This window comes from Scardinius erythrophthalmus (assembly GCF_964197995.2).
Source record: "Scardinius erythrophthalmus genome assembly, chromosome: 3".
Classification (NCBI taxonomy): Eukaryota; Metazoa; Chordata; class Actinopteri; order Cypriniformes; family Leuciscidae; genus Scardinius; species Scardinius erythrophthalmus.
In genome coordinates, this window is record NC_138223.1 from 25,550,304 (window position 1) to 25,764,756 (window position 214,453).

The 214,453-nt window shown below is 37.4% G+C and overlaps 8 protein-coding genes across 13 annotated transcripts; 4 read left to right on the forward strand and 4 right to left on the reverse strand.

Annotated features, from left to right (window-relative positions):
- Positions 1–1,687: 1,687 nt before the first annotated feature.
- Positions 1,688–90,871, reverse strand: rims1b (regulating synaptic membrane exocytosis 1b; the record flags this gene model as incomplete). 3 transcript variants are annotated; one of them, XM_081361720.1, is made up of 32 exons in its annotated part: positions 1,688–1,906; positions 2,146–2,285; positions 2,504–2,605; positions 3,291–3,397; positions 3,949–4,099; positions 6,458–6,675; positions 10,990–11,150; positions 11,315–11,430; positions 22,403–22,441; positions 22,704–22,810; positions 23,925–24,038; positions 24,251–24,316; positions 27,766–27,855; positions 28,193–28,312; positions 30,475–30,537; positions 31,012–31,125; positions 31,731–31,881; positions 33,919–33,975; positions 38,618–38,771; positions 39,072–39,243; positions 40,009–40,139; positions 40,285–40,403; positions 40,936–40,991; positions 41,439–41,562; positions 41,777–41,876; positions 43,386–43,496; positions 43,681–43,721; positions 49,407–50,281; positions 56,524–56,792; positions 73,128–73,148; positions 76,391–76,604; positions 90,705–90,871. In XM_081361720.1, 32 exons carry the CDS (start codon positions 90,869–90,871, stop codon positions 1,688–1,690), a joined length of 4,689 nt encoding a protein of 1,562 aa, XP_081217846.1. The 3 variants fall into 3 exon arrangements, with proteins under 3 accessions (XP_081217846.1, XP_081217847.1, XP_081217848.1); XM_081361721.1 differs by lacking the exons at positions 28,193–28,312; positions 73,128–73,148 and adding an exon at positions 41,268–41,324 and having other exon boundaries at positions 11,315–11,460; positions 31,731–31,884; positions 40,945–40,991; XM_081361722.1 differs by lacking the exons at positions 22,403–22,441; positions 23,925–24,038; positions 24,251–24,316; positions 28,193–28,312 and having other exon boundaries at positions 31,731–31,884; positions 40,945–40,991.
- A 3,547-nt stretch (positions 90,872–94,418) lies between these two features.
- On the reverse strand, positions 94,419–103,978 carry cenpk (centromere protein K). Its single transcript, XM_081361389.1, has 10 exons — positions 103,844–103,978; positions 103,434–103,568; positions 103,073–103,117; positions 101,537–101,600; positions 101,329–101,375; positions 101,139–101,221; positions 96,702–96,797; positions 96,255–96,390; positions 96,107–96,160; positions 94,419–95,232 (listed from the first exon to the last, which is right to left on the reverse strand). The coding sequence occupies exons 1-10, from the start codon at positions 103,844–103,846 to the stop codon at positions 95,077–95,079; spliced, it is 819 nt and encodes a 272-aa protein (XP_081217515.1). The 5' UTR covers positions 103,847–103,978; the 3' UTR covers positions 94,419–95,076.
- Positions 103,979–108,106: 4,128 nt separating this feature from the next.
- lbx1b (ladybird homeobox 1b) lies at positions 108,107–109,429 on the reverse strand (the record flags this gene model as incomplete). Its single annotated transcript, XM_081360443.1, has 2 exons — positions 108,107–108,582; positions 109,117–109,429. The coding sequence occupies 2 exons, from the start codon at positions 109,427–109,429 to the stop codon at positions 108,107–108,109; spliced, it is 789 nt and encodes a 262-aa protein (XP_081216569.1).
- A 21,615-nt stretch (positions 109,430–131,044) lies between these two features.
- Positions 131,045–143,742, forward strand: slc2a15b (solute carrier family 2 member 15b). The gene is made up of 12 exons (XM_081362558.1): positions 131,045–131,288; positions 134,119–134,217; positions 134,984–135,144; positions 135,250–135,374; positions 136,096–136,241; positions 136,438–136,570; positions 139,509–139,696; positions 139,797–139,907; positions 140,109–140,210; positions 141,241–141,316; positions 141,756–141,883; positions 142,051–143,742. The coding sequence occupies exons 1-12, from the start codon at positions 131,244–131,246 to the stop codon at positions 142,294–142,296; spliced, it is 1,560 nt and encodes a 519-aa protein (XP_081218684.1). The 5' UTR covers positions 131,045–131,243; the 3' UTR covers positions 142,297–143,742.
- Positions 143,743–164,163: 20,421 nt separating this feature from the next.
- On the forward strand, positions 164,164–170,057 carry fgf8b (fibroblast growth factor 8b). 2 transcript variants are annotated; one of them, XM_081361107.1, is made up of 5 exons: positions 164,164–164,709; positions 164,813–164,849; positions 166,185–166,371; positions 167,404–167,510; positions 167,992–170,057. In XM_081361107.1, exons 1-5 carry the CDS (start codon positions 164,678–164,680, stop codon positions 168,265–168,267), a joined length of 639 nt encoding a protein of 212 aa, XP_081217233.1. In that variant the 5' UTR covers positions 164,164–164,677; the 3' UTR covers positions 168,268–170,057. The 2 variants fall into 2 exon arrangements, with proteins under 2 accessions (XP_081217233.1, XP_081217232.1); XM_081361106.1 differs by having other exon boundaries at positions 164,164–164,849.
- Positions 170,058–175,597: 5,540 nt separating this feature from the next.
- On the reverse strand, positions 175,598–179,127 carry dpcd (deleted in primary ciliary dyskinesia homolog (mouse)). Its single transcript, XM_081361678.1, has 6 exons — positions 178,718–179,127; positions 178,382–178,462; positions 178,168–178,283; positions 177,927–178,060; positions 176,408–176,510; positions 175,598–176,069 (listed from the first exon to the last, which is right to left on the reverse strand). Exons 1-6 carry the CDS (start codon positions 178,779–178,781, stop codon positions 175,965–175,967), a joined length of 603 nt encoding a protein of 200 aa, XP_081217804.1. The 5' UTR covers positions 178,782–179,127; the 3' UTR covers positions 175,598–175,964.
- On the forward strand, positions 179,013–185,553 carry poll (polymerase (DNA directed), lambda). Its single transcript, XM_081361677.1, has 9 exons — positions 179,013–179,075; positions 179,320–179,453; positions 180,356–180,653; positions 180,825–180,951; positions 181,045–181,365; positions 181,721–181,894; positions 183,426–183,554; positions 184,667–184,835; positions 184,921–185,553. The coding sequence occupies exons 2-9, from the start codon at positions 179,345–179,347 to the stop codon at positions 185,280–185,282; spliced, it is 1,689 nt and encodes a 562-aa protein (XP_081217803.1). The 5' UTR covers positions 179,013–179,075; positions 179,320–179,344; the 3' UTR covers positions 185,283–185,553.
- A 6,677-nt stretch (positions 185,554–192,230) lies between these two features.
- On the forward strand, positions 192,231–211,211 carry wbp1lb (WW domain binding protein 1-like b). Of its 3 annotated transcripts, XM_081361690.1 has the most exons (5): positions 192,231–192,518; positions 201,604–201,666; positions 202,796–202,898; positions 203,433–203,594; positions 208,567–211,211. In XM_081361690.1, exons 1-5 carry the CDS (start codon positions 192,459–192,461, stop codon positions 209,256–209,258), a joined length of 1,080 nt encoding a protein of 359 aa, XP_081217816.1. In that variant the 5' UTR covers positions 192,231–192,458; the 3' UTR covers positions 209,259–211,211. The 3 variants fall into 3 exon arrangements, with proteins under 3 accessions (XP_081217816.1, XP_081217817.1, XP_081217818.1); XM_081361691.1 differs by lacking the exon at positions 201,604–201,666 and having other exon boundaries at positions 208,567–211,205; XM_081361692.1 differs by lacking the exon at positions 201,604–201,666 and having other exon boundaries at positions 192,242–192,518; positions 202,799–202,898; positions 208,567–211,205.
- The last annotated feature ends 3,242 nt before the right edge of the window (positions 211,212–214,453 follow it).

A 214,453-nucleotide genomic window follows, 5' to 3' on the forward strand; every position in this document is an offset into this window, starting at 1 on the left:
ATATAAAAGACTAAAATAAATAATTAAAAACTTGAAAAAAAGAAAAGTTGCAACATTCAGCACCGAATGGAGGACATGGACTATTTTTTTTTAGCTGATCTGAAAAGTCTGAGTGAAAGCAAATGGCTTCTTTTTCTTGGTTTATCTCTTATATTCAAGTACAAGCAAACTGTACAGTACATGCAACATACAAGCTGGCCTACAGTATGTTGAACTAACACATATCTATTTCTGTTACTTTTTAACATTTGTGTAGTCTGTTTTACAAAAATGTGCATGCAGCTGGGAACTGATCCGAGTCATGCTGCTCCACTGCACTGGAGGGAGGGGCCAGTGGCCTGATAGATGATTGGTGTTTATGCTTGTGATGGCAAAATCTGATTGGTCACTTCAACATTTACAGAGACCCACAAGAGGAATAAGCATTTTTTCTCAATCATTTGAAAAAATCAAGCTTTTGTGCTTGCATTATTCATTTAAAATAAATACATATGTGCGAGGGCTTGTTGAAGAGTCAATCGTGTGACCACAGGGTGGTATAAGTTAAAAGTGGCTTTTGCTAAACCATATATATTAAAAAGGACAATGTACATTTACGCAATCACTTACCATCAAACAAATTTAAAAAGTTAGTTTAGTGTCCAAAAAAACTCTATGTATCAAGATTTACTCAACAGATGAAAACATAATTATATAGATTTCTTTTACCAAAGACCCTAAATTAGAAAACTTACATGTACATAAATATGTTTACCTTGGTACATAGTGTTTTTTCATTAACTAAATGTATACTTTTTAATAGCATTTAATGATAAGTGTAAATACCTACAAATCTGATTGAATTCACTGAATAAGATGATGTATGCAATGCACTGTAGGATAATGCAATCGTTTCAGTTAACAGTAAATAAAAATGTATACTGTGCAAAGAAATGTGTATTTTTCCAGATACGTTGTCTTCAATCTCTTTTTTAACATTTCATGTCATTTTCACAGCACATTGGACAACACAAACCAATTGATTTTCATAAAATGTGCCAGAGATGTTAAAAATAAATAAATAAATAAAACTAAACAAATATAAAATAACTTCTAGAAGAGAGTGGCCTCTGCTAGCTGTCACAAGCATTGAAAACAGAGGAACTTTTTGGAGGATATGAACCATGGCTTTGGGTCCTCCAGGTTTAGGCACCAAGAAAGGCCCTGCCCTTCCAGACAACCTCCCCAGGGGACGCCCTACGTCTTTCCAGTGGCTGACCTTTGACTTTCAGTACAAACAGGGTTTAGACAGGGCCTCGGCTGAGGCCCCACAATCCCTTGGTCAGAGGTCACCTTTGTTTTTGGGCTGATACATTCTGATGCTCTGTTAAAAACTAGCTAACGTACATTTCTTTAATGAAGACTTGACAGAATATCACCCTGCTTTCTATGTCACCCTAAAGCGGTGCTTCCCACGTGCTAGTGTGCTAGACAGCACTAAGTCTCACGCAACAAACAGTGAGAGAAACAAACGAATTCGGCAGAACACGTGCTACCCACAAAGAGGAAAACATAAAAACAAAGTCACAGGAGTGATTGTCAGATTTGAACAAAGCTTTGTGTCATTTCATCGCATTTTCTGCCTGGCTCTTATTGTTGTCTCGTTGTCTCTCAGCTTGTATTGACTGTGCTTTATATTGTTAGTCCACTACGATCGAACTCCCGGAGGTGCCGGTGAATTGTCCAGGGATGTCTGAGAAGCACGTCGAGTTATAGAGGCAAGAGTTGGGTCGACAAGGGAAGAAGGCGGGAAAAGTTTGTACCAGCCAATGACATTGCTGGAGAGGTCCAGCTCCTCTAGTAGGATTTGTGCAACTCCCATGAAGGATTTGTGGTCCATTCGCCCATAATCTCCCCAGACAATTACCTAATAGGATGAAATCAACAGTTTGTTTATTGATTCATCAGTGGATGGAACTCTCAGGTCACATAATCAAAGTTAATAATATCTAATCTCAACAATGTGATCTATTTAAACTAGACGATTGTCTTTTTCATGCAGCCCTTGTGGGCTTCAATGACATTTTCTCACAGAAGTTTTGTTCAACTGCCTCATCAAGTGGATAGAATCTGCAAAAATAAACTAGACGTAGAAAAAAGACTCACTTGTAACACTTTACCCTGCGGACTTTCTTCAAACTGCAGTGCTTGCTGGTACAGCGGGTCGAGTGTCTTGCGTGCAATTTTTGTCTTCTTCTTAGCTACGTATGCCCCATTGTGTAGAAGATAGACTTTGACATATGGAGCTATGATCGAACAGAATGGATCAAATTAGGGAGGTATCAACACAATGTATACTACTGACATTACTGAACATATCAAGTATGACTAGCTCTGGCAAATTTGCCAGTTTTCTGTATCACCTAGAACTGCTTGATGAGTTATGTGGCTGAGTAATATGATACTGTACATATGGAGTTAGAATCACAAGCTGTGAGTTCAGAGTACATCAGAAAGGACTCACCAGGGAGTGATTTGGATCCTGGTTTTTGGATGAGACCTCGTGCTCTTATCACCTCCACCTCCAGCTGGCCTTTCTTATTCACCATGCCAATCTGAATGTCACCTGGACATCACCGAATATGCAAAGAAAACCAAGTAAAATTGGCCATTTTATTTAAACGGTACATTTTCTTAATGGATTTATTCAAATGGTTCATGCAAAAACATTATTTGACATTATTTCCCAAGGCAGTTACCTTTTGTATTTTGAACTGAAGTCAGTAAATTAGGACTGTAAATGTAATGTACTGTTTTTAGTACAAATATAGAAAAAACTATACAACTAGAATACAACATAACTGTTTTTAGCTTGACGCAAGTCTTGAAAAGAGACGCGAAAAACAGTGTGACACGATGCAGTGGTAAATGATGTCCATATGACAGATTTTATAGACTGACGATTAAAAAATAGCATAGACGGATCACTGAAATGCATCCAATGTGATAGTCTCTAAGACTATCTTATAAAGGACTTGATTGCTAAATGAATTGCTATGAACTGTAGGCCAGCTTATTAAATTATTAAATTATATGTAATTTACAGTATTGTCTGCTTCGATAACATAATGGCTTAAAATTATATTGGTTCTTCGCAAATTTTTATATACAGTGTGCAGTTACTTGTGTAGTTAATCAAATTAATCACAATCAGTTGCATAAAACTGAATAGAAAATGGTAAACAATTGACAGCAAATGGGATAAGGATAGGATGCTACAAGGGAGAAAGTCACAAAGAAGAAAATCTTACCAATTGCTGGTGTGGCTAGGGTTTGTCGACCAACTAGTTGAGCAGGGCCCAGTCCATCCAGGAAGTCACTGAACTGAGTCTCGACTCGAACTGCTGGAAAAATTTGACTGACAAAGACAAACATTGTAATGAAAAAAGGTGTTGCAGGTGTTGTTCTTACTGACTTATAGAAATGATCAATGTATCCAAAGTATGTGGATTTGTATTCAGTTCCCACAGACCGAAAGTCTTTTTGAAGCATGTTTACAGTACATGTTTATCCATAATGGCAATGCCTGACTGACTGTTGTTTGGATAAAAGGACCAGCACTTAATGAGGCTGCTATTTCTAGAAAATAATAATCCCGGTATAAGATGGGACATTTCAGAAAGGAAAAAAATATGGAAAATGTAAAATTATTTTGGATCATTGTAAATACAGGAACAGGAAATTGCTCCAACTGACCCCTGCTTTGGGACAGACATGTACATACAAGAACTGGCAATTGGTATGAAAAGATAACAAGACCAAATTTTTCCATGTTGTTCTAGAGAACGCGTAACAGATGTTTGGAGAAGTGCGTGACCAATGCAGTGCCAATCTTGTTCTCATGGGTGGAAGTGCTGCATTTAAAAAATTACAAAATATAATCTAATAAAGCACGAGAAGGAAACTTACCTGCCGTCTGAGTTGTAGCTGTTCATGCTTCCGTTGTTGGATTCTCGGCTGGGTTGACGACTCATATTCCTCTGCAATTCCACAGCCATTCCCGTCTCCTGACTGCGCTGGATTGTCCCTTGACTGCCCTTCGACTTCTTATTGGACGCCTCTGAAGATGGACAGATTCCACAAACAATAAAGAAATGTACTTTTAAGACTTTTAAGAGAAGTTTGTATCACTCATTTGGAGAAAAAAGAAAAAAAATCTGTATCCAACATGATTGTCTGTGATAAATTTTTAAAGAGTTCAATGAGATCAATGTCCTTTCTAAACAATTCCGGTCAAGCTGCACACTATCTTTTTAACATGCTACATCCTTTTGGATGTTTGAACCAGACGGCGAAATAATTTGACAGTGCTTGTAGCTCCCACTGGGATGAGAGCTAACCGTACTGCGTTAACCACCCCTTTATCTGTCTTAAAACAGATGGGGGGGGGGTGAAGCATGTCTCCTCCTGAGTCACTTTTGTCTTACATAAAACAGAGAGAATAAAATGTAGATCCCCCGCAGGTCTTACGACGACTCTAATGTGCTTTCAAGACTTTTTCAAAAGAAACAGGCTCTGTGGCAGTGGCATGAGTCGCCTGATGGAAAGTCTTATTATACCAAACAATGCAGTCAGTCCTGACATCTGAAAGTACTAAAATGGCCACAGGTGCCCCTTTTGAAAAGATGCTATTCAGGTTTGATAAGGACAAACAAACCATAGCTAAAGCATACATTTGAACTCGTAGCAGGATACTGATCAAAGGGTGAAACAGGAGAAGTAGGCTTAATGTTTATGACACTACGTTTTGTGTGTCCTCTTGTTTTGTCTAGTGAAAGCACTTTAACAACTTCTTAGGACAAACACATGCTATTTTTTTTTTTTGTCAGGTAACCTAAAAAAACATCTAAACAAACTTTTTTAATTGAAGTACATTTTGGGGTCTTTTAGATTTTCTAAGTCACTTATGTTTACCAAGGCTGTTTATTTGAACAAAATACAGCCATTTTATGAAATATTATTACAATTTAAAGTAGATCTGTTTTCTAATTTTATATCCTGTGATGGCAAAGCTGAAGTTTTAGCAGCCATTACTCCTTCAGCCTTCAGTGTCACATGATCCTTCAGAAATCATTCTAATATGTGACCCTGGACCACAAAACCAGTCTTAAGGCCCGTTCACACCAAGGACGATAACTATAAAGATAACGATAAAGATATAATTCAAAAAATCGTTCTCCATATTAAAGAATAACAGAGTTCACACCACAACTATAACGATAAAGATATGAGGAATGATATCGTTGGGATCACTTTCAGAACGATTTTTTTCCAACTGTCGAACGATAAAACACTGACAGCCAATCAGAATCCATTCTAATTTAAAGGTCTCGCGCATTTAAAATGGATCTGGATCATCCGGGCGCGCGCGTGCTTAGAATAAAAAGACCGTTATCGGTCGCTGGTGTGGACACATATATAGTTATCTTTATCGTTATCTTTATAGTTATCGTGCTTGGTGTGAACTGCCTTTATGTGTAATTTTTTTTAAAATTGAGATTTATACATCATCTGAAAGCTGAATACATAATCTTTCCATTGATGTATGGTTTGTTAGGATAGGACAATATTTGGCCGAGATACAACTATTGAAAATCTGGAATCTGAGGGTACAGAAAAATCGAAACATTGAGAAAATCGCCTTTTAAGTTGTGCTATTGGCGATAGTGCTGAATCCATTCACAAAAATAAATGTTTTATATATTTAAGGTGGGAAATTTACAAAATATCTTCATGGGTCATGATCTTTACTTAATATCCTAATGATTTTTGGCATAAAAGAAAAATCTATAATTTTGACCCATACAATGTTTTGTTGGCTATTGCCACAAATATACCCGTGCGACTTAAGACCGGTTTTGTGATCCAGAGTCACATTTGCAGACTTGGTGCTCAAGTAACATTTCTTATTATTATGGGGTTTTTATACAACAGTTGTGCTACTTTAAATTTGTGTGGAAACCATGATACATTTTTTTCTGGATTCTTTGATAAATAAAAAAGTGTGAACTATTGAAATGGAAATATTTGCATCATTGTAAATGTCTTAACTGTCACTTTTAATAAATGTAAAACCTGATAAAAACCTGATTTCAACAAGTAAAACATGTTCCTGGATCAATATCTTTGTTGATCCTGGAACAACATTCCAATCAACCAATCAGATTTGAGAAACAAGTTTACAGTTTATCTTAAGTTTAGGCTTACAACCAGGGTCAGGAGCTTCTACATAAGTGTTATTCACCAATCATTTCCCTCTGATTTTAGGGATAACTTATGGATAGGGTTAGTTTCAGGGGTAGGGATATGGTTAGGATTCAATTTTCAGACAGGAATGTTGTTCCAGGATCAACAAAATATGTTGACACAGGAACGAGTCTGACTCAGCAAAATCAGGACGTGCGCAAAAGACACTGACCCGTTTGACTGATCTGTGAGGTGCTTCGGCTGCGACGGTTTCCCACAATAGCCACGAATCGAGCATTGAGGCTGGAGCGACGCTTTTTAGCTCCGGTCCCGACTGTTCCCAGAGCAGTGTCAGACTGGCTGCCGTCTGTTCGCTCTGATGTATTAATGTCACCGCTAACACTTGTGCTCTTTAGCATATTCCGACCAGATGAGGCTCTGACTTGATGACTGTAAGCAAGAGAAAGAAAGAGTAAAAGAGAGATGAATAGTTCATAGACAACTCAGTTGATAAATAAAGGTAAGAGAGAGACACTAACTGTTGAAAACCATATTCAAGATCTTAATGCTTTATTATTTTCCAAGATGTATGTACACTGCTAAAACAGCTTTCAAACCACATCACTGATTCTAATCCAAGCACAAAATAATAGCTGGTTTTGTCCAATCAAATTATTTTGCACAAGCCAGTATGGAAGTGAGAATGTTCGAAATCTGTTTTTGGACAATATCATCTGCTTCTCTACATGAAATTGGACTGAATCACGAAAAATTAGTCAAAACTAGTCAACACTAGTTATGACATCACTTGACAAGCACAGTTTTAGAGTTTGAGCGAGACAGATAAAAAAAGAATCAACTTTTTTAAAATAGCTAATAGCCTTTCGTTGATGTCATGAATCGTGATTTACTATTTTGTTGCAGGTGGAATAGTGTAAGTACCGAAAGTAAAAATCTCATTCATTTTCTGCATAGGAAAACTGATTTTAAATGGTAATTTCTAAACATTTAAAAGACAGACTAACTGCGAGCTATGAGGTTGTTAATCAATGATATATGCTTTTGTTGAAGCCATCAGCCTTCATTATTTAAAATTTTCAACATATTTTTACACAATCAAGTTCAGCAGGGTAATTCCTGGTGAAAAACTACACAACCCATAATTCTGCAGAAATCTCCACCAATCAGAGAATCAAATTGCTCTCACGAAGCACTCTTAAACTACTTAAATATTTGTCTGCATAATATGCATATTTTGCAATTAAACCTAATTGTTTCTAAACATATAATATAATCAAACATCTTTAAAATGAATATTTTTATATAATTTTTATCTGATTATGCCATTTGCAGTGCTTCATGGGATTGTAGTACACAGTCTCGCACCTTTGTCTTTTTGTCTGATTTTCAAAAAAAATTTGTTTCAAATCAAAGATTATAAACAAAAGATTATTGATATACCTTGTACATGGTTGGTTTGGTTCATGATTATATATCTCTTAAACTTCACAAGCATTAAGTAAACTTTTTTTTTTTTTAATCCCTACGGGAAAAATACTGGGGTATTCTTCTGGAAAGCATTTGATTGGACAAAAATGTAATCAATATCAGTATTCTGATTTGTTTTCCTTGGAAAGTTTAAAAGTTAAGACCTACTTAAAGTGAATTGTGTTTAGAAGTACACAAAGTGACTAAAAGCCACAAAAGTGTTTTGATTCATGAAATCCTCAAAACTTGATTTGCATCTGATTGAATAGAACTGTGTTCATTAAAAAGCAACATCTTCGGATCAGTAGTTCAAACTGTCTGTATTATGACACAGCAGCACACTTTGACAGTGCAGCCATGTCCTCTGCTGCCCCCTGGGGGTTCGGAGGAGATGCCGTGTGTCGGCACCCTCTGACGGTGTCAAGGTACTGCAGGACTGTCCAGCTGCACTCTCCACATCATGTTCACACCCTAATCCACTGTCTGTAGGATGTAGGGTGGGGATAGGAAGTAAGGAGGTAGGTCTCTCTTCCACAGGCTGGAGGGCAGTGCCAGTGACAGAGGGGTAAGCAGACAGGGTTCTGGGTTTAGGAGGATCCAGTGCTGGCTCAGTATTCAAGCATGGGAGATATGAGGTGAGGCATGCAAAGAGGGATCTAATACACACAATACACAGGACACACATAGACACACAGAGTGGCATGTGAATGAAGCAAAACATACAAATGATACAAATGAAATCAAACACAGCATGCACAATTAACCTTGTCTCAAACTATATGTAGTGTACAGGATCATTTTAAGACAGCAGAAAAGAATATTCCAATAAAATATGAATAGTTGGTAAAGGTTAAGGTATTAAGGTATGCTTGACGCATAACATGCACATTTTAAATTCATATGGATGTACAAGGGATAGTAAATATTTTAGAAATAAAACTGGTCAACATTTACTTTTTCGCTATTTTTAACCCCTTTTTTGTCTTCACTGACTCATTCTAACGGCTGTGACAAATGAACTTATACAAATATTGATCATAGTCAACTTATTAATAAAAGTTGCATGCATTATAATTATAAAGAATTAGCTTAAAAATAAAATTCACAAACATTCAATGACATCGCACACGTCAATGCCATCTAAAAATATTTCATGTTAACTATGTTTGTTTGAACTAAGCAGACTTCACCCAGTGACACCTAGTGTGTGGCTTCAAACTGATAAAAAAATAAAATAAAAAAAATGATGAAGATATATAACTGGTTAGTGAAGCCCCAAATGTGTTAGGAAAGAGACAAGAATAGACAGAAAAGATAGAAAATTAATTTAAGGCTTTTAATGATATATGTACAAGCTCTGTTTGAGGAGAAGGAATGTTTGTATCCTCTTTTCATTTTTTTCATTGTCATTGCCTCCTTTCTATGTAAATTAGTCTTATTATAGAAAAAAGTACATGTTTTTAACGTTGCAATATTACCACGTATGGTATGCAGGGGGTACTGTAAATGGAATTTTTTGTACATTTTCTACTGATCATAGCAGCAGTGATTCATCAATTGAGGATCGAAAGCTTGTGAAGAACTCTATAACTGGGCATATGTCCAGATGTGTGGTGTAGTCGAGCATGCTTTTTGCATTTTAAAGAGCCGAATAGGGTGTCTGGATCACTGGGGTCATTAAGTCGTTAAGACAGATTGCAATATAGTCTGCCAACCCTGAGGAAGATTATATATACATTTTCAGGGTGCTGTTACTCGATTTGCATAGTTTGCATAGCAAATAAGACGATAAAACAATGCAGAATGTGCATACAAATAAAAAGCACTATCAGCAGAAATAAGATAAGATTGCTCAATTCTAGATGTTGTTTTTGTTGTTGTTTCTGGTATTAGCTAATGATAAAGTTTTATCCGGTGGTGGTTGAGGTGAAGACACGGGCAGGGGGAGCTGGTCCATGTTACCTCAGATCTCCAGCCACCGTATGACGTCTGCGTTTAAGCTCCTCAGAGAAACGTCTCTTTCCCAAACTCCTCCTGTTGTCTGTTCCATTCACCCCCCATGAAATCCTTCTCTCCTTCTTCTCTTCTCCTTTACAACTCTCCAACGACTTTGACCTTTGACCCCCAAAGCAATATGCATGCATGCAATAGGGCACAAGCCGTAATAGAAAGAAAGGTAAATCATGCAGAAAATAAAAATGTTTCAAAAGTAACAAGCCATGCATAAGACAGACAGCTAAAAGCATGCAAATGTCAAACACGACTAATAACAAAAATGAAATATCTCTACCTGAGGACACATTTTTTATGACCTGAATTGAATAATTACTGCTAGTATAGAATAATTTAGCAATTTTACTAGTGAAAAATATTATGATTTGTAGGAGAGGGAATAAATAAGCATTGCAAGTGAACAACAATATAATTTAATGTGACAGAACAGAATATGATTTTTCAGAGTATGGAAAAATAGCAGAGAGCTAAAGAAAGAGAGAGTAAAAAGTTGAAAAACTATTTTGTAGCTATTAAAATATATATATATATATATGTATATATATATATATATATATATATTTTGTACTATTTTTCCAAACACCCCACCCATTGGTGTGGAGGGTACAAAATCAACTTATGCTCCAACTTCCAATGAAGAGTTAATCAAGAAAACGTACTGGCTACTTTTTTTTAAAGGTCATAACTATATTTATGCATTTTTATATATCTATATTTTCATTGGAGTAGGTACAATTTTTGTAATGTTTTTGAAAGAAGCCTCTTATGCTCACTAAGGCTATATTTATTTTATTTACATTTAAAATAGCTGTTTTGCTGATTAATATTTTTTTGTGGAAAGATCAAATGAACAGCATTGTAAAAAGTATTTACTGTCAATTTTGATCAATTTAATGAATTCTTACTTTATAAAAAATATTAATTCCTTTAAAAAATTTTTTACACCAAACTTCCAAATACTTTTATATATATAATCTGATAAATATTGTGTTTTGCTGCAAAAGCATTTTAGGCATGCTATACACTTCTAGTCATTAAAAGACTACTTTTTGAGGGTTTATATGTCTGATTGTGTAGCTTGTGTTGCTTATATCAATGACGGTCACACTATTATTCTTACACTTTGACTTAAACCATGTACAATGTTGCATTTTCTAATAATAACTGCAAATCAACTCCAACATTAGCCATTATTATGCAGTACTTTCCAAGTGTTAAATGTGGACCCTGTGTGTTTGTTTCTGTGCATGTTTATAGGCTAACCTTATTCTCCCATGCGGCCTCTCAGACTGAATGGACATGTAGCTGGTGGCGCTCAGCCGTGAGGCACTGCTGGCATGGGAGATGGCTGAAGCATCGCTCATGTCGCTGTCCGATGACCTCGCAGACATGTTGTCACAACTCCTCCTCTGGTCTTTATACATCTAAACCATGGAAAACAACTAATATTTAGAACCATTTTTAAAAACAATAAAACTTACAAAAAGGAATGTGGGCGAAGAATTAAATTTTGTGAAGAATTATTTAATCATCAACCAGCACTGCCAGACAAATGAGTTGGAGACCTAAAAGCCAGTTTAAGACTCACATCTCTCCTGTTCTTGAGCTCTGCCTCTGGGTCGTGACCAAAGCTTGTAGAAGAGCCCGGCCGATAGGAGGGAACTCTCATCTGCAACTGACGAGCCCGCTCCTCCACTGCTAGAGCTACAATGAGAGAGTAAAGGGGACAGTAAACTGAATTTTTGAGGAAATTATACTTTTGATGGAAATGCACATTAAATCTTCCCTGTTTGAAAAGACAGCTTAAGGCAAGACACTACAGTCAAAACCATTGTTTTTTCATACTTTTTGAGATTTTGGGATATTTTGCTTGCATAACATGTCTTTTTCTTCTAGTGGAAAGAAAACATCCAAAACACTGAAATTGTTTATTTTATTACACTTTATCTATTTGCTATTTATCTTTAAAGGCTTTTTTCTCAAAATGAGTATTTTATCGCACAGTGAACCAGAAATGTTTACTACAGTAGCACTTACATGCAAAAAAAAAAAATGTTTCAGTTTTATTCTTATCTATATACTGAAGGTTCCCTTTCGAAGTGGAACTAAAATCTGCGTCATGGAGTTGATGTTATTGGGACACTCCAAATGAGCTGGTGTCTGAAGCATGTATGTTACCCACCAAACTTGATTGGCTACCACTGTGATGTCACAGGCATGTCGGCAGGCTATATGCGGGCACCTAGTCATCAGCTTCTTTGTCTTTAGGAAGCCATATGTTTGTCTGTGCATGTAAAGATTCTCTGTGTGTTTGCGGTTGGGAGAAAAAAAAATGTCTAGAGCATTTAGGAGATGTGTCACAAAGATGTTTAACACTAACACACTATTCTCACGATCTGTGTGTTATATGTCCTGAAATGGAGCATGCTCAGTCAGCCCTCAAGGGGGCTGGTTGTACTCATTGTGTTCACTTCACAATGAGAAAGTTCCACTCCAACATGGCTCTTTTCAAGTTTTGCTCCCCGTGGATTGGGTCCAACCACTGCCGAAAAAAACATAGCGACTTTGATCGTGGGGGTCACAGGTTGAGCCAGCTGAGTAGCTTGAGACAGGTCTATCCCTTTATCAAACATCATTCACTACCTCTCCAGCTCTCAGGCCAGATCCGAAAGCCCGCTTTGCGGCTTCTTCGGACCTAGCAGAGAGCATGTTGTTGACATGAGAAACTGTTGAGATGGACATGCTGAGTGACTCTTTCTTCTCCCTCACCCCCACATATGAGGATCTGGTCAACGTAATGACCCGCACCACAGCCAAATTAAAGCTAGATTGGTCAGTGGAGGGGGGAGGAATCTGCACCAGGTAGACTGGATGAGCGATTTCTCGCAGGTCATAACAAGCGCAACTGTGAGCCTTCTCTTCCTCCCCAATTTCTATAATGAGGTGGTGAGATTGTGGAACAAACCATTCTCGGCCTGTGTTCACGCCCCTCTTGCAAACAGATACGCTAATATGAAGGGGCTTGCTGAATATGGTTATACGAGGATGCAACGGGTTGAAAATTCGCTTGTGAGCTATCTTGTCCCCGGTGCAGCGTATCCAGACCCGATATCAAGGCTTATGTGGTGGTGGGCCAGGATTGTGGAGCTTTGTACACCATGTCGGTTCTGCAAGCTTACCAAGCTGACCTACTCAAGGATCTCAACCTGGGTGAGGGAGTATCTCAGAACGCATATGCACCACATCCCCAGCCACAGTCGAGGTTCTACATCCCCCTCTTCTGACCCTGTTGCTGACCCTAGCTGGAGACAAGGTCAGGGGGAGAGTGTCACTGGGTGCTCGAGGAGGCAACCTCACAAGAAGCGAAAGGAGGATCTAAAGTAAGTCATCTCAGCCAAAAGTGCAAAGAAAGATGATCCCTTGGTGTCCTCTTTTGGCTTTTCAGTGGTAGGTCCTCATGTGACATATATCAAACAGGATTCCTGGAGAAGTAGAAGCGTAAGCTTTCACCAGCAGTGAGCTAGGAGATAGAGGAATAATATATGTCATAACTGTTCACTTCTTGGATGACATTTAGATAATTGCAGTAGCATTGGCTCAGGTATCATCCTTCCCTGAGCCTGGGAAGCGCAGTTGCCTTTATATGAAATAAGTGGCTGCACATTTGCTCCACTTTTTAGTCAATTGTCTTTGGTTTACAGCGATAAATATTGTGCTTCCCTTGTAATCACATTCTTTAGCAGAGTTGGCGTGTTCACATTTGTGATCCACTTAAAGGGCTTCAAACAGATAGGGTAGCAAGTTTTTCACTGTTAGCACCCTGCCCCTTTGTCTGTCTTGACCTTGAACACAATGGGTATTGCTGCTCAGTATGTCTCCTTAGCAGTAAAGCTAGACTGTTGTAGGGGAGGTATATACTGTAGGATTGTTATAATCACTCCCTTATTTGTCTCTCAATTGGCTTGCACTGTGGAGATGATATGAACATGCTTCCCCTGTGTATTGGGTGTTGCAGGTGTAGAGTTTGGGCTCTAATGCTGTCGTGTCCCACTCTTCTACCTGCTGCCCACCCTAGTGCAGGATGGGCGATGCTGTAGTGAAGTTAATGCACACCTCCACTTTTTCATCTGTTGCCTGTTCCAATACTAGGAGTATGGTGTCGATATTGATGTGCCTCCCTGGTGCCACATAAAAAGAGGACTTAGATAAAGAGATTGGGCATTTCACGCTACCGTGTCCTACTCTGTCATCTGGTACCCTCCAGTGAACTGGATATAGAGGCAGTTTCAGTATCCTTCATATTTCATATGGACAGAAAAAGGAAAGATGGGCAATTCCGCTGCTTGCGTTCCACGCCTTTATCTGTCTGTTATTCCTGGTGCCAGGAGTTTAGAGGTATTAGCAATATGCTCCTATAACAGTTGGGCTGTAATAAAAATGGATGATGGACAATACCGCAAATTGTGTCCCACATTCTCATTGATCATTCATCTGCCTCTGGTACCAGGACTGCAGATGTGTTAGCTATGTGCTCCATCTGTGATCACATGTCAAATATGCTAGACATGACAGGTAGAGTGGGCAATACCGCAGAGCGTCCCACTTCCTCCTCTGTCGCCTTCTATGGCATGGGGCTTGGATAAGTATCCAATTTGCTTCTCGTTAAATCACATTCATATTGCATTTTAGCACTTCCCTTCTAGTTGGAGGCTGCATCAGTCAGTTTCCTTACATGAATAGGCAGTACAGCAAGGAGAATAAGCTTTCAGATTTTGCGTCTCACTCCTTAATTTGTCGCCCCTCCAGTCTAACCTGGAGATGATAGTGTGGACATAGTAGGGGCTATGATAACACACTTCCAAATGGTTCCTGAGGAGTATCAGGACAGAGCATCGGTCATATGTTTACTATTCTCTAGGAGACCTGTTAATCAGCTAGAGGTTCCCCTCTGTAAACAACTCTGATATGTCAACAAAATGAAGCAAGAACTTCAGAGCCAGGGGTATAGACCATTAAGGCTCAGGTGTGTCTGGAGTCCTGGCTGAGAGTGGTGCAGGGAGATTGGGCAGAGCTGGCAAGGAAGGGAAAAGGGCAAGGCCACCTGCGCAGGCAGACGGGGAAAATGGGTAGTTCAGGAGAACCGGGAGTCGAAGCAGCCAACAGGGAGCCAGGAGGACCCTGACAAGACTGACAGGGAGAACGGGCTGCTCAGGGACAGCCTCAGTGGCCATGACAGGGAGCTCAAGGACCACCGGACTTGGGACCACCAGGGTTGGGTCCTCCAGGACCACCAGATATGGGACCTGCAGGACCACCGGAGTTGGGTCTTCCAGGACAACTGAAGTCGGGTCCTCCAGGACAACTGGATTAGAGACCATTAGTCTGGGGTCCTCCAGGACCACCGGACTTGGTTGGGACTACCAGAGTCAGGTCCCCCAGGATCACTGGGCTTGGGGAGCAACAGGAGCACTCCTTCTCCTGAGCTTGCGAGGACAAGGAGACATAGACGGCCGCCCGCAGAGAAGCTGCAAAGCACTCTGCATCCTCATGGAGTGATGCAGTGGTCTCGGGTGCCTCTGGGGAAGCTGCAGTGTCTGCAGCAGTCTCTAGGATGAGCTGCTGCGTCTATGGCCGCCTCTGGAGGAGCTGCAGTGTGGCTAGAGGTGGACTTGTTTCTCCTCCTCCTTGGAGGTGAGAAGTGGAGATTTTACTGTCTGAAGGAGGAAGGGTATGCACCATATTATAGGGCACCTCTTGCTACAGTGCTAGTTTCCTCCCACTGCAGGTGAGAAACTCCACAAAACCCTCAAAAGACAGATGCTCCATGCCTAATAACCTCCAAATTTTAATGGGCTCATCAAGGGCATAGTTAAATAAGTCCTTGAGAGCCGCCTCATTGTAACCCAGCCTGAACTGAACCACACTCCTGAACTCCAGAGTGAATTCCCTCAGACCAGTCCCTCGTTGATGGAGGGAACTCAATGCTGTGACCTTGAGCATGCATAGGGAGAGGGGCTACAGGCAGTGGAGGCTGGTAGATAGAGCAACCCATTTTTCCGCAGAGTCCTCATGTTGGGCAGATCGCTCTATTACAGATTGGGGTGAAGGGATTAGGGCAGGACTCAAGAATGCAGAGATGGGCTTTTATTAAATCAAAAAAAACAAAATAAAACAAAACAAACAAAAACTACCCCATGGGAGAAAACATGACCGGCTGAACAAGGCAAGATAAGGCAGGGTGGGACAGGACAAGGCAGGAAACAACAGGAAGCCAGTAAGCATGGCCCACATTAGACAATGATCTACCACAGGACTGCAAACACGAGGAGAATGAATAGGGAAAGCAAACAAATCAGGTAACGAGGGAGGACAGGTGGTGCAAATGAACAAATATCCAGATAACAAGAAGGACGGGGTTTGAAAATAGACAGCAGAGCACATGGCGCATAGAAACAAACCTGACCAGCCATGTGCTCACACCAAACAAGTTAAACAACAAGAACACATGGCCAGTGAACACAATCACAAGTCATGTGCTCAAACAAAACATGACAAGAACATGCAACCATGCGGGGTTGGAGAACATGCAGGGTTTGAAAATAGACAGCAGAGCACATGGCACATCGAAACAAAAATGACCAGCCATGTGCTCACACCAAACAAGTTAAACAACAAGAGCACATGGCCAGTGAACACAATCACAAGCCATGTGCTCAAACAAAACATGACAAGAACATGCAGCCAATGAGAGCTCTCACTGACTGTGTGTCCACACAAAACATGACAACATGAAAGCATGTTAAATACACAAATACACAAATACATTAAATACACAAGCCGCGTGCTACACAGCACAAGACAAAACATGACAACATGAAAGCACATTGCCAATATAAACTAGGGATGGGCAAGAATACTTGAGTGCTCGTATGTGACAGCGACGATCAGTCATGACAACGCAGCATTTGAAGCGGTTCCTGAGGCCTGATTTGTTCCAGACCAGTGAAATAAAGTTAAACTGGATTTGAAAGCATGCACTGCGGTGATGCCTGGAATCACTTTGATCATGTAATGCAGTTAACTGCAAGAAGTGCAGCGCCAATCTACTATGTAGCCTACATAACATTATAATGAGAACACCTTTTTAACTGCTAATTTCTTCACTGACCAAACAACAACCATCAGCAGTCAGTTCTCAGCTCTACACACACAGGAACTCAGACCAACCCATTCCACAGCCAGAAAACTTATCTCATCCTTCTCTGCACTCACTGAGACAGAAGTATCTAAACTTCTCCACTCCAGTCATCCTACCACCTGCCCTCCAGATACAATCCCCTCACACCTTTTATTCGCCATCTCTCCTACATTTTTACCAGTACTCATACACATTGGCCGCACTGCCATTTTCCCTACCGCATTCAAGCAGGCTCGGGTATCCCATTGCTTTAAAAACCCACATTAAATACATCACTTGTAGATAGTTACAGACCTGTCTCTCTTCTACCATTCAAAGCAAAAACACTTGAATGAGTTGTTTTCAACCAGGTATCATCTTTCCTCTCACAGAATAAACAGCTGGACATTAACCAATCTGGATTCACCATCACAGAGGCACATAATCACTCTCCAGAACATTTTCGTTCACTGTTCCTTGCTGGTGATCTCCCCGCCTTCATCCAGAATGCAGATTCCCTGACAACATTCAAAAGACAGCTGAAACTCAACTCTTCCGTGAGCACTTAACCTCATCATATATTATTATTATTATTATTATTTTCAAAATTCCTTTAATCCCTCCCTATTCTAGCTTACTCAAAGCAATGTCTGAAATTTTGTGCACTTTTTGTGTTTATTTGCCTCTTCACAATGAATTGCTTGCTGGTGTATTCCTCATTTGTAAGTCGCTTTGGATAAAAGCGTCTGCAAAATCAATAAATGTAAATGTAAATTCTCTGTGCTTTAGTTTTTCAGCGTGCTGTTAAAGGAAGACTGTGTCCACAACAAGAATTACACATCAGACTAATACGGTCAAGTTCATGTGCGTATTCAAGTCCTTTTGTGCAGATGTACAGTAAGTTGTAAAATTACTTTTATGTTCTCTATATATGAATAATATCAAATATAAGATGTGTTTGGTTGAGTTTAATAACCAGCTAGCAAAATGCTGCAGTTTACCGACTGTTCATTCACTTCTCAGTTTCAGCTCAAATGCAATGTCCGACATTATTGACTAGTATTGGGTTATTTGAAACGTTCATATTCCTTTTAGATGGGCTATTCTTTTTTCAAAATCATTGATGATGATAATAATGCAGCAGTTTTATTTTGTTCTCATTTTTTTACAGTAAAACTGTTTTAGCCTATTTAAAATTGTTTCTCGTTATGACTTCGAAAACGCGCAGTGATGACTGTAATCATTTTCTTTCATGAAAAATAAAATGAAGTGCAAGATGTGCAGCGCCAATATACATGCCATATATAGCATTATAATGAGAACAGGATTGTAATAGAATGTTGTAAATTCTCTGTGCTTTAGTTGCCCGTGTATCAGCATGCTGTTAAGGGAAGAGCGCATCCAGAGTTTCCCTTTCAAACCATAGACTGTAAAAAACTAGCACGCTTATGGAAGTAAAATAATGTCAAATGTTTTTGAAATAAAAAGCCTGTTGAATTGCACTACTTGAAAAAAAAATAGGCATTGCATTAACAATGCTTGCATTTTAATGCATTGTATTTTTAGGGCTTGCATTTTTATGGGCTGAAATTCAACATGGTTGTATATTTAAGCTGTGAATATTTCAATTAAAAACATTTCAAACTCATTTTCATTATTAAAAATTCAATAATCCATATTCACCTTTCATATTTCACTTCCAAAATATTCAAACTGTTTAAAAATACAACCTATAATATTCAACAGGCAATTTTCGGTCCATTTTATTTCGCTTTGAAAATTCGCTTCCACAAATTCAGTGGTTCAAATTCGACAGTAAATTCAACATTGACGTCCAGGAACTGCAGGAAAAGCAATAGATTGCCGAGCATACTCTCCATCTGCTGTTAGTCGACCTCACCAGCAGGAGGTGCAAAAGCGCGTGTTGTTGACGAAGACCAGCAACAGTTAGAGCAAGCCATTCATTCATAAAATGAAAATGATTATGTGTCAGTATATATGCAGAAAAGATGATAAAGACACAAAAGCTGTGTTTATGTTTCATTCAATAACTTCATTGTTACTTTCCCTGTGTAGCCTACATGTCATCAGCTTTCTCTACCATGAACAGGATTATTTATCGGTTTCCCTCAATACCTCATACTCAAGGATTCCCCTTCTGTCGGGACAAAACGCAGTTTTGGACTAATACAGTGATATAAAAGACCAAACTCGCACCTTATTGGGGATGTAGGCTGTATAGGCTAGATGGACTAAGAATATGAACTATATATATATATATATAGGCCTATATATATATATATAGTATACTATGCCTACGTGTATTAGCTTAAACTGGGAAGAGTCATAGCACTTGCATATTGTTGTCCTCCTATTGTTAGTTTAACTGTAAATCGCTTTGGATAAAAGCGTCTGCTAAATAAATGACTAAATGTAGCCTAATAAATGTAAAATTGGCTTGACATTGGACATTCGCACATTTAGGGACCGTCTCAAAAGTTGCATAAAACATTGGCATACACATTTCTAACTTCAATAGCAAACTTTAATTTATTTGAATAAATATCAAAAATCCAAAGGGTGCGCATTATGCCTGACACTACATGAACACTTTACAGTTGGTTTTATGACTGTAAGTCGTTCTATTCAAATGCTATTGAAGTTAGAAACGTGTATACCAAAGTCATATACACTTTAGAGACGGTCCCTAAATGTGCGAATGTCCAACGTCAAACCATCTTTATGCCAGTCTATCACTGGGAAACGTTTAGCATTAAACTTTGTGTGTTATTCTGAGTCAATCTGCTTGCCTGCGAGTTTGGTCTTTTACATCACTGTAGTCCATTAAGCCACGTTAAGCGTTCTATATGTCCAGCTGGGGAATCCTGAAGTATTGAGGGAACCCCTAATAGCCTGCATGCAGCACATCGCCACAATATAAAGTTAAGGCAACTAAACAACCAAGAGAAATATGTCAACCTCAAAAATGTAACATTGGATCTGTATATCCGCATCGGGGAATAACATTATAATCTCGTTCACGGTAGAGAAAGATTGTAGGCTACACAGGAAAAGTAACCATGAAGACACTGAATTTAACATAAAACCGCCGTCATAATAATCACAAATACACTTGCATTGCTGTTAAATGAGTTTTATGAATGAATGGCTTGCTCTAACTGTTGCTGGTCTTCGTCAACAACACGAGCTTTTGCACCATCTGCTGGTGAGGTTGACTAACAGCAGATGGAGAGTATCTCGGTAATCTATTGCTTTTCCCTGAGTTCCGTTGAATTTACTGTCGAATTTGAACCACTGAATTTGTGGAAGCGAATTTGCAAAGCGAAATAAAACGGACCGAAAATTGCCTGTTGAATATTATAGATTGTATTTTTTAAACAGTTTGAATATTTTGGAAGTGAAATATGAAAGGTGAATATGGATTATTGAATTTTTAATAATGGAAATGTGTTTGAAATGTTTTTAATTGAAATATTCACAGCTTAAATATACAACCATGTTGAATTTCAGCCCATAAAAATGCAAGCCCTAAAAATACAATGCATTAAAATGCAAGCATGGTTAATGCAATGCCTATTTTTTTTTCAAGTAGTGCAATTCAACAAGCTTTTTATTTCAAAAACATTTGACATTATTTTACTTCCATACACGCTCAAGTTCACATGCACATTTGTGCCCTTATGTGCAGATGCAAGTTGTAATGTTATGTTTATGTTATGTATCTAGGATATCTGATTATTAAAGGAGAACTCCGGTCAATTTTAACATTGAGCTCATTTTATTGTACATTTGGAGTGCTGTCAATACAGAGAACAACGACAAAAATCGGTGTTGCCTACACCGAGTTATTCTATTTTTAAAATTGGCACCCTGTTGACTTCAATGGGGCAAGTACTAAACCTGCTTTTAGCCTCTTAACATCCTTGATGTGTCATTACAAGTGCACAGAAAATGTGAGTGATTCCTTCTGAGTGAACACGAGTGGATCTGACTGCAGTAGATGTGAAAGATATGTATAAAAATGATGTTATTTAAGCCAGCGCAAATACCTGTTTACATCCTGTTTTTCGGTTGAAGTCCAAAGTAATCGATTGCCGAGTTCACGCGCGTGATCATAGGTAACTAAACCTATGCGCGTGAACTCGGCAATTGACTACTTTGGACTTCAACCGAAAAACAGGATGTAAACAGGTATTTGCGCTGGCTTAAATAACATCATTTTTATACATATCTTTCACATCTACTGCAGTCAGATCCACTCGTGTTCACTCAGAAGGAATCACTCACATTAGCTGTGCACTTGTAATGACACATCAAGGATGTTAAGAGGCTAAAAGCAGGTTTAGTACTTGCCCTATTGAAGTCAACAGGGTGCAAATTTTAAAAATAGAATAACTCGGTGTAGGCAACACCGATTTTTGTCGTTGTTCTCTGTATTGACAGCACTCCAAATGTACAAAAAAAATGAGCTCAATGTTAAAATTGACCGGAGTTCTCCTTTAATCTCATAGGATTTGTCATAGGACGGGCTTCAGTCTACTGAAGATCATTTACTTCAGCCTTACCTCAAGCCTCTATTCCTTTTAGATGTTTCTTTTTCGATAATCATAATCTAGCAGTGTTATTTTTTTCTAGTCATGTTTTCATAGAAATGTTTTCATGTCATATATTTATTTGTCAACATAAATTTTCGTAATAGTCTTAAAATATTTTCATTTTCATGACGGACATGCCCCGCCCCCCGGGTATTTTGAGACCTGTCAATGATCGAAATGAGAAATTGACAAAAATGCCCATCCCTAATATAAACATGAACCACATGCTACACAGAACACAATAACACTTGCAGACAGAAGAGACTATGGCCCGAGCGAACTTGAAACCGCAATCTAACACGAGACCAGAGCTCACAAGAATGAGTGAATGTTCATCCCGTGTGCTCACGACAGAAGACAAACACATGGAACATGAATGCCAGAACCCTGACACAGAACCGAAACCAAACAAGACTAAAGTGCTGGGATCCGAACAACACACTCCACACACAAAACAACTCATATGGACAGGAGAGCGAAAACAATGACGAGACAGTAGTAGTGTCCAACAAGAATAAACCGTAGTGACAACCCTGACAGATATCTATTAGTTATTTTTATGTCACTCTATTCACCTGGTGGTGTCTTGCCTTGAAGTGGTTTTGGAATAGTGGTTTCTAACTGGTACAAGCAGGTCATAAGATAGTTTGAAGCTAGTAAATCATCTTGACCAAGAACAAACCAGCTAAAGATGGTCAGTCTGTTTTTGGAACAAAGTGGCTGGTTGACCAGCAAATAACCTACTCAGATGAGCTACGATGTTCCAAATATAGTGGGGTTTGAACAAGGAATATACAGCGGAGTAAAAACTAATATTGTTCAGTTCTTCTAGACAAGCAAGTGATCAATTTTAGGGTAAAATGCAGAGAATGGAATGAGATACCTGAGTTAGGTTTCTCCTCAGGTTTACTGTTGACATGTTCTTCATGAAGATGGGGTTGAAGGCATGAGAAATGGCATGAGAAGAGACAGAAATGAGTAAGGTAGAAAGATCAACATGCGTGATCTTGTGGAGCTCATGAAAAAGGCTACGGACAGAGGAGTCATGAAATTATCTGGCATTTATAAAGGCACTGGGACAGATTCATGGGTTCGGGCTGTGATTTTGAATGGTAATAGCATTTCAGATTACTGCTGTCTGATTTTGTGAGTATTTAGAGGGAGAGAGAGAGTGAATTGTTTACCTTGCTCTATACTGCTGCTCTTTGCAGGGAGTTGTGGCAGTTGTCTGCCTCTGCGCCCTAATGACGTGGTCCCTGCTGGGGAATAATGTCCACCTCGTGGAAGTTCTCTGGAAAGAGAGATTTTTTATCAAAAATACAGGAGAAAAAAACATTTTATTATGTGATTTAAAGGTGATATTTCATTGTAATACACCATGTGGTTACGGAGAATCAAGAAAACATTTGAAGGAGAAATTATTCATTTTATTGTTAAAGGTGCACTTATAACTGTGTCCACTTTTTGTGTCAAAATGTTTTGCTTTAAAGGCTGGAATACACTACAAAACTTTTTTAAATCTGAACAGGTTAAAACAAATCATCATTATATACTTTGTCGACTTTGAAAATGGTTTCAGTGAAAAAAATCGGCATCATACACTATGACTGAAGATTACACACTACCAGACTTTCAAATCATTCCAAACTCACACAGAAACATGTGCCTCATTGCTAAGAAGTCAGATGATAACAATATGTGTTCTAAAATCATCTTAAAATATCAAACATGTTTCATAACTAGATGGAATCAGGGTCTGAAGTAAAAGAAAATAATCTGTGCGTATCATACAGAGCTCTGACTGCCCAATATCTGCAGACTGGTTATGACTTTCAGCAACTACTGTAGCATCAACTCTGTATTCCTACAGAGCCAATAAAATGGACATTGTGATGGAAAAAAATATGAGATGGGATAAAAAAATATATTTTGCATTTGCAAAGTTTCATGTTCCTTTAGGGGCTCTGTATATTCCAGCCTTAACTTAAAATAATGTTCACTGGCATGAGATAAAGACTCATGCAAAAGCAGTTTTATTAAAAGAGTGGGATTGTGGTCGTCATGCTAAAAGTACGTGACCACATTATCTCCATAACCCCTCCCATTATTAGACACTTTTATTGTGTGTGACAAATACATCTGTGAATAGGGTATTTATTCATTGACTGACTGTTTTTGCTGGTAGGTGTTCAAATCAAGTTCAAGTACACTGTTGTACCGGCCAACAAATCAAAATAACAAATAATCACCTAGTGCAACTTTGAGATTTAATGTTATCAGTTAATTAAAATGTATGGCGATAACATTTTTAAGAAACAGATTTTGTATTATTAAGACATCACAATAACCAACAGTGCACAAACTAAAGCAGATAAATCAGGTTCTGAGGGGCTCCCAGCATGCACCTGTCAGCTCTCGGAGAGTTAGGGCAGGAACCCCCTAAGCTGGCCTGGCCAAAGGGCATGAGGGGAGGCTCTCTCCTCCTCCTGCTGCCCCTCAGGATAGAGGTGGGCTGGAGTCTAAACACAGCCACCACAAAGGAGGTCAAGGGCAAAAAAAATAAATACAAAAATAATTTAATGACATAATCAGACATGCAAAAAAATAAATAAACTAAAAGGGTAAACCAACTACAAAAAAAGGTAAAAATAGTGAAAAAGCTGAAATAGATTCACACACACAAAAAGATAAGTGATAAAGATATGTTCAGAGGTTTATTATGAGATCTTACCTGTCACCATCAATGGTTTTCTTGTTAGCTATCTGAGAGCTTGGTCTATCCAAATTGCCAGAATGCCTTTGAGATGGAAAATGACTGATCCATAAAACAAACAGAGTGGAAAAAACAAAAACAAAAGGAGGAATGTAATAGCTAAATGGAAAGGTATCATGGAGTTCGAGGCCAGGATGATGGATCTCTGATTTAACCAAAACTGTTAAAGGCTGAGATTGCAGAACAGACTCCTCAAGAACACTACCGTTTAAAAGTTTGGTGTCAGTAAGATTTTTAAATCGTTAGTCTGTTATCCTCACCAAATTGGATTTATTTAAGTAAAAAAGTAATATTGTATTACAATTTAAAGTAACTTCAATTTAATATATTTAAAATGTGATGGTAAAGCTGTGATTGTTAAGGTGAATTTTCAGCAACCATTACTCCAGTCTTCAATGTCACATAATATAATCCTTCAGAAATCATTCTTAAATGCTGATTTGGTGCTCAACAAAAATTACTCATATTATTTTTATTATTATTATGTATCAATGTAAAAGCCTTCATTGTCACTTTAGATAGTGACAATGAACTAGAATAACTAGCTCCACTAAAACACTGCTAGATCTGATATTCATTAATAAGTCAGATCGTATCAATAAAACATATAATTTAATAACCGGTTTATCGGACCATAATCTAACATTGGTTTCTAGGAAACTCTCCAAGACCCGTTATAGAAATCAAAATAGAGAAAAGACCTATATATCTCTTATTCCTAAGCGTGACATGGAGCTCCTGGATACTGAAATAAAAACTACTGTCCAAAATAATTTAGTTTGTGGCCAAGACTGTGAGCTGGCCTGTAGCACTCTTAAAAATACAATTACTCAAATTCTCTCTAAATACACAAAAAGGCAGCCGCGAAAATTTAAAAGTAAAAAAACCTTACCATGGCTAAGTGAGAGGTTATGGCTTTTAATGAAAGATAGAGATGCTGCCCTAAAAAAGTATCTCAAGTCAAGGTTGGGGACTGACCAGTTGATTTTCAAAAGCCTGAGAAATAAAGTGACAGGACAGCTCAGAAGAGCTAAAGCAGATTTTTTCTTAGAAATAATTAAACAGGCTAAAGGGAATAGTAAAATGATATGGAAGTGTATTGACAATTTATCTGGGAAAGAGCGGACTAAAAATGGACCTATCGAACTTAACATAAACATTGACAACAATGAAACACGCGCATCAGGAACGCAAGCCACTGCAAAGGACAGCTTAATGGTTGCCAACATGTTTAATGACTACTTCATCACTTCAATTCTGGAACTTTGTAAACCCTCAGAGCTGCTTTTAACACCATCTGAAGCCTTTGTTGGGGCCACGGCTGCTGGTCCCACAGGAGGACTACAACCCACTCTGATGGAAGTACTGAATTTTGAATGTGTAAATGAAGGCAAGGTCAACAAAGTTATTACATCACTCTCTAACTCGAGAGCAAAGGACTCATGGGGTCTTGATTCGCTGTTACTAAAAAAACATAAAGAGGACTTTGCAGAACCAATTGCGCACATAATTAACCAATCGTTTAGTGAGTGTCTATTCCCTACGTCCTGTAAGACTGCAATTGTTACGCCCATTTTTAAATCAGGAAATAGAAAGGACATTAAGAATTATAGACCCATTAGTATATTGCCTGCAGTTTCTAAAGTTATTGAAAAAATTGTCGCCGAACAGCTGATTGAGCACCTCGATAATGGAAATATGTTACATCCTATGCAATTTGGCTTTCGATCTAAACACTCCACCGACACAGCTTGTTGTTATTTCCTCGAGGTGATCAAATCCAGTCTGGACAAGGGAGGGGTGGTTGGGGCCGTTTTTCTGGATCTACGTAAGGCATTCGACACCGTTAACCACTCAGTGCTGCTGACAAAACTGTGGAATTTCAATCTCGCTGCAAATACTATTAGTTGGCTTCAATCATACCTAGCAGACCGTTACCAGTGCGTAAGAATAAATGATAAAACTTCACCGTTCAGATCCTGTACTACAGGGGTACCCCAGGGGTCTATTCTGGGGCCATTGCTCTTCAGTTTGTACATCAATGACCTACCTTCCATCTGTGATGACGTGGAGGTCTTGATGTACGCCGATGACACGGTTTTATATACTCACGGTTCTAATGTCAATTCTGTCGCTGCTAAACTATCTGTGGCAATGAACAAAGCAACAGAGTGGATGAACAAGTCTTGCCTTACACTGAATACAGAGAAAACGGTCACAATGTATTTTTCAAACAAAAGAATTCAAAGTGCCATTCCAAATATCTATGTGGATAGTTACATGATCAAAAATGTGGAAGAAGTTAAATATCTTGGTGTGATTTTGGATCCTGTACTAAATTTTAAAAATCATGTTAAAAGGGTATGTCATATTTTGAAATATAACATCGCTAATTTCCAGCACATCAGAAGCTCTTTATCATTGGAAGCAGCAAAATCGTATTTCCAGGCCATGATTATATCGCATATATTGTACTGTATGTCATCGTGGTCTCAAGCCAAACAAACTGTTTTAAACCCTCTTAGATCATTATATAATCAGGCCTTGAAAATCCTCGATAAAAAGCCTCGGCGGTACCACCACTGCAATATACTTGAAAAGTACAGTATTCTAAGTTTTGACAATCTGATTAGGTATTCTGATATCCGTTTGGTTCATAAAATTCTTAATGATGCTGCCCCACCCCCTTTAAAAACGTATGTACAGCTACGCTCTGAATTAACAAACAGAGCGTTGAGGTCTGTATCTAGGGGTGATTGCAATGTACCTAAAAGAAAGTCTGCCTTCTCTCAATCAGCATTTTCCTATAAAGCCATCAAAGAATGGAATGGGATTCCAGACAATCTAAAGAACATTGCAGATTTTTACAGTTTCTCACGGACAGTCAAAGACTGGCTTTTAGACCACCAGTCCTGTTCACACTAAAAGTACCAGACGGGTATCTGGCCATCAGATGATACCCTCGTGGGTACCATTTGATGGCTTTTACACTGTATTGTGTTTTGTGTGTTATAAAAAATAAAAAATGTTGCATTTTATATATGTAGCACCTTATAGCATTGCAACTAGCTAATTTTTGCACACAAATTGGTAATTTGCTTTTTATATTTGTATATTGTACTTTCTCTGTAAACTGTTTTTTATATTGTATTAACTGTCTTAACTTTAACTGTATAACTTTGTTATGTAATTTTAACTGTGTAGGACTACAGATGGAAATTAGCATAGTGCTAAATCTGGTGCAGCCATCTCTTTAATGTAACTGCACATTGTCCTGATATAAATAAACTAAACTAAACTAAACTAGATGTTCTTGCTGAATAAAAGTATTAGTAAACAATGATAATAATAATAAAATCTTACTGACCCCAAGCTTTTAAAACGTTACACAGACACTATGTCCTGGCACAGTTTGGTTGTGGAGTAAGAATAGTATACTCGTAGGTACTGGATTCCCCTTTGTTTTCACATACCTTTCTCTTTCAGGTGAGTGGAAGTTTGACTCTGGCCTTAAACAAGTCGTGCTGGCACTTCTTACTCTGTCTAATGAAGGCTGAAGATCACTGCAAAGAAAAGAAAAGAAAGAAAGAAAGAAAGAAAGAAAGAAAGAAAGAAAGAAAGAAAGAAAGAAAGAAAGAAAGAAAGAAAGAAAGAAAGAAAGAAAGAAAGAAAGAAAGAAAGAAAGAAAGAAAGAAAGAATAATTAGTATCATACAGAAAAGCCATATGACTAATATTACTATTATAATAGTTGCTTGTTGCCATTATTTCTCAGGCATAAATACTGAAATATTTTCCAGTACCACACACACATTTTTAATTTCTCATTACTACTCCTCACTACCTATTGATTGTACAGTTATCTTGTTTGGATTTAGTCAGCTGACCACTAATCCCTTACCCAGAGCTGACCTCATCTGTGAACCTGAGAACACGCTGTGGAATGGCACTAAGAGGGATAACTCCATTCCTCTCTGTTCGCCGCGGCGGTTTGTTCTTTAAGCATGCAGGGAGGGTAGAGCTTAGCATGGGAAGAAATAAAGAGATAAACAAAAGCATGCATAACAGCCCCAAAAAGAAAGTAAAAAAATCTACGAAACTGACGTAAAAGAAGAGAGGGGCTTGGTGGCTTTTTGTATGCGAACATCACAAGAAGGGAAATTACTGATGCTCTTAGTTTAATATACACTATATGGACAGAAGTATTGGAACACACCTCTTAATTATCAGACCCAGTGCCACAAGTGTATAAAATCAAGCACCTATGTAGTCAACATTTACAAACATTTGTGGGAAAAAATGGTCGTTCTGAAGAGCTTAAGCATTGTTCACCTGTGATAGGATGCCATGTTTGCAGTCAGTTTGTGAAATTTCATCTCTGCTAGATATTTCACAGTCAACTGAAAGTAGTAGGCTATAATTCGAAAGTGGAAGCTATAGGAACTGCAGCCACGAAGTGGAAAACCGAGTAAAGTCACAGAGCGGTGTCACCGAGTGCTGAGCCGCAAGGTGTGTAAAAGTCGCCAACGCTGATTCCATAGCCGAAGTGTTCCAAACTTCCACTGGCATTAATATCAGCACAAAAAAATTGTGTGGCAGGAGCTTTGTGGAATTGGTTTCCATGGCCGAGCAGCAACATGCAAGCCTCACATCACGAAGTACAATGCCAAGCATTGGATGGAGTGGTGCAGGAGTATGCTACGTGCCTGACTGCCAACTGTTAAATGTAGTGGAGGAGGGATACTGGTACAGGGCTGTTTTTCAGGGGTTGGCCCCTTACTTCTAGTGAAGGGAAATCTTAATTTTTCAGCATAATAAGACATTTTGGACAATGGCATGTTTCCAACTTTGTGGGAACAGTTTGAGGAAAGCCCTTTTCTATTCCAGCATGAATGTGCCCTAGTGCACAATGCAAGGTCCGTGGTTGGATGAGTTTGTTGAGGAAGAACTTGATTGGCCCACACAGAGCCTTGACCTCAATCCCATCAAAGACCTTTGGGATGAACTGGAATGGATATTGCGAGCTCAGTATTCTTGTCCAACACCTGACCTCACAAATGCTCTACTGGATGAATGGGTAAAAATTCCCACAAGAACACTCCAAAATCTTGTGGAATGCCTTCCCAGAAGACTTGAAGCTGTCACAGCTCTATTTAGAAAGTGATGTCATTACAGCCCCTGTTTGTGTAATGGTCAGGTGTCCCAATACTTTTGTCCATATAGTGTATGACCTATCGGTGTGATGGGGTTGTCAACTTCAGTGTACAATGTTATATTTATATTTGGGTCATCATGATATGAAAATATTGTAATTTGTGAAATATTGTGATTCTTTGTCTTTAGTCAATTTAAAATTGTGATTTATTGCGTCTTCTGCTCACTTGATTCTCAATAATCTTCACTGGTCTTTGGACTTTACCTATAAATATGTAGATAACTCATTCTGATTTTGAATTCAGGTTGAAAAGTAATAACTTAGTATGCTTTTGCAAACCAAAAGATTGCTCTGATGGTAGTTAATCTGCTTTTTCCCCTTAAAATCTTTCAACAAAGACAATTAATAATATACATCCAGTTACTTTGAAAGGAAAACATTGTTAACTACAGAGGTGAAAGGTTGTATGAGACACCCTTGAAAGTACAGCACAATGAAAGGGATGAAGAACAATGTATGTAATGACTAAAACAGCACACAAATCACACTAAGCAGAGGTACATTTCGCATTATCACAAGGGTCTGGAAAGCTTCAATAACAGAATTGGAATATGCTCAAGCACAACATTGATACTCGGTTAGTTTCAACCAGCTTACCTGTAAATATCTTTATGTATACCATTCACTAACAATGGCATCTTTGGGGGAAGTGTGTTACAGTGCCTAGCTAATTTCCTAATTTAATTAGCACAAACAAGCAGGCATCAAAAAGAGCAACAAAAAAAAAAAAAAAAAATTATTACTCAAGCAAACACACAAAAATGTTTAAATTGTTTTAACATGGCAGGCATAGAAAACACAATTCTTAAAAGGAAAAGGAACTCAAAGATTCTTGAATTAGGTATTGCAGTAAATCCTCATTTGGTTGATTATATGTCTTTGTCAAATGATTTGTATGCTCTAAAATTGTCAAGACATAAAATACAGGTAACTCAGAGTGGCAGCTTAGTACAGCTCTGGATTTTTACCTGTTTGTATGCAGGCACTCAGCACTCCCACCTCGGATTGATCTGTGCACCTCCAGGACCTCGCTGAGGTTGCCATGGTGATGATGAAACATTGAAAATTTGACAACCAAACATAAAAGAAAAGTAAGAGGATGGTGAGGAAAAAAGAAAAGAAAAAAAAGAAAATGTGTAGAAAATAATAGACATGTATTTAGCAATATTTGTACTATTATTAATGGGAATGAACTAAAAACTATGGCTGTTAGTCATTTTAGTAGTATTAGTATTTAGTAAAGTAACAGCATAAAACATTTTGTTGACAATATGAAAATCAAGTCAAACTCGGTTTCTAAAACATCAAATATTCTTGATGCTACTTATCATTAATAGTAAAAAGATCCATATGTGAATACAATTATGCAGTTCAATATAGCTAAAGCATTCAAATAATAAAACTGCACAAATCAATGTAGAGAGCTGAGTTACAATGTTTTCCACAAACACGCACACACATTTTTATATATGCATTTGCAGCATTAAGCACTAAAATAGCGATACCTGTCCTCTGAATATTCATAGTCCGAATCTCCGGAGCGATGTTCCTGGTGGGAGTCATGGTAACGAGAGGGAGAGCAGGAATGATGATGGTTTTTGTGGATCTCATCCAGACTCCTGATGAGAGGATGAAGGGTGATGAGTCGTACACCACATAAATCATCCTCTAGAGGGCAAGACACTGCACAGCTATATCACCTCCAGCATAATATTCTTAAAATATAACATTTAAGAAAGCAAGTATGAGCAGTGCATGGATCTGTGTCTATATAAAAACACTGAATACTGTAAAAATGTTTTCATTACTACAACATTTGTTTCCAAGCATTTTATTTAACATAATTATTTCATTCTAAAATATAATAACTGATAAATAATACAGGTATGCTTTACAGTGATAACAGGAAAATAATGATGCAAACGGAATTCAACTCTGCTGTAAAGCAGCTCTAAAAAGATAATAGTAAACAGTCATTATTCAGTTGAAATCAGTTCAGTATGGTTTCATTTCGGTTCAGTAACTGTGTAAAGTACATCAATTATGAAATGAGTTGAATTCAGCAGCTCTGATGTCATCATCCAGCTAAGTTGAGTTCTCATCCAATAGTTTATGTGCACTCAAATCAGTAATATTGCTGAATATTAAGTGACCCCAGTTAGTGGTCAGTCAGGTTGAATTTGTTGAACATGCAAATATGTGATATCCAATTGATGTGGCTCACCTCTGCATAGGGACATGTGCAGGTCGTGACCGGGCTCTACATTGGTCTTCTCGGTGCGGGGATACTGACCGCGAGCGATGCTGTATGGCCGCCTGCCTCTCAGGTACGGTCAGTGTGCTTGACCTCTCTCTGTCTCTGGAGTTCCTCTCTGCTGCTTTAATACATATACATTTTGTGTCACGAACTTGTTCCAGTTAAAACAATGCACCTTTTTGGAGGGACATCAGAGAGTGACAATAACACACCCACATTCACATTTCTAAAACTACTACAACAATTCATGCCAAAGGATTGTGCTGAGGTACCAGCACAACTGCTACTGCTCTACACATGCTAGAAAGAAAACAAGCACAAAAAAGGCACTATATGATTGTATTTTTTACAAATGTTTATCTGATTGTGTCACCTTAAATGTGTTTATTTTCAATCAGTTGGTTTCATGTATTACATCAATGTTATCCAAGCCAGAGTTAACTATACGTGGTGCATGAGTTTTGTGAGTTTAAAAAATGTGTCGTGATGGTAAAAATATGATATGGGAGGAAAAAAATCATTTAAATGCTTCTCATTCCCTCACAAAACTTTTGCGTTCTCACAAATATCTTTACCATCACCATGTCTCTTTAGTGGCTCCATAAACATTTTCCTCTCTCTTTGTTTTTTTGTATTTCTTGACATAGCAGTTAAAAACCAGCAAAAAAAAAAATGATTAGAGATGCATTAAGGCTTGGTGCCCAACGGTACTCAAGTCAAGTAAATAACACAGTTTCAATGTTATAAATTAATTTCCCAGAATGCAACTGTAAACAACTAAAGATAATGCTACAGTACAACTGATGAAGGATTTGCTGGTTAAAAACGCAGAGATTAGAGCTTTAATTAGGCTAACCCAATCCATCAAATCATGATGTGAAACAAAGCATTAACGAGACGTAAAAAGCGTATATATCATTTCTGTATAATTTCCACTGAAACATACAGATTCCATTACTTAAGTTCACTTATGAAAACATCTGTGAAGTGAATGCATTTGAGCACAATTTAACAGAGAACTGGAGAAGCAGATTGAGTTGTTGTCAGGAATTGATGCTCTTTGTAAGAGAAATCTGACTTTACATTTCTAACTTGCAGTTACATTAAAATGTAGATTTGGGAAGGAAATGAATCTTCTCGCAATCAAAGTTGAAAGAAAATTAGAATAAAGCTAAATTAAGCATTGAGCGCTAGAATTCATGACTCATGCTTCTGATAAACTTTGATTGCTCATCAAAGCACTAACACTAAACAAGTTTTTTTCAATTAATAAACAGAATATAAATGGAAAGCACTCAAATATCTGCACTGTAGACATAAACATGTAAATAAACATTGCACTAAATATTACTGCATAGATAATTAACATAAATGTCAAAAAAGTCTCATTATCAACTCCTCAATATTGAAACTGACTATTAAGTTATACTGGTGCAACTCTATGGCATAAAACATTATACAGTGTTTACTGCAGGTCTGACAACTTGCAGTACTCATGTTAAAAATATGCATGGAACATAGTATAAAACATAAAATTTAAAATATCAGCCACAGCATATTCTTCTTTTAAGCTCTAAATTCTAAAGCAAGCTTTTCTACAGGCATGCAACAGAGATAACATCCATTGTCATAAGACCCATATTAATCCTGTTACATGCTGTAATACAATCTTATAATTACTTTTACCCTTTTGCAATTCCAGCTTACAACAAAATTAAACAGGTCTTATGAAGGTAATAAAAGTGTGTTTTTATAGAGAGTGATTGACATACAGAGTCATTCCTCCACAGTGTCCATGCACAATTAATGTGAGGTACTTCTGTGGTTCAAATTAACACTACAGTTCAGCCCAGCATAGGAGGAGAGAGACCGTATTCTGTACTTCAAAAACTAACACAACCTTCTCTTATAATCCATTATTCTATTCTAAAACAAACTTTTTCATCTTATGCTTTCATCTGTGCCAATTAAGAATCATATTCATTTGTATATCAACTAATGGGCTTCTATGCAAATAAAAGGCTTGGAGGAAAATTAAAAACAGCTGTATTTTCTACAGTACACCTCTGCAGTAATAATACGTGACATTAGCTTTCTCTCTCACCCTGTGTTGGGTTTCTACTCTCCGAACAGAGTAAGCATTGCCCCCACCCACCTGAGGACACTACTGTTATACCATCATCATAATCTGTTTCAATGATGCGATGAGATCCTGAGACACACACACACACACACACACACACACATACACAGCATACAATTCAACTGCTGAACATAAAAACAACATGTATTATAATTGCATTATATCCTTCCTTCAAAGCTATTTTACCTTATTTTCCTTTATAGTGTAAAACAATAGATTTAAAGGTTTTTTGTATTTTTGTAAAAATTTAGCCGTTTTAAAGTGCCCCTATTATGCTATTTTAAAAGTTACTAATTTTGTTTTGAATGTCTCCTACAATAGTTTTTCATGACTCCAAGGTCAAAAAACACAAATTTTCTCATAATATACATATCAGAATCATTTATTTTCTCACAGTATCTGAAACGCTTTGAGGATTTAGTCTCTCTAAACCCCTCCTTACTGAGAGCCTACTCAGCTCTGATTGGTCCAATGGCTCAGTCTGTTGTGATTGGTCCTATGCTTACAGTGTGTCAAAACTTCCATTACCATATCTGAATATCAGCTCTGAAGTCTTCCTTAGCTCTTGTATACACAGTATTACAGTACGATTATGTCGGTTTTACTGTATCAATTTGAGCAAAGTGGATTTGCTTTAACAGCACAGAAAACAGCAAATTCTCGATATGTCGACAACACGAACGAAACTCTTCCAGACCTCAGCTACAACTACAGTGTTAGAGGGTGGGCATTTTTCGCAGGCAGCCAATGATGACCATAGGCTGGCATTATGCAAACTTGTTACAAACCTATGTAAGTACGTGCAGGAATTAAGACTAGACTTACTTACCACTTGTTACAGGCAGTTCAGAATCGATTTTGTGAAAAAATAGGCATAAATCTAGCTTACACATTTACCAAAATTATTATACGCCTGTTATTATACAATGTCACTTCTCTGTCATTCACGGCCCTGACGAGAACGTCAGTCTCCGCGGCTGTGAACCACTCCTGGCGTGCGCCTGGCAAATCCGCCGTTATAATAGCAATCCACCATGGAACAAGCGCACCTGCTCTTAAAGGGAATGTGAGATGATGCTCTGATTGGTTTATTTCACATTACGCCCAAACCACACCTATGAATAATGAAGCTACTTCAGACCAACCCATTTTAGATTTGTGTCGGGCGCAAGAGTCATTTATCCCGCCGGTATAATAGCAACAGCGCCCAAGACCCGCCCACAAAGTTACTTGCGTTTTGCGCTTGATACTTGCTTTTCAGATAGTTAAAATAGGGCCCAATATCTTATAAAGCATAATTCGGTCACTCTAATAACTTTCAGAAATTGAAGTAATGGATTTTGATGCAGCTTTTCTCTGGTCTGGTCTGGTCTGTTTTTTTTTGCTTTATAAATGGCTTTGTACTGTAGCTCAGTCCCAATTACCCTCTTCTCAGCATGCACTGGTGTATGAATAATTAATATGCTTGCATTTTTTGAGCATTTGCTTGATTTATTTATACTGTAGTTGTTGGTGATTTCAGGATGCTTCTGTTCATGTACTGATGATCAGTTAGCTGCAGTGTTAATCTATTCAACAACACTGCTTATGGAAATGTTCATTAACAAAGTGTTTTTTTGATTATGAGTTATGACTACAAAGCCAAGGCGTAAAATATGCATAACGATGATAATGTTTTTTTTTAAGATAAACTTTAACCAAAAATATGAAGTAAACAAATAGCACAGCAAGATACAAACAATGCACATATTTTTTAGATAAAGAAAAATCAAAAAAAAAAAAAAATGATTGTTTCAAATAATCAAATTATGCTGAGTACTGTCCTGCTTGAGCTGCATGAGCTGAACAATGAACACCAGTAAACTGAAGTGCTTAATTAACTCACCCAAATGCTTTTTCTGTAACAATGCAATAAAACCCATCTACAAAATGTAAAATGAATAACTGAAGAATTCACATTCACAAGTTATGTTTCTTTTTTTGAATGTTGATAAGTGCTTAAAGCAATATATAAAATGAATGAAAATTTGGTTTAATTTTGATTAACGTCAACAAAATAATTTGTGTCACTTAAAATTAGTAAAAACGAATTTGATATGACAAAATATTCACTAAATTTAAAGGCTTTTTTTTCCACCAAAAAAAAAAAAAAAGTTAAAAATAGACTATTTCATGAGTGCTTTGTCTCATCAGTGTTTATGAGATGAGCATTCATGTGATGTTGTTAATAGTTTAGGAAAACAAGCACTTTGTTCTCCATGATGTACATTTCTCATAGAAAACATCAAATGAAGCACACAATATTGACCATTTTAAAACCATGTAAATAAAGATTTACTTTTTTTTTGTTTCTTAGAAAATCTAAAACGGGGGTTACGTATGCAACCCGGTTCCCTGTGAAGGGAACGAGACGCTGTGTCATGGCGTTGACGCTATGTACAGCAGATTGAGGAAGCTGTTCTGCTGAACCACCCGTCTACTTGTCCACCTCCAAGCCCTCAGAGTCAGATGCAGAATACTATAAAATAACAATTTATGCCTCAATCTGTGATAAGAAGCCATGTCACTTCGCAGAAGACAGTTATTTCAATCACTCGTCGCTATAACATGATTTTGGAATAAAATATGTTATTATTCTCAAACATTGTATTTTGACGCTGTACTAAGCTAAAAACGATTAGCATTCTCTTAATGAAATCACATAACATGGTTTAAAAATGTTTTAAGTAAATCTCAGAATTTTATCATTGATTGAATTAATTCTGACGATATGACAACAAGCTGCCAGATGTTTTCTTTCAAATGAGTCTGCAATGTTTGAAGTCCAAGGGCTTCAAGAACTATGTATTTTAATTTGGGTACGCCATTTTTGGGATTTGGGTTCCAAATGGGGACGCAAGTTAACAGGTTAACAGTTGTGTTGTTAAAACTTATTTATAATACTGTTGAACTGGACAGTATTTTCTCTCTCCTGGTTATGCAATAGAAAGCAAAACACAAAATTTGACTGACAAGATTTTTTTTTTTTTTTTCAAGGTCTCTATACATATCTCGATATACCATTACTGTGGATTCTTTTGGCCAAAAAGAATATCGTGACAGCCCTAGTAAATCAGAAAAATCTGATATTGTGACAGCCCTTGTACACACGAGAACTGACCTAGCGTGCTCCTCACCCATACAGAAAATGCATGTCATGTGAGTCGTCCGCTGTAAAAAAGCAAGTGCACTGCATCACACATATCCTGTAGTTCAGTTCTGACATTGTTTTCTAACTCCTGTCTAAAGACTTTAAATACACACACACAATACAAGAACAGACACACGCTCAACAAACATGCGGCTTCTGAGTACAAATAAGATGACCATGCGAATTTTTGGCATCTGCTTCAGACACCGGCTCACGCAGGAGCATTCCCATAGCGTCAACGCCATGACGCAGCATCAGAGTTCAACTTCGAAAGGGAACATACTTTATCTAGACATGTAATCAAGTCTTCTAGACCAAAATTGTAAGACATTGTTTGGTCAGTAAATATATTTTTGGTGCTTATATAAAATTTAGTGCTGGGTAACGATTAATCGCGATTAATCGCATCCAAAATAAAAGTTTGTGTTTCCATAATATATGTGTGTGTGCTGTGAATAATTATTTTGTCTATATAAATACACATACATGCATGTATATATTTAAGAAAAATGTGTTATTTATTTATACAATTTTTATATTTATACTGTAAATAATATAAATTATGGTAATACAGGTTATATACAGTATATACATGCAAATATTTCTTAAATACATACATGCATATGTATGTATTTATATATACAAAATAATTATACACATCACACATACATATAGGGGTGTCACTTTTGTGAAAAAATCCTGTTCGATTTTTGAGACATAAGTGTTCGTTGAATCGACTGTAAAATCGATTTTCCATGTCTAAAGACGTTTCCATTTTAAACGCCAAATATAGACAAATCCACAAACAACTAACAAGCATTAGGACGAACGTAAAGAGGGTGCTTGAGACGCGCACAAGTCAGCAATATTCCTGATGATTTATTGGCGTGAAGTTTCGTGCACAATGACAAACAGGAGTGCAACATTCTCAAAAACAATAAGCAGAGTGGACTGCCATAACATCAATGAAAAACATTACTGCAGAAATGTCAAACAAATTTCGCCTACGTAGGCGATTGTAGACCGTAGCCCGTATCTGTATCTGTATGCATGAGACTGTCTGAATACCGGCAGAATTCACATTTTTGTAGTAAATAGAAACATTATGCAGAAGTATAATTTGCTGTTATGTGTGTTTGTCAGAGCCTGCATTTGCTGTGTGAGGCGCGTTCACTGCTAGCGTATTGTGACGAGCTGGACGCGCTCCGAGAAAAGACGATTCGTTAAAATCGACGTTAACCGTTAAAATCGATTCCCTATTTTCGGTTTCGAAACTTGTGTTGATTGGTCCGATCGATTGTGCAATCGATTTTCGAATGTAAAGTGACAGCCCTACACACATATATTGTATATATATATATATATATATATATATATATATATATATATATATATATATATATATATATCACATATATTAAATAATCGCGATTAATCGTTGCCCAGCATATGCAAATTATGTAAATAAATTAGAAATAAGTGACACACATCACTAGCACACATACACTAGCTGATACTTACTTTGCAGTTTTTTACTAGGACTATCTCCATGAACATGTCTGCGGGGGAGGCAGGGGGATGGCTGAGGCAATGGTAGGGATGAAACATCATGGGATTGCAATTTGTACCAGTGTGGCTGGTCATCCAATAGAGCTGTTTCTAGCTCAATCAGAATCTGGGCAAAGAGAAAGACAGAAAGAGGAATTTGAACCATGTTAGAATTACTATTTGGAGGCCAAAAGAACCTGAAGGGTCCTGTGGAGTCAAAGGAATTGAACACATTACTTCACAAATGCACTTTTCGTTGAATTCACTTCTGAAATGAATCCATACAAATATATTATGTGTTGTTCCGAACCTAGATATAGATAAATTAGATATCTTACTCTCAAGACAAAATAATTGAAGCACACACACACACACACACACACACACACACACACACACACACACACACACACACACACACACACACCTCTCCCATAAATTCACTCTCTTCTTCCTGGACTCTGGGCTGGTCCCAAACAGTGATCTCCAACATGCGCTCTCTGAAGTCTCTGCGGTGGATGTGAGAATACAGGAACGTCTGGTTCCATTTTGGCTCTGCACTCTTCTTCACCGTTTTCGTCCTTCTCTTGCTCTTGTCACTAGAGGAATGTAGTGTGTTTAAAAGAGTGTGTACACTGCAAAACTTTGCAAATTTCTCCCAAAAATCAGCACAGAAAAAGCAGATTCCATTTCCACCTGCTTATTATTCAATCTTTTAACATGGAATGAATTTCATAAACTCAGCATTACCCAAAATGAAAAATGCAAGTGAGGTCTTACAGTACACAGCTAGTGCATTGATAAATATATCATGAAAGAAAGAAAAGAAAATACAAAACCATTCCAAATAGTTAAAACATTTAAAATAATAAAATATTTCTGAGACCCCCTATCTACAATACCGTTCAAAATTTACGGTTGGTAAGATTTCTTTGGTGGTTTTGAAATAAGTCTATTATGCTCATAAAGACCTTTATCTTTGATAAAATCTTTACTTGATCAAAAATAGAGTGAACTGTAATGTGAAATGTAATTAGAATTTAAAATAATGCATATTTTCCTGTGATTCAGCAAAGTAGAAATTTCAGCAGCCATTGCTCCAGAAATCATTGTAATATGCTGACTTGGTACTTAAGAATCATTTCTAATGATCACCATTGAAAATAGATGTGCTGCTTTATATTTTTGTGGATTATTTGATGAATAGAACAGCACTTACAGTATTTTAAATATTTTTTTTGTAAAAATGTAAAGCGTTCTTGCTGAATAAAAGTATACAAAGAAACAAACAAATGGTACTGACCTGAAAAAAACAACAACCTTGAAACAACTCTTTGATTTTTAATATATTTGACATTTTTTACCTTCTATCAGGAAGAAAATACATTTTGACGTAGGGATTTCTGGGACGTCCGTCAGGTCGAGGGGGCAGTTCTCGTGCTTGTAGGACATTCACAATAAGCTGATGGCCCACTTTATCATACCATAATTTCACCTTGGTAAAAAGAATGTTCACAAAATGTTGGCTATACATTATTTAAATATAAGCTAGCAGATAAAATGTCATCACCAAACTACCTTCCTTTTCAGTTGAGAAAACAGGGCTAAATATTTTCTCTGCAAAGTGGTTTTACACTTACCGACAGCTGGCCTGGCAGTACCAGAGGGAGGTCTCTCAACATCCCGGGACTAGTCGGTGACATTACAGAGATGGATGGACGGTCCATCTTTTGTGATTCATCTATAGAACTTGAACCAGCTGTAAGTTTAAATAGCTGACATGTTAAATGTGCAGCTGTAAAGATGTATTGCACGCTTATTGAAGAAACGTCTTAATAACAAGAACAACATTAGAAAAGTGATAACTCATGCAAATATGTACATTTTCGTATCATTTACACACCCTAATGGAGTTCATTTTGATAGATTTCTTAGTCGTAGTTTTTGTCATGTCATTCAAATTCATCTCTTACTAAAATTTCATTCTATAAAAATAACATTTTAGTTTACAGAAGTGTTAAATTAAATAAAATATCCCAATAAAATGATAGATTATTGATTTAAACATGAATGAACGTAATTGTAAATTCTGAAATAATAACATAACAAGGAGTACACTAATTGAATGAAAATACTGTAAATTCTTTACGCTTTATTATTCATTGTTAATATATTAACAAATATTTTTTTAATGTGATGACACATTTTTGGAAAAAATTGTTAATGACTACTGGAAAAAAAGACGTGTTTCAAATGGCACAACTGTGAGTAAATGATGACAGAATTTTCACAAAACCTACTTGATTCTAGAGGAGGATGTGATGTCCCTGGAAGTCTCGGTGTATCTCTGTAGGAAAATTGAAACACAGGAAAAAAAAAATGTCAGATGACAGATCATTAGCTTCTCTCTCTGTCAGTTTTTCTACACACATAAACATTGACTTGACTGCATTTCCCCTTTTGAGACATCATGGAAACACTGTCCAGTCACAGGAAAGAATAGGGAACCAAAGGACCGCTGATGCAATGACTGAACAGTTTTAACTATGAGAGGAGGGTCTGGAGCATGTAGGGTGACAATGGGGACACTGGGAGGAAGAACACTCTCAGATACTTTACTTACTGATATGCTCTATAGACCTTTTTCAAGAAGTTTTTGGACAGAATACGTTGAATACATCTTTAACATGCGACAGGAAGAAAAATCATTGGAGTCACTCATATATCCAGAGTTTTGTTTTCTTTTATATCATTTCCAAACCATGTTTGATTTTTTGTGCTTTGTTTAGCTTACCCAATTGGTCTGGACACAACTATTTCCACTTGAGGTGCTGACTGGGACTCTAGAATAATATTGTACACTTCCTTTTTAGTTGCTCCAGGCAAAGCCTTCCCATTCCACTGCAACACCTCATCGCCTGAAATCAAAAAAAGAAACTATTTAGCACTTGGCGGTGTTCTGCATAGACAGACTGACTGAATAATGAGCTGTGAAAAATGTAGACATGCAACCAAAAATAGCAACAGAGATCTAGCAAAAGACATTAATAAAGCTATGGTCGAAATAATATTTTAAAATACTGCGATTTTCTTACAGAGTTAGCCAAATTTAAATAATCATAATCATAATACCTGCTCGTAAATGGCCTACAATGTCAGCCAAACTTCCTTTCTTTACTTTGGTGATAAAGGCCCCCAGTCTCCCTGACTCCGTCATTTTCCCACCAACCACCTGGACAAGACAGATGACAGAGTCAACCATGTTTACTCACAATCTGCAAAAACAACCTAACTACTGTTCTTAAGCTTCTTTACATATTTCTTTTGTAAGGTATGGCACTAGCCACACTAAGGTTATAGGTTTGACTCCTAGAGAACACACAAACTGATAAACTGCTTTACTTGAATACACTGTAATGGCTGTTTCACATTGGAAGCACAAGCTGGGCGGAAGAAGTGCAGAAGCTGTGCATATACAGAGTGGAAGCATTATGCTTTCACACTGCAGTTTAACCGCGGCTTGTGTACTGCAATACAGACAAGTATCGTCCATTCTGTCACCTTTTTCATGTGCAGCACACTGTTCTGTGATCTGACAGTGTTTCCCTGCCACACATACATGCATATGGCATGCTGTATATACTGTACATAGTTTATATGATAAAAGTAATCTTAAAGTTAAGATATACCTCTAGTTTTATTTATTTAAACAGGCTTTTGAAATTTGGACAATGTGTTTTGTGTTTTTTTTTTTCACAGTGCTGAAAGCCTGTGAAACACGGAACACTTAATTTATGATTTTATGGTGAAATTTGAAGCAGTGTAAATGCGCTAATCTGTTAATATGGTGCCTGATTTTTTTTTTTACATTTTGTAAATGTTGGAGAATCTTTGATATGTCTGGAGAAAATCTGATTAAAAAAACTTGGGAATAAAAAAATTGTGCTGCTTACGCTCTGCTTACGCGCTCAGTGTGAAACAGGTTTCGCTTTGGATAAAATGTCTGCCAAATGCATTAATAGGAAGTATGAAAAAACAAAAGAAAAAAGATTTCAGAGGTATGTAAGTAAACGTAAAATAAGGAGTATAAAGACTGTTTAGTACCTTGAAAACACCAGAACAAGAACAGTAAAAAACCATACTTATGAATAAGATTGTACAGATTAAATAATGCAAATGTTTAAATTGTTTCCATGTTCTATATATTCCATATAATCTCCATGTATATTTTAAGACCACTATAAATTATTAAAATAAAGAAATCTTTCAAACCCTGAGTTTGACTACTTAAAAACCACAGATCGTTTTAAAAAAAAAGTGCAAATGGAGGAAAAGCTTGAAGGTCTTAATGGAAAGATTTGGGAAAGTGTTGTGGAAGTAAAAAATGCTGGGATCCTGTAGGGTTCTGATTTGAATGCAACATACATAAATAAATATGTAGGTATGTATGTAAAAATGAGCAAAGCTGAAAATTATAAAATGATGGTTTAAAATTCAAAAGAACATCATATTGTAACCACATCAACAATAGAACTAAAATCTAAAATCCTTTCATTTATTTCGTTATCATTATTCCTGTATTATTCATCATAATCTGTCACATCCGGCGCCAATTTCTTTCACCAGCAAAATTTCAATGAGCAACGGTAAAAGTGACCACACCTTTAGTGTAGCACAACCTTTCAAGTGCAATACAGAGACAATGTTATTAGCTGGTGTAAACTGCCATTGACAAGCTCACCTTCAGACCCAGTAGGGAACCGGCTTCTCGTGGCATGGTGGAGCGCTTACTTAGAGTGATACGGCCAATCAAATGATCTCCCTCTTTGGATGGCTGCCAGCTCACTGGATGCTGTGAGAAACAGAACAATGCTTTTTCAGTCCCATTAATGCTAAAAAATACATGTCCTGACACACATTTCAGAGAGTTCAGCTACAGAAACACTCTGTAATCAAACAACTTATGTGTCTGCTATTACGCCCATTGCCACTGATACATGTTTGCAATATGATTCAAATCTAACTGAAATACTTACATGCCACACAGTGGGATCCAGAGGATGACAGTCCCCGTCACCTGCAAAATATAAATTGACATTATAATTATGGTTGGGAATCGAATTACGATTCCAATTCCGCAATCGAATACTTAAGGTCAGGAATCGGATACTTGTTATACAATTCAAATTTCGATTCCTCTTATCGATTCTTTTGTGTGCATTTTAATATGACTTTGAACCATTCAAGCCCTAGTCCCGCACGTTGTTTTCTGTGCTGCACACACATCCAAAGCGCGATCACAAAAAAAGTGAATGTGTAAGAACATTTTTAAACCATAGACTCACGCGCTGTTTTCTGTGCTGTGCACACATCCAAATCGACGTGAGCACAGAAAGCTGCCTCTCATACTGAATAGTGCGCACGATACTGAACTGAGTTCTCTTCCGCATGTTTGAACGGACAAATACACACAAAAATATGTCAAAATATCCTCGTAAACACAGTCGGTTATGTCTCGAATGAACGTAACAGTTGACAAAGAAAACCCATGTGTAACAGTATATTAGATCCGTGCAGCAAGTGACAGCAGCCTAATATTCCTGATGCCGCACCACTTGCTATAATAACGTTAATCAAACAACAAAAGAATGCTAAATAACTTTTGTAACTATATTTGTAATGTATATTTTATTCATAAAGTGCAGTGTTATTTTACATTTGATTACAGTTTCCTGACAGGATGACTTTCGCGGGAAATTACATACATGTGTCATATTTGCGTACATACATCATAATTACGTACATGTTTCGTCATAATCATAAATAGGGAAGTGTTGCTCGGGCTACTTTGACGCATGTATGGTGTGGGAGTGGCATAGGTTAGTTGTCACAACGAGCGATAAAGGTTGACATCGAACACGCTAAATCTCGAACCACCGGGGAATAACCCGTTTACACAAACGGCAAATTGAGGAGAGTCTGCTGGCAAAAAGAGAACATGACAGAGCTTGCAATAAAAGGAGAATCAACATTGGCTTGCTTTCTGGGGATGGCTAGAACTGAGGTATTTGAAATGTTGTAAAAAGCGATGCAGAGATGGCGTTTTTATTACTCAACAGGTGACTATGTTTTTTATTGAACAGATAAATTGCCATATGTAGCTCTCAAAGAGAGTTCACTGTAAAGTATTATCTATTGCGAAGGGCCATTTCATTATGGTTGTTGTAATGCTGTGCTGGAATTTATTTTCAAGGAAGTATCGTGTCTATTAATTGGTAAAGCTACAGTAATGTCTTTAGCAATTCAGCTTGAGATCCTTTCCATCTAAACTGGCTATATCTCTTAAGCCTAGGAGTGAATGTTTTCTGAGCAGTAGGATAATCTCTGTCTCTTTTTTTAGTTAGAAAAAGAACCATATTTATCCGCATAGTCACACAGAGCCGAAGCACAACCAAAACAATGTTCTTCAGCAAAATGCATGCAGTTTTGTTGTATAACCTCTAGAGGACCAAAAGCAACATAGTGTACCTTTAGCGTTAACGTTAACCCTGCTTTGTGAGAAATGATCCTCCTAAATTCTGAGATATACGTGTCTTTGCAAGTTCAAAGGTTCAGATCCAGATAAGTTTGATCCTGACTCCTTCTTCAGGCCACAAACAAAGAAAATAATACACAGCAATACTAAGACTGTGAAATTAAATTTGGAGCAAATTTATGTGTGTATTCTAAAAGTCAATGTAAAAAGGAGTATTTTATTAATCTCACACTGCCTGTCAATCATTTTTGCTGATGTCAAATTGAATAAATGCCTTTACAGCGTTAAGAAAAATGAACTGTGTTCAACAATTAAATGCATGCGTAATTTTGACAGCCCTAATCAATACATGTTGTGGTTTAAAAAGGCTCAGCATTTGACATTTACCATTCAGGAATAGGGAATTCTCCCACTTTAGAAACAGTATTTAATGATAGTCTCATAAAGATTAGCTAGATTTACACTAATGCTATAAATTAATAGAGTTCATTTAACTTAGGGGCGGCATATAACAGAGTATGTCTGCCTTCAGCAACAAAGGTGAGGGATGTTTAAAGTGCCAAACCCCAAACAAGATAATATACAGCCTAGTATAAAATTTTACAGTTTCATTTGATCATCTTGATTGCATTCCTAAAACTGTCGTACAACTTTAATGTATAGTACTATGCAGCACCCAAGAACACCCTCTGCACATACTGAATGAAACATGAGCTATTCCCTTGGCAATCTCTGACATTACAAGCTACCATCCAGTATTTGCTTGTCCTAGTTATCAGGAATGAAGTCACATTAGCTCTGCATCTGCCATTACAAACTTATTGCCAAAGAAAATATATATTCATATTGCCCTACAAAGGCATTATAACTCATATTGGGTTTCTGTCCTGTGTTCTCAGCTATGCTATCTAGTGTTGGCATAGTTACTGTATTTGCCTTTTTAGGACAGCATAGGAGGAGGTGACAGGAGGCGATAAAGAGAAGATGGGAAGATGGGATTGGGAAATGACCCATTGTCCGATTCATGTTGGAGCATGTTTGACATTATGTCTGCACATGGTAGCTTTAGAGTGGTTTTCAACTTCAACTTAAAATAAACTCTCTTAAAACATATAATAATTTCCACCACAATATAATTTCTATTAAATCTCAAATTATGTACTGTGATTAATAGGATTTGGCAAAGCAAATGACAGTGGATCCTGAATAAAATGGCAATCTCATTTGTATTGCTAAGGCATATTTCACAGCTAGCTTTTTTTGTATCATAAATGCAATCGAATCATATGTTCACCTTTTTTTTGTACAAAACTGTAATTTGACAAAATTACAGCTTGATTAATCACAAACAAAGAATTCCGGGGACTTTCAAAACCATGCACCCTTGCAGCTGAGAAAAATGGGAAGAACCTAATCATACACGCACTCAAAAGCTGGAATGGGTTACCCAAGGATGAATATGAAAAAGTCCCCAAATGGAACATGCTGCATCCCAGGACTGACGCAGGCCAGTCAGTCACTCAGTGCTTTTATGTGAGAGAGCTGCTGACCTAATTCCCAAATCTGGTTCCCTTAAAATTTCCCAAATAAACAAATGCAGCTTCACTGCATGAATCAGCAGGGTTTTTTTTTTTTTTTTCACAGACCTAAAGCTCAGGACTGGTCATTATGGGTACACGTCATGGTTCAACAGCTACAATGACGTATGTAAAATTATGCTATATATGGCCTTTATGTGAAAATGTATGCAAAAGTAAGATATAAACTTATAAACCATTACAGATGACAGAGGTAAAAATTAAAATAAAAAGCAAAATAAAAAACAATTGTACACAAATTTGCTACCACAATATATAGATATTGGACCATTCTGAGCTGACTGAAACTGACTGAAGCTGTGCACACGCTCTCATACACTCACATGCAATTCACAGTAGATGGAAAACAAAACAGAGATGTTTAACTGGATGTTAATTAGTGGCATTCATTCAAGTTTCAAGTTCAAATTCAAATTCAAATTCAAGTTTGCACTTTTATGATTACATCCATAAAGTGTGGGTAGCAGTTTTACTATTAAATCGTTCCTAATTGGCATTTTTGTGCATTTTGATGCAGAAATATTGAATTGATTATTGTATGTGAGTGAGCTGAATAAAGAGCATAGTTACACTGTATGAGATTTTAAAAATGTTTTTGAAAGAAATCTCTTTTGCTTAACCAAGGTTAAATTTATTTTATGAAAACAGTAAAAACAGTAATATTGTAAAATAGTATTACAGGTTAAAATCATTGTTTTCTATTTTAATGCTTTCAAGATTTCAGTGTCACATGATCATTTTACTATGCATTCTAATATTTCCTATTATTATCAATGTTGAAATCAATTATGCTGATTATTATTTGTGAAAACTGTGATACAGTTTTTCAAGATTAGCTGAAAAGAAAGTTAAAAATAACAGCATTTATTTAAAAAAGAAATATTTTGGAACATTAATAATGCCTTTACTGTCACTTTTAATCAATTGAATGCAGGGCCGGCGCTCCGCACACGCACATCACGCACTGCGCGTAGGGCACCAAGTGATTGGGGGGGCACCAAAAAATCTGGATCGTGAAAAATCATCACAATAGGGTACTAGTATAAATAACAAATAAAATATGTCTAAAGCATGTTAATATTGGGTTTAAGTGGTCGTTCAATGAGGCCTATTATATGTTGATCCGACGAAAACTATGTGTGTATTTAAGTGGTCCAGTGGTAGAATTTTTGCCAAGCGTGTCAGAGGTTCTGAGTTCTAATCCGCACTCTTATAGTTTTTTTTTTTTTTCTCATCAAAACCGATTATGTTTTTTAGTGGTTGTATATCAGGCAGGGACACTTTTTGTGCTTTTTGTTTTCTAATTGTACCGGAGCGAATAGAGAGTCTCTCCACAACGGATTGAAACGCGCGTCTGAGTGAAGGCTGTGCGCGAGCCAGAAACAAACATAGTATCCGCGCCACTGATCGCTCGGCAACGAGCACTTTGATCAGTTGATTTAAAAAAACAACACATTTCAGCGCTAAATCCACTCTTATTTAAAAAACGAATTAAATGAATGCTCTGCTGGTTAACTGGAGATGTTTTGTTTGTATTGGTACATTCGTGCCGCGAGATGTTTCAAAAGTGGTGGGGACATGTCCTACCCGCAAATTACGCCTATGCGTCCAGGGGCGTCGCTATAGTAGTGCAAAAGATCCGGGGCTTTAGCCCTGCATGGCTTATATATATATATTTTTTTTTAAACTTTGAAACTGCAATTAGAAAAAAAAAAAAAAAAAAACACAATCTCAGTGTTTGTATATTTTCATATTCACAGAGTTGTCAAATTATGTACAGAATTATTATATTGTGCCTGACCTTTGCACTTTTAACTTTCTGTGTTTACATTGTTCAGTTCCAAATCTGTGTTTTTAGTAATTGTGGTGGTATTTGGTATTTATAATTTTAACCTTTATATTATTTATTTCTTTTCATGTTTGGTGCCATTGTTAATGTAAAATTATTTATTTGCAGCAGTTATTTTGGAAGTAAAGAGAACCTAACTAAGAAATTCTGAATGGTTGTTATTCCCTTGGTGGGTGGTGGGTGGTGGGTGGGGGGTGGGGGGGGGGGGCACCACCAAGCATTTGTGCTTAGGGCACCCAAATGGCTAGCGCCGGCCCTGATTGAATGCATTCTTGGCAAATAAAAGTATTAATTTCTTTCCAATCAAAACAATAGAGCAATAGTGTGTACTCTATACTACTAAACCGACTACTAAAAGAAGGGAGACATTCACCAATATTGAATTAGTCCTCCTAACTGCTGCATTTTCTTTTTTGACAATATTACATGACAAAAAAAAGCAACATTCATCATGGTGTTTCATAGCCATAACCAGATTTAATTTTAGTTTAGAGAACCTGCTAGTTTAATAACCTCATAAAATAGTGCCAGTGCTATGCAATAAAGACGCACACGCACACACACAAATAAACAAACAATGAGTCTGTTTACTGCTGCCATGATCACTAAAAATATACAGAATTCAAATAAATATTTCAAATACATTTTAATTTATCACCATATTTACCATTGTATTAGAGTATGTAATGAGACAGATTTTGTAGTGTAATACTTTTTAGTGAATTTGAGGCTACAGTTTGACAATAATTTTAGCAACATATACAAATGTCATGCACCTACCTATTTCACTAACACTTTCGATCTCCACATCCTCACAGCTGGTGTATTCAGGAGTGGAGCCACCCTCTTCTTCAGAGCTACTGATGGACATCTGCCTTTTGTTGAGGCCTCGTTTGGGTCTATAGGCTCGTGGTGGAGGTGGCCGTAACGTCTCCGATTGGTCCGAGCTAAGAGAAGAATCTTTACGCATGATTTCTGCAGCCTTTTCTCGCTTAGCCCTGTGCAGAAAAGCTGCGGACCCAGGTTCCAGATGCCCCTTTGGGCCCCAGTCCTTTCCGTCCCTGAGGTCTGGGGGCCCTGGAGGGCCCATGTGAGGGCTACCGTGGCCCTGTTTAGCGACGGATCCTTGTACCCCAACTCCACCCCCCACGGTCCTGTCCATAGAATAAGCTCGATGGTTCTCTAAAAGGGTCTTGCGGTCGTCGTTGTTAGCTACTCGTTGCCTGCTAATTCTATTTCCAGCAGCCTCAACCCCATCTTGGATCAATCCCACTTCGTTGATGGCTAGGTCGCTGTGATGACGCTCCTGACGCATTTTGGACACTTTGGCATGCATACGCATTTCCTGTTCCTCCTTTTGCGGTTTAACAGGGTAGCGGGCTAGGTTTGGGTCACTGCGGTAACGGGTCTGGTACTCTTCTTCTCGTCTTTGTCGCTCTCGCTCTTCCTCCTCTTGCCTCCTTCGCCGCTCAGGATGGGTGGGATCGTCCTCTGGGTATTCCTGTGAGTGAACTTTCTCCAATCGTCTGCACTCTCGCTTCTCACCTGGAGCTCGATCTTCAGAGGCCTGCGATGACAACCTGGCTGGTCCACGTCTTCTCTCTCCACGTCCAATCACCTTTCCATTCTGCTCGTGTAGGGACACGGGTCTCTTCCTATTGTTGATTGGACAGAAGTAGGTAAAACTTTGAGATATAGTATTTGGAATTTCCAAGTACCAAAGCCAATTTGCATTTACAACTGCTACAATAGTAGTTATTTGAATAATACATAGCTCAACACCTGTTGACCCCTGTGTCTCAAAATTTGGGAATTCAAATGCAAAAAGGATTTAGCTGAATATGCATCTGATAGGAAGACAGGAAACATACGTCATTTTTTTAAAAAGAGATTATAAGGCAGGAGCTGCAGTCCACATAGTGCCAGCTGAAAAAAGGTCAGAATGAACAGATTTTGTTGAAATGTCCAGCTTAAAATAGAATAAATTGTATGTTGACAGTAAGGATATGTGACACCACATATTTTGTTAATTCAGTTCTGGGAATTGGGAACCCAATGGCCAGTGGACTAATCTGTCTTAAAGAAGCCTGTACAACTAGGATTGTTTCACATAACCCTGAAATACTTAGAATTTGAAATGTCATCTTAAAAACAGTAATTGTAAAAGTAATCCATATAAGTGCTTTGCATTCTATCGCACACAATCTCTTTAAATTATTAACTTTTTTATTATGAATTATGGTAAACTGAAGCTCAAATGGTCTTGCTTGATTGAGAATAATAGGTGCTAACACCAATAAGGTTTGTTCTTATGTGCCAAGTGAGAACAACTGAGCTTTTGTTTACCACATCTGATGTGCTCTATGTGTGTTGGTCAATGTTTAAATGTGAGTAAAAGCCTTGTTATTAAAAGTAAAAGTAATTTTTTAAATTTCATAAAAGTTGTAATTGCTACCTAACACATTTGTTGTGTTAGTTTGACTGACTTCTAACTAGTCTGTGTTTAAGTTAACTAACAAAATAGCATGTACTATATTATAGCTGTATATTACTGTGGCAAGGGGGGCGTGGTTCAGCGAAGTCTGTAGCGGGAGACAGAGAAAGGAGACAAGCGGTGTCAAAGTAAGTAGGTCAAGTGCAAATGACGAACACCTGTGTCTTGTTGCAGTAATTGGCATGGAGAGACCGGATATAAGCCGCTCTGGAAAGAGAACGGGAGAGAGAGAAGGGTTGATGACTCGTGCGAGATCGCTGGGGAATTATTGAAAAGAGAGACAGAGCCTGTTTTATGAACTACTGTCTGTGCTATAGCAAGTCTATGGTGAATGCGCTGTGGGCGCGCCTTGTGTTTGTTGTTATTTTGAAGTTGTCTGAATAAAAACGTCCCAGTCACGCCGACCCTGTCTTCTTCCTTCCAGCCTTGAACCTCATCACACTGCCGAAACCCAGGAAGGAAGAAGAACGCCGCCACCATCATACAGTCTCCGCCAGGATCGCCATTTGCGGACGTCATCCAATCACTCGCGAGTCTGCATCAGGAACACCTTCAAGCCATGCTGGGCATGAGGGACAACCAGGAGTGTCGGTTCCAAGCCCTCGTCCAAGCCCAGCAGGAAGACCGCAAGCTGTTCCGGAGCTTTCTGGAGCCACGCAAACTCCATCTGCCTCAGCCCCGCCCACTCACGTGCCTCTAAATAAAATTGGACCACAGAATGATCCAGAGGCTTTCGTGGATTTATTCGAGAGGTTCGCTGAGGCCTGTGGGTGGGCACCCGCGGACTGGCCAGTGCGGCTCATACCTCTGCTCTCCAGAGAGACGCAGGTGGCCGCACAACAACTGCCAGTCCAGAACCTCCTGGTCTACGAAGACCTGAAACGCACCATCCTGCAAAGGGCCTTCGTGATGGCGCAACATCCCGGACGCTTCGCAGGCTGGCCCCGATCAAGCTGGCCTGTACCAGATACCTGTGAGTATTAAGGGGGGTATGTATCAGGCTTTGGTGGTTCAGGGTGTAATCAAACCTCCATTCATCAAAGCCTGATTCAACCAGAGGCATTGGATAAGAGCTGCATGGTTAAAGTATGGTGCGTGCACAGGGAAGTGGTGAACTACCCCTTAATGTTGGTGGTTATTCAATTTTGGGGTCAGAAGTATAATATAGAGGTTGCGGTTAGCCCGCACCTCCGTCATCCGCTAATTTTAGGAACAAATTGGCCAGATTTTAGTGTATTATTGGGATATTTATGTGAGGATGCCTCTTGGAAGAAGGGGGAGCGGGGAAGGGGGGCGGTCACTCAGCTCGGAGAAGCTGAGCCGGGACCAATGGAAGATGAGCCAGGAGAACGGAGTGCTCTTGAAAGGAGAATGATTTCCCCTGGAACAGTCCCAGGACGAAACGCTCAAAAATGCCTTTGAACAGGTCCATACTATCGACGGGCAGCCTCTCCAACCAGATCGACCACTCTCATATCCTTATCAGTGATTCGCGGGTCAATGTATAAACAAACCACACCCGACCGACGTTTTCAACTAACCCGCCCGCAACTCGGACCGCAAAAAAAGAAAAAGAAAACATTGTACCCGACCCGCTTCCTGACCCGCATTTTTTAAAAGTAGTAAATGCTCATCGTAGCGTCTTAATATAATTTAATATATTCTAATTTTGTCAAGAATTATAAAAAATCATAATTCAATTATCAAAAAGCATAATCATAAAGCTCACAATTTGTACTAAAATAGTCTAAATGTTTAGTTTTAAAAACAATTTTAAAAAGCTGGCTATGTCTATTTTGATGTTTCTGCGCAAGTTCAGCAGACAGTGAGGTTCGGGTTTGTTCCGATCAGAGCTCGTGAGCGGAGAGCGCATCTCTGAATATTCCGCTCTGCTCGCTCATTCCATAGGTTCGCTCGCCCAACGCAGAATGGCCTGCTGGTTCGAAAATATGTGGAATAAGGGCTGCCTCCGACTAATTTTTTTTTTCTAGTCGACTAGTAGTTGTTCATTTAAGCCATTCGTGGACAAATCGCCCCTTTATATTAATTTAATTACTTAAATAGGCTATAGCCTACAGGATAATAAGTGTTATGACCGCACGCATAAAGCTTGCCACAAGCTCGCCTTATTACATTGTCTGCTATATATTTGCTTCTTATTTATTAAATACGGGCAATTGATTGATAAAACATTGATCAAAATTAAGATACAATTTATACAAAATCAAAACTTAATGAAGTCGTCAAAATCATGTTTTACCAAAAACAGCACCGTTGCTAGGAGGGCGCTAGCGCCTCTGCCTTTCAGCACCTCTGCCTCGCGAGTGGATGATAGCCCTGAAGACGCCTAGCAATGATATACCTTTAGTGGTAGTATACCTTTAGTTAAGTTATACCTTAAGAGTCTTCGTAGCGCGCTAAGAGACAATGTTATCGGAAAATGCAGCCCAGGTATGATGCGTATGATGCGTAATGGAGATTCCAAAGCGCTCTTCTTTGGTCCATGGAGAGCGATCGCGGATTTACTTTTAACAATGCAACAAAATATTTAAAGAGCATCAAGCTATTAAAATCTATATTATGTATGCGCACAGATCATATAACAGTTGGCTATATTTGTCAATATTTTTTTTATTAGGTTAAGCAGTGCTTGGATAAGGTTTTTTTTTATTTATTTTTTCACACACAATTGGTCTGGCCCATCCAAAACTGGAATCCTGGCGCCGTGCCTGGTTGGTCGTGCCAGTTTTGTGGTTATCAAATGTGTAAATAGCATCGCAAGAAGTACACATGACAAAGCCAGCACTTTGGTCATCATCTTTCATCATTTTCGGCAAATGTCTCCCACACTTTGCTCTTTCTATTTGTGTATTTGTGGAGCTTCCACTCTCCAGTCTTCACCTTTTCTCTTGCCGCCTCCATCTCTACCTGCAGACTGAGCTTGTGCGTCATCTTCGCGCCAGTTATTCAGCCAATAAAGTGTAGGCCTATGTATTTCATAGAAAATTGTGTCTAGTACTATATAAATGACAAAGGTTTAATTGGCATCTTTATTTCAAATGACCCGACCGACCGCGACCCAAATATCATTAAAAATATTTTTGGATGACTCGTAACCGTGGGTAACCGCGGGTGACCGCAGGCACCCGCTCATTTTGGATCAACCTGCGCATCACTGATCCTTATTTTGCTATTGTAAAAGAGAAGTTGTATCGAGTGATCCAAGGCACTCAGACAAAACAAGATACAGCTCAATTGTTGATACCAAAAAGCCGTAGGTAAATGCTTTTCAGGTGGCTCATTGTAATCTGATGGCTGGGCATTTGGGACAATCAGCAACACTTAATCGTCTAATGACCCGATTTTTCTGGCCGGGCATTCACGAGAACGTGCAAGGTGGAGCGCATCTTGTCGGGAATGTCAGTTGGTGAATCCACCAGCCAATCCAAAAGCACCATTGTGCCCACTTCCTCTCATGCAGGTCCCCTTCGAACGAATTGGCATGGACCTCATCGGGCCATTAGAACGATCTGCACGGGGGCATTGCTTTGCATTAGTTCTGGTGGATTATGCAACGCGATACCTAGAGGCAGTGCCACTATGCAATATTTCCGCAAAAAACGTAGCGGGCGTGCTGTTTCAATTTAATCTCCCGGGTGGGAATCCCGAAAGAGATTCTCACCGATCAAGGCACAGCGTTTATGTCACGGACAATTCACAAACTTTACCAATTATCAGGCATTAAATCTATTCACACCAGCGTTTATCACCCACAAACAGACAGTCTGGTGGAAAGATTTAATCGCACGTTAAAAACCATGATTCTGAAGTTCGTTCAGGAAGGCGCCAAAAATTGGGATAAGTGGCTAGAAACCCTCTTGTTCGCTGTGCGTGAGGTCCCCCAAGCCTCCACAGGGTTTTCCCCTTTCGAGCTTCTCTATGGGCGTCAACCCCGCGGGGTGTTAGATGTCCTTAGAGAGACTTGGGAGAAGGAACCTTCCAACAGTAAGAACAAAATTCAATATACAGCACCTGAGAACAAAACTCCACACTTTGGGGTGCCTCTCTGTAGAGAATTTGTTACAGGTTCAGGACAAACAAAGCTGGCTATACAACAGGGGAACTTGACTATGTGAATTTGCACCGGGAGATAAAGTGCTTGTATTGCTCCCAACTTCTAGTTCTAAATTACTTGTGAAGTGGCAAGGACCCTTTGAGATCACACGGTGAATCGGGGATCTCAATTATGAGGTAATACACTGATGTGACCAATTTACAAGCAGAATTTGCCAATGTGTTCTCATCCCTGCCTGGTCGAACGGACCTTAACCAGCACCACATTGGTAGCGGGAGAGAGAGAAAAGAGACGAGCAAGTAAGTAAGTAAGTAAGTGGGTCAAGTGCACATGACGAACACCTGTGTCTTGTTGTAGTAATTGGCATGGAGAGACCGGATATAAGCCGCTCTGGAAAGAGAACGGGAGAGAGAAAAGGACTGAGGACTCGTGCGAGATCGCTGGGGAAAGAGTATTCTGAAGAGAAATATTGGAAAGAGAGACAGAGCCTGTTTTATGAACTGTGCTATAGCAAGTCTCTGGTGAATGCGCTGTGGGCACGCCTTTTGTTTGTTGTTATTTTGAAGTTATCTGAATAAAAATGTACGGGTCCCAGTCATGCCGACCCTGTCTTCTTCCTTCCAACCTTGAACCTCATCACAATTACTTTGATACACTTTGATAACACCATACTTCCTAAAATGTAACACTGAAACAAGCATTTTCTGTAAAACTGCTTTGAAACTATACTTATTGTGTAAACTAAACTTTAATTGAATTGAACACTATTGTAAAGTGTTTCCAAATCTGCAGTGCTCATACAATAGCACAGGGGTGTCCAAACCTGAGGAGGGCCAACATTCTGCAGAGTTTAGGTCCAAATTGCCCCAACACACTTGCCTGGAAGTTTCTAGTCAGTCTGAAGAGCTTGAATAGCTGGTCCAGGTGTGTTTACCTAAAGTTGGAGCTAAAACTCTGCAGGACAGTGGCCCTCCAGGAGTATGTTTGGACACCCCTGCAATAGCACAAGATGCTCAAAATACGGATCAAGGTGTGACGCAATAGTCAAAAGATTTGTATGGTTGTAGCGATGGTAATTCTTACTGTGGTTTTAACATGCAGCAATACTAAATAAAGATAAATAATAAAAAAAATCTAGTTGATCTTTCCCAATAGGCAACAAATCAACCTCTGTGACCTATGCCTAGTTGACACAATACCCAACAGCATATTTCTCATTGTCTGTTGTCAGTTGCACTACTGCACTGCATACTTCATTTTGATCAGTAGAGCCACTATGATATATATATATCTTAGGACTGGCATGTGTGTAAACATTTTTGGCCTACTTGTCTCGTGGTGGTTCACTGCGGGAGCGTGAGGTGGGCATCGTATCTGCTCCCTTGGTGGGGTCACCGAGACCAGCGTTGGGTGGTAGAGTGTTGTTAGTGCCCGGAGCCTGGGATCTGAAACGCAATCTCCTGTCCTTCTCCAACTCGGGGCCACTGAGGGGAGCACCCACACTAAGAGGCCTAGCCCCAGGCCCTGATGAAAACCATTCTCCTGATTTAGTTAGAATTTCCTGCTGTTTCCTGCACAGGTTACATACCCACATGACCTGCATAGACAAATAGAAGTGTTATTAAGGGAGGCAGCGATTGATGATCATTGTAAATTATCAAGATGTACAGTACAGCTAATACTTGAATTAAATTATGTTATTCTTTTATAGTTTTTAAAGACATTTAAAACAAACAAATTTAAAACAAAGAGACATATATATATATATATATATATATATATATATATATATAAAACCACATAATATACTTACATACGGTACATACACACATTCACACTTTAAAACACATCAAACACTGGACTTTCATTATATATTTAGCCAGCACAAATTCAATCTAGCAATTTCAAGGAAGGAATAGGAACTGACAATGTTGAGCAGGAGTAAACATGAGCTGCGATATTATTCAAGCGATTTAAGTCAACCAAACTAAACAATCAAACTCTATCAGATATAAAAACACTTATTTTAAATTTCATCTACTACTTTACACAGTTTCCTACATTTGCTGTACTGCGCTAATTGGTAGCTATATTTTGAAAAGTGATTCAAAGAATTTAGATCTAGTAGGGCTGCCCTCTAATAGTCCGCCAAATGTTAGTCAATGAAAAGAGGCTTAGTTGACCAAATTTTAGTTAGACGGTTAATAACAGAAAAGAAAAAAAACTCCACAGGAAGTGTCAAAGTCCGTGATGTACAGATTGTAACACGACTGGTCCATGTGGTAATTACAGTATGTCGGGCAGGAAATCGAAACATTCATCTATCACTCATTTACCTAACTATGGCTTATCATTTGAAACATGTAGGGAGTAGCCTAACATTTGCCACTACATAGCCGCTTGCTCTAATGTTAGCCTAGATAAATGTGCGCTGTCATTTTGCGAATATGTTCATGTGGACAGCGAAAATAACTTATATTTTTAATATTTTTTTATATTCTCATATCCTTTTTGTCCATCCATTGAAAGTCCGCACAATCAAAATTCCATGCATTAAAAAGTATTGTTCAACAAATTTACATAGCTCATCAAATATGGTGAACATGAAAGATCAACCATTCTGGCTTAACACACGAGAACAAAGCTCATTGGTTCTTGTGGACGTTCCAACATGTTTGCATCATTTGTTCTTTCGCATAAAACAAGCAAGTTTGACCTTTACCAAATTTCATGCTCTATATATGTTTGTTTATCAATGTTTATATTATATTATATTATATTATATTATATTATATTATATTATATATTCTATTCTATTCTATTCTATTCTATTATATTAATTGTGTCTATTCAGAAGACTTGGATTAAACCGCTCGATTCATATTTTGATTATAAATAGTCTTTATGAAATATTTGAAGCATCAAATGTTGTGTTAGCTTTCAATGAAGGTACAGAAATCAGGTTTCATTAAAAAAATATCTTGAGGTAATATAAAAAGGTTGGTCCAAGGTGGCTGATTGATTAGCTTACACCTGATGTTGATTTCTTTTATTATATTGGTCTATTTAAGCTCTGTTTTGTTCAGTTCTTTTGTGTTGACAGTGTTGACAGCTGTACTTAAATTCAGCTTTTTTATTTTTGCCTCCTGCTGCAACTTAACATGATAGAAGTACAGACCTCTAATGGATTTAGCGGCAGTCAGAATCCTCCTTCTCTTGCATGGGAACCAGTCTCTGGAGGCACACATGCGTTCTTGGACTTAAAATATATGGTCCATTGCAACGATGCCGGCCTGCATGTGTTTTTCTGGGCAGGTTTGAATAAGAAGACCAGGACATGCCTGCCCAGAGACAAGCCTCCAGAGAGCTTTATGGATTACATGGAATGGTTCATTCTCCCCAACGGTTCACCATTTACAATCTACGAGAGCAAGGAGGAAATCAGCACGCCATCCCCAGCCACCAGCCCAGCCCTGGATTGTCCCAGCGTGTGTCCAGGTGTGTGAGCCGGCTACATCGCTCATGCCCATGAATATACTGGTGGAGTTTGAAGGATGTCATGGAGCCCCAATCCCTCATCCATGGCTGGAGAATTACTGATTGATTTTGAAAGTGAGTGCATCTTGCCCCTTGCTGTTCCCTGCATCGAGCCTGTCACTGCTAACAGCATCAATTTTCCTGAGTTTGTGTTCCTGCCCAGCCCCCCTATCCCACCTCTTCCGGTTTTCCCGGTTCCATGTCTGCCTCTTCCACATCGGCCAAGAAGGCCAGTCCTGAATGTTTGTGTCCTCCTCTCTAGCCAGTCTGTTCACCCTCGCCTGTATTGTCCAGTCCTCCAGCCCTACCTGCACTATCTTTCCTCTACCCTTCAGCTCCCTTTCTGGTAATCATTGGGTCACCTTGGTCAGAGTATTTGCCAGCTCAGCCCATGTTGATTGACCCAGTAGCTCCACCTAGGACCTCAGTGCCCGCCACTCCTCCTATTTGACTCCACCATGGCTCCTCCCTCCCTCGTCTCCACCTGGGTCCGTCCTCCTCTTGGCTTCACCTTGGTCAGCCGTTGCACTGCCTGCACCACAGACTTCCGGTCCTTTACCTTTGGCTCGTCTCTCCAACCCATGGCTCTGTCGGGCGTTGCCATCCCTCTGGCTCTGCCTTGGTCACACTGACTTCGCCTCAGTCCTCCAACACCCCGACTCCACCTCGGACACGTCATCGCACCAGCTATGCCTTGCCCTTCAGGACCAGCATCGTTGCTCGGTCCCTGGAGTCCTGTGGCTCCACCTGGGTTTCCACCTGACAGCTGCATCTCGGTCAGTTGTCTCCCTGGGTCCAGCAGACATGCCTTCCCCATGGCTCCTTTCTCCCTTGTCTCCGCAGTGCGTCAAGTCCCTTCTGCTCGGGGTTCCAACCTGGCTGCTCCCGCCTTCTCCGCCCTGGCCCTGCCTGTCCTGGTTGCCTACCCTTCACTCACCACCAGAACCTCCTCCCACCCTCCAGTCTTTTTATGTTTATGTTTTAAGGTGCGTAGACATGGCTTTTCTTTTTTTTCTTCTTTTTTTGTGTGTGTGTGTGTAGATTTTTGTATTGCAAATGCAAAAGTTAATATATCATCAGCCTCATATTTGTTATCTGCTTCCTATTCTCTTTCCTTTTCCACAGTGAAGCCCCTTATTATTGAGCCCTGTAATAGTTCATTCATGAGATGGATGGCTGAGGCTGCCTAAAATAACTCAGCCGACACCATATTTCTTCACTTCCTCTACCCATATTTCTCCCACCCTCTCTCTTACACTCACTCTTGCTTTTTTTTTTTTTTGCCAGCCAGCTATACAGGTCTGATCTGACATGATTAGCAGGAATGCTAAATCAAATGAACAGCTCTTGCATTGACAACAAGTTAATGGCTTTAAAAACACAGAGGTCCAATCTATTGATCTAACATTATGCTCTTAAAGCACCCTCAGAATTGCAGTAAATCAAAGCCTATTGCAGTACATGACAGCTGCTGTGGCTCCTCCAAAAAACATTTGGATGAGAAGAACCACCTTTATTTTTTTACCGATCTCAGTGATTCTACAAGCTTCAGAAGGAAGCCAGAGGTCTGTAAAATACAAAACTGTGTAAATCACATGGACACCCTGCAATTGACACTGCATATTTTATCAATTGGTTAAATGGCGTGAGAACGGAAAAGCAGATATCACCCAAATAGCCTGTAATGTTGTAGTCATCTTTAGCGCTCGATGATCGCAAACTGGTTATGAAAGCAAGAGCTTATATGATGCACAAAAACAGGATGTTTCGCAACAGACACAAATGCTTAATTTAAGCAATAACAATCAGTTTTATGATGTTAAGACAGAGGATTTATATTGCATAAAAGTTTGAATGAGAATAGTTTGACTTTTAACTATTCTATGCTACAAACACCTGTACTCACATGTCAGCATCCTCCTTGATAATAGATCCCCTCTCACAGGGTCAACCTTCAACTCCATGAAAATCCAATACAAATTCTTTGAAGAATCGCCAGTACAAGATACCTTGCCGACAAATGCGTTGCATCTCGGTGTTGACCCGATCTTAAAGAGGAGAAAGGCTGTTCTAGGACAGGATGGATATGAGGGAGAGTGAGAGAGAGGGGAAGAGAGAGCATCATGGCCTGATTGGATCCAGTTGGCACGACTCCAGCATAATCTGAGGTAAATCAGATGTGCAGAGGCCCACAGCTGTCAGCCAGCCAGAGAAACACTCTCGGGAAGGATTAGCAATCCCTGCTAATCCCACCACGCTATTGCTAGCCCTTCACCATTATTCAATCCATTGATGAGACAATGCTGCTGCGCTCTTCCCCTCAATGCCATGGGGAAACTACCATTGATCAACATTTATCTTGAAAAGAGGGACCACAGATCTCTATTAAAAAATACCACGTGCTCTTACTGCTAAACAGAAAGTAATTCACTCTTATTGGTGAGAACTGGTGGCAGATCATGATCAGATGAGTTTGTTTAGGAACAGAAAAAATCAACACCAAATGTTAATGTGCTTCATATAAGACTAGATGTGTAGATGGCTGGATTACTCATCACTAGTTTTGTGCAGTCGAGGATGGGTAAAATAATCCAAGGCTTTAATCCTTGAATTAGATCGAATTCATGCTACACGCACAATGGAGGATTCACTTTCTCTCCATTTATTTTTTATTTTTTTTCTCCAAAGGCCAGTTCACAACAATATCCAGGGCAAGCTTCTCATCTTGCGAAGGCTTGATTCAAGAGCCCCTCTCTCATCTAGAGAACTGAGGAGAATGTAGGCCACTAAGGCCTGACCATTGTTATGAGAGAGAGAGAGAGAGAGAGAGAGAGAGAGATTAAATCAGAGAGAGGTCAAGAACAGTGGTTTTACTGTATTCCTGAATAGCATGAATAGGATTTTCTTGTGCAGGGGGATCACTAGAAACTAAGTATCAGAAGACCTAATAAAAAATCAGACAGCAAACAAGCACAATTGAATTTAACTGCAGACCTGAGGTCAGCACATACTGTATGGAAAGAGAGAGAGAGGGATGAGAGAGAGCATTTTGTGTGTGTACATTTATATGGGTGTAAATGAACTCTCTACTGTTCTCTAAGAGAAAGTGTGCCAGCCACCCCCTGCTTTGGTGAATACTGTTCTCCATGGTAACCAAATCAGTGAGAGGAGACTTACACAATGTCCTCTACAATTTAACTCTCCAGTATAGAGAATCATGAATATCACAATTATTTGCACTTTTAATTTCACTATTTCACTACTTTGAATTTAATTTTCTAAAGACTAATCTCATGCAACTAGTTACTTAAAAACATGAGAATGTTAATTAAGATATTTTAATAGTGTTTCATATTTAAACTTCAGTAAAAAAAATTTATTTAGTGCCTTCTATTTTAAAGGTTGTCTAAGCGATGTCAGGCCAAAAAATTTTTTGTCACATACAGCAAACATCTCCTCACTATCCGCTAGCTGCCTGTCCCCTGAACACACTGTAAAAAAACGCGGTCTCTGTAGACACCACAGGCTCCACAAACGGCAACAAAAACAAACTGTGCTCACCCGCACCCCGAAACATAACAAACAGAGCTCCAGCCAATAACCGACAAGAAGTGTTGAAGGGTGGGGTTTGCGCGTTTGCGGGGTTAGTGCGCGTGCACATGAGGTGGGTGTGTGGAGGAGAGAGATGAAGAGGGAAGTTTGAATTATGGCCGACACACGACCAAATAGACGACGTTCCGATGAACAGAACAACTTGCAAGAGGGACAAGGCTAAGGAACGCGCGAAGTCCCGAATTTACATTGGAAAAACCTTTGAAATGTGGCGAGACCTCCGCCGGCAGAAGGGATTAGCTAGCAGCTACTATCCGACATTCAGTTGCTCTGTTTTTGCAGAACAGGTAAATCCACTTTTCTTTCTAAACTGACGTTCATGTTCGCCAAACCAACACAAGGATGTAATTAGCTAGATTTATGCAGTCAGCGTTAACTTTGGTGAATACAACATGTATGTTTCTAGCAGCGATCAATCTCTATTGTAAATGATCAAGCAAATTCACAGTAGGGCGACAATTTGTGTAAGTTAAGGGTTGTTTTCACCCACGGTTTGTCGTGAATTTGAATGTTCATTTCTGCAACATGGCATCATGACTTTGCGTAAACATACACGCCACTTTCAAGTCAAAAGTGGCGTGTTATTTATACGCATTTTGAGCTATCCGCGTGTATGTTTACGCCGAAACGAACCGTCATCTTCCGCGTGTATGTCTACGCCAATAAACAAAATCTAATCATTATCATTTCTTAAAACTACGTAGGCTACAATTATAAAGAAAAACAACTGACAGACAAGTATAATCACAATAATTTATTTAATGAGAAAATGTCAAAATCGGTACCAAAAGTTGTTCACGTGACGATGTGTCGCAGTCCTCTCTGGCAGTGGTTTTGTATATGAGGTAACAAAGCAGAATTTAAGTTATTAATTCAAATCCATGAAAATGTTAATCCGTCTTCGGTTCGGTTCGGTTCGCTGCTCTGAGGGCTGCGCGGCTGCGGCAGTGCGCGCTTCATTTCATTTCAAATGTGCATGACGCAATCTGTGACGAAGCAGGCGAGGCGAGAGCCAATGAGCGTTTGATATTACTGCCCTAACCATAGTAACCTGTCATAACACTTCTTGAGGGCGCAATTTTTGAATTTGAATTCATAACAAGCGCGGGGTTTGACGTAACGGTCAAGATGACGATTACTGGATAAAAGGGCTGAGTTTGGATCTTTTTCTTGCAAATAATGGATTCTGAAGGTTTGGATTACATCAAGCTAATAAAATTGGTGTATTTTGTGAATCGATGTTGTGTTGTAAGGTTATATTAAATTATTGTGATTATACTCGTCTGTCTGTTGTTTTTCTTTATAATTGTTGCCTAGTTAGTTTTTAAAAATGGTTATGGTTAGGTTTAGGGGTAGGATTCGTGGCTCAAACTATGTTTTAATGCCATATTGTTCATAAAAATGCCATTTTCCTACATACCTGTCCATTACGTTTTATCATTTTAATATTGTCCATAAAATGGGTATGTTTAGGTGTGGGAGTACAGTTAAGGGATCTTACATTTATAATCTATACATGCTATTAACCCCAGTGACGGGTAGGTTTAGGGACGGAGTTGGGGTAGGTCATATTTATACAGTAATGTAACGTTAAGTCAACGGCGTTGATAAACACGCTAAAAAGCGATTATGCGTGTTGATAGCACGCCAAAAATGGAAATCGAATTGGCGTGTCATACATACGCCATTTCATGAGATCAGTCTGATTTATAGGCTATTGACAACTTTGACTAAATTGGTTTACAACGCCGCCGTTGTTTATGCTCACTGGGAAACGCGAAGCTAAACGTTATCTTGCTATCATTGCGTCCTTGTATGGGAGCTATTTATAACCTCAGGTGGCAAAACGATTTTAAGATAATTTTTCTCTTTTTCTGCATTCTGTTCTGCAATATATAAAAGCATTTATCTAACTTGGCGACATTACACATTGAATGAAGTATCAGTAAAACTTAACTTTGTAGTGACTATTTTGACTTTCCTTTATGCCGGAAGGGAGGGGAGGAGGGAGGAGACGGGATGAGGAGGAGGGAGGGTCTAGCCAGCCTCCGTTTTGTTTGACAATAATTCGAATGTCAACAAGAAGAAACGTCTCCCGGGATCGCTTAGACAACCTTTAACTTCCTTTAAACCTCTGTGTGACTAATTATAAAATCACAGAAAAATAAATGACTTTATATTCAAAATTATTTGTAATAAGCCTAAAACCATTTTCCAAAATTACATTTTTACATATTACCCTTGACCCTTTTTTAGGGTGCCATCATTTATAACTGACTTTGTCCTATTAGGGTAAATTATTTTTAAATTGTCTGAAACTTCACACACATTCAAATACATTTTCACTATCTGAAAAGTAGTAAAAAAAAGTGTTTCAAAAAAACATTAAAAAGCTTTATTAACATTCCATTTAATATTTTGCTACTATATTTCATTTGTAACTCGTATGTAAAAATGTCAAAAACTTGACACAAATTCAGATTCATCTTCGCTGCCTGGAAAGTATAGTGAAACATGTCTTTAAGTGTTAAAAAAACAACAGTTTTTTTCTCTTGGAATTCCAAATCAATGGTTGTAGCACTAGTGAAAATCAAGACTCTTCTTCTTCTATGTAGCCCACACGGTTTAGCTATCATCTTTTGAGCATTAATAGGTAGTGGCATATTTCCTGACCTCTGATCACATCTTCCAAACTGGCATAGGATAATGTACTGTACCAAAATGCCTGACTTTCACAACAATATATAACTTATATTCTTTATCTCTGCCATCACCCTCACTGCTTCTATCCTCCTTGATCTTCAACTTTTTTGTTTCTAACTATGACCTTATTTTCTGATGCACTGCCGTCACCATCATAAGTACTTTCTGGAAAAGGAACAGCTTTTCCTCTCTGTCTTCTATAAACTTACCAACATCAACCTAAAACACAAGCAAAAAGGCTATTATACTGACTGCCAGTACTAAGCAATAATGCTAACTGCACAGAAAATATGTATCCCCTAAAACTTTGGTTTTAAAAATGTAGGTATATTAGATATTTTAGAAAATTGTAATTTATGCATTTCCTAGTCGAAAATGGACTCACAATGGAGCCTTGACAGCATGTGACCTTGTTCCTTGTTGTATTCCTTAGGCTTGAACATAGATTGTTATTTCATTGGCTGAAGGGGATGTCATATGATATACTAAAATGACATTTTTGGGGGGTTGAATATATTATTGATTATTGTATTTTAAATGAAGATTTCTCTGCGATATTTATACATGACGATATAGCATAGAGAGTTAAGTTTGATTCATTTCTGTAAATTAGTTCTCTGTGAATAATTTCAAATGGTTTGTGTCATAAATGAAATGGGGGAAAAACAATTCTTAGTTTGGATTTTTTTACACAAAGATCTTCACTGAAGTTTTTGCATTTTTTATCTATTTAAAGTATTAGTAAAATTATGTGAAAAGAAAAGTTAAGATTTAAAAATTTCTGTAAATCAGCTCAAACTGTTTGTCAGTAAATTTTAAACTCGATTCAATGACTCATTTGCATTATAACTCAAAAACATTAAATGAAGTACGTATGTGGCATTTTTTTATAGTCTATATTTATCGATAAATGATCAAAAGACTAGCAACTATCAAGGTACATTTTAATCTATCACTCAGCCCTAAAAAAGTGAATATAGTGATATGACTAGCTTTAAAGGACAAAAACAGTAACATGATCCTGAAGATAAATGAATGCAGGTGGGACTGAGAGGAAAAAGACAGTCTATTGCATCTGCAGTGTTTGGAGAAAAGGGCTGGGGCTCAACTGTGCTAGTTCAGAAGAAATGGGTTATGAAAAATAACTGCCTTCCTCTCAAAAACTGACAGATCTGCTGACGCAGTGTCCATTGCACACCTCAAAGAGAAAACTTGCCCATACATCACAAATACACACAGCTAGGATCCAGCGAAGCACTCAGGGGACTTTTAATATTAAAGAATACATACACCTGTGTCAGGCTGCCTATATATCAGTATAGTTTAAAGGGGTCATATCATGAAAAACCAAATTGTTCCCTGATCTTTTGAAAAATACATATTTCCCAATACAAATGCCCCATTCTGTTCCAGAAGAAATACTATCCATGCAATTATAGCTGCCACACATCAATCCAGACACATCATACAGACTCCTAAAGGACTTTCATATTTGCTTGGCCAGCTCAACCACTGGCAGACCAAAGGAGGACTGAAAGGAGGAATAGCATGTACATACATCAGCATTTGAGCACTCTGTGTAAACAGAACAGGGATAAATAGATTCCCTATAGCCAGCTGCTGGTCAGAAGGGATTGTTACACTGGTAAGTAAAACTCATTCCTTTTCCAAACAACATGGCTAATGGCTAAGCTAAGCAGTTTTCACACTAAAAGGCTGCTAGGAAGAGATTGCTTCTTTATCTTGTTAAAGCCACAAGCATGTTGCTCTTTTCAAAACATTTCCGCTGCTGAGCAATTATGACATACTGTATGTACAGGTAAGGGCTTGATGGCTAAACCCCAAAGTATACTAATATAAGTAGTAAAAAATTTGTTTTTAATATAAAGATTGGTAACACTTTATAATAAGTATGCAGTAATAAAGTACTTACAAATCATTATATATAATATAGTTACTATAGTTAATTCATAGTTAATATATTGTAGTCTATACATTGTTATTTATTATATATGCGTTGTATATATTTATAGGCTACATACCAAATAGTGAGTTCCCTTTCATGGAAACTCGCACTGCGTCGATAATGACACTTAACAACACTTAACACTCTTAGCATAGAATGACACGACGTGTACAGCAAAACGATGCGTACACGTTTTTGCGTACAGCAAAAAAAAAGACATGCGCTTTTGTGTGTCTGTATCCCGCCGCCAATTACACTTCGGGACACATTAGCAGTGTTCGCGTCCGCACACCGAAAGTAGTTTTCGATTATTCCCTGCCGGTCCTTAGCTTCAGGGTGTCGAGAACGAAACCGAAGGAGCCTCCCCTCCAGGGAGCCCTCAGGAATTAATGTCTGTATACCGCCGCCAAGTGCGCTCGGGACACATCAGTTTCCAGCGAACGCATGCTGCAGTGTCCGCCCCAAAGTCCCCAAAGGTAGCGCTCACGTCCGCACAATCATTTAAAAATATTTCCTGCCGGTCGTCTGCTTCAGGGTATCGATAACAGCGCTCGAAAAACAGATCAGATCTTTTAGATCTAAAAAATGCATATTTCCACGTATCCATCCTTTCATCTCACAGGAAGTTCCTGAGGTTCGCTTTCGGGGGCGAAACGTTCGAATATCAGGTTCTTCCTTTCGGCCTAGCACTCTCCCATCACACCTTTACCAAGTGCATGGATGCAGCCCTGGCCCTGCTGAGGCTCCAGGCCATCCATGTACTAAACTATATCAACAACTGGCTTATTTTGGCTCAGTCTCGAGAACTGGCAGTTTGGCATCGAGATGTTGTCCTTGGCCACATTCAGAGCTTGGGGAAGAGACTCAACACGAAGAAGAGAGTGTTGACACCAGCCCAGCAAACTATGTTCCTGGGGGTGGTGTGGGACTCGACTACGATGCGGGCATGAATGTCTCCTGCACGTATCGAATCCATCCTGGCCATGGTGACCAGGATAAAGCACCATCACTGTAAAACAGTTTCAGAGACTGTTAGGGCTCATGGCAGCTGTGTCCAACATGATACCTGCTGCACACGAGGGCTCTAGTGGTGGTTGAAAACCAAGGGGTTTTCCCCGAGGGGGAACACATTCTGCATGATAAGGGTTACGTGCAGATGCCTTCGTTCCCTATCAGTGTGGAAGAAACCTTGGTTCCTGTCCCAAGGCCCAGTGCTGGGAGCGCCATGTCACAAGAAAACCGTTTTGACAGACACACCCTCACCCCACTCTCACTGGCTGGGGCGTGGTCATGGACGGCCGCTTTGCGAGAGGTCTGTGGCAGGACCATCATTCTTCTTGGCACATAAATTACCTAGAAATGTTTGCGGTCTTCCGGGCTCTGAGGAGCTTCCTCCCAGATCTCAAAGGTCACCACGCTCTTGTGAGAACAGACAATACGTCGGTGGTGTCCTATTGGTGTCCTGTTGCGCTCTTTATCCAAACTGGCGCATCAGATCCTCCTGTGAATCGGGGGGCGATGTGGTGAAGTTAATATGCAAGAGGTTCGGCCCAGCGGAAGTGGATCTGTTCACATCTCGAGAGACGACACACTGTCCACTGTGGTTTTCTCTCACACATCCAGCTCCACTGGGGTTGGATGCCATGGTGCAGATGGCCTGTATGCATTTCCCCCGACTGCTCTGCTCCCGGGAGTTTTGGAGAGAGTCAGTCGCAACTGGGTCAGTCTACTCCTGGTAGCCCCGTTGTGGCAGGCCTGAGTATGGTTTTCAGACATAATATCACTCCTGGCGGGCCCCCCATGGTAGATTGGCGGAAGGCTCAATATTCCACCCTCGGCCAGAGCTGTGGAAATCGTGGGTCTGGTCCCTGAGGGGGCCCAGTACCTAGAAGCCGGTCTGTCAGCAGGAGTGGTCGATACTATAATCAGCTCCAGAGCTCCGTCCACCAGACAGTTGTACGGCCTAAAGTGGAATGTTTTCTCCACTTGGTGTAGAGAGCGTGGCGTGGACCCAGTTAACTTCCCAGTGGCTTCAGTGCTGGTGTTCCTCCAGGATCGCTTCTCTGCTGCTCTTACCTTGTCAACACTTAAGGTGTATGTGGCTGCCATTGCGGCTTTCCACACTCCACTAAGTGATGCGCCTTTGGGAAGACATCAACTGGTCAACAATTCCTTCGAAGTGGATGGAGGATGAGGCCTGCGACTCGAACCAGAGTCCCCACATGGGATCTGGCAGTGGTTCTCAAAGGGATTGTTGAGGCCCCCTTCGAACCTCTGGAGTCGGCTGCGGCCAAGAACCTGTCACTTAAGGTGGCCTTTCTCCATGGTGTCCTCTAGAGCCCTCCTTTCAGGGGCAACTATACATGAGGTATGTGATGTGGTTGGCTGGGCCACTCCGCACACATTCTTAAGATTCTGGACCTTCTGTAGTCTGGACCTTCCTTCTATGCTGGGCACACGAGAGCTCTCGTCCTAAGTTGTGCCTGAGACAGCTTTACGCTAGGACAGGCAGGCTTTGTTGTGGCATAGTGGGCATTTCGTTCCCCATAGTGCCGTTATCGACGCAGTGCAATTTCCCTCGAAACGGAACGTCTCGAGTTATGACTGTTACCATTGTTCCCTGAGAAGGGAATGAGATACTACGTCCCTTTGCCATGCCTCCTCCTGCCTGGGAGCGACTTGCTTCATCGCGAAGCTAACACTGCTGTGTGCCAGAGTCCCTTTGTAGCTTCCGTGTATGCCGTCACACGTTTACGTCATCACGCAACGCCAATAGGTTTGGTTTAGTTTAATTCATACTTCAGACATGTTACACTAAGTGGCATTCCCCATAGTGTCGTTATCGACGCAGTGTCTCGTTCCCTTCTCAGGGAACAAGGGTTACAGTTGTAACCCGAGACATTTTCATTCATTGTCACTGTAATTAACACAATTATTATTGCTTAATTAGCTCCTAGTAAAACTATGTGGTGGTTTAACTTAAAAAGTAAGTGCCAGATCGTTATCATATGTTTACCCGCTGTATGTTCCCTCTTGTGTGTTTTCCTGCATTTTGTCAAGTCAAGTCTTGCTGTCAATCTTTCTACTTTTCTTTTAAGGAACACTTAATACTAATGCAATTACTGTCTAATAAAGGTTAGCACTGAATTAATGACATTTTCCAATTTTTCTTGACCTTATCTAAAGTGAGAACTATATGCACATCTAATCTTCTTTATTACCAGGATATAAAATCAGCCTCTTACTTCTTCCCACCAACAGTAGGTGCATTGACGCCATGTTGTAATTACCGTAACGATTCAGAACTGTAAAAAGGTGTCATGTTCTTGTAGATCTTACAGTTACAATGTGTAAATTCGTAATTTCATGAGAGTACCGCGAGAGCGATTGAAATTACGACATGGTGTGAACACAGCAAGATCTTCAGCATGCAGTGTTGGCTCTTCCGTTCAAATGCACTGTGAGTTATGATTAAAGTTATTGGTAAGAAATAAGAATTATTTTATTTATAATTGTTATGCTTAAATGAAAATATTCTGAGAGTGAGACTTGATAACCACAGGCTACTCACTCCCACTGTATAAAAAATGCCTAAACACAGGTTAAAAACTATACGCATGTCATAACAAAAATGAATTATATATTCCTCTACCCATCTAATAAATCTAATGCAATATAATATATTCAATATAAATATTCCACATTTCTGCCCAAACCATTGTAAATTACTACATTATAATAATAGTAAATAATAGTGTCCGGGACCGGGAGTAAACGCAACTCCGTGCTGGGCCGTGCTGAAACAACTAGTGAAACAACTGAAAACAGAGCTATTTGTTGTTACTGTACTGACTGAGAAACCGCTTCAGATGATTCAGTGACAGAGCGGACCGAACGAATCCGAATAGTTTCAGACCATTATGCAAGGACGCTTAGAAAGAATCGAACCAAAATAATGATTAATTCACAAATGATTGGTATCGCTGGTTTGGTCGACAGAAATACGGGGACACACATAATAACTGCTGAAATATTCACACGTAAAACGCATATCAAACTAAATTAACCGCACCGCCAGAAAAAGAGGAGGAGGAGGGAGGTTGGTGCTGTTGGGCCAGATGGAGATGATTGGCCGGCCGGATTTGTACCGCGGGCCACCAGTTGAATAGCCCTGCAGTAGGGGCTCTCCCCTTCCGAATCCCAGTATGATCCCTCATGTTTCTTAACATGGGGGCTCTTCTATTCAGATTGCAGCGTTAGGAGGGAATGGGAATGCCATGCAAGTTATTTTATGGTTTCCTTTCCCGTCATCTGTGGGGGCCACACACGTCTTGATTTTGCAGAGTTAGATGCGCGGGGGCCAACTTTCAGGGTATTCAGGCCTGGTCTTCCTGGGTTAGAAGCTCCTGCCCCTTCTGCGACATTGGTGACGGTGAGTATCACGTTTTATAATTTCTAGGCTCCATGTTGTGGATTCAGTGGCGGGAAACTCTCCAACCTCAGTGACAAACCTCCAGTCCAAATACAGCTCCAGTAGGAGCACGATACTGCCACCGCAGTGCCCCGCTTAACTCGATACTGCCGCTGCAGTGTCCCACCATAACTCCAGCAGGAGCTGCGCTAACATTCCTTCCTATTTAACTTTCTTTCCCAGTTTTAGGTGGGCCTTCTGGACCATTGAGCCTAATTACTCGTGCCAATTTCACTTAAATAGCTATAAGCATTTTGATTAGGTAAATACTGCTTGTTGTCCAAATTATACTTTGCAATTTTGGGGGGCAAATCGGAGCTTAAGTAGAAAATACTCCCAGGCCCCTTCAAAGCGGACAGCAAGCCAAAACTGTTTACCATGTACGCTCAGATTATATGGGCACACAAACTCGTGAAATGCACATTTGAGCAACTCAAACTCAGTGCATAAGCAGTGAAGAGTTTGCGTTGAGCAACATTTACTGTGAACAGAACTTCTCTTAGACACTGAAAACACCGGATCATGAGCTTCTCATGTGAAAATGAACACAGTGCCACACTTCACGCTGAAACATGTAGCATACTGTATGTTTGTTCAATTAAATCACAGTCTTTGTGATTTGATTATGCGATTTAAGTTTTAATTCGAATAATTGTTCAGCCCTAACTTCTGGAGAGAAGTAGCACAGACACTGAACAAAGATAAAACTTTCAAATGTGTCAGCCGCCTGGGATCAGGCACGATGTCAAATGAAGAATACTTTCAAAGGCTACACGTTGGGCAGTAAGCACACGCTAAATGTATGTGAAAAAACAAGGTATGCTTTGAGATAAGCGTCAACGCTGTTGGAGACATCCACAGTATACAGCTTAAAGTTGAGCTCTTTAACAACATGATTAATTAGAACTAAGTACATGATGTTCAGTATTATATGCTAAAAAAACAAAAACAAGAAAGGAAGGATATTTTTATTTCAGCAGCATAAATTCAACACCAATACTAGTCATTCACAAAGTTACGACAGGCACAAACACAGTGATAAACAAAGACACCTGACAGACAACACATTACACACATAATAGCACAAAAACACACAAGTCACAAGTGCCCACTGGAGTGCAGGGTAAGTATTTCTCTCTGAGTGCTTTCATAAATACTAACAAAGTGAGTTGCGAATGTGACATTACCATATCAGCCGTGGTAAAACCCTGAATTTTGACCTTGAACTTTCACCCCGTGGCATGCCTATTGCAGTCCCAGGGCACAAGCAGGTGCAGTGAACATGCACAGATAAGCATTCTCTCATCACTGGTAGCACTTTAAGTGAAAGGGAGTCCATTCCATGTTTGGAATCATGTCTCTACTGAGAATCATGTACAGCACAGCTTACAGTACGTAGTGTTTAAGTTAAACCCATTTGACTAAAGAGCAACCAGTTGTGAGACATCAATATTCCGACCAATCCAAATACCCTATTCCCCTAACCCCCTTGCTGTGGCAACTACTTCGGCATCCCTGGCAGTAGCAACAAGGAAGGAAGGGGGATGGGGTTCAGCCAACACATGCTAGTATCCTATTAGCTGGCTCTCATGAGGAAATAATTGGTGGCCCATGCAGAATCTACAATACTCAGAATGTCTTACCCTGTCTTTCCCTATGAGACACTTTGCATGAACAGAAGACAAATAATGGGCGCAACATTAGTCAAATTTTGTTTGTGCTCAATATAGCAGAAAAAGAATCAACAGAATTTTTTTGCAACATAAATCAACAACAGAGGTTCAATAAGGTGACAATGCCAGTAAAATTCAATGCTCTTTTTTGCAACTAAAAACTACGAATTATCGTGCAATTTACAGTGAAATACAGTTAAAAGACATTCCCAGATGTACATTCATGACATATGATTACATTTATTTAAATAGGTTTGTTTATTTAGGTTTCTTAGGTTGTTTCCTAATGTGTTACCTTTTCAGTAATTTAGTTAATGTTTATTGCATTATTTGAGTGTTATTTGAGTTACCCTGATGGTCTTTTGTCTCTGTGAGTATGACCCTGTGAACCATCTATATATGAGTATTGGCCAAGTTTTATGGACATGCCACTTACAATGATTTATCGTGGCTTACTATTATGCCACCTGAATTATTATGGTGCTTATCAGTAAGTTAAAAGTAGATTTTGGTAGTTCAAGTGGTTATATTTACATTATATAAATAAATGAAATATATGCTTATAAGTTGAGCACATAAATGCCATAGCATAACACCTGAAGCATTGTCACAGTATCTCTTATAGTGAATTTCTGGCAACCACAGCTGTCTTTTTTTACCGTAAATTTAATGGGAGTTTTTTGTATGAACTCACTTTTTTACTGAAGGTTTTGCATGTGGGAAAAGATTCAAACCACACACTCACACATACATACATACACAACTACTTATATTAGCAACAGAAATGGCATTAGTCCATTCAGTCCAGTGATTGTGCACATTCAGACATAGCACTTCCTTCAAATCACATTAGTAGAGCACACAACAAAAAGAAAAGAAAAACTCTAACCACTTTGTCCTCCTTGAGTCATGCAGTCCAGGAAGCAGAGAGTGAAAGACAAGCAAACAGAGGTAGAAGGGGGTTGGAGGTGGAAGAAAAAGTGTGAAATTAAAATTGAAAATAAATGGTGAGAAATGGAAAGAGAGAGTGTGTGAAAAAGAAATGGAGAGAGGGAAGGAAGAGTGGGTGGAGGGGAAAGGAGGTGGGAAAGTGTTAGTGAAGCAACCCAGTTTTCTCTTGTGCGTCAAAATAGTCATTGAGAGTGTCAAGGGCATTCAAAAATGTTTTAATGCTTGTAATAGTAATGCATGTAACACTGACATATTGAACTGTAACACACTGCCATTGACATATTGACATACTGAACTTGAAATGTTATCTGTGTGATCAGATGTGTTTTTCTATACATAACGGCAGACATGTCCAACAATGGTCATGTATGGCTCTATGCTAAAGATGAAATGTGAGAACAGAACACTGACACCACTAGACATGTTTTCCACTCATACTAAAATGAGAATGTCACAAAACACAGATGAGGGGTCCAAGCAACCTCACAGGATGCTTGTCCAATGTCCATAACTGTGAGGCCTCACTGAATCTGTGTCTGTGCATCATTTTTTTTTACACAAATTGTGTTTGATTTGGGAGGTCTGCAGCAAATCCTTTGGATGATTGAGGTTACATGATTTTGTACATGTAATGCCCCCAACAGGGAAACACAAGAACAGCATGTGAAGGGTGTGCTCCATTGCAGTCCTGGCCTTTCAAAGGTATTGATTGATCATGGGTGCTGGCTGGGTGAATTTGAAACAAACTGATCTTTACTGTTAGAATTATCAGAAGGAATAAAATAATTTTCAGAAGAGGATATGACTGATTAACATAAAAGTGGGTCTGACTGAGTGATCAAGACCCAGAAACCCTTTACTGGATAAATAAACACGCTTAAAAACACTATCATACACCTGCGCATACACTACTTTTTTTTCACCACTCTGTTTTTTACACACACTATTCTTGCTGCGATAGTCAGTGTAGTCAGTGTTAGTGGTGTACACGGTGTTCAGTCACACACCGATTACACTTGCCCACAGCGGCACTGCCCACCTTTGTCATTTAGATTTTTTATAGTAATAAAAATAATTCAGTTCAGTTAGAGAACAGACACTACAATTAAAAACTGAACGCGTCAATTCAGCGTGAGCCAAACAAGAGTCGCAGCACAGATCAGCAGCACGCGTCAGATTTATTTTATCACGTGACGAGTGTTAGGCCAGCTGACTAACAAGACGATGGCGGAAGATTTGGTTTCAAAGCGAAACGTAAAAGCGTCTATTTGGCAATATTTTCTCATTGTACAGTTTTGTTGTTGTTTTTCATTAAAAAGAATAATGAACCGACCATTCAAGCAATTGCCACCACCGAATTGCCGATAATTCGCTGAAAGGCATTCATAAGCGATTTAAAAGCGAGGTGGAAAAGAGAGGAAAACTCCAATGTCTTGTAATTGATGATAGAATGTTCATTTTTGGACAAACTAACACTACAATTTATTGCTAGACAATGATCTAAATCTAAACATCCAATTTCAGCTTAAAATTGCCAATACTGGCCAGTTATTAAAATGGCGGTGGCAGTATACTGTGCATCACTAATATAAACAGCATTATAAGGTTGAGCTGCTTTAAAATACTTTGTCATATTATCAGTATCCACAGAACACTGCTTTCAGAGTCCCACTGTTACGATTCCTTATTGAAAACTTTGGGTAGGGACAGTAGGGGACCTCACCCAGCTGGGCAGGACGGAACTAAGGCAGATTGTTCCTCAGCATGCCCAGTGAGATGAGTCCAATCTCAGGTAAGTCACTCTAGAGGAGGGATGGTGTCTTTAGAGACAGCAGGCAAGGATGAGCTCTTAAAATAGACCCTCGCATGTTGTGCTGCTGGAAACGGTCCCACCTTACCCTGCTGGTGCTTAGCAAAGTCAATGAAGATTTCACTCAAAGAACGGAGTCTTTATAAAGCTCAGAGGAGCTGTGGGTGGTTTGGATTTCGCAGTTTAAATCTATAGACTTGATTGGATAGGAGAAACTGAGATTAACTGTTTGTATTCTGAATTTGGATTTGCCAATCCCTCTAAGTTCTATGATTTATACAGATTCAGTAAATTCCTCAGAAGGGAATCAACCAAACAACTGATATGTAGTTACAAACAGTAAAAGACTAAAGCAAGCATTATAAAACAAATTAAATATTCAAATGGTAAATGATGAGTCAATGGAAGTGACTCCACAGTGAGAAAGACAACATGGAGGATGAGGAAAAACAAGCAATGAAAGGGTCCTTACATTATTCGAACGCAACGACACTCTTCCCCCGCAGCGGGCGCAGAACTTGGTCTGGCAGTAGGAACACAGATGCCCACAGCCATCTGCAAACTTGGTTTTACGACAGATGCCACAGGTAGGTGCATCATCTTTATGGACAGCCTGCTGTCGTTTCGTTTCTGCTCCAATCTTCTTCACCTGCTCCTTATAACTCTCAAACTGCTGGTGCAGTGTCCTGACAGACAGAAAATACGATGGGGAGAAAGAGAGAGAGGGAAAAGAGGAGTGTTTGTTAGTTTCAATGTATTGTTAAAAAAACAACCAGCATTGCTATTTGTTAACTACAAATAAAACTAATGAAATGTAAATATATATATATATATATATATATATATATATATATATATATATATATATATATATATATATATATATATATATATTGTTAATTTAATATTATATGAAAAACTTAAGCCAAAATTAGAAATGTTGCCTTGGCAGCTAAGTGAAATAAATAAGTTTAAGATGAGGCACTAAAATTATTAAAAGTAAATAAAAAATAAATTAAAGCTATAGACAAAAAAAGGCAAATGCAGAAAATTACTAAAACTTCAAATCAAAATGAAACTGAAAATATAAAAATCTATTGCACAATATGAATAAATGGTATATACATATTCGGGCTGGGAGAAAAAATCGATTCACCTAGCTATCGCGATTTATTTTTATTTTGTTTTATTTTTCGAATCGATATTAATTCAAATTCAATTGCTTTATTTTTTTCCTTGCTTGTAGATGAGGTTGACAGAAGTTAGCCACTTTCGTTCCAACAGAGGATGAAATGTGTCGTTATCAAGTGACGTAATATCCCAAGTGGACGCGTGGAAGAGACGTAAGACTGAAAGCACTGAAAAGCCCTCGCGCTACTCATTTGCTGAGAGAGAGATAAGACAATAGAGCTCCATGATTCATCTTTAAAAGACTGTGATCTCGATTCAAACAACCACGCGATCTTTCAATTCGCCTAAACTTTGACAAAATCATATCACATAACATTCAAAGCTGTGTTGGCGCTGCCGCTGACCCGGAGAGAGTTGTCATGAAACAGCTTCACAAGCAATACTTGGATAAAAGTTTAAAGTTCAAATATGAACACTGATGTCTACGATAGATTTCACTTTTCCCGATGGTCTAGTGTTAAAAAAACTGCAATATATTGCAATATTGAATCGCAATACTTGTAGAATCGCAATATCGTATCGGCACCCAAGTATCGTGATAGTATCAAATCAAAAGGTGTATTGTCCCAGCCCTAATAAATATAGCCTACTACAATAGAACCTCAGCCAACCCCCAATATAAAACATCAAGTAACATTTAATGTGGCATTTACTGAATATCAGATCATTTGTTTGTCTTACAGTTAGAAATGTCATGAAGATTTAAAATACACATTTTAAACTATATATCTTCTTCTTAGACCCCTAGCAGTACCTTCAAGTACTTCCAGGGATCCATGGACACACGTTTTGCAAGAAATATTCCAAAAACCCAACAGGTAAACATAGCTGTACTGTAGTATTGCAGATTACAAAAATTGCAGACACCTAAACAACTAAAAGTGTTATTTTCCAGATGAAAATTAACACATTGAAAAGACATCTTGGCGACATACATGAGCTATCTGGGTGATGGACAGTATTTAGCACATGTACAACATCATATTATATCCGAAATGTGTCATAGTATCAGTCTGTAAAACCAGAATTACAATCTGAATTGTAACCTAACTCCAATTTGTTTGTATTCTCCCTTCACTGGAATGAAATTAAACTGTTAATGAATTGCCAATGAGGCGCTGCTGTCTGCTTAAAAAAGATGGGGCTTCATTCCAGAAACATTTCTCAAAGGAACAGCACATTAGCATAACAGTTCTCTTATAGCAAGTGGTTAGCAGATCTAATGACCACGGTAAAGACATTAAGCTATTTGAAATGATTCCCCTGAAAAAAGACACAGCTCATTGTAAATTGTGAATTCATTGCATGCATTTTTTCTGTAAAAGTTGCCTCCAACACTATAGGCTGACAGGTAACCGAAAAGTTCATCTTCACCTTCTAACCAAGAGCTCACTGTTTCGTTCAACAACGTTTGTCATTTGAAAATGTGCATAGGCTTACACTGCAGTAAAAAATATTCTTCAAGAAATAAAAAACGCAAAAGCAAGTGCAAAGCATCACCTCTGTTTGTGGCGAACAGCCATGATCCGCAATTTCTTCTCAAAATCCCAAACCTGCACAAAATAGCGACTCCAGAGTCCCCTGAAACTCACTAACAAATGCACACTTCCCACAACTTCTGATCTCCATGGATGAAAATGCTAGCATTCTCTCTTGCTTGCCCACATTTGCAGCTTCCCTTCTAGAATCAGACAGCAGACTGCAGTCCCAGGTATCTGGATGGAGGTTGTGACTTTGGGGAGTCTTGGCTTGTGATGCTATATTACGCAGTCAGGATGAAACCGTTACGTGGGAAGTCGAAGGCGTGGCGACAAGGATGAATCATTGGCAGGAGAATCAAAGAAAAGAAAAGTGACCTCTTTAAGGTTATGTGTGGATATGCTTAAGGAGATTTATGGACATTTCAAGTGCATTATATACACATATTGAATTACGTTGGCGAACAAATCTTCTAAATAAGATGACAAGACAAGCATGAAAAATGTGTATGGTTTTCCAGAAGAATGACTAGCCTAGTAGTCAGTGCTCTCAACTGGGAACAACTGTCATGGTATAGCAAGGGACCAGGTCTCCAGGGATCATGGGAACACAAATAAACCAGCTCTACAACTTTCAAAAACCGTTATTATTTACTCGCCGTGATACGTCGTTTCAAACCTGTGTGACTTCCTTCAGTAGAATAGGCCTATAAGGTGAAATGTTGAAGAATATGCTGGCCAATCATTTCCATAAAATAAAAGTCAATGAGGACTGAATCTGTCATATCCTTTTTGTTTGCACTGCCTTGGTTTATGCTTATTCAAATAAATAAATCAAAACATTTCATAACAATTTTCTTTGACTGTGATACAGTTACAAAATGATAGAATACCAATCATGAGAATCACCACTGAGACAAATTTGAATGACAAACAACTTAAGGATGCTTTTAAAGATGCTTAAGGTAATGTGTGTGTATGTGTCAAATTTGTGTTGAAAGTGTGGGGTGAAAGTTAAAGATTGCTTTGTGTGAGAAACATTGATTATTTTCCCCTCTTGTGATTTGCTAATCACTGAAAGTAGATAATCGAGACAGTGAGTTGAAATCGAGAACTAGATCCGTTCATAAAGAATCATTAAAACCGGTTTTGTGAACTGGATCCATCAACCCACTGAAAAGATCTGACTCGGAATACTGATTCGTTCACAAATCAGACGTTGACACTTCTCTCAGAGTTAGGATGGAAATCAAAAGTTTGGTGAGTAAATAATGATAATACAATTTTTTTAGATTAACTACTCTACTACTACTTTAATCCTGAAATCTCTTCTAGTTGAGCAGTTTTGTTTAACATGATCTCACACTGGACAAGAAACTCAACTGTAACCATTAGAAAGCGTAATAGAAATGTACAATTACATTTTCAGGTTTAAATTACATCCTGAATTGTTCTGTGTTTCTGTGATGTGCCACAAGGTTTCTGATACTGAAGCTAAATCTAGATCCACTGATTCAATCACTAATATACAGTACTTGGCTGGTCATTGGACCACAGTAGGAAAAACATCAATACATTTTTGTTGGAACAGACTGAGGTTAGCTCTGAGGGTTGAACTTTGGTCTTTCTACACCTTCCCAAAAGGCAAAACAAGTCCTAAAATAGTTGCTTGAACTCCATGCCTCTGATTCACTGTAACTTTGTAAACTTGTAACTTAACTGTGCTAAATCCTAGGAGAATACCATAAAAGGAGATGTTTTAGAGACTCAAAAAGACTATATATATATATATATATAAAGATATCAGGAAACCTGAGCTTTCCTTCTACTAGTCAGAAAATTCCCTGTGGGACTGGATAACACGGGATGACCTCATTCTGGCAAGAAAGTAAGAGACAACATAATGACACCCCAAATTCCTGTTCAGAATTCACAGAAATGCAAATGTCCCAACCTGATCAGATTTAACGATTTCATCAGAAAATATTAACAATTATAAAACATTTAGTTCTGATCCTCAAATTTGATTGGCTGAGCAGCATTACAAGAGTGCTAGAATACAGTCCAGCAACAGAACTGAGACTTTCATTGTTTGTATCATTCCACTTCAGACTGTGTGCATGTGCACACGTGCTCTAGTACGTAAGAACAAGCTTATGATTTAATCTGGAAATAAAGCAAAATAACTGAGAAAAATGAGAATTAGTCCTCAGATGCCATGTCCGTAATTTATAGCAAAAAATTGATCATTAATTTGATAAATCTCAAACAGATTCATTAAAAGAAGTTATTACTCCACCATGTGCGTGACATCATTAACCGATGTGGTTGAGCGACAAATTTGCGACAGTGCGGTTTCGGGAAACAGTCGTGACTAGCTAGTTGATTTCTTCAACAATGCATCGTATATGGTAGTTAAGCAGCGAGTTACATCGTTGTATGATTAACTCACCCCTCTGCATTAATGGTGGGGATTTATCACTGATACTTTTTGCAGGTTATATTGCTACACCACTCTTTATGAGTGAGTAATTGAATCATTAACTCCACAGACTCATTCAGGAACAAAACAAATGACTGTCTTTAAGAGTGAGTCAATGAATCATTCACTGAAACACATCATTCAAAAACACTGACTGAATTAACACAGAAGCATACTACTCTTACTGTTTCTGTAAAAAGAAAAAAAAAGTAAGTAAGAGTAGTATGTTCTTCTGAATTCGGCCACATATTCTTTCAAGAACAAAACAAGTGGCTCTCTGAGATGCTCGCTAAATCATTCACCAAAATGACATCAAAAACACAGATTCATTCAGGAATGCAAATAATGTGTTAAGTCTCAGATGCACAATGGATTGACTTTGGTTTGGAACCAGTTTTGCTGGAGGACCAAAAACTGACGCACTAATTATTGTGTCTAAAATATAACTTACGCAGTATTAAAACCATTATCAAACTACCTAGTGTGAAAATGATCACTTGTGTGTGTGATATTGTTGGCTGAGGAAATTGTATAAGTCTGAATAAGGAAAATCCCCTCTAGCATCTGTATACTGCGTACAGCTCCTCATTGCTCTAGTTTTCAAGACCCATGCATAGCCTTAAAATGCCCCTCAGACATCAGAATTTCTCTCTCTCTTTTTCTCAGACATGGCCTGCTAGTAATTATCACCCGTCGATTACATCAGAAGGGTAGGTGTGAGCAAGACAGCAATGAAGGATGGACAGTTGGATGAATAGATAGGGAGAGGGAGAGAGAGAGAGAGAGAGAGAGAGAGAAGAAGGACAGGGTGGAAAAGGGAGGAGAGCAGAAAAAAAGGACTATTTTCCATCTCGCTGGCTGATTCCCGGCTGCCGCCTCGCCTGGATGTCTCTTTTTTTTCCCTCTATTTTTCACAAATTAATTGAAAGTGTCCAGTTGCATCAGCACTCAGAGCCCACATACACACAGAAAAATAGGCACACAAACATGACTCAACCCCAAGAGGACTTCCCACCCATTTACGCTTTCAGTGAGTTTACAGATGGAAAATACAATTTGTAGAGTGATCAGTAGTTACACCAAACTAAAAAAAGAATGTTTCTTCCAATATAGCCTGGTTAAAATTACGCACTGCAGACTTGCACTTTACATGTTGTGAAATTCACTATAACTGTGTATAAATATCAGAGAAGTTCATTCATAAAAGTAAAATCTATATTTTCACCCACCATTATACATCCATTTGAAACTAGATACAGAGGAGCGGAAAGAAAGACAAGTATCGATCATTCAATCAGCTCATAAGTTAACATCTATTCTTATCCATGAAAAGAGAGGAAGCAATAGAAAAAAAAGTAGTTATAATGAAGGAGAAGCTGAAGTTGCCATGGCCAATGGTTATAGAAAACAATGTTGTGTAAAGAATCCAATAGTCATTAATCTAAAATAAAAAGTAGGCCTATACATTCACAGAAACTGGCTCAAGTAAAAGACAAAGTAGCTCATGAGAAAAAAAGTAACTGATATTAAATCAGCTACCAAAGTATCAAAAGTAAAATAAATGTTATATATAATCGCACACTATAACCGATTGAGGATATGTAAGAACTGACTCCCACAACTTGTAGTCAGAAGTTTACATAAACCTTGCAGAATCTACAGTTAATAAGTTAATTATTATTAAATGGAGAAAATAACAGTTCACTCAGTTTAATAGTTTACATACGCTTCATTGATTCTTAACATTGTTTCATCATATGGATGATCCATGACTTTTTTTATGTTGTTCTTGTTTGTCTCGAGCAGTTAAACTGCCCACTGTTCTGTTCTTTAGCTCCTACTGAGGGGCTGATGGGAGACAACGATGACTGGATTGCAAGAATGGCTGAGGACTGGAGAGGACACTGAAGAGAAACACAGGGACTGACAGAACACATTAAATCCATTGTAACAGTTTGGAGAGGAGGTGGGAGAGGGAGGCTGGGAGGGGCCAACGGGTCTGATGAAGGCGATTCGGATTCAGGCAGAATCAAAGGAGGTAGGGAATCCTGTTCTCCAAACACAAAACAAACGGAGATGACTTGTGACAATAAGTCTATTAGTTGAGCTGGAAAGAGACTGACAGATCTGAGTAACCCCTCTCACTGTTTTGATGGTGCCTGGGGTGCTCAATGTTTACACTTTTGGTGGAGATAAACACATAAATTGCATACTAATAATAGTTGTCAATGAACAATAAACAGGGTTAAATGAATGTATTTTAAAGGGGTCATATAATGCCATTTTTGTTCAAGCTAATATGATTCTTTAGGGTCTAAATTAAAAGTTTGTAATATACTTTAATTAAAAATTCTCATTAGTATTGTAAGAAAACACTCATTTTACCTGGTCAAAAACAGCTCTGTTTTCAGCACACCGTTTAAGTGCATGTGTCTTTAAATGATAATGAGCTTTGCTCACCCCGCCCCTCTTTTCTGTGCGTACACCGTTTGTAACACAATAACACAATAACCATAACGCATTGTTCATTATAAACGTGGGATTATGAATTATATTGAGAACGTCGTACATAGAAAACATGCCGTAATGTACCCTGAGTGTAAACAGCCGCATTCATCGTGAAGCGTGCAGCAAACGATTTGCAAAGATTAATATAAATATTAATATAAAGGTTAATAAAACGTTACACTCACTTCAGTTCTTCTGGAGGTGCAGCAGTAACACGAATAGTTGGTACCGATCCTTTTTTCAGGAGCAGCTTCTTAACAGCTTTATAACGTTACTGACCCTCGTTTGTAAAGCAGTCTGGTGTGTGAAATGATTCGCACAAACATGAAAGCATTGACGTTGATCGTGGGGAATATTCCCTTCGAAAACAAACTCAGCCACTGCGTCTTCAGCGGTTTGGATTTAGGAACATCAAAATGACTGCTGTGTTCATTATTGCACCCAAGAACAGAACCCCACAATCGCTTAGAAGAAGCCATTCTGCTCATAGACAGTGCTCCAGCGTATCAACAATGACCGCGCCGGTCCGCGCAGACTATGATTGACAGCTCGCTCACGAGCGGGGGCGGGACTGTGTTGAAACGCTGCTGTCAATCAACAATCGTGGGAGGGGCGCCGATTTTGTGACGTCACAAAATCGAACGGCTTGATTTGAGATGGGGGAACACATATAAGAAGATTTAAAAAAAAAAAACTGGATGGATTTTTATCATTTTATGATAGTTGTGTACAGGCACTGCCAACACACATTTCAGTACAATCAACTTGTAAAAGTGCATGTACCATTATATGACCCCTTTAACATAAAAATTCACCTTTAAGTACAGTAACAAAATTTGTACTTTGCACAGCTGATGAAAAATTGCTCCCACTTTTTTCTCTTGCTCATTTACTCCCATGATCTGGCACTTTATCAAAAACACATCTGTTCTATTAATCATATGGCAAACAGCATAAACTATATGCTATAATTTTCAAACTCTTATATTATAGTATTATTATAAAGTTATTCTATATTATTAAGTATTACATGTGGGTGCAAGTTCCAGAAAAATATAATGCCTGTATAGTAAACAACTTGGAAAATGGCAAATATAAATAAAATATAAATTTGATACAAAATAGGAAAATCCATTAACAACTGTCTCAGTTGGCAGCAATTCATGATGATTTACATTTATTCATTTAGCAGACGCTTTTATCCAAAGACGCTTTTTTTTTCATGATAAAAGTCAACTATATCCAGTCGTCTCAAATGAGAAATAATTATATTGCATGTATGATTCCTTTAAGAAAGGCCTGGAATTAATATAACGGCAGCATCTTTTATCTTGTTTGTTGATTGTGTTTGTTGCTGTTGGAAAGTTTTATGTATTTATAGACTGCTAAAAGTGCCTTTAGTGCCTTTTGTAATGGACTCTATGCCTACTCTCGTATTCTGTCTCACTCACTCTCTACCTTTATTTTTCGATATTCACTGACAAGACTTCCGGTTTCCTTCTCTGATATTTTTTTCTAAGTAGAGTGGTTTTAAAACTATTCTTCAAATATACTGTATGTGTAGGTATAGCCATGTATATATAGGCCTATATATGCAGCACCTTCACTGATGCACTGATGTGATGCCATTTGTGATTGTATTGGTGAGCATTACTGTGGTAAACTGGGGATTTCTCTGACTGGTCAGACACACACATACACACACACACAATTCCCGGGCAACCCATGGAGAACGCTTGTTCATTAAACTTTCATGTTGTTGAGTGCTAAAAAAGCAACTTTTCTCTCCCTTTTTCCTCAGACACTTTTACTCCTTTTACATCATGTAAGAGAATGCCCTGTTTTTATAGGCATATTCCCAGAACTTCATGATAGCTATTACAAGACACCTTCAAGACCGTGAACTACAGCCGATAACAGTACTGAATCATGATCAATCATCCACTAACTAGGCGTCTCAAAGGAGGGTCAAATGACCTTAACACTTATGTGCAAACATGAAATGGCTACTAACCGGTTGTTGCAATTATTAACCAGTCAATTCAGTGCTTAATCAGAGCAGTTTTAGTGTTAAAAAAGAGCAGATGAACCTCTTCACATCTCAAAGCAAACAGACTTATAACGCTATAAGCCGACTCTTGCTCTCACACAATTACATGTAAGTGAGAATTCATGAGGGAAGGTAAAAAATAAACAGGTTAAAAATAGACCGCGAACATCTAGAGAAGCCCATGACAAGCTACATTTTTAAATATTTCAGCAATGACTTCCAAGTGTGAGCTATTTTCAGCTTCAATTCATAATTTAATGCCTACGTTTTTCCTCCCAGAAACCATGAAACCTTCCTTATATGCTAAGAAAAAAAGAAAGGAACAAGAAAAGATGATCCAACCAACTGATCTTTTCAACAAACTGATTTCAGTAAGACACATTATCTTTTTATAAGGAATTTTCTTCAGCAACAAAGCTACTGTTTTGAGATTGCAGTTTGGCAAGAGGCTGTCCTCAACAACTGAACCTGTTTCATAAGTCTAGAAGGAAAAATGGCTGCCACTCTTTCACTAGTAGTCACATTGGAAAAGAAACAACGAGGGCTACAGGACATTTTTATAAAATGATGCGAATTAAACATCCTCTTACCTTCTACTGTTTATGTGGGATCTAATAAATTAATTATTGTCTTGAAATATGCAGGTTTTGTATCCTCAGACAGGCATGCTGCCTTTCCAAAGGCCCAGCTAACAAAAAACTGAATAAGAAAGTTTTGCTAGCATTCCCAATTAGTTATGAAAAAACTATTTTTGAATGTTTTCCTAATGTTTAAAACATCCAGTTTGGATGTTAATGCGGATGTTAAGGGAACATTCCATTTTGCAAACATTATGGGAATTATACTTTTGCATGTTCTAAACATTCTGAAACAAGTAGCAACATTTAAATAATGTTAGAAAAATGTCAAGCTAAAACATTCAGGAAGAAAACAAGTAATAAAAACTCAGTGAGTGTTTTAGCGCAATTTTCTGACGTCATGGGATCACAACACTAAGAGATAGTAAATCTTTTCCTGGATTTTTTTTGTGCGTTTCCGAGATTAGACCTTCCTTAACATAATACCGAAAACCCGAAGTCTCTAGGTGGTCTGGTTGAGGAGTAGATAGAAGTGCAAGATTGGTGCGCACAGACAGAACAGAAATCATGAGTTAACAATCGCAATTTTGTCCGGTGGAAAATTGCGCTAAAAATGTATACATGATGTATAAATAAAGTTTTTGTGCTATCATTTGTGCATACATTAAAGATCAGATAATTTTGAACAAACATTTATTAATGTTACTAGAAGAACCTCACCAGAACGTTAAGAAAAGTTCTGAGAACATCAGAAACAAGTGATGCAAACGACAAATTTAAGAAAAAAGTTTTTATGCTCGCTTGAGGTGGTTTTTGACTTGTGCGAAAAAGAGTTAATGTGAATAATGGAAGATGGAAACACATTTGTTGAATAAATTCTGACGTAGCGAACATTAATGTGACTAATCGTCTGTTTCCGCTGATGGTGTTTTATTTACTGTTGGTTACCAATACCACCATCATACACTCGAACAACTTGATGGAAACACACCTAAATCACATTTTTTGTTTTGCTTTTTTTTTTTTTTGCTTTTGCAAACTTTGAAAAGATTTGTCTCACGTTTGGAAGGAAACCCAGCTATAGTAGTTCACCACTGAAAGCCAGTTTGTTCCTAGCCTTTGAATAAACCTAAACCCTTTTTTTCTGTACAAAGAAACAGTCAAACACTTGTACAAAGTACACAACTCCATTACTTGAGTGAAAGTATAGATACTACTGGTAAAATATTATACCTTTACAAGTGCAAGTTTTAAAAACAGATTTTTACAATCTTACTGTAAAAGTACAGGAGTACTTGCTTTTATAAGTACTTAAGTATCAAAAGTAAGTTTCGTTTTTTACATCAACACATTTCATAATTGTTGCACTGTTGTGCCATCAAGGTGGCTTAAGCCAGTCAGTGATGCTCCATCCGAAATGCTAGCATATGATTACCTTAAACTCAAGTAATTGTACTTCGTTACTGTCCACCTCTGCACTAGTGTTCATTTTCAATGGAAACTGCAGTGAATTGTATTTCTAGGTAAAAGTGACATGACATTTGTAGAATATTATATATCCTATATTTGTGATCCTGGATCACAAAACCAGTCACAAGTCGAACAGGTGTATTTGTGGCAAAAGCCAACAATACATTGTATGGTTCAAAATGATCAATTTTATTATTTTATGCCAAAAATAATTAGGCTATTAAGTAAAGATCATGTTCCATGAAGATATTTAGTATATTTCCTACTGTAAATATATAAAACATTTATTTTTGTGAGTGAATGCAGCACAATCGTGAACATAAATGGACAACTTTAAAGGCAATTTTCTCAATGTTTAGATTTTTTTGCACCCTCAGATTCCACATTTTCAAATATCGGTAGTTGTATCTCGGCAAAATATTGACAATTGTCTATTGCCATATACTTTCAGATGATGTATAAATCTCAATTTCAGAAAATTGACCCATGTGACTGGTTTTGTGGTCCAGGGTAACATATATAACAACTGGTGACATTCAAGTTTTTTTGTGCTTGAAACTTGTGATTAAGCTTTTGTTTTTTTTATCTTAACTTTGCATGATTACACAAATGTGATGTGAGCACATTAGCATCTGTGTGTGATCGTGTATGTGACGGCACATATGCAGTGACCTGACCAGGTGTTGCATTCACACACACTTCTCAATGATTAGCTCTGACCTGTTCTCAAGGCTGCCTCAAACCGTATGAACAGCTTGATTACAGGGTTTTATCTGTCCCAGCTGGCCTGATCTCAGCTAAAACTGGGATAAAACACAGTTACCCATCAAAAAATATACCAATATAATATCTCAGACAAGCATTTCATCAAATAGGCCTACTGCTACTGACTACTGCAACAAACATAAGCCAAAACACTGATACTAACTTTCATCTAGCACATACAAGTCAACCTAACCAATTTAATAAAAGGAAAATAACACAAAGACTACAGAACGGTCCCTTATTTGCTACCACAGCCACATTTCTCTAAATATCAATGGGCACAATGTTTAAGTGGTAAGAATTAAGCCTAATTGAGAAAATACGTGTGCTCTGTGTCATCTATAAGCGATGCTGTCTGAAATCGCCTACTGTCTGTGTAGGAACTATATTTGAAAAATGTTAAAAAGTTCATCTGCCATGTTGGCTTTGTCATGTGACCTGTCAGTTGTGTCCCTTTACTGGCATTTGCCACTTCTCTCCCATGGCATCATGGTAAAGTGTCAATCGAATGCACACTCCAGTAGCCTATCTCAGCAGTTATAGGCCATCCAGGTACTTTTTGCCAAATGTTTTTCGAATATGTATTCGGACATGTACTCTTTTGGCATCATGCTTTTTGCATACTATATACAGTAGGCATATTCTAATGCAGAGTGAATTCTATGCATACTGACTTATCACCTATATGAACAGACTATTTGTTTATATTTGTCCTTAATATTTAGGCCTAAGACAGGGACATTGTTTCATAACACACCTTAGTGTACATACTTTCCATTTAGCTTTCTTCTATTTATATTTAATACATTTTTTAATCTGACTATAGTAAGTTGTTGATGGAAAAATACTTAAAAGTGTATGGAAAACCATTTTCAAAAAGCACACATGATTCATTAAGCATGTAAGATTAAGATTATGGTAAATCTGTAGGCCTCTCCATATTTTCTACATCTGTCTGCTTTTACTACACTGTGCACCTTACAGAGAGTGACATACAGTCTGGACAAACACGAGGTCATTGTTGTGCAGTAGTAAACATATAATGAGACAAACGGTGATTTTGAATATGCTTCTCTTCTCAGCACATTCACTTCACAGGCACAGAAACACCACAACTGCCTCACATTTCCAGATGTGGCTGGAGAGTCGTGATGTAGTGGCGCCTATGACTCAATCATCGCATGGTCAAAGCTATAGATTACCATTTCCGTTGCAGATTAGTCGTCATAGGAAAAATTACATAACCTCGCCTCAATTTTCTATCACGTCATTTCCGTCTGAAGAGTAACTGTAAGGGAATACGCGAAACGCAACTCAGTCAGTCAGAGCCATAACTAACGCTCTACGTAGCTTCTTCTCCAAATCATTCAAGCCGAGGAGAGGGAGATGATAGTCACATGAGAAGAAATTGTATTTTAGATCTCGAAACACACGATAGTCGCTACAGTCGCCACTTCCATTAATCTATATCTTAAAAATGTAGCCTACATTTATAGTTTGTAGTCAAGTCGTCCTCACATGCATCAACTGAGCCAGGCGAAATAATCGCGAGCCAATCACGAACCACACCCCGGTTGTAAAGCTGCGAAAGGCTGTGTTTCTAGTCCAGATAGTGGATATCTTTGAATATATTGTCAATAGACACAAAACAGACGTTTTGGCATCCTGTCGTTTAACGTGTTTCACATTAGACGTGCTTTCTTTCTTCACAGACCAGCGCGCAAGCCTCATTCAGTAGCCTTTCTCCAAGATAACATTCGCTGTGTGTTATAGCCTACCATATAAAATAGTGTTTGGGCGAGCGCTTGAGGGTGAAGAGCACCTTGTGTTGCCCCCGGAGGTGCATCGGGTGGAGTGGGGTGGCTCGCAGTTGCGAAGTATGATTCATCCTCGCTCTCTGTCACGCCCCATCTCTCCGACTGCTCTCCATGGTGCACCTGTAACTCGCCTGACCTCAAATCTAGCTAATTTCTACTCACACACTACAACGACTGTTAAAACCAATCTATCCCAAGTTCATCTGTTGCATTGACTCCCTCTTTCTATATACAGAGGCCATTGCAACCAGACGCTTTTATCCAGGATACTTAGACCTAACGCGTTCTTAAGCTGCGAAATCACTCCATACGATTTTAGGGAATCACAATCACACGTTTACGGGTGTGACGGGTAGTGAAAGGTCACGAATCTAAGCTTCAAATGAACACCGAAAGTGTCAAAAACGTCTGTGGATGGACACACAAAGGAAATCGTCCAGCACTTACTTTAGCATGGCTTGTTCCTTCTCCTCTTCTTCCCTTTGCCGAACCATCACTGCCATGATGACTTCCCTTTCCTCCTCCGTGAGGTGACTCAAGTCCGGCATATCAGGCATGGGAGCCGGCACGGTGGGTGGGCGAGGGCCGCTTTGGGGCCCTACCGAGGCGGACATCTTTTGCCCTGCTCCCAGGCGTAGGCTATCAATTGGCAGTATCCCGAGCGCTGGAGCCACACCTCACGACATGGTCCGCGGATAGAGCAGCGTTCTTTGAGAACAGTGCAAATCTTGCATGGTTTCAGGCACCCACAACTGTGCTTTTGTTTCTCTTCGTGTTTTTTTTTTTTAACCCACCCCTCCTCTTTTCTCGCTACCCCCACCCCCGCCTCTCCCCTCCACCTCCAGTTACGGGAAGCCCATCATCTCTACGCCCGGAGACGACGCAAACAGAGGGACTCCGGCATTAGCTAGCAGATCTGTGATTTCCCCCTTCACTGAACCGGGGGCTCGGTATTGGGCGATGGCAAAGGCGGAGTCCGTCTCTCGCCCACTGATCTCTCTCTCTCTCTCTTTCCCGTCGCTCTCAGAGAGAAGAGTCAATGGAAATGCAGATCCGCGGCCGCGTATATAGCACTATCTTCAATGCTTACTCGTTTGTGAAATTGGCAAAAAAGCATTTGTATGAAAGTTACATTCCCGTTTCTTTTTTCATATCGGTGTGTCGTGTTTTTGCTCGACCACGCACCTTCACAAGTAGGCTACGTTCGCATCTCTGTATTTTTAGGAGTAGCCTATCTGGCAGTAGTACGGTAATAGGTGCACACTCTCGCCAGGCTATTTTTAGAATCGCTCCCGCGGACCACTTAAATACAATCAATTCGACAGTTTTGTCTGACTGAGGGATGTCTGAAATGAAATTATTCGCAAAAGTATAATGTGCACATAACTCAAATCACATGGGCTATATGGCCTGTATAGCAGTAAAAAAATGATTTGTAATGCATGGCAGAGATGAAACCAAAGCAAGTAAACAATCCACTGAGAAAAATACAACAATCATTAAATTTACACGATTAATTAATTCGACGAATGTTGATGATTACATGTAGCCTAAGTGCAACAGGCTAGTATTTCTTTTTCAGAACCACGGACAGCGACACGATGCAACTTGTTCCGCTATGAATTCAGTCCACAAAGTTATAATAGCACATTTCTCCAGACTTGAAAAGTTTATTTTGTGCGTGTATGTGTGTACACAAAACACTTTAAGCTACTTTAGTGCATTTCTGCGAATGTTTGTATCTCGCTGATTTCTTGTCCCATGTGGTGGAATATGGCCCTTTTCATGATTTCCAATAATGTTGTGCTATAACAAGTAAATTAGCAAATATTTCCATTTATTTCTCTTAATAAAATATTAGATGATGCCTCAATATATTGTACGTTCTAGTCTCATTTCCAAATTGCAGCTTTGACATGAATGCACACTGTTCTTAAGGTGGCCGTCTTCCATCATTTTCCTCTAGTAACCTTAGAAATATATAAAGTCAGTTCATAGTCTCCAAAAGACTGCCCAAGCTGTGGAATGTTCTTCACATGCACTCAGATTTAAAAACAGCAAGTCAATGTCTTTGACATCATTGATATCACATGCCATGGCATTGACTTTCACATGATGCATCCACATGTGGTAACTGAACATGATGCAGCAATTTGAAGAATTGAGATTAGAAGCTCCCAGGCCTGGTTTCACAGCGGGGTTTAGATTAAGCCAGGATTAGGCCTTGGTTCAATTAGGACATTTACATAGCTTTTATAAACATGCCTTAGAAAAAAAAAAAAAAAAAAAAACTTTATGGTGTGCATCTGGAGACAAAACAATGCACTGACATATTTTAAGATATGCCAGTGCAAGTTGCTTTAAGTTAAAACAGCTCAGTAACACTTTATAATAACTTTCATTAACAAATCATTAACAAACGTTACATAATGCTTAACAGATCATTAGTTAATATATATTCACATTCACAGATAGAAATATGAGATAATGTGTTTGTTAATGTTAAAGCTACTAATAAACGTATTAAATGTTACATAATGATTAGCAGATCATTATTTAATGAAATGCTTACACTTCAGCAATCTGACTTTGAAACTATTCATTATTTGCAAATGTCTTTAAATCATTTAGTACATGCATAATGGCAATAATTGTAATTTGGGAGCAAAACAAGTTTGTATTGCCTCAACACTTATATTAAACAGGATATTGAATCAAACATCAACAGGAGAAAACACTTTTTTTTTAAGAAAAAACTTGCAATATAAACAGTTTGAACTGTTCCTGTGTGTTCCCTTATAGTAATCAATTTGAACCCTGTACACTGTTGACCCCTTAACCAACCCTTAAACCTACACATACCACCAAACATGTCTCTATCCTTACCCGTATCACACCTCAATAGCAGCAAGAGTGTTTTTGAATAACTAACAATTATTATTAATTATTATTATTTTGATGCAAGTACATAAAGACCCCTAATATAAAGGCCAGTCATATATTGGTTAATTTTCTGTTGAACATCTGAATCACTCACAACCAAACAACTTTTTTGCTATTGTGCAAAGTGCATTAGGTAATAAATTAAAGTGAAGCTTAATGACATTTGCATATTTTCAAGTAGTGCTTGATCACATAACTGAAAGTTTTATTTTTATAATTTGTAAGCATTTTATTTTACATTAATCTGTTCATTATGTAATGTTTAATAAGGTCATTAGTAAACATTAACAAGCACATTATCTCATATTTCTAGCTATGTGAATATATATTAATTCATGATTTATGTCAAGTTTGCTAATGAATTATTATTGAATAAAAAGTGTGACCAGTTTGGGAAAGACAGTCGTGTTGTGTTTCCATTTTGTCTGATTGTAGTGTTAACTTGCAGAAACTGTAAAGCGATGAACGTCGGGTGCCAGCCAGTCTCGAGAACGGTCTCGCGCATGCTCAAAAGAATTATCGTGATTGTAAGTGGCTTGTTTATCAATCGGGAGTCAGATAAGTGGTCTGACCAAATAAGCTTAGGCTATATGCACACTTTTGTTAAGTTTAGTACTCAGGTAGGCTAAATATTCACACTATCCCACACATTTGAGCTATATTAAAGCAATGCGAATTCGTTTAAACCAACAAGTAGGCTAGGAAGGACAATATGAAGCTCGTTCAATTTTTATTCACAAGGTGTCGCGCGCATTGTATACTGACCAATGTAATGATGTATCCGAATAGCAAAATTGACAGATTGTATAAATGCGACATTTATATACGCTTAAGTGTACTTCTGAACGACTACTGGTTCAACGTACCTTACCTGTAGTCTTTTCAACAGGTAAAGGGCAACAGACCGACAGTGGAAAAAGTAGCGCCCTTGCGCCCTCTGTTGAAAGGAAGCGGCATTACACAGGAAAATGCCCTGGGGCTAGTTGTCACAAAGCTATTTTTGGCTCCATTTAATCTAAGTGTAAACTATATTTTTGATTGTTCATTTTAAGTTTACAAAACCAGCAGCTGTGCCAGCTGTTACCAGGACATTATTGTAAAAATACAACAACAATGTCATATATATATAGCATATATGTCATATAACAGCCTGAATTATTAAAATCTGTATAATACTTTAAAATGTACTGATATTAACACAGACAGTGTAAGCTAAGACCAAACAATGACTTCAAATACAGCCTCTCCAGAAACGGTGGTCAATATATTAACAGATATAGAGAACAGTATTACCCACAAAGACAACAGCATGGGTAACACACACAACAGTGAAATAAGACAATAAACATCAACTAAACACTGCACTATTAACAAATTGAGAACTTTTAAAACAAAATAGGAACTTATTCATTTTAATATTACACATTTAATAATACATGATGATATAATGACATTTGCTGAAACCTTTTTGTTGGAAGGGGTGTATTTTTGAAAGCCAATTTCTGATTTCACACAATTCCACAATTTTCACACAATCCCCCCCTCTCACACAATGTTTTTTGTTAACAAACCATGAACGTTTCCCAAAAAAGGGAATGTTTAGGGTGGTTTTAATTAAGAATTCATTTTTGACAGTTTGACAAATGTATGTATATACAAAGTAAAATAAAACACCAACACAACTATAGAAGAGAAACATGTATTCTAAGTGTTGGACTTGACATGTACTTTCAAAACAAATCAATTGCAATGTGATACCATAATGGAAAATATTTAGCTGATTTCATTTTAAGTAAAAATAGACATTTACAGTTAACTACAGACATACAAAAAAAATCTAATTTTTAAATTAGTTTCAGTTTAGAGAACTTAAGATTTAAAAAAACATTTCCAGGCGGATTTTATTGCAATCTTCTGGATGTCGTATTGCAATACCATTGCGAAGAAGCATCTCTGTGTACGGGGGCCAGAAAGTGTCATCAGTAGTCACATACGGGTCATGTGGAGTTTCTAATGTTTTATTGGTCAATCTCTGTAATAAATAAATGTGTATGATTAAATGTGATTAAAAGAGGGTTAGTAAATCAAAGGTACAGTAAGCAATTTCAGAGAAACACTGTTGAAAGTGGATCAGACCGAGCAGCACAACAAACGTGTAGCCAATCAGAAGTAGGAAGAGAGAGAGGGAGTGAGCAATAGGGAGATTTGAAGAAATACTGTTGAAAAAGAGATAGCTGAGAGACTCCAAAGAGAACAGGTCAGAGGAGTATCACTGGGAAAAGAAGGGTTATGATCAGGCAAGAGCTTTAGGACCCGCGTTAATATTAGAAAAGCTTTCCAGCACTGGAGAGACGCAAGCGGGAAGCCCTGAAAATGGACGCAGAGGTTGCTGTTTCTGCTCCATATGCGAGTAACATTGGTTTTGCTATGTTTCATAGAACCAAGATATGTTGTTGTAATGTTAGCTATAGTAAAGTTTTTTCATATTTTGTCTGGAGCTGCTATGAAGCTGGCAACTAACAACCAACTCCTACTTGTACACTGGTGTGCTGTATGTTCATTTTTTGTTCTTCCTTGTATTTCGTTTGTCATCTTCGCTTTATTTTTCATGAAGCATCATTTTACTTCACTTCAGGAATGATAAAGAGACATCCACTCTTGCATGGCGTGCTTGTGCATTTTGGGGGCGGAGCAATGAAGGGAGGGGTGTGCTTGTTTGGGTTGATTTCAAATATCAACAGTGTTTCTCAGAAATCACTTACTGTACCTTTAAACATGCTGTGTCAAGAAACAAGTTCATTTCCATTCTATTAAATCAATAACACATTCTATTCTTAACAGATTACAAACATAATGTGAAGATATAAAAAGAAATATGTTTTATTGTGATGGGTATCCGAACATACCTCGATAATCTCACTCAGTGAAATCAGGTTAATCTCTGCATCATATGCAGCAGCCTGAAAAATCCAAATCCAATATTTATATGCAACAGCCAAAAAATACAAATCCAATATTCTCTGATCTGATTGAGAGTGTAAAGATACCACCTACTCTTTTTTTCTTTGTGCCGTTTCCTAGGGGATCAGGAAGTGGGAAGTGCTCAGCTAACATGTCGCTCAGCATTTCCATCAGACTGCTATGATAGTCCTTTAGATTGTTAATTTTTCTCTTCATATCCTGCAAAATACTGCAAAAAAAAAAAAAATGTGGAAAAAATAGGATTGGATTATTAATGTAAAACACATTATCATTATTGTAAAAACACAGAGTGTGTGTGGATATGTAATCTTCTATAAACAAGTACTATTAGTTCTAACATGCATTGTAACCAAATGAATGAACATGGCTAAAAAGAATTACCCTTTTGTTTTTACAGATAAAATAAAAACTCAAAGGTTTGGAATGGCATGAGGGTGAGAATAATTTTCCTTCTTGGGTAAATATCCCTTTAAGCAGATGTCATAATGTGATTTTTAATCCCAGCATTATACTAAGAACCTGTGCTCTGATTTCTCATTTTCATGTCGTAATCTGGTGATTTTCTCAGACACCGCATTCAATGCTTCTTTCTTCTCAGCTTGCCATGTCTGCTCCCTGAAAAACATTTTTAATCAGAGTTTATACATGTTGTTTATATTCATGAATGTATTTTTCAGTCATATTTAAGTTAATTTAAGCATAGCAATCATGAACAAAGTTATTACTGTTAACTAAACTAAAACATTTATATATATATATTAGTTGGTACTAAAATGACTAAAACTCCCGAAGTCAAAGGGTTTTTTGAATGGGATTTTGGTTTAATGGCTGAAATAAGGTCTGAGGTGAACAAGCTCAAGACACTTTCACTTTTATTCTGACATAAAACGCATCAGTATTACTCCAAAACGTGATTTTTTTGCTAACAAGTGGCTAAATTGGACCACAGAGGCTGTTGGGGAGATTAAACATCTTGCCGAACAGGTAAGTTACAGCCTCGCTATGCTTATAATTGTGCTCTTATAAACTATTCTAACTCAAATGTTCTGGGAAAATGTTTTTAGATAAAAACCGAAAGAGTTGTCAGAAGCTTAGTGGTGGTGACGTTGAAGTCTTGGGACCGTGGTGTAGTTCGTTTATAGCCTACCTTTAGCTTTTTACATCTGGCAACTGCATTTAGGCTTCAAAATTCATAAAAGGTGTGTTCATCTGTGAAGATTATCTTGATGGACAAAACATGCAAGTATCATAAACCTTTGTTGATCACAAAACTTGTTTCTTTTGCGATAATCCAAAAGCCTGTGTAAAAATCCTATTTGGTTTTTGTCGAGGGAACCAGTTTGATGCTAACTGCTGGTTGGCCGACGAAGTGACGTCATACCACACTATTGAATCTGTGCATACGCTTTTAAAGTGAAAGCAGCCTGATATAGGCCTACCTGCTGCTGCTGCCTGCCATGTTACTCAAAGAACAAGAGAAAAAGAGAAACTTTTGTAACTTTAATTGTAGCATTAATCTGGATTTCATTTTTATGAAGACTATCCAATGTTAATCTACATAGATTCTGTAGTATCTCTCACCTGAAAACTGGCATTAGACCCACCTGAAAAACTTGACCATGTTTGTTTCATTAGTCTCTTTATTCTATTGTATTTATTTGTGCTGTCATTTGCAATTTTATTTGTTCATATTTTATTTCCGACTGTTTACTTGTCTTTTGTAAATTTAGTTTGACGATTCAAATAAAGCCTCCCCATTCTGTATGTAACCTATTGCAACACAATTATCAAACAATTATCAGATAATAAATCATCTATACAGCAGTATTCCCCATGGTATCGAAAATCGATATTGTTCAAGGTATCGTATCGAAGTTAGAAATTTCAGTATCTTGACAACACTACACTGCAGCATCATCTTTTCTCACAGTGCCTGAAACGTCTCTCTAAACCCCTCCTTTCCGAGAGCCTCCTCTGCTCTGATTGATCAGATGGCCCAGTCTGTCGGTCTACCACTTGTCAGAAACTAAACAGTCTATTACCATATCTGAATTTCAGCTCCGAAACCTTCCTCAGTACAGAAATCAAAACTGTTTTAAAAACTTTTGATCTGACTCAGCATGTACATGGACCCACACACAATCGTGGACACACTCTAGATTTACTTATCAGTAAGGGTCTAAACATTTCATTAATTGTTATTAAGGATGTAGCACTGTCTGATCATTTCTGTATTTTCTTTGATATATTGATCTCTCCTGCCACTGAAGCTAGATCTGTGTCTGTCAAGAAGAGATGCTTAAATGAGAACACTAGTGTACTATTTATGAAGGCTATATCCTTAACACCAAGCATATCTGCAGACTCTGTTGATTTTCTCCTTGATTCTTTTAACTCAAAAGTTAAAGGTATAATTGATGATATTGCTCCTGTGAAAGTCAGGAAGAAGAGTGGCAGACAAAAAGCACCTTGGAGAAACTCAACAACAGTGCAAAATATGAAAAGACAATGCAGAAAAGCAGAGCGCATGTGGCGGAAGACAAAACTTGTGGTCCATTATAACATCTACAAAGACAGCCTTCATGCTTTCAATATGGAACTAGGCAAAGCTAGACAGACTTTCTTCTCAAATATTATAAACAGCAATTTAAACAACACACACACTCTTTTTGCAACTGTAGAGAGACTGACAAACCCCCCAAGCCAGATTCCCAGTGAAATGCTCTCAGAGAACAAGTGCAGTGAGTTTGCTTCTTTCTTCTCTGAGAAAATCAATAATATCAGAAAGGTGATCAGCACATCCTTGAGTTGCTCTGGGGTCAGTCAGATCAGACCACCTGAGAAAGTAGTTACTATGTCTGATTTCAAAGAAATTGATGGCAAAATTTTGGAAGAAACTGTACAGCACCTTAAAACATCAACATGCGCTCTTGACACACTTCCCACATCATTTTTCAAAAGTGTCTTAAACAGTTTAGAAGCAGATCTCCTAGAAGTGGTAAATGTCTCACTTCGCTCTGGGAGTTTTCCAAACTCCCTGAAAACTGCAGTTGTCAAGCCCCTCCTGAAAAAGAACAATCTGGATAAGACTATATTAAGCAACTATAGGCCGATCTCAAATCTTCCTTTCATAGGCAAGATCATTGAAAAAGTTGTCTTCAATCAGCTGAACAAATTCTTGAGCTTGAATGGATCCTTTGACAATTTTCAATCTGGTTTCCGACCGCACCACAGCACAGAGACAGCGCTCATAAAGATAATAAACGATATTCGCTTAAATACTGATTCAGGCAAATTATCAGTGCTGGTACTACTCGACCTCAGTGCTGCATTTGACACTGTCGATCATAACATACTTCTTGACAGGCTGGAAAACTGGGTCGGGCTTTCTGGGATAGTCCTAAAATGGTTCAGGTCATACTTAGATGGGAGAGGTTATTATGTGAGTATAGGAGATCATAAGTCTTAGTGGACATCCATGACATGCGGAGTCCCTCAAGGCTCAATTCTTGCACCACTCTTGTTCAACCTGTATATGCTCCCAATGAGCCAAATAATGAGAAAGAACCAAATCTCTTACCACAGCTATGCAGACGACACACAGCTCTACTTAGCCCTATCGCCTAACGATTACAGCCCCATTGACTCCCTGTGCCAATGCATTGATGAAGTCAACAGTTGGATGTGTCAAAACTTTCTTCAGTTAAACAAAGACAAAACTTAAGTCATTGCGTTCGGAAACAAAGATGAAGTTCTCAAGGTGAATGCATACCTTCACTCTAGGGGTCAAACAACTAAACATCAAGTCAGGAATCTTGGTGTGACTCTAGAGTCAGACCTTAGTTTCAGTAGTCATGTCAAAGCAATAACTAAATCAGCATACTATCATCTGAAAAATATTGCAAGAATTAGATGCTTTGTTTCCAGACAAGACTTAGAGAAACTTGTTCATGCTTTCATCACCAGCAGGGTGGATTATTGTAATGGACAACTCACTGGCCTTCCCAAAAAGACCATAAGACAGTTGCAGCTCATACAGAACGCTGCCGCCAGGATTCTTAGCAGAACCAGAAAATATGAACATATCACACCAGTCCTCAGGTCTTTACACTGGCTCCCAGTTAGATTTAGGATTGATTTTAAAGTATTATTACTGGTATATAAATCATTCAATGGCCTAGGACCTCAATACATTGCAGATATGCTCACTGAATATAAACCCAACAGATTACTCAGATCATTAGGGTCATATCAGCTAGAAATACCAAGGGTTCACTCTAAGCGTGGCCAGTCCGCTTTTAGCTACTATGCCAGCCGCAGCTGGAACCAGCTTCCAGAGGAGATCAGACGTGCTCTTACTGTAGTCACATTCAAATCCAGACTCAAAACACTTCTGTTTAACTATGCATTTACTGAATGAGCACTGTGCCAATGTTCGTCCGACTGTTTGTACTGTGTTTTATTTTATTTTTCTAAACTGTTTTAATTATTCTTATTTCTTTTATTATTTTAATTTCTTCTATGTAAAGCACTTTGAATTGCCATTGTGTATGAAATGTGCTATATAAATAAACTTGCCTTGCCATGTATACACAGTGATACGAACAGTAATGATGGCATTGATTTAACCAATTGATTTGTATCAATTCGAGCCCGAGTCCTCATCCTTTGGAAGAGCATGCAAAGTGGATTGGCTTTCGCAGCACAGAAAACAGCATCTTCTCATCATGTCGACACAAACCAAACTCTTCCAGGCCTCAGCTACAACTACAGTGTTTAAGGGCGGATCAAAGTAGACATTCACAGGCAGCCAAAGAAGACCACAGGCTGGCATTTGTGAATGAAAAAAGACTGGAATTACTGACTACTCGTTTTTCAGAAACAGGCATGCAACACTGCATGAACGGTAACAATAAAAAGCATAATTGGGGCTCTTTAACAAAAACTGTGTCGCACCTTTTCAAAATCTTTTTCTGGGCATCCAACTTTGCTTCTGAGTATGACAGGACCATTTTAAGTTGACTGTTGAGTCTTTGCAACTGTGAGGAGAAATAGTGTAAAAAGAAAGTTGTAACTGCATTTATATTTTAGTACGCTCTCTATTTGGTACGCCTATTAAGTGTTATTAAAGTAATAAGTTACGTACCTCTTCTTTTCCAACATCTACTAAGACTTCAGGATTTGTTGTCAGCACTAGAAAATAATAATAATAATAATAATAATAATAATAATAATAAATGTCTTCACATAAACTGTGCAATTAAAAGTGTGGTTACCAGAGTTTTGAATATTGCATTTATTAGCCATTTTATATCATTTTGAAACCGTACATAAAACAATAGGTAACAGCTTACATTTTGGTTCCATTTCCTGCCACTGCTCAAGCTCAGATGTGACTGCAATCAGGCGATTCACTGCCTGCCCACAAATAAATAAATAAATAATAATTAATAAACCATATTTTGGCAATCACAACCAAAAATCACATCTTAAAATCTTAGATGTTTACTAAGATCCTTCTATTATCTACTGAATCCCACAATAATATTTAAAATATCAGTAAGCTTAATAAAAATCATCATTTATTGGGTACTTTCAATTGGGAGGTGGCTGTCCTTTGTTGTTTTAAAAAATATATATTTTTTCTTCAACAAAAAAAAGTTTAAAAAGTATTTACTTTTAATTTTCTTTGTAAATCATGAAACTTGATGTAAAAAATGTTTCCCGCAAATTCATGTCATTACCGAAACAGTGTATGTTTTAGCCCATTGTCTGAGACTGATTTAAACCACACTCCTACATTTTTGATCAGGAATTCCTGTCCCCCTCTCTTATAGCCTCTCTTTCATAGTAGATAGGTCCCATAATTTAGAGTTAATGTGTTATGTTTGTACAACTGAACTGTTCAGAACTGTGCAAGTTAACCATGTGCTGATTGGCATCTTTGATCTAGCCCCACAAGTATCTAAAATTGGCACTACTGAAGCAATCACGACCGAAACGTCATCATTGTTTTGGTAGTGACAAAAGGGAACACATTATCCTTTATTTGGGGGAAATAAACCAAATTTTTGTAGTTATGCAAATCATAGTACAGTCATCATAGTATAGTCATAGTATTTTAGTATGTTTTAGTAGTGTTTAAGTATGAGAGTTAAAATTCTGTAATGTGAGTTGGTCGCTAGCAAAACATTAGTCCCTACCGAAAATGTGCCGTCACGACCGAAACATGAGATGTTTTGACAAAAATAAAGTATATGAATTATCAACTAAGATGATATTATAGTGTTTGGTTCAATGTATATCCAAACTAATGTATGTAGCCTATAGGCCTATCATATATGTTCAATGTACAATGTAATGTATATCCAAATATTAACTTTGAAATCAGTATGATAAACTTTACGCCTTTTACAATAGAAAGATTGGATTAAAAATTTGTATTACAACAAATCTCATGAAATACACTTGAAATATTGTTAAAATTGTAATTGTTATTGATTTACCTGTTAAAACTTTTTAATAAAATAGCAAAAAAATATATTTACAAGGTAGATGTAAACAAAATCTTAATAGGTCGATATAAGCCTTATTAAATTATTTATTATTTTGTTTCGGTAGTTTCAAATTTGGGGAGAGAAAAAATATTCCAAAACTTTCTGAAAATAAAATATGAGAACTAACTGCACAATTACTAGAAATCTGTGCCTTGGATATTATACAATTTGCTGTATGCAACAACTCGTGTGGGGAAAGACACATTTTTTGCAAGACGTTTTAAACTCTGACTTTGAACCAATTCTGTAGAATGGCCTATATACTGAAAAGTAACATTTATATGCACACAACTGATTTCTAAAATAAAAAGCACAAAAAGGAGAAAGACAAACCTCATCATCAGCCTCTGTGTCAGCCAAAATGATCTCATTTTGAAGCTGAAAGATATAACGTTAAGTGCTTGTGTTAACTAGACAGTTGCATTTCTGCAGCAGCGGTCTACATAAATCACAAAAGGCTAAATAAAAGGGTGCAAAAAATATGACAAACATGTAACTTGTTTTGTCTAACTACATTCAATGATACAAAAATGTACACCACCCAGGTCTGTGCGCCTTATGATCATAGGCTGTACAAAAAATCCTGTGATTCATAGAGTTGTAAGTTATATTTTTTAAAACAAAGAATTGGTATACTTCACCTTAACTGACCACCGATCTGAAAACAATCCCATAGCGAATGAACTTTAGTTACCTTCTGTAGCAGTCCAAACTGCTCCTCACACTCCTCTAACAACACTGCTTTAGCTGCCTTACATCCTGCGTCGTCTGAGGACGGAGAGGACTGGCTGTCCTGCTCCATTTCTGTTTGCTTCGGTGGTGCTGGGCTCTACAGATGTGTGAGAAAAGGCAAACAAGCAAGAAGCACCAAACATAAGGGCAGAAAAGAGAAACGCAGATCATCATACGCAAAACTCCAGCCAGATAAAGTACATTCAAAAATGTGTATAAATTAATCCAAAAGGTGACCGTTAGCCGTGCAGCTAATGTTAACGATTTCAAATAACTGGACGCGAAACAGTTCTGTAAAGTGAAAAGGCTTTCGTTTATTTTGTGGCGATATCATGTGGTAAATCCAAATTGAGCAGTCATGCTGGTACTCACCATATATCGTTTAAGCGAATGCTACACCCAAGTGACAGTGTGGCTCTAAACAAAACAAAAAAACCCTAAACAAAAATACCGCCAGGCAGCAACAACGTCATGACGTAACGCTGGCGTCACACGCTGTGGACGTTCAAGGATTTTGCTACTGCGCTGCTTATACTGAAAATGTTGTATATTTCATTAATACATAGGTTTAAGCACACCCATTTGTCTGTGTATTGCATAGACCTTAAAGGAATATTTGCTATGAATGTAAAAAGTGGACTTATACGAGAAGTGTGAGTCATAACGAAATAAATATTATAAATAAATATAGCTATATAGGCTACTTTTTAAAAGAAACGACTCAAAATTCCTTTTACACATAAAAAACTTCCAGATTTGAGGTAAATGCGCTAACAAGATCTTAACATATCCAGTTGTAACTGCAAAAAATCAAGCAGGCACACAAGACTGCAATACCATAGTGCTCTCCACAAGAGGGCAGCGGAATAACAGAACTTGAGAGCGAGAAATAGTGAAACTGGCCGATACGCTCTGCATTGTATTGGCGAAGGAAAATAGATGAGCCATTCCACCGAATGGGTAAGATGTCTGTCCCCAGGACATTGCATGTATAAATATGCATGAAAATAATTATATCTAAAATACATTTTTTATTATCTAGAAAAGTTCCTGAACATTAATTTTACTGCACATTTTAAATATATGATTTAAAACATTAATACAACTACTGAGAATACTATAAAAATAGAATTTTGTTACATGTCCCCTCTATCTAAACCTAAACTTTATCATGAATCATTAAAATAGTGCATAAATCGTATTTATTTTATTTATTTTATTTTTTGCATTGTTCTGTGACTCAACAAATTTTCTTTCATAAGAAATCCATATGTTATATATAAAATACACATTTTTGTCGGGTCCCCGGGCATTCACTCAGTCCTGTTACCCTTACAAATTGCCCCGTCTAAAAAACTTGGAACAAGCCACAAGACATTTTCATCTGGAAGTTGCATCATCTGGATCTTGAGAAAACCAAAGTCCTCTCATTTTAATTTCTGTATATTTGATGAAATTCTAACTATGGCTGAGAAGGTCAGTCTCAACATACTGTCCTCTTACCTACATTTATTTCTTCAGATGACAAATGGGTGTGAAAAATATATATTAACTCTTAAGTCACTAGAATTTGCTCGGTGTCCTCATTAGCGTGTATGCTATGTGGCCATATGTTGTGTATTTGATAACTTTTTGCTTAAAAACTCAATCCTGTTTCAGTCCTGTTACTCATATGGAAAATAAGGAGTGAACTAGAGTAACAGGGGTGAGTAGAGTCCTCTGTTTTGTTGATTTAATAGTGTGAATTAGTTTCTATAATAATTTTCACCTGATTTATTAGTTTTACAGTTACAATTAAAGTGTAGCCATTAGTTTTACAATGTGAATACCATACTTCCAGGGAGCCAGTCCACCACGAAGTGACTTTTTTGTCTTTGTCTTTCTTATATTTCGTAGAAGATGGAGAGAACCCATGATGCCAGAAACACCCGACCATGGCATTCTACAAGGGAAGGTGCGAGACACACCCGAAACTCTCTCTTTTCCCCCTTTTTGTCTTGGCTTCCCTCTTTCTCTCTTCCTCTCTCTTCTCTTCTCTCTCCTTCTTTCTCTTTCCACCTCCTTCGCTGTGAAGTTCTTCACAGTAAATCCCTTCAACTCAGAAATGTCATTCACACACTGTCATCTCTCTCTCTCTCTCTCTCTCTCTCTCTCTCTCTCTCTCTCTCTCTCTCTCTCTCTCTCTCTCTCTCTCTCTCTCTCTCTCTCTCTCTCTCTCTCTCTCTCATACACACACTCATTCCACCCAGTGTTCATTCCTGTTACTAAATGTTTTTTTTTCTTCTAAAAAAATAAAGTAAAAAAAATGGCTTGGTGTTTTTTATTAAAATACACCTTGCTTCAATATATATATATATATATATATATATATAGTGATTTTTTTGTCACAAATATCAATTATTTTAACATAATTTATAACCAACAATTTATTTAAAAGGGGAAAACAAAGTAGGCTAATTCTTAAAATTATATTAAATTAACTTAAAAGTTTTAAAATCTTCCCGGTCTACTGACATTTGTTAAGACATCTGCATGATAACTTTCGTTAACTCTACATTAAATAAATCCACTTATCCAGCTATTACTCCTGGACAGCAATACCATATACAGATACCGCAAAACCGAAGATATTCTAAAGATGACAGGTCAAATTGTGACCATTTATATAGGCTATGCACAATAACAGCTGCATTCTCTTGGCCTTACTCTTAATCTTCCTCTTTACAAAACAAGGTAAAGAGGTAAACGTTTATTAGAGTTACTGTTCAAAGCCATCGTTGGCCTGCTGCTGTTCCTTTCATGACACTGACAGCAAACTCAAGTGTCTTGTTTTTAAAGCTCGCGTGCACGCTCTTTAGCACGGTATATCCAGATTTATTTATTTTTTTTCGTTATTAATCTCCTCAGAGTCAAATAGGCTCAAGGTAAGGAGGCAAGAGAATTAAGCTCTATAAACAAAAGACCCCTTTTAGCAAAGCTGTCATGAGGGCCTTGGTTTGAACGCTTAACGAGTCCCTTCCTTAACATGAAAAACTCCAACAAAATGAGGACGTATTCTTTAACCAAAAAGTCCCCCCACACAAGTCTAACAAATCATTTGAAATCCCCAAAAGGGGGACGAAAGTCAGTGCCTCACAAAAAAAGAGAGAGAGTTTCATTGTAATTCATTGACTTGTTCAAAACGCCAAGCTAAAAAGGCGAGAAGAAAAGAGCGGACATTCATGGGTACAGATGCTTTCTCGAGGAGAGACTCCAATGCATGGCCTTTGTTCGCGCTGCGTTAAACAGTTTAAAAGAGGGGTTAACGCAATCCATCAAATTGTCTGAAATTGTGTGAAAATTTCAGAAACCATATGGCCTCCAAACGTTCGCGTCTTTTTTATGTGGCTGGACACACTTGTTTCAGTATGGTGAGCCGCAGGAGTCCAGCCATGCGCCATTGTCGCTTGTCACATCAGGGTGGATGGCTCATTTGTCCTCAGCTTTCATGCTTTACGCTGGAAATTACAGCTTCACCCGTGAACAAAAAGGATTATATAGCCCTGGAGAAACTGGACCAAAACTTGGTGTTTTTGTGTCTTTCTTCTCCTTTTTTTTTTCTCCCCAGCGCCCCAGATTTGTGTTTCTCACATAAATTTCGCTCAGAATGGAAAAACACACGTTGTTGGGTCAAAAGCCAAGTCACGCTATTGGAGAGTGAAAGAGAGAGAGAGGAGCGAGCCAAAGGCTCTCTGTTTCTTCTGCAGAGAGCAAAAACAATAGCGTTAAAGGGCCAAGAATGTTTTTCTTCCTTTTTTTTTCTCGAGGAACGAAATCAAGGCAGTTAGCACTTTAAAAAAAAAAAAAGTATGAAGCTCTTGGTCGTCGTGCACAATACCTTTTCTGTCAATAAATGTTTAAGATCTAAAAATATTTCACTGTTGTTGTTTTTTTTTTTTAAGAAATTCACAGCATCGAAATATAATTGAGGTAAACTGGCCTACTGCAGTATAAAGCTATAAAATTCAGACTTTTATTTCTGTAGGCTACCGCTATCAAGAATCACTTAATATACATTAACAATTAGCCTAATGCAAAGGAATATATATATATATAGGACTATATATATTCTTATCTTATTTTATATTTATATATCGATAAGTGTTTTGTAAGAATATGACGATTGTTATTGATTTACAGACTCGGCAACAACATGATCATTATGAAAGGTATAAATAAATGTTTTTATTTTCGAACTCAATACATTAAACGACACATTGGTGTAATGCCTTAATTTTGAAAGGCACTATATAATATTGCAGGTAAACTGTACAAAACTTTACAAAAAGCAGTCACTGTCGATTGTGTACAAATGAAGAATATGCAATAAATACACTTGTAAAAATAGTTTTCTCATTAGGAAGTTGTATTGCTCTGTTTGTTGCCCTGATTTATGAAATATTCTCTTATTACACTCATTAAAGCCATTTTATTATATTATACAGCTGCTAGCTCAAACACTATATTGAACAAATACATAGTCTGGCTATAAATAAAAGTTTCAGAAAACACTACAATCATTTATGTTCATGCATGTTCACGCACTGTAACAACTTAAAATATGAGTCTTTAAAGAGTTTAACATCGTGGTTAACATCAGACATCAACGTCTATTTCCACATCTTCGTCCTCGGAGTAGTCTTGACTTGTGTGGTCCGAGAGAGACGACATGGGGGACAGATACAATTTGTGCGCACTCTTGTAGTCCTGACCTAGCCGTGGCGAGCACTCGGGCCCCGTGGCTCCAGCTGCACACCTCTCCAGATCCGCCAATTTAGCGAGTTTATCCAGAGGGACTACAACACCCGTGGATCTGACCGACTCCACGTCCGCTTTCATCTCCTCCAGGTCTCGCTTTAATTTTGCCCTTCGGTTCTGGAACCAGGTTATGACCTGCGCATTTGTCAGCCCCAGCTGATGGGCAATTTGGTCTCTGTCTGCAGGGGACAAGTATTTCTGACGGAGAAACCTTTTCTCTAGTTCATATAACTGGTGGTTGGTGAAGGCCGTCCTAGATTTTCGGCGCTTTTTAGGACTGTCCCTTTGACCAAACACAGTCAACCCATCCCTTCCTGTCGAAGAGAAAATAAAATAAAAATTGATGTAACACTGACAGATTTTAAGTTACATTAATAATAGTTATTGCTAATAAATAATTGCTATGTAGGGCTATGTACTTTTGATAAGATTTTTAACTATCCTTATATACCCATTAATATTGATAAGTTGATATGACAACAGATTCAATATTAATTTAAACACGAATCAATGAACATATTAACATATAGACTATTAATCAAAATAACTTTTTTGACTAGTGGTTTTCCATGCCACTTTACTGTAAAAAAAAAAAAAGTTGCTGCCTTAAATGTTTAAGTACAATCAACTTGGATGTTTAAGTCGTTTCAACTTAAATTTCATTAAACTGACTTTTAAAAAAATAGTTGAATCTTGTACAACTTGTAAAAAAAAAAAAGTTGAAAATTGCTTATTTTGATGAGTTAAAGCAATTGCTATTTTTACTATTTGTACATTCATTTTGAATTATTATTATTATTAATTTATTTTACAATCTAAAACTTAAATGACACTCTGTCTTTCCTTACCTTCCGCTGCATGGAGCACGCCTAATTCGAGACCTTTGAACGTCTTGCTCGCCAGCTCCTGCAGAGCACACAGAGGCGATGTTTGACTGATGAGAGTCTGCCTCGATATAGTGATGCTCTGCCGGGCTCTCTCTGTTGCTGGAAGCCGGTGAATCCTGTGAGGTCGTTTGACAGTAGGTTTGCTGAGGATGTCTGCGATGCTGAAGGGCGTTAAGGGCTTGTTGGAACTCGCAGGTGGTGGAAGTTGGTCCAGGGGGTTCATCCCACGCCTCTCCATAGCCTCACACATTTTGACAACTTTGGTGGTCGTCATCCAAGCCTTTGCCAATCAGCTTTGGTTACAAAACTTGTGTTTAAGAGAAGTGGTATCAAAATATATATATTTTTTGCGATAGTAAACTATAACTTTACGTCCAGTTTTCCAATAATCTTGAAGCACGAAATACTGCCCAGCTACAATGGTAACGTCCAACGAGTTAGTCTCTCACCAAGCATCACCACCCAACAGCAAGTAGCAGTGAGATCTTGTGCTTTGACAGGTCTGCAGTTCTGTTAAGAGTTCTGGAGACTGAGGAGACTTGTGATCACTTAATTAACTATGACGGAAAGGCGGAGTCGTGTAAAGCGATGAAGGTTTGTGTTTGGTGGCTGTTGTTTGCCTTCTACGTAAGAAACAGTCCTAAACGACGACTGATCAATCTTACAGTTGTTTTAGCCATTCTAATTCCTACCGAAGCTCTTTAAAAGTGAACAACTGGTGAGATATTAAAAAGCCTTTGCGCCAATTATTTAAATCAATAATCAATAAACGTGTGCAATATTTTATTATTGAGAAATATATATAGCCTGCATTGTTTACGAAGCAGTCTGGTATTAAATCAAATATAGCCTATTTATAACACATAGGTCTTCGTGTTATTGTTTTCATACGATAAGGAGGGAAATTATTTTGTGCATTTTGAGTCTTTTAGACATGCTAATTTTTTTTTTTTTAAGTCGACATTTTTAAGTGAGCCATGCATTTTCGGAAGTTCATATGCGATCGCTGCTTACACAACATGATGTTTTAGTATTCATTAATTATTAGATAATTACATAAAGCATATTGGCGTTTGAAATGTGAAATTTTATTTGTTATCCGTTTAATATCGGAACTCATGCCTTTGTCCTGAGTTCTAATTGCCATATTTATTATGCTATAAAAATTATTAAATCTTTTTTCCCGATTCGTTAAATCTTAACCAAAGTGGGTTTTTTTCTTCTTCTCGTTATTATGTAAAATTATAAAGCGCATGGAAAAGCTGCCAGGTCTGAAAGTTCTGAAATAAGGTCGAAACTTTTACCAAGATCATGCCAAGCATGCCACCTTGTAAAAAAATAGCTTAAGTTCCTAAATTCCCCAAATAAATACGTTCCCCAAAGTAATTTATGAATTCAAACAAATAATAGGTAGGCTAAGTTAATTAAAAAATAAGGTCCCACTTTATATTAAGTGGTGTTAAGTACTATGTACTTACATCAATAAATAAGTACAATGTACTTATTGTGTTCATGCTGTATTGTAAAACACTTTTGCTGCTATTGATACGGGTAAAGTTAGGGACAGGTGTGGTGGATTGGGTATTTTTAAGCTGTAAGGGAAGGGTTAACTGTAATTACAAATGTAATTACATAAATTAATTACAGCTGTAATTAAATGCAGGCAATTTTAAAATGTAAGTACAATGTAAAAACATATAGTTACACAATAAGTACATTGTATCAAATTATTAATTTAAATGTAGTACTTAAAGCCACTTAATATATAAAGTGGGACCAAAAATAATTATAAAATAATAACGTTTAAGAAATATTGATTCTCAGAGATTAATATAAGTGCATGGTCCAAGATATATAGATGCAACCTAACAGAAAAAGATTAGTCTGGTTTGCTCCTGTAATTGCCCATATGAAACTTTGAATGTGAATGACTGGTGCAAATTGCCATTGGATGAAGGAAAAGGGAAAATTAGGACAAAGGATGGACTTATTTAGCTGATTAACTTTATATATTAAGCTTTTTATTTCAATGTGGAACTATTGTGGGGTCTTGTGAAATTGGTTAAAAACATGCAGACCAAGAAAACGGAAAACTCACAGTTCTTTAATATTGAGGACAAAAAGAGCACAAACTTTAACGTTGACAACAGACATGACTGTTTAATTTGAGAGAGAGAATATGTCACCCAGTGAATTCTATCGTTTATTCTTTTTTCTTCAAACAACACACACAGCATACACACTCTATTCTTGCAGATTCTGCAGGAAACATGAATTAGCCCAGTCAATGCAGTCTGACTGTTGAGTTAATGGCAGTCTTGACCTCTGGCTGCCTTCTTTATTTAGTGTTTTTCTTTATTAACTGGGGCTTCAAAGTATATAACTCTATCAGAGTAAATTGTTTTTTAGTGACATCTGAAATGAGAAAAAAATATTGTTAAAAGAATCTACTATTAAGCCAATTATAATGCCAGCCAGCCCATAATGGGCAGCCATAAACATAACGAAATAACTGGTGTTTACCAAGATTATTCAGATTAAAGAAAACATTTCTGGATTAAGCCTAGCACTCATTAGAAGAGAAACAAGAATAAAAAGGAAGAGCTTTTTCCCCCCCAGAAATTCTTAATCTAAAACACATGATGTTAAATTAACATTTACTAGAGCAGTTACCCCAAATATCTCACATTGTCTCACAATGACAATCAGTAACTGTCAAAGTCTGATACAGGCTTTATGTTAAAATTTGGTTGAAATGTATTATAGCCTATTATAGTTTAAAGATTAATCAATCAAAAAAGAATTAAAATCATGTGATCTCCACACATTGTATACTGTATATTCAAAGGGAAATTATAGACAGCCTGGGTGGGGAATGAACATTGTGATTATGGAAGATCATCTGCCTAAAGTAAATCAGCTGCTGAGTCCTTCAGAGAGAGTGATGTCAGCTCAACTAAAGATTATTTATAAATCATAAAACAGCTGATCTGATGAGCTACATGAGGCAAATATGGAGGCAAAAAAAAAGAAAACGAAGAGGCAATGAATAGATGAATAAATAAAAGTGTCAATGATATAAAAACCTATTGAAATGCCATGTTTAAAATGACTTTGATTCAAAAACAGTTGTGCAATCTCCTGCCGTGTGAATGTGAGAGTGTGTTTGAGTTGGAAGTGGAAGGTGAACGGTATCCAATATCTAAGAGAAACATGAGCTTGTGGTAATCCACCAAATCCCACCTCTTAAAACAGACCACCTTCAATGATTATTAAGTTACGCATGATCAAACGTTTATTTCTGTGTAATACAAGCGTTTCATCTCACATCGGAACATTCCCTGATGGGAACAGCCTTGTCTCGATGGAGCCGTCGCCATGCGGATTGGTTACACATTTTTAATATATGAAAAGTGAACATCTGACTTCCTAAGAAAGATAGCTCATCAATAGCTAACTAATGCAATAGCTTAAAAAATAAATAACACACACTTTTTTTCAATGTTTATCTTTACAAAGGAAGAATCTGAATTAGATTGCTTAAGAATGCCTTTATGTTTCTGTTAGGTTCACCTTCTATTTTGAATAGCTTGCAAAAGTGTCACACAAGTTTCCAAAAAAACGAACAATTTAATGTTATTTTTTATGTATATTATAATTTGAGCAAACAAACCTTTAACAGTTATTCGTCTATTAGTCTAATAAATGCCAGCATTTCATACATTTTCATGTGAATCTTAAGTGATTTAATCTTCCAGTTATGTAAACAGCTGCAAAGTGTGTAATTTGCCTTCAGTTCAGAGTATCAAAATGTTGGAATAGTCACAAAGAAACAAAGTTCCCTATAAAAATGAATGGGAATCTTTATCACTGGTTACATTCAAAATAATCAGGAAAGCACTGAACTTATTAATGTAGATGGGTTATTCCAAAATGCCATAGACTCAACACTTTCCTCAAAACACTCTGCAGAAAAGTTTTCCTGATTTAGGAATTCACTGTGTGAAATTTTCAGTTTTGTTCAAGGGGATCAAATCAATTCATTATTGAACAAATGAAAGGGTAAAGGATGATAAAGGATTTAGGGTAAAGAGCCCCCATTCTACAAGCAAAAGCCCTACAATGGCATCACCCTGTTGGTTGAAAGATGCATGCTGTAACAAATCGCTTTCCATTAGCGAGGAAGAAGGGTTTGTTTTGTGTATCTTGCCATATCAAAAATGTTTTCATTTGTATATGCATGTGTAACGGTTGCTCTGTCAATGAAGGGACGAAGGTTTCCACAAGGCTAGTGCAGACACAAGCAAACACATATATATTAACGTGACAATGAACAACAGACAAGCAGGAACTTAGATAATGAGGTGCTAATTAAACACAGCTGAACTAAAACTCATAATGCTTGTGACCATGGAGACAGGATACATGTGATGAAACAAACTAAAAGTCCAAGCTAACAGAACTGTGACAGCATGGTAACAATACCCCTAATATTACTGACCCCGTACACTCTTTTGCTGCCACCTTTATTTGCAACATGATTTTTATTAAGAACAAGCTTCTATGATCATTTCTTGACGCACAAATTGTGTCTATCTTTAGTAAAAATGTTTTGTAATATTTTGTACAAAATATTTTATATAACATTAAAAATGTATATATTGTTGCTGTTGTTGTTGTTATTATTATTATACAATAATTAATGTTATTGCAATTTGTAATGTTTGTAATCTTTTATAACAACAAATGTTTAAGAACAGGATATCCTAAAGGTCAGAGATCAATGTTTTTGACTGCTATGTGAACAAACAGGCCAGGCTTATGTTGAGGGTCACAACCTTCAGATTAGTCGCAGTAAAACATAAGCCAATGGAGATGGGGTAAAATTACACACATCTATTCAATTAAAAGAGAATAAAGCACATAACTGCAAATACTGGAACTATACTGAAAACACACTAATAATTGGTATTACAATGTGCATTGTGGTGGAAAATTAGTCTAGCGCACAAAAACAGTGTAACATTATGTCATTTAGAGAACATACTGGATTTGAAAAAGCAGTTTAAAAACAAATAACTAGAGACTGAGAAAAATTTCTCGACTCTAAATTAAAGGTGAATATACATTGCGTAATGGCTTCAGGCCTAACAAATAATTAGATTCTAAATCAGTGTAATTAAAAGGTTGAATCACAGAAGAAAGAAAAGCTCATCAAAAGCGAAAAAGATATTTTAATACCATTAAATAATGAACTGAAGCAAGGAACATTAATGTAATCGTGTATTTCCCCTGAAGGTAATGGTGAATGGGCTGGAAATTTCAGAGTTTTTTTTTTTTTTTTTTTTTTTTTTTTTATTGGTGAAAACAACAGACTGAAAAAGATAATAAATTATTGATGCAGCCATGTCAAAAACCAAGAATTTATTGTTTAGGAGATCAATCTTTTTTTTCTCTCATATTAGCCTAATAAAATATATATTTTATTATATTAACCATATTAATTATATTAATTCGATGATGTTATAATATTAATTTTAAACAAATTCACTCATGATTTATATGACGATCAAGGTCCAATAGCCTTGACATATAGGCTATCTGACAAGGCTTTTATTAATTAAAAACAGAGGAACTATACGGTTATCCGGACCACACCTATTTGGGAGTAGGGTTAGGGTTAGGGTTAGGGTTAGGGTTAGGGTTAGGGTTAGGTTAACCGTACCTACATTTACGTGTGGTCACGGGTGGTCCAGATAACCGTATAGTACCAAAACAGATTTTTTTAATTAATATATTATTAGATATTTTAAAGGGTAAGTTACTTTCGTAATGACAATCCCCTAGCCTGAACAAAACCTTTCGTGAAAAGTAAGCGGAAAGCATGCGAGTGTGCGGTCCACTGAGCTCTGTGCCGCTGTCCTGAGGATTCATTAACATACGTCTGCCACCTACTGGAGACATGAGGAACTTAAATAGTTCATGATGTTTCTAAAACTGACTGTGACTGTCTGTAAAACAACACATACAAGAACAAGAACGATAAATCGAAGAGCGCCATAGCCACAGGCAAACGCTTTGTTATTAAAATAATACTTAGTCAATACCCTCAAAAAAAAAAAAAATCGCAAAATTATATAGGCTACTCCAAAAAACTTTATCTGTACTAGATCTTTGATTTTAGAAATGACTGAACTATAAAAATGCAACCTGTATTTCACTGAACGTGGGACTGAGGCTTCACAGCAGTCTGCTGCCTCTTTGTCCCGATGGCAGAACATTTGTTACTCTGCGCCCATGTGGCATTGTGCCTGTCTGCTGGTTAGGCCTGATGCCAGCGGACACAGTCATTCCCTTTGAAAGCTGTTCACACAGCCTGGCATCAAAATACCTCCGGTTGCCCCTAATGGTATTTGAGAATGTAGCATATTAGGAATGCTTTTTTATTCCAGGAAAACATGAAAACATGTCATTCCAATACACTAATATAATAAAATATGTCACACAATATTACACAAATGCAAATAGTGACTAAAACAAACACACAAACAAACAAAAAAATGACTGATGAGTAATTTAGCTCAATGACAGGTCAAACCTGTCAAACCTGAAGTGTTTAATTAACCCAACAATGGAGACTGTTTCAGTGCATCCCATACTGCAATGAGTGAGGCTCTACAACTGTGCATGTGTGTGTGCAGCCTAAATGTAGCCTACGTATATGGTAGAATTACACTTTACGTAAAAATACACACGTATACTCATGAGATCACGTTGGTGTGTGTGTGCATACAGTGAAAAAAGTGTAGGATTTACTTTGAAACGATTTTCACTCAGAGATTGCTTGTAAATTTAGCAAATTTTTAAAGAAACACATTGAAATAAATGTGAAATTTTTAAGTACAGTAGAAATGCTGAAATAGTATTTTCTAATAAAACGTATTCCAATTTACTTTTTTTTTAAATTAACAGCTTAAAAAAATATATGTTTTTACAGTGTACATTGCTTCATATTAAAAACTCGCACTGGACACTGCAGTACCCCAGCTAACAAATATGTTCTAAGAACGTTTTGCTAATGTTCTTACATTTAGTAAAAGTTATCTGAATGTTCTCTGAAATGTCTTTTAAAAAAATGTTTTGGTTATGTGAACATTAAGGAACATTCCATTTTATCATTTTGCAAACATTATGGGATCATTACCTTTGAACTCGAAATAGTGACAAAAAAAACCTAAAATGTTTCAGAAAAAAAGTGGAGACCATTGGACCAGATACCTTTGAATGAACACGCTCTAAGGGTTAGTTCACCCAAAAATGAAAATTCTGTCAGTAATCACTCACCCTCATGTCGTTCCAAACCTGTAAGACTTTTGTTCATCTTCGGAACACAAATGAAGATATTTTGGATAAAAATCGGAGAACTTTCTGTCCCTCCATGGACAGCTACACTACTTTGACGCTTCAAAAAGTTAAAGAGATTATACAACTAATCCATATGAATCAAATGGTTTAGTCTGAATTTTACGAGGCACAATTGGTTTATATGTTGAAAAGATTGAATTTAGGCTTTTATTGCATTGGTCAGCAAACATAAAAAGAAGCTCAACTGAACCTGTTTGATGTGCGAGAACAAACGTGCAGCGTAACACGAAAATGAACCTCATTGGTTCTTCCGGAAGCTCAAACATGCTGCGTTACAAGAGAATGAACCTCAGTGGTTCTCGCCTGTCAAGCAAACATGCTTGAGCTGATGTGTAAGTTGTACATCAATTCATATAGGTTAGTTTTACGATGTCTTTATGAACTTTTTGAAGCGTCAAAGTGGTAGTTGCGTAGCTGTCAATGGAGGGTCAGAAAGTTCTCAGATTTCATCAATAAAATCTTCATTTGTGTTTCTGAAGATGAACGAAAGTCTCACAGGTTTGGAACGACATGAGGGTGAGTAATTGATGACAGAATTTTCATTTTTAGGTGAACTGTCCCTAACTGAGAACCTTGCCAGGACGTAGAGCCAAAGTTCTGAAAACATTCCCTGTTTCCTCACAGTAACACGTCATCCTTGTCTAGCCATATATTCACTAGTAACACTCATTTGAAAAGGCTGTTTAGTAATATTCATTTCGTAATTTTTAAGTTACTTTATTGTGAAAAGTACTTTATTTTCTCATTTGAAATTGCTCATTATATATTATCGTTACACACAAATATCACCTGCATCTCTGTCAGTGTCTGTCGGAAACATAATTGAATCTGAGCTGAACATATTGTGCCACTAGGATGTCATATGGTCTTGTTGTCAGATCAATGAGTTGCTCTGACTGAACCCAGCTTTACGTATCACAGAGAGACAGGGGGAGGGCTGTGGGATCTGCTTTGAGCCTTTAACATCAATTACACTCAGTTTGATGAATGGGATGGCATTAGAGAAGAGAAATGCTCAGCTGCTCTTTGAATGTGAGTAAGTATGTGTCAGAGTGAGTGTGTCTTTGTTTTCATTTGTGAAGTCACTTACTTAGCAGCATCGAGCTTTGTGTTTGTGTGTGTGTGTGTACTGTACAAGAAGAGTATCTGTCTGTGTCAGAGAGGCTTTGGTCGCCTGTAGTTTGGCCCAAACACTCCCACATTGAGCTTGTCAGACACTCATCAATCAGAAGGGTTAGTAAAAGCCATTTAGGCAGTTTAACGAGCCGGCCAATCACCGGAGAGTGGGCTCATTAGCATACTCAATTGCCCTCATTTATGCTGGAGACTGTTGGAGGTTTGGCCTCATTGTTATCATAGTATAGTGCAGGACTGGAATGAAATGCCTGAACAAACAATATTGCACAAAGAAAACACACGAATAAAATAAACCGAGACATGAACTGTCTCATCACTCCAGTTAGCTCCTTCTTCCATGCTCTATTTTTCTCTCTCTACGTATTTGATTTTATTTCGTAATTGTTCTCATTTACCGAATTTTCTTTTTATATAGAATATTCTTAATGGGTAAATACATAACAAAAATGGTTCTATCTACACTGATACGCTTTCATTTTCACATATACATTTAGTAATACCTTATACAATGTATTATAGTGTAATTCATATCAGATTATGTATTGTTAGAGTTATTCAATTGACCTTTATAATAACTTTCATTAAAAACAATAACGTCATTACATTATATAATAATAACAACAATAATAATTAGTTATTATAATTGTTATTATTATTAGCATCAGATCAGGGGTTACCTTTATAATATAATAAGGTTAATTAAAAACAATAACATTATATAATAACAATAATATAACTCTCCACCACATACTACATCTCATTGCAAAGTCCATGTCGAACCACCCTGTTAGCAGTATTCTCTAAGTAATAATAATAATAATGAAATCCATAAAAAGATTGTTAGAAAAGTCATTATTTAAAGGAAAAGTCTATGTGTTTCATGTGGACCCCTTGCTGTACTTTCTCTGTAACTTGCACTGCAGTATGTCCATGGACCCTTGGTTTAAAACCATGTTGTGAGTGGACTGGCTCTGCACAAACAGAATAAAACCATAGAAAAATACTGTAATCACAAACTAGCAATTCCTTTCACCCACGCCGCTCTACAGTACACCTGCTCTCTGAATCTGTCACTGAGCCACTGACTTCTCCTCCTCTACACTGCGAACCACATGCTTTCCCAGCCAAATAAGACAGTGATGAATCCAATGGGGTTTTGGTGTCCTGTTTTTATGAACTAGGCCTAAATAGGCAGTGACTCTATTCTCCCCGTACAGCTTTTCTGCCTGCCTGCTCTATTGTCCTTAAAAGAGACTGGAGCCACAAAGAGGAGCTACACATTAACACAGCCCCTTGTCCTGGCTATTCAGTGTAGCGGAGCACAGCTGTCTCACAGCACACTCTGCGGGTCTGAAGGGTGAGGGGTGACAGGGGGTTCACTTACACTGAGCGGCCCCCTCTGGAGCACGGAGCGAAGAGTGTTTGGGAGAAATTGAGAAGGATGGCAAAAAAGCCTCACTATTTCCAGTGATGGAGAGGGTGCTTCGTCACACGTGACAGACAGTTTGGGCGGCCCCTCTCTTGGTCGCTTTGCTAACGGTGCGGCTCGACTTGGACTCGTGTCTTTGTGACGAGCCGGAGTATGTGCAGGGTGTTTAAGCTGAGTTCAAAGGTCTTTAGCATAGTGAGTCTGTGCTGTATGGTGGAGGCTGAGTAATTAAAACCCTTTGGTGTTTTATAGCATTACCACCCATTGAGATAATGTTTGCAGATGATTACACTGACTTTTAGCTGTGCTTCTTTCAAATTTGGAATTACTATTTACATTTTAGAATATTCTTGTCGATTTTCCTTTTTTTTTGAATTTTTTTGAAATTTTTTAAAAAAGTTTTTGACTTCAGTTTATCAACTGCTGCACTGCACACTGAATTTCTGCACACTCTTGGATTTGGATTTAATAATAAAAAAAAAGTTTTTAGTTTGGTTGAGTGTGGTGTGGTATAAAATAAAATAATAAAATAATAAAATAAAATAAATAAAACTTTTATCCATATCAATGATGCATTTTAGCACCACATGTTATATATATATATATATATATATATATATATATATATATATATATATATATATATATATATATATATATATATATATATTAGTGCTGGGCAAAGATTAATCGCGATTAATCGCATCCAAAATAAAAGTTTGTGTTTGCATAATATATGTGTGTGTGCTGTGTATAATTATTTTGTATATATAAATACACACATATGCATGTATTTATTTAAGAAATATTTGCATGTATATACTGTATATATATTTATACATAATTTATATTATATATAAATATAAATAATTTATATATATATATAAAAAACTTAAATATATACATGCATATGTGTGTATTTGTATATACAAAATAATTATACACAGCACACACACATATATTATGCAAACACAAACTTTTATTTTGGATGCGATTAATCGCTATTAATCTTTGCCCAGCACTATATATATATATATATATATATATATATATATATATATATATATATATATATATATATATATATATATATATATATATATATATATATATATATATATATATAACAAAACATGTGGTGCTAAAATGCATCGTTGATATGGATAAAAGCGTCTGCTAAATGAATAAATGTAAATGTAAATTTATACTGTATGATTTTGATTAGATATTACTTAATGGAAATTTGCATCTAACACATATTTCACAGAACTCCAAAACAAAACGGCTTCATTTTCTCAAATAAATGAAGTTTAGACATTTTTAAGATTCTGGCTCACTATAAATTGAGTTGCTACTTTTTGTATGCTCAGTAAAAATGTAGGTTTGACACGTATGTAAAAAATGTAAGCAGTGAACACTGCCATAAATTCAGCATTTTTATTTTCAGTTCAATAAAATTCCCCCTTTTCATCTACTGATGAAATGTAACATAAAATACAAAGAATTTTGAATGATTTTTTGACCAGCATTTCCAGCAGCCAGTCACGTTTAGCTTCACTGTATGCTTATGCATCATATTCAAATATATTAATCATAGTTATTTTGATGTCTCATTATTATTATTTTTTAGCAGAGACTGCACATTTTTCTACACATCTGTGTAAATCAGCATAGTCTTAGAAAATTCCCAGTGCAGTAAATATGCTTACATTCGCTTACAGCACAATTACATATCCTTTGTTAAATCAAGAGCCTTTGGTATATTCGGGACAATTCAATTAATCTTATTCTCAGCATGACACCCCAAGAGAACATTTCCCTAGCTTATGATGACTGATGTTTCATCCGCACTGTTCTGACAGTGGTCTTATCTGATTTGAGATCAGCTTTCAGTGGTTAAGGCTATAGAAGGAGGAGCAGTCTTGATCTGTGTAAAAATGTCGGTCAGCGTAAACCTAATAAAAGTAATTTAGACAGATTTACACTCATGATGCTGAAGTGGAGGGCAGGAGAAGAGAGACAGAGTGATTTATCATGCAAGGAAAGACAAATTAACTTAATAACCACCAGACTCAGCACTGGAGAACAGATATTATCAGCCAACAGGAGTTTAAAACGCGTAATGGACTGTGATTAAGAACTCATTTAGCATGAGGCCATGGAGATATGCTCCCATTGTTGCACCTGCAAGTGCGTTTTTATGAATGTAAGTTTTATGACCCAGTTTCTTCTGTGTGAACTGCAACTGAGAATGTTCACTATATAGTTATACATAGTGAGTTAAAGGGATTTTCGCCCCCCCCCCCCAAAAAAAAAAATAAAATTAAAAAAAAATATATATATATATATATATATATATATATATATATATATATATAAATAGATTCTGTCATCATTTACCTACCCTCATCTCGTTCCAAACCTAAGTATGCATGTCTTTCCTCTGTCGAACACCAAATAAGATATTTTGAAAAACATTTTATTATCCCACGACCCTATAAGCAGTTTAGAGAATGGATGGATGGATATTTTATTATCTTTCACTATTTGGATAAAATCAGAAGAGGTGCATATAGGTTTGGCTTGAAGGGTGATTAAACGATGACAGTATTTTCATTTTGGGGTGAAATTTGGGTGATCTGTTTATTCTATTTAATTTGCCATCCAAGGATTGTCCAGCAGAGGTCAGTGTAGGATCTACATTCATTTAACTTTTCATTATATCATGTTGGTTTAATGCATGACGATCTACACCTTGCAACATTTTATTTTTTCAATTATTGAAATGTTTTGTACGAATAGGTCATATGTAAATTACTATTAGATTATTATTATTATTATTTTCAAGCATGCAGTTGATAACAGCACCCTCCACAACTTCTTCTTTTTTTATGTACAAGGGTAACTTTTATATTACATCAGAAGACCCTCCACAACTTCATAAGCATTGCACCCGTTCACAATTGTTTTAAACGTCAGCTGTTCTTCAACAGAATCTCACACTACAAGAGACTCTATCTTATGACTTGAACAAATATTAAGTCATAAATCTTTGGCAGTGGCCAGAGTTTTTAAATATTGAAAAAAAAAGAAAAGAAAGAAAAAGCAGCATAAAACTGTTGGTATATTAAAAGTAACTTTTAATTTGTAGTTTTAGTTATTTTAGTACTTCAACAATCTATAAAACTTTCAAAATAAAATGTAAAAGAGCAGTACATATAACAAATAAAATCTCATTTAAAATGTTAAAAACTATAATAGTATTTAGTTTACATTGAAGTACTAAAATAAAGAATTAATGTAAATAATGGTAGATACTGTTTATAATGTTACTCTGATATTATAGTTTTTGTTAACATTTTAAATGATTTTAAATTGTAGTTAAAGTTTTAGTAATTTAGTTGAGTGTTTTTGCAAATTTGTATTATTTTTTTAATGTCTATATATATTTTGGTAACACTTTAGTGTCACTGTTACACATCATATGTTACATGTAGTAACTAGTAATAACTATAAATTATGCATAATTACATGCAACTAACCCTAAACCAGACCTCCCAATATAATCCTAACCCTATTGTAAGTGCATGTATAGTTACCATAATATTACTCAGTACTTAAAAGTATAATTAGGCTACAGTGTAACAATGACAACTTAAAATAAAGTGTAACCTATTTCTTTAAGTTTTAGTTTTTAGTTTTAGTTATTGTAGTAGAGCTACTTCAACGTGAACTAAACGAAAATGAGAAACATTGTCTTGGTAACTATCTGAAATAATATGCAGCGTTGAAGTGCTAAAATAGCTAAAACTTTTTGTTCCAAGTAATGACTTTTTTATGGTTTTAGTTTCATTTTTAGTCAACATTAATAACCCTGGTTGGCCCCATTTATGTAAATACAAGTGTACATGATATTTGTAATAAAGGAATGTTGGCCAGAGTTACAGTGGTTAAAACAGGTTTTGTCGACGAGGTTATTTGCTCACAGTGTATAGACATTGCATGAGTATTTATGCACCACTAGCAGTGCAAAATAAGCACTTCACTTGTGCACATTAGTCTTTGAAATATATTTCTGCATACTGAAATTTAGTCCGCTGCTGGAGCTATTTTTCTTGCAGGGCAGATCTGTAACAAAAAATGTACATACAATATACAAAGAAAGAGACACAATTAAGAAGAAATGGTTAATGGTCATATAAAATAAAGTCAGAGGATCTCAAATGAAACTGAATGAAAGTGTGTAACTGAACAAAAGAACGTTTGTAATTTTGGAGCAATAGCACAGCCTGCTGACAAACAGAGGCAAATAACAGGCAACGGATCCTCCCACCATTACAAAAATACATTGTGGCAGGATCAACTAATAATAAAATAAATAAATAAAATAAAGAGAAAAAAAAAGATCATTTAAATTACTTTTGGCATTTTTCTTTTTGAAATTCGCCTAAATGATCATGTCTTATGTTTGTAATATGCATTCTGTTGTCTAGCAGTCATAACTACAAATATCACAAATTAAACATGACCTTTCCATGTTATCAGGCGATATGTTGAATATGCGTCCAACACCAAATCAAAAGATCTTACAAATGGACTTGTTACAAAATATTACAAAAATACCATACTTATGCATAACTTTTTAACTTTTATTCATTTCCAGGATGAACAAGAATTACATTTTTGATATCAACAATTTACTGTCTTGATATCAACAATTGAATTCTTGATATCAAGAATTTAATTGTTGATATCTGTAATTATATGTTCACTAGTGAAATGTCACCATAGGCTGTCATTCAAAATCAATTGTTGATATCAAGAATTGATTTCTTACTAGTAGAAATATATTTTTTTATATCAATAATTACATTGTTACTAGTAAAAAATTATATTCTTGATATCAACAATTGAATTGCTACTAGTAAAATTTTTAATTTTTGATATCTTGTATTTCTGATATCAATATAATTTCAGATATCTAAAATGGCTTTCTTACTAGTAATCACATTCATGATATCAGAAATTAACATTGTCACTAGTGAAAATGGAATTATTGATATCAAAAATGAACATTGTTACTAGTAGCAATTCAATTGTTGATATCAAGAATAGACATTTCAACTAGTGACAATTGAATTCTTGATATCAAAAATAAATGTTTTTACTAGTAAGAATTGTATTTCTGATATGTGAAACTGGAATTTCAACTACTAAGAAACTATAGTTTTTACTAGTTGAAATTCAATTGTTGATATCAAGAATGATCATTTTAACTAGTGAAAATTTATGTGGATATCAAGAATTAGCAATGTTACTAGTGGAAATGTAATTTCTGTAATTTAATTGTTGATATCAAGGATTCATATCCTGGAAATGAATAAAAGTTAAAACGGCTTGCCATACCATACTAGGTGTTGTCATAGTTATAATGTACGGAGCCCAGGAGATGCGTGCTCATTTTGTTTTCCAGCTCATGACTTTTCTTTTCCGTGGAACACAAAAGGTTTTTGAAGAATATCTTGGGTGCTTCGCGTCGAAGGTCTGGGTCTCAAGCGGCAAAAAAATAAATAAAAATAACCAAAAAAACTAAATCATAAATGTGGTCCATATGACTAGTGCACCATATTCCAAGTCTTCTATAAGCAATGCAGACTTAAGCGTACTAATGATTGGAGAAGTCCTGTATATTTCACCAGAGAGATGTCTGTTGTTTTCACTAAAAGATCCAGTTATGGCATTTTTGATTAAACATTATTTCCTTTTCTTTCTTTTTTATGAAACAAATGAATGGTTGAACTGTTCACAATAACATTTATAACATGCATCTAAGGACTTAAGATAAGGCGACTTTAAGATAAGAGCTGTTTACCAAGGAGGCCTATAATACCTGAGGAAACCTATTAATATTCATCTCAGTTGCTGTTTCTCACCTTGATCCCCTGGAAGTACTCAGCCTGGGTGCTGTCATCTTTGCACGTGGCCACTCATTTCTAGGAACATCTGTCATGTGACTGATCACTCATCAAAGGCCAAAGTCAAAATATATGTATGTACATTTCATACTTTTAAAAGCCCTCCAAAAATAATGTCACTGGTAAAAGTTCTACCAATTTAGATGGTGCTTGGAAAAAAATAATATTTAGGCAGCATATACACATGGATGGCCATCAGTGGGGAATCCTGCTTTTTTACAGTAGCCTATCTACCAGCAGTGGGTAAGGGGGTGACACTAGCCAATCAATTCCTGACCCCTGGATGTTAGACACCCAGGAAATAACTAGATACCTGCGTTCAAGAACACCATAAACAGCGCACAAGAACTATACATGGTTCCAAACACTTGAACTGCCACAAATTTGATTTCTCAGAGAAATATATATTTTCATGCAGTGCAGGTTACTGACATAGTGTGGTGAAACAAAAGCACATGAGTATTCCCATTGGAGCCAAGGGACGCTCATAGTAAATTCCTCCACGTGTTCCTACACTCTAAAAAATATTGTGTAGGTCAAACAAAAAAAATCAACGCAACAGTTTGCATCAATATATTTGCGTTATGACAACTTCTAATAACATTAAGTTCAGCCAACAAACTATATTGAGTTAGACAAATTACCTTTTACTCTTTAGACAGAGGTATTTTTAAGTAGCATAAACTCTGTTTTTTAAGTTGAGTACTTGAAAAAATTAAGTTGTTCCAACTATTTTTTTTACATAAATTTTTAAATAAATTCAGTGTTAATTAATTACCATAATTATAAATAATTACCATAATTATAAATGCAAGTTTTCAAGTTCACAACCTATAAAAAATTAAGTTGCTTTAATTGTTTAGCTTTTTTTCTTCATGTTTTTGTTCATTCATTTAGTTGCTTGTAAGACATTAATTCATTCAACAACAATTTTGTTAGTTAACTTTTTATTTTATTTTGAACTGCAGTTTCAAAAATCGAGTTTCAAAATTTTGCACTGCACAATTTACAAAACAAAAATGTGTGCTCCCCACAAATTATAAACAAACTGGCCCTACAGATTTGCCTTTAAAACATTTGTATGCATACTCAGTTATGCCATCACAATGAATAAATTCCAACACAGCAAAGTTGTTGGCATTATATATTTTTCCACAGTGTCTAACTATCTGTAAAACTTTAAATTTTAAAACTATTTCTTCACATTAAACTCAATTTTTAAAACATCTAAGATTGCTACTGTCACAAACAAGCATATATAAATGCTACTGACATTCATATATTAACCTCAGTTTTTCAAGCAGTATGAAATATAACACAAAGATCAGCCTACAGTAGACCTCAAATTAAAAAAAGAAAAGAAAAATTTAACAAATTTCCTCCGGAACAGGTAGAGATTTCAGAAAATACTGTTCTTCAGACGCATTACTTTTGCACAGGGTTTCAGTCCATCAAGTTCAAGAAACAGCTTCTGAAACACTTCACAGGTACAGTGGTGTGAAAAAGTGTTTGCCCCCTTGGTAAATATGATCAAATATGGCTGAAAAAAATTAATCTGCATTTTTAATCCTTTTGATATTTTATTTAAAAAATTTGCAAAAATCTAACCTAAATCTAATAAATCTAATCTAACCAGAGACCATTCCACCATACAGAATCTCTCCATCTTGTTCTCCGCTGTAAGATTTTTAGAACAGGCTGTCAGGTTTAGATTTTTTATCTGTTGGTATTTGATCGAATCCGTGATGCCGTATATCTGAACAAGATGTCCAGGACCTCTGGCAGAAAATGAGGCCAACAGCATAAAGACACAGCAGAGTATTTCATTTTATACATGGGGTACTTTTTTATCCCTGTGTGCACCAAACCCATCTTAAGTGTTTGCTGCCAGAAAAGCAAATTTTTTTGTTTCATCTGACCATAGAACATTTGAAAAGTAACTGATACTACTGGAACTTCAACCGGGACGGGTTCTATGTTCAGATGATACAAAAAAACATTAGTTTTTTTGGCAGCAAACACTTAAAGGAGAACTCCAGTCAATTTTAACATTGAGCTATTTTTTTTGTAAATTTGGAGTGCTGTCAATACAGAGAACAACGACAAAAATTGGTGTTGCCTACACCGTGTTATCCCCTTTTTAAAATTCGCACCCTGTTGACTTCAATGGGGCAAGTTTTAAACCTGCTTTTAGCCTCTTAACATCCTTGATGTGTCATTACAAGTGCACAGGTCATGTGAATGATTCCTTCAGAGTGAACACGAGTAAACCTGACTGCAGTAGATGTGAAAGATATTAGTAAAAATGATGTTATTTAAGCCAGCGCTCATACCTGTATTTACATCATGTTTTCGGTCGAAGTCCAAAGTAGTCGATTGTCGAGTTCACGCGCGTTGGTTTAGTTACCTATGATCACGCGCGTGAACTGGACAATCGACTACTGTGGACTTTGACCAAAAACAGGATGTAAATACAGGTATGTGCGCTGGCTGAATAAACAATTTTTATTAATATCTTTCACATCTACTGCAGTGGCTGTGCACTTGTAATGACACATCAAGGATGTTAAGAGGCTAAAAGCAGGTTTAAAACTTGCCCCATTGAATTCAACAGGGTGCGAATTTTAAAAAGAGGATAACACGGTGTAGGCAACACCGATTTTTGTCGTTGTTCTCTGTATTGACAGCACTCCAAATGTACAAAAAAATTAGCTCAATGTTAAAATTGACTGGAGTTATCCTTTAAGATGGGTTTGGTGCACACAGGGATAAAAAAGTACCCCATGTGTAAAATGAAATACTCTACTGTATCTTTAATGCTGTGGGCCTCATTTTCTGCAGAGGTCCTGGACATCTTGTTCAGATACATGGCATCATGGATCCGATCAAATACCAACAGATAAAAAAATCTAAACCTGACAGCCTATTCTAGAAATCATTTAATTCATAATGTGACCACCCCCCCCCCCCCCACCCACACACACACACACACACACACACACACATACTTTCAATTATTTCACTTCAATGAAAGGTTAGATTTTTGCACATATTTTAAATAAAATATCAAAAGGATTAAAAATGCAGATATATTTTTTACAGCCATATTTGATCATATTTACCAAAACTCAGATTCAGAGCATATATTATGTCCATCAGCAGAGCACAGCACCTTGAGATATCCATTCCATTCAGGATTTTGATGCCCGCCTAAACCATGGTTGCCGTCTTGTGGTAAAATCCTGAAGTAGGTTGATCACCGATGATGGCAATTGTCATCACTTGCCTTTCAATGTCTTCCTCAAACTCTTGTGTGTTCTTGTAAAGCAAGAGAAAATATAGATAGCATGTTAGAGCTAATGAATTTGCTTATTATTGCTGATTCTTTAAGTTAATCTTACTTAATTCAGTTAATCACTGGTCTTTTTCCATACATCTCTTTATTAAACTAAATAGCCCATTGTTATGCTATCACTGACCTGGGTAGACCCAGTGTGTGGCCAGTTTAATATACTTCAAATTTGAACTGAAAGAGAGCAGTGCAGGAGCATGTTGTTGCCCTGTGTGTTTACACTGTGCCAAGTGAAGATTTCCTTTTATTTTCAAAATGTTGTAATACTCACAGCAAACTCCTTGAAAATGTACTCTTCTTTCTTAAATTATTCATTCATATTAAATTATTTTCCTATTTACAGCACAAATGAAATTCCCTCTCTGGCTTAGCATATTCTTCATTGAAACCGTTTTTACATTCTTATCCACTGCTATCCTGGTCAAATTACACTGCTAACATCAACTGTATTACCAGGTGTAGCTAAACCTCTAGTTAAATGGAGATAATTTATTTGTAAATTAAATAAAACTCAGATTACTCACCTTGAAATATCCTTTGTGTCATACTGGTCAGCCTAAAACATGTCTGAACTTGCTTCTTGCTCGTTAAGTGGGGGAGGAGCTTTGAAATCCTGAACTCAAATGGTGTGGAAAAATTAAGTTATCAAGCTAATTTATTGGGTTGCTACAATGTAAATATTGTTTTAAACTAATCAACACATATATTTATGTTTAAATTACATACATTATTAAGTTGATGCAATTATCAACATTATTCTGTCATGACAACTCATTAAAATAATGCTGGCAACTTAAAAGGTTTAATCAAATTAACAATTTAGAATTTTTAATTTACAACAATGTATTAAATTATGTAGTGGTAACAGATCCCTTGAATTATTTTTTAGAGTGTACCCGATGCAGTCTAGCATTTCTAATTACCGGTTAGATTTACAGATATCTGGATGAATGAGTGACGTGAGTATATAGTAAGAGAGAGTGAATAACCTCCTGTGTGAGATAATAATTGATTCATCACAAACATTTGTCTGAGGCTACGGACATCACTCCACGCTGAGAGTCATATGACCCAAACCATCTGACATGAGAACATATTACTCAGAAAAGCACAAGACGCCTGTCAGGTCTGTCAGCAGAAGTCGCTCTCTGATATATATTAAGTTAAACAACCCAAACACTTGTGTAGCTATATAAATATATAAATGTATAAAGAAAAAAAATTGTATCATAAGATTCAGTTATCATCTGATCCTTTTCATGTAAATTCTGAGGTTTTGCGTCAACACATACTCATGTGAGAAGAGAGAGATCCAAAAAAAAAGAAGCCAGAGGGAGCTAGTACAGAGCCCAAATAAATCCAAACACAGACCTATTATTTCAAAATGTGTTAAAGGTTAGTCACAAGGATGAGCAACTGGAGAATATTTGAAAATGAGGGGAAACAAATATATTTAATGTTCATAAACCTCTGCCTATAGGCATGATTGTGTAGTAGCCTAAATTCCCCTTTTGAATTGAGTTTATGTGATTCACATTAAACTTTGTTAATTTAGTATTTTTTAAGGGATAATTTCTGGCATCATTTCTTTCTTCTGTGAAACACAAAAGAAGACATTTTGAAGAATGTTGGTAACCAAATAGTTTTGACTTCCACTGAACAAACCTTTCTCAAAAAGATGTTATTTTATGTTCTACAAAAGAAAGAAAGTCATGCAGGTTTGGAATTACTTTATGGTCAGTAAATGATGACAGGATTTTCATTTTTGGGTGAACTAACTTTTTAAGCCCTTGTGGGCCTGATGCGAAGCTAAGGTCACCGAACCATGACTAATGTTTTAAGATAGTGGCTTGCAGTCTAGTTTCACGTGAGTGCTTAAACAGCGGTGCTAATTCGCACCGCAAGACATGTACACATTTAAAATTTAGCAATTCAGTTACAGTTCATGTGCATATTTCAGAGTTAAATGTGGTGATACATGGGATCAGGAGTTTCAATTCCATCAGTCTGTCATCTTCATGATGCACAACGAATCAAACATCTAACACAGCAAAACAATGAATCATTGGTCTTCTGTTATCTGTGCCCAGTGTTGTGCGGTTGCACTTAACCTATTGAATCTGATTAAATAGGCTACACAAACAGTTCACTAAAAGTTCAGGCAAAGCTTTGGGGTTTTGATGCAAGTAACAAATAATATAGGCTAAAAATGTCTATTTAGTGTCTTTCATCCATTGTTCACTGTTAATTGCTTTCAATGGGAAAGTAAATATTGCATTATGAAATGAAAAGAAGAAATATAAAATTCTCCACTCTACAATTTTATTATTATTATTATTATTTTCAGAAATAGCTAACTTTGCCAACTATTTCTTGCATTTCCTTTATGGTTCATTTTGAGTATACTCTTCAGTTATTTCCTATGGGACAGGTTGTCAAAAAAGCGGAATAGTGTCAGCTGAAAAGGTTCAGTTAATTTAAACAAAGAGTTAAATCACGCGGGTTGTTAGCATGTGACAATGTCAGTCTTCCAATTTGACCTTTTAAAATGGTGGGAAATACTTGCAGGCGGACCTTCATTTGACAGCAAGCAGTGATTGGTTGAACGTCATATACTCTACCTCCTCTCTTAAATGAGCATCATAATACAGCACGCCTTCTTTCCCGAAATAGCCTGCATTGGGATGCCGGTGGTGTAACGTTTTTAGGGAAAAACAATACCCGCTCTCATTCGAGTTTTATTCAGAGGGCCTCGTTCTTTTGTGCTCATATGGCAGAGGAGGTTTTGATAGATCCTAATGGGAAATCTAGAGGGGTAAGTAGGCCTAAATTACTTTGCATATTAGGCTATTATTATTATTATTATTATTATTAATACATGCAAATGCTGTAGTGTCTTTAATTTCTGACGCGACGTTGAGACGCATGAGTGAGAGAGAGAGAAAAAACTTTCAAAACATGATAAAACATGATGTTTTCTCTAGATTAAAAGGCTCTATCATGTCATTAGACATCTTTGGAATTCCTTCGTATTGACATGGAGACATTGGCAGTATAGCCTATAAAGAAATAAATATATATATTTTTTTATTTTGTAAGCGTGATTGTTTGCAAAGCCTTTATTTTACCTGCAATGTCTTCTCTATAAAAGCTGTAACTAATCTAAACCCAACTTGGGAAGTGCATATTGCCTGTTTATTTGCATTTCAATTATTATCAGTTATTGACTTAGTCAGGCGTCTATTGATTCTAATGAGGTAGGCTATAGATTAGGCTATGTATTTTTCAAAGTAAATATAACACTTATTACATTCTTCCCAGATAGCACACGCATGTCCAGCAGACATCTGTGTGACGTCGTCATTATCATCTGGGCGTTTGCTCATCTGGAATACGTCGCATAGACGTCCTTGTCAGATGTTCAAATGACATCCATTGGACATATCAGAGACGTTTACGATTAGAATCTTATGTCTGTTAGACATCTGATTTATGTAGCATAGATGTCGTTTTTTAATTAGACATTTTAAACGTTCCCTCACATGTATTGATAAAAACTACAGCTACACGAATTATGTCTACTACTCGTGATATAACTAAACCCAAGTACTTTACACTCAGAACGAAAGCACACAACAGTTATCAATGATTTGAATGTTTTTATTAGTGTATGAAAACAACCTTTAATTTCTTATATATAATAATTTAAAATTCTCAAACAAACAATCATAAATGTATCTTAGAGGTAATGATGGCCAATTTCGTAAGCATGTGTTATACTGTTACCTCAGTTACCTGTACTAGCACTGCTCTTAATATCTCCTTCGCCCAAATTTTTTTTTTTTTTTACATTTATTGCTAAAGAATGCCTCTAGCCAATCAGCATATAGAATGGCTCATGAATCCTTGGTTTGTGCTTTCAAACTTCTGTGAAGGAAGCCCAACATTAGAAAGTTTCTTTAGAGATTCTATCAATTAATTTATGGTTCTTATAAATGAATTCAAAGGCAGTGGTCCAAAGTGTCTTTTATTTGGCTTTTGTCTCGTCAAATAAACGAGAACTCATGGTCAAGTTTATAAATACATATGCTCCCAAATATTTTAGCAAGCTGCAAACTCTCTAGGAATTGAGCAAAATGGCTGCAAGAAAGGTGTCATCTTAGAAAATAACATATGTAACACATCTTGTCAGGCAGAAAAAATCAAAACTGTTTATTACTGTAGTAGTAAATGTATATTTTTGTAAACAGGACCCACAGCCCTATCCCAAACGGTAACTCCAAATCATAAAGATTTGTTTATATGGGGCTTTCACATTGGCAGTTTAGTCAAAACGGAGCATGCATGGTTTGCATGTAAAATTGGTAATGTGAAAGCTGTCATGCGGACCTGGATGCAGTACACTGGAACTATATTTCCTATTCATTTTCTGTGAAGGGATTCAAAATTCTTCAAAAAAGATACACCAAACCAAACTCAGAGATTAATCGCAACGACAAAGGCTGTATATAAGGCTGTATGCAGTAGGCACCCTAACTCTTTATGCGAAATTACTCGTGCCAACAAAAATCCTAAATCCTTTAATGGAGTTATTGGAATGAATGATGTGAACACATTATTTATGACTATAAGAAACCATTGACTCAAAATGTGAAAGGTTACTGTTATGGCTCAATTTTTCTATGCACTGAAAAATTCCAGAAATTTACTGCATCTTGTGAACATCTTGTGCCTGATGCAGAAAAGCTTTCTTACTGAGAACCCTGTTCTCTTTTTGGGCCCTGTGACAAGGTCCCACCCATACAATTTGACCTCAGATCCTGCTTACATGTTGTTACTCTATTTCAGCTGCTCATGAGAAAATTTGGAAACAATTCTTTGAATGTCAGTCTCCAACAATGCATTACTAATTTACTTTATAATACAATTAGTCTTTCATACTACAATATACTACCACTATAAGTCAGAACAAAGATGGTTTGTAAAATATAATAAAGGAATTTCTTTACTTTTTACACATGCCAAACTTCATGGTTTCAGTTTTCCAGCTGAGAATTTCTTCCACTTAACTGCTTTCACACTTTTAGCAGGTTGTGATAGTGTTGAGAATTTTGTTCATGTGCAGGATAATTATTGTAACTCAGTTTGCCTGGGCAGTGAACACCCATGCCAGATCTAGTCATGGTCCACGTTCACGCTTATGCAGTCACATGCTAAATGGATCAGTGCCAGAGTCCAATACTTCAGACTCAGTGTACTGTTTTTAAACAAGTTAACACGTTTATGCTTAAAGTGTGATTTTGCACTCCAGATAGAAAATTCTTACTTCATTGTCCATGTTTGTTGCAGTGTGTATTGAAATGCAAATGTTTCTGTAATCTACTCATGCTGCCTATACCATTGCCAACAGCATTGAACTCCCAAAGCTGCTTAAAGAGAGAATTTGTGATTAAAGAAAGGTCTGTTCATTTTCATATAGTTTCCTATTCTTACCAAAACAGCTTCCTTGTGAAAAAAAACCCTCATGTGAGAAACTTCAGATTAATGTGTTTAATCTAAGTGCCAGACATCATCTGAAAAGTTTCATTCCAAAAACATGAAGGAATGTTATTAAAAATGGTTGTCTCTGTCTCATGTTTCTCCAGCATCTAACCTCATCCCTGTTGGCAGTAGCGTTCCTCTCTTCCTTTGGGAGCTCCATGCTCTATGGTTATAACCTGGCTGTGGTTAATTCTCCTGCTCAGGTGACTGACACCAACAAACACAAGTTTTCACTTAGCCTCACATACAGTAACGTGTTTTTTATGCAGCCGGAATGAAACATTTACTTGCTGAAACACTGAATCACAGTTTGTTCACTTCTTTTCTTCTGATGTTGATTGAGGGCTTTTTAATAATGCTCTTAAAATGTGCCCTCTGACATAACATTTAATGTAAAGGAAGGCTATTTAAACCATGACAGATGTCAATAGCGCTACACAAGTGCTAAATAATATGAAATAATTCAATCTTCATTACAGTTAAGGCTTGAAATGGCACATACTCTTGCCAACAAGTCACGAGTCCTGACTAGAAGCGTGAGAGCGTGATCGTACTGAAAGCTTGTGTAACTGCTTGCGAAAGAGTAGTGGAGAAGCTAAAAATGTATGCCATAAATTCATGCTCATTTAGATTAAATGACAATGGCAAACAAATGGGAGAGTGAGTTTTTCTCTGCGATGATTACATTAATCTATGCCAACATGTCTGCACTGTGTAATTTTGACTTGCTATTTTGATTTGCTATCATTCTTTACATTATCATTCAATTACATAATACTCTAGAGGCCCATTTTATTAAATTTTCTTGAATTAAGTGTGTGATATAAGTTAGTATAAATCATTTAGGTAACTGAATCTCATATCGCTGCCTATCATATATTATAATTGTGCCCAGACAAGGTATTAGAAATGTCTATTAATTAAGAGCTACCCAATGTCATATTTTCTTTGTATTTGCTCTTATCATAGTATATAAAGGACTTTTTTAACCAAACAATTGTGAGGCGGAATGGCTCAGGAGTGGATGAAGAGACTCTCACGCTTATGTACTCAGTCACTGTTTCTATATTTGCCATTGGAGGCCTGGTTGGCTCTCTCACAGTGGGAATGCAGGTTACCAGATTTGGGAGGTAGAGTCTGCGGTTTATACATAAATTGCATTTAATACATTACACAGCTTCAAGGCTAAAGTCTTATAGCTGCTTGAATGTTCTGCGCATCTTCCTAATTTGTAGGAAAGGGACACTGGTACACAGCACAGTTCTGGTGTTTATCGCTGGAGGGCTGATGGGCTTCAGCCGATTATGTGGATCTCCGGAGATGATCATCATTGGGCGCTTCATTACAGGGATACATTCAGGTAATTCATTTCATTTAAGGCCTTTAATGCGAAACATGGAAATTCTGTCATCTTTTACCCTCATGGCAATTCCAAATCTATATGAATTTCTTTTTTTCTGTGGGACGTAATTTTTTTTATTTTTTTTTACTAAATGTTACGTTTCAGAACGTAATCTGGCCTAGGGTGCAATATCACCTTACCCCTCGAGAGCTGATCGGGCGTGCTCCGCTCCAATCAAAGAACATTTGCGGAAAAACTTGCGTCCATCTTCCCCAGGAATAGATCGGGGGGACAGCGAGACTCATCTCCTAAACTTCTTTTTCAACTCCTGCTCTGAACAGACAGAGACAGACAGTTTTGGAAATAAATTGGCAGACAAAGCGGCTTCTGAAGACAAGAAGCTGGTGACACTTTTGCGCAGGTTTTTTTTGTAGACTTGAACGCACGGCATTGCGTCACCTGACTTCGTCCTCGGCCAATGGCTTGGCGTGTATTACACGTCACATGTCACTACACACAGACTCTGGCTCATGCTGAAGCCATTCGCATAGCGTCAACACCATGGCGCAGTGTCGCCGTTCCCTTAGAAAGAGAACCTCTTTCCTTCATAAAAATTTATACTTGACTCTGTCTAGGATTTGAATTTTCCCCTTGGATTTCTAGAGCCATCAGTAATTTAATTTCATCTTATGTATTTTTCTGCTGTACTGATATGTCCTCCTCTACTGTGCTGTTGTAGGAATAGCTCTCAGCGTTGTGCCTATGTATCTGGGAGAAATTGCTCCAAAGAATCTCCGGGGCTTCCTAGGACTCGTGCCCAGCATCTTCATCTGTATAGGAGTGTTTATCGCTCAGATTTTAGGACTCCATGAGATCTTGGGCAAGGTTGTTCCTTTCTATTTCATTTTAAAACATTTGATTTTCTTTCTCTGTTATGAATATTTCAGATATACTGTATTGATTGATATATTTTTAACTTTTGTTGTACCAGCATGTTTTGTCATGTTAAACGGATCTGTTACTGCTTTGATTTTAGTCTTGTTAAGTCTTCTTATCATTATCATTTGGTTGTTCCACACAGGAAGAGCACTGGCCTCTGTTTCTCTCCCTAGTCGTGGTGCCTACATTCATTCAGCTCATGTTGCTGCCGTGGTTCCCAGAGAGTCCGAGATATCTGTTGATGGAAAAGCGGAATATTCATGCCACTATCACAGGTAAAGACTTTTCTTACTTAAAGAAACTGTTCACCCAAATATCCAAATCATGGCTGCATCTGTAAATGGCATACTTCCCTACTATTTAGTAGCTGAAAAATAGTATGCCACAGTATTCACAGTATTCATAAAACAGTAGGCGGACAGTACTCTGATGACTTCTGCAACTTCTGGCGAGATTCTGAAGTGTGCAAATGATGGACACTTTACTATCCCATGAGGCCATTAGAGAGGATTTGTGAATGGCAGTGAAGCGACCCAACTGACGCTGGTCACATGACAATGACAACATGAGGGATGTTGTACAGTACGTCCGGATTACATTCATGCTACACACATTCATACTGTATATATAGTAAATAGAATGTACTTTTTAGTGGTCACAAAGTAATTACTAATTCAAGAGAAGTACCTACTCAGAGAGGACGGTGGATCATGTCGTTCCAAATCTGTATTATTTTCCTTCTTCTGGAACACAAAAGGTGATTTTTTGAGAATATAATGAAGATTATCAGTGAATATCAAAATTTTGTCTCAGAAAGTTGTCTAAATTCAGAAGATTTATACAGCACATAAGTTGCCTGGACTAGTGTGATGATACTTTTATTGGAGCTTTTGTATCAGTGCCCATTCATTATAGTTGCATGGAAAGCACTGACCATGCATCCTCTGGTGTGTCAAGTTTGAAACCAAAAAATACTTAAAATCTTCCGCGAAAAGAATGGATTCTTGAAATTCTTTTGAATGTTTCCTCTCACTTCACTGCATTAAAGCTGACTGAATTGTGTTGGAGGGATTAGTGGCCAGACCAGGAGACTCTCATAAGATTATAGTTATTGTCCTTACTGTAATCTCTTCAGATAATGGCGCCATTACAGAGGCCCATCAGTCATACTGCAGCTACCAGGTGGAGAACTCACTGACAGCAAAGAATGTGACAGGATTAGAGAAAAGTAGAAGTAGAAACAAAGACATGTCCATACAGAATTATGATATATTTGTGCATGATTTAAGGGGATGATTTTGATATTGTCATCATGGCAAAATGTAGCTCATAATGTTATGAGGCTTAACATCATGTTGAGTTCCTAATTGAAGCATATCTGAAGATGTATACCCTGCTGAAAAATCCAGCATAAACCAGCATGAGCTGTGTCTGAAATCGCTCCCTATCCACTATATAGTGCACTATTTAGGGTGTCGGCCATTTTGTAGTGGTGTCCGAATTCTGAGTGAACGACATCATTCCCTACATTCTTCACTACTTTTACCCACAATCCTCTCTGAATTCGAGTGTACATACGATGTACACTTGCTGAGACAGTAGGCGTTTCTCAATGTCAAGGAAGTATCCTCGGAAGCCAGAATTTCGAGGATGCTACGTCATCGACATCCGTCGAAGGACTGTTCCAATGTCGAGGATCCTCGGAATTTCCACCAAGGACTCAGTCCTTCGTTCGAAAAATATCCCATACACAGGAAAGGATGCATATGTGTAGCCTTCGCGCTCTTCGCGCTCTCAAATCACCCACAATCCTATGCGCGCAGCTTTGCTATCTTGTTCAAAAAATTCAAAATGTTGGACGTTAACGGACTAACGCGGAGTCGGAGCGTTAACGGGTCATATGCTTTCAAATGTAAATATATTTATGTTACCAAACATTTGTTTTAAAAAAATAATTACATGTTATGGGTCAAATTGACCTGCACTGTTTAAACACACTTGACAGTCAAATAATCAATATGATTAAAAAGGAGTTTATTGATTTAAAAACGATTATATTGCCTGAGTGAACAGAACTGCGTCCATAGCAACGCTCTGTTTTTCATTTTCACTGACGTTATGACGCACTGACGTGCACTTGCTAGCCTGTTCCAAAGCCGTTGAAAAACCATAGACAGTAGAATGCTAAAGAGGAGCCTCGCCTAGCCTCTGAAGGAAGTGACTTGGAAGGACCAGTCCTGCCAAGGAAGTATCCTTGACATTGAGAAACAGCTACTATTTCCCACAATCCAACACGATAAGGCGATAGAGCGCAAATGAAAAATAAACAAAAATGTCACCATGGCAACGGTGCACGCGAGTTAGAAAACAATCATTTCTAAGACCAGACGCCTGGTACACCGTTATATCTATATTTGAATAAACAAATGTGTTGTGTAGTGTTTTGTTCTCTTTTATTTTCACATATAAATGTAAAAAGTAAATAAATATGACAAGCAAGTGTTTTTATTATCTTTTTTTTTAATCAAATAACGCAATAAACGTGAAAAATACATACAATTGTTACATACAATTCATACAGCCAAAAAAAGGAAATATTAAAGATGGGTAGGTAATGTTTATGACAAATTGTCTGAGCTCTCTGGCGCGTGATAATTATGTCAGCGTCCGAATTCTTTGCTGATGTAGTGCACTCAACTGCCATTCACTATGTAGGGATTAGTGAAAGAGTGAACTAGTGAGCGGTTCCAGACACAGCTAAGGATTCCATGCTGGTCCAGGCTGGTTTATGCTGGTATAGTGCTGGTTCAGCTGGTGGACCAGCATATTCATGCTGTTTTCAAGCAAAACGGATTGGTGAAGCTGGTTCACAGCATGGACTTGCTGGGTTGTGTGTAAGTAGGCCAGCATTGTAATACTCTGCAAAATACTCAGCAATGGTGTTAACTTTTGAATTTGCACATGGTTTATCACCACACAGTATAATCACACAACCACACATCATAATACCACATAAATGTTTTAACAGCATTAAAAACTTGATTTTCACCACAGGGGGACTTTAAGCATAGGCCTACTTCTTTTTCACACTCGGATGCTTTAGTCCAAAGCGATCTGTTGTATTCTACTGTTCTGATTCACTGGTGTTCTGACATGATCTGATGAGCCGATACTCTTATATAATGACGCTCAGATTCTGATTCCTCTTTGCAGCACTGAAGTGGTACCGTACTAAGTCTAACATCCAGGCTGAGGTAGAGGAGATGCAGGAGGAGCAGCGCTCCTTGTCCTCAGTGGACACTGTCTCTGTATTGCAGCTCATCAGGGATCCCTCTGTTCGCTGGCAGCTTGTTACAGTCATTGTGGTCAATGCTGGGATGCAGCTGTCCGGAATCGATGCGGTCTGTGTTTTTAACAGTGGTACTGCTTATGACAATTACCATAAAATGGCAATGACGTTATTTGAGATAATAAAATGGAACACCTGGTTTCTGTTTCTAGATCTGGTTTTACACCAATACCATCTTTGAGAATGCCGGCATTCCTGCTCCTCAGATTCAGTACACAACCGTTGGCACTGGAGCCATAGAAGTCATCGCTGGACTCGTAGGGGTGAGAGCACAATGACTGACATCAAAGGCACATCGTAATTATTAGGAAACCAAGTTACATTGTTTTTTGCAATTGTGATTGTTCTGTACATACATATTAGGTTCTGTGCTGAGAGAATGGCAATTTTAACCTTTGATAATATTACTGGCTCCTAAGTAACACTGAGTAATTCATAATCTGCTTATTCTCTGAATTGTCCAGTGCTTTACTATTGAGCGTGTGGGTAGGAGGCCTCTGATGATCGGTGGCTTCAGCTTTATGGGCGTGTGCTGTGCTGGAATCACTTTCTCCCTCATGTTACAGGTAATTATGATCACCAATATTTACTTGCTCTTGTCTCAATGACCTCAAGAATTTTTGACACTTAAGTATTAATTAGTTATGAATTATTACTATAACTAATTGTATCTTAAAGGTACTTTTAGGAAATGTACAAAGTCTAGCAAGATTTATCTTGTAAAACCACTTAAATAGTAAAACCTGAAATCACCTACATTGTGGGGACCAGTCAGCGGTCCCCACGAGGGAAATGGATTGATTTATTAACATACTAAATTATGTTGTTTTTTTTTTTAAATGTACAAATGCAGAACGTTTTCTGTGATGGGTAGATTTAGGGGTAGGGTTAGTGTAAAGGGATAGAATATACAGTTTGTACAGTATAAAAAACCATTACGCCTATGGAGAGTCTCCACAAAGATAGCAAAACCGAGTGTGTGCGTGTTTGTGTGTATAAACAAGTCTCATCAAAGCAGCATTTATATGATCGAAAAAACAATAAAAGCAGACATAGTGCGAAATTGTTATGGACTGCTCCAAGACCGATAGACATGCAGGTGGATGTAATCACACATAATGATTCCAGGCAAAGGTTTATGGGAAATGTAGTTCATGATGGAATGGCAAAGGACATGAGGGGAGTGCCCTCTGGTGGTCATAATAGACACTCCGGCTGTCAGGCGTGACAGAAATATTGTTAGAATTTAACATACAAGTTTTCTAATTTAATATATATTTCCAAATGTAATGTATTCCTGTGATGGCAAAGCTCATTACTCAGCCATTACAGTCTTCAGTGCCACATGATCCTTCAGAATATAATTCTAAAATGCTGATTTGTAACATTTCTTGTTTGACCAATGTTGACCAATGAAAACAGTTGTGCTGCTTAATATTATTGTTAAAAACCATGATGGAAACAGCATTTATTTGACATATAAGTCTTTCGTAAGAATTTAAGTCTTCTTTTTCACTTTTGATCAGTTTAATGCAACCTCAAACTTTCTTTTTTCTTTCATATATTTTGATCTCCTGTACTTTTGTCTTTGGTTAGGCTCATTTACCCTTTATGCGGTACATCAGTGTGGCCTGTGTGGTTGGAATCATCGCTGGATTCTGCATTGGGCCTGGTGAGGATCTCACTGAACAGGAATTTCTCATTTTCTCATTTTCATGCCTTCATGTGCATCTTACTCTTAAAGTTTGCCCTTTATATTTGTTTGTTTTAAATCAGTTATATTTATGGAATGATACTAGCAAAATGAACTCTGTCAGACATGGTTTAATGCACTTTCCTTGTAAATAGATGTTATTGTTATTTACTGCTGCAGCTAATTATACAAATTCTAAAATGAAGCCACGGTTTGCTACGAATAAGCCTTTTATTTGATAGACTAGTGTCACCTGCTGGTGAAGGAGTATATTTGTATTTTGTTTGCAAAAGAACATGTTGAGTCATGTACTATGTATATGCTACATAACTCATCATGTAGTTGTGTTGCTTTTTAAATGACTTCAAATATATCTTATTAATATGACTTTGATGCTATTATGTTTGCTCCTGCACAGCTGGTGTCCCATTCCTCATGACAGGAGAGCTCTTTAAACAATCCCATCGACCTTCTGCCTACATTGTCGGAGGATTTCTCAACTGGATATCAAACTTCACTGTGGGATTTGTCTTTCCGTTCCTTCAGGTACGACTTTTCTTCAGAGAGCTCGCTGTATATTGCGAACAGAATGCAGTTCACAATTGATTTATTTGCAAATGATGTTGTCAGCATGCTAATTTGAGAGACACGTTTGTTGTTCATTTCCAGGTTAAAATGATAGATTTGAATCCCAGATTTGCATTGTATTTCAGATGTCAGCTGGAGCGTTCTGTTACCTGGTGTTCTGTGCTGTGTGTGTGGGGGTGGCAGCCTACGTCTACTTCATCATCCCTGAAACAAAGAACAAAACCTTTGTGGAGATCAGTGAGATGTTCGCCTCAAGAAACGCTTGTGACATTGAAAACCAGCCGGTGGGAACCACTGACCAACTCAGGCTCAAAAAGATGAATGGATATGGAGCACTGGTGTCTGAAAAAATGGATAGGATAGAGAAATAGTTGTGAGAAAAGAGGGCCGTGTGCTGTGTTCTGGTGCTCCAAAACACTGTTCTGAGTGCCGTGAGAATGTGATGTTTTATTCTGTGGAGTATTTACTACAAAAGCACCAGTAAAGCAGCCCAAATGCAGGTCTTTTGAAAGCCATGTTATGATCAGACAAATTTCTCACATCTATCTGACAAAAAAGGAGCCTCGATGGAAATCAACAACATTAGACATCGTTGCTTGACTGCCAACCAAATGTCAAAACTGCATATTAGATGCCATATTTGAGAGTTCATTTGAAGATGTCATCATTTTATTAAAAAGCTACAAAATTGCATTATTCTCCACATTTAATTTGAACTGCCTGTGGGCTTCCTCACACAAAGCCATCGTGTGCCTTCAGAAGGCTTAGAACAGTCTATAGAGCAAAAGTCATATGGACTACACTACTGTTCAAAAGTTTGGGAATTGGGATTGGACATTTTTGGACTTTTGAATGACAGTGTTCCTCTATGGAGTTTTTGTGGAGTGCGACGAACCATAGTCACCATGAACCTTTTTAGTATAGTAAAGAATCATTTGTGATTTGTGATGATAAAAATTGTAAAGCGTGTCCCATGGAAATGTAACGGCATATGGGTTCTGATTCCACATAACTGTCCTCAGGTTGCTTTGCAGGGAACTGTTTCTGTATTGCAAGTCTCTTTGGATAAGAGCACATGAGCTAAATTACAAATAACCAAAGAACTTGTCAAGTGCTTCTTATTTGGTTTGTATATTTAAAGATAAAGAGGATTTCTATTCATCCTGCCTGTTGAAATCTGTGACCAGGCAGGTACAACATGGCTAAAAGTTTTAATATTATTACTACTAGTTTTAATCGCAGCCTTATTATAGTTAATGTGGTGGTCGTGGCCAAGAACAGGCAGGACAGGTAGTGGACAGATGAAAAGAAGGTTTATTTTACTCCAAAAAAAGAAGAAGAACAACAACAACAAAATAATATACAGGGGCAGATGTAACGAAGATCATTTCCAAACAAAGTCCATACAAAAATCAAAGACTTAAGATAGAAGTTAACTGAAACTAAATTAAACAGGCCCAAATAACAAAGTAACAACAAAACAAAAACTCTAAGATCAGCAGGTCATGATGTTACTGTGGCTGGACAACTCTGACAAACCTCTGCTCTTCCCAACTCTGCTGTAAATACCTAGCCTCTATCAAACAAAAATAGAGGTAAATTAAAAAATAATACTTTACCAAATAACAATAATACTGAATGAAATAAAATAAAGTTACATTTCCTCTGGAACAGCACGAATTGGGAGACTGAAGCATATCCCCTTTCCCTCTCACACCATGGACCAGAGGAATCTAGGTAGAGTTAAACAGAAAAGAGGAATATAAGAAGTGTGCACCCTTCTGTACATTCAAGACTTAATAAACTGTTAACTTGTTAACTTGTGCTGTGTTTTTTTATCTTACAGTAAGGGATTTAGATAAATAACAAAAACATATTAAATTAAATTTAAAAATAACCAATTTGGTAGAGGCCAAATATGTGAGGTGGGCTACGCACCCGTCACACTTAACAAAATAATTACAGTGCTGGTCAGAATTATTTGTCCCCTTGGTAAATATGATCAAAGATGGCTGTAATAAATAAATCTGCACTGTTAATCCTTTTGATATTTTATAAAAAAAAAAAAAAAAAAGCAAAAATCTAACCTTTCATTGAAGTAAAAGAATTGAAAGTGGGGGAAAATCACATTATGAAATAAATTAACAATTCGGAAACAATTATTTGCCCCCTTTTTGTATTTTGTATTTCCATACTTTTTCTTATTTTGAGTTTGGAGAACACCTGCCAAGAGATCAGAGACCATTCCTCCATACAGAATCTCTCCAGATCCTTCAGATTCCCAGATCCATGTTGGCGCTTCTTCAGTTCAGCCCACTCATTTTCTATAGGGTTCAGGTCAGGGACTGGGATGGCCATTGCAGATTGGTTTTGTGCGCAGTGACCCATTTTTGTTTTGTTTGTTTTTGGATCACTGTCCTGTTGGAAGATCCAAACATGGCCTGTTATAAGACTTCTAGCACAGGCTGTCAGGTTTTGACTTTTTTATCTGTTGGTATTTGATCGAATCCATGACGTCATGTATCTGAACAAGATGTCCAGGATCTCTGGCAGAAAATTAGGCCCACGGCATTAAAGATACAGCAGAGTATTTCATTTTGCACATAGGATATTTTTTTTATCCCTGTATGCACCAAACCCATCCTAGGATTTTTTTTTGTTTGTTTCATCTGTCCATAGAACCCGTTTGAAGTTCCATTAGTTCCACTTTTCAAACGTTCTATGGACAGATGAAACAAAGAACAAACAAAAAAATCGCTTTTTGGCAGCAAACACTTAAGATGGGTTTGGTGCACTCAGGGATAAAAAAGTACCCCATGTGTAAAATGAAATACTCTGCTGTATCTTTAATGCTGTGGGCCTAATTTTCTGCCAGAGATTCTGGACATCTTGTTCAGATACATGACGTCATGGATTCGATCAAATACCAACAGATAAAAAAGTCAAAACCTGACAGCCTGTGCTCGAAATCTTATAACAGGCCATGTTTGGATCTTCCAACAGGACAGTGATCCAAAAACAAACAAAACAAAAATGGGTCACTGCGCACAAAACCAATCTGCAATGGCCACCCCAGTCCCTGACCACCTGAACCCTATAGAAAATGAGTGGGCTGAACTGAAGAAGCGCCAACATGGATCTGGGAATCTGAAGGATCTGGAGAGATTCTGTATGGAGGAATGGTCTCTGATCTCTTGGTAGGTGTTCTCCAAACTCAAAATAAGAAAAAGTATTTAATAAAAGGGGGCAAATATTTTTCCCCAACGTGTTTTGGAGAAAAACGTTTATTTCATAATGTGATTTCCCCCCACTTTTAATTCTTTTACTTCAATGAAAGGTTAGATTTTTGCTATTTTTTAAAATAAAATATCAAAAGGATTAACATTGCAGATTTATTTATTACAGCCATCTTTGATCATATTTACCAAGGGGGCAAATAATTTTGACCAAATTAGAACAATGTAAGTCAAATATCTGAAAAGCAATATACATGTATATGAATGTGAAAGTACTCTTTGTATATATATTTATATAAACATTCTGCACTGTACTTGTCTGTACTGTTACAGCTGAAATGTTGTTTTCAAGTATTAATTCAACTACTGTTTATTTAATATTTCATGTCATGTGAGTTTTTATTTATGGTGTGTGAATTAATGAAAGACCACAGTATGACATGTGCAGGAAAAAACAGCAGAGGGCGTCCAGGACATAAATATGACCAGTTTCCTAAAACTGGGGTCTTCCCCATGTGAAGGACTCCCTCCCTAAAAAATAAAAGGCAGCTGTAATACTATCTGAGAAAGAAAGTGTGATGATATAAAGACCACATGGTGTTTGTAAAATTAAATAATATTTATTTATATTATTGATATATTCAAAAGAATTGATAAAAAAAAAATATCTTGAAAATATTATCTGCAGTATTAGATGTATAAATCGTAAGAGAAACAGTTTGTTTTATTCAAATGTATAGAGATATAAACCACATTTTTCAGGCATCCCTTTGTGGCCCCCTAGGGGTTCCCGGACACCATGCAGTTTAAAAACCTAAATGAGTTTTCAAATGATCTGTTAGGGCAAAATAAAAAAGGACTCTACCATGGAGAGATGTTATAATTCTTTCCCTCAATTTATTTATTTATTCTGAGATTTTTACATAGTCTATAAACATGCACACAAAACTGAACTCTGCACAGAATAGAACAAGCCTCATCATCATTGATGGGGAATCATTTTCCAGCACCACAGATGACAGGAATGGCAGAGTTATCATCTGATCACCTTGCACCATTGTGACCTTGGACCACAAAACCAGTCACATGGGTCAATTTTTTGAAATTGAGATTTATACTTCATCTGGAAGCTAAATAAATAAGCTTTCCATTGATGTATAGTTTGTTAGGTCAATAGTTGGCCGAGATACAACTATTTGAAAATCTGAAAATTTAGAAAATCGGCTTTAAAGTTGTCCATTTATGTTCACGATTGAGCTGCATTCACTCACAAAGTAAATATTTTATATATTTACGGTAGGAAATGTACAAAATATCTTCATGGAACATGATCTTTACTTATATCCTATTGATTTTTGGCATTAAAGAAAAATGGATAATTTTGACCCATACAATGTATTGTTGGCTATTGCCACATATACCTGTGCGACTTGTGACTGGTTTTGTGATCCAGGGACATCCCTCTGAGATTCGGGTGGAGCATCCAAGCATGTCTCCTCCTGGGCTTTGAGTGACAGAGCGGCAGATACAGAAAGTGTTTGATGAACGATGAACACTCCTCTCAGTTCCACCCGAGACATGCACAGATTGTGTCGTGTCCACTAAGCTCTTATTACTTACATCAATCCATCCGCCCTTCGCCCCTACTAAATGCACACGCACACGCACACACACACGCACACACCATTTCCCCAAATCCCCCACCCTTTCACTGTCAAGAGTACCAGCACATACCAGTCAGGTACTTTCAACACTTGAAAAACTTGCCATGGAATTCCAGCTCTGTCTTATCTTTCCTGTATGGCACAGCATGTTTTTCATACCTGTCTAAGCTTCCTGTGACTCCAGACATTTCATCAACAGGAAACCCTGGAGAGCCAAGTCTTATTTTTCATACAGTTAGGTATTTTTGTTGAAGAAAAAAAAAAAAAAAAGAAAAGATTACTGCACACAGAATTATGTGTTCTGTTATTTGTGGATTATGATGTTTCTCTGATAAACGGAAATCATTATTATTATTATTATATAATTCATATTATTCTTTTTATAATATCTATCTATCTATCTATCTATCTATCTCTCTCTCTCTCTCTCTCTCTCTCTCTCTCTCTCTCTCTCTCTCTCTCTCTCTCTCTCTCTCTATATATATATATATATATATATATATATATATATATGTCCATGGTCCCAAGTCGGGTGTTCCAAATCCGGTGGTCCCAAGATCTCTGTGCTTCCAAAACTGGTGGTCCCTAGTCCGGTGGTCCCGAGTACTGAGGTCTCAGCGCTTCCAAGTCCAGTGGTCCCAAGTCTGGTGGTTACTAGTACTGTGGTCCTATGTCTGATGATCCCAAAACCAGAGGTCTCAGCACTTCCAAGTCTGGTGGTCCCTAGTCCAATAGTCCCAAGTCCAGTGGTTTCACGCCCAGTGGAGGTCCTAAGTGCTTCCTCTGTGCTCTGTGCTTCCAAGTTCAGTGGTCCCTAGTACAGTGGTCCCAAGTCCGGTTGTCCGCAGTTTGGAGATAAAGGTCCATCCAAGTCCGATGGTCCCAAGTCTGGTGGTGTTAGTGCTTCCAAGTCCGGTGGTCACTAGTACGGTGGTCCCAAGTCTGGTGATCCCAAGTACGGTGGTCCCAAGTCCGGAGGTCTCAGCCCTTTCAAGTCCGGTGGCCCCTAGTCAGATGATCCCAAGTCCAGTGGTCTCACGTCCAGTGAAGGTCCCAAGTCTGGTGGACTCTGCGTTTCCAAGTCCAGTGGTCCCTAGTACAGTGGTCCCAAGTCTGGTTGACCGAAGTTTGGAGATCTCTGTGCTTCCAAGTCCGATGGTCCTAAGTCTGGTGGCCTTAGCACTTCCAAGTCTAGTGGTCACTAGTACGGTGGTCCCAAGTCTGGTGAACCCAAGTCCGGAGGTCTCAACACTTCCAAGTCCGGTGGTCCCATGTCTGGTGGTCCCTAGTCCAGTGGTCTCACGTCCAGTGGATTCAAGTCTGGTGGTCCCAAGTCTAGTGGTCTCAGTGCTTCCAAGTCCAGTGGTCTCTAGTACGGTCGTCCCAAGTCCAGTGGTCGCAGTGCTCGCAAGTCTGGTGGTCTCAAGTTGGTGGTCCCAGATGTCCTTCCACTGTCATCGGTGCTGCCTGTGATGGCAAGTGCCTCCACACACACATCTGCATCTCCCTCGGAACTCTCTACCTGTCCTGTCACGGCCAAGGAGTTTTTTTCTGAAACAAAACAGAATTGAGCACACCATCATAAATATATATATAATTATTGATGATTATGATGATGATGATGATTAGATTATTATTAGAATTATTAGTTGGTAATTTCTATTACTGTTATTACTCTTTGGATTTTTGGTGACCCATATAACGGTATGTCTGTGTGTGTGTGTGTGTGTGTGTGTGTGTGTGTGTGTGTGTGTGTGTGTGTGTGTGTGTGTGCTAGCATTCTTAGCTGATTAACACATTGACAGTCCCAAATTGGTGCTGAAGAGCGACTGTGTATGTGTACAGATAATAGAGATGAAAGACGCCTGAAGAGGGACAGAAATGCCCCTGGAATGTGCCAATCTCAAGTTCTAATGTGTCCGACAGAACATTTTTAAAAGCATTCCCAACTATTGGGACACGCCCAGCAAAAATAAAAATAAAAGATCACTTTGTAAATTTACATGTGAATGATGTAATAAACTGTGGAGGCTGCAGGGTTGTATGCCATTCTGAAATAAATTGACAATTATTTTTAAATTCCAGTATAATTCCTGAAATTGAATTTAATGTGAATTGAGGTAGCAAATAGTAGCCTACACACAACTGAAATTTAAATTTAATTGGAAGGAAATAGAATTAAAATAAAGAAAGAAAGCACATCCTTCCTCTAGGATGTGGCCAATTCAATTCAAATGCACACTTATGAAAAAAAAAAAAAAAAAAAAAAATCTATAATTTTGAATGTCGCACAACACCCACAAAGGTTTTTTATGCTTTATTTAAAAGTTGCTTCCAAATACTGCAGATGACTGCATTAGTCAGCTTAAGTGGATTCATAATTTTATACACACTACAGGTGTGGTCTTTATAATGGAGCAAGATGAAGGATGGAGTGAAGATGGGGTCAGAGGAACATGATTCTGCAGGGTTTGTGGTCCCCTAACAATCTTGTGGTTGTCTCCCACCCAGATGGGGGTCACAGTGTAAGCTGGGGTCACATTTAACCCCCTTGCCACACACACTCATGTACAGCTTCACCTCTGTGACAGACAGATGATTAGTTCTCCAGGCTGGCTGTGGGAAAGAGGAGTCCTGTTCCCATGATGAAATAGCTGACTTTTACAGTGACTTTTACAGTTGCAGTGAGACTGATGCACCATGGGATATATGGAGGACTGGGGATGCCAACAAACTAATGTCATACCAAATACCAACCAAAACCACCAAGTAAGATTTATCATGTCAGATCTCTGTGTATCTCACCTCAAAATGTCAGTCTCTATTTAACAAGAGAGAGAGAAAAAAAAAATGACATCAATTAAATAATGCTGGACTATCAAGGAGTATTTTAAGGTAGTGTTTTTTAAATGTTTTCTTTGCCATGGACACCCAAATATGACTACGGACCCCCTTCCTAAAATATAAAGGCAGCCATTACATTTTCAACCCATTTAAACTGTGAGAACTAATTTGTTCTAGGACAGTACATGTACAATATTATGTGGCAAATATTCACTGTTTGTAGAGTTGACACTTTAAGAGTTGTATTAATCCTGAAATGAAACAATAGTGTAGCAATAATAATAATAATAATTATTATTAATAGTGTTCATTCATTCATTCATTCATACATACATACATACATACATACATACATACTGTCCATACATACATACATACATACATACTGTACATACATACATACGAACGTACATACATAATGAACATAGTTACATACATACATACTGTACATACTGTATGTACAAAAATACATACATACATACATACATGCATGCATACTATACTTACTGTACATACATACATTCATACATACATATATACCGTCTCAGGTTACGACTGTAACCGTAGTTCACTGAGTGGGCAACGAGACGATGCGTTGATGACGATTTGGGAACGCCCCTGCGTGATTGCGTCTGAAGCACATGCCAACTAGTCCAATGGCGAGAGTACATCCGGTTGAGAACCGCGCTAGCTTCAAAAAAGGCCGAAGCAAGTCGATCACAGGGATGTAGGAAGTATGGCAAAGTGAATCAAGGGAACTTGCAATGCCGCGATGACGCTTTGGGAACGAGAATGCCCGAACGCCATATGGCCAATAACCTGTCGTGTTAAACTGTCACGACAGAGAACTCTAGACCCCGGGGTATCCATGTCTAGGTCATAAAATCTGACAAACGTAACCGGTGAAGACCAGCCAGCTGCATCAGAAACTTAGAAATTAGACAACCCAGAAATTAGGGCCTTGGAGGCCACCATACCCCTAGTAGAATGGGCTCTAGTGCCCAAAGGTGAAGGCTGGCCCAGAACCTCATATGCAAGAGAGATAGCCTCGACTATCCACTTGCTAACCGTCTGCTTGGATGCAGGGAGGCCTTTCTTAGGGGCCCAAAGAATACCATTAATTGATCAGACTTTCTCCACTGGGCAGATCTGTGGACATAAGTGTCCAGTGCTCTGACTGGACAGATGAGTCCCCCTCAGAGGCCTCAGATCGGTCTGCTGCTTAGAAGGCTTTGGCTGAGAGTGTCGTCCCGCACCCCCCATTTTTTGAGGGGGCGGGGGGCATGAGAGGCGACACTCTCCTTCTGTTGCGCTTGGTATGAGGAGCTTGCCAGCTGTTGATGGCGAAGGAGATATCGTTTGAATGCCTCCGCTATTATATATATATTTATCCTTGTCTATAATATCAGATAAATTTAACCACAGGTGTCTCTCCGAAGCCACATTAGCTGCCATTGACCGCCCAATAGCACGGGTGGTCTCTTTAGTGGCTCGGAGAGACAGATCGGTGGCCCGATGCAGTTCTCTCACCACGTCAGGCCCCGCCCCCTCGCTAGTCTCCAGGTCCCTCAGCAGGTCAGCCTCGTATGCCTGTAATATAGCCATAGTGTGAAGGCATGCCCCGGCCTGATCTGCTGCCGTATATGCTTTACCCACTAACATAGATGATGTTTTTAATGGCTTAGTGGGCAGCATTGGGGACTTCAGGGACGATGCCGATGCTGGTGAAAGTTAACTGGCCAGTGGTTGTTCTACTTTCGGCATCGCCCCATAACCATATTCCTTTAGCCCCCTTATATCTGAATAAACATAAACATGAGGGATAAAAACTTTAGAAGAATATGGTTTATTCCACGACCTTGAACCTTGATTTCTCGGCTGCCCATTCAATATTCAACTTTGACACAGCACGGGACAGTACCTCCACCGGGCGGGCTTCCAACTCCGGAGAGAGAGCACTGGATCTCACAGGTAAAGGTTGAGAAAGGGCGGGGCCCGTCTCAAACCCCGCCATGAGATCCATTTGCGATCCCCACGTTAAGAGCTTCCGAGCTGCCTCGGCTGCAGCGGGGCCCAAACAGCAGGGAAAACTCACCTGAACACCCTCCTTAAAGAGTGACAGGCGAGAGTGGAGTGTGTGAAGCGGCAGCTTCTCACAATGCTCACAGTCAGCCCCCTCGAAGGCTGACAGAGCATGCTCCGCTCCCAAACACATCACACAAAGTTTGTGTGTATCCCCATCCGTAAGATAACGAGGGCAGGGAGAAGGACACAACTTGAATGATTGCTTGGACGCCATGATAGATATATATGAAGCTGTATGGTTTTCGTGTCAGACAACAATATAACAGACAGTTTGACACAGAGCGCTTGCAGAGGCACAGAAGCTAGTGCGGTTCTAAACCGGATGTGCTTTTATCCTTTCCTGGTCATGACGCCACCTGTGACGTTCACTCTTGCCATTGGACTAGTTGACACACGTGCTTCAGGCGCAATCACGCAGGGCCATTCCCAAAGTTCCACGAGTTCCCTCGAAAGGGAAATACATGCATACATACATACATACATATTGTACATACAATCATACATACATACATACATACAAACATACATACAAACTGTACATACACTCACCTAAAGGATTATTAGGAACGCCTGTTCAATTTCTCATTAATGCAATTATCTAATCAACCAATCACATGGCAGTTGCTTCAATGCATTTAGGGATGTGGTCCTGGTCAAGACAATCTCCTGAACTCCAAACTGAATGTCAGAATGGGAAAGAAAGGTGATTTAAGCAATTTTGAGCGTGGCATGGTTGTTGGTGCCAGATGGGCCGGTCTGAGTATTTCACAATCTACTCAGTTACTGGGATTTTCACACACAACCATTTCTAGGGTTTACAAAGAATGGCGTGAAAAGGGAAAAACATCCAGTATGCGGCAGTCCTGTGGGCGAAAATGCCTTGTTGATGCTAGAGGTCAGAGGAGAATGGGCCGACTGATTCAAGCTGATAGAAGAGCAACTTTGACTGAAATAACCACTCGTTACAACCGAGGTATGCAGCAAAGCATTTGTGAAGCCACAACACGCACAGCCTTGAGGCGGATGGGCTACAACAGCAGAAGACCCCACCGGGTACCACTCATCTCCACTACAAATAGGAAAAAGAGGCTACAATTTGCACGAGCTCACCAAAATTGGACAGTTGAAGACTGAAGACTGAAGATTGAAGACTGGTCTGATGAGTCTCGATTTCTGTTGAGACATTCAGATGGTAGAGTCAGAATTTGGCATAAACAGAATGAGAACATGGATCCATCATGCCTTGTTACCACTGTGCAGGCTGGTGGTGGTGGTGTAATGGTGTGGAGGATGTTTTCTTGGCACACTTTAGGCCCCTTAGTGCCAATTGGGCATCGTTTAAATGCCACGGCCTACCTGAGCATTGTTTCTGACCATGTCCATCCCTTTATGACCACCATGTACCCATCCTCTGATGGCTACTTCCAGCAGGATAATGCACCATGTCACAAAGCTCGAATCATTTCAAATTGGTTTCTTGAACATGACAATGAGTTCACTGTACTAAAATGGCCCCCACAGTCATCAGATCTCAACCCAAGAGCATCTTTGGGATGTGGTGGAATGGGAGCTTCGTGCCCTGGATTTGCATCCCACAAATCTCCATCAACTGCAAAATGCTATCCTATCAATATGAGCCAACATTTCTAAAGAATGCTTTCAGCACCTTGTTGAATCAATGCCATGTAGAATTAAGGCAGTTCTGAAGGCGAAAGGGGGTCAAACACAGTATTAGTATGGTGTTCCTAATAATCCTTTAAGTGAGTGTATATATATACATATATACATATGTATATATATATGTGTTTGTATATATATATATATATATGTGTTTGTATATATATATATATATATATTCAAAAGTCCAATATATATATATATATATATATATATATATATTTATATAATACATACTGTAGATTCATACATACATAGTGTACATACATACATACTGTACATAATTTCATACATACATACAGTACACACATACATGCTCCTAGTATTTATATGCCTGTGTTTCAGTTCTCATTTTTCGGTTCTCGTTAACATTTCAGAGTTTGGTTATGGTTAATCCTTGGTTATGTCTTTTGCATCTATCTTCTTCATCTTGCCATCTACCTATACCACACCTCCGCTAAACCTAAAACCTAAACAAATTCTAAAATGTATTATTAAATAAATGTATTGTTTATTATTATTATTATTATTATTGTTACATGCTTTCATTGGTTATTTATTTACTTACATATATTTATTTGTTTATTTGTTTGTTTGAGAAATGGGGTCTCTAGACCCCATGTTGAAAAATCTTGTTTTAAGGGAGCAAACGATGGATCTGAGGACAGTAAAGCTGAGGTAGTGAGGGTGATGTTAAGGTTGAAGAGAGAGATGCTGCAGCAGGCTAAACCTCAACATGGTAAAGTAATCAGGCCTGGCTTTGATGGGGACTAAACAAACATTACCGCTCTCAACACTGCCCTTTTTTCCCCTCTCATCCTCTCCGCGATGAGTTCCCTCTGAAACGCTGGCCAGCCGAATCCCTTTCTGTTTTCTCACTTTGTTTTGCGTGTGAGTACACACACACACACACACACACACACACACACACACACACACACACACACACACACACACAGATATATATATATATATATATATATATATATATCTGTGTGTGTGTGTGTGTGTGTATGTGTATGTATACATTAGAGATGTGCGGATGAGCTCCAACATTACCGGAATCCGCAGTCAAAAACATATATATATATGCTCTTTCTCCCTCTCTTGCTCTTTTTTTCTGTATAGTCTCTTGAAACGTGTTGCAACTTTTCTGGAGAAGCAGGTGAGTCAGAACGCCTATTTTGCAGCTTCTCTGATATGTGTTCTCAAATTTGGAATTGACATTTGAGATATAAAGTCTGCAATGAATTTCTAACAAAATAAAATCTTGACATTAAAAAAAAACAGATGGGTTAAAAACCTTTTTCTGATTTCTCAGATTTGAGCAGTTGAAGTCTGAAAAGTGATCTAATGAGGTACCTTAAATCCTCCAGCAAACGTTCAGGGTTTGGGAATGTTTCATTGTAAATGTGCTGCAGTGATCTTCTATTCTTTTATTCTTTAAGTTTAATTAATATTCAGCTTTATCTGAGAGTTTCTGGTCCATTGGAACGCAAAACTACAGAGATCAGTAGAGCTCTGATTTAAGTTTCCTATCAATCACCATATGTCTCTCAACAAGAATTCTGCCCTCAAAAAAGTTTAAAAGTCCAAGTATTAGGGTCAAAAGCGAGCCATTTCATCTTTGGCTTTCCGTCTTTTTTTTTTTTTTAGGATGAAAGATGATATAGCAGGTAGTGACAGGGTAGCAGTGACCCTCTCCAGAGCAAATTCCGTTGTGGGAGGTAACACTCCCATATAGCTAGTAGGATGATTTCAGCCATCTCTCCCCCTAACTTTGGACAGACGACAGTTTAGTAAGCCCAGGACCTTGTACATTTATATTCAGTCCATATATATACATATCTTGCAGGTTTTGAGCAAATGGGATTTCCACCACCACTGTACTAAAGAAAGCTCTTTCAGGAGGGGTTTTCGAAGAAGTTCAAAACTCGGAATCATAATCGCACTAGAGGGTCTGATCGATGATGCACCTGGGACAAAAATGTTTAGGATTTAAAAAATCATTTCTATCTCATCTTTCAGAGGCCTAAAGCTGTTTTAGGAGCAGAGAGAGAGAGAGGGAGAATGAAAGAGGCTGGAAAAGCACAGATGGGAGGAGATGAAGAGCAGAAAGTCAAAGAGAGAGGACAAGTGAAATAAGACAGAGAGGGAGAGAAAAGGGGGGATGTGAAGAGAGAAATGGAGAGGAGAGAGCTAGAAAGAGAGAGAGAGAGTTAAAGAACGGGAAACAGGCAGAAAAGAGAGTCTCTGAGGTCCACTGAATTTTCTCTCTTTCTTCTCGTCCCTTTTTCAAGCCTCTTTCCCTCCCAGGTCTACACAGCTGTTTGGACACCAGGGGCCACTTTTCTGCACCCAGATGAAAAAGAGAAAGACTCAAAGCAAACTTGCAGGTAGGCCTGCAAAAGCAATCGCTTTTCTCCAGCCCAGAACAGAAAAACAGAAGAAAGGGGGAGCAAAAGGCACAAAAGTGTGTGTTTGCTTTAGTGTGTGAGTGTAAGTGCGTGCATGAGGGAGACCACATGCACGCCCTATACCAAGAATGATATCTGCTTTTATTGACTTTGTTAAACCGTTCTCAATGCTACTTCCTATGTGTTTACAAGACAGTAAATCAGATCTCATTCAGTGGAATGGAGCACCCATGTCAATGGAAAAACCCCTTGGTGGAGAGAGCAGAGTAAAAGCAGAGACCAGGAGCATTCTCAACCTGAACTATCCGCTACCTTGGCCTGACTTAAAGGAGAACTCCGGTCAATTTTAACATTGAGCTAATTTTTTTGTACATTTGGAGTGCTGTCAATACAGAGAACAACGACAAAAAACGGTGTTGCCTACACCGAGTTATTCTATTTTTAAAATTTGCACCCTGTGGACTTCAATAGGGCAAGTAGTAAGCCTGCTTTTTAGCCTCTTAACATCCTTTAAGTGTCATTACAAGTGCACAGAAAATGTGAGTGATTCCTTCCGAGTGAACACGGGTGGATCTGACTGCAGTAGATGTTAGAGATATTAATAAAAACGAAGTTAATTCAGCCAGCGCTCATACCTTTGTTTACATCCTGTTTTCGGTGGAAGGCCATAGTAATCGATTGTCGAGTTCACGCGCATAGGTTTAGTTACCAATGATCACGCGCGTGAACTCGACAATCGATTACTATGGCGTTCCACCGAAAACAGGATGTAAACAAAGGTATGAGCGCTGGCTGAATTAACTTCGTTTTTATTAATATCTCTAACATCTACTGCAGTCAGATCCACCCGTGTTCACTCGGAAGGAATCACTCACATTTTCTGTGCACTTGTAATGACACTTAAAGGATGTTAAGAGGCTAAAAAGCAGGCTTACTACTTGCCCTATTGAAGTCAACAGGGTGCAAATTTTAAAAATAGAATAACTCGGTGTAGGCAACACCAATTTTTGTCGTTGTTCTCTGTATTGACAGCACTCCAAATGTACAAAAAAATGAGCTCAATGTTAAAATTGACCGGAGTTCTCCTTTAAAGATGCCGGCAGGCAACACTTAGATTCAGTTTGTTGACATTAATGCATTAGGTGTTTATCATGAACTAACAATGAACAATTAAGTAAGCATATATTAAGATGATGATGTCACTGACTGCACATTATCTAGCTTATCATACAGCCATCATCAAATAACATGAATGATAATTACTGTAATTCCTGAATATTACCTGTTTTAAAGCTTACGTAAAAAAAAAAAAAAATATATATATATATATATATATATATAATATATATATATATACACTCACCTAAAGGATTATTAGGAACACCATACTAATACTGTGTTTGACCCCCTTTCGCCTTCAGAACTGCCTTAATTCTACGTGGCATTGATTCAACAAGGTGCTGAAAGCATTCTTTAGAAATGTTGGCCCATATTTATAGGATAGCATCTTGCAGTTGATGGAGATTTGTGGGATGCACATCCAGGGCACGAAGCTCCCGTTCCACCACATCCCAAAGATGCTCTATTGGGTTGAGATATGGTGACTGTGGGGGCCATTTTAGTACAGTGAACTCATTGTCATGTTTAAGAAACCAATTTGAAATGATTCGAGCTTTGTGACATGGTGCATTATCCTGCTGGAAGTAGCCATCAGAGGATGGGTACATGGTGGTCATAAAGGGATGGACATGGTCAGAAACAATGCTCAGGTAGGCCGTGGCATTTAAACGATGCCCAATTGGCACTAAGGGGCCTAAAGTGTGCCAAGAAAACATCCCCCACACCATTACACCACCACCACCAGCCTGCATAGTGGTAACAAGGCATGATGGATCGATGTTCTCATTCTGTTTACGCCAAATTCTGACTCTACCATCTGAATGTCTCAACAGAAATCGAGACTCATCAGACCAGGCAACATTTTTCCAGTCTTCAACTGTCCAATTTTGGTGAGCTCGTGCAAATTGTAGCCTCTTTTTCCTATTTGTAGTGGAGATGAGTGGTACCCGGTGGGGTCTTCTGCTGTTGTAGCCCATCCGCCTCAAGGTTGTGCGTGTTGTGGCTTCACAAATGCTTTGCTGCATACCTCGGTTGTAACGAGTGGTTATTTCAGTCAAAGTTGCTCTTCTATCAGCTTGAATCAGTCATCCCATTGTCCTCTGACCTCTAGCATCAACAAGGCATTTTCGCCCACAGGACTGCCGCATACTGGATGTTTTTCCCTTTTCACACCACTCTTTGTAAACCCTAGAAATGGTTGTGTGTGAAAATCCCAGTAACTGAGCAGATTGTGAAATACTCAGACCGGCCCGTCTGGCACCAACAACCATGCCACGCTCAAAATAGCTTAAATCACCTTTCTTTCCCATTCTGACATTCAGTTTGGAGTTCAGGAGATTGTCTTGACCAGGACCACACCCCTAAATGCATTGAAGCAACTGCCATGTGATTGGTTGATTAGATAATTGCTTTAATGAGAAATTGAACAGGTGTTCCTAATAATCCTTTAGGTGAGTGTATATATATACTGTATATATATATATATATATTGTACAGTACAAAACTTTTAGCCTTGCAACAAGACCAATGCTCTCACTGTATGCCTAATATTAATATTAATAAGTGGTCTTGGTCTGCGCCGACTCGTGCATATGATTTGCTCTGTGCTATTGTGTCTCTAGTGACACTAACGCAAAACCAGACTTCATTCGTCCGAATGGAAAGCATACACTGTCTGAATCGTTCTCTATCCCCTATATAGTGCACTATGTGCCAATCACCATATAGAAAATAGTAAATGTGTGAAGAGTGATCGATTTCATACGCAGCTTCAGCGTCTATAGGGTGCGGGACACTTTTGATTCTAGAAAGTATTTGATTGGACAGAAAGTCTGATGAGAAGCTAAAGTGCACAGTGATGTCATCAAAATCGTTGATCCATAATTGGTGGAAGTGAAAGACTGTAAGTTTTGAATGCTTATATCTTCAAAATGCATATTTTATCATTGTTTTGGAGCACACTAGATTATAGATAACAGATAGGCTAACATATTTACACTAAAAGCCAAAAAACTTCATTTTGATTTCATGGGGACTTACCATTTCCAGGACCAAACACTCTATCAGAAGCCAAAAGCAAACAACAAAGGGTGCTAATATAGGCTACTCCTTAAAAATCATTAATTATAACCTTTATCAATTCTATTCAATTCAGAAATTTGCTTTATTGGCATGACTGTAAATAATACAATATTGCCAAATGTTTATCTCCATATTCGATATCGCTTCAAAAACTCAGGCTCTATTCACTCCCATTATAAAAGCTTGGAAGAGCCAGGATATTTTTTTTATATAACTCTGATTGAAGAAAGTTATATACACGAATGGGTTGAGGGTGAGTAACGTATGGGATAATTTTCATTTTTGGGTGAACTATTGATTGGATTGTTGTCTAATTGCTGTGATCTGAGCAGGTTGCTGAGCAAGCAATATTACAAGGGGGAGATAAACTTTGGATTAAAGATTATGAGGGCACATTCATGTTTTAAAAAAATATACAGAAACAAATCAGTTTTGATTTCATGGACACTTTAACGAATTGAACCTCATTGCAAAGTGTTACTGAGATCCCTAATCTGCACTGCCCTTGAAAAAAAAAAAAAAAAAAATAGAAATTAAATGTAGTAGGCCTACTCACAGTCTAGCTGCAATTATGGGATGTCAATAACTGCTACTATAACCTTTTTAACCAATAAGGCACTAAACACAAGTTTGAACCCCCTTTTCACTTTCACTGAAAATTTTTAAAGACAGTTCCCTTAGATTAGCTTGTGCTAAAAACATTAACACATGTTTGCTATCCAGGCAGTTACAGTACAATCACGGCTGGATTCAGTGCAGTCTCTGACAGCATGTATCATCCAAAAGCATATTGTGATTAGTGTTACTGGATGACACCTGTGATCTACTTCCAACTTTGTTTCCACATTCAAGGCACATTCCGTTTTATTTTCCTCCATGGTGTCTACCTTTCCACCACTCCCTCTCTTTAGTGGTGCGTATTTTTATTCTTGGCATCAGGTGGAGTGAATAATACTTTACTTAATGTAGTGGTCTCATATTAGCTGCTTCAGACATTTACTCATTCCCCTCTTCCTCTAAGAATAACCAGAGATCCTTGTGCCAGGGTTCTTGTTTCACTCTGTCTCTCTATTTTATTTTCCTGCTGCTATTTAGAAGGACAGGGACAATGTTTGGAAGAGCATCAACCACCTAATGACCAGATGGCAGATGGCAGACCTGGACCAGACCTGGTTAAGTTTGAATTAAAACATGGCTGTGATATTAAAATGTACTCTTGGGTTCCCACAAACTTGACAAAAGCATGACTCTTGGTTAACCACTGCTGAATTATTTTGGCTGTTTGACCACAGAGAGATAGAGTGAGGGAGAACAAGAAAGAAAACAAACTCCTCACCCTGAACAGATTGTTGTAGAGGGTGTTTAAAAGCTGAGAAAAAGACAGTGTCAGATAAAGGAGACAATGTTCTGTTATATATACAAATTGTGGAATTTACTATTTTGAATGAGTTACGCTTTTATGTGCAGTGAACGTTGTTAACAGGAAAATGAACATACTCAAATAAGGTCTCAAAAGCCAAGAAAAACAGAGAATGTTATACCAATTGTGAATGCACTGCATATTGTTATGGTTCAGCACAGACACAGGGATGAGAGAGGACAGGAATACTGCTGCAATGATAAGTTTATTGAACCAACAGCAGGATCAGCACAAGGCAGGTGAATAGTTACTTGGATCATGGAGTGAACAAATAATTTGATTGATAATCTTATCTGTTGCAGACGGAGAATGATCAGTATTTTGAAAGTACTATATCAGGTCCATAATGATGAGACAAGTCAGTGAATCTAGTAGAATAAATTTATTTTGGGCTGCTAAGGTTTTATGAGGCGATTTGAGGGTGAAAGACAAAATTGTTTTGTAGAAAAACAATACAGGCTTTAATAATGTGTTTAAGGTGAAGGAAGTGGAAGCAATAGTACTGTGATTATTTCTAATATGTCTTGGCAAAATCATTTTGCACATAATAAGGATAATAATAGTTATAAAACAGCTAAGAACCCACACCTATTATCAATAAGGTTGTTATATGATCAATAAATTATTTAACACTTCACACAGTGAGGTTTGTTCTTGGATGGTATCTGATATGCACTATGTACTGTGTTTCTTTTGATCAATGTTTATATGAATAGAAGCCTAAATTAAATGTGTTCATCATAGAAAGTGATCATGTCTTTTCATAAGACTTGGACTAAGCCACTCAATTGATGAATGCACAAAAAAAAGATGAATATTATAAATATTTTCATAAGTGTTACAAAGCTGAACGTAAGCCTATAGGGGTTTCGAAGAAAATGAGGGTGAGTAAAACAATGACAGATTCCTATTCCTTTTACAGACACAGCTTTTGATTTTAAAAATGTATTAGTAAATGTTGGAATTATTAAGATTAATAAATGCTGTATAAGTATTGTCCATTGTAAGTTCATGTTAACTAATGTAATTAACTAATGTTAACAAATGATACCTTATTGTAAAGTGTTAGCGATTAATTGAATGGAAATGCATCAAGACATTTGTCATCTGAGAAATTTTGCCCATGTAACAGTGTGGCTGTAGAGAGCACATGACTATGGAGAATTTAACAAAAACAGTCTTTAATCAAAAATCCAACAAAAGAACATGCAGGAGATTACAGGAGAAAGCTTAGCAAAGCAACCACCTAGATGAAAATCAACACCGAACAAAGAACTATGAGAACTGAAGGCTTAAATACCAACAGAATCTGAAACAGGTGTGTAACAATCAGTAACCAAGGAAACTAACTAGTAGTAGGATAATGGGGAACAAAGGAAACAGGTACACGAACTAAAATTAAATCAAAAACAGAACGGGCATGTGGCATTAACCAAGTTGAATAAAAGTAATCACACAAAATATATTTTCATTTATACTCCAAAAGTCTCATAAATAAGCATATTCTAAACATGATTTCAATAGAAAGACTTTCAGGCTACTCTTTACCTTAACATATGTGATTGCAAAAAACACATTAAAATCCAAGATAGGACATGAACAAAAGTTTTAAACACACAAATCCAGAGTAATATCTGAGAAAGGACCTGACTAACTAGTCCACTGAATCATTCCATGTGGTAAAATCACTCGTGGCCGTCTCCCTCTGGAACTAATCAATCAGGTACATTCTCACCCTCTAAGCCAGCACATGGGCTGATATGAGTAATTTATGGGACAGAATTAAACCAATACCGATAATGACATTTTCTATGCTGCTTAGCAGCTGTTTTGTCGCTCCTATGAGTGCTCAAAGGTGTGAAAATCCTTCTTTTTTGGGGTTTGAGTCATGCATGGGAATTATAGTCTCAGTCTGAAATTGGTGGAACTTGCAGTGATCCGTGTTATGGTCATTGCAGGATATGAGTGTATTAAAGGCAAGAGTAAAGCCTTTATTTAAAGGGAAAAAGCCCACTAGCAGATAAAGACAATTGCAATTGAGATATGCCCGTGGTTTCTAGTCCAATGATCCAGGGCCATTACAGCTTTGTGATGCAGCATTGCATTAAGACATTTAGTGTATGCTGATGGAAGCATGATATGAACTTGAAGTATTACATTATCACAAAAATAGGCTGCAGACTAAGACTTCAATTCCTGCCTGAAATATCTGAACTGTTAAATGCTTTGTTTTTTGGTGGATTTACTGTATCAAAGTTAACTAAGCTGTAGTACTGACAGCACATGTCTAGCCATTAGATGTTATAAACATCTGAAGTCCAGTACTCTCATGGAGCGTATATTACTTACACATGTAGTGTGTGTGAGTGAAAAAAGAAAACTGGGGTCACCACAAAGGCACATGAAGTAAAGTATTACAGGCAGCCAGGGTATAAACTAATGTAGCTGTATATGTTATGTGCATACCAGAATCTTTGCAATTTTTCCCTTTTCCTTGTGGGAGAATCTTTCCCCTCAAAAAAAAAAAAAAAAAAAAAACTATTAGGGGCTTGGTTATAGCCTATATTTCTTTGGCTTGTCTGGTTGGGAGGTGTATTTAAACCAGTAACGAAAATGATACATTTTACATATATATATATATATATATATATATATATATATATATATATATATATATATATATATATATATATGTGTGTAAAATATATAATGAGCATTAAGTCTGTCATGATTTTGCAGGTAATGTTAATATGCACGTAACATTAACTATTGCAAAAAAAGTGCATATTTTTAATGATGAAGAGGTGATGTAACAAATGTTTCAGGTTATTATATTTCATGTAGGTGCTGTTAACCCTTTTAATCACTCTTTTTCCCAACTAAGCAAGCATGTTACTCATTGGATAGTTCAATACAAATGTCATGACTTTTCAAAAAAAAAAAAAAAAAAAAAAGCAAAAGTATAGGCTATGTTTTATTTTTGCCTATTGTAAATGAAAACTAGTTACAATTTATGTAAGACGTCAATTTTTTAGCCTATTTCTGGAAGAAAAAGTTACTTTTTCATTTCATGTTACACTTTTAGAACTATAGGCCTATATTTTAAATACATCTGTTATTCCAAATGGGACTCGGACTTTGATTTCATAGATAGATGTAGCCTATGAGACAGAACAAATGTAATCATTTAAAAATCACAAATTGTGTAGGCTAAAATAGTTGTGATTATGATATGTTTTGTATACGACTTCTTTTATGGAGCTTTGACACAAACTCTTGTTTAAAATACATAAATTCGTTTTAGACGAATTCAATTTTTATCACAAATTTAAGAGCCAGGTTAAATTGCGTTCTTTGTATTAGCCCATGCTAATTAGCCTACTATAACCGTGTTTTTTCTTAATCTAATTCTTATCTAAAAAGCATCATAAATGAATTACCTCTTCAAACACTATCTTTATTTGCTTAGGATAATGGCCACTAATAAACATTTTTCATTGTTCATGAAATTGTGACTAAAATTCGATTCAGGTTTTGGGAGTGTATCTTTAACTGGATAGCCTAAACTTTTCTTGTAATGATTCAGGTTAACGAACGTCTTTGAAAGAGTTGAAATGTTGAGGAGTGGGATGGCGCTTCAGTAAAGGTGTGGGTGTGGGTTTGACATTGGGAGTTTGAAAGTGGAGACCGACACAGTGAAGCTTCTCCTCTCAGCCTCTCGTCAGGGAAACATAACAGTTTATCAACCCAAATGTGACTTCAGTCTCTTCCAGTGACATTTAGGCTAGAAATACATCAGAATTGGAGATACCGTGTGGAAACATATAGTCTCAGCATGGGCGCGCGCACGCTGCCGGATCTTGTCGGTGACTTTCAATGAAGAATGTTTTATTTTTCTTAAATTCGCTGAAATTGGACATCGACCATGAATTATATTTGTGAGAACAGTCGCCTGTAAGGTGCTTGAACTTTCAGGAATACAAATTGTTTGACGGATTCGTTTGACATGGACTCAGTGGATAAATAAATCACACATTCTATCGATACATGAAAGCTATATTTTGTCCTGTCACTCAGTTTATTTACTGTCATTTTTGCTGAAAGTCCGATGGACCGAGCATCTTCACACAATAAAATACACGCACAGTGGAATTAATGAAGAACTTATCGTTTGGGATAATAATCAGACAGGGTTTGGAAATCTCACAATGAGGCTGAAATCATCGAGGTTACGTTACCTGTAAGTAGCCTATGCTTAATATAGACGTTTCATTGCTAAACTGTTCTTTTTATATTTTAAAACATAATAATAATAATAATAATCCACAATTTTTGTATTTCAGATTCCTTCAATTCATGACTCTGTGTTTTTACACTCAGGTAAGTTTTCTGCATTATGTAGAACAAGCATCTCAAACAAATAGGTATATCCTACACTGTTGAGAAACTTTAATATTGTAACATCGGTTTAACCAAAATGAGCTACATGGGTGAAATCACCTGTAGTTGTAAGCGTCTCTGTAAAAAATATATAAAATAAAGTAAAAGTAAAATGTTTAGATCTGGTTTATAACTTTAGGTGTTAGTGGATGTTAAAGGACAGTTCAAGTGAATGAGCATGCTGTTTTGTTTACTTTGATATATAACATCCACATAAACTTTTTACTTGTTACATGTTAAAATAGAAATATAACTGGGAGGGTTGTAACATGACTTTCCAGTGTTTTCTATTGGACCCACAAAGACAGGTGTGACAACTCTTAGAGTTGACAAACACACTCTTCATTTTTAGAGTTGTAAGCATATATTTCAAAATTTGTTTCAAATTGTATGTGCTGTTTTCAATTATATTTATTTTATGTTTAATATTTTCAGATACATTGGGTGGGGTGATCATGCATGGGCAATACTATATATTGTTAACAAGAATGTTTGGATACCACAAAAAATTCATGCACAAAATATAAACCTTTAAATAATTTTCTATTAGTGTTACACCCCATCCTGTTGTAGATTTAGGTTGCGACAGCAAAAAATGTTGTGCCTGACATTCATTTTTATGGATTATAAATAATTCATAGAATTATAAATGTCTTTAATTTGTAGGTAAATGGGAATAATGTGTCAAAGTTTTAGTCACATAATGCAAAACAAAACAGTCACAGACATTGAAACAAAAATGTCACAACACTACTCCGTCTCCCCTACAAATATTCATCAGCAAGACACACTGAAAACGATAAGTATTTTACGCACATTAATCCTGTGTGTGTAGTAAATGTGTTATAACCGTGAAAACAACTCATTATTAATAGAGTCATTGGCAAATTGTCAAACATCTTGAAAAGGCGTAAACCCCTCACTTTAAAGGTAATGGCTCTAACATGTGGGCAAGGCACATGGCTGACTTACAAAAGAAAATCATTATGGGAAAAGACCCGAGAGACAGGGGTGAAAGATCAGTGTTGGTTGAAACGAACCCTCATTGGCATGTCATCTAGAGTGTGGACAGCGCACTTGCCCTGAGAATGCCAACCATCTTGTGTCCTCCACTTCATAAGACCAGGCACATATGGAATCATGATTTGAATCTGATGAGTGCTGTCCATAATGTTTATATCATTGTTCTAATATACACAATTAATCAATACTCGTAGTAGTTCTTCTGTCTTCTGTTTACACCATGAATCTGCATGTTCTGTCACATTTTTATAGATGACGATGCAGTCCATCTCCGTACCCAATTTTAAGCACCACGTAACGGAGCAGAGTCGTCTATCGGACAGGATGAGTCGGAGATTAACAAGGACTTATCAGCTCTATAGCCGGACCAGTGGAAAACATGTACAAGTCCTGGGCAATAAGAGGGTCAATGCCAACGGCGAGGATGGAGATATTCATGGCAAGTCACAATCTTTGCAGATGCACCTTTATGCATTATTTTACTTTGTCAGCTTTGAACAATAGGACAGAACAGTCAGTTGAGGAGATCACCTCAGGTTACTTTAAAGAATGTCCAGTAAATACCATTGCCAAAAAGTAACCTGCATAGTTTGAAATGGATTCTATATTTTTGATCTCAGGAGAAACCCGTTTCGTTTCTGGAAAACACATCAGTACTCATCTTACCTCTGCCGTCTTAACATTTCCTGAATAGCTCTCCATATAATAAAAGTTGTAGGATAGAAATATGACATGCGATTTTCTAACATCATTATTTTTCATCTTTCATGTCTTCCAAAACAAATGTTTATTGCAAATGTTCCTGTATTATGTGTGAAGCAGGATGATGATCTAAAGTTTCAATCACTTGTCAAGAGTTATTGGCACCAAAATTACATGCGTATTTTTATTCTGCTAAATATATGATTCGCAGTATGCCTTGATGTTGCAAATAGGCAATGAAAAGTCAATCTTGTTTTTACTTGAACTCAATGTAATTTTAAAGCTATACAGTAAGGCACCTGTTTTAAGTGAGCTACGGCACTTCTTCTCCAAACAAAACAGTGGTTAGAATCCCGTCCGCTGGGAATGAATTCCTGTCACCAAAGTATTTCTGTGTGTCTAGCCATCTTTCCACTCGTGCAGTCCATCCACTTTGCCCACTTTTTTGGAGGGTCATTTTACGAGGAATTTTCATAGCTTTACAACTCAAAGTATGAGTCAGTTTATGAAGAGAAGTGAGGTCAGCGTCATTGGTTTATACCTCTCTTTGTTACTCTTACTTTTACTCTTTGTAGTCTTGGCCTAACACACACATGCTTTCACACATCTAGACTCAATATTAGCCGTTTTGTTCACACTTTATTCCCACCCAGACAACATTACAGCAATGCAAATCATAAACTATCCAGTACACAATCAGAAGCATCACTCATTGTATATATCACCTGAAAGTAATGTGTAAAAATAACAAACTCTGTCACATTTCCAGCTAAACTTATTGTGGAAACCGACACGTTTGGAAGCCGGGTTCGAATCAGAGGAGCAAAAACAGGATACTACATTTGCATGAACAAGAGAGGCAAGCTTATTGGACGGGTGAGTTTAACCCCTTAAGTGCCCCAACCAATCCCACCCCCCCTTCCCCCCCCCCCCTTTTTTTTTTGCATTGACATGAAAATGTAATTGTAATTAAGTGTGTTTATGTTCAATTTTTTTTCCAATGATATCTACAAGATACCTTCCTTTAACTCAAACAGTAGAGCGTGACACTAGAAATGCCAAGGTCATGGGTTCGATTCCCAGGAAAAGCAAAAACCTGATCAAATGTGTACCTTGAATGCATTATACTGTAAGTCACTTTGGATAAAAGAGTCTGCCAAGTGCTGAATGCGATGAAATCATACGATTTTAATAAAATATAGACATCTAAATGGGCTTGAACGGCACTAATCGTATCACAGGTAAACCCATCATGCCCTGTGAACAAAACTGAGCCTCATAAATCTCTCAGGCTTGAATAGCAGTTTTCTGAGTTTGTCATTTCAGTCCTCCGCTGTCTGTCTCTTTTTGTTGCCAGAGGAAGGGCCGTGGCAGGGACTGCATATTCACTGAGATTGTTCTGGAAAATAACTACACGGCTTTGCAGAACGCTAAGTACAAAGGCTGGTACATGGCCTTTACACGCAAGGGCCGACCCAGGAAAGCCATGCAGACCCAGCAGCACCAGCGCGAGGCTCATTTCATGAAACGTCTTCCTAGAGGACACCTGTTAACAGAAAGGAAGCCTTTTGATTTAATCCCATACCCCCTCAACAAGAGGACTAAGCACCATCAACGCACAGGCGCAAATTGAGGGCAGTATCATATCTTATACCGGAGTGTCTTAATTTGAGTTAATCTAATCTATGTGCATCCATAGTTCTGGACATCATGGCAAACTGATGCTGTGTAAAAGAAAAAGAAAAAAGGAGGCTGTACAGATGAATGACTGTACTACGAACAGTTTGTTCTGGGACAATTACTGAACTGTTGACTGAACAGAGGACACCGTAAGCCTTGTAATAATGAGCAGTACATCTCTGGGAATACAAGAAGACAACAGAACACATGACACACAAACACTCTCAGAAAAATGTGCACAAATTTGACCTTTTGGGATATAACATAGCTTGTCACAGGGACAGTACTCTTTAAGGGGTCCTATTATGCTATTTCACTTTTTCAACTTTAGTTAGTCTGTAATGTTGCTGTAAGGGAGATCTGCAAGGTTACAAAACTTAAAGTCCACTCCAAAGGGAGATATTTTATTTAAAATAGGGCTGTGAAACGATTAATCGCATCCAAAATAAAAGTTTGTGTTTACATAATATATGTGTGTGTACTGTGCATAATTATTTTGTATATATAAATACACACACATGCATGTATATATTTGAGAAAAAAATGTTATGTATATATAAAATATTTATATATAATACAAATTATATATATATATATTTATACACAGTATATATAAGCAACTATTTCTTAAATATATGCATGTGTGTATATTTATATATACAAAATAATTATGCACAGTACACACATATATATTATGTAAACACAAACTTTTATTTTGGATTCACTATGGCAAAGAGACGCTGTTTTGTCCACCCCATTTCCAAAGCTATGTCCTATTATTTGTAGTAGTGTTTTTTTTTTTATCAGTTCCAATAATACGTTTAATGTAGTTTCTACGATGTAAACAAGGGGCAAAGCTTTGCCTCCGCTTAGTGTTGATGTAGTGTTTACTGTAGCTTCTGTAAGCTCTTGTGTATGTAAGACTGATCACCGCCCCTTAGGAAATTAACCATGGTTTTGTGATCAATTACTGTTTGTATTACCATAGTTTTCCAACAAATATCATGATTAAATGGTGTATAACATCGTATCTAAAAATGAATAAGAAAATTACAGAAAAAAAACACCACTCTGAAACGTCCTGTGAAATCCGTGGTTGCAAAGACGAAATCCGTTCTGGATGATCCTCTTGTCCGTTAACATTCTTAAATCTGAATCAGGCTTGAATTGGTTTGAAATTGACACCATCCTTAATGTTTACACCTGAGCAGATGAAACTCACGATTATGGTAAGGGGCGTGACATTTCCCGAACACAACACACTGGGCCATCTAACCAATCGCAGCACATTTTGTATTTCGGAAGGAGAGGCTTCATCGAAACTGGAACTAATGATGCGTTCGAAATATAAAATTTGTAACATGTAAAATATGTGAAAAATAATGTGTTTTTTGAACAATCAACCATGAAAGCATATTCTAGTACACCCCAAAAACAAAATCAAGACTTCGTAAAAGGACATAATAGGACCCCTTTAAAGGGACAACTTTGGACCTCATTTACCCCTTAAAGGGTATATATCACTACTCTAAGGTAAGCTGACAAATTATGGGTACTGTTTTTGCACATTTTTTTCTGACAGTGAACATGGCAGCTACTGATAATCTCAAAAGTATGCAGATACACAGATTCCATGATGTATAGTGACATTATCAAAAAGCATCTTTATTGTTTGTACATGACTATATATTTTTATTGGAAGATTGTAAGATACTTCAAAAAGTGGAAATATTTATTTTAGAGCGTGTATTAAATTCATGTAAAAGTATTGATTTAACAAGTTTATAGGGTGTGTGATTCATTGACTCCCTAAACGTCTTTTGTGGGAACTTTAAATTCGGACTGTGATTGATTCGACTCCTTTGAGATGCGCTTCTACGCTGAATTTGCTTTGAAGGAGTCAGCGATCATTAGCTGACGGGTCGAATTCTCGCTCTCTCATAGATCACACTGGATGTGTGTGGGCGCATCAAGAACACGAACACGACAAGTGTGGGTTAAAGGCGAAGGCCTCCAGGAACACAAGTCGGCCAAATTGGGAGCCAGTTTCTTTCAGAGTCAGGCTTATTCAGTTGACAACAACAGCAGCCTGAGAGAAACCTCAAGGGCATGCTCGGGTCTATTCAAGAGGTATACCTCCAGGACCGTATAGCTGTTGTTATGTTTTTGGCCCAGCAGTCGAACTCCCAGAAAAAGAGGCCTGAGCCTCAGATAACTGTGAGGCAATATCTGTGACAGGCCGGTCTCGATTGAATGTGCTCAGCAAGTGAGACTGGGCCTTTGAATAGCTTGGGCCTTTTGCTTTAGAAGAGATGAGGTCAACCCACCATTGCTGTCCCAAACAAAGGTTACCACCGTGTAGTTGCATTTCTGCGACCCGCACACCGTAACCCTCTGATCAAATGCTGCCTTTGTAGGCGCCGTAGAAAAGAAACATGTTATACAATGGTGGACCTGAATAATAACACAAGGAGGGGTCAGCTATCAAAAAAGGAAGCCCAGTCACACAGAGGGGGTGAGGGCGGGTGAGAGAGAGAAACCAAGAGCGACTCGGGGGGAGAGAAAACGTTTCGGGGGGGTGTTATGGGCTGAAATGTGGGCGAGAGGGGCTGAAAGAGGGCAAATGGCTGGGAAGAGGCAAAGAGGGGCACAGACGAATGAAAAGGGCCAAAAAAGAGTGTCTCTCTGTTGAGGCAGTTGAGCATGACCATTGAGGCCTCAGGATGGGGAGGGAGAATGGGAAGAAGAGACACTGAACAAAAATCACAGCGCTGAGCTCTTCGCCCTGTCGCCTTTTCCCAGGACTTCTGATTTGTCAGTTGGCCCTTGGACTGCTTCCATTTGCAGAGCCATGTTGTGGTAGAAAAGCATCTAGAAAAGCATTTTATTGACCTGCTAAAACTATTTAAATTGGTGCTTTGTTCTGTTCTTGTCAAAATACCACTATCGTTCAAAAAATTTGACTTAAGGGGAAATGTTTTTGTGTGCGCTTATTAACCATAAATTTCCTAAGTTAGAATTTTTCGTACAATATCCGTAAAAAAAATTAAATAATACATACCAGTATATAAACCAGACATTGCTGGCATTGACATTGCTACAAATTTGACGTTAGTATTATACAAGGTATCATGTGATGCAGGTATTATAAAACATTCAATGTTTACACTGTGAACAGATTATAAAACACTAAGCATCATACATGTTCCTGTAAAGTTACAGAGAAAAACTGGACATCATGCACTGAACGACTGAGGATCACACCAGAATTTTACATTCTTCTGAACACAACAAGCTAAACGCATAGACACACAACTAATTAAACAATATGTGTTCTAGACTGGATGGAATCACAGTCTGAATCTAAAAAATCAGAGTCTGTGCCCATCATATTCTACACAATTTTCTGTTCTCTGACTGCCCAAAATCTGCAGACTGACTCTGATTTTTGGCAATTAGCATCAAATCTGGGCAAAAATCCAGCAAAGGTTGTTTAGTAAAATCCAGTCACATTTAGCCACTTGTTAGAAATCTCTTATAGTCATGTAAAATGTGTAATAAACATGAGTGGGGTATTACTAATGTATTTTATCTCAGAATAGAATGTGCAAATACCTTGAGCTTACTCATAAAAACCTTTACAAAACACATTGACCTAATGGAAACGAGAATTCAAAAAGGCTTACTGTGATTGATTGCTTTACATGTCAGTCAAGCTGCTAGGCCTTACAAGAATAAGCTGTAATATGGACCAGACATCCAGTCAAAGGTCTGGAAACTTGAGTCAAACAACGTAAAAACAATGCAAATGTTGACCACCACCCAGTTTTAAAGAAAAAACTGCATTGCTAAAGTATCAGTAATCAATAACTCGCTCCAAAATGCTAATGGCATTGCAGATCGCTCCTGTAGGACCCATTGTATCCGCTCTGACTTACAGATAACAGTCAACATCTGCCAAAAGTCCAGGCCACTGGTCACCAGTCTGTCAGAAGAGTCGGTACCTCTAAGAAAACAGGACTGGTGGAACTATAAGAATCTCTCTCGGTAGCAGTTAACCCATAGACATCTGATTCTTTCCATGTAAGACATTTCTAAATAATTTTTCACAGACCTCAGGCCAACAATCTCCCCTGGACATTTGGGATTGGATGAATCTGGAATCTCATATTGCTGTGAACTGGAGCGAACCATCTTTGGGCAGTGCAAGAAGGGGTGAAGACAGCGCCAGGACTCTTGCTCTGCTCCTAGAAGGTTTCAATGATGTGTGCAGATGTTTGGCTCGCGGCACTGCTTGTCAACACACGAGTGTAATGATGCACAATGGTTTCCGTCTCTCTGTGGTCAATACGAGGCCGTTACGATGAGAGGTTAACACACTGCAAAAGCTGTAGATTCTGGTGAAAGGTCAGTATGTTTTAAATCATTTTGACAGCTCATGTCAATGGCATGTCCCAAAGGTTGCTACCGTCACCATCACCAGAAGAGTGTTGCCAGAAATTAGGTTCCATGGTGTGTCATCATGGGATGTTGAATATTTAAGCAGGTCACAGTTCACTGCTTTAAAAAACCTTGGATCTTCACATGTATAACTTTACAGTGAATGCTTATACAATTAATTAAAGGTAGGGTCTTTAATCAAAACACTGACCTTGATCAGTATATTTGCCAAAATGATGCACAGATACATGTTAAACATATGCTAAATCAGTATCTCTATCAGTCCTGGGCTTATACAGAAATTGAAAACTATAGCTTTACGAGTGTAAAGTTTCAGTCCAATGATGAAGTCAAAAGGAAAAAGAAAAAGCCAAAAGGATCAAATTATAAAAAGTTTTATTAAAGAACTCAAAAGCAGGTAATGCAGAAATGAGCAAACACCACGAAACAGAGTGCTAGGTACAAACAATACCAGACAATAACCTGAATGTAAGGAGGAACTTAAATATACAATGATAACAAACTAGATGGCAAACAGGTGTTTTGATTGCATGAGTGTCCATTGTAACTAAAGACTGGTGGAAAACTAGAACAAAGGGAACAAGTAACTAAAGAGAAATAAACTAAAAGTCCATGAAAATGAAACTAAACCAACAGAACTTGACAACAAGCTTATGTTTAGCCATTAAATGCATATTTTAAGGTTTTAATGCAAGGTAAAGTTGACATGAATGGAAATTCACCCTATCTATTTTCTTAATGCATGTTGATCTTAGCAACTCATCCATGAATATGTATATATATATATATATATATATATATTTTATTTCTCCTTTTTAATCAAAATGTCATAACTTAAAGGGTTAGTTCACCCAAAAATTAAAATTATGTCATTAATGACTCACCCTCATGTCGTTCCAAGCCCGTAAGACCTCCGTTCAAAAATAACGACTTTATTCCACTATTCATTTCCTTCTCTCTAGGCCTCGAGTGAGTTCACGTAGTGTTTTTGCGTAGCGCGTCTGTGTTGTACGTCACACGCATCACACATGACCAGCGTCGGCCAATAGTGAGCCTACGTGTGACGTACAACATAGACGCGCTGCGCAAAAACACTACGTGAACTCACTCGAGGCGTAGAGAGAAGGAAATGAATAGTGGAATAAAGTCGTTATTTTTGTTTACTTTTTGCGTACAAAAAGTATTCTCGTCGCTTTATAAACTTACGATTGAGCCACTGATGTCACATGTGGACTACTTTGATGATGTCTTTATTGCCTTTCTGGACATGGACAGTATGCCGTCCATTGACTTTCAATAGAGGAACAGAAAGCTCTCGGACTAAATCTAAAATATCTTAAACTGTGTTCCGAAGGTGAACGGAGGTCTTACGGGCTTGGAACGACATGAGGGTGAGTCATTAATGACATAATTTTTATTTTTGGGTGAACTAACCCTTTAAACTTCCAGTAAAATGAGACTTCTTACTGGTGATGTATGTCTCCAATCATTTAGTCTGTTTAAAATCTGTCCCTTTCTTATATTTACAAGCTCTCATTTAGATCTGCCTCCATCCAATCAACAACCGATGGACTGAACCAGTTCTCCCTATATTTCTTTCTCTTTTTTAAAAAAAAAGAAAAGATCTGTCACTACTTTCATCACATCTCGACTTTAATTGGCAGCACTTGTGCACGGCGTAATGTTGATTACCACAAAACTTAAATTTTCAAAAAAGTTGAAATACTCAAAACAAAATGTAAACAATGCATGTTAACATGTTTTAGTGTGAATGTGTATAATAAAGCTATTAAAATTGTTATAATGTTGTAAACCCAAAACGACTATAAAATAACAAGCTTTACCACTTAAATAATACAGACGAATGAATTAACAAGCATAAAGTGATCAGTTGCCTTAACTTAAAAAAGTAAGGAAACCATTTGCCTTACAATTATTAGTAAATAAACTGTCAAGTTCACATAACTTAATTTTTTCAATTACGCGTGGTTTATCCCTTTTTTAAGTTAAGTCAACTGATCACTTTTTACAGTGTGCCATCTGCCATATTTTCCACCTTTGCCATTCTAAAATATTACATTTTTTCCATGCTAAAACCCAAAACAAGAGACTGCAGTGTCAGCCGTGAACCCTGGCTGGTGAATTCCAGGGCAGAAAGCAACATCCTCAGAGGCCGTTATACACAATAGTGAGAAAGACTTGTGGTTTAGTGCCTGTTTTATGCATACAGTCTCTTGGTTTGGCACAAAAACTGTAGACTAGGAACCAGAAGCGAAGAGTCACCAGAGTCAGAAACCGTATATTCACATGGTATTGTTTTGTCTTTCCCTTGGCTTAAACCAACAAAGAGTTTGAGTTTGTAGTATTCTATTTACAGTAGAAACACAAACAGTTCTGTGGTGCATGCCAAACATCATCCATAAGCATGAGATGAATACAGATAAAATCAAGGAACCAAGATAAATGAAATGTTTAATTTTCCCACGATGCACTTCAAGGAAACTGATGAGTGGAGATGGCAGTGTATGGAAATTGAAGTTCAATGACCTTCATGTTATAGAAATATGATGATGAATCTCCAATAATAATGCAACTGGACAACTGTCAGTTTATGAATTTGATGCATTTACTGAATGAGCACTTAGCTGATTGCACTGTGGCATTAAGGCCCGGGCACCGGTGTATGTATGTTTTCTGATTTCTTTTTTAATACATTTTAATTTTAGTCCGTTTTTATTTTTAATTCTTATGCATCTGCTATAATTATTTTATGTTTCTGAAGTATTTTATGCTAAATTTGAATTACTATATGACATGTACTCCATAAACATACCTTGCCTAAATGTACAAACAGTGTTTACTAAGTGATGATTTATCTCACAACACATTGGTGGGTTATATATTTAAGTTACAATATAGTGGAAATAGCTGGAATAAAACAAACTTCTTATAATCATTTTATTTGATTTTAGTCAGTGAACGCATTATTTAACAAAGAACAGTTGTAGGAACATCATTCAGAACACAATTTGAAATTTTACATGGAAAAAGAACACACAATGAAAGTGAGTTGCTTGGATGCACAATGGCTGACAGAAACATGCCAAAGTGAGACACAGAGCTGAAGTGAACGTGCAGAACCGCTTCCAGAAAAATACAATAACGCAAAGGCTCCGGATCCACAGCAGTTCACTGAGTTTTACAGTCAATGTCTCCTTCACTTGTCCCCTTCAGTTTCTTCAGTTCCACAAGCAGCTCCTGTTCCAGTGTTAAAATCTCTTTGGGCTTCTTGTACTACAACAAAAGCGAGAGAAACTCCATATAAAAATCCATTGCCTGATGGAATAGCTGAGTACTGGAGCAGACAACAGAGGTGAGAGCAGTTCAGTTCAACCTTCTCTACTTAGGTGAACCAATAAAAAGTGACGGCATAGTTGCCCTTTTGATGATCTGAGACCAGAATTGTGTGCTCTCTTAGTGGGGATTAGGGTTTTGGCAACCTGGTCCCAGATCCACGCAAAAGGGAAAGTTCCTCTACGTGATGCGGAAAAAAACTGTGAATACATACCTTACAATACAGAAAGAGCTTAGAGAAAGTAATTAAGTGAGACTAGCGGTGAGAGTTCACTCACGCTGATGATTAAAGTGTTGTTGGCGTGGGTAAAACTCAAGGCTGCGCTCTCCAAAGGCAGCTGGCAACGGTCGAGATCTGGAATACTGAACTTCTTGTAGTACCTGGGAAATGAGGAGATGAACAAGAGAATGTTTCTCATGGCCAGCCATCCATCTTCCATCTAGATCAACAGTGCCACCTATAGGGTTACTGCAGGGCTTTTGCAACTAAACAATTAGTTCAACACATTTTTCACCAGGGTTATTGTAGTTAACTAAAACTGAAACTAAAACCATAAAAAAAAAAAAACATTTGCATTACTTGAAATGATATAAACTTTAACTTAAAATATAAAAAAACATATTTCAGCTCGCCTAAAATGGATGGAAAAAAACCTGATACTATAGAACTATAATTGTATACTATATGATACTAAAATAACACTGCTTTTTACAAGGTAATCCTGAATTTATAAGCAGAAGTTGACTAATTTGATTTGATATGATATTATGATTATTGTATTTCTCTAAAATGAAGATGAATGCATACATGAACATGGTTACAAACTTATTTTTAATGTTTTTGAAAGAAGTCTCTTGTGCTCATCAAACCTGCATTTATTTGATCAAAAGAAAGAAAAAAACAGTAGTATTCTACCATTTAAAATGATGGGTTTCTATTTTAATATAATAATAATAATAAATATACTAAAAAACAAAATGGATTTATGTGATGCAAAGCTGAATTTTAATCAGCCATTACTCCAGTCTTCAGTGTCACATAACAGTCTAATATGCTGATTTATTATCAATGTTGGAAACAGTTGCTGCTTAATATTTTTTTTTTTTATAACCTGAGATACTTTTTTTCAGTATTCTTCAATGAATAAAAAGATTTTTAAAAAAGAACAGCATTTATTTAAAAATAGAAATCTCCTTTGAAACAATTTACACTACCGTTCAAATGTTTGGGGTCAGTAGTTTTTCTTTTTTGAAAAGAAATTAATACTTTTATTCAACAAAGTAAAAAGTGATTGTAAAGATTTCTATTGTTAGAAAAACATTCTATTTTGAAAAAATGCTGTTATTTTTTTACTTTTTATTCATCAAAGAATCCTGAAAAACGTATCACAGGTAAAAAAAAAAAAAAAAAGCAGCACAACTGTTTCCAACATTGATAATAAATCATCATATTAGAATGATTTCTGAAGGATCATGTGACACTGAAGACTGGAGTAATGGCTGATGAAAATTCAGCTTTGGCCACAGAAATAAATTATTTGTTAAAGTATATATATATACATACACAGACACACATTATATATACATCTCGGCTATTACATAAACTACCTACTTTAACACAAAATGTGATACTTTGTTCAATTTCAGTCAGACAACATGAACACATATTACAATACAGTCAATAAACACTAAATTACTTAAAAACACTCCTTTCATATTCCACAATCAAGACTAGTTGATTTTTAAATGGTTTAGCAATTTAAAGCTTCCTACTTGCATCAATTTTAAAGAACTCACTTTTTGTTGGAAGTTCGAATGACACAACATCTTTCTGTCGGCTCTGCTGACACACTGTAGACTTCAGCAGGATAAGAAATATTCCGGATCCTCCATTGGAAACTGGCTTTTGTGTCCTTACGCATGAACAATGGCTGTGGGCATAAAAAAAAAACACTTAGATAACAAAACAGGTGCCTAGCACACATCAATATTAAAACACTGTCATTTAAACATAATGAAAAATGAAAGGAAACCTTACATTTGAACTGTTCTCTTTTATTAAATCAGAGGTAATGTCGTTTGGGTTTGTTTCACCAACTTCCCATGTCCACTGCCCCTGCCCTCCAAAAGTGGTTTTATGTCGCCACTTTCGCACTGAATAAAGATGGAATGATTATAAAATACAAATCTAAATTAGTATGAGAATCAATTAGCCTAAACAAAAACAGAAGAAAAAAAAAAAGATCACTTACAGACAAGTTCGTCAGTTTTCAGGTCATACTCCTCAGCCATCTCATTTCCATCCTCAAACATATAATGTGCTTTCCTTTTCCCTAATGAGAAAGGCATATGAAAGAGTCTCTCAATCCATACTTTACTTTACATCGAACAATATTCACGCTTTAAAATAAATAAAACATTATTTTAACAGGTATTTTATGATATTTTGCATAGATTCCAATACTATTAGCCAGTAGCAAATGTATTCGACTTATCACACGTATTAGCAAGACTTTTAGCAAGACTGCCAGCATAAATACACATGCAAAATAGCAAATAAAAAAATAATACAGAATATATATGCGCACCATCCGATATTAAGGCAGTTTTCTTGGCTTTCCTAAGCGCATCTGCCCAGTGTTGAACAGCCATGCTTCATGAGCGCTATCATTTCCTCAAACAATTCCACGCCTGAAGTTGCCAAGGCAACAGCTATTTCTCAAACAATATATTTCGTATCTTAAATGCATTTACATTATGTATATACGATGAAATATGTAATTATAACTATGAAAAGTATTACAATTAAGTACAAAAGCAAAGTATAATTTAAAATGTTTAATTAAAAAAAAAAACGCAAACGCTAGTGTTGACTATGACCCGGAAGTTGATCCGTTTAAAAACACTCGTGTGATGTGTTGTTCCTAGAAAGAGGAGCTCGAAGGGGTACGTATGGGGTGTTTTAAGTCATTTAAGTTGTTATTATAAGTGGTTGTGCCTTTAAAGATTTATAATGTTTAACGTTACTGTATGTTTTAAAACACAGCAATCCGTTTATTCGCTTGCTGCTCTGGTTGCCTAACTTATATGAGGACATTAGTCTTATGATTTCTGCCAGTGCTAACACCCTTCTGTAGGTTCGATCTGTGTATTTCTGTAGATATTTGAATCCCAATCATTTTGTTTTTAGGGCTCCTTTCCCTACCCTGGCCGGAATGGAAGGTCATGGTATCCTGAAAGCCTTCCCTAAAGTAAAGAGACCCAGGCCGAATGAGCAGAAGGACGCGCCTCCCCACAAGCGGACGCCCGCTAAACCAATAACAGGTTCATAATTCACCCTTCGAAGTACACTTGAGTAAAGCAACAAGGACTGTTTGAGAGATTGAAGCTCCATATTTCACTTAATGTAAATATTTTGACAAATAGATATAGATATCCTTCTATTTCTTCCACTGAATTATGTATTTTTGTTTGAGTGGTGAAGTGCTGTTCCTTTTAATTTGACTGTCATTTTATGGTTCAGGATTACCGTGAATTAGTTTTAATGAAAATCACCATTATGCAAAAAACAAAACAAAACAAAAAAACAATAGAATTTCCCTAGTTCCATAGACATTGGATTTGTTTAGAAATCAATCAACCAACCGACCTACCAAAGCAACTAGAACAAGTAGTTCTGTCAGGACCACTAACGTCAAAGATGATTGACAATTAGAATACAGTGTGTATTGACCATATATGTTTTTGTTCTGGGCAAGAACTCAATGCCCATCCATATCAATAACATTCTTAATGACAATACATTAATGACAGTCTGATTCGAAGAGGAATATCAGAACGCCAGGTCCTGACTGGAAGAGATGTGGAGCTGGGGTTGGGGGAGGGTAGTAAGCTACTGAGCAACACTATAAAGCTGCTGATAATACTGTGTGGGCCTTATATATAGGGATGCGGTGATAGGCATCATAATAGGTAGACGTGGATCAGCTGAGAGTCAGCTGATGCAAGCTTGAATGATGTGACCTGCCAGAACTTTTATTCTAATATATGAATCTTCTGAAACAATCTCAACCTGCTAATTCCAGTATTTTTTTTATAAATGAGTATTATAATTATTTATATTATTAAAGATCAACTTCCTGCTCCTCTCAACCTGCTTCAGTCAGCCCAATCTGGTGTGAGTACTAGTAGTGGTTATGTTTTAAATGTCTGCTTCTTTTTCTTAGGTACATTATTCCAAGGAGTCACAATATACATAGTTCCAGCTGGTATTGGGAAAGCCAGGTGTGATCTATTCCATCGTCAGATCACCCAGAATGGAGGACAGGTAGTGTCCACATTCTCTCTCAGCTGCACACATGTTGTGGTGGATGATTCAGTCGATTGTAATAGAGCTCTGAGGCTTCTGAAAATGGAAAGACTGCCATCTGCTGTTCAACTGGTCAAATGCACTTGGTTAAGTTCCTGCATTAGTGAGAAAAGATTACTAGCCCCTGAAGACTACAGCCTCCTTCCTCCTGAGAGGTAGGGCACTGGAGACTAGACTCAATTGCAGTGGCATTGCCTGTGGTTTTAAGAAATTTGCATAACTGGATTTATATTTAGACACTTGTTGATTGACTTTTGAATACATTTGTAAATGTTTATTCTGAAGGAAGTTGTGTAGAAATAAATACTTAATGTACATGTGCTCAGTCCCACAGTTGCCCCTTCTGAGAAGTTAAATGAGACCGAAGTCAGCCCAGTTCCACAAGTAGCAGTAGCTCAGGATCCTTCGAAAATCCTTAAAAATCAGGATCCTCAAGAAAATCCCACAGAGACGGTAAGAAAGGGAAGGATGGGAGGTTATTGTAAGATCCATAATTAGTTTTTTCTCCCCTCTCATGCAATGCATTTAATATGACTCATTCCACAGGTGCCACATATTCAGGAGGAGCACCATGAGGAAGATGGTGTATCTCAGAATGATCTGGAGGCCTTGATCAGTGGCGTTCACCCATCTGAGAGCATCCAAGACCAGAGCCAGAGTTTGGCGGTGAATCCGGTTTTGTCTGGGAAGTGGGTCTGTTCCCAACCATCCACGACTAAAGGGGAGAACCATAACAAGCACATTACTGACAAACTGGAGCCACTGGCAAAAGCTTATACACACAAGGGCGATAAATGGAGAGCTCTGGGCTACTCTAAAGCAATCAATGCCCTTAAAAGCTACCACAAGCCCATCACTTCATATGAGGTCAGTTCAGATACGCAATTGAGTCCTCAGAGGTTTTAGGGTTCATGGAGGTGCTTATTTGTGTTAGGAACACATATGGTTGCTGTTGCAAAGGTAGTTTCAAGCGTGCAACCGTAATTAATTTAGTAATTTTGCTTTTTAACATTTTCAGCTTTCTTTAATGTGTAATGCATTTTGAGCATGAAAAAGATCTGCAAACGTTTTGAACGTTCAAGAATGAAAGCCTATTCTAGTAGACCCCAAAAACTAAATCAAGACTTTGTAAAAGGGCATAATATGGCTTCTTTTAATAATTATTTCAGTAAAAAAACAATAACTTCCACATAAACATGCTTTTTACCCCTTCTATTTATAGGAAGCATGTAAAATTCCAGGCATTGGTAAACGCATGGCAGACAAGATCATGGAAATCATGGAAAGCGGACACTTGCGTAAACTGGATCACATTGGGGAGGAAGTACCTGTTCTTGAAATGTTCACTAACATCTGGGGTGCTGGGGCCAAGACTGCACAGATGTGGTATCAACAGGTAAGACTGTTATACAAGGAAACTGTAGTTCACTGTTTGATATTAATCATATGTAAAAAAAAAAATGCTTTTGTATGTCAGGTGCCACTGTAACGCAACACTATTATTCTAAATTATATGGAGCCCCACACATGACAGAGACAGATATTGAATTAAGAGTTCATCCCCACAATTGATTATTTTGTCCTCTTGTTTTATTTAAATTGTGGTCAAATTTAACTAAACCGAGGGAATGAATTGGTACAACGTGGTCACGATTTATGACAGCCCTAGGAAAAAAGGCTATAGTTGTGTCCCAATGATGCACTATGCACTTATACACAATGTACTCAACCATGTAGTGTATGAATTTTAATATGGTTATTTTGTCATTCATCATTGGAGTCTATAGCCGCGTTTCCATTAAAGATTCGCGCAAAACTTTTGCGATTTATTATTTTTTTTTATTTTTTTTTTATTAAATATTGATAAAAAACTATTGCGAAATGACGGCGTTTCCATTAACCGATGCTATGCGACTAAAACGTCATTTTTTTCTCGCGCGATAAGTCATTCCAAAAATCATGGCAACGGACGTTGGTAAGTTTATATATATCACAGCCACGTACCGCACTAGACATTATTATTATTAATGGAAGGAAACGTAGGCGTGTTATCCAAGCATTAATGGCAAGGAAAGACCTTACTGTGTCTGAGCGGCACATATGAAGTGTTTCTGGGTTTTTCTCACTCATTTCTGCTCCGAGGTCTTGATTGTGGCATTTCTTTGAGGTTTAGAATCCAGTATTTCTGTAATTATTTTGTCTTTTATGAATTAAATAAAGAACTTTGTCTCATATTCTGTCCAAACACACCGTCAGGTGACCTGTAAATGCGCAAAAACTGTTTCCATTGCAGTTTTGCGAAATATTTCTTTTTCGAATTGCCTGAAAAACCACCTCATGCGAGCGTAAAAACTTTTTTGCGATAAAAGCGGGTTTTTGCGAAATTGACGTGTTTCCATTGAGCGTATTTTCAATTCGCAATTTCAATTTGCGCAATTTGAAGGGTAATGGAAACGCGGCTTATGACAGTCGAGCGCATTAAGTGTCCAACGTTCCACACTTTGTTTTTGTTTTTCTCGGTTAATTAAGTCTCTGCCAACTTCAACTAGTAATGTGAATCTAGAGCCGGATTACCTGATTGTCCAAACAATGGGCACTTTTCAAACTTTAGTGTTCTCAGGCATGAAAGTCATCTGTACACTGTCAGTACATTCCATTCAGAGGGAAGCCAGCCAATGCCAGGTTCCCTCCAACGCCTTCACCCTCCTCAGTGACTGCTGTAGCGGTCGAAAATAACAGTCATGCGGAACACACTTTAATGCTATCTTTCCAAGCCTAGATGGGGAATATTTGGTGTTACTAGTAGTGCAGAACATTCACAGCAGCTTTGCACTCTGTGGAACATACAGTTTTCAATAATATTAAGAAATAACCCTAATATTTTACGTTTAAGTTTAAATGGATGATTTGATTTATTTTATTATCAGGGATTTCGCACACTGGAGGATATTCGCACTAAGGCAGTTTTGAATCACACTCTAAGGATCGGACTAAAGCACTATGATGATCTCCTCGAGCGGATGCCGAGAAGTGAAGCAAATGCGATCGAGAAAAAGGTTTGTACAGACCTTATTTTAAATGGCCTGTAGTAAAAGAAAAATGGCTATAACCAAGCAATTTAACAGAGGGATTTCCTTTGTTCCTTCTATCCATAACAACAGCATCCGGTTGTGAAGAACAAGAATGTATCTACTTGATTTTCAAAGCAGTAAATAATAAAGCTGAATTTCTAAAGCACAAGCAGGTTAAAAAAAAAACTATTTTGCATTGGCAGCAGCAATACTGTCAATCTTTCTCTGGTGGCTGATGGACATAACAGAGATTGTTAGTGAGTCTGTCATCCCATAGGAAGAGTGGGAGTCCTTGAAAGCTGGCGCGTCATAAGTCAGAAGCTACCGGAGCTCCCTCACGGAGTCTTTGGCCCAAGGAAATTGTTTTCTTACTTTTACTTGGAACAGCCCCCTGTTTTCCTCTTAACAGACCGACCTGATAGATAAAAAGGGCAGATGAGTGCAGCATGTGCTGTCCTAGCTTGACAGAATGATATGTAGAGCATTTAAACGTATGTGCTCTCAAGCGTTTCAGCTCCAAATTGCCTGAATGCTAGATACAAATAAGCATGGGTACTTTTCAATCACCATGTCCTTGGAACTCTGCTTAAACGGACAAATGTGCAAGTTTTTTTTTTCAAATGAAAATTGTCATATTTGATCAAATATAGTAAAACTAATATTTTGAAATATTATTACAATTTTACATAACTGTTTTCTATTTTAATATATTTTAAAATGTCTTTTTTTTGTGGTGGCAAAGCTGAATTTTCAGAATTTCCAGAATACATGAACCTTCAGAAATCATTCTAATATGATCTGGTGCTCATTTCCTATTATTATAAATGTTGAAAACATTTCTGTTCTGCTTAAACATTTTTTTCCTTAAATTCTTTGAATTGAAAGGATTTTTTGTGACAATGTGAAAGTCTTTACTTTCACTTTTGATCATTTAATGTATGCTTGCTGAATAAAAGTAGTAATAACATTTTTTTACTAAACTTTTAAATGGTAGTGTATATAAATTACTTCAATTATATAATTTTTTTTTTTTTTTTTTACATATGAACAATATAAATTATACAACTTAAAAACATGAATATTTTTGTGATTGACAGGTGGAGGAGGCAGCTCACAGTGTGGACACACAGCTGGTGGTTATGGCGTGTGGCTCATACCGCAGGGGCAAGACCACGTGTGGAGATGTGGACGTTCTCATCACTCACCCTGATGGAGTATCGCACAAGGGTGTTTTCAGCAAAGTGTTGCACTTCCTCCATCAGAGCGGTATGCTGTGATATTACAGAGAAATGTAGAATAATTTAGATTGATTCAATAAACCCATATTTGATATTTATTTTAATCCATCCAGGTTTCCTGACAGACGACCTTGTTAGCCATGAGGAGAACGGTGAGCAGAAGAAGTACATGGGCATCTGCCGGCTTCCAGGCCCTTCACAGCGCCACAGACGCCTAGACATCATTGTAGTGCCCTATGCTGAATTTGCATGTTCTCTTCTGTACTTCACTGGCTCCGCTCACTTTAACCGATCAATGAGGGCATTGGCTAAGACCAAACACATGAGCCTATCAGAGCACTCGCTTAACTGTGCTGTCGTGCGGCAGTCTGGAGTGAAATTGGTGGCGGGAACTCCTTTACACACACTGGCAGAGAAGGATGTCTTCAAACACCTGGGCATACCTTACAGAGAACCACATGAGCGAGACTGGTGACAAGGATAGATTCTTATTTTTTGCATGTGACTGCAAGTTTTACATGGGAACTCCTTATGATTTTATGGAATCATGCTGTTGTAATCACATTTTTAATGTGGGAGTGCATAAAGGGTTGTTCTATAGTGATGAATTGGAATTTTTAATCCTGATATCCATTGTCATCAAAGATCTTAGATAACATTTTATTGGATGTATTTTTTAACGAGATAATTATCTCTTGATTTATGCTACTATAAATATGTAAGTTATTAAAACACCTCAAAAAGTATGAACTTGTGTCGTTCATGAATAAATTGGATGAGCAAGCCATCTTATTGGTGAATGAAAGGGGACGTTATTGAAATGTATTATTCATTGCAACATTTGGCTGTATTGATAAGTTTTTCTATAGTATTTTTTTCCGAAGTCCAGTAGTTGACAAAATGGAGGACATTTTAGAACTACTTTTCATTTGTGGGGAAAACACTCTTTATAGATTCTTAGAAGGTTCTGTTGACACATTTGTTGACTTGGTCATCATAAATGACTGTTTTTATGAATCGGGCCTGTTTCAGAAAGGAGGTTAAGTGAAAACTGAGTATGTTAACCCTGAAATGAGGTAAACTCTGAGTTTTCTGTTTCAGAATGGGAGGTATGTTAAACCTGAGAAAGCAGAGTAAGTCAAGCCCGTTTCTGAAAGAGAGGTAACTTATACTCAGAGTCAGTTACCATGGCAACTTACTCTGTGAATCTAACCTGGTCGGGAGCAGGTTTTCTTCGGTGAAAATACAGTAGTAGATTAGAGTTACATGTAGTTCTAAACAAATAAGAATACCTGTTTATACTTAGATTTAAACTTTAATTCTATTAGCTACTCCACATAAAAATGTGAAATAATCAGAATGTGTAGATTGTTTGATGTGTAGAAACATAATATTAACATAACCTCTGTAGGCCTCTAAAATAGCCTATATAAAAAATAACACATATGTAAACCTCTACATTTTATGAAGGCCCTTGGATCTTCGGGAGTGACTGGCTCTGAAGTCCCTCCAGGAATTCCCTCAGCCAAAAATGCTGCTGCACTGCTAGTCACTGGATGCTATTTAGTTATTTAATATGTCAAATGTTTGTAAAGTCAGGTAGCCTTCACTCAATATGCTCAAGCCTTACCTGATTGAATTATGTTTTTATATTTAATTTTCAGTTGCTGCCATGTTCTTTTAATGCCTGCAGGATTGCACCTACATGAATAGGTTGAATAACATACTGTTCTTCCAGTTTCACCTCTGATATTATAACAGTTGGGTAAGTTACTTGTATTACTAACTACAACTGCCATCTTCAACAGTGTAATTAGATTAATGTAATAATGACTATCTTTAGAAAGCATTGGTCTACTTATTACTAAATCCCATATCAACCTCAACCACTTGAACAATACAAGGAGAGACAAGAAACTGCACGTTTAATGCTTTCAAATAAACAATATACAATTGCATGAACTATTCTTGAATTGACCAAAGTGTGTAGAGCGAAAAGGTTACATTAAAAATATACCTTTTAAAAATGTGTGTTAAAAATACAGAATTGTTCTATAGTCTAATGCAATTACATCAGATTTTACTGTAAATTACAGAAGAATTAAGAGTAATTCCTTTAATTAAATTACAGTATTAATGTTCAAATACTGTAAAATTACAGTAATAATGTTTATACTGGTGAGAAATATGAAGACCTCTTTTTGTCTGGCGCTGTTGCCATGGTGACTCATAATATCTGCGCTCCATTGATAATGGCTTTTTATAGTTGTGGTGCACGCGCTTAACTCAGAGTAGGTCAACTCAGAGTTGATTGAACTAACTAATTTCAGCTATTCTGTAACCAAAAACTCAGAGTTTCCCACCTCAGGGTAAGTCAACTCAGAGTTCAAGTTTTAACTCAGAGTTGGTTGAACCTCCTTTCTGAAACAGGCCCCAGGTAAATAACTCCTTCATAACACAAAAACACTCATTAGGGCCCAAGCCCTAAGGGGCTTTTCCTTTCATTAGGATTTTTTTTTTTTTTTTTTACTTTCGGGCACTTTTGGGAACCTTTACATGCTCAAAAACTCTTGCAGACTTTGCACACACGTTGGACATCTCATGGCCGGGCACAAGTTGTCATGGGGGGGTTCTGTGATGCCCCCTTTTACGTGGTTGTATTTGAGGGTCTCTGTAGCACACCCCTTTTCACATACAGTAACCAAACTTCATACACTCATAGATCTCATCGGGCTGAACAACTTTAGCAGTCTAAGTCATACGCCAGCCCAACAGGAAGTTGGCTATTATGGGTTGTTTGAAAAACGCATGCTCTGGAATTTGATATACTCTTCCTAGGGGATTCATCTGATTGCAACCAAACTCTGAGATCATAAAGTCAAGATATTGAGAATGCTAAATTGCAAGCAGATTTTTGATCTTTTAAATGGTTTGGCCGTGGCGACAAATTTATGGCGAAAAAAGGGAAACAGGAAGTGTGTTATAACTTCTGCATTCACTGACAGATTTTGATGAAACTTCAGCTGTGCGTTCATTGCAGCAGGCCGATCACATGGGCGAGACTATTGTGAGTCAAAGTCAAAGCGCCAACAACTGGCAGCAGGAAGCGTGTCAATTTCAATAGGGAGATGAATGTCTCAAACTCTGTGTGTACTCACTTACAAAGAAATGAAGGGACTATAATTTTTATGGTAGGTTTATTTTAACGGATAGAGACAGAATATCAACCAAAAAAATCCAGAAAAAACACATTATATAAAGGTTATAAATTGGTTAGCATTTGATCAGGTGAAATAAGTATTTGATCCCCTACCAACCAGCAAGAATTCTGCCTCCCACAAATTGGTTATGTGCCCATGTGAAAAACAGATTAGTCCTGTCACTTTAAGAAAGCACTCGTAATATCACCTCGTAATGTGTACAAAAGACACCTGCCCACAGAATCTGCATCTTCCATTCCAACCTCTCTACCACCATAGGCAAGACCAAAGAGCTGTCAAAGGACATCAGGGACAAGATTGTAGACCTAAACAAAGCTGGAATGGGCTACAAGATCATCACGAAGAAGGAGACAACTGTTGGTGCCATTATTCGGAAATGAAAGAAATACAAAATAACCATCAATCGCCCTCAGTCTGGAGCTCCATGCAAGATCTGGCCTCATGAGGTTAGGATGATAATGAGAAAGGTGAGGGATCAGCCCAGAACTACGCGGGAGGAGCTTGTTAATGATCTCAAGGCAGTTGGGACCACAGTCACCAAGCAAACAATTGGTAACACACTACGCCGCAATGGATTGAAATCCTGCAGCGCCCGCAAGGTCCCCCTGCTCAAGAAGGCACATACAGAAGCCCGTCTGAAGTTTGCCAATGAACATCTAATGATTCAGAAAATGCTTGTGGTCAGATGAGACCAAAATTGAGCTCTTTGGCATCAACTGAACTTGGCGTGCTTGGAGGGAGAGAAATGCTGACTATGACCCCAAGAACACCATCCTTACAGTCAAGCATGGAGGTGGAAACATTATGCTCTGGGGCTGTTTCTCTGCTAAAGGGTACAAGATGACTTCACCGTATTGAGGGGCTAATAGACGGGGCCATGTATCGTAAAATCTTGGACGAGAACCGCCTTCCCTCAGCCAGAACACTAAGATGGGTTTTTGGTTGATATTCTGTCTCTATCTGTTAAAATAAACCTACCATAAAATGATTGACCCTTCATTTGTTTGTAAGTGGGGAAACTTAAAAAATCAAATAATTGTTTTCCCCACTGAATACGAGTTCCCCCACTTCTGTTTCTCTGTAATATTGAATGAATCGTTAAAGTTTGAAGTTGACATCAAACATAAGTTGTGACGGCCTTTTCTTCCCTATTGGGATGTATATTCTAGTGAAATGGCTTCTCAAACAAGATAAAATGAGGCTTCCTGTGGCTCTACCTTCCACAAGCAAGCACTTTCGACATGGTCCATGATTTTTAAGCATAATTACTTTATAACATATTATATTAGGCTACATAATTATTTAACAACAATGATATATGACATAAACATAAGACCTTATTTTTTTAAGAATTGGTTTAAAAATGGGATCAATCTGGTGAGCCAGTTGTTTAATAAGAATTGTCAAGAATTTCTATTTCGCTATACTATTTCTTCAACACCCAAGCAGTTTGTCTTGATGAACGTGTTTCTCAACGTGCACATTCTGGCCATGTTCGAACTTGTAATATTTTTTTAAAGCAGACTTACCTTTAGATTTACCCATATTTAATCCTTTAGTTTATTGTGGCCTTGTTTTACTGATATCTTAACTGCTAGAGTAAATTAATAAATGCTATTTTCTATATTATACATTAATAATTTATTTATATGGGTTGTTAAATGTTTAAGTTATTGGCCTATCATTTTCAAAAGTATATAACTTGCACAGCATAGGCTATATTTATAACTGAACACACACACACGCAGAGAGAGAGAAAGAGAAAGAGAGAGAGAGAGAGAGAGAGAGAGAGAGAGAGAGAGAGAGAGAGAGAGAGAGAGAGAGAGAGAGAGAGAGAGAGAGAGAGAGAGAGAGAGAGAGAGAGAGAGAGAGAGAGAGAGAACTTTATTCACTTTCACCTAATAATGTTTTTGTAATTTGGTGTTCAACCCAAACCTTTCATTATCATTTTTTTTTCAGAGCTGTTGTGTAAACAAATTAAAATAAAAGTCAAATTAGACAGCAGGTTAAACTATGTCCTCAGAACAAGAGTGAAGTGTCTGTTTTATCGGTAAAAGCCGATAGCCAACTGGATAGAAACAAACTTCTTAAAATTCATTTTCACTTTGTTTTTTAATCACAAGCGTTGATAAATGTTTTTAAAGTCTAAAAACTGTAACTATTTTAAACACAAATGGAGACATGAGTTCTGCTATGACCTTATAGTTTGTTTGTTTGTTTGTTTGTTGCTGTTCTGTCTCTGTGTTGTTTACAGTAAACTTCGTCTTGGATACTGCAGGCTGATGAGTGCTATAATGAAATTAGTACATTATATTTAAAATATGTAATATTACAGGCCCGACATTTACGCTTGTCCGGGACAAGTGGATTTTTTGAAGGGGCAAGTGAAAGATAATTTTACTTGCCCGACCGGATGAGACAAATAATCGCCTGATTAAAACATCAATAACAAAAAAATACTATTCTGCATTGATTTAGTGTAAGTGCCGGCTGATAGTAGCTTAGGCTATACAATAGCCTAATATAATAGGCTATAGCCTTATAGGCCTACATAACAAGGTTCTGCGCGCCTAATTTGGAAACAAATGAAACATTCAAAATGTGTTTTTATATTTATAATAGGCTATATGATAGCGACCCTACAGTTAAGCAACATCACACGACCAAGAGCGCTGAATACCATCAGGACTGAAAATGTGACAGTGATTTCAGTTCAATAAACAAGTAGGCCTAATTAGCCTAATATTAAGTCAGTTGAATTTTAGACACAATATTGGCTTTTTTTTTCTATTTCAGCAGTGAAAATAGTTCCACGGCGCATCTCAAAAGAAAACTCAACCGTGTTTCATTGCCGAATGATTCAGTGTTTTGAACGAGTCAGTTGAGTCAAAGATTCAATGAATTCCTATTCATTTACAACGGCCTCATCCCTGAATGAATCAGCCGTTTGAATGAATCGTTTGAATAAATGACTCAATGACTCACTCATTAAGAGCATAGACTGTAAAAAATAGATTAAGAGGGTCGCCTGCCGCCTTCTACTGGTGGTTTATATTATTTATATGTACAAATAATATTTCTTATTTGTAAATTCAAAAAAATATTTTAAATAATCTCATTACATTATTTAATGCAGTTTAATTTGATTGGTAACAGCCCTTTAGCATCTTATTATTCTATTTTAATTTATTGATCAATTTTAAATGAAAGATGAAGCATGATTAGGGAAAATTTCGGGGAAAACGATTAGGGAAAAATGCCCTTTAAAGGTTAAAATATCATAAATATGCCAATTTATATATGTTAAAGCTGACTGAACAGTGATGAGAATACTGATTCGGAATAAATTATATTTACAACACACACAAAAACAAAACAAAAACAACAACAACAAAAACAAAAAACAAAAAAACAAACAAACATTTTTTTCCTGGACAAACAAATGTTTTTACTCGGACAAGTGAATGACCGACCGAAGGACAATCAAATGAAAAGGCTTAATGTTGAGCCCTGGTATATATATATTTTTTATTATTATTAGGCTATTCATTTTTTTACCCATAAACACTTAAACCATAAACCATAAGTTACAGTGGCAAGAATAACTTTGTGAAACCTTTGGGGGTGGTGGACGGGGTTTACATTAAGAGAGGAGTATGCCTTAGTTAATCGTGCATTTCTTTTCTTTTATTCCACAGCTGATGTGTGCAGTTTTTTATTGCTTGCATTAAAATAATTTTCTCTTGTTTTTTTTTTTAATTGCAGTCTTTTTCTTCCGCAATTCATGCAATCTTAAGCTTTTCTTGGTTCACTTGTACACAATCTGAAAAGGCAGTTTGCTCAAATAAAAGAGCCTTTCTTTTAAGCTGTTGACTTTTCTACCTTGAGAAAGAACGTTAAACGAATAACTTAAAAAGGCAAGACAAATCATGACATAAGAGACTGACAACACTTGACGACGCATGAACAGATATAACGTTGATGTTTGCATATGTGCATACCAGTATACCATTATTTACGACATCCTTCATGAATAAACCAACATACCATTACGTAACATATGCAAATGTAGTCTCAAATACAACAATTTCATTGGCTGGGACAAACACGGACAAACGGTCCGTGTTGACGCGGTCAAAATTCACGCGTTTCGTTTAAAGACTTTTGACCCCGATCGCCTGCCATAGTGCCTGTTGTTCGCAGGGACTCGCTTGTATAATAGTTAGGGGCAACCAGTGGCACAGAGCTCCTGCTGCTGCTGCTCCTTTTCCACTGCTGTGCCTCCCCTCATGTCGCAATATAACAATAACAGCAGAAGGCGGCGGTGCATTAACAAGTCGAGAGCCTTTTACTGTTCGTATATATTTCCAACACTTGCGCTGACCAAAGTAAACACTGATAAATTGTAATGTTCTATCAGCCTGTTGATAATGGGCTTGTTTTTATATATCGCTGGATCTGCCATCCCCACCGAGGCCAGTGTCTATGAGGTGAGAAAAACATCTTAAATGTCTAGTTAAACTTTGCCGGTTGTTTGTGTCGGTTATGTGTAAGTTAACGTTACTGTTGGGCTCTGAATGCACACTTCAGGCTCAAGCCACTTGTTGAATCGCCGGTTGAACATTATGCATATGTTATCCTCACTTTTTAGGGCATGTTAATAAGTTTGTGTTGTTATTAACACTGTCCGTTTGATTTATTTTGCAATCTGATACATCTGTTCATTACGAGTCTTGCATGCTGCTAACCAGTCTTGCGTCAAGTCACGGAAGTGTGGAGCTGTGTCTCATGGCACTAGCACTATCCTAGTTGGCTGCTTGCTTGACACCGTGTTGGACATAACGTGATGGCCAAAATGCTGTCTAGGTAGACACCTCCCTATGTTTTGGAGACACGGCCTAAGCCTGCGGGCCAGGTTCAGTAAACAAAAGTCTGCAGTGTTAACAGTGGCTAACAATTCAAATGTCACGTATTTCGAGACTTTATAGTGGCGTTTGTAGTAGCTGATTTGAACTAGAATACGTTAGTTGTCAATTACCAGTTGTGTTGAGAATATAAATGATGATTCTATGAGCATGTACAGTAACTTGATTCAACAATGAAGTTGAAGTCATTAATCTAAAGTCGTAAATTTGTCTAGCACACGTATCGTGACACGTGTTTTTCCTTTACCGAGGCTAATGGATTTTGTTATCGCTGTTGAAGATAGTGCTGAGCCCATTGTCTGTAGTTCAAAGAAGTGAATTTATCACTAAAATGTGCTGAGTGAAATGTTCTGAGTGTTTTTTTTTTCCTTCTTGGCCTTTGAGGGATCCCTCTGTAGCCTACATATCTTTTTGATCAGAGTACAACTTGGCTCGTCAAATGTATTTTATCCAGTAAAGAAGTGCTGCAAGTTGCAAAAACAGCACGCAATATTCAGATTTATGGATTGTAAATGGTATTTATGGTAGCATAACAAAATCTGACAATTAGTGTAAAACGTCCCCAAATGCCTTCAGTATTGTTCGAAAAAATAAAGGTAAAAAATAAAAATTGTTTTGTTGTCTGGTCACTGAGTCTGACCTTGATACATAGCCTAACTTGCAAATGTGCTAAAATCCACAAGATGGTAGAATATGTTTACAAAGAGTGGACATTTTTGTGATTATTTTTGAAGTAATTTTCTGCATGTGATTCACATTTTAAATAGCAGGCTAAACAGAATATTAATAGAGTTTACCTTGCATTTATACATAAAAAAAATAGACTGCAAGGGGTATTCCTGTCATCATGAGGTCCAAAGGGCAGTGTGTGTGTGTATTTTATTGGATGCAATTGAGTTATTGGTAAAACAAAAAACAATGCCAGGGTGCTTTTAGTTTGATGGTTCTGAATGTTTTTGGGATGAGAATTATTCCTAAAGGACATGAGCAGGTTGTAATGTTCTAATACAAGGTGCATGCTGGTTTGCAGGTCCAGTAGAAAGAGATTGCTAAGGAACTTGCAGTAGGGTAAAACGATTTAAAGGGCACCTATTATGCAAAATTCACTTTTACAAGGTGTTTGAACATAAATGTGTGTTGGCAGTGTGTGAGCAAAACCACCCTAGAATGATAAAAATCCACCCAGTAGTTTTTTTACAATCTCAATAAATCATAAGCACTGTCTCAGAACACCCTGTTCTAGATTTTCCTCATTGTGACGTAGAATTGAGCTAAGCCCCACCGACGTGATTTGATTGACATCTGGTTTTGGCATAGACCCCGCCCTCGGTGATATGTGTACACCATCGCCATTGTTTCAACGACAGCCGGTAATGTCTCATAAGAAGTGTAGGTGTTCTGTTGTGGGATGTAAGAATGGACATAGTCTTCACTGAGCCACTGAAAACGCAGCGGATGGATTTTATTTATGAAGAAAAGGCACCACTTAAATTTCCTAAATACGAGAATCATGTTCTGACTGACTGTAGTGAACGAGGGTCAAAGTTAATCCTCAAGTGTGGATCGTTGCCTACTGTTCGCGATCCAACGTCACCTCCAGAAGTAAGTGTATTTTATGGTTTTTGAGCAAATAGTCATTTCAATCGATGTCAGCCAGTTCAACAACAAATGCGTCTAAAGCTATTTATTGTCGTCGTCATAGGATGTCTCAACAAACAACGTCAGACAGTTTTATGTCACGTACATTATTTTTTGCAGCAATAACAAATGTAAATAAATTAAGCTCTGCTCTATCTCCATAGACAGTATATAAACGTCTATCTCCCTCCCCTTAAAAAAATAATAATAAATAAATCGTTTGTACTTAGCAAACGTTATCACTGTGTGTGTGTGTGTGTGTGTGTGTGTGTGTGTGTGTGTGTGTAGTTTCAAAAAATTGCGCGAACGTTATCACAGTTCGTGTGTGTGTGTGTTGCACATCCATAATTGCAAAGGAGAAGCGATTAAAACTTTGTAAGTACATAAATTTATCAAATAACCATTCCGAGACGTTTAGATTCTCATTCGTGTTTATTCTGTGCCGGACTCTCTTCATCATCTGGGTCCAGCAGGGCGGGGATATGCAGCTCATTTACATTTAAAGTGGTAGACGCCAAAACAGCTCTTTTTAAAACAGGCCCCAAAAATGACATTTTCAAATGGTTATAATAAATTAACTGTGGGGTATTTTGTGCTGAAACTTCACAAATGCATTCTGGGGACACCCAAGACCAATATTGCATCTTGCAAAAAGGGGCATAATAGGTGCCCTTTAAAGAAACCTGCACTTGAACCCTGTTGTAATTGGTGTAACTTGCAGGGGTGTGGTTTGTAGTACTGCGGGACGCAGACAGACCCTTCTCATAGAATTAAGTGAGTGTGAAACCAGACCAACGCTGTGGGGGGCTCCAGGAACAATTTCACTCGGATTTGGACCTTCCAAACAAACTCTGGTGCGATTTGACTGAAATATGAACTCAGCATGGACCGAAGACACTTAATTGAACCAAAAAAGGACGCAATGTCACAAGATGCGACCCAGAAATTCCCCTCTATTCCTTAATTCACTATTCCCTACATTACTTATAATGTACTATACATTATAGTCCACTTGAATGAGTGAACAAAAACAAGTGAGTGTGCCAGAAAGGGCTGCCGCTTTTGTGTAGGCCTAGTTAGTCATTTGAAACTTAGCAAACTGGCAGCGCCAGACCAGTAGTATTGAACATATTTATCTTGAACTCTGTCATGCTAGCATGTATAACCTTTAATTAAAAAATTTAATAATCAATACAAAAATAATTTACCTGTATGATATTACGCTGTACACATTGGACCAGCGGTTTGGAAAATGGATAGATGAATGGTTTAGCTGTTGGCGCCATCTTCGGGCGAAGCGGGAATTCATTCGGCTCGACCCTCGCAGTGCATTATGGGTATTTTCTAGCTGTTGAGTGTACATCAGTTGTACACATGTTATTGCAGTGAACTATGGGATTGAATGAGTGAGTGCACTCGATAACGTCCACTATGGTTTCGGGCATTACTACAAATGGCGGGTATAGGGAGCGATTTTGGACATAGCCCTGTTTTTTCTTATCATAGGAGCTACATTGCCCATTACAGTTCAGTAGGTGTGGAAACGCTGTCTCCTTGCAGCAGATCTTCATTTGTGCTCAACGGAGGAATTCATGGCACTGTTGTGACTCTTTTAAACGTTTTATAAGCTCTTCACAAGTTCTCAGCTAAATATCACCATCATATGCATAACTTTAAGCGAACCAGAGCTGAATGTATTTTATTTTTTGGTCCTGACCAATAGATCCAAGAGAACGGAACTACAAGTGTGAATAGAGTCTAGAACCGGCCTAAATGTATAAAGCTGTTGAGGGGGTTCCAATTTTATTTAGCCTCACATTTATTTTACTGAACCAAAGTTGCATTTGTATGTCAGCAGTAGGGAAATATTTGGTTGCATTTTGTTTTGTTTTCACTGGAAAAGATTGTAAGTCAGGAAAAAGTAATAGATTGGCAATTTGGCTACTGTCTGGGTCTGTGGTTTGTGGGAGAGAAACTTGCATGTTGTAACATACACCAACAAAAAACTCTTTCTCTATAATTGAAGATGCCTGACACAAGCTATTTTGAGTGGTAGAACAAAATTGACCTTTCCAAAAAGTGCTGGGGGCATAGTACACTATATGCTGCCTTGTAAACTGTATAGGACTAGTCAGCATATAGAATTGCATTGGTTATGCTATGCTATTGGTTCCTTGAAACTTGATGGGCTGTAGACATTTAATAATTTTGGTGCCATAAAAAGTGGCTCAAAAACCTGTAAATCACTCTCAAAGTACTGAAGTAGGTTAGAGTGCATTTGTGGACAGTTCCTCCCTCTAAATAAAAATTAAAATCTCATGTTCACACAAAAGTCTCGAGTTTTTGCTGACTCAGTATTAGTATCATATGCTGTCGCTGATACTCAACTTCTCACTAAGACTGTGGAAAACAATGTTAGCTAGTCAAGGATCCTTATTAGACTGGCCAACATTATCTTCTGCTTTCAGCAACTTCTCATTATAACCTATTAAACTTAATTAGTTTTCTGATATAATGTTTTCTGGCACTGAAACCGGATATGGATAGTCTCTGCAGCTGCAATAAATTAGTTCAATCTGCCAAGGTCTTCACACATCTTTCAGATCTTACACATTCTTTTGGACACATTTAGAACATTTAAAAATTACACATAAAAAACATGTAGTGCCATTTATTTGAAAGATTTTTTTTTTAAGCATGCAATAGAAAAAAAGTTAAACAATAGATGTACTTGTATGGTTTTCAAACTTGGTCTTCATAGTTATTTTGATGAACAACACTTGTGGTTACTCTGCTAGGACACTTGAGGAAAACTGGCATACAGTGACTTAAAGGCACAGTGTGTACATTTCGCTGCTAGAGGTTGCTTTTTCTAAACAACAACAAAGGCGTAGCTTGATGATGCCGTGAAGGAGCGTGGAATCATGGGAGTTGTCGTATTCACCTCCACGGCCGATGGAAAGAAATCCGACAGGACTTGGGCAGAAATTATGCTCATGGATGAGTTACTGTATTAAAGTTGTATTAGCGTTACTGTTGTATGAAGCAGGACGGGGCCAAGAGCCCGGGACATTTTACCTTGCTGTGTTTATTATGCTAATGTGGCACATTGCAGTAGACTTAGTCAATATTATACTATTATACAATATAGACTAACTGTGTTGAACTATATAATGATTCGTTTTCTGTCGATAAAGGTATCCAAACAGTTGTTCACCTGTCTAATAAAATGCATAATATATTATGCGTGTTTAGTGTTTCCATGGTTTCTATGGAAGTAAAATTGGAAATCAAGGGTAGCTTGGATATGGCGTCATCGACAGGCGACATGGGCCGTTACACTGGTTAAAATATCATATTTCTCTGGATTTAAACATTGTTGAAAACATTTGGGATAATGCAAGTAGTCTACACAAATCAACAAAATATATAACTTTGTTCTAGTGGTTTTGGGATATTTTGATCCAAAATATTTATTAAAATAACCTTGACACCATTTGGTTGAGAGCATAAATCCAAAAATGGTTCAGGAAAGTAGAATTAGTTCTGAGAAAAGGTATTGCGTCATTTGTTTGCAGATTCCACATGGTTTGATATTCTGTATTCAGTCACAGTGTAATGTGATTCATACATTTTGTGTGTCTTAAGTGTCCAAATACTTTTTTGGGTCACTGTGTGGTTAATGATATCCAGAAACAGTATGTCCAGTCTCATGTTGGATGTTGTAGAGTCGGCATCGGTTAATTGCTGATATTTGTGGTTGGTGATAAATGACACACTCAAAGTGCCGTGACAGTCCTTGACGTTCTCAAGGGAAAGACACAGTGTCATGGGCTACACTTGACCTGCTCAGCAGAATTGAGTCATTTCTGGAATTTTATGTCTACTTTGGTCTTGAATCTGGTCTTGCTTTTATGGTGGACAGTCATTAAGGCTTGGTAATGGATGTGTGTGTTGTAAGCTGTGGTAAAACAGCTGTGGTTAAAAACAATTTGTGACAATGTTTCAGGCATTATGGGAGGATATTTTTTGCCTGTGTGTTCAGCCTACATGGACATGAACTGCTTAAATGTACTGATTATACTGATACACCATAATAATAATACAAGATGTAAAAAATTATCACATGCACATACTGAAAGCTTATCAAAATTGTGATATGTAAACAGTGTTCAACAACCAATGTTACCCACACAAAGGCAAAATAATTTAATAAATACTATACTTTGTAGATTATAGCCTAATTAATTATAATGAAAATATTTTAAAGGGTTAGCTTAGTTGAAAATTTAAAATTCTTAAAATTAATTACTCAACCTCATGTCATCCAAACCTGTAAGACCTTTGTTTATCTTCGGAACACAAATTAAGATATTTTTGATGAAATCCGAGAGCTTTCTGTCCCTCCATTGACTGCAACGTTATTATAATTTTCAAGGCCCAGGAACATAGTAAATACATTGTTAAAATAGGCCATGTGACCGCAGTGTTTCAACCTTAAAGGATAGCCTAACTGTAGCCAAAATGCAACCTAGTGTCTTTTGTTAATCTACCCGAGGCAAAATTTCATTTAAAAGCATAATTAGAATGGAAACGCCACTTATAAGTTTGTCCGTATTTTAGTTTTTGGTCAAATTGCCTTTTGAATGGGAATGCTTTTGATAGCATCAAAATAGCTATTTTTAAAACACTAAGAAGGCTCGACACAACATGAAACTTTGCTAGAAGTATCACCAGTGGCTCTACGCATGAACTTGAGCATTAAAGGTCCCATTGCATGGATTATTTTATTATTTTAGAATGTTTCCTGGGGTGCCCTTATAATATTAGTATGTTTTTTATAGCAAAAGTTGTTAGAATTTAAAAATAAAAGGCATTTTTCCTAGGCTGATTTTAGCCTCTGATTTGAACACTCTGTTTGAAGGGGCGTGTCTGCTGTGAGACTTCAGTGTAAACGCCCACTGCTGTGATTGGCTGACGTTCTTGCATATGAAATAGCTATCATTACATGTGGAACTCTCTCGAAAACTTTTACTATTACAGCTATTATACGTTTTTACTATTACAGCTATCGAGATTAATGAATCGTGAGAAGTTTTTTTTAAAAGTATTTAGATCTATTACCATCACATAAAAGGTTGCAGTGATTAGCATTGAGCAGATGACAGCCTGTTGATCGCATGAATGAAGATCTTATCATTGCAATGCAGTTTTTGCACTCTCATTAGCCGCGTTTCCATTAGGCTAGGCTACCCTTCAAATTGCGCAAATTGAAATTGCGAATTGAAAATACGCCCAATGGAAACACGTCAATTTCGCAAAAACTTGCATTTATCGCAAAAAAGTTTTTCCGCTCGCATGAGGTGGTTTTTCAGGCAATTCGGAAAAAGAAATATTTCGCAAAACTGCAATGGAAACAGTTTTTGCGCATTTACAGGTCACCTGACGTAGATGACGCAGTGTGTTTGGACAGAATACAAGACAGAGTTCTTTATTAAATTCATGAAAGACAAAATAATTACAGAAATACTGAATTCTAAACCTCAAATAAATGCCACAATCAAGACCTCGAAGCAGATCTGAGGGAGAAACACCCAGAAACACCTCATATGAGCCGCTCACAAGTATAAGGGTCGTTCCTTACCATTAATGCTTGGAAAACACATACATCTCCTTCGATTAATAATGGCTAGTGCAGTGGCTGGGATTAGTACATAAACCTACCAATGTCCGTTGCCATGGTTTTTGGAATGATTTTACTTATCGCGAGAGGAAAAAATTAAGTTTTAGTCGCATAACATCGGTTTATGGAAACGCTGTCATTTCGAAGTAGTTTAGAACATTTAGAAAAAAAATCCAAAAAGTTTTGCGCAAATTTGTAATGGAAACACGCCTACTAATGATTTCACTAATACAAACATGAGGTAAGTACAGTAAGAGCTTCGTTGTGCAGCATAACAGCGTCATTGATTTCATAACGAGTTTTGGCAAGTGTCCAGATAAACTCACGCTGTGTGATTTGACAGCTTGGGCGATTGGAAAGGGATTGTTCTTTGATCGTTTTCTGTATATATATTAATCACAGTTTAAGGAAGATTGTTTTCATCCTACTAAGAGAAACAACGTAAAGTTGATCGTTTAGTCACTGGCTTGATTTACTGATGCATAAACAGTATTGAACGACTTTGAGAGAAGGATTATCTGTCTGAACTTGAACAATTACACATCAGAAATTCACATAACCCACTGGTTCTTCAGAGGCTCGGATGAAGGAATTAAAAAATACTTTTGTGTTCATTTGTACATCCAAACACTGAGCAACTGCCATGCTTCACTCGTTTGCAAGCCATGATGTCTCTCGAGGAAAAACTAATATCGCACTCGTGCAGCTCATTTTCTCATGGGTGGGACAAATTCTCTTTGCGGGCAAAGCAGAGAAAGGGGAGGTAACCTTTCCCCTTATGACGACATAAGGGGAAGATTCTAGATTCGCCCGTCTGAGCTTTCATTTTCTCAAAAATACCCAGGGCTTGGTTTACACCCATCAAAATGTCTAGCCACTGGGGGACCATAGGCAGGCTAGGGAAAGTGACATTTTCATGCAATGGGACCTTTAAGAACATTGTTTGTGTACACAAAGTTTACTAAAAATAAATATTTTGAACAACTCACTGTAGCTGTGACATTTTGACAGTCAAAAATATTTGACCCCCCCCCCCCATTCACGTTATAAAGGTGAAGAAAATGCTGCTTTAGATAAGTTTTAGGATCTAACTAACTGAAACAGAACAAAACATTGTATGGCATTGGGAACAGAATGTTAGGCAATGTTTTTGGTAACCTTTTCATTTTATTTTGTACTGTCTACTCCCATAATATTGAGGGAGCATCTCATTATAATGCAGACCTCCTTACACTCCTCTGCTGCATGGAATTTTCCCTAGACCAATCCCTGTCGTGTGTGTGTGTGTGTGTGTGTGTGTCCTGTGTATCACGACTATTGTGCTGAAAGGACTTTCACAAGGCTGAAGGGCTCTGGAGTAGCATGTCTGTACTGCACCAGGAGACAAGAATGGTAGAGAACCTGATCTCTTAACTTTCTTATTTAATCATTAACTGATTCATGAAATGGAACAAATATGCCTTGCCTATTGTGCCTACCTTTTGAAGGTTTCTGCTTATTTTGTTCTGTTTTCTTGAGGGTAACATGGTGTCCAGTGCTTTTGTAACTGGATTTACTGTAAGAGAAAGGAAGTTAATTGAAAAGATTCTGTAAATTTTAGATTTCGCTGTACACAACATTGGCAGTTCGATGCTGTAGCCTACATGTTCTGAGTGTCCAGGCAGCTTTTTATCTTTTATGTCAAGTAGTTGACATGAATCAAGAATTATGGAGCCAGTGCTTTGTTCAGTGATATGACACTTTTTTTTTTTTTTTTTTACCCCCAGATCTAACAAAGTTATTTCAGGTTGTAAATTGTCATGTGTTTCAGCCCAGAAAAAAGCAATGATATTTACAAATCAATTATTAATATGTCTACATTAATATGTTTAAGGAAAATATGTTGTTTCTGTTTAAACTGTTACTTTACATGACATTTTTGTTTTTCAAAAATGGCATAGTTTTCTAATTTTAATGGGCATTATTATTTAACATTGACCCACTTCTTTGGTAAAATGTTTGATTCAGAGTTTTACCTGACAAAGCATATTTATTGTTTTATTGCACACAGGTGATTAACCTGTTTACTGTAAAACACAAACTGCACCCAAATATTGCACTGTATTTTAGAGTAAATAGTTTACACACTGGATTATACTGAGCTAAACTTATTCATTATTTTATTTTCAAACAGTTTCAAGTACTTTGGTGGTAGAATAGTACATGGTTTAAGATGGAAATATACTTACTGAATAATTATGGGACATGGTATAATTCTACACTTTGCTTAACGATAACCATATTCATATTGGATATATAATGTTAATATAGCGGTTTCAGTCCAGAAAATCACAATGTTACCATACCATATCCAAAGGTTTCTCTAAAAAAGTTTCTTCCAAGAATTCTCAAAACAAAAACAAAAAAACAACAACTTTTTTTTAATTTTTAGTTTTAGTTTTTGGTCAAGATTTGCTGTTCTAGAAATAAACACTGAATCCACAATACATTTATTTTGTATAATTTTTTTTTTATTTTTCAGCAGGTACTTCACTGTGAGGGGGTGAATAATAAAAGCTACGTGTGTGAGACGGGACACTGTTGTGGAGAGTCCCAGTGCTGTAGCTACTACTATGAAATTTGGTGTAAGTGCATCTTCATGTTTAATATCAGGGTCACAATGTTTCATAGGAATTCACAAAGGCTCGTTCACATTCAAGAATGATGACGAAATAAAACTTCCAAACATTCATTAAACTTCAACCTTACGTAACATTTCTCCGCCATCAGCTGAAATTCCTGATCATGCCGATTCGGATTGAGATAAATGTATTTTGCCTGTGGAATTTCGCTGTCCAAGATGAAATGTAACCCAGCCTCAAGAGGTTTAGAAGAACTAAACAATATATATGCTGAAATGAGGAGAAAAGGCTGTTGTACAGGAAGTGAGTTCAGCTTAAGATGCTTGACCTTCAGCAAACTGTGGAGTAAGAATGACATGAGTCTCGCAAATACTTATGTTTGACCATATATGCACAAGCAGTGGTTTTAGTCTAAGAGGAATTAGTCCGGTTTTAAGTAGCAGTATAAAGTACAAAGGCATACTTTAAATGTTTATTTTGTTTCCGTGTGGGATTATTCCATGTTTTTTTTTTTTTTTTTTTTTTTTTTTTTTTCAGGGTTCTGGCTGGTATGGGCCATCATCTTCATCCTGAGCTGCTGCTGCGTGTGTCATCACCGTCGCACCAAACACAGACTGCAACAGCAACAACGACAGCACGAGATCAACCTCATTGCCTACAGAGAGGTTCACAACAACACCTCTATCCCCTTCTACTTCAGTAATATCATCTCTCTTATATACACATTCTGTTTTATTTGTCACTTTGATTCATTTAGCAAAGAACCTAGAAAAATAAGGGAATTTAAAAATGAAAGTAATAATGCTTATTACTTTAAAGCTCAAACGTAGAATGTTTCATAAACTTAACGTATTCTAATACTGGAAAAGCTTCTATTGTTAATATGCATTTTCTTATATTAATAAGAAAATACAAAAAAATATTTAATTGAATTAATCACTCATATCAACATTAAATATATGTGACCTGTGCTGGCAAAATGAGTCGTAATGTGCACGGGCTAATTTCGAGCTACAGACAAAACAAGCGAAAAATGTCTATTTTGAGGTTTTTACAAAAATGAAATTAAGCCCTGGTCTAGTGATCCCAATGCTCCAAATAGCAATTAAACATCTGAAATTATCATTATTTTTACGTTTTCTGGGAGGAGCACCCTTCCTTTGTTCATGAAAAATGCTGACTGACAGATCCGATGCGTGCGCACCTCAGACGCGATCCTGGTATACACACATACACACACACAGACTTACAGTATTTCAAAATATCTGTCTTGGCCAGTATTCACGCAAACATTATCTGTTATGTCTTATGTGAACGTTTGGTTAACTGTTGGGGAAAAACATCTGATGTGTAACATTTTAGATCCGTGCAGTAGGCTACATCAAGTCTAATATACAGGCTGTCTGTTTCATTAATGTTAATCAAACAATTGTGGTATAATAGAGAAAAGAATATATATTTTTGCTATAGATAAATAGGCAATATTTGGTTTGGACTTGGTGTGTGCCACATTTTGTGTTTATTATCATTTCTTTTTTAATTATGGTTGCTATGTGATTTTGTTTTGGAACCTTCAGAAAACTTTAACTTGATTTTTCTCAATTTACTTTGCTGACACTATTGACTTCAAACAGGTGTAGCTCAGTAATTTTTGGTCTGATTCCAACAAATCATACATCATTTTGAAGGTTTTTTAATAGAGAATGTGAAAATAATAATAAAAGTTGCTTATTATGACTAATTTTGCCAGCACAGGTGACATTATAGATTTGTATAAAGTGAAAGTGAATGTGACATGACGTGAAGGCCAAGTATAGTAACCCATACTCGGAATTTGTCCTCTGCATTTAACCCATCCAAGTTAGTGCACACACATTAGGAGCAGTGTGAAAAAAGATGTTCTCAGAAAGCTGTCTTTGATGGTCTTTCTTGCTGATAGATGAGAAATTCACTTACACCTACAACCATTTACTCGGCACTTGCTGCCTTTTGTTTGTTTCAGTAAGAGCACGTGTGAAAGACAGTGTTATCAAACATTTAGCATGAGTTTTTTTCACAAAATGGCATGCAAGGTTTGATCAAAGTCCCTTTTTGAGCCATGTAAGTTTATGTGTCGGGCATGCTCCAAGCAATTATTTTCTATGCAGGCCAATGGGTATGCAAATATATTTGTTCTCTTCTTCATCTCCAAATCTCCAAAACCAGTTTGTTAAGATTCCTTTTCAATGTCTCATAAACAACAAAATCTAACTTTCTTTTTTTAGCTCAAACTAATTTCTCTTGCCCATTAGCTCAGCTAGTAGAGCAGCCTGAATTAATTTCTCTTTCTTTAAGTTTTTTCCCAGTACCACCTAGTCACAGCAATTTTCTTATTTTTAGAATTATTTTAAAATTAGTCTTACAGTAGTCTTATAGTCAATAGTCCTATTTTAACAACATTAAAGGTATAGCGGAGGATCTTTCCGAATTTTAGATAAGACCCGCCCTCTCTACTTTTTGAAAAGTTTGATTGATTCACCAGAATGATTGACAATTAGGAGGACCAATAGTATAGGTGATCCACCCGGAAGTAAAAAATCCTCCGCTATACCTTTAAGCAAACTGAAATTGCTTTAAAGAGATAGTTCACAAAAAAAAGAAAGTTCTTTCATAATTTACTCCAAATCTGTATGAACTGTTTGGTTACCCATATTCTTCAAAATATCTTCTTTTGTGTTCAGCATAAGAAATTCATACAGGTTTGAAACAACTTGAGGGTGAGTAAATGATGACAATTTTCATTTTTGGGTGAACTATCCCTTTAAGGACAAACCTTAAGGACTATGTGGGCAACTATTATCATGATTAAGAGTAATGTCAGTATTCCTGTTCTTAGTGAAAATGTTGTCATTCAGTGAACTGGTTGTGATCAAAACAAGTGCACACAACAAGTGCACAATGATATATGTATGACAACCACTAAAATAATTTGTCCTACAAAGCTATAATAAAACTGTATACACTAATGTTTGAAAAGTTTGGGATCGGTAAGATTGTTTTTGAATGAAGTCTCTTATGCTCACCAATAAACATTGATCAAAAAATACAATAAAACGGTCAAAAAAAAATAATATATATATATATATATATATATATATATATATATATATATATATATATATTAAAATGTAATTTATTTCTCTTACAAAAGCTGAATTTTCAGCAGCCATTACTCCAGGTTTTAGTGCCGTGTGAACTTTTGAAGAAACGTTTCTTCATCTTGTGAATGCATCTATACCAATGAATTAATATAGATGACATTAAAAAAAAAAATTGGGAGTACGATCGATGTGAGTTAATAGTTTTAATCTAATCTGCCCAGACAGGTTAAAACAAAAGACCTGTTGGTCATATTGAGAGCGCTTCACATGACGATAAATACATCAGTTGTAATTGTTCAAAGTTATGTGCCTTATCATTTTATGGCTTTTTACTGAAAGTGCACGGACACCCAGCCGTCTGACACTAGGTGGTACTATAATAAAGCATTTTGCATTTTGGATTAGAACTTTGGAACTCTAAGGCAATTTTCTCTCCCCTGAATCCTTGAGTCAAGCCAAAATCTCTGATTTTTTTTAAGTTTCTTAAACTACTTTTCGAACTCCTCCTAGGCCTTTGGTCCAATCTTCTCTGAAATAGGCACACAACAGCTAGGGACAGCGTTGGCAAAAAGTTAGCAGAAGAACCTTGATTTGTCCATGCATTGCAAATATATAAGTTATTTAATTGGTGAGGCAATGCCCATTTTTATGAGTTGACCTATAGCTGCTGATCGCAATGTCCAAGCTTAATGAAACTTGATGCACAAAGACAACAGGACAATCAAGTTTCGCACAGTTCTGCCAATAAGGGGCGCTGCAACTAAAATCAATTATAACTTCGTACCGTATGATCCATGAAGTTGAAAATCGGTGTGCATCTTCTTTGGTGGACATCCTAACATATGCTCTAATATGACTTGGATAAAAAACATGGCCGTAAGCAGCAAACAAATTTATGACATAAGTCAAAATAGTGAGATACTAACACCATGTCAACACCAGATGCGACTGTTCTCGCATTGCACCATAACAGCTTAGGGCTGAAAATTTTACAAATATATGACGATACCAGCATTTTCCTATAGCATTTTGAGCTTTGTTGAACGGATTCTTAAACCCCTCTAATTGGTCATAATGTTCACGCTCTCAGCATAAATGTCTCTGATTGGCCATATGTTCATGTGCTCAACATATGTCTATGATTGGCTTCAAAAACATGTTGTAAATGGACGTCTTTGACGCTCTTCACTGAGCGCTTACACATACACATGGGAGCGTTTAAAAGCAGGTGTCTATCAGCGGATCTGTTTATCAGCGGTTATATTCGGGGCATAATCAGGGCATCGCATCCAGCGTAGACAGCATCACTGATTATAATAGGTTCTATTGTCTATTGTTCCGTTGCGTCTACCTGCTCACGTCCAGTGTAGACACTGTGTAAGTCATAATTAAATGTGGAAGAAGTCGAAATTTACATATTACGCCATAATTAATTAATTAATTTATGACTTAGTAAGTGATAATGTGAAATTCAAATCTGAGTCAAAAAATGTAAGCCCATTTCTGCCACATTAGAAAAAAAATTGTATTTAAAAAAATCTAAATCAGATCATAACATACAAAGTCGAAATTGTGACATTCAAAACTAGGGGTGTGCAGAGAAGCCAATATCTGTATCTGGAACAATCTCAAAATTATTTGTATCTGTATTCAAATAAATCCGAAAGTGGATGGGGCTTTTACTGGAAGTTCATGTTATTTCATGAAAAGCCCATTTTAAATGTAGGCTAATTCTGTTCCCTTCATAGTTTTCATTTAACAAATAATCCATTGTATAGCTCATAAAATATATTGTTTAATAATGATACAATTTATTAAAATATCTTCTAATTGAAACAATAATACTAAATGTTAAATTAAAGGTTTAATATAAATATACAGCTTTGGGGTTAATACAGAAAAGGCTTTGTCACCTTTAGATTTCAAGCGAGACAACAGGATGGTTAATAACTTACCAGAAGAAGATCTAGGGGATCTCTAGGGCGGAGTAGGGACAAATAAGATATGTAATGGAAGCTGGAGCCAGGCCACGCAAGGCTTTAAATACAAAAGTTAAAACCTTATCAATTCTAAATTGGCCTAATATGGTCTGAAAATTCTACACAGAGGTTTGGAAATTTGAGTCTGGAAAAGTATGGAATTTTGAAATGGAAAATGTGTAGGAACCTTGCATTAGGTTAAACATTTCAAAATTAAAATACTAAAAAGACTAAATTAACAAGTTCAATTTATAATTCAAAAAGTCAAAACTATAGTGTTGTCAATTATGAGATGGTGTCAAAATAAAACAAAAGTCCAAATGTTTTGTCATAATTTTGACTCTTTTTCTTTCGTGGCAGAAATACCCTTCCATATGAAAGTCAAATAGGTTCGGAAACACATGAGGATGAGATAATGATGACCATGTTTTAATTTTTGGGTGAACTATCCCTTTAAAATGGTTAAACTATAGTTCTTAAACCAAAACAAAAGTCTGAATTCAATTCTCACAGTGGTTCTCAGACATTTTCTTGGCATTCTTTCTCTTTCAGGATTCCTACCCAACTATCTCCTTCCAGAATACGAGGAAGCGGTGCATCGTCCTGCTACGCCCCCTCCCCCATATAGTGCCTTAAACACCGGATCTCCAGCCTACACCAGCCCATTAACCACTGACCAGCAGGATACGCACTGCCCACCCAGGCAGATCACTCCAGTGCCCCCCGCATCTGACACGCTCTGTTCCAGACCCAGCCTGGAAGAGATCCATACCTCCAACCGGTACCACCACAAAGACGACAGCAAGAGCAAGATCGAGTTGGAGCGAAGCAGGTCCACGCAGAGTGCTCTTCCCTTAGAGCAGCCTCCCAAACAGAACGAGTGCAGGAAGGAGATGCTCAGGAATGTGGTGATGCCTGATGAGAAAGAGCGGATTCTGGCAAGGCACCGCAGATTTACGGGGGACTCTGGGATTGAGCTGTGCGTTTGTGGGCGAGGCTTGAAAAGCCATGAACCCAAAGAATTGGAGAGGCTTTTGAGGGAGGACGACCAAGGGGACTCTGAGGATTTCTGTGAAGAATGTGGCCTCCATTCCTTCGAAGAGGAAAATCAGGGTCGTCTATCCCCAGAAAACAGAATGGAGTGTGGAGCATCGCCACTGGCCCAATCTCAACCTCATCCTGTTTGCCTCTACTTGCGTACTATTAATGAACAAGAGGGTCAACACAATAACACAGAATCTTAAAGCTGAATGAGATGGTGAACATATCCACATCTTGTACATTTATGTACGAAGCATCTATTTATGCAGTTAAAAGCCCAAAAGTGCACAAGGATGGGCTCTACTTGCTCCAGGAGTTGAGAAGTCGTAATTACAACGTCAGGTGCGTTCAAAGTGGTCGGAGCAAGGTGCCGTTGTGCCTTTTCTACACAAAAATACAGCAAAATGATGAACAAAGAATGCACATTTTATGAAGGTGCTGTAAACTGAATCACAATTGTACAATACTTTTGTACATGCAACGTTGCTAGTTTTAGTTTTTCTCCCCAACTCAATTCTGGGCTCAAAGAAAATCCAGCTTCCCACTTTGTAATTACGACTTTGTGCATTCATCTCGTGAATATATGATATTTCAGACAATGACTTATAAGCATCATAAACCACATCCACAGTGTAAAGATGCGGTCACATTTACAGTTGCTTGCTTTTAAAGTGACTTCTGTGTTCGCTGTGCTTCACACATCGCTACACTATTGACTATGGACCTTTTTTTTGCCCATGGAATACCTTAACTGTGCAGTCTTAGGATTGAGACGCTAAATGCGTAAACACTGGTGTGCTGAAATATCAGTTTTCCAGGAGAATCAGAGAGAAATGTAAAAACTGTCGGAACACCAAAAAAAGACATGCTTTTGAGGCCCCTGTCGACTTTCCCTAATGTAATGGGACAAATTTGAACGGTGTTTATCAAGTTTTTGTTTTGCACAATCACATTGTTCTGAATGAATCATATTCAGTTAATTTTAAACAAAGTATTTACATACCTACAGTCTTAATTCACATATTGCCTGTGTTGTTTTTGCTGCTGTAAGCTCTGATGATTCGCAAATCTAAGCTTTCATAGCCAAAGTAGGCCATATAGATGACATGGGACAATTGTTAGCCTTGGAGCTTGAAAGTGCTTCATTATTATTACTTGCCATAATTTTCTGATTGCATAGAAACACTACATGATGTATGTTCCTTTAAACCTGTAGGGATAAAAGCCTTGCCAAAGGGAGTTTTCTTTAGTACACAAACTGCTGGAAGTCAGCTCTCATAGCTGTTTATCCATTGATGTAAGCTACAAAGTAAAATAAACTGTTTTCTCACTGAAACATATTTAAGTGAACTCCAAAGACAGAAACAGTTTGATATTTTTGAAAATGATAATATAGATACTTCTATTTGTAAAAGTGTCTTGATGAGATTGATGCTATTGCCGACACATTATGGGTACACAAGGCTGTATCGGTGTAACGTGAATTGCCTCTATTCTTTTTGCACTCTGTTACAACCACTCTTAAATGCAATTCACGTGCCAGTTGTCCAGTATCATCTTGGACATCAGCCTAATAGAATGTGTATTTTTATGTAAATACTTTTCTTCATGAAAGCTCAAAATCTGGTGCCTTTTAATTTTCACATCATGTACTTTGGTAACAATTCAAATTGCCTTGATTTTCTGTTCATATGCAAACTAATGAGCTACTTGTGTGATTCTAAAATGATTTATTTTTGTATTTCTCCACCAAAGTGGCTTCAGTTTTAAGTTCCTCCATGACTGAAGCACTCTTTTAACAAATAATTTATTTCACTGCCCTAATGAATGTTATCAGTAGAGAGATGTGCTGCTCTTACTGGTGTCTCTGTGATGACAATCTAATGTTAGAGCTGTGCTTGGAAACAAATACATATGAATCAATCTCTTTCTCTGAAATATTAATAAGCTGCTGATTTTCAAAAAGTTATAGATACTCTGAAGCATTGTGCACTCATGATATGAATATGATATCATTTTGTACTGCCTATTCTTTTGTCTAACATAGCAATCATCCAATGATTTGAGTTCTGGCACAATTTATTTTGTATCGGTCTATCTTTTGTTATGCAAAAAACCTAATCGTGACACTGTCTATTAAACGCAAATCAACACAGCACGTGTCATTGTTTTCCATAGTTTCCTGTTGATATTATCTGTAGGGATTTTGATTCATTCCTGTGCCATCTTTGAATCAGTTCATTAACCAGATCCGTTCAGTGACCCTTTCTGTGGTTTTGGGTGGCGTGAAGATGATGGTGGATCTTGAAAAATTCCAGTGTAGTGAGTCGCAAAAATGGTTTATTCATTAGTTAAAAACACATTAGTTCTGATCGTGACCAAAACATGTCTTATCCTAATAAAATTGCATGTTTACACTTTTCTAATTAAAATTAGAAAGTGTTTAAGCGTTTTCTTATTGTTTTACAGTAGTAGGGTAACATGGGGCAAGATGACCACCCCCCCCCCCCCCAGCCGCCTTCATTTTTTTTTTTTTGCCTGACCATAGATGACACAAAATCTCATCTCAGTACTTTTGATTAATGGCTATGCTATTTTTTAATTTTGTCATTTTATCTGAATATCAACATTTGTGAGATTTAGTCAGCCAAAGCAGTTTTGAGTTTCATTTATCTAATTTAGTGTCTCTGGAAAATAGTTATCATCTATGCCATATTATGTTGAATATCAATGTGTGTCTATTTGTTAATGAGGGATTTGTGGAGTAAAAGTTATTGATTTTATTGTAATGGGGTTGTTATTTAGTATTTACACAAATTAGATGTACATTATACATCTTTGCTTTCATTAAAACCTATAAGTTAATTGAGTGATATAATTCAATTTGATCTTACTGTGTTTCTATTATGATATATCTTCAAATTAAATATGTAAGTATTCATATGACTACATTAGATGAATCTCTTTTACTGGGATTCTGCTTTGTCTGTTATCTGTAATTCAATTATTCAACTAAATTGTCAACATTTTAAATTGAATAGTTCATTTAGTATTTTTATGACACTTTAAAAATGTATAAATATTAACCCTTTCATGCATGAATTATGATAACCTCAGTCAGGATTTTTTTTCCTATGTGTTTTTATTGCTCTTAGGGCATGAAAAACAAGAATTGATTTTTATTTTATTTTTGTACAAATTTTTCAAAGAGATCTTCAGATGTCCACTTGAGTGGACAGTATGAGGTTGGTTAAAACTGAAGATATACTGTATTAAATATAAGACAATAATCAAACAGATAACGTATGTGAATTTAACAAACTAATCAATGCAATTATATCAAATTATGTGAAAAATATAAAATATATACAAAAAATATAAATGCAAAATATTGCAAAGGCTTCATACAACTTCATACAAGTTGCACATCGTGTATCTTTGATATCAGAACATGAGGACGTGATTCCATCAGAATTTTCTGCAGCCTGTCAAGGTACAACTGTGGAAACCACTCAGATGCTCCCTCCAGTGCACCAGAGTATGGAGATTTACCCTTATTAGCTGATAATTCTGATTATGTTCAAGATGGACATTTCTATCAAAGCCCTCCTCTGAGAAAACCTAGCAATACGTTTTTTCAATCTCATCTGAAATGATCAGTGTTGGGGGTAACGCATTACAAGTACCATGCATAACGCATTCAGATTACTTTTTTGATGTTACAAGTAAAGTAATGTGTTACAAGTAACATGCATTACCTAATCAGATTACTTTTTATCTAACAAATAATTAACTACAAGTAATGTGCATTACCTAATCAGATTACTTTTTGATGTAACGAGTAAAGAAACGCATTACAAGTAACATGCATTACGTAATCAGATTACTTTTTGATGTTATGAGTAAAAAAAACGCATTACAATAACGCACATTGCATAATCAGATTACTTTTTGATGTTATGAGAAAGGAAACGCATTACAAGTAACATGCATTATGTAATCAGATTACTTTTTGATGTTATGAGTAAAGAAACGCATTAAAAGTAACATGCATTACGTAATCAGATTACTTTTTGATGTTATGAGTAAAAAAACGCACTACAATAACGTGCATTATGAAATCAGATTACTTTTTGATCTAACAAGTAAAGTAATGCATTACAAGTGTCATACATATATGTAATCACATTACTTTTTTCAATGTCAATGAAAATTACATTCTAATAATACAAATACATTTATTTACAGTAGAAAAAGTCAATGCAGATTAAGTTTTTAAGTTTTAAATTTCAAAAACAATATTCACATTATTATTATGAATTGTAGCTGAAATATAGCAATTGATGCATGACGTCCAGTCCACTACAGTGGACATGTGATTAATCAGAGTTTTCTCTCAATCTAAAATCAAAACTTGGAAAATTTTACTGTGATATGACTCATTAGATATTGCTTTATGCTGCAATATTTTTTTTTTACCTTCAAGAGTCTCCTAGGATAGAAGGAATGGGTGGATATTCTGGAGCAACTTGGCATGTCTGACTGACCCTTGGCCATCTTGGTTTGGAGGGGTAAAAAAATCGAAACACAACGGCTTGCCACTTGGATGCAAGGGTCCAATCAAGAGGCTGATGTGCAACTTTGCCATAAAAACCCGTGCAAATTCAAGAAAATGCTTTTTTAATAGCTGTCCACTGTAGTGAACACTATGCGTGAAAGGGTTAATAAGAAGCTATCAAAAGTAATGTATACATTCTGTAAAAGCTTCTTACTCCTCTTTTAATATCGTATGTCTTATGCTATAACAGCAAATTAGCAAATGTTTCTATTTATTTCCACGTCGGCTGATGCATCATCCTCCAGCAAAATCTAAACTTCCATCTAAATGTGTTAGCCTACTGTTTAAAAGGAAATCCACATTGTTCTTAAGGGGGGCATCTTCCCCATCTATTATAGTAATTATTATTGGGCGTAAACCAGGGTTACTATGGTACAATTTTACAAGGGCACACATAAAGATCAGCTGATTGACAGTAAATGGTTCCTCTCCCAAAACAATTAAAAGTATATATTTTTGTAAATTATCTAAATTTAATATCATATTTTATTACATGAATTTCTGAAGGCTCTATGTTCGTGATAAATGATGATTTTAACTAACAGGGGTTTAAAAATGCCACGATTGTTCTCGAAGAGCGCTCTCTACAGGTCATGCGTTGTATTATTTCATGATAGGACAACAATAATGCAAACTTTACACATTTCAATGGGAGAAGGTATTCTTCTTTTGAGTTTTTTCATTTTAACTATATTAATAAATACATTAACATAAATCATTTTATTTAACCATATTTGGGACTAATTATTAAATCACAGCTAGAAAAAAAGAGACTATATT

What these genes read in the sequence shown, in the direction of transcription:
- cenpk (XM_081361389.1), bottom strand. An exon ending in AGTTTGGACTGCTACAGAAG is followed by an intron (nt 103,118 to 103,433) that starts GTAACTAAAGTT and finishes TATATCTTTCAG; the next exon opens with CTTCAAAATGAGATCATTTT. An exon ending in CAGAAAAAGATTTTGAAAAG is followed by an intron (nt 96,798 to 101,138) that starts GTGCGACACAGT and finishes AATGTTTTTCAG; the next exon opens with GGAGCAGACATGGCAAGCTG.
- poll (XM_081361677.1), top strand. Translation starts at nt 179,345, where the DNA reads ATGGAAGGTCATGGTATCCTGAAAGCCTTCCCTAAAGTAAAGAGACCC. An exon ending in GCCCGCTAAACCAATAACAG is followed by an intron (nt 179,454 to 180,355) that starts GTTCATAATTCA and finishes TCTTTTTCTTAG; the next exon opens with GTACATTATTCCAAGGAGTC. An exon ending in AGCCCATCACTTCATATGAG is followed by an intron (nt 181,366 to 181,720) that starts GTCAGTTCAGAT and finishes TTCTATTTATAG; the next exon opens with GAAGCATGTAAAATTCCAGG.
- fgf8b (XM_081361106.1), top strand. Translation starts at nt 164,721, where the DNA reads ATGCTTAATATAGACGTTTCATTGCTAAACTGTTCTTTTTATATTTTA. An exon ending in CTCTGTGTTTTTACACTCAG is followed by an intron (nt 164,850 to 166,184) that starts GTAAGTTTTCTG and finishes ACATTTTTATAG; the next exon opens with ATGACGATGCAGTCCATCTC. An exon ending in CGAGGATGGAGATATTCATG is followed by an intron (nt 166,372 to 167,403) that starts GCAAGTCACAAT and finishes TCACATTTCCAG; the next exon opens with CTAAACTTATTGTGGAAACC.
- dpcd (XM_081361678.1), bottom strand. Translation starts at nt 178,781, where the DNA reads ATGGCTGTTCAACACTGGGCAGATGCGCTTAGGAAAGCCAAGAAAACT. An exon ending in TAAAAGAGAACAGTTCAAAT is followed by an intron (nt 178,061 to 178,167) that starts GTAAGGTTTCCT and finishes TTATGCCCACAG; the next exon opens with CCATTGTTCATGCGTAAGGA. An exon ending in ACAACACTTTAATCATCAGC is followed by an intron (nt 176,070 to 176,407) that starts GTGAGTGAACTC and finishes CTTTTGTTGTAG; the next exon opens with TACAAGAAGCCCAAAGAGAT.
- slc2a15b (XM_081362558.1), top strand. Translation starts at nt 131,244, where the DNA reads ATGGCAGAGGAGGTTTTGATAGATCCTAATGGGAAATCTAGAGGG. An exon ending in CATTACAGGGATACATTCAG is followed by an intron (nt 135,375 to 136,095) that starts GTAATTCATTTC and finishes GTGCTGTTGTAG; the next exon opens with GAATAGCTCTCAGCGTTGTG. An exon ending in CTTTCTCCCTCATGTTACAG is followed by an intron (nt 140,211 to 141,240) that starts GTAATTATGATC and finishes GTCTTTGGTTAG; the next exon opens with GCTCATTTACCCTTTATGCG.
- wbp1lb (XM_081361690.1), top strand. Translation starts at nt 192,459, where the DNA reads ATGGGCTTGTTTTTATATATCGCTGGATCTGCCATCCCCACCGAGGCC. An exon ending in TGCACCAGGAGACAAGAATG is followed by an intron (nt 201,667 to 202,795) that starts GTAGAGAACCTG and finishes TTTATTTTTCAG; the next exon opens with CAGGTACTTCACTGTGAGGG. An exon ending in CTACTACTATGAAATTTGGT is followed by an intron (nt 202,899 to 203,432) that starts GTAAGTGCATCT and finishes TTTTTTTTTCAG; the next exon opens with GGTTCTGGCTGGTATGGGCC.